This window comes from Tachypleus tridentatus, chromosome 6 (genome assembly GCF_004210375.1).
Source record: "Tachypleus tridentatus isolate NWPU-2018 chromosome 6, ASM421037v1, whole genome shotgun sequence".
In the NCBI taxonomy this organism is placed as follows: domain Eukaryota; kingdom Metazoa; phylum Arthropoda; class Merostomata; order Xiphosura; family Limulidae; genus Tachypleus; species Tachypleus tridentatus.
In genome coordinates, this window is record NC_134830.1 from 21,621,406 (window position 1) to 21,909,763 (window position 288,358).

General features: G+C 33.7%; 4 protein-coding genes across 7 annotated transcripts; all 4 read right to left on the reverse strand.

Annotated features, from left to right (window-relative positions):
- Positions 1-33,307: 33,307 nt before the first annotated feature.
- LOC143252077 (rhodopsin-like) lies at positions 33,308-69,845 on the reverse strand. Its single transcript, XM_076503686.1, has 4 exons — positions 69,288-69,845; positions 53,323-53,651; positions 37,963-38,202; positions 33,308-33,920 (listed from the first exon to the last, which is right to left on the reverse strand). Exons 1-4 carry the CDS (start codon positions 69,658-69,660, stop codon positions 33,723-33,725), a joined length of 1,140 nt encoding a protein of 379 aa, XP_076359801.1. The 5' UTR covers positions 69,661-69,845; the 3' UTR covers positions 33,308-33,722.
- An 8,435-nt stretch (positions 69,846-78,280) lies between these two features.
- On the reverse strand, positions 78,281-124,111 carry LOC143252078 (adaptin ear-binding coat-associated protein 1-like). The gene is made up of 7 exons (XM_076503688.1): positions 123,963-124,111; positions 106,157-106,257; positions 101,929-102,033; positions 92,474-92,555; positions 90,018-90,129; positions 87,639-87,901; positions 78,281-82,552 (listed from the first exon to the last, which is right to left on the reverse strand). The coding sequence occupies exons 1-7, from the start codon at positions 124,046-124,048 to the stop codon at positions 82,495-82,497; spliced, it is 807 nt and encodes a 268-aa protein (XP_076359803.1). The 5' UTR covers positions 124,049-124,111; the 3' UTR covers positions 78,281-82,494.
- A 10,457-nt stretch (positions 124,112-134,568) lies between these two features.
- Positions 134,569-182,860, reverse strand: LOC143252079 (protein RER1-like). 4 transcript variants are annotated; one of them, XM_076503692.1, is made up of 8 exons: positions 182,736-182,860; positions 161,558-161,636; positions 157,477-157,581; positions 144,013-144,112; positions 142,308-142,386; positions 140,001-140,136; positions 136,653-136,736; positions 134,569-135,081 (listed from the first exon to the last, which is right to left on the reverse strand). In XM_076503692.1, the coding sequence occupies exons 2-8, from the start codon at positions 161,618-161,620 to the stop codon at positions 135,076-135,078; spliced, it is 573 nt and encodes a 190-aa protein (XP_076359807.1). In that variant the 5' UTR covers positions 161,621-161,636; positions 182,736-182,860; the 3' UTR covers positions 134,569-135,075. The 4 variants fall into 4 exon arrangements, with proteins under 4 accessions (XP_076359807.1, XP_076359806.1, XP_076359805.1 ...); XM_076503691.1 differs by lacking the exon at positions 134,569-135,081 and adding an exon at positions 178,576-178,670 and having other exon boundaries at positions 135,402-136,736; positions 182,736-182,756; XM_076503690.1 differs by lacking the exon at positions 134,569-135,081 and adding an exon at positions 178,576-178,675 and having other exon boundaries at positions 135,402-136,736; positions 182,736-182,755.
- A 47,540-nt stretch (positions 182,861-230,400) lies between these two features.
- LOC143254497 (uncharacterized) lies at positions 230,401-266,638 on the reverse strand. Its single transcript, XM_076509669.1, has 5 exons — positions 266,566-266,638; positions 249,061-249,306; positions 241,397-241,570; positions 234,677-234,934; positions 230,401-230,639 (listed from the first exon to the last, which is right to left on the reverse strand). Exons 2-5 carry the CDS (start codon positions 249,271-249,273, stop codon positions 230,562-230,564), a joined length of 723 nt encoding a protein of 240 aa, XP_076365784.1. The 5' UTR covers positions 249,274-249,306; positions 266,566-266,638; the 3' UTR covers positions 230,401-230,561.
- Between the last annotated feature and the right edge of the window lie 21,720 nt (positions 266,639-288,358).

A 288,358-nucleotide genomic window follows, 5' to 3' on the forward strand; every position in this document is an offset into this window, starting at 1 on the left:
GCTCTTGTTGAAATATTTACAATTATTGTGTGCACAAGGAATTCTTCACAAATACATTCTATAAATGTCTATAGCTCTTGTTGAAATATTTATAATTATTGTGTGCACAAGGAATTCTTCACAAATACATTCTATAAATGTCTATAGCTCTTGTTGAAATATTTACAATTATTGTGTGCACAAGGAATTCTTCACAAATACATTCTATAAATGTCTATAGCTCTTGTTGAAATATTTATAATTATTGTGTGCACAAGGAATTCTTCACAAATACATTCTATAAATGTCTATAGCTCTTGTTGAAATATTTACAATTATTGTGTGCACAAAGAATTCTTCACAAATACATTCTATAAATGTCTATAGCTCTTGTTGAAATATTTATAATTATTGTGTGCACAAGGAATTCTTCACAAATACATTCTATAAATGTCTGTAGCTCTTGTTGAAATATTTATAATTATTGTGTGCACAAGGAATTCTTCACAAATACATTCTATAAATGTCTATAGCTCTTGTTGAAATATTTATAATTATTGTGTGCACAAGGAATTCTTCACAAATACATTCTATAAATGTCTATAGCTCTTGTTGAAATATTTATAATTATTGTGTGCACAAAGAATTCTTCACAAATACATTCTATAAATGTCTATAGCTCTTGTTGAAATATTTACAATTATTGTGTGCACAAGGAATTCTTCACAAATACATTCTATAAATGTCTATAGCTCTTGTTGAAATATTTATAATTATTGTGTGCACAAGTCTATAGAATTCTTCACAAATACATTCTATAAATGTCTATAGCTCTTGTTGAAATATTTATAATTATTGTGTGCACAAGGAATTCTTCACAAATACATTCTATAAATGTCTATAGCTCTTGTTGAAATATTTACAATTATTGTGTGCACAAGGAATTCTTCACAAATACATTCTATAAATGTCTATAGCTCTTGTTGAAATATTTATAATTATTGTGTGCACAAAGAATTCTTCACAAATACATTCTATAAATGTCTATAGCTCTTGTTGAAATATTTACAATTATTGTGTGCACAAGGAATTCTTCACAAATACATTCTATAAATGTCTATAGCTCTTGTTGAAATATTTATAATTATTGTGTGCACAAGGAATTCTTCACAAATACATTCTATAAATGTCTATAGCTCTTGTTGAAATATTTATAATTATTGTGTGCACAAAGAATTCTTCACAAATACATTCTATAAATGTCTATAGCTCTTGTTGAAATATTTACAATTATTGTGTGCACAAGGAATTCTTCACAAATACATTCTATAAATGTCTATAGCTCTTGTTGAAATATTTACAATTATTGTGTATAGCACAAGTTGAAATTCTTCACAAATACATTCTATAAATGTCTATAGCTCTTGTTGAAATATTTATAATTATTGTGTGCACAAAGAATTCTTCACAAATACATTCTATAAATGTCTATAGCTCTTGTTGAAATATTTACAATTATTGTGTGCACAAGGAATTCTTCACAAATACATTCTATAAATGTCTATAGCTCTTGTTGAAATATTTATAATTATTGTGTGCACAAGGAATTCTTCACAAATACATTCTATAAATGTCTATAGCTCTTGTTGAAATATTTATAATTATTGTGTGCACAAGGAATTCTTCACAAATACATTCTATAAATGTCTATAGCTCTTGTTGAAATATTTACAATTATTGTGTGCACAAAGAATTCTTCACAAATACATTCTATAAATGTCTATAGCTCTTGTTGAAATATTTATAATTATTGTGTGCACAAGGAATTCTTCACAAATACATTCTATAAATGTCTATAGCTCTTGTTGAAATATTTACAATTATTGTGTGCACAAGGAATTCTTCACAAATACATTCTATAAATGTCTATAGCTCTTGTTGAAATATTTATAATTATTGTGTGCACAAGGAATTCTTCACAAATACATTCTATAAATGTCTATAGCTCTTGTTGAAATATTTACAATTATTGTGTGCACAAGGAATTCTTCACAAATACATTCTATAAATGTCTATAGCTCTTGTTGAAATATTTATAATTATTGTGTGCACAAGGAATTCTTCACAAATACATTCTATAAATGTCTATAGCTCTTGTTGAAATATTTACAATTATTGTGTGCACAAGGAATTCTTCACAAATACATTCTATAAATGTCTATAGCTCTTGTTGAAATATTTATAATTATTGTGTGCACAAAGAATTCTTCACAAATACATTCTATAAATGTCTATAGCTCTTGTTGAAATATTTACAATTATTGTGTGCACAAGGAATTCTTCACAAATACATTCTATAAATGTCTATAGCTCTTGTTGAAATATTTATAATTATTGTGTGCACAAGGAATTCTTCACAAATACATTCTATAAATGTCTATAGCTCTTGTTGAAATATTTATAATTATTGTGTGCACAAGGAATTCTTCACAAATACATTCTATAAATGTCTATAGCTCTTGTTGAAATATTTACAATTATTGTGTGCACAAGGAATTCTTCACAAATACATTCTATAAATGTCTATAGCTCTTGTTGAAATATTTACAATTATTGTGTGCACAAGGAATTCTTCACAAATACATTCTATAAATGTCTATAGCTCTTGTTGAAATATTTATAATTATTGTGTGCACAAGGAATTCTTCACAAATACATTCTATAAATGTCTATAGCTCTTGTTGAAATATTTACAATTATTGTGTGCACAAGGAATTCTTCACAAATACATTCTATAAATGTCTATAGCTCTTGTTGAAATATTTATAATTATTGTGTGCACAAGGAATTCTTCACAAATACATTCTATAAATGTCTATAGCTCTTGTTGAAATATTTATAATTATTGTGTGCACAAGGAATTCTTCACAAATACATTCTATAAATGTCTATAGCTCTTGTTGAAATATTTATAATTATTGTGTGCACAAGGAATTCTTCACAAATACATTCTATAAATGTCTATAGCTCTTGTTGAAATATTTATAATTATTGTGTGCACAAAGAATTCTTCACAAATACATTCTATAAATGTCTATAGCTCTTGTTGAAATATTTATAATTATTGTGCTCTTGTTGAAATATTTACACAAAGAATTCTTCACAAATACATTCTATAAATGTCTATAGCTCTTGTTGAAATATTTACAATTATTGTGTGCACAAGGAATTCTTCACAAATACATTCTATAAATGTCTATAGCTCTTGTTGAAATATTTACAATTATTGTGTGCACAAGGAATTCTTCACAAATACATTCTATAAATGTCTATAGCTCTTGTTGAAATATTTATAATTATTGTGTGCACAAAGAATTCTTCACAAATACATTCTATAAATGTCTATAGCTCTTGTTGAAATATTTACAATTATTGTGTGCACAAGGAATTCTTCACAAATACATTCTATAAATGTCTATAGCTCTTGTTGAAATATTTATAATTATTGTGTGCACAAGGAATTCTTCACAAATACATTCTATAAATGTCTATAGCTCTTGTTGAAATATTTATAATTATTGTGTGCACAAGGAATTCTTCACAAATACATTCTATAAATGTCTATAGCTCTTGTTGAAATATTTATAATTATTGTGTGCACAAGGAATTCTTCACAAATACATTCTATAAATGTCTATAGCTCTTGTTGAAATATTTATAATTATTGTGTGCACAAAGAATTCTTCACAAATACATTCTATAAATGTCTATAGCTCTTGTTGAAATATTTATAATTATTGTGTGCACAAGCTTCACAAATACATTCTATAAATGTCTATAGCTCTTGTTGAAATATTTATAATTATTGTGTGCACAAGGAATTCTTCACAAATACATTCTATAAATGTCTATAGCTCTTGTTGAAATATTTATAATTATTGTGTGCACAAGGAATTCTTCACAAATACATTCTATAAATGTCTATAGCTCTTGTTGAAATATTTACAATTATTGTGTGCACAAAGAATTCTTCACAAATACATTCTATAAATGTCTATAGCTCTTGTTGAAATATTTACAATTATTGTGTGCACAAGAATTCTTCACAAATACATTCTATAAATGTCTATAGCTCTTGTTGAAATATTTATAATTATTGTGTGCACAAGGAATTCTTCACAAATACATTCTATAAATGTCTATAGCTCTTGTTGAAATATTTACAATTATTGTGTGCACAAGGAATTCTTCACAAATACATTCTATAAATGTCTATAGCTCTTGTTGAAATATTTACAATTATTGTGTGCACAAGGAATTCTTCACAAATACATTCTATAAATGTCTATAGCTCTTGTTGAAATATTTATAATTATTGTGTGCACAAAGAATTCTTCACAAATACATTCTATAAATGTCTATAGCTCTTGTTGAAATATTTACAATTATTGTGTGCACAAGGAATTCTTCACAAATACATTCTATAAATGTCTATAGCTCTTGTTGAAATATTTATAATTATTGTGTGCACAAGGAATTCTTCACAAATACATTCTATAAATGTCTATAGCTCTTGTTGAAATATTTATAATTATTGTGCACAAGCTTCACAAATACATTCTATAAATGTCTATAGCTTCTTGTTGAAATATTTATAATTATTGTGTGCACAAAATTCTTCACAAATACATTCTATAAATGTCTATAGCTCTTGTTGAAATATTTACAATTATTGTGTGCACAAGGAATTCTTCACAAATACATTCTATAAATGTCTATAGCTCTTGTTGAAATATTTATAATTATTGTGTGCACAAAGAATTCTTCACAAATACATTCTATAAATGTCTATAGCTCTTGTTGAAATATTTATAATTATTGTGTGCACAAGGAATTCTTCACAAATACATTCTATAAATGTCTATAGCTCTTGTTGAAATATTTATAATTATTGTGTGCACAAGGAATTCTTCACAAATACATTCTATAAATGTCTATAGCTCTTGTTGAAATATTTATAATTATTGTGTGCACAAGGAATTCTTCACAAATACATTCTATAAATGTCTATAGCTCTTGTTGAAATATTTATAATTATTGTGTGCACAAGGAATTCTTCACAAATACATTCTATAAATGTCTATAGCTCTTGTTGAAATATTTATAATTATTGTGTGCACAAGGAATTCTTCACAAATACATTCTATAAATGTCTATAGCTCTTGTTGAAATATTTATAATTATTGTGTGCACAAAGAATTCTTCACAAATACATTCTATAAATGTCTATAGCTCTTGTTGAAATATTTACAATTATTGTGTGCACAAGGAATTCTTCACAAATACATTCTATAAATGTCTATAGCTCTTGTTGAAATATTTCACAAATAATTATTGTGTCTTGTTGAAATATTTATAATTATTGTGTGCAAAGAATTCTTCACAAATACATTCTATAAATGTCTATAGCTCTTGTTGAAATATTTACAATTATTGTGTGCACAAGGAATTCTTCACAAATACATTCTATAAATGTCTATAGCTCTTGTTGAAATATTTATAATTATTGTGTGCACAAAGAATTCTTCACAAATACATTCTATAAATGTCTATAGCTCTTGTTGAAATATTTATAATTATTGTGTGCACAAGGAATTCTTCACAAATACATTCTATAAATGTCTATAGCTCTTGTTGAAATATTTATAATTATTGTGTGCACAAGGAATTCTTCACAAATACATTCTATAAATGTCTATAGCTCTTGTTGAAATATTTATTGTGTGCAAAAGAATTCTTCACAAATACATTCTATAAATGTCATAGCTCTTGTTGAAATATTTATAATTATTGTGACAAGGAATTCTTCACAAATACATTCTATAAATGTCTATAGCTCTTGTTGAAATATTTACAATTATTGTGTGCACAAGGAATTCTTCACAAATACATTCTATAAATGTCTATAGCTCTTGTTGAAATATTTATAATTATTGTGTGCACAAGGAATTCTTCACAAATACATTCTATAAATGTCTATAGCTCTTGTTGAAATATTTACAATTATTGTGTGCACAAGGAATTCTTCACAAATACATTCTATAAATGTCTATAGCTCTTGTTGAAATATTTATAATTATTGTGTGCACAAGGAATTCTTCACAAATACATTCTATAAATGTCTATAGCTCTTGTTGAAATATTTATAATTATTGTGTGCACAAAGAATTCTTCACAAATACATTCTATAAATGTCTATAGCTCTTGTTGAAATATTTACAATTATTGTGTGCACAAGGAATTCTTCACAAATACATTCTATAAATGTCTATAGCTCTTGTTGAAATATTTATAATTATTGTGTGCACAAGGAATTCTTCACAAATACATTCTATAAATGTCTATAGCTCTTGTTGAAATATTTATAATTATTGTGTGCACAAGGAATTCTTCACAAATACATTCTATAAATGTCTATAGCTCTTGTTGAAATATTTACAATTATTGTGTGCACAAGGAATTCTTCACAAATACATTCTATAAATGTCTATAGCTCTTGTTGAAATATTTATAATTATTGTGTGCACAAAGAATTCTTCACAAATACATTCTATAAATGTCTATAGCTCTTGTTGAAATATTTACAATTATTGTGTGCACAAGGAATTCTTCACAAATACATTCTATAAATGTCTATAGCTCTTGTTGAAATATTTATAATTATTGTGTGCACAAGGAATTCTTCACAAATACATTCTATAAATGTCTATAGCTCTTGTTGAAATATTTATAATTATTGTGTGCACAAGGAATTCTTCACAAATACATTCTATAAATGTCTATAGCTCTTGTTGAAATATTTATAATTATTGTGTGCACAAGGAATTCTTCACAAATACATTCTATAAATGTCTATAGCTCTTGTTGAAATATTTATAATTATTGTGTGCACAAAGAATTCTTCACAAATACATTCTATAAATGTCTATAGCTCTTGTTGAAATATTTACAATTATTGTGTGCACAAGGAATTCTTCACAAATACATTCTATAAATGTCTATAGCTCTTGTTGAAATATTTACAATTATTGTGTGCACAAGGAATTCTTCACAAATACATTCTATAAATGTCTATAGCTCTTGTTGAAATATTTATAATTATTGTGTGCACAAGGAATTCTTCACAAATACATTCTATAAATGTCTATAGCTCTTGTTGAAATATTTATAATTATTGTGTGCACAAGGAATTCTTCACAAATACATTCTATAAATGTCTATAGCTCTTGTTGAAATATTTACAATTATTGTGTGCACAAATAATTCTTCACAAATACATTCTATAAATGTCTATAGCTCTTGTTGAAATATTTATAATTATTGTGTGCACAAAGAATTCTTCACAAATACATTCTATAAATGTCTATAGCTCTTGTTGAAATATTTATAATTATTGTGTGCACAAGGAATTCTTCACAAATACATTCTATAAATGTCTATAGCTCTTGTTGAAATATTTATAATTATTGTGTGCAATTCTTCACAAATACATTCTATAAATGTCTATAGCTCTTGTTGAATTCTTCACAAATACATTCTATAAATGTCTATAGCTCTTGTTGAAATATTTATAATTATTGTGTGCACAAAGAATTCTTCACAAATACATTCTATAAATGTCTATAGCTCTTGTTGAAATATTTACAATTATTGTGTGCACAAGTCTATAGAATTCTTCACAAATACATTCTATAAATGTCTATAGCTCTTGTTGAAATATTTATAATTATTGTGTGCACAAGGAATTCTTCACAAATACATTCTATAAATGTCTATAGCTCTTGTTGAAATATTTATAATTATTGTGTGCACAAGGAATTCTTCACAAATACATTCTATAAATGTCTATAGCTCTTGTTGAAATATTTACAATTATTGTGTGCACAAGGAATTCTTCACAAATACATTCTATAAATGTCTATAGCTCTTGTTGAAATATTTATAATTATTGTGTGCACAAGGAATTCTTCACAAATACATTCTATAAATGTCTATAGCTCTTGTTGAAATATTTACAATTATTGTGTGCACAAGGAATTCTTCACAAATACATTCTATAAATGTCTATAGCTCTTGTTGAAATATTTATAATTATTGTGTGCACAAGGAATTCTTCACAAATACATTCTATAAATGTCTATAGCTCTTGTTGAAATATTTATAATTATTGTGTGCACAAAGAATTCTTCACAAATACATTCTATAAATGTCTATAGCTCTTGTTGAAATATTTACAATTATTGTGTGCACAAGGAATTCTTCACAAATACATTCTATAAATGTCTATAGCTCTTGTTGAAATATTTATAATTATTGTGTGCACAAGGAATTCTTCACAAATACATTCTATAAATGTCTATAGCTCTTGTTGAAATATTTATAATTATTGTGTGCACAAGGAATTCTTCACAAATACATTCTATAAATGTCTATAGCTCTTGTTGAAATATTTATAATTATTGTGTGCACAAGGAATTCTTCACAAATACATTCTATAAATGTCTATAGCTCTTGTTGAAATATTTATAATTATTGTGTGCACAAGGAATTCTTCACAAATACATTCTATAAATGTCTATAGCTCTTGTTGAAATATTTACAATTATTGTGTGCACAAGGAATTCTTCACAAATACATTCTATAAATGTCTATAGCTCTTGTTGAAATATTTATAATTATTGTGTGCACAAGGAATTCTTCACAAATACATTCTATAAATGTCTATAGCTCTTGTTGAAATATTTATAATTATTGTGTGCACAAGGAATTCTTCACAAATACATTCTATAAATGTCTATAGCTCTTGTTGAAATATTTATAATTATTGTGTGCACAAGGAATTCTTCACAAATACATTCTATAAATGTCTATAGCTCTTGTTGAAATATTTAATTATTATTGTGTGCACAAAGAATTCTTCACAAATACATTCTATAAATGTCTATAGCTCTTGTTGAAATATTTATAATTATTGTGTGCACAAAGAATTCTTCACAAATACATTCTATAAATGTCTATAGCTCTTGTTGAAATATTTATATTGTGTGCACAAGGAATTATTGTGTGCACAAAGGAATTCTTCACAAATACATTCTATAAATGTCTATAGCTCTTGTTGAAATATTTATAATTATTGTGTGCACAAGGAATTCTTCACAAATACATTCTATAAATGTCTATAGCTCTTGTTGAAATATTTATAATTATTGTTGTGCACAAGGAATTCTTCACAAATACATTCTATAAATGTCTATAGCTCTTGTTGAAATATTTATAATTATTGTGTGCACAAGGAATTCTTCACAAATACATTCTATAAATGTCTATAGCTCTTGTTGAAATATTTATAATTATTGTGTGCACAAAGAATTCTTCACAAATACATTCTATAAATGTCTATAGCTCTTGTTGAAATATTTATAATTATTGTGTGCACAAAGAATTCTTCACAAATACATTCTATAAATGTCTATAGCTCTTGTTGAAATATTTACAATTATTGTGTGCACAAGGAATTCTTCACAAATACATTCTATAAATGTCTATAGCTCTTGTTGAAATATTTATAATTATTGTGTGCACAAAGAATTCTTCACAAATACATTCTATAAATGTCTATAGCTCTTGTTGAAATATTTACAATTATTTCTATAAATGTCTATAGCTGTTGAAATATTTATACAAGGAATTCTTCACAAATACATTCTATAAATGTCTATAGCTCTTGTTGAAATATTTATAATTATTGTGTGCACAAGGAATTCTTCACAAATACATTCTATAAATGTCTATAGCTCTTGTTGAAATATTTATAATTATTGTGTGCACAAAGAATTCTTCACAAATACATTCTATAAATGTCTATAGCTCTTGTTGAAATATTTACAATTATTGTGTGCACAAGGAATTCTTCACAAATACATTCTATAAATGTCTATAGCTCTTGTTGAAATATTTATAATTATTGTGTGCACAAGGAATTCTTCACAAATACATTCTATAAATGTCTATAGCTCTTGTTGAAATATTTATAATTATTGTGTGCACAAGGAATTCTTCACAAATACATTCTATAAATGTCTATAGCTCTTGTTGAAATATTTATAATTATTGTGTGCACAAGGAATTCTTCACAAATACATTCTATAAATGTCTATAGCTCTTGTTGAAATATTTATAATTATTGTGTGCACAAGGAATTCTTCACAAATACATTCTATAAATGTCTATAGCTCTTGTTGAAATATTTATAATTATTGTGTGCACAAGGAATTCTTCACAAATACATTCTATAAATGTCTATAGCTCTTGTTGAAATATTTATAATTATTGTGTGCACAAGGAATTCTTCACAAATACATTCTATAAATGTCTATAGCTCTTGTTGAAATATTTATAATTATTGTGTGCAATTATTGTGCTGCACAAGGAATTCTTCACAAATACATTCTATAAATGTCTATAGCTCTTGTTGAAATATTTACAATTATTGTGTGCACAAGGAATTCTTCACAAATACATTCTATAAATGTCTATAGCTCTTGTTGAAATATTTATAATTATTGTGTGCACAAGGAATTCTTCACAAATACATTCTATAAATGTCTATAGCTCTTGTTGAAATATTTATAATTATTGTGTGCACAAGGAATTCTTCACAAATACATTCTATAAATGTCTATAGCTCTTGTTGAAATATTTATAATTATTGTGTTCACAAATACATTCTATAAATGTCTATAGAATTCTTCACAAATACATTCTATAAATGTCTATAGCTCTTGTTGAAATATTTATAATTATTGTGTGCACAAGGAATTCTTCACAAATACATTCTATAAATGTCTATAGCTCTTGTTGAAATATTTATAATTATTGTGTGCACAAGAATTCTTCACAAATACATTCTATAAATGTCTATAGCTCTTGTTGAAATATTTATAATTATTGTGTGCACAAAGAATTCTTCACAAATACATTCTATAAATGTCTATAGCTCTTGTTGAAATATTTATAATTATTGTGTGCACAAGGAATTCTTCACAAATACATTCTATAAATGTCTATAGCTCTTGTTGAAATATTTACAATTATTGTGTGCACAAGGAATTCTTCACAAATACATTCTATAAATGTCTATAGCTCTTGTTGAAATATTTATAATTATTGTGTGCACAAAGAATTCTTCACAAATACATTCTATAAATGTCTATAGCTCTTGTTGAAATATTTATAATTATTGTGTGCACAAGGAATTCTTCACAAATACATTCTATAAATGTCTATAGCTCTTGTTGAAATATTTATAATTATTGTGTGCACAAGGAATTCTTCACAAATACATTCTATAAATGTCTATAGCTCTTGTTGAAATATTTATAATTATTGTGTGCACAAGGAATTCTTCACAAATACATTCTATAAATGTCTATAGCTCTTGTTGAAATATTTACAATTATTGTGTGCACAAGGAATTCTTCACAAATACATTCTATAAATGTCTATAGCTCTTGTTGAAATATTTATAATTATTGTGTGCACAAATACATTCTATAAATGTCTATAGCTCTTGTTGAATTCTTCACAAATACATTCTATAAATGTCTATAGCTCTTGTTGAAATATTTATAATTATTGTGTGCACAAAGAATTCTTCACAAATACATTCTATAAATGTCTATAGTTTGTTGAAATATTTACAATTATTGTGTGCACAAGGAATTCTTCACAAATACATTCTATAAATGCACAAGGAATTCTTCACAAATACATTCTATAAATGTCTATAGCTCTTGTTGAAATATTTATAATTATTGTGTGCACAAGGAATTCTTCACAAATACATTCTATAAATGTCTATAGCTCTTGTTGAAATATTTATAATTATTGTGTGCACAAGCTCTTGAATTCTTCACAAATACATTCTATAAATGTCTATAGCTCTTGTTGAAATATTTACAATTATTGTGTGCACAAGGAATTCTTCACAAATACATTCTATAAATGTCTATAGCTCTTGTTGAAATATTTATAATTATTGTGTGCACAAAGAATTCTTCACAAATACATTCTATAAATGTCTATAGCTCTTGTTGAAATATTTACAATTATTGTGTGCACAAGGAATTCTTCACAAATACATTCTATAAATGTCTATAGCTCTTGTTGAAATATTTATAATTATTGTGTGCACAAAGAATTCTTCACAAATACATTCTATAAATGTCTATAGCTCTTGTTGAAATATTTACAATTATTGTGTGCACAAGGAATTCTTCACAAATACATTCTATAAATGTCTATAGCTCTTGTTGAAATATTTATAATTATTGTGTGCACAAGGAATTCTTCACAAATACATTCTATAAATGTCTATAGCTCTTGTTGAAATATTTATAATTATTGTGTGCACAAAGAATTCTTCACAAATACATTCTATAAATGTCTATAGCTCTTGTTGAAATATTTACAATTATTGTGTGCACAAGGAATTCTTCACAAATACATTCTATAAATGTCTATAGCTCTTGTTGAAATATTTATAATTATTGTGTGCACAAGGAATTCTTCACAAATACATTCTATAAATGTCTATAGCTCTTGTTGAAATATTTATAATTATTGTGTGCACAAGGAATTCTTCACAAATACATTCTATAAATGTCTATAGCTCTTGTTGAAATATTTACAATTATTGTGTGCACAAGGAATTCTTCACAAATACATTCTATAAATGTCTATAGCTCTTGTTGAAATATTTATAAACAAATACATTCTATAAATGTCTATAGCTCTGTTGATTATTGTGTGCACAAGGAATTCTTCACAAATACATTCTATAAATGTCTATAGCTCTTGTTGAAATATTTATAATTATTGTGTGCACAACATTCTATAAATGTCTATAGAATTCTTCACAAATACATTCTATAAATGTCTATAGCTCTTGTTGAAATATTTACAATTATTGTGTGCACAAGGAATTCTTCACAAATACATTCTATAAATGTCTATAGCTCTTGTTGAAATATTTATAATTATTGTGTGCACAAGGAATTCTTCACAAATACATTCTATAAATGTCTATAGCTCTTGTTGAAATATTTATAATTATTGTGTGCACAAGGAATTCTTCACAAATACATTCTATAAATGTCTATAGCTCTTGTTGAAATATTTATAATTATTGTGTGCACAAGGAATTCTTCACAAATACATTCTATAAATGTCTATAGCTCTTGTTGAAATATTTATAATTATTGTGCACAAAGAATTCTTCACAAATACATTCTATAAATGTCTATAGCTCTTGTTGAAATATTTACAATTATTGTGTGCACAAGGAATTCTTCACAAATACATTCTATAAATGTCTATAGCTCTTGTTGAAATATTTATAATTATTGTGTGCACAAGGAATTCTTCACAAATACATTCTATAAATGTCTATAGCTCTTGTTGAAATATTTATAATTATTGTGTGCACAAAGAATTCTTCACAAATACATTCTATAAATGTCTATAGCTCTTGTTGAAATATTTACAATTATTGTGTGCACAAGGAATTCTTCACAAATACATTCTATAAATGTCTATAGCTCTTGTTGAAATATTTATAATTATTGTGTGCACAAAGAATTCTTCACAAATACATTCTATAAATGTCTATAGCTCTTGTTGAAATATTTACAATTATTGTGTGCACAAGGAATTCTTCACAAATACATTCTATAAATGTCTATAGCTCTTGTTGAAATATTTACAATTATTGTGTGCACAAGGAATTCTTCACAAATACATTCTATAAATGTCTATAGCTCTTGTTGAAATATTTATAATTATTGTGTGCACAAAGAATTCTTCACAAATACATTCTATAAATGTCTATAGCTCTTGTTGAAATATTTACAATTATTGTGTGCACAAGGAATTCTTCACAAATACATTCTATAAATGTCTATAGCTCTTGTTGAAATATTTATAATTATTGTGTGCACAAAGAATTCTTCACAAATACATTCTATAAATGTCTATAGCTCTTGTTGAAATATTTACAATTATTGTGTGCACAAGGAATTCTTCACAAATACATTCTATAAATGTCTATAGCTCTTGTTGAAATATTTACAATTATTGTGTGCACAAGGAATTCTTCACAAATACATTCTATAAATGTCTATAGCTCTTGTTGAAATATTTATAATTATTGTGTGCACAAACATTCTATAAATGAATTCTTCACAAATACATTCTATAAATGTCTATAGCTCTTGTTGAAATATTTACAATTATTGTGTGCACAAGGAATTCTTCACAAATACATTCTATAAATGTCTATAGCTCTTGTTGAAATATTTACAATTATTGTGTGCACAAGGAATTCTTCACAAATACATTCTATAAATGTCTATAGCTCTTGTTGAAATATTTACAATTATTGTGTGCACAAGAATTCTTCACAAATACATTCTATAAATGTCTATAGCTCTTGTTGAAATATTTACAATTATTGTGTGCACAAGGAATTCTTCACAAATACATTCTATAAATGTCTATAGCTCTTGTTGAAATATTTATAATTATTGTGTTCTTCACAAATACATTCTATAAATGTCTATAGCTCTTGTTGAAATATTTATAATTATTGTGTGCACAAGGAATTCTTCACAAATACATTCTATAAATGTCTATAGCTCTTGTTGAAATATTTACAATTATTGTGTGCACAAGGAATTCTTCACAAATACATTCTATAAATGTCTATAGCTCTTGTTGAAATATTTACAATTATTGTGTGCACAAGGAATTCTTCACAAATACATTCTATAAATGTCTATAGCTCTTGTTGAAATATTTACAATTATTGTGTGCACAAGGAATTCTTCACAAATACATTCTATAAATGTCTATAGCTCTTGTTGAAATATTTATAATTATTGTGTGCACAAGGAATTCTTCACAAATACATTCTATAAATGTCTATAGCTCTTGTTGAAATATTTACAATTATTGTGTGCACAAGTGCACACAAATTCTTCACATTCTATAAATGTCTATAGCTCTTGTTGAAATTTTATAATTATTGTGTGCTTCTTCACAAATACATTCTATAAATGTCTATAGCTCTTGTTGAAATATTTATAATTATTGTGTGCACAAGAATTCTTCACAAATACATTCTATAAATGTCTATAGCTCTTGTTGAAATATTTACAATTATTGTGTGCACAAGGAATTCTTCACAAATACATTCTATAAATGTCTATAGCTCTTGTTGAAATATTTATAATTATTGTGTGCACAAGGAATTCTTCACAAATACATTCTATAAATGTCTATAGCTCTTGTTGAAATATTTACAATTATTGTGTGCACAAGGAATTCTTCACAAATACATTCTATAAATGTCTATAGCTCTTGTTGAAATATTTACAATTATTGTGTGCACAAAGAATTCTTCACAAATACATTCTATAAATGTCTATAGCTCTTGTTGAAATATTTACAATTATTGTGTGCACAAGGAATTCTTCACAAATACATTCTATAAATGTCTATAGCTCTTGTTGAAATATTTATAATTATTGTGTGCACAAAGAATTCTTCACAAATACATTCTATAAATGTCTATAGCTCTTGTTGAAATATTTACAATTATTGTGTGCACAAGGAATTCTTCACAAATACATTCTATAAATGTCTATAGCTCTTGTTGAAATATTTACAATTATTGTGTGCACAAGGAATTCTTCACAAATACATTCTATAAATGTCTATAGCTCTTGTTGAAATATTTATAATTATTGTGTGCACAAAGAATTCTTCACAAATACATTCTATAAATGTCTATAGCTCTTGTTGAAATATTTACAATTATTGTGTGCACAAGGAATTCTTCACAAATACATTCTATAAATGTCTATAGCTCTTGTTGAAATATTTACAATTATTGTGTGCACAAGGAATTCTTCACAAATACATTCTATAAATGTCTATAGCTCTTGTTGAAATATTTATAATTATTGTGTGCACAAGGAATTCTTCACAAATACATTCTATAAATGTCTATAGCTCTTTGTTGAAATATTTATAATTATTGTGTGCACAAGGAATTCTTCACAAATACATTCTATAAATGTCTATAGCTCTTGTTGAAATATTTACAATTATTGTGTGCACAAGGAATTCTTCACAAATACATTCTATAAATGTCTATAGCTCTTGTTGAAATATTTACAATTATTGTGTGCACAAAGGAATTCTTCACAAATACATTCTATAAATGTCTATAGCTCTTGTTGAAATATTTATAATTATTGTGTGCACAAGAATTCTTCACAAATACATTCTATAAATGTCTATAGCTCTTGTTGAAATATTTACAATTATTGTGTGCACAAGGAATTCTTCACAAATACATTCTATAAATGTCTATAGCTCTTGTTGAAATATTTACAATTATTGTGTGCACAAGGAATTCTTCACAAATACATTCTATAAATGTCTATAGCTCTTGTTGAAATATTTATAATTATTGTGTGCACAAAGAATTCTTCACAAATACATTCTATAAATGTCTATAGCTCTTGTTGAAATATTTACAATTATTGTGTGCACAAGGAATTCTTCACAAATACATTCTATAAATGTCTATAGCTCTTGTTGAAATATTTATAATTATTGTGTGCACAAGGAATTCTTCACAAATACATTCTATAAATGTCTATAGCTCTTGTTGAAATATTTACAATTATTGTGTGCACAAGGAATTCTTCACAAATACATTCTATAAATGTCTATAGCTCTTGTTGAAATATTTACAATTATTGTGTGCACAAGGAATTCTTCACAAATACATTCTATAAATGTCTATAGCTCTTGTTGAAATATTTACAATTATTGTGTGCACAAGGAATTCTTCACAAATACATTCTATAAATGTCTATAGCTCTTGTTGAAATATTTACAATTATTGTGTGCACAAGGAATTCTTCACAAATACATTCTATAAATGTCTATAGCTCTTGTTGAAATATTTACAATTATTGTGTGCTTCACAAATACATTCTATAAATGTCTATAGCTCTTGTTGAAATATTTACAATTATTGTGTGCACAAGGAATTCTTCACAAATACATTCTATAAATGTCTATAGCTCTTGTTGAAATATTTATAATTATTGTGTGCACAAGGAATTCTTCACAAATACATTCTATAAATGTCTATAGCTCTTGTTGAAATATTTACAATTATTGTGTGCACAAGGAATTCTTCACAAATACATTCTATAAATGTCTATAGCTCTTGTTGAAATATTTACAATTATTGTGTATTGTGTGCACAAAGAATTCTTCACAAATACATTCTATAAATGTCTATAGCTCTTGTTGAAATATTTACAATTATTGTGTGCACAAGGAATTCTTCACAAATACATTCTATAAATGTCTATAGCTCTTGTTGAAATATTTACAATTATTGTGTGCACAAGGAATTCTTCACAAATACATTCTATAAATGTCTATAGCTCTTGTTGAAATATTTACAATTATTGTGTGCACAAGGAATTCTTCACAAATACATTCTATAAATGTCTATAGCTCTTGTTGAAATATTTATAATTATTGTGTGCACAAAGAATTCTTCACAAATACATTCTATAAATGTCTATAGCTCTTGTTGAAATATTTACAATTATTGTGTGCACAAGGAATTCTTCACAAATACATTCTATAAATGTCTATAGCTCTTGTTGAAATATTTACAATTATTGTGTGCACAAAGAATTCTTCACAAATACATTCTATAAATGTCTATAGCTCTTGTTGAAATATTTACAATTATTGTGCACAAGGAATTCTTCACAAATACATTCTATAAATGTCTACTCTTGTTGAAATATTTATAATTATTGTGTGCACAAAGAATTCTTCACAAATACATTCTATAAATGTCTATAGCTCTTGTTGAAATATTTACAATTATTGTGTGCACAAGGAATTCTTCACAAATACATTCTATAAATGTCTATAGCTCTTGTTGAAATATTTACAATTATTGTGTGCACAAGGAATTCTTCACAAATACATTCTATAAATGTCTATAGCTCTTGTTGAAATATTTATAATTATTGTGTGCACAAAGAATTCTTCACAAATACATTCTATAAATGTCTATAGCTCTTGTTGAAATATTTATAATTATTGTGTGCACAAAGAATTCTTCACAAATACATTCTATAAATGTCTATAGCTCTTGTTGAAATATTTACAATTATTGTGTGCACAAGGAATTCTTCACAAATACATTCTATAAATGTCTATAGCTCTTGTTGAAATATTTACAATTATTGTGTGCACAAGGAATTCTTCACAAATACATTCTATAAATGTCTATAGCTCTTGTTGAAATATTTATAATTATTGTGTGCACAAAGAATTCTTCACAAATACATTCTATAAATGTCTATAGCTCTTGTTGAAATATTTACAATTATTGTGTGCACAAGGAATTCTTCACAAATACATTCTATAAATGTCTATAGCTCTTGTTGAAATATTTATAATTATTGTGTGCACAAGGAATTCTTCACAAATACATTCTATAAATGTCTATAGCTCTTGTTGAAATATTTATAATTATTGTGTGCACAAAGGAATTCTTCACAAATACATTCTATAAATGTCTATAGCTCTTGTTGAAATATTTACAATTATTGTGTGCACAAGGAATTCTTCACAAATACATTCTATAAATGTCTATAGCTCTTGTTGAAATATTTATAATTATTGTGTGCACAAAGAATTCTTCACAAATACATTCTATAAATGTCTATAGCTCTTGTTGAAATATTTACAATTATTGTGTGCACAAGGAATTCTTCACAAATACATTCTATAAATGTCTATAGCTCTTGTTGAAATATTTACAATTATTGTGTGCACAAGGAATTCTTCACAGATACATTCTATAAATGTCTATAGCTCTTGTTGAAATATTTATAATTATTGTGTGCACAAAGAATTCTTCACAAATACATTCTATAAATGTCTATAGCTCTTGTTGAAATATTTACAATTATTGTTTGCACAAGGAATTCTTCACAAATACATTCTATAAATGTCTATAGCTCTTGTTGAAATATTTATAATTATTGTGTGCACAAAGAATTCTTCACAAATACATTCTATAAATGTCTATAGCTCTTGTTAAAATATTTATAATTATTGTGTGCACAAAGAATTCTTCACAAATACATTCTATAAATGTCTATAGCTCTTGTTGAAATATTTATAATTATTGTGTGCACAAAGAATTCTTCACAAATACATTCTATAAATGTCTATAGCTCTTGTTGAAATATTTACAATTATTGTATGCACAAGGAATTCTTCACAAATACATTCTATAAATGTCTATAGCTCTTGTTGAAATATTTATAATTATTGTGTGCACAAAGAATTCTTCACAAATACATTCTATAAATGTCTATAGCTCTTGTTGAAATATTTACAATTATTGTGTGCACAAGGAATTCTTCACAAATACATTCTATAAATGTCTGTAGCTGTTGTTGAAATATTTATAATTATTGTGTGCACAAAGAATTCTTCACAAATACATTCTATAAATGTCTATAGCTCTTGTTGAAATATTTACAATTATTGTATGCACAAGGAATTCTTCACAAATACATTCTATAAATGTCTATAGCTCTTGTTGAAATATTTACAATTATTGTGTGCACAAGGAATTCTTCACAAATACATTCTATAAATGTCTATAGCTCTTGTTGAAATATTTATAATCATTGTGTGCACTAAGAATTCTTCACAAATACATTCTATAAATGTCTATAGCTCTTGTTGAAATATTTACAATTATTGTGTGCACAAGGAATTCTTCACAAATACATTCTATAAATGTCTATAGCTCTTGTTGAAATATTTATAATTATTGTGTGCACAAGGAATTCTTCACAAATACATTCTATAAATGTCTATAGCTCTTTTTAATGTGTTATTTGCGTCACGAGGAACTGTTTAAAATTTAAAACACACTTTTTTCATATTTTTCCGAAGTGTCTTAAAATCGAAGTATTTTATTTACTCTTCGAAAGTTTCAAAAACAATATTTTCCTCGAATAACAAAGATGTTTTGGAAAATTCCTACATTAACAAACACATTGGACTATATTTTAAAGAAAACTTAACTTAGAAAGACTAAAAAAATACGTACAATTCGTCAAATGTGACGAGCTCAGCGCCTCTAGCGGTGTAGCGCTGTTCTCAATGTTTATCTGACTTTTCTGTTGTTCGGAAGCCATTTTATTGTGTTTTTTTTTTCTTTTTTAACCCATGGAGAAGCTTTTTACGTACGATGCCGAACTTAACAGAAACGATATTTTGTGCGCCGAACAGACTGGGAATCGTCAGCCAGTAAAAAGTTTTCAGTGAGTGAAGCAAATATATGTTGTAGGCGTCGTTTGAAATCTAAGTTGTTTTCTGACCCAAAAAAAGGAAGACATTCTGAAATGATCACGTATTTCAGAGAGTTATGAAATAAAAGACTGCCTGTAAAGAGAGAATTCTTAATGTGCAAAAGAATGTGCAGGAAATAGTAGTGTTTCTTTCAAGACTAGTCGTGGCTGGTGTAAGAAATTTATGAAAAGAGAGGTTTATCATTATTGCCGTCAGAGTTTTAAACAAAACTTGTTCAATATCAACGTTACATTATTGGTCTACGCGAAAGGAATCCGTATTCCCTAAACCAAATCGGTTCGCAGATGAAACGACGAGAGTTTTTGTCGACATGGCGCGCAACTACACTGAAATATCAAAGGAGAAAAATAGGTAACTGTTAAAACCACTGGTCATGAAAAGTTAAGAGTTAGTGTCATGCTATGTGTAACTACCGAATGTCATATTAAATAGAAAAGTATTGCCAAAGATGTAACCATTCATGTAAAAACAAAATGCATGGATGACATCAGAGTTGATGGAAGAGTTGTTGGGATGTGTATGTCAGCCTGGTGCATCATTAAAGTAACGGAGCACGCTTGTAATGGAAGCATTTTGTGGCCATCTCTCCGATACAATCAAGAGCAGGTTAAGGAACAAAAACAGTGGTCTGGTGATAATTCCTGGCTGAATGGCAGGTCAGTCACAACCTATTGATGTGACCATTAACAAGTCATTCGAAGATTCTATCCGTAAGCATTATGATGCTTGGCTGAATAAAGACAATCATGCTTTGACACCAAGTGGTACAATAAAAAGGGTATAAGCATCAACAATAGTGGATTTCAAAAGCTTGGAAAGAATTGTTGGACAATATTATTAGAAAATCGTTTATAAATGTTTGTTTATCCAATTCGGAAGATGGAACGCAAGATGACGTCATTTGGGACAATAGTGAATCAAGCGATAAAAATGCTTCTGGTACAGAATATAACAGTGAGTCAGATGATAGATCATTGTAACATTCTGATTAATTAAAGAAACATTATTGTAATGAAAATTTTAAATTTCCTGTTTATTTTATAAATTTTTATTATATTTCATTTTAAATTCATTTTTGGTTCGTTAATAAACTATTTTAAAACATATTTACTCCTTTCTAATTATCATCCAATTTGTTTCCTGAAAAATTCCTTTCCAGAAATGGGGCGCGTCTTAAATTAGAGAATGTTTTAAATCCGAAGTAATACAGCATAATGATTTCATGTTTCTTTAGGTGAACACGTAGAAAATAGGGCCGGTATGGCCAGGTGGGTTAAGGCGTTCGATTCTTAATCTAAGAGTGGCGGGTTCGAATACTTGTCATACATACCAAACATGCTCGCCGTTTCAGCCGTGACGATCATTCCAACTATTCGTTGGTAAAAAAGTAGCCCAAGAACAAGTTGTAAGTGGTAATGACTAGCTGCCTTCCCTCTAGTCTTACACTGCTAAATTAGGGACGGCTAGTGGTTCAAAACAAACCAATACCAAGCCCCCTTAGAAGAACTTATATTCTGTTGTTAAAAATATCAAATACGCAGAATTTCTTTCGTAAATACAATATTCATGTTCTATGCTCTATGAAGTAAATGAGAAAGCAGAATACTAATTTTAATTAGTTGTCGGGAAACCGAAACTTTTAATTAATGGTATCGCTTTTGATTATAAGAAATTGTCACGTGGTTATGGACTTTTATAGTAAAAAAATAAGGTAAAAATTGTGCAATTTTTTAAAAAATAGAATGATCAACAAGAATATCGAGTCCCTGAATTACAAAATAAAAACTGTCTTTGGGAAGTTTTGTTAGGCTTAGGACAAAATCACAATAATTTTAGTAACAACGGATGAACAACGATTCCAATTCTTACTGGTACAGCAATAAGTCTACGGACTTACAATGCTAAAATGAGGGGTTCGATTCCCCTCAGTGGACTCAGCAGATAGCCCCATGTGGTTTTGTTGAAAGGAAAATACGCATAATAAATAATTAACATCTCTGATGAAATAAATAAAATACGAACACAAGGAAAACTAACATACAATTTTATATTTATTACAGGATTTATTTTCAATGCAAACACATAGCGAGAAAAAGGTAAATGAATAGCAAAATATTTCATGGAAACCATTAGGTATGCTGGTTCCCTTCATAGAACAATCTCAAACCATTAGGTATGTTGGTTCCCTTCATAGAACAATCTCAAACCATTAGGTATGTTGGTTCCCTTCATAGAACAATCTCAAACTATTAGGTGTGTTGGTTCCCTTCATAGAACAATCTCAAACCATTAGGTATGCTGGTTCCCTTAATAGAACAATCTCAAACTATTATTAAGAAGCTTATGGTAACACCGTCTTTTCTGTTTTTTCATGGAACAATTTCGCGATGTTATCAAAAAGTTAGCGGTCAGGTTCTATAGAACAGTTTATTGAGTCTTTAAGAGGGAGTGTACCCGCCTTTATCCTAAAAAATACAATACTGAAATGTAATATGTACAAGTCGCAGGTTTATAACAATCCCGTAAAGCTGTGAAACCTGTATCTTGAGTGTTATCTTGGGAACGTATGAAAAGGAATAAATAAATGATGTTTCACTAGACTGTTAACATTGTTTGATTAACTCTTCTGTTTTATACGCTTGACATACCTTTAGGTGAACTTTGACATTTTTTACATTCATATTTTCATATAAGTCAATCAACTTCGTGCATTTGAAATTAACTTTTCTTGAAGTTCTCTTCTCGAGTCACGCGATACAAATGTGAAACTTCGCAAATGTTACAATAGTACAATATCACGTTTTGTTATTGGAATTAATGGATCATTTGGTCTATATGTTATATGAACTAGTTATAGTCCATACGTCGGTAGTCTGTATAATACCATATCATAGTAAGAATGATAACACTTATACGTGTGATGTTTCGAGATGTCTTTTAGCCTCGCATCATTTTTACATATATCTACATAGGAAGTTTGAGAATACGATGCATTTATGTTACTCATTTATTCTTGTGAACTATTCAGCCGTGCAAACTGTTAATAATAGCACAAAAAAGGTAGATGTGAAGTACAACATATTATTTGATTCAGGACTTGTCAATGAGGTACCCCCCCTCATCAGTGATCTTAGACAAGAGCAAATCATAAAATAAGACTAAGCTAGGTCTTACATTTATTTTGTAATCTTGTAAACAGCTTACTAAGTAATTCACAACAAATAATCAGCAGCTTCAACGTTGCATATTTCTGTAAACCTTTTACTAAAGTAGGATAACTGTGTGTGTGAAACCTTTATTACTATAGGATCACCATGTGTGGAGATTTTACAAATATAGGGCCACTGTGTGGTTACGACATCTCTAGCACAGCATACGTGTAACACACACTCCACCACTATTTGAAGCTTATGATTAAGGTTTAGGTTTTATTCATAATAACTGTTAACGAATGTTTCAATAAGAACCTTTAGAGTTTTATAGTAAGAACAATATAACAGTACCTCAATCGCATTTGTCGACGTGGCCTTTATTTTAATAGCAAAAGGCTAGCAAAGAAATATCTCTAAAACTGTGACGTAACATCACACACACTGGTAGAATCACTTTACGTGCCGTATGATTTATACTTCATAAAGTAGCGTTGTAAATCAAAATGCCTTTAGAACTATTGATTGGAATGGGACTGGGAAAATAAACGTAATGGGCTTTATTAGTTAAATATCAGTTGTACTTGTGGCTTTAATGGGCTTTATTAGTTAAATATCAGTTGTACTTGTGGTTTTAATGGGCTTTATTAGTTAAATATCAGTTGTACTTGTGGTTTTAATGGGCTTTATTAGTTAAATATCAGTTGTACTTGTGGTTTTAATGGGCTTTATTAGTTAAATATCAGTTGCACTTGTGGTTTTAATGGGCTTTATTAGTTAAATATCAGTTGTACTTGTGGTTTTAATGGCTTTATTAGTTAAATATCAGTTGTACTTGTGGTTTTAATGGCTTTATTAGTAAAATATCAGTTGTACTTGTGGTTTTAATGGCTTTATTAGTAAAATATCAGTTGTGGTTTTTAAAAGCTGGCACAATAGCCACTTACCGCTTTTCTTATCTTGACGCTGTTTTAGTAAACTTACTTACTTTCGGTATTCTCCAAAATCTGCAATTTTGCAAATCTGAATCGTCTGTGGTTTTTTCACATGATGGCCACTGCACTCTGTCTGCCGCAAGGAATCGAAACCTGGATTTTAGCATTGTGGGTTTCTAAACTTATCGCAAATGTGATTCATATGAACTTGTTGCAAAATTTACGATTTGTTTGCAACCCGTGTGTCATGGCTGTAGTTAGATCTTTATATTTGTATTTTGGTTACTAAACGTCAAGACGTGGCATGACCAAGCGCGTTAAGGCGTTCTAACGCCTGGGGGCGTTATAAGTTATTCTTTTCTTCACCCGTTAATTTTGATTTGATTATAGATTTGATTATAAGTATAAAATATTTAATTTACCATTTACCAGAGTGTAATTGTCATGGAAAAAGTTTCTCTAATTTTAAACTGCACCCACATTATAGCCATACAGTTTTAATTGTCTTCTAAAGGCTGTAATATAAAAATGAAGTTTAAACTTAAATATGTAATGAATTAAAACTCGTTAGAGTTATTGTGGTGTGTGTGGATTGCATATGTATGACATTTGATTTTGAATTTCGCACAAAGCTACTCGAGGGTTATCTGCGCTAGCCGTCCCTAATTTAGCAGCGTAAGAGTAGGGGAAGGCAGCTAGTCATCACCACCCACCTCCAACTCTTGGGCTACTCTTTTACCAACGAATAGTGGGATTGACCGTCACATTATAACGCCCTCACGGATGAAAAGGCGAGCATGTTTGGTGCGACCGGGATTCGAACCCGCGACCCTGGGATTACGAGGTGAATGCCTTAACACGCTTGGTCGTGCCGGGCCGGCCGCAATCTGAAAAGGAACTGAAGTCTTACTAGCAAAGGCATACTTCTGAACCGTTCCGACCAACAACTGCACACATTTTAACATTGACATAAACCTAAATGGATCAAACAATGAGCTGCAGACCTTCTAACATCCTCTTGTACTCGCAGGAAGGTTCTGGAGTTACTGTTGTCAGACGAAATAGTGTAATTTAACAGTTTGTTTTATAATCCATTCATGACCCCAAACTTACGAAATGTTTTTTTGTAGCTAAGAGAACCAAATTCTGAGTTGAATTTTAAATTCATAGTTAGGGCACTTGTCGACGCCCGACCCACATGTATGGAAACGGTTTCCCCTTTTCCATTTATCTGTGGTTGTTTTGATGTTTTTTTTTTTTTAAATCTTTCGTTGCTAATATGTGTTCAGCTCACATGTCTGTATTTCAAACCTGCTCGACTCACGCAATTCCTTTAGTTGTGAGTTATTTAAGTGTCAAGTTTCACAGATATGAAACTTGACGAGACTGTTTGCATCATAATTTGCTTAAACATCTGTTATATAACCTTTTGGTGACACAAGTTATAGAATTAAATTTAACATATGTAAATTTATGACACAAATTGCATGATTAATCGTAATGAGCGTAAAATAATTTTGCTGTACAAGGAAATTTAAATCCTAGGGTGAGATAAACAAACGTTATAACAATGTAACAATAAAACGAAATATCAAGTACTATGGTACAGAAACGTATTACGATGGCGAAGCAAAATCTATTGGTCAGCAGTTTGTGTGACGCTACGTTATAATAACACTAATAATAATTACTTTATAAATCTTTCTTTTCTGGCTCTACAATATGGCAGTGGCGCCACATCATCGCACGAGCTGCTAGACACTCAAATACCCTGCACTTAAGTGGCGCCACATCACCGCACGAGCTGCTAGACACTCAAATACCCTGCACGTAATGGCGCCACATCACCGCACGAGCTGCTAGACACTCAAATACCAAACGCCACATCACCGAACGAGCTGCTAAATACTAAATACCTGCATTTAAGTGGCGCCACATCACCGCACGAGCTGCTGACACTCAAATACCCTGCACGTAATGACAATATTATCCAAACCCAATGAATTAAAACTACCTTAACTACCTTACCTGTGTCTTTGCCACAGAAATAAATGAAAAAAGATGGTAGGGAGTGTATTTGCATCCCTACATAACACAACCACACATTGTAGTAAAATGTTAATAAACAAAAATGGGATAAATTCAATTCAATTATGAGTGCTATTACATTGGCATGATGCAAGTGCGATTCCTATTATCATGTTTACACTGATTTTGAAGAAATCATACGAGAAGCAGATCTCCAAGAAAATATGATAGGTAAGCAGCCAGTGAGACAGGAATCCCAAAATCGAGCGTCCATCATATGTCGAAGCGCGTTCATTGGAAAAGTTTTATTACGGTATTAGTCCACACCATCAGTTAAGATGATCCTGACTGAAGAGTTGAATTCTGTGAGTGATACCTAACAAAATCTGCAGAAGATGCACAGTTTCCAAACAAGATTATCTGGAGCGATGAGGCCACATTTATGTTAAATGGCTCAGTTAATCGCCACGATTGTAACTACTGGGCACCTCAGAACCCGCATGTTACGGTTGAACACCACGTAAACTTACGAGGGGTTACAGTGTGGTGTGGATTATCAGCGTTAGGTGTAACTGGACCATTCTTTTTTCGAAAATACAGTAACTAGTCTCGTTTATCTGAACTTGCTGCAAGAATCTGTCATGCCACACATTGAGAACAAGTAGGAAATGAGGAGTTTTATTTCCAGCAAGATGGAGCACCTCCCCACTACAATCGTAATGTGAGGACCTTTCTTGACAAACATTTGCCGAACAGATGGATTGGGCAAAGAGGTAGCACTGAATTTCCCCCACGTTCACCAGACCTCATACCTCTGGATTATTTTTTTTTATGGGGATACGTCAAAGATAAGGTTTATAAGACAAACCCTGCAACAATCAATAAGCTGAGAGCAGCAATTGAAAGAGAATGCATCCAAATACCAAATGGAATGATTCGTGAAGTTTGCAATTCTATCTGTCCACGTTATCAGCAGTGCCTGGATCAGAACGGTCGTCAGTTCGAACACCTGCGATAACTCAAAAGATTCTACACTTGTCTTCTTAAATTTGGATTATAAAACCTAGATATATCTTAATAAACATTGTACTTATAATCATTTAAAGTGTGTATACATTTTTCTGGGACACCCTGTATATATATATATATATAGTTTCCCACGTGTTTGTTTTGCTATAGCAAAGCCACATCAGGCTATTTCCTGGGTCTACCGAAGGGAATCGAACTTCTGATTTTAGCGTTGTAGATCTGTAGACATTTCCACGTGTATCAATCACTGATATAAGAATAAAGTTTAGGTACACCTGCGTACTTATGGAAAAACTACACCCGTTTTAAGTGCCTGGTATTTTCAACCTGAATAACACTTTATGTAACATGTGAGCAAAACAGTCGGGTCAGGGGTGCAAGTAACCAAGCATAACCATCCCATTTTAATACCAGGAAGAGAACTAACAGCCAGTAACACCTATTGCCTGACTGAACTTTACTGACACAGTTATAATGTACAACACCGAAATTGAAGTACGTGTTCAATGTCATATCGTGGTTCGAATCTCGGACCCTTCGATCGACAGCATTCATATCAGCCAATACGTTGCTTTTATTTCCCTGTTTTAAAGTTGATAAAAAATATAATATCTTAAGAACGATTTAGAGTGACGTAAAAACTCTTCCCATTTTGCGTTCTTCCTTTCTTATGATTCGAATCCAAATGGAAGATAAAAAACTCTAGTGCTCCATTTCGCTTATTTAAAATTTATTTTAAATTTATCTGCACAGCCGTATTGAAAACCATGACCTGCGAAACAAAGTCGTATGACCATCGCTTTCTTCACAAAGGCCCGGCATAGTCAGACAGTTAGGGCGCTTGACTCTTAATCAGAGGGTCGAGGGTTCTAATTCCCGTCACAACAAACATGCTTGCTCTTTCAGCCGTGGAGGCGTTATAATGTTACGATCAATTCCACTATTCGTTAGTAAAAGAGTAGCTCAAGAGTTGTTGATGACTAGCTGCCTTCACTCTAGTTTTACATTGCTAGATTAGGGAAAGCTAGCGCAGATAGTCCTCGTGTAGCTTTGCGTGAAATAAAACAAACAAACAAACAAACAAACAGTTCTTCATAGAAGAAAGTTCGCCAGTTGTAGAGCAGCTTTCCCCACTTTGAAGTACACATATATAGATAAACAGCAGGCAATGTTTGCGGCTTGTTTAGTATTAGCTGATTCATTGAACAACTGATTCAAAAATATATATCGTTTTCAAATTTTTGAAGAAATGAAAACTGAAACCGCGTAAGATTTAAATTCGTGTCTAAAATAACAGAGAATTGGGTTTTGACTTACACTAATGATTCGTAGTGATAGAAAGCTGTCATATTTACCTCTTCATGTCAACAACAAGTAAAATGAAAAAAACTATAAAATCAATTGGTTTGATTTGTTTTGAATTTCGCGCAAAGCTACACGATGGCTATCTGCGCTAGTCATTCCTAATTGAGCAGTGTAAGACCAGAGGGAAGGCAGTTAGTAATCACCACCCACCGCCAACTCTTGGGTTACTCTTTTACCAACGAATAGAGGGATTGACCGTCACATTATAATGCCCCCACGGCTGAAAGGGCGAGCATGTTTGGTGTAACGGGAATTCGAACCCGCGAACCTCGGATTGCGAGTCGAGTGCCTTAACCACCTGGCCGTGCAGGGTCCTGATGTTATTTCGTTCACACCAAAGTTTTAAGGAGTAACTTCCTTCATGTATGTCAACCCTGATGTCGAGTTTTGTTTTACCTTCATCCAGATTCATTCCTCACCGTTCGGTTTACTCTGGTACGACTGTTTAGTTACATAAGGAAATACCACCATTATTCTGTATTTAGCTAAAAAAGCAAATGTTTGAACAAAATTTCATGTTATGTATCATGAACAATCCAAACTTCCAACTCCAATTCTTGAAATATTGTGCAAAAATTTGTTGAACTTTCTGGATTTATATTCATTAAAAGCTACTTATTTTCCTTAATTTCCATAACTTTATTTTTCCAGTGTAGCAGTTCTTAAAGCTATATATATGCATCACCTGATGTTATTTAAATATTTAAATAATTACGGTAGGTTAATATGAATCTTGACATACGTTACATGTTTACATCTTAAAGTAAAATGTAAAATGTATGTTACCAATAAGATGTTTTTCTACGCATGACATACCGACATACATATACAATGTCTTTCTTGACCCTTCTTGACATTCTTAAAGCACCAGATGAGCTTGAATCTGGTTCATTTTTTGGTTGAACTGGAAAAGAAGACGTTTCTCATCATCTTGAAACATCATGATTCGAGATTATGTTGCCACATAATGACAAAAAAAAACTCAAGTGGCCAAAAATAGTTATTATATTAATACTAGACCAGTCTCTAAAAATTAAAGAGAACTAAAAGTACATAGTGATATAACACACACAAAAACAACAAAAACACGTTTAATTTAACGTTACGTCACTAACCTGCTAAATTAAATACAAATGGTTGTATACAACTCTATCAGATACCAATATGTATTATAAAGCCATGTAAAATAAAATACTTTAGATCGCATACAGTCATTAGAGTATTTTGAAAGTTAGAATTTGGTTTACTCTTACATGTTGAGAATAATGAAAAAAGAACTCTCTACAGACATAATAAGGCAGTAAAGAGCTCTATACAGACATAATAAGGCAGTAAAGAGCTTTATACAGACGTAATAAGGCAGTAAAGAGCTCTATACAGACATAATAAAGCAGTAAAGAGCTCTATACAGACATAATAAGGCAGTAAAGAGCTTTATACAGACGTAATAAGGCAGTAAAGAGCTCTATACAGACATAATAAAGCAGTAAAGAGCTCTATACAGACATAATAAAGCAGTAAAGAGCTCTATACAGACAAATAAAGCAGTAAAGAGCTCTATACAGACATAATAAGGCAGTAAAGAACTCTCTACAGACATAATAAGGTAGTAAAGAGCTCTATACAGACATAATAAGGCAGTAAAGATCTATACACCAATTTCACAGGTTCTCATAAAGCTTTTCACAATTGGTTGGTGGTAAGTAATCCTCGTCTATAAATTACTAGACAATTTAACAGGTATGTTACAACACCTCTTTTCACTATCTCAGTGTTCCTTCGAGAAATCTTACAAAATTTTCCGCTTTTGTTTCAGAATGCCTGCTGTTCTTGTTTAAAAAAAACAATTTCAGACACAAGAAGTTCTTATAACAGTCCACACAAACTATTGCAATTATTTTCTGATATGTTCATTGGGTTCATTCCAGAGTAATAAAATAAACTTTATGAGAGTCTGACTTGGAAAATCTTACTGACTTTCTACCTTTGCTGCTCGAGCTTCTGATTTTTTTCCCGCTTCTCTACCATTTCAACAAATAAGTTTTTCGGAATTTTTTGGTGATGCTGTTTTGTTTTTCTTCCTCAGTTAAATAGATTTTCCTGCTGCTTTTACAAATGAAAAAGCATGAACCAAAACAAAAAAAGACCTTTTCCCACCATTTCATACCATTTCATGCTGCATCGGTTTAGAAATATAAACAAAAATTTGTAAGAAGCTAATCCTGCTTTCAGATTTCTACATAAAGTTCTTTGTCATTTGATTTCTAAACTTCAAATTTTTCGCGACTGTCTTTTCATAATTACAAAATGTTTTACATGCATGTATATGGTCTATATGAATCTCGTGCGTTTATATTATCTTTGGTTGTAATTATAAAAACACTGATATTATCAAAAAAGCAGAATAACTAAAAAGTCCATTCTAGGCCTAATTTTGAAATGAGTAATCCTTATCCTAAACATAGTGAAAACAACGTTGTAAATATTCAATACAAAAAACATGTTTGTTGGTACGAAAGCTGTTCAAAAAATACGCGGACTGTTTGAATTGCGCGGCTCCAGTTGGTTCCAGGGGAATTCGCTTGGTGTTGCTAGGTTTGCACATATCAGCTGATTACGATGCCATTTCCCGATTGCAGATATCTTTATTTGTGTATTAGCTACGCGGTTTTAAGTGAAGTGCCATTTTTTCGTTTGGCGGATTTCAGAATGACCTGAAGGAGCAACGACTTGTTGTGAAATTTTGTGTTAAACTTGGAACATCTGCGACTGAAACGTTTGCTATGCTTACACGGCTTACGGTGATGTTGCTATGAAGCGTGCGGCATGTTTCAAGTGGCATGAACACTTTAAGGATGGTCGACAGTCCATTGAAGATGATGAGCGTCCTCGACGTCCTTTCACGTCAACTGACGACCCACACGTCGACAAAATCAACACCCTGGTGCGAGCAAATCGGCGTCTGACTGTCAGGGAGCTTGCTGAAGAGTGTGGGATATCAGTTGGATCTTGTTACGAGATTTTGACCGAAAAATTGAAGATGAACTGCGTTGCTGCGAAATTCAGCCCTCAGAACTCGTGAGTTTTTGGCCAAACACTCGATCACTGTTCTTCCCCACCCCCTACTCACCTGACCTTGCTCTTGCGACTTTTTCTTGTTCCCCAAACTCAAAAGACCCTTGAAAGGAAGAAGATTTGAGACGATTCCCGAGATTAAGGCAAATGCGACGAAGGAGCTGGAGGACATTACAAAAGAAGCGTACCAGGACTGTTTCAACAAGGGGAAACACCGTTGGGATAACTGTGTGCGTTGGGGAGGAGAGTACTTTGAAGGGGTCCCAGACCTGTAACTTCTAAATAAAGTACATTTTGTTTTATGACGTCAGTCCGCGTATTTTTTGAACAGACCTCGTATTTACTGCAGAGAACATTACAAAATAATATTTTATCACATTAAACAGAAAATAAGAAAGCGTTGAAAGTAGTTTCCTAATCAGGCCAGGTGGGTTGAGGCATGCGACTTGTACTTTGAGGGTCGCGGGTTCGAATCCCCGTCGCACCAAACATCCTCGCCTTTTCAGCAGTGGGGGCGTTATAATGTGATGGTCAATCCCACCATTCGTTGGTAAAAGAGTAGCCCAAAAGTTTCCGGGGGTAGTGATGACTAGATGCCTTCCTTCTAGTCTTACACTCCTAAATTAGGGACGGCTAGCGCAGATAGTCATCGAGTAGCTTTGCGCGAAATTTAAAAAAACACAACAAAAACAAAGTTTCCTAATCTTTTTGCTAATACTTTATTCAAAAGTGTCTTTTTTTCATTAATTTTACAATTTTGTGTTTGAGTCTCTTTACAGCATTAAATAATGTATTCCAATTTCAAGGCTTCTTTTATCTTCTAGTGCTTAGCAAAAGCGAGATATTTTCTGATGTGCATCGTTTATATCGTATTGCTATGGTTTCTAAGTTTCATTTACTACCCTACTCTATACTATATTGTGCAAATATAAGTTTTAATATATGCTATTGTATGAAAGTGGCACACGATACGATTTCTTACAAAGAATTTACTATACCCTGATAGCAGATGTTCCTGCTGAACACAGTCGATAGGAACATTTATAAAGTAGATTATAACCTTTTCAAAAGCTGTTAGAAAGACGTAAAGGCAGTAAAAACGTTTCGTAATCGCTTGAAAATAATAATACTATTAACAGCATATTTGCTATGTACAGAACCATTAACGATGCACTGAAGCGTTATATTAACTGTTTAAATAAAGCTTATGCTTGCAATATATATATATATATAAAATAAATCCTACCAATTGCAAATTAAGATAAGAAACAGAAAATCCTGTTTCAATCGATATTCAAGAACGTGGAACCTTTTATTTCACATACATTTAATAAACGATGAATATTGCACGAGCCATAAGTTAACTTCACGTCCTGACATTTGTCTTCTATGCTGAGCACTTACATTAATAAGGGCATGACAAAAGGGACTTCCTTATATTTACACACTTCTACACGATAAAACGTGTTTAAATATCTAAGTTGTAACTTCTCTTCAGTTTTACTCCTTTAAAACAGATCTATTTGAATAGCCAAAACGTAAGAAAGTTTTACGAAATAAACACAGTACAACAAGCAATACAGGTAAAATGGAATTCGGGTCACAGTCTGCTGTTAGCTTCCTCCACAAGAAAACTCTGTGTTCGGTCTGAGCGTAATGGCAACAGATCGTTAGCGACCGAGCTTCTTCTAGCGACATCTGTGTAGTTATTAGTTGCTATTAAACTGATATCTAGTTGAGGAGCAGATTGTACTTCCGGTCGGCTACGTCGAAATGTTTTCATGATAGCCTCTTGTATCTGTAACATAAAACATAGAATAAAAATCTCAACACATATTTCGATGAATAGACAAGAATATAAAATAAGTTCAATATCCTTAGACAAACAGATATTTGTTTATTGTTAATTTGGGCAAACATAACTATGTTAGCAGCTGATCGACGTAGAATTTCGAGACATTTATTTTCAAAACTTTGCTCAATATTTGTGTACCAGAGGCACTGTACTTACTCTGAACCTCGAGGCACTCTTCCATGATTTTGTACCAGAGACATTATAGTCACTCTGAACCTCGAGGCACTGCTCATGATTTTGTACCAGAAACACTTTAGTTACTGTAAACCTCGAGGCACTGCTCAATGAATTTGTACCAGACACTGTAGTTACTGTAAACTTCAAGGCACTGCTCTATGATTTTGTACCAAAGACACTGCAGTTACTGTAAACCTCTAGGCACTGCTTCATGACTTTGTACCAGAGACACTGTAGTTACTCTCAACTTCGAGGCACTGCTCCATGATTTTGTATCAGAGACACTATAGTCACTCTGAACCTCGAGGCACTGCTCCATGATTTTGTATCAGAGACACTATAGTCACTCTGAACCTCGAGGCACTGCTCCATGATTTTGTATCAGAGACACTATAGTCATTCTGAACCTCGAGGCACTGTTCCATGATTTTGTATCAGAGACACTATAGTCACTCTGAACCTCGAGGCACTGTTCCATGATTTTGTACCAGAGACACTGTAGTTACTCTGAATCTCGAGGCACTGTTCCATGATTTTGTACCAGAGACAGTGTAGTTACTCTGAATCTCGAGGCACTGCTCCATGATTTTGTACCAGAGACACTGTAGTTACTCTCAACTTCGAGGCACTGCTCCATGATTTTGTATCAGAGACACTATAGTCACTCTGAACCTCGAGGCACTGCTCCATGATTTTGTATCAGAGACACTATAGTCACTCTGAACCTCGAGGCACTGTTCCATGATTTTGTATCAGAGACACTATAGTCACTCTGAACCTCGAGGCACTGTTCCATGATTTTGTACCAGAGACACTGTAGTTACTCTGAATCTCGAGGCACTGTTCCATGATTTTGTACCAGAGACAGTGTAGTTACTCTGAATCTCGAGGCACTGCTCCATGATTTTGTACCAGAGACACTGTAGTTACTCTGAACCTCGAGGCACTGCTCCATGATTTTGTATCAGAGACACTATAGTCACTCTGAACCTCGAGGCACTGCTCCATGATTTTGTATCAGAGACACTGTAGTTACTCTGAACCTCGAGGCACTGCTCCATGATTTTGTATCAGAGACACTATAGTCATTCTGAACCTCGAGGCACTGTTCCATGATTTTGTATCAGAGACACTATAGTCACTCTGAACCTCGAGGCACTGTTCCATGATTTTGTACCAGAGACACTGTAGTTACTCTGAATCTCGAGGCACTGTTCCATGATTTTGTACCAGAGACAGTGTAGTTACTCTGAATCTCGAGGCACTGCTCCATGATTTTGTACCAGAGACACTGTAGTTACTCTGAACCTCGAGGCACTGCTCCATGATTTTGTATCAGAGACACTATAGTCACTCTGAACCTCGAGGCACTGCTCCATGATTTTGTATCAGAGACACTATAGTCACTCTGAACCTCGAGGCACTGTTCCATGATTTTGTATCAGAGACACTATAGTCACTCTGAACCTCGAGGCACTGTTCCATGATTTTGTACCAGAGACACTGTAGTTACTCTGAATCTCGAGGCACTGCTCCATGATTTTGTATCAGAGACACTATAGTCACTCTGAACCTCGAGGCACTGCTCCATGATTTTGTATCAGAGACACTATAGTCACTCTGAACCTCGAGGCACTGTTCCATGATTTTGTATCAGAGACACTATAGTCACTCTGAACCTCGAGGCACTGTTCCATGATTTTGTACCAGAGACACTGTAGTTACTCTGAATCTCGAGGCACTGTTCCATGATTTTGTACCAGAGACAGTGTAGTTACTCTGAATCTCGAGGCACTGCTCCATGATTTTGTACCAGAGACACTGTAGTTACTCTGAACCTCGAGGCACTGTTCCATGATTTTGTACCAGAGACACTGTAGTTACTCTGAATCTCGAGGCACTGCTCCATGATTTTGTACCAGAGACACTGTAGTTACTCTGAACCTCGAGGCACTGGTCCATGATTTTGTACCAGAGACAGTGTAGTTACTCTGAATCTCGAGGCACTGGTCCATGATTTTGTATCAGAGACACTATAGTCACTCTGAACCTCGAGGCACTGGTCCATGATTTTGTATCAGAGACACTATAGTCACTCTGAACCTCGAGGCACTGTTCCATGATTTTGTACCAGAGACACTGTAGTTACTCTGAATCTCGAGGCACTGTTCCATGATTTTGTACCAGAGACAGTGTAGTTACTCTGAATCTCGAGGCACTGCTCCATGATTTTGTACCAGAGACACTGTAGTTACTCTGAACCTCGAGGCACTGCTCCATGATTTTGTATCAGAGACACTGTAGTTACTCTGAATCCTATCAACATTAACCGATAATTGTGTGTCAGATACAGTGTAGTTTTACAACACATTTTTCTGTAACAGATAATTGGTAGTATCTTGAGGTTTTAGTCAATAATTGTGTACCCGATACAACGTGCAGAGGATCTGGTAGATTATGCAACGATTTTGAATGTGTAAATATTGTGATGGAACTATATGTATCAAAACTACAATTTGACATTGTTTGTCGTCACGTCAGTAGAATGATGCCTTAAAAAAATCAATAGCTTATGGGAATTGTATCAAACAGCCCTTTCCAATGTAAAATATTTATAGACTCGAATAAAAAGGTGGGTTTAGGTAACGAATTTAGAATTTTAAAGAGAATGAGATTAGAAAACTAATGAATGTGGATTCATTTGTGGCCCCAGACGTTCAGAAAGACATCTCCAAAAAGTTGTATCCATTCATGGTAATCAAAATGCGATTCTTATAACAGTTGAGAACCCACGACTTATAAAGACAAATGGCAGAAGTAATCCACACGTCTTAGTAAACAACATACAACATATTCAAGGACGTTTATTTAAAAACGAGAAAAACGACGGATGTTTAAAGAAGTTCCTTCTATAATATTCATTTAGCCATCACAAACCTCATGGAGCTGGAGAATAAAACAGGTATTTATATTATTTCGTACCATTATATTATTTCGTACCAGTAAAATCAGTGGACACAATCTACGAATTTCTGTTTGAACGGGCTGATTAAATTGTAGTAAGGAAACCCTCTGAAACAAGTGATGTACTTTGGACACGAAAGTGGTACGGCAGAGACTTTTACAACGGAGACGACGCTGCAGAACTATTGTCAAGATACAATGTCGTCAGATAGAATATGACCAGACCTGGCAGCATGAACCGTAACAACGTCGTGAGGCTCAAAAATAATTTAGGTATAACATACTCAATGTATATAATTTCTCGAAATGTTGTTGGCACCACCAATAATTTTTTACTAGACACAACGTAAGCTATAGTCACTTAGGTATACTATTTATATGAAATAAAAATTATAAATGTATACATCTTCTGTAATATTTTGACTTAGTTTGAATTTGCTAATCACAAATAAACCGTAAAGTCAATTTGGTTACAGGAATCCATTACAGTAAAGTCAAAAGATAGCTTTGACCAGAATAAGTTTAACAAGAGTTTCAGTAAACAGAAGTAAAAATTAATTGGTTGTTTTTATTTTATTTTAGATCAAAGCTATCCTTGGGCTACCTGCTGTGTCAATCACTGGAGATAGAACCCTGTATTTTAGTGATGCAAGTCAGTAAACTTACTACTGTTCCACAGGGAAAGAGGAAAAATTGAAAAGTGCATTTGAAAAGTTTGTCAGTGATTATGGTGGCTAGAAATTAAAATTTATTTATAAAAAATAAATAAAAATTTGGAAGCAGAGAATTTATGTGTAAAAACGATTAAAATGGATATAAGTAGAAACAAATGTCTTTATTTTACCTGAGGATTGAGGAAGAAATATACGATTGGGTTGTACACGACACAACTCTTAGCAAAGATGGCTGGACTCACAGCAGCCAACGGACCAATTAATTGAGGATATCCTAGCGCTACGATCAAGGAGACAACAGCGTATGGTGTCCAAGCTGTCAGAGTACATATAATCATGATACCAACCATTATAGTCAGGCGTTGTTGAGCCTTATGGGCGTGGTTACTTTTCTTCCTCATTTTTGGAACCTGGTTTGTGTGAAAATAAACATACGTCTATATATATATACTTTATCAAAGGCCACATATGAATAAATATGTAATATGAATGACATGTGGCGTTATTTTACTGAATATATTTTAATCAAATATTTTAATATTAATGTCCTAACTAGCAGCTCACGACGAAAATAAAACTGAACAACTTTTGTATGTCTGTCCAAATCCTTCTTTGTCTGGTGATAGAAACATCTAAATGTGTTTGTTTTGTTTTTGAATTTCGCGCAAAGCTACACGAGACCTATCTGCGCTAGCCGTCCCTAATTTTGCAGTGTAAGACTGGAGGGAAGGCAGCTAGTCATCATCACCCACCGCCAACTTTTGGGCTACTCTTTTACCAACGAATAGTGGGATTGACCGTAACATTATAACGACCCCCACGGCTAAAAGGGCGAGTATGTTTGGCGCGACGGAGATTCGAACCTGTGACCCTCAGATCACGAGTTGATAGCCTTAACTCACTTGGCCATGCCGGGCATCTAAATGTGCCTGATCTTGTGGTGATACATTTTAAGCACGGAATTGTTATCACATATTTTACACCTGATCTTATATCACATTTTACTGTTGTCATTTATTATTTGATCTTGTTGTTACACGTTCCACACCTGATCTATTTGTCACATATTTTGTATCTCACGTTGTTCCTATAGATCCCATATCTCGTGTTGCGATCACACGCTTTAGATCTCTCTCTCCAACGCATTCTGCATAGTATGTTCTCGTTATTTATTAAATATATGCCAGTTTGACATCAAACATTCTCTACCTTTCAGTGGTGATACAACGTTATTATCAACACTAATATGGTGGTTAAAATAGAAACGAGCTGACAATTAAAACAAAAATGGAAACATTTAATTTTGATAATATAATTCGTGATTGTCGGCTTGTGATACACTTTTACTCCCAAACTATGACGTAATCAACAATGTTGTTTTAAAATGCGTTGTGTGAAGAAACGACAAAACACTGGATTGTATAATGACCACCAGGAGCCTTCATAGCTACATGAATATATCTACATGTAGATATTGTAACATTCCCATGGGTGATAGGGCGAATATTTCGGTGACGGGGTTCGATCCCGCAATCTCCTTATTAAGAGTTGAGTGTCCTAACTAGCCGCTCACGAAGAAGATAAAAACACGGCACATCGTTTTGTATGCCTGTCCAAATACTTCTTTGCTTGGTAATAAACACATCTAAATGTGCCTAAACGACCTTGGAACCAATAAGTAAAAACTCAGCGTTTTATGTCTTGCGTCGTTGTCTTGAACTTGGAAGTACTTTCATAAATTATACAAACAAAAATAGGAGCGTACATTTACTTATTATAAAATTATCGTATGTTTTAATTATAACATGAAGTAAAAGTAAATACAATTAGCACTAGCTAAAAACTTTCATTCTACAGCTGTTCTTCAACATTAGAAAATGACGGTTAAAAGAATAGTTTTCTCTAATGGATACATCACATGAAGACAAGAAATTCCCGGGCAGTGTCAGCAGGATTCGTTAGTATTCGACTCGAGTCGCAAAGTAAGTTCTAGAACGTCACACAGAAAACTTGCTTTCAAAAATGTGAGGCTATTTGTTTGAGAAGTTATTTTCTTATTTCGTGGACTTAACATTTCCAGTTTACTAATGTATCACTTTCTTCCGCCTTTACAAATCATTATTTGCTTTCGGATATTGGCGCCAAGCTACTTCAGGCAGTTTACTAATGTATCACTTTCTTCCGCCTTTACAAATCGTTATTTGCTTTCGGATATTCGCGCCAAGCTACTTAAGGGATATCTTCGCTAACTGTCCACAGTTTCAACTGACAGACTAATGATAAAAAATATCATATAAGACAAACTTTAAAGATTACAGGTTTCAAATGCATACCATTGTATTCTTATCACAGATAAATACAACAAAATCTGTCGACGTTCTAAGAAAGCGACAACCTTTTTATTCGTACCCGTGGTGATTTTTCCGTCATCACACAGACCATAATAATAATGTTTGGTATAAAAGTAAAGCTAAGATGTATTTTTTATTCACAGTTAACTCACATTTTTTTCATATTTAAATCTCGTATATGGTCTCACAGAGTGTTTCTCGTATAGCAAAGCCACATCGGTCTATCTGCTGAGTCCACCGAGGGGAATCGCACCCCTGATTTTCGCGTTGTAAATCCGTAAACTTACCGCTGTAACATCGAGGGATGGTCTCACAGATAAGTCCTGTCTTCAGTACACGAAATAACATTTTATTATCTTTCGTCCTTATTAAATTTATGAAATATTTAAAATGGTTTAGCTTTCATCTAATTTTGGACAGACATGTCATCGTTTCTTCAGAGACAACCATATTCAGGGTTCCTAGGTTCGAGATTTCAGGGTGTCGCTAAGCTCACCCTGACGTTGCAGACGTGCTAATAAAAGTGATAAATCAGCCATTTGATTGAGTGTAGTCATTGGTCATGGGTTCGAAATTACTGGTGTCTATTTCTGAACCATGGGACTTCTGGTTGTGCCGTTCGTGTTCAAAATGTTAAAGATTACTTCCTTATATATGTGTGTGTTTCTAGAGCTATTCTACTCGCAGACTCAAAATTGCATCCCAGTTATCTATTGATTCTAACAAAAGCTTAATTATCCTTACTTTATATGTGATGTTTATATATGCCAAAACGGCTCGTTTGGGTCGAGAAAATATTTTACGTAGAAGAGCAAACAACGTTTCGACCTTCTACGGTCATCGCGCGTAAGGCGTGCGACTCGTAATCCGAGGGTCGCGGGTTCGCGCCCGCGTCGCGCCAAATATGCTCACCCTCCCAGCCGTGGGGGCGTTATAATGTGACGGTCAATCTCACTATTCGTTGGTAAAAGAGTAGCCCAATAGTTGGTGGTGGATGGTGATGACTAGCTGCCTTCCCTCTAGTTTTACACTGCTAAATTAGGGACGGCTAGCACAGATAGCCCTCGTGTAGCTTTGTGCGAAATTCAAAAACAAACAAACAATCTTCGGTCATCGTCAGGTTCACAAAGAAAGAAAGAGGTAACTGAACGGAAGCTGACCACATGTTTGGAAGGGGTTGTGTAACTGAGTGTCGGAATGTAGACGATGACCGAAGAAGGTCAAAACGTTGTTCGCTCTTCTACGTAAAAATGTTTCTCAACCCAAACGAGCCGTTTTTACATATATATTTCTCTACACTTGGGTTTTCTCGACATCACTGATTATATATGATGTTACACAGAATTCGAGTATTGATACATAGCTTGATGTTGACCAACTAATGCAATTTAGTTACCATATATATACATACATTTCACTACTACTAATTTTTTGCATCCACATCTATGTCATGACATTAACTGAAAGTTGTATGGTAACAGCTTACCTAGTTCGGGGATATTAACTCCAATCTAAGCTTATTCATCAGAAAATACATCTTCATTATCCTTACATCATGTAAAGTAGTTTGATTGTAAGTTCATTACTATAAATAGAACTTTTGTTGTGTACGTGGCGAGAACTCACTTCCTAAATTGTGTGTTTGTTTGTTTTTGAACTTCGCGCAAAGCTACTTGAGGGCTATCTGCGCTAGCCGTCCCTAATTTAGCATTGCAAGATTAGAGGGAAGGCAGCTAATCATCACCACTCACCGCCAATTCTTGAGCTACTCTTTTACCAACGAATAATGGGATTTACCGTAACATTATAACGCCCCACTGCTGAAAGAGCGAGCATGTTTGGTGCGATCAGGATTCGAACTCGCGACCCTCGGATTACGAGTCGCACGCCTTACGCGCTAGGCCATGCCGGGCCCACATTAATAAAGACAAGACGGTTTGCTTAAACGTCGTATTATAAAGCTACCATATGCTCGGTCTCACCGCCCTTGAAGTACTGATATTATGTCAGAACACAAACACAACACAGCAATGTTATTAATGTATTTATCATATTGTATACTTGTCACACCTTCTTACTTTTAATTAAGAAACACGTCATTACGACATATTCCAACCAAAAGGTTTCAATATTTTTATTTATTACATTCGGTCTTTAATAGAGGGAAGAAATCTGTTCATGTGTCACTGTTTTAAAATAAAATATTCTCTTACTCGTACGCTTCTTATGTCAAGCCAACGGTATCTCTGAAGACACATATCTCTGGAAACCAGGTTTCATATACCTAACAACATTCTTCTCTACTCCTGATAGCCTTCCATGCTTCAGCAGCGAGCGCTCTCACTACCGAGCAATTCGAAGTTTCAGATGTGCGTACACGCACAAAAATGAATAAAACCTTCTGAAAGATGCTAACCGACAAAAATAAAACAACACACGTTAACGAAATTATCTACTGGTTCAGAGCACAGTGTTTTGAACTTTGCGTACGAAGGTCATCTGTATCTTTCCATATATTTACTGATAAATCAGGCCAAAGAAAACATTTTCAGGTTTACACAAGTTTCGTTCCTTCACGAGATCGCTAGATTGTACATATAAATAATTAAGGACCTGGCAAGGCCTGGTGGTTATAGCCTTCGATTTGCAATTTACCGATAGCGGATTCGAATCTCCGTTACTGCACATGTTAACCCTTTCAGCTGTAAGGCCCTTATAATAAGACAGTCAATTAGAGTATCCCAAGAGTTGGAAATGTTGGTGTTGACTAGCTAACTTCCCTATAGTCTTTTTACTGCTTAATTAGGGACAGCTTGCGCAAACAGCCCACGCATAGCTTTAAGCGAAATTCAAACGAAACCAAACAGATGACTAAATTTCGAATTATTAATTTCTATACGGAATACTTCATGCATGGAACCAGATCTGCTGATAAAACATCCATAACTTTATAGTTGCTTTATAATCATACGTCATCACGATAGAAAATCATACTCTTAAGAGGCTACTGTTAACTGACACAGGCACCAATGTTACAGTACCCAAACATGTCCGTCAGTAACAGTGACGTTGTCTCACAGTTTTATATCACACACGTGTCAAGTTTTTTCTTACGTAATGTTTCTTATTACATTACACAAAATCTGCTACTAAGTACATTTTTACTAAAACTATTGCTATTTTAATTCTGGTATAGCACTTAGATTAAGATACAATGACAAATGGTAATACATTGCCAGTATTAGACTATAATAACACTATACAATCTCCATAATATTTATTATCTCCATCCCAAGGTGCACGCCATGGACTGAAAGCCCATAGTTGCATAACAATACCAAATTATTAATCTAATTCTGTTTATATCATCTTCACCTTTAGTATTTCCTGTCCCTTGTTTCTTGTTTGTTACTTGACATGGTGTAAAATTTTCCTAACGTATCACTCAAATATTTGATGAACAAAGTTAAATATTATTAGGTGAAAATTTCGTATTCACTTATTGGTTGGTGAAAATTCGACAATGACCTGCGTAAAAGCGTCGTATCCTTGTAAACTTTCTACATTTTAATATTGTTGAATCTGAATTGTTTAAAACAAAACTTGCTGCTATCTAAATGACTGGTATTATATTTCCATTGACACTTTGTTTTATATGAATTTTTCTCTACTTGTCACTGGTGATTTTCTATTTACCTGTAAGAGATAACCATCTGCTCAAACCGTGCTTGTCTCACAACGAAGGTGTGATATAAGCGATGATTAGTGAAGCTTGTAACGGTTTATAAAGAATTAAAACAAAATTACAAATTATACTTTATATAATTACAATTATACCAATTATTAAAATTAGAAATATCAAAGTAACTAATTTAATGAAAACCCTATTTCTAAATAGAACTTTATTAAGCGCTTTTAGGCTTTGGTAAAAAGATCTTTCGTGACGAAGTCTTGTTTAGATCTATTACACTCTGTTTCGATGGGAACCTAGTCACTGTTTACATAATCTATTACACTCTGTTTCGATGGGAACCTAGTCACTGTTTACATAATCTATTACACTCTGTTTCGATGGGAACCTAGTCACTGTTTACATAATCTATTACACTCTGTTTCGATGGGAACCTAGTCACTGTTTACATAATCTATTACACTCTGTTTCGATGGGAACCTAGTCACTGTTTACATAATCTATTACACTCTGTTTCGATAGGAACCTAGTCACTGTTTACATAATCTATTACACTCTGTTTCGATGGGAACCTAGTCACTGTTTACATAATCTATTACACTCTGTTTCGATGGGAACCTAGTCACTGTTTACATAATCTATTACACTCTGTTTCGATGGGAACCTAGTCACTGTTTACATAATCTATTACACTCTGTTTCGATGGGAACCTAGTCACTATTTACATAATCTATTACACTCTGTTTCGATGGGAACCTAGTCACTGTTTACATAATCTATTACACTCTGTTTCGATGGGAACCTAGTCACTGTTTACATAATCTATTACACTACACTCTGTTTCGATGGGAACCTAGTCACTGTTTACATAATCTATTACACTCTGTTTCGATGGGAACCTAGTCACTGTTTACATAATCTATTACACTCTGTTTCGATGGGAACCTAGTCACTGTTTACATAATCTATTACAAATACTTTCATACTTCATAATAATTAGCGGTAAACAAACAGGTCGACGTAGATAAAACAATGTTAGTGTATAAAATACACATATTGACGAGCTAAATGCACGTGTATACGATTTTTTGGCGCGAATGAAAATCTGTTTTTAACCCCTTTGTCCAAGGATAATGACTTAATTCATCGACTTTTTCCACTTTTGTCAGTAAAATGACTTTCAAATAAACGTGTTTTAACATTAGTCTTGCAACCTGTAATGTTCATAGACTCTCGAAAAATGCGTAATGTGAAACGTCTGACAGAATGAAAAAAACAACAACATGTATTTGAAGTGATTTGTCGTCTTGGTTGAAAATGAAAATATTTTAAAACCATACTACAAGACTTACAAAATAGACTATATTGAGATATGGAGTGATGGCGAAACCTATCTGACAAGTAAAAGTAAAACTACACATTTAGACTTGTACAGAAGAAAATTAAGTGATACAGACGTAGTTGTATGTTTGAATTAAATATGAAATAACCTATGTTGAAATATCGCCAGTTTAGAAATATCTAACATATTACGTGCTGTTATGGTTTCTATTTATATTTGTTTGTGAATTTCGCACAAAGCTACTCGAGAACTATCTGTGCTAGCCGTCCCTAATTTAGCAGTGTAAGACTAGAGGGAAGGCAGCTAGTCATCACCACCTACCGCCAACTCTTGGGCTACTCTTTTACCAACGAATAGTGGAATTGACCGCCACAGTATAACGCCTCCACGGCTGGGAGGGCGAGCATGTTTGGTGTGACGGGTATTCGAACCTGCGACCCTCGGATTATGAGTCGAGTGCTTAACCCCGTGGCCATGCCGGGGCCTTATCTTAATCGATATCACTTCTTTCTTTTAGCTTTGATTTTGTCCCCTTTTCATCCACTATATTGACTGTAGTTAAACGTATGAATTATTTATATCATATTTTACTGTATGTGAATAAAGGTATACTATGTTGTAGTGAATAATCTATAACATGATGTTGAAGACTCTTAATTAGTAAAGAATGAATTAACAATATGGCACTTTCTTCAATGTCATGACACTTGACATCTGTTCCATTAACTGTGTTTTTTTCACTAACTGTTACACACGATGTTGCCTCCCTTGACAATAAGAGTTTGTAGTCCATTGCAATATGTTTTTTTTTTTAACATTAGTTATACACAAGTCTAATAATGTATGAATTATTACATTTCAACAGAAACATAAAATAAACGAATAGTTTCGAAAGGCCAAGCTCACCAAGAAACGGAGTATAATAAGAAATGTGATTTTATTTAGAAACTCTACACAGAGTTTCACAAAAGACCATTGATTGGTGCAATTAGTTCATGCTATCGAACATCTGAAAGTATCGCACAGTTAGTTTCTTTACTAATTATATCAATAACAAACGTTTCTTTTGTTGTATTTCGTGTAAAGCTACCCTACGGTTATTTGAACTAAGCGTCCGCACTATGGAAGTGACAGGCTAAAGGGAAGGCAACTAGTCAACATTACCCACCGCCAACTCTTGCGTAACTCCTTTACGAACGAAAGCGAGATTGATCGTTGAATTATAATGCCTCCATGGCTGAAAAAGGATTCAAACTTATGACCCATAGATTGCTAATTGAGTGCATTAACCACCTGGCCCTACAACTAATGTATTTTTAACCACCTGGCCCTACAACTAATGTATTTGACTTATACTCCTCCAAGAATTTTGTACTCAATAAAAATCTTCACCAAACGAGAAAAAAAAATGGTGGCATATGTTTGCAAAAGGTTTGCAGTCTTCTCTATAAACCCACGTGCGCACACGCAAACACATTTTGTTACAAAACAAATATTATATATATATGGTCATATCTGCTTTTCCTTTCTGGATATTTGTGTATGATATTCCCTCGTAGGTTTACAAACTGACAATTTTATTTTCTGACAAAATATATTCTGCTGAGAATTCAAGAAACGAAATTATATTAGTGCCAATTAAAAAACTAATCTTTGTCTGTTTATAGAGTAAACAGCTTTAATTAAAAATACTGGAGTGTGTCACCAACAGTTAGTAGTAAAGTGGCACATTTTAAGACTCGTCTTTGACAATGTAATAAAAGCTTAACGATTCATGGTTTTCTAGATCATAGGATATTCGCATTGAAAAGGTTTTCGTGAACAGGTTCGCTCAGAAAAATGTCTACTGACGCTATGGAACTTGTTTCCAAGTATGTATAAAAAACTCGATTTATTCTTGCAAAACTACGAAATTTAAAATATAAAAACCTATCATTCAGTTGTATTCAGCATCTCGATAGCTCAGCTGTAAACTTATAACGCTAAAAACGAAAATTTTCATATATTCAGGCCTGGCATGACCAGGTGGTTAAGACACTTTACTCGTAATCCGAGGGCCAAGAATTCGAATCTCCGTTACAACAAACATGCTCGCCCTTTCAGCCGCGGGGACGTTATAAAGTGACGGTCAATCCCACTATTCGTTGGTAAATGAGTAACTCAAGAGTTGGTGGTGGGTGGTGATGACTAGCTGCCTTCCATCCAGTCTTGCCCTGCAAAATTAGGGACGGCTAGCGCAGATAGCCCTCGTGTGGCTTTACGCGAAATTCAAGGCAAACAAAGAAACCTTTCATGTGATGTACATAACGAATAGGCCCGGCATCGCCAATCGTGTTAAGGCGTGCGACTCGTAATTTGAGGGTCGCGGGTTCGCATCCCCGTCGCGCCAAACATGCTCGCCCTTTCAGCCGTGGGGGCGTTATAATGTGTCGGTCAATCCCACTATTCGTTGGTAAAAGAGTAGCCCAAGAGTTGGCGGTGGGTGGTGATGACTAGCTGCCTTCCCTCTAGTCTTACACTGCTAAATTAGGGACGGCTAGCACAGCATAGCCCTCGAGTAGCTTTGTGCGAAATTCCAAAACAAACAAAAACGAACATAACGAATGTATCTCATTCTGTGGTTTTGCGCTTAACGATAAATTAAAAAATCAATTTTCGTCAGTAATTTAAATTCTGCAATAAATTTTTATGATTGTGCACAAATCAATGTGAAAGGTACAATTATCTTTGTTTTCTTCATTTCTGTTATCTCAAACACCCTCCAGATGGGGCGAGCATCAAGATATAAATGAACAATTATCTTTTCATCGTATTTCAATAAAAAAAGTTTTATATCTATTTAAAAAAAATATTGTGCATCGATGAACCACTTGGGTCTTATACATGCATAAACAGTCTTAAACATACATTGTAAATCAACGTATTTAAATATATTTTAATTTCCATTTTATTTAGTTTCAATACTTGTTACTGAATTTTTTCTCTCCAGTTGTCGAGTTTATTATCATACCAATTATTAATAAAACTAGTTCCTTTTGAATTCTACTAACGTATGTCAAAGACGTGGCAGAAATATAAATGAGTAATAACAGAAATAATACATCTTAACCTTTCTGCCAAAAGATTCTCCACCAGTTAACAGAAAAATACATATTCTTCCAAAATCAACGACAAATATTTATTTTAAAACAATATTTGATAGTAGTGAAAAAAAACGTATGTGCGTTTGCTTGTTCTCGAAGGAAATCATATGTAGTAATAGTTTATTTACATTGCACATCCCAGCCTTAATTGTTCTAGAATCTTCTGTGTTACATAAACTAAAATAAACACCGGTATGCAAAGTTATTCAAATAAGCATGTAACTGGGTAGTTTACATAATGCGTTATCAACCCAAAGCATTTTTTTTCATGTGTTAGCATAACTGTCGACATCTACATCTAACAATGTATATTATATAACTCAATATTTATCTTGTTGGTTATAAATCACTCCCGAAGAAACTGTAAAGCCCAATATTGAACAGTAAAAATATGTTCTGTAGGTAGAGGTCGTTTTTTAACTGTTATGTATAGTCATAAGTTTCATTTAGTGTAAAAATAATAATAATAGAAGTTTTGATCTCGTCAGTAAAACGTCTTTTCCCCGTGATAACAGTTACCAACTTATTATTCCCCCCAGTAATTCAGCAACAGGCGTGGCGGACAAAACAGATGGCCAGTTTTGTAACTTCATTCTCAACAGTAAACAACAAAACTGAGTTATGGCCATCATGAAACTTTCATGACTTCTCGAGTATTTCCAGAGAAACTCTTCCCCTTACATTATTCATTTTTTTTTCTTTCCCACGTGTGTTATTCTATTTTAACCATTGCTTTGTTTTTGTTTATTTGTTTTTCTTACAGAAAAGTCACATCAGACTATCTGTTGAGTCCACCCGTAATCCTTGTTATTTACTATTTTACTACTATGAATAACACACATATACTTTTGTAGTTGTCTCGAGGTGAAGCAAATGAAATAACTTTCAGGCCTTATGTAAAGTACAATATTTACCACAGTTGGCATTATGTAAAGTACAATATTTACCACAGTTGGCATTATGTAAAGTACAATATTTACCACAGTAGGCCTTATGTAAAGTACAATATTTACCACAGTTGGCATTATGTAAAGTACAATATTTACCACAGTTGGCATTATGTAAAGTACAATATTTACCACAGTAGGCCTTATGTAAAGTACAATATTTACCACAGTTGGCATGATGTAAAGTACAATATTTACCACAGTTGGCATTACGTAAAGTACAATATTTACCACAGTAGGACTTATGTAAAGTACAATATTTACCACAGTTGGCATTATGTAAAGTTACAATATTTACCACGGTAGGCCTTATGTAAAGTACAATATTTACCACAGTTGGCATTATGTAAAGTACAATATTTACCACAGTTGGCATTATGTAAAGTACAATATTTACCACAGTTGGCATGATGTAAAGTACAATATTTACCACAGTAGGCATTATGTAAAGTACAATATTTACCATAGTTTACTTGTTAAAATAAACTAACAACTTTCACCCTCTGAAAATATTATTTCTTCTGAGGAAAAAGTTAAATATTAGAAACAAAAGTTCATTCCTTTGATCTTACCGTATCTCTATTTATTAATCTGCAACAGCGTAATTTGTGTGCCAACCTGTAACGATAAGATGTTTTGTGAAACCACTAATTTAATTTTGTTTTTTTTTGGAATTTCGCACAAAGCTACTCGAGGGCTATCTGCGTTAGCCGTTCCTTATTTAGCAGTTTAAGACTAGAGGAAAGGCAGCTAGCCACCACCACCCACCGCCAACTCTTGGGGTACTACTTTACCAACGAATAGTGGGATTGGCCGTCATATTATAACGTCCCCACAGCTGAAATGGCGAGCATGTTTGATGCGACGGGGATTCGAACCCGCAACCCTCGGATTACTAGTCGAACACGTTAACCCACCTGGCCATGCCGGACTGTGCTTATAAATAAAATAAATCTTCCTTCTTTAACTCGCTAACATCAGGAGTTGGATTCATCTCAGTGGACTCAGCAGATAGCCCGATGTGGATTTGTTATAAGAAAACATACACCTCCTTTAACTCGTACGGTTGGGAGAATTGTCATTTGTAGCAAAACAATTACGTATGTCACCTGGGTAGTGAAAATGATTTGCTATATCTAACTTAACTTTTCCTCTAGATCTCCCCAGTGGTTATTGTAACAGAATGAGGATCTGAGGTTTTATGGCTTGCGTCCCGACAACGTCATAAAAATGTCTTGCTCCGTCAGGTGGTTAGGGCGCTCGACTCGCGATCTCCGGGTCGCAGGCTCGATAACCCTTTCGTGCTTCGCGTAAAATTCATCAAAGCAAGTCAAACAAATTACACCTTTGTGCAAATTAATTGAAACAAATGGTCATTTTACAATATTTTCAGCATGGCGAGCGGTGTAAGCTCGCTGAACCCGCTGATTTCATTTAATAGTCATTTTTTCACACAGATGGCGTCATAAGCTGTGTTTTGCAGTACGGTCGATCTATTTTTGGGATATATGACGAAATTTTAAGGAATAAAAAATTTTCGAAATTGCGTTAGAAGGACAAGAAGACCAGTCAAAAAACAACTTCTTACCAACTCAATGAAGAAAAAACGGTATCAATGGGGTCTGAAATACAAGAACTGGACGCAAGAACAATGGAGGAAGGTGTTATTCAGTGACGAGACTCATTTCTTCGTACAGGGTCAAAGAAGTCTGCATGTTCGCAGATCTCCAGGTGAGAAACGTCGAGAATCTCACATCAATCAGTTCGTGAAACATCCCTTGAAGAAGATATTTTGGGGCTTTTTCAGCTACTATGGCGTCGGAGGCTTACATATCGTAGAAGGTATGATGCGAGGACCACAGTACATCGAAGTTTTGCAGAGAAGAGTCGTTCCAGAATTGAAAAAGATATTTCCAGATGGATCTGGCATTTGTCAGCAAGATCTGGCTCCGTGCCACACATCGAAACTTGTGAAGAATTTTATGATTACAACGTGAATAAAGGTGCTGGACTGGCCTGGAAACTCTCCGGACTTAAATCCTATTGAAAATCTTTGGGCGATTTGTAAAGAAAGACTTCGGGGAAAAGACTGTACTACGAAAGATAAGCTAATTGAGGCCATAATTGAGGTGTAGTACCGCGATCCAAAAATTAGTAAAGATTGCAGTCAACTCGTGGACTGGATGCCAAAGCAGATTAATAGATTAATGATCTTCTGAAAATAAAGGCGGTCATATCATGTATTAATTTGTGAGTAATTTTTAGATTCTCAGAAATAAAACTCAAAAAATTGAAAAAAATCGTAATTTTCCGTCTTGTTTCAATTAATTTGCACAAGGGTGTAAGTTTCAATTCCTAAATAAATCTTCAATTTAGTGGGAAAATCACAATTTAAAGATTATCTATATAAAATTTATAATTTAGAAAATGCCACGTGTTATACCTCAAACATTTCTATTCATATACATATATAGTTTCTACCACCAGATGTCAGGCCCTTCTTCTACGGGGAGGTTTTGAAGAAGATTGAGACGTGCAACAGATTTAATATTTATTTTCATATCTATGTTTGTTTCAGTTTAATATATGTTTAGAAATGCATGTAACTTTTATTGTTAAATGTGTGTTGCGAAAATCGCACCTGTTCTCTAAATTTGAAGAAGATTCTCGAGCGCAAGAATCAACAAAGTATGACATGTGTATGTAGCATACCAATATTGTTAGCTCAGCTGAAAATTTAAAAAAAAACCTCCTCTCGTGCTTATAAAAGGTAACCAATGCAAAGCGGGAACACAGTATAATATTGTATAATTGCTATAAACCTCGGAAGCTATGATTGTAATAAACGCTTATTAACAGGAAAACTACAGATATCTGAGTCGGAACGTTTATAGGTTTCGAACATTACTAAACCTTTAACTTAAGTGAATTAACCTGGGTATTAGAATTTCCAAGAAAACATTTTATATTGTCGTCATTGGAAAACTTACGTGTGTTCAGTGAAGCACATAGCTGTTAAGAGAAGTTACTGGTGCTTCAACATAGAAATAATTCACTCTCCGTGTGCCGTTGATAAAAGATTTAGTTCCAGATAAGATAGAAGACTCAGTATTGTTTGCAGTTGGTAAAACTTTTGTATATAAATTATTATTTGTAATATCTGTTATTATAAATTGTACTGTTTTTATGTTTCTATATTAAACTATATGTGTGTCAAAAAAAGGAAATTACGTGTATCAATCTTGTTGGCAAGTATCATAAATGTAATACATATTGACATTTAATTAACTTCTAAACTAAAATTAAAATTTCCGGCTACTCGAAATCGTAATATAATAAATCGGAGCCTCATCCGAGATAAATTATATTACGTAACAGACGATTACGTCACTTGTGAGAACACAACAGCAGCATAACAATGCAATTAAAGTAGAGCCACATGTTCATTTCATGACATTGCAAACTTTTGCTTTTCAGTGTTACTCTTAATACTGAAGTATATTGCAATATAGGCTTAGTAATAGACAAGCTTTTAAGTGTAACGCCATCTAGAATGACTGTATTATAAATAATAAGTGTGCTTGAATACACAGACCATTACTTAAAAAACCTTCGATTAAAATCGTTAGACATCGAAATTTTATGAAAGTACTTAGTAAAGATCTCATCAGAACGATATAATCCCCCCCACGAAAACAGATATGGCTTAAAATTAAGTAATAATATAAATATTGCTGATTAGTTGAGTTTATAAAAAAAATATAGCATATATACCAGGTGGTTAAGGTACTCGACTCGTAATCTGAAGGTCGCAGGTTCGAATCCCCTTCCCACCAAACATGTTCGCTCTTTCAGCCGTGGGGGCGTTTTAAAGTTCGGTCAATCCCACTATTCGTTGGTAGAAGAGTAACCCAAGAGTTGGTGGTGGGTGGTGATGAAAAGTTGCCTTCCCTCTAGTCTTACACTGCTGAATTAGAGACGGCTAGCGCAGATAGCCCTCGTGTAGTTTTGCGCGAAATTCAAAACCTTGTGACTGTTTTTATGAAGTTTTCTTACCTTTCGAACTCTCCTGATGATCTGACTATAGCAGAAAATCATAACAAACACTGGAAGAAAAAAACCAGTGATAAAGAGGTAAATGATGTAGGACTTGTTGTTCCTGGTTTCTGTCATCCAGTCTACAGAGCAACTTATCCCTGGTGGTTCTAAAACGTAACGGCTCCACCCGAAGAAGGGAGGCAAACACAAACTTAACGAATAGATCCACGTGCAAATGACGATGAAACAGGACCTTCTGGGCGACATTTTCGACGAATTATAAGGTCTGGACATTATAATATAACGCTCGATAGATGTCGCTGTCAAAGTTCCAATAGCTGTCATTCCTATACGTAATAAAATCATGCACACAGTTACAGAAATGATTCAATAAAACACCTATAGTTACCAGCTGAATTATATTTCCCGAAATTGTTCTAGTACAAAGAAATGAACTGAAACAAAACATAGATTGATTATTTTGGAAAAAACAACAACAATATTGCCACGAGAAAAACCACTAGGTTTGCTTTGGTTTGTTTGGAATTTTGTCTTAGAGGAAAGACAGCTAGTCATCACCACTCATCGCCAACTCGTGGGTTACTCTTTTAGTAAAGTATAATGGAATTAACCGTAACTGTATAGCATACTCACGGCTGAAAGAGTGAGCATGTTTAGTGTGACGGGAATTCGAACCAGCGACTTTCAGATTTCGGGTCGAGCGCCCTAACAACCTGGCCTGGTCGGGTCAAAATTGAAATAGAAAACCTTTAGATAATATCGAGTTCATTAGAAGTGGCCAGGCATAGCCAGGCAGTTAAAGCACTTGACTCGTTATCTGAGAGCCATGGATTCAAATCCCCGTCACACCAAACGTGCTCGCCATTTTGGCCGCGGAGGCGTTATAATGTGACGGTCAATCCCACTATTGGTTGGTAAAAGGTAGCCAAGAGCTGGTGGTGGGCGGTGATGACTAGCTTCCTTCCCTCTAGTCTTACATTGCTAAATTAGGGACAGCTAGTGCAGGTAGCCCTTGTGTAGCTTTTCGTGAAATTCAAAACAAACTAAACCAATCATTAGAAGTAGTAATGCAGTCACACCTTAGTAGCAGAGCAGAATATCTAATAGTAATAAGACAAACTTCAAACTGTATCTAATTGAAGTCACATAAACTGTATTACTTTATTGGAGCATGTTTTGTAGCTTTTGTTTGAAGTTATTATAAAAATATATTATAAATTCGAAACAATCATTTGAGTAACACTTGAACAAACAGTTGTACGAGTCCACGTTTCCCTGAATAAATGTTATTGACTTACACTTAATTCTAACTTGCGTACCCAGAAAACCACGCGTTTACTTTTGACAGATATCAGAATATCATGCAGAAAAAGATAAAGTTTTTCTTATACTTAATTCATCCAAATCAACAAAGTTTGGAACATTGATCTCTAAAGTCATATAAGGTCATAACTGAGGTTAAAAAAAACATATAGTGTTTTAATTTACTTTCATATAATTGCCGTTTGGTACATCACGGGTATTTATCGGAAATCTACAACTCTACAAAAAAAAATATTTTCATTTGGCTTAACTTTATTGGAGTGGTTTTTTGTAGTACCCCGCTAGTACAGCGGTAAGTCTATGGACTTACAACGCTAAAATCAGGGATTAGATATCCCTCGGTGTGCTCAGCAGGTAGCCTGATGTGGCTGTGCTAAATGAAAACACACACATGTTTTTTTGTTGCTGAAATTGTTGTACCTATATACATTGTACGGCAGTTGATGCTGAATTCTCCATGTGCCTCGTTTTCACAACAAAGTGTTCAAAATTCCGCTAAGACTTTAATTGGTGTTGGAGAGCGGCTACTTTGATATACATCAGCAATAGACTCTATTTGTACAAATTTCTAACTTTCCGTTGAGATGCAATGATGAATATGCACTATTTTCACATAGGTGTGGTTTCAATAATGCACTAGCGTTTTAATCGGTGGTGTAAAAATGCTTTACAAGTAAAATTATGACTTATAAAGAAATTCTGTTCTAAGCCTAATAAAAAGCATGGATGGGAAATGTTTGTTTCTGCTGCTTTTATACCGCTCACCTTCCCGCACAGTAGAGAAATTGGATATAGAGCGCCACCAGTGACCAACTTTTTAACGATAAAGCTTTGTCCCATCACGTTATAAGCATAGAAGCAGCCATGAAAATCCTAAATACATCAATTTAAGTTGGTATTCATGGATTTTTTACTTCACGAGCACCGCATTAGCAATGAATCACTTTTCTTGGGATTGCATCGAGTGTGATTTAATGCAGTTATTTATATCAGGAAATAACCAGTAACAATGACACTTGTTTGTTTTGTTTACTAGGGCATAACAAATTACAACGTCGTTTAAATAGTATTACCTTAAATAGCGATTTCTAGTGATATAAGTCCGCAGACATACCACTAGGGTGAGGCATCGTATTCTAAAAACTAACCAATAAGGTTTAGTTGTTTTTTTGAATTTCGCGCAAAGCTATTGGAGAGCTATCTGCGCTAACCGTTGCTAATTTAGCAATGTAAGATTAGAGGGAAGACAGCTAATATAACCAATGAGAAAATCGTTTACTTATACAGCATTTTATAATGACTAATGGAATCTTCTCTCGCATAAATACTAGTTTCTAATTTGCTCTCAGGTTTCACTGAAAGAAGACCTTTGGAAGCTCATTCATCATTTAGTGTTGAGATTATCCATCTTAGAAAAAAAAATTTAAAGATTGACGATCACATAAGTTAGAGTAAGAACTGTATACAAACTCAATCAGTATTCGGTGTTTTTGTGTTGTAGCGAATAAAGATGTTGCTCTTTTATTTAAAGTGTCCAGGCCCTCATTTTATCAACTTCTCGGTAACTCCGAAAACCCAGTCTAATACTCTCGCTCTCAAAAAGTTCACTTTAAAACCACTGCAGTTATTTGTCAGTATTTCTACCAGGACAAACTAATTCTGATTTTTCTAAGTAGTTTTAACACAGGCTCAAAATATACTGAAAACGTCATTGCGGGAAAAAGACGACACCTAGTAGAAGAACATAAAACTATTATGGTAAGAACAAATTGTTGTTGGATACCTTGGATTACGTGTTGCCGTCAGGGCAGTGTGAGAATTAAATAATAAACAATTTGAAAACTATATCACTATAAGCAGAGAGAGAAAAACAATAATGTACTTTCATAACTCTCGTGAGCATTATGTTTAGCGAAATCTTGTAAGCATTTTTTTGGAGTATATCAAAGTTACAATAATGAAGACTAGCATAAATTCATGTCCTCCGGGCTGGTTATAACTGCTGATTCCTGTGGAAGACTACTAGGCTTGCGGTCTTTTCTGGAACTCTCTAACAGTTCTACAACAATGTACTCATACGTGACGAGAAAAGGGATTTTATTGAAATTTTAGTCTAAAAAATAAGCTGTCATCCTAGCATTAAATTACTAAATATATTTTATTAAAGTGGTTCTTTGTAGACGCAGCTATCAATATAAGTGCCTTTCTTTTCTGTTGCAACATTCATGAGATATTTTTCATTTGCATCTCTTTTCTGTGGATTTAAGCACAAAGCTACACAATTAATTATCTTTGCTCTGCCTACACGGGTATTAAAACCCGGTTTCTAGAGGTGTGAGTCTGCTGACATACCACTGTGCCACTGGAGGTACGTGAAAATTTTCACTGAAGAAAAACAAATAATTTTCAAATTTGTTTTTGGCCCGGCATGGCCAGGTGGGTTAAGGCGTTCGACTCGTAATCTGAAGGTCGCGAGTTCGAATCCCCGTCGCACCAAACATGCTCGCCCTTTCAGCCGTGGGGACGTTATAATGTGACGGTCAATCCCACTATTCGTTGGTAAAAGAGTAGCCCAAGAGTTGGTGGTGGGTGGTGATGACTAGCTGCCTTCCCTCTAGTCTTACACTACTAAATTAGGGACGGCTAACGCAGATAGCCCTCGAGTAGCTTTGCGCGAAATTCAAAACAAACAAAGAAACAAATTTGTTTTTTGATTGTTTTATTTTTGTAACTTACTCCTTTTTGTTTGTAATTTTTACTGGTTAAATCTGAAACTTATCCTTTATGTGGCAATTTCAATTGTTGTGTTTATTGCTCAGCTATAAAAATATTACCCAGTTTTGAACGATAATAATCTGCGCGATAGTATCCGAGTTCTTAGTTTTGGATGTATACATCGCAAATTTTAATATAATAAGATGTTTACAATTGAAAAAAAAAAACAACAACAAAGAGTAGAGACGACTGAGCATTCTGAAATACAAAGTGTATGTTAACTCAGTGCTTTTCAACCAGGGTTTCTCAACAGACATCCAGGAGATACGCGAGATATCGAGGTTCTGCAAGGTTACGCGGAGTGCGTGGGTTTCGCATATTCTGTGCGTAAATACATGTTAGTCACATAACAGTAATCTGATTACGTCATATCTCTTTATTGTTATTAGACTCCCCGCTAGTACAGCGGGTAAGTCGACGGACTTACAACGCTAAAATCAGGGGTTCGATTCCTCTCGGTGGACTCAGCAGATAGCCCGATGTGGCTTTGCTACAAGAAAACACACACACACACTTTATTGTTATAGTAGTTTTCATAATAACATAACGTAACAACACGTGATCACTGTTTTAAACTACTGAACATAACTAGGTACAAACAGGTGCTTGAGTCGTGAACGTTTATTATTTGAAAGAGCACGTTCGAGAAATTGTTCATGCTTCGGATGTATGTGAGCATATAACTACATTAAATATAAGTACTCTATCTCGAATTATGGATACAGTATTGCACTAAATTGTTTTTTCTTGTAATAAACATTGTGAAAGGATCTCTGACAAAAATGTGACGCCAGAAGATTTCCTTGGATTAAAAAATATTAAAAACCATTGCGCTAACTGTAAGACTAAAGGGAAGATAGCTAGTCATCACCACCCACCACCAACTCTTGGGCTACGCTTTTATCAACGAATAGTGGGATTGACCGTCACATTATAATGCTCCCACGGTTTAAATGGCGAGTATGCTTGGTGTGACGGGGATTCGAACCCGCAACCCTCGAATTACAAGTCGAGTGCCTTAACCACCTGGCCATGCCGGGCGCCCTACCACACATCAGGTCAAAGTGTTTCCTTCCTATTGCACTGTACATATAAAGTAACAACAAACATACTAAAGTTTTTAAAGAACTTTCACTGAAACGTCATATTCAGTTGCACGTGATATGATTTGATTAGTGACATCACATCCACAGGTTAAAGATTTCGTTGTAAAAATATTAAAAACAGTTTAACATTGATTTCTGATCTATAATGCTGTGCTACTATAGGATTATCACACATTATCCCCTGTTGTTAAATTTCAGGAAGCACACACAGATGTACGCGTGTCTACGTATACAAAAAACTTAGTAAATAGTCACAGTGTTATAAATTAGACCAACTGTACGCAGGCGATCAAATCAGCACTACGTAATAGTAATGAACGTCAGTATAAAATCAAAAACCAAGATATCTGTTATGAGATTTTAACCTATAAAAAAGAAAAATATGCCACATCGTCAGTTTTTATTGTTATACAGTAACTCATAAAGTAACATGTATACGGTCATATAATTCAAACTCGTCGCAAATACTATGTCTAACGTACGTGATCCAAGCGAAAATGTGAAACTAGATACCCATTAAAGGAAGATTAATTTAGGAGTTAGGTGTTAAACTGCTTTGACCACGTCCTAACTTCTAATACCTTTTGTTATCTACAGACAGGTTTGGGATTTCAGTCACCCCTAGTATTTTGACATAAAAGATAGCTGTTAAAATTACCTTATAATAGCAACAATATATATACATATATTCCGAATCATTGAATCAAAAGAATGGAATAATAAAATTAATATGTAATAAGCGAATGTCTTCTTCATTCTGAACTGGACTCTTCTTGATGTCTTGACATCTTTGTTTCTGCCTCTTGGAAGTTTTTTACACTGATGATATATAATGTTGTTTGCTAGGGACGTGATATATTTCTTCCTTTTTAACCTACGAATAATTTGCGTTTATATGAGTTTTGAACTGCATTTAAAATTAGTATAAACCCTTTACAGCACCTCTTTAAATAGAAATATTCCTTATTGCAAATCGTACGCTGTCTCCTTCTTGATCTGCTGCTCAATTTAACACTTAGACAGCAAACTCCGTTTAATTTATTGTTTGTCAGTCAAGTTGAAAATTGTCTTTACGTTGATTAAAGTAAGAGTTTGTGTGGGAATCTGACTGGATAAAAAAAAGCCCATGAAATCACTGCCAAAGTTGAAGTGAATATTGTAAGAATTGCACATAAAATATACTGGATTGAATTTGTATTTTTGTCAAAGCTACTATGGCTAATTACCGTCATTTTTAATTTTGGGATACTGACAAAAGAAAAGCAAACATTCTGTAGCACCCTATCTACACTGAGGGATTGGCTTTTACTCTTATGACGCATCTATAGCTTAAATCTGGAAACACTTTCTTGTATAGCATGGATTGCCAGCTTTGAAATCCATACTGGATGGCTTGGCATGGCCAGGAGGTTAAGGCACTCGACACGTAATCCGAGGGTCGCGGGTTCGAATTCCAGTCACACCAAACATGCTTGCCCTTTTAGCCGTGAGGGTGTTACAATATGACAGTCAATCCCACTATTCGTTGGTAAAAGAGTAACCCAATAGTTGGTTGTGAGTGGTGCTGACTAGTTGCCTTCCATCTATTCTTACACTGCTAAATTAGGGACGGCTAGCGCAGATAGTCCCTCGTGTAGCTTTGCGCGAAATTAAAAAACAACAACAACAAACAATTCATAAATATCTTGTACAAACTGAATAGTCTTTAATCAGAACGTTTAATAGAAAGATTAAATTATTACTTTTTGTGCAACAATAGAAAGCAACAAAATAAAGAAGGATGACTTGTTTGTTCTTGTTAAGACAAAGAAACATAACTGTACCGCGAGACTTTAATAATGGAGTGCTACCAATATCAAGGACGTCGTTTGGAACATCAGACTGTTGAGACATCCTGAAACAATCTTGTTAAAATTACAATTGTGGTAAGTTAAACCCATCACAGCACTCGAATATGAGGAAAACACACAAAATACATGTTTGTTTCTTATTCTGCGAAATCAGAATGTTTTTTTAATATTATCTATCTATGATTCATTGATATGGAAATTCAAAATTTTTGTCGAGTTACAAAAGTGCCAGAGCTCACCACAACACGATGCAAGGTTTTGTGGTCTTTATTTCAAGTATTATCCTTACATAGCTGCATAACCAAACTACGTATAAACAGGCAAATCTATGTAGCTGCGCAGGAAGGTATCGTGTTTCCACGTGCGTAGCTGGACACGAAGGTCCATTTCAACTTAACTTTACAGCAATAAAAATAATAACTTCATACGAGAAAATACCTGATCAATATCTTCTCAAATGTAAAATATATATAATATTTATAAAAATGTGTTCCATCATTTTCTTTCATTTACTTATTGCCATCTTGTTTTATAATGAGGCATTACGTGATTAGTGTGTATAATGAATAAATACAATAATACTTAAACGTTGTTTCAGGATACACATTTATAAACTACAGTTTAAAACTTTTTTTATTTTGGATATTTCTAAAATGTTTGGTTTGAATTTCGCGCAAACCTACTCAAGGACTATCTGTGCTAGCCGTCCCTAATTTAGCAGTGTAAGACTAGAGGGAAGGCAGCTAGTCATCACCACCCACAGTCAACTCTTGGGATTCTCTTTTACGAACGAATAGTGGGATTGATCGTACATTATAATGCCCTCATGGCCGGAAGAGCGAGCATGTTTGGTGTGACAGGGATTCAAACCCGCGATCTTCGGATTACGAGTCGAACGCCTTAACACGCTTGGCCATGTCGGACCATTTCTAAGCGTTCGTGAATCGGAACCTTCAAGCATCGTACAAAACTTAATATTTATTCAGATATTTGAATAAATATCATAAATACTTCTTTATCATAGTTTTAAAATAATATATTTACGATAAGCACAACCTTACCGTAAATATCCCTTAAAAGATAAAGATAGTATGAGATAAAATTACTTGAAATTTCATGCAACAGAGCTGGTTCTACTCGGCTAAACAAAATGAAAACATTGATCCATATTTGCATCAGGACTTCAAATTCTAAGTTGTCGAACCTATTAATAGTGTTTATAATACAGTTGTATAGCAGTTTTTTCGTTGGTGGATTATTATAAACCATTTTATAAAAACAGTGGACTGTCTAGTCCGCGTAGTAATAACATATTAGTTTATTTCCTCTTTCTACTTTTTTATACACTTGTACACCATCGTCAATTCTTGTAGGCCCTCGTTACAAGTGATGTTTAAACCTCTAACAACACAAGGATTAACGAAAAATCAACTATCCTGTATAAAGAAATTCAATAAGCACTAACTAACACTGATAGAAACAGTTCAGGAAAACAAACAGACTTTATTAAAACTCTATCTCTAAATAACTATGCATACTTCACAACTATCCCGTACATATAATATAGTTTCAAATTTAAAAAAATCACGTCAACTTAAAACTTTCTAGACGTCCTAGCCCTATCATAACATCTTACACCTACTAGGTATCATACAAATTAAAACATAAAATATAGCTTTAAAATATAGCTGGTCAAAATATTATGGTGTTAAATAAAGACAATTTAAGAAAGAAACAATATTTGTTCTTAAGGTTTGAATTAAATAATGAACTAAAATTAAGAAAAAGTTAAAACTTCTCCAGACAGAGTCTCCTCAACACAAGTTCAGCAGAAACTGGATAACTTTTAAAGTCAAACACAAGCTGTAATTGTTCAAACAAAGAAAAAGGCATAACAAAGAGATACTAACCTGAATTAAGCCACAATCGTAAGAGTGGAGCAGTTTCGGTCACCAATAGGCCTAATGTAGTCTATGATTGTTCGTGTTTAATTTTGCGAAAAGCTTTACGAGGGTTATCTAGCCATCCCTCATTTAGCAACCTAGGACTACAGGAAAGGCATCTAGTCATTACCAACCATCCCCAACTCTTTGGCTACTCTTTTACCAACTAATAGTTGGATTGACTGTCACTTTTATAGCACCCCCACGGTTGAAAGGATGAGCATGTTTGGTGCGACAGGGATTCGAACCCGCGAGTCGAGCGTCTTCACCACCTGGCAGGCCCGGCATGAAATAGTAAATATCGTTGTTCACGTATAATGGAGTTAAGAGGATCCTAGAATCACAACTATAGCTTAAGAATACGTCATAGCATCAGTCTGATATTCAAATTTAGGCTGTTGTTAAAATGGCATCCTAATACACTAGTTTCAGTTTGGTCCATAATCCTGTGAAGTATTCTTTTGAGGTCTAGAGATAGGTTTCTAGGATGTCGAAAACATCGTAAGAACAGGTCACAGTGTCACTTTGACATTCAGATCTAAAGGTTTGCTAAAAGGGTACCAGGTACCCAAGTAAACCATTTTCAGTTTGGTATAAACTCTGGTCCGTCATATCTGAACGCACAGACAAACATTTTAATAGTCCTGATGTGGCGACACTTTAATTATTTCTTAAAGCGGCAGTTTGGTGTTCCAATTTCAATTTTGTTTTCCTTTTGTACCTTGACCATTGCATCAAATGGCCAGGGAAAACAATTTCAGTTTGGTCCAAACTCTGGTCGATTGTTAGTTGTATTACTAAATTTGATTTTAATATGGTGGTATTTGCTGTGTTCACCGAGGGAAATCGAACATCTGATTTTAGCGTTGTAAATCCGTAAACATACCACTATCCCAGCAGGGGACAATATGGTGGAGTGTGTGTGTTTTCATAAAACAAAGCCACATTGGGCTATCTGCTGAGTCCATCGAGCTGAATCAAACCCCTAATTTTAGCGTTGTAAATCCCTAGACTTACTTCTGTACTAGCGGGGGACAATATGATGGTAAGAACACGTTAAATATTCCCAGTTACTAATTTGACATTCGAATGTCAAACCAAGGATCAGGAAGAAGTACCCATCTTTACCAAATTATGGTGTAAGGTGTGTTACACCCGAGAAATGCCCTCCTTCCTTAATGTTAAACAGCTTCCCATTTCAGTGCCTTTAAATGATTATGTTAAACACGGTATGAAATAAACAGTTTCTACCTAAATAAAGATACAACTCTACATGTCCAGAATTTCAGACTTTTGAACACACTTTGAATTTTGCCTGAAAATCAAATGGAACGTTCTTCACTCTAGATTCCATTCTAAGTAACATCCAGACATTTGACTATGTATTAGTTAATATGCGTCGTATGTACCATCGCGTGATATTAATTTAAATCTGTCATACCACAGTGGCCTTTGAGATTAAACCGGAATGTACTCAGATAACTCAACATTAGTCTCTCAATTAGAATAATCACTTGGCTGTATATATGAGGGAAACAAAAAACAAAAAATAAGATGGTAGATGAATAATATTCCAGGATATTATGCTTACAAATGTCAGCAAACCGAAATCCACCAGTAACAATACTGTATTACTTAGGAAACCTTGTATCGTGCACAGGTGAGGTTTTGTAGCTTTTTACAACAGTTGCATGTGTGTGTGTTTCTTATAGTAAAGCCACATCAGGCTATCTGCTGAGTCCACCGAGGGAATCGAACCCCTGATTTTAGCGTTGTGCAACAGTTGCGAAACACGTGTAAGTAATAAACCTAGCAACGAAGAGAAATTATGATGAATATTTTCAATGTATCTACATCTCATGTAGATAGAGAAAAGAAAGAGTGGACATTTTAAAGGAACGCTGTAGAAGATATTCTATCAAAGGAAAATGTAGCACTATTTACAAAAAAAGATACAGAAAATTTTATTTAAAAAAATACAAAACTAGAGCCTGGGAAATTTGTTAATGTTTTATTTCAGTTGAATGGACTAGCACATTTAGATACTAAGTCTCACATTTTCATCGTTCTAAAGTTTGCCAAGATATATATATATATATATAAGAAAAACAGGTTACTTTTGACTCGTGGTCAGTAGTTTGAGATTAGGGATTGTGTCATGTTAATTTGGTGGTGCACTCGCTGCTAATCTATTACACTGTACTTGGAGGGAATAGAACCTATGCTTTGGCTGGTGCTATAAAATCGCCTACCGTCTAACCATGCTCTGTATAGAAATCAACACAGCTCTGAAGGCGTCTACAAAGGTCCGAACTTATGGATAACGTGTGAATCATAACTTAAAGCATCCTACATACCTGTGAAACGGTCGCATATGATTTTTGTGTTGTCCTTTTCGTATATAAAAACTAGAATTTTGAAACTCTCGTGACGAACTAATCGTAGTTTCGATGAAAACTTTACCTCTATATCAAGGGTGAAGGTCACGAACAAAACGGAATATTCAAAATGATATAGTTTTCTTATTGCTTTTAAGCAATGTTTATCCTTTTTGCACTCCAAGATATTTAAAGTGAAATATTATAACTTTCACGTTCGCTTAGTCAAATTGAAAACATTTATAAATAGATTTTTTTTTCCCTTGGAGTCAGGTTTAATCGACATTTCTAATTCAACAATATAGCTTGCTCGTTACGACAGCTGTTTTACAATATATAATACTGAAGATTATATATCATTGGTTGTGTTTGGGTTTTAATGGCAGTATTTTCAAATGATTTTTTGACAAAATAATACAAAATCTAGAAATATATATATATATATGGCATTTTAGTAAAGTATGTATGTATGTTTTGAATTTTGCGCAAAGCTACATGAAGGCTATCTGAGCTAGCCGTCCCTAATTTAGCAGTGTAAGACTAGAGGGAAGGCAGCTAGTCATCACCATTTACCGAGAACTTTTGGGCTACTCTTTTACCAACAAATAGTGGGATTGGCCGTGACATTATAAACGCCTCCACGGCTGAAAGGGCGAGCATGTTTGGTGTGACGGAGATTCAAACCCGTAACCCTCACATTACGCGTCGAGTCCCTTAACCGCCTGGCTATGTTAGGCTCGTTTTAATAAAGTTTTTTTATCTTTTATCATTAGTTTTATATCGTAAGTCACTATTTTTCAACCAACGTGATAAACTTAAATAGCTTATAATTTAAATAAATAATTCTTTAACTTGTTTTAATCAAAAATGTCTAGAGTCACGAACTAATGTACGCAAGATTATCACGTATCATAAAGTGGCTGATAAAAATAGTGTTATATCATTTGTGTGTTTGTTGAATTTCGCACGAAGATACTCGAGGGTCATCTTTGTTAGATATCCTTGAACTAGGAGTGATAAAACTAGAGAAGAGAAATCTAGTCACCCATCACCACCTATTCTTTGCCAAAAAACATGTGGGATTGACCGCCATGTTGTAACACTCCCACAGTTGACACTGCGAGCATATTCGGTGACGGGATTCGAACCTACGACGCAAACATAATAAATTGAGCGCCTTAATCACCAGCCAATATTACACCATGTTTATCATCCTTAAATTTAAATATACAATTTGCTTTTTATAAAAGACATGAGTGTCAAAACGTCTAAAACACTATACATCAAATAACAGAACAAGTTGGTTACATATCAACTTAGTAGAAATTCGGAAATCATTAAACGACGTATATGAACACTCTATATGCCTGGTATGGCCAGGTGGTCAGGGCACTCGACTCGGAATTTGACGGTCGCGGGTTCGAATCCCCGTCACACCACACATGCTCGTGTTTTCAGCCGTGGGGTCGTTATAATATGACGGTCAATCCCACTATTCGTTGGTAAAGAGTAGCCCAAGAGTTGGCGGTGGGTAATGATGACTAGCTGCCTTCTCTCTAGCCTTACACTACTAAATTTGTAACGGCTAGCGCAGATAGTCTTCATGTAGCTTTGCACGAAATTCCAAAACAAACTAAATTCTGTGACAATATAAAATTCCAGTTATTGGTGACAGGCCAAGCCATAGTATTTGCTGCATCTATGACTCTTTAACTATTAAGTATTTGCGTTAAACAAAGGGTCATGTAGGGTTTTAAAGATACTGCTTGTATTAAGTTGTAAAAGTAAAAACTTTTTTGCTGGATTTTGTCTACATAGTAGAATATAATTGACTTGTCAAAAGGGTATTTGAGAATCTATTTCTATATCAAGGGATCGCATGAATCGATTAACCCCAACTTTGAATTGATTTACATTAATTACGAATAAGCGTGTCATAAACTCAAACGCAAACTGATATCGTAAAGTGTGTCACATATCAAAATGTATTCGCGTGCAACTTCAACTCGTGCGAGTGCCAAAAAGAACAAAAAAAACACCAAAAGATGTTAGCTGTACGAGTCTATAGACTTACCACAGTCCTACAGTAGATGTTAGCTGTAGGAGTCTATAGACTTACCACTGTCTTATGGTAGATGTTAGCTGTAGGAGTCTATAGACTTACCACTGTCTTATGGTAGATGTTAGCTGTAGGAGTCTATAGACTTACCACTGTCTTATGGTAGATGTTAGCTGTAGAAGTCTATAGACTTACCACTGTCCTACGGTGAGGAGATGCAGAAAGCTAAATTTGTGCTTCAATATACTGCAACATTTAAATATACAACCCATTTAGTCCTGCAATGATTTACTCTGTGAGGTGATCGATGTGCATCTAGTTATTTTACAGCAAAAATATTCATCAACTGACGCAAACTGTTATCTGTTTGCTAATGAATTCAATTTACATGTAGAAATCAGACACTAGATATAGACTGTTAACCTTGTATCACTTTCGTAACATAAAAAAATCTGATTGTGATTGTAATTATAATTCTATCTCCTAAAAATCAAACACGTGTGACTTTGCATGAATGCGAGGATATTGGTTTATGTCATAGAAATGTAATTTTATATTTGAGCACAAATTTTCAAACTTTTCTAGCTGATTGCAAACCGAAACTTCTAGTTTAGATTACATGATTGTTTCACTTCAACAGCTACGTTGTAGAACACAGCAATGTAAAATGCTAAATATATTTTTATCTGCAATGTTTCTTGTTCTATATATTTGATTATGACATAAGATTTTGAAATATCATTATTATAAACACGTTACTTCTGGGCATCAGAAACATCTTTGTTGCACTTATAATATTTCAGGAACCATACTGAGGCCTTCTTCAAGTCTGGAGAAAAACAGTGTAGAATACATTACCAAAAGTAGTTAGTCTTAAAAGGCGGTAGGATATTTCCGTCCATAAATAAAACTAATACAGTTACCTTCCTTATAGCAGTGTAGTAAAACAAGGTTATAGGTTCCATCTTTTTATTACAAAAGGGTACATTCCGCTATATCCTTTAGGTGATATAATGTTACTTGATGAACATCTTTCCCCAAGCTCACGTTTAATTCAGTTTAAGAAGAATTCAACCCCAACACATAAGTAACTCGGAGTGTAAAAATTCCAAATATTACATGTATGATTAACCACGAATCTGAAGTGTCGTTGACCTAAGTTTATCAACAGTTGTTCAAGCAAGTTACTAATATAAATAAGTTATATCTCTCATATCCCAGCTAGTTTGGTGAGCCCTGGTATTAAAAGAAAAACCCTGTATGCACTGAATATAGTAGATAGTGTACGACTGCCGTATTACCACGTTTTCTTTCATTAACAAGCTTCCACAATTATTAATGCAGTTTTCGCCAGTTGATGCAAAGGTCAATTAAACCGTGCACCGATCAAAAGTGATAGTTTTTGATTAATGAATAAGGGTTAATTAAATAAATAATATTAATAACCTATTTGTTGAAAAGATGAATAATAATAATCACGGTGATAACATAAATAAATAATTTGAAGTTAATTTAGTTCCTGTGTGTGATTACTTAAAACATTATCACGGTTTAACATGTTAATCCAATATTCACCAAAACAGTTTGTTTTGTTTCGTTTTTGACAGGAGGGGGAGACGAAATTAATTATTGATTATTTCATTCATCCTCGGCCCCCGCTAGTACAGCGGTAAGTCTATGGACTTACCACTCTAAAATCAGGGGTTCGATTCCCCTCGGTGGGCTCAGCAGATAGTTCAATGTGGCTTTGCTATAAGAAAAACACACACACACACATTCATTCATGCTCGGAGCCCCTTAACAGTAACTTACATCTTTATTCTTTACGTTTACGTCACGTTCTGGAATAAAAGTTGGTGTCAACATTACTCATGTCTGTTCTCTCGTCATTTCATGTGTGAATGTTGGGCTTTTCCTGCATGCTCAAGCTCACACAAGTGAGAGACGAAAGTCAGGAGAGATATTACAGTTCGCAATATATGTAAGATATATACTCAGGGATAATAAGGTATACTCTACTCATAAGTTACAACTATAACAACTGCATATAGTCAAAGATTGTCTTACATACTATTAAGAAGTAATATTTAGGATTACATGTTATTTGGTAAATCATTGGAAATCAATACTAAAACGAAGATTACAATAAATACACCTTACTGAACTAATATATACTGCGTTAACCAGTTCTTGTTTGTTTTTTGTATTTCGCACAAAGCTACACGAGAGCTATCTGCGCTAGCCGTCCCTAATTTAGTAGTGTAAAACCAGAAGGAAGGAAACTAGTCATCACTATTCACCGCCAACTCTTGGGCTACTCTTTTACCAACGAATAGTGGTATTGATCGTCACATTATATAACGCCCCCACGGCTGAAAGAGCGAGCGTGTTTGGTACGACAAAGATTCGAACCTGCAATCCTCACATTACGAGTCGAGTACCTGCCGGGCCGTGTCAAGAATTACTGATTAGATTATTACTAACATACATATTGCTGGCGTGGTAATTACACCCATCATCAAACTTACCAACTACAGACATTCCAAAACCATAAATTTTACAGACGGCATCACCGAAGATCCACTTTCGATGCACGGCAGCTACAAAAGTCAAAGGAGTTCCCATGACGGATATCGTCATGTCACATGAACTCATATTCAGCAGGATACAGTTAAAGGGATTCTGTAAATGTTTGTTTCGTAGGATAACGAATATCACAACCAAGTTGTTGAGGAATCCAAATAGAGCAATCACGAAAAGCAAACTGGAAGCAACATTGTAAGCTAGGTCAGACAACGGCTCTAGCAGCGTATCGTGGTTGCTACTTTCATCCGTAGGAATGTCCGTAAACTTCTCGACGAGCGTATTGTTCGATGGTGCCAAGCTGGAGTTGTTTATCATCTTGGTATGATTACAATAATATTAGTAGAAATTTCAAAAAAAGGTAGTTGATTGAAACTAAATTATTACTTTTTGATATAAAATATTATAAGACATAAATCTTATCTATAATGTATTATACGAACATAGTTGTAAGATTTCTAATACAAGGTTAAGCGTGCTCATCTGTTTCAGCATTTCCCGCTCTGCTCGCAATCGAGTCTAATTCTCACCTGTCAATAAGTGAAACTCTTGGGTTTCTAAAGACCGTCAAAACAAGTCGCGCTCTCTCGCGGCAATGGCAATATACCAACAGCATGATCGTTTGTTTGTTTGTTTTTGAACTTCGCGCAAAGCTACACGAAGGCTATCTGTGCTAGCCGTCCCTAATTTAGCAGTGTAAGACTTAGAGAGAAGGCAGCTAGTCATCACCACCCACCGTCAACTCTTGGGCTACTCTTTTGCCAACGAATAGTGTGATTGATCGTCACATTATAACGCCTCCACGGCTGAAAGGGCGAGCATATTTGGTGTAAAAGGATTCGAACCCTCGGATTACGAGTCGAGTGCCTTAACCACCTGGTCATGCCGGGCCTTCCAATAGCACGAGCGTACAAAAAAGGACTACAAGTCATATTATACTGTGGTCAAAATAAAAGAATTGAATCTGAAAGCGTAAAAATTTAACTGTGAATGAATCGCCTTCTGCTCTATCGAACGGAATAGTTAGAAATGGGTGTTCTTACTTTTATTTCCAGTCTGTTTGACAAAGAGAAAAGAACAAAAGTCAGCTGCAACATATTTTGTAATTGGAGTTTTATAAATTGTGTGCAAAACATAGATACAGTTTCAAATGTAAAGACTTAAATTATCGAAATTAGTTCATTATGATGTGTTTCAACTTCAAAAATAATTTTGAAAAAAAAAGATTTATAACTAGGGTAAGTGCCCTTCATGTTAAAACAAGGTTGTCAGTTTCTGAAATAAGAGAGAAGAAATTTAAAAATTTAACAATAATGAAAATGTAAACTTTATTAAAGTTCGAACAATTGTCCCTAATTCCTAATTGAGAGACTAGGAGAAATGTTGCTGTTTTACATCACCCGCCAAAAGTTGCTTGGTTACTTAAGTCGAATAATGAGAGTTGACTTTCACTCTTATAGCGCATACACAGTACCTAGTAATCTGAGGGTCGCGGGTTCGAGTTCCCGTCACACCAAACATGCTCGCCCTTTCAGCCGGGGGGCATTGTAATGTGATGGTCAATCCAACTATTCATTGGTAAAAGAGTAGCCCAAGAGTTGGCGGTGGGTAATGATGACTAGCTGCCTTTTCTCTTGTCTTACACTGCTAAATTAGGGACGGCTATCGCAGATAGCTCTCGTGCAGCTTTGAGTGAAATTCAAAACAAACCAAACCACAGTAAGACACAAACAGTAATCTTAGATCGAAAAGAGGAAACCTTTAAGATAACGAACTAGTCAACAAATATGGCAAAAAACCACATAATTTGAGAAAATGGAAACTGAAAAATAATGCAATAATAGTAAGTTTTCTAAATCATGATCTAACTAAAGTAAATATTTATGTTATATAATGCAGATATGAAATAACTAGAAGAGACTTTTTTATTTTAGCAATGATAGAAATAAACAACAAAATACTCAGAAGAGATACAGACTCAGATAGTGTTGGATACTACAGAATTAAAATATCATTGTACGAGAAAATACACGTTAAAAATTAGCGATATTAAGATGTTCTAAAAATTCAAAGTTCCAAAAATGCAATAAAACAAATGGTTTGTGATGAATATCGCACAAAGCTACACGAGGGCTATCTGCGCTACTCGTTCCTAATTTAGCAGTGTAAGACTAGAGGGAAAGCAGTTAGTCATAACCATCCACCACCAATTCTTGGACGACTCTTTTATCAACGAATAGTGGGATTGACTGTCACATTATAATGCCCCCACGGCTGAAAGGGCGAGCATGCTTGGTGTAACCAGGATTCGAACCCGCAACTCTCGGATTACGAGTCGAGTACCTTAATCACCTGGCCATGCAGAGCCAAGATTAGAGGGAAGACAGCTAAGCAACACCGCCCACTGCCAACTCTTAGAATACCCTTATATCAACGTATAGTGGGAATGACTGTCGGAGAGTGCGAGTCGAGCGCTCTAGTCACCTTGCCATGCCAGGCCTAACCATAGGAACAGAATTAATAGGTTTAATTAAAATGAATGAAGAAAGGCTTGTTAAAAGTTGTGAAGATAAAAAAAAAACTTGTTGGATTCCAAGAAAAAGAACACTAATGGTTGTTCCAACAAAAATTAGTCACGAAAAAATATCATTTTCAGAAAACATTTAAAAAACTAAATTAACAGAAATAACATATGAAATCATATTTTTTGTTTCAATCAGTGTGAAAAATTGTTTCCTACCTCTTGTATACACACACAAAAGATTTAAGTTAGCAACTTATGAACATTTTTTGCCCAAGAGGAAGCGACATAATGGAAAACTTGGTGCTGTACATTGAAGTAATGTGACCATAGTCTCTCAGATACACGGGCGTAATGCCCATTAGAAAAAAAAAAGACTGAAGAAGGAAATAGTTAGACTACGAATGACTGAAGAATCTTGGACAAAAAGTAACTTTAATTGAGGAAGCTCTCGGCTCAGCACGATGTGCTGCTCGTTGTCTTACCGTCTTGTTCTGACTTAATCTTTTGATTCTATACTGATGTTTCTATTAATAAACTGAAAACAATGGTTCTATATTTATTTTGTTGTATTAAGTCCACCACATGCAGAGTTAGTCCTATATATAAATTTCACCAGTGAGTGACCGATTAGGAAAATCGGTGTTAAATTTAAATTGTATCGTTTCGTAAGTTCGAGTTTGTCGTCCAACAAAAGCCATTTTTTGGGAAATAGAAAAAAAAAGTTGTATAGTGTAATTTCAGGATTTAGCAAAGATATGTTTTAAAATTGCGAAAAAGGTGCAATTGTTTTAACATTTAAGTCCAAATTTATATTTAATTTTCGATCAATCGTTAAACTACTCGCTTCTGAATGACAGAGAGCAAAACTACTTAAATCAAGTAATAAGCTGATATGATATAAGTTCTCGACCGAGAGGCAGACAGATACACAGTGTGTTGTAGCCCGGCATAGCCAGGTGGTTAAGGCGTTCGACTCGTAATCCGAGGGTCAGGGGTTCGAATCCCTATCGCACCAAATATGTTCGCCCCTTTCAGCCATAAGGACGTTATAATGTGGCGGTCAATCCCACTATTCGTTGGTAAAAGAGTAGCCTAAGAGTTGGTGGTGGGTGGCGATGACTAGCTGCCTTCCCTCTAGTCTTACACTGCAAAATTAGGGACGGCTAGCGCAGATAGCCCTCGAGTAGCTTTGCGCGAAATTCAAAAAAACAAACACAATATGTTTTATGGTATTAGATAATTGTTTATCTCTGTCCAATTACATCTAGATCAGTACGTATCAACCAAACCACAGGTTGCTGGCCGTTAAAGATATACAAATAGTCAATTTGTTTTCGTCTTTCGAACAAAGCTACTATGCATTATTTCGATGACATTATACCAAATAGTCTTCCTTTGAAACAGATATTCAAATATCGTGAATTTATTTTTTTCTCTATATATAAGTATATTAGTTTTATTATTTGTAACACTTCACGTAAATAGCAGAAGTGGGATACCTTATAAATGTGCTTCAGTTGTTTTTTTGTCTGATCTTACTCAACTCATGAAACTTCCTGTCCAGATGCTGGAAACGGATTTTGTTCGTACGTTAGTTGTTTTGGAGAATCTAGAAAGCAATTAGTTCCCTTCAGAAAAACTTAAGGATATAAATAGGTTGAAGTCTCAACCGGCTAATTGAGAGCAATCATTACTTACGACAGCGAAATATGTTTTTAACTTTTAGTATTTCTGTACTAAACTTAATGCTACGTTCATACAAAAATACTGACATTCTTAACAGCTCAGCTACAGTTTACACATATTCAAATTAAAAATTACGTAAGGCATTATTTACAACTTTTCTTCAAATTCAACCTACCTACATAAATCAAAACTTTAAAAATAACGTCAAGTCTTGGGCTACTCTTTTACCAATGAATAGTGTGATTGACCATTACATTATAACGCCCTCATGGCTGAAAGAGCGAGCATGTTTGGTGTGAATGGGATTCAAACCCGTGACTTTAGGTTACCAGTCGAGTGCCTTAACCACCTGATCATGTCGGGCTACCGTTCATAGCATAAATAGGTTATCTTATGTACCTCAATATTTTAATTTTAGTGCCTTCTATCCAAAACATCGTTTCCTCTTTCGAGGATTAAGCATGTTGTTCAGTCTCATTAGTTTGCTCCGTTTCATTTCAGTGTTATATTTTTCCAAAACATTTCGAAAAATTTATACAGTACCAACTAACAGTTAGTGTCGTTTTACGGGTGTTTTTCTTTTCCCACGATTTACTTCCAAACAAAAGACTCGCCCCTTACAAGTCGAACAACTTTCAGGATTTTTTTCGAATAATGTGAATATTTACTCGCTATTCTTATTTGAACTGTAAATATTTTATCTTCTCATACACGTACACCTAGGGCGTGTCCCTTTATTGGCCCATAGCAACTGATATTACTCGCATATCAGTGTCAAGGTTAACTGACCATGCAGAGTATTTCAGCTCAAAAAGAGCTTCGAAACAATGATGAACCAAGATGACAAAATTTCTACCAGAACAAAATCTTTATGTTTTATTTTACTTTCTTAAACGTCTTTGCCTGTTTGTTTAATATATAAATGAGCCAAAAATTATCTTCTGCCACATGTAAAAAAAAAACACCTGCTAAGCACTTGATTTACAGGTAATTAACATGAGAGACACCTGCCACGTAGATACCATATCAACTTTTCCAACAAGATCAAGATCAAATCCTTGCTGTCCTTCTCCGAACTTTCTGGTATGGCATTGCCAGGTGGTTAAGGCACTAGACTCGTAATCTAAAGGTCGCGGGTTCGAATCATCGTCGCGCCAAACATGCTCGCCCTTTCAGCCGTGGTGGCGTTATAATGTGACGGTCAATCCCGCTATTCGTTGGTAAAAGAGTAACCCAAGAGTTGGCGGTGAGTGGTGATGACTAGCTGCCTTCCCTCTAGTCTTACACTGGAAAATTAGGGACAGCTAGCGCAGATAGCCCTTGAGTAGCTTTGCGCGCAATTCGAAAACAAACCAACGAACAATCAAACACACAATGTTTAAGCTGAAACTGAGTTGAACATTAGAAACCAAACAGTAAATTTTAAATGTATGTTTATCTCAAACACAAAATTAAGTCTTACTTAATATTTTGTAAAGCTCCACAACGGGCTATTTTTGGCTCTGTATACTACACATAACCAAACACCAACTTTTGGCACTCAAGTCTGGTAACGTATCTCTGACTTACAATGGGACTCGAAAAATTTCTTTTTCTTATCAGTAACATTATCTGTATGAAGTGGCAGCTTTGAAAAAAATGTTGCTTTCGACAAAGAACATAAAACGTTTACTATTGTTGTAGACTTACATTATTGATTTTGGCCTTACTAGATTCGTTTAAAACTTAGTTATGCTTATCTTTGTATGTCATTTTTCTTTAAACTTTAATGTCAATTATTTAATTGGTGTATGCAAGCAGTTACTTAGGTTGATAAGACCGAAGGTACACACAGCCGATTGTTTGTTTGTGAATTTCGCACAAAGCTACTCAGGGGCTAGCCATCCCTAATTTAGTAGTGTAAGACTAGAGGGAGGACAGCTAGACATCACCACCCACCGCCAACTCTTGGGCTACTCTTTTACCAACGAATAGTGGGATTGACAGTAACATTATAACGCCCCCACGGCTGAAAGGGCGAGCATATTTGGCGTGACAGGGATGCAAACCCGCGACACTCAGATTACGAGTCGCACGCCTTAACATGCTTGGCCCACACACAGCCGAACAAACACTGGTCATGTTGGCGAAAGTAAACATACAATCATATAAATCGAAAAGTTCTCTCTTCGTATCGTACTAGAATATGATAATTAACCTTTAAACCACGAGAATATTGTAGGTGGCAGCTCAACTCAGGGTTAACATTATATACAAAATGATGAGAGAAGCTTTCAAAATCAGGAACTTATTCAAAAACATCTTTCCTTCACACAACACAACACCAAGCTTAGCTTCTATCATCTGTTTTCGGATCTCGACTCCAGTTTGCTACTCCTGAAGCCAAACTGACTTATACAGTTGAAAACAAAACGCACGCACATAAAAAAAATATTCATTACATGTTGAAATCACTAGCCTGTTAAAACTAAGATATGAGCAGTCACACCATACCATGACAACCGAAACTGGCGAAAATCAATACAATTACATGTGTGTCGAGTCCATTTTGTTCAAAATTTTATGACTTTTCTTCTTGGGGTTATGAATATTGTTTTGAGAAAAAAAATTCAGGAAGGTCATGAATATTTAAGTACGGCATGACGAAAAGGCATGCATCAAAATTCCGCAAATTAAAAACAAAATTACTCAATAAATTTCACCTCTTCAGGCTTTTCATTTGTGTGTGTCACGTGGAAGTCTGTTTGTTGGAACAAAACTACATTGAGCTATTTGCCACAACCATTGCAGGAAATTTAACCCTAGATTTTAGTGTCGCAAGTCTATAAACTAAATGTTTTAACTCTATACTGCAGTTTTGCCATTGGAAAATGACTGTATTCCAGTGAGTGCTAAGGTTAACGAATCTGTGTGTTAGTTTGAATCCTTTGAAAAAACACAAGACGTCTCACAAATACTTATTTATTTCATTCCCACCATATTTATGTTCAAGTAAATATTAAAAGCATTTACCTTCCCTACGACTACCTTTAAATTTCTAGTGCGAGACAAGGGATTAAGTAGTTTCCTGAATCTAATATTTTATTCTAAGCGTACTTGTTAACAGTAGCGGTAAGATATGACACACAACGTATTACTTTGGCTGAGTGCGTTCTACTTCACGTTAAAACGTTGTTTTTAATTAATTGGGCTGGTTACTTAAAATGAGTTCTGTATACATAACGATAACACTGCACAACAACATTTTGCTTCTTGAACACTGTTGGGTGTTCCTTATAGATTTGTGGCTGCTGATCACGAAAATCACATCCAAATTTGCCCATCACGTACCGTTTCATCGAAATCTTCAGTTTCACCAGGACATTGCTACAATGGAAAAACGATATCAGGGCAACTGGAATCCATCAATGCTTGCTGACTATTGTTGGACACTGCAACGTGACGCACCGGACATTAAATACAAACGAAAATCAAGAGCAAAACTTATAATTATGTTGAACTTGATAGCGTATTAAAAAAATAAATGCAATTAGATACGTTATTGCCGGTAAACAGTTAACTGTCTATTTCTCAGAGTTCCTACGTGATGAAGCAAAACCAAAACTATACTTGTGCATACTCACCAGGTACCTGCCACAATCAGCAAAAACTTTTCAGGAAGCAAAACTTAAAAAAAAATAATTGTGCAGTATAAACAATTAGTATTTCCTTAACGTTCTACAACCTAGTACACCGTCGTGCTTGTAGGCTTCAGTTAACAAATGACGATCCATGGTTAAAGTCCTGTCCGACATCTTTATTTTTCATATCCACGAGAACTTTTCCAAACATATCTTCAGGATATGTCGTAGTGTTTGGTTCAAGCATGCTCCAGTGACTGGTGATAAAATCCTGATGTGCAAGAGAATTTCTCCTATTGATGATACAATGACCACTTTCCTTGTTGCCACTGGAAGTTAAACCTCAGGTGTAATAATTGTCATATAATAAACAGACGTTTCTTGGTCACATACTATGAAACTAGTTGAAGATAATTTAACGTTGCATTCGTATTTCCAAAGTCTCCGTTTCAGTCAGATGGAAGGAAGATGACATACTACGCAAATTCAGATCTTAGGCTTTTGTTTGAACAAGCTGGAGCTCATACGTTATCAGGCCAAGAACTGCAGCTAGACGATGAACAATCTATAGAGGTTGTTTTAACACACCAAGACCCAGCTTCACAATACACCTTGAATAATATCACAAGAACAAAGAAGGTTTAACTTGAAGAAAACTGGGTACAGACTTGATCTAAAAAAAAAAAAAACGTAGGTCAAAAGATGCTCAAAATAAATTACCTTTGAAATGTACCTTCATTAAGAACAGTAAAAATAGGTGGTTGGAAAAATTCACTGATGGTCTCCCCAGTAAACAAAAAATCCAGCACTTCTGTAGTGCAGATCTAACATAATTATGCTACATTCCCAAAGGAAGCAGAAATATTGAAGCAAAATGCTATTTTCATGTCAGTTGTGTAATTAACCTCAAGAATCTTAGGAAATTGAGAATGTCTACTTTAATGACAGTAAACAGAACATCTGGGTTGAGCGGTGTTAAAAATCCCTCTGGTTGTAATTCCGAAGAACCTGTCTTCATTGAGGAAAACAGACAAACAAAAGTGCTCGGGGAAAACCACTAAGGCTTGGTACGAGAGTTGCTCGGGGTGTGCAAAATTTATTATGCAAGTTTATAATTATGGTAAACACTTTATTTGCTGAATATCTTAAATATTATTTACAATATTTTCATCTAACTTACAATGAAAGTTTTCAGTCTCCTTCAGTTCAGTTATGACCTTAGAAGATTTATTTTTGCAACAACAATCAAGAATGTGACCAGTCAGCAATACTATTTATTGCACTATGTACACATAAGTTGTTACTTTCTCTTCTAATTAACAACTTTAAACAAAATTTATGAATCTCATATTTTAAATACACAACTAAAATGTTTTTCTACTCAAAGTTCACATTGACAGCTGTTACTTATGGATGACAGATTACCTAATATTGAGTACATTAACATGCTCAAATACAGGTTTTAATCATTATTAGCAGCTTGATCAATTTGAAATATAAATATACGTAAGTTTACTTGAACACGTAATTTTATCTTAATTGAAGATAATGTTCAGGAGATGAAAGAGAACCAACTTGCTTCATTATCTCTGTTAGTTCACATGAAAAATACATTAGCAATTAAAAAATAACAGCTGCACAATTATGAAAATGAGATTACCAACTAGTAACAAGAAAAGATAAAGAATTAATTTTTTTGGACGAATTTATCTTACCATAAAATATTTTTAAACATTATGAAGTTGATTAATGTATGTTTGATTTAAATTATTCCTAAAAACTCACGTACTTTTTCTCTTAATGTGTACATGTGTCAATTACACCCATCAGAAGTTATTTTTTTATCATTTCAAATTTAAATATGTATATTAATTAATGGCCTGAAGAGACTTTTAGCATTTACAGGTCTCCGTATTCAGACAAGTTTAGAGTACAATAACTGTCAAAAAAATGTCAAACGTTCTAACATTAACAGTATCTCATTTTATTATTTGTTTTTATTTTAGTGAACTGTCAAGCTAGACTAATCATCACATTTCCAAACATCACTTGTTATTGTTTTTTAGTTTAAAACAATTAAACTAAATATTATATTTCACTAATTAACTGACTTTATCCATTACAATAACTGGTGATACTAAAATCACTCTGTATAGGATCTTGTACTTCACTTATGTAATTTAAACTTTTTCTCACAGAAATAAACTTATTACAGACCTTTACATGAAGAAATGTACCTACAACTGACACGCAATAATATTTTACTTCCATTTCAAAGACTGGTTCATGAATCCATTAAAACAGTGATAATATAATAAAGCAAATATACTGCAGTGTATTAAAAAAATCTATAAAACATTAAATGGTTCAAAGACTGAACCAGAATCCAAAAACCAGAGTGATATTCTTTGGGAAAAGAAAAGAGTTATATGATGGTTATCTGAGAAGTATCTTTCAGTGGATATCTCTAAATATGAAGTGCCTTAGAACATGGATTACTCTAAGTACATACTAATCCATTATGTTATTTAGACTTATGAATAATGAAATCTGAGGTACAGGATTCTAATAAGAGTAAGTGCTTTTCACATTGAGGATGCAAAAGAGAAAATATGAGGAGTTATAGGATGCAAACGACTGTGCAAGTTAAGCTGACTGATGAAGAAATTAGTTTCAGAGTTGAATATATTGGGTAGAAAATTAATGTAGCAGAAACTGCCTTTGTTTACTTGTTAATAACCTTTCTTCAGAAACTAGAGTAGTTCACCTCAACTTAAAGTCTAAAACTAGTCTTACCTAACTTCTAAAATGTCTACTCATCTTTGTTTCACGAGATGTAATCCAAAAGAAATGAAGTCACAAAGAAGGCTTTTTAGAAGTAAGATAAAACCAGCTAAAAGTAAAACAATAATACTGGAACTATTGTTCAAATAAATTAGTGAAAACAAGGATGGTTCAGAAAACAAATTATAAATTGTACTAGCAACTGTGTATAAAATAACAGCTGCTATATTGTGATGTTGGTTTGTGATCAGATAAAAAAACAAGCAGAATGTATCATAATTTTCACTTTTAAAAGAAAAACCTGCTATCAGGAAGATTGTTATACATAAAAGTTACAAATATCATCATGTCTTATTTCAGTTATGCAGAAAATGTTAACATCCAAACTTGTGTTAAATTTAGCACAGATGATTTATACTCAGCTTTCACTTTGCCTGGTACAGTATACTAAGTAAATGAAAACAAAAAAAATTACATGAAGTTTACCAATATACAGAATATCTCATCCCGAAAGCACTTGAACATCAGTAACAAGCTAAACAAAGAAGGTAGTTCCACACATGTATACCATACAGAAAAGTAGTACTTGACATCACATCAACAGTTTTACAGGAAAGAAATCTTCAGTCATCTACACAAGTTACCACATTGATAGTTTCACATGAAAGAAATCTTCAGTCGTTTACACAAGTTACCACATTGATAATTTTACAGGAAAGAAATCTTCAGTCGTTTACACAAATTATCACATTGATAGTTCTACAGGAAAAAAATCTTCAGTCATCTACACAAGTTGCCACATTGATAGTTTTAGAGGAAAGAAATCTTCGGTCATCTACACAAGTTGCCACATTGATAGTTTTACAGGAAAGAAATCTTCAGGCATCTACACAAGTTGCCACATTGATAGTTTTACAGGAAAAAAATCTTCAGTCATCTACACAAGTTGCCACATTGATAGTTTTAGAGGAAAGAAATCTTCAGTCATCTACACAAGTTGCCACATTGATAGTTTTAGAGGAAAGAAATCTTCGGTCATCTACACAAGTTGCCACATTGATAGTTTCACAGGAAAGAAATCTTCAGTCATCTACACAAGTTATCACACCAATAGTTTCACAGAAAAGAAACTTCTATGCCATCTACAGAAGTTATCACATTGATAGTTTCATAAGTAAGAAATATCTACATCATCTACACAAGTTATCACATTGATAGTTTCACAGGAAAGAAATCTTTAGTCATCTACACAAGTTATCACATTGATAGTTTCACAGAAAAGAAATCTTCAGTCATCTACACGAGTTATCACACTGATAGTTTCACAGGAAAGAAATCTTCAGTCATCTACACGAGTTATCACACTGATAGTTTCACAGGAAAGAAATCTTCAGTCATCTACACAAGTTATCACATTGATAGTTTCACAGGAAAGAAACTTCTATGTCATCTACACAGGTTATCACATTGATAGTTTCATAAGAAAGAAACTTCTATGTCATCTACACAAGTTATCACATTGATAGTTTCATAAGAAAGAAACTTCTATGTCATCTACACAAGTTATCACACTGATAGTTTCACACAAAAGAAATTTCTACATCACCTACACAAATTGCCACATTGATAGTTTCACAGGAAAGAAATCGTCAGTCATCTACACAAGTTATTGCACTAATAGTTTCATAGAAAAGAAATCTTCAGTAATCTACACACGTTATCACACTGATAGTTTCACAGGAAAGAAACTTCTACGTCATCTACACAAGTTATCACATTGATAGTTTCATAAGAAATTTCTACATCATCTACACAAGTTATCACATTGATAGTTTCACACAAGAAATTTCTACATCATCTACAAAAGTTATGACATTGATAGTTTCACACAAAAGAAATTTCTACATCATCTACACAAGTTATCACATTGATAGTTTCACACAAAAGAAATCTTCAGTCATTTACAAATTATAACAGTTTCTCAGCTAACAAGTAATTATTCTATATATATCTAAGTACATACCAATTCTTAGTCAAATACAGCATTAATTATACAGTAACATTACAGTAATTATTTATTGACCTGTAATAAGTTGGAAAGTCAAATACAGTAAAATTCAGTTAGTTCACCATGAATTGTATTTAAAGAAACGTAAATCATAAACTTCTACTGTTGCTTTAAAGTTCACATTTACAGCTGTAAGTTCACCAACTGATCTGCAAATGCTAAAAATACATCCAGTCATGGAATAAGTAGTGTCCTGGTGCTCACCAGTCAAACATGCAGCATTATCCCCCTACGTACATTACATATATCTTTTGCAAATCTCCAAACAAATGTAGAATAACAATTCCCTATAAAACAAACAACTAAACATCAATAGTTTGTTAAACCATAATTCATAAAATATTAACCCCTCAAAATACACACTACAACAGTATTTCTCATCATGTTTCACTTGCATATTCCTATAGGCTTGCTCATCCTGTGAAAGAAATGCAATAATTTTCTCATGTGGATGTGCAGAAGTGAAAAACTTAAAACTGCACCCAGCTTCCTTGTCCTGCTTTATTGCTGTCTGGTTTATTTGTAGTGCTACGGAAAAAGAAAACAGTGATTCAATCTCCTTATGCTAATAACCAAAAAATACGTACTAAAAACAATTGTGGAAATGGATCCAACAAGACATATAAACATACTGTTAAAATAGAGTTAATGATTTTATGTAGAGACAAAGTAGATGGTAGCTATAGTACTGATTGAGTCTTGTAATGTTAAAAGTTTAGTTTCATACGTCTCCCAAACCTATTTGTGTTTAATTTATATTACTTCTGAAATACGTCACCAAAAATAACCTTGCTTATTTTTGTATGCCTTTCAAACAGAATTTCAACATTTAAAAAATAAGGAGAAGACCCATAAAGGAACAGGATACATTGCTGTTCTTCTAGGGATAAAAATATGATTTACTGTTTGTAGTCCAGTAAAAATGTAAAAAAAAAAAAAATCATCCTTGGTGATCTAAAGGTTTTTGACATGTAACATAGAAACGTGTATAGAATATAAGCACCATACTTTAGGATTAAGAATGTACACAAGTCATAGCAATCCACTTATTAACTAGCACAAGACAAAGATATGTCAAGAAGCCTGAGACTGGTTTATAACCTTAATGATTTAGTATGGCTTATGGCTTGTTAACTACAAGTAATGTGCAATGCATAACCTAAATATCCAACTCCAAACATAGTACCTTACTTTTAATGGCATGCCTATACGCGTATGTTATTTAACAAATGAGGTATTCATATGCCAAATATATTCTTTCACATTATTTAGGAAGACCTGTTGGTTTCATTTTTAGATATAAGGAGAATCCTTGAGATAAGGAAAAACGAAAAATATAAATCTAAGAAAACAGTTCACCATATGAACTCTCCATGAGTACTACAAAGGGTTGTAGACTCACAAACATTTTACATAAGATTTCAAATCACTAGATTATAATAATGTGATTGAGTAAATAACTTTAATGTATTATTTTAACTTTGATATACGAATGTTACTTTAGGACTATATGATCAACAGTGATTAACCCAAAATAATATTGTAGTGGAAGTTCTTTCTTTGATTTAACTTTGATATACTTATGTTACTTTAGGACTATATAATCAACAGTGATTAATCCAAAATAATATTGTAGTGGAAGTTCTTTCTTTGATTTAACTTTGATATACTTATGTTACTTTAGGACTATATGATCAACAGTGATTAATCCAAAATAATATTGTAGTGGAAGTTCTTCCTCTCTTATAAAAGATAATGACAATTTATTTACAACATCAAACAGTTAAATCTTAAAAAGGTTAAATAATATCATATCATCACAATAAAAATAAAACATTACTGTAGTTAACTGTAGCTAGTGTGGCAAGTTTAAAACATTGTTACTATACTGTCTGAATAGTTTCTATTTCATTTTTATGCATGCCCAAAATGTTCTCAAACTTTGTACAAGTACCAAAAGTGTTTTTTAATTACATTTGTATCATTCAAAATTTTGTTATTTTATTTTAAGTGTGGACTATTTTAAGAATATCAAAAAAATATTAGGTTTTGACTTTATATAAGTACTTGTTTTAGCATGAAAGCGTTTCACAAGTCAGTGAAGCAATACTGAAATTATACTTATGGAAATATATTAACTTTAGGCCTGTTATATTGTTAAATACTACATTCTTTTCCTAGTTCTTTGGGGATCTTTAGAAACTAGAAGAGTGTATAAAGCAAGTTTTAAGACAAGAATAATTATATGTATTTGTTTGCTTAATAAATAAAATCAGTTATGGTTATTCATTTCCCTAGTTGGTTTCAAAGCATTTAAATAATTACTTAGCTAAAGATACAACACTTTATATTCCACTAATGTCGAATATATTTAAAAACATGTAGAACAATAGTGAACTGTCTGGAATAATAAGTGTGGAAAAAAGTACATTAGTCTTGCAACAGGTGGCTGATAAATGGATAAGCTTTTGTTTTTTAAATTTTAAACAGTGTACCAAACAAATACATGTGAAAGTTTAGGACTGAAAAGCAACTTAGTTCTAAATTACTGTGCCTTCAATTTGAAGGTGGATTTTTTTTCTGGCTTTTCATTTCTTTCACCACTTGATACAAGTTTTATTTTTAGGCAAATTTTAAAGTCAATTTTATGTTATTTCTAGCTATATTTCAACAGTTGTAAGTAAGAAAATTTCAGAAACAATATCTTATAAATTCCTGGGATTTATTTAGTATAATTTATGAACAAAAAGTTATTTGTGGAGAGAGTTTTACGTATAAAACAAAACAATCACATGTCAATTTATCTAGATTTTTTTCTGCTTTTCCCAAAGAGAACAGGGGAATAGGAATACTCCCTACAGACCCAACCATGTAGAGGGGCCATAGAAGTGTAATAAATTGGATATGAAGGTGATCAAATGGAAAACTTTTCAGGGAAGCTAAGACGTTCTATGCTATGCCTCTGACTAAGAACCTATCATCCCTTGAAAATATATTGAATTCTTGAGTTTCAAGCACTTCCCTTAGTATTCATAGTGGCCTTGGATAAAACCTAGTTATGGTGTCAAATCAAATGGTTTGATCACGTATGAACAAAAGACAGCTTTGAAAAACAGCTGTAAAGAGAGTTTAAATATAATTTGATGAGGCAAGAAGTAGACTATCATATAGATATTATAAATATATAGCATTAAATTTGCTTTATTATTATGTACAAAGCTATACAATGGGTTATTTGTGTAGTGTCCACTATGGGTTTTTAAACCCAGTTTTTAGTATTATAATAAGCCTTTACATTTGCTGCTGAGCCACTGGAGAACAATAGGTTTAAGAAGTTTTTGTTTTTTGTATAATTTCTCCAGATGTTCATCTCAGTTCTATTCCTCTGTGAATCTTTGAAGTACCTGTATGCTAAATCATATTTCTTTGAAAATTTTTCTTCAATGAGAAGACATCACATAACTTGAAATGAAGCAAAATTACAATTGGAGATGGCTTGAATGGTTAAAAGAGTTTAACAGAATAATAAATACACAATGTTTGTACATCAGGTATAAATAGTTAACCTAAACATGGATGTATATATATGACAGTATGAAGCAAAGTCACATGACTGGAGATAGCCTAAACCTCAATAAGAGTGTCTTGTTTATGTTTGGCTCTATGTTTAAAATACTGTTGTTTTTATTTTTTGATATATAACTTATATTATGGTTATATGGAGTTATAATATTTGAGTTGTTTATATTATGTTAACCAAATAAAATAAACTTGTCATCAAATGAGATAAACATAATTAAGTTCAGTGAGTTATCAGCAACTACAAAATATTCAATGAATTTTGCATTGTTAAAGTTTAATGCTATAACTGGTTAATTATTAACTTGAGTAGTTCTCTCTTTCAACTTACAAATTATTTGAAAAAAGCTATACAAATTGTGGACTGCCTATCAGGTAAAAAATAAAACCCCTCTACAAAACCCCACAGGATCAGTTTGTAGATCTAATTGCAAGTGTATAAACCAGTGTACAGAACAACTATCTCTGTCCAAATATTGTGGGCTTGGAGTCCAATAGAAGTGACGAACATTGCATGAGGTAACTTAGTAAATTTTTGAAGTCACTTTATTAACCCTATTTCTAAGTTGCTGATTTAAACCCATTCTGTACATGTTCAATGAGTTACATTCAAAATTAAATTAGATTAATTTAATGATTGTATTTTAATTAAATTATTATTATCAAGTATATTATAACAAAGTCTTATGTTATCTAACTTTTTTCCTTTATTTCCACTTGTGGATATAACTTAACCTTATAAGATACTATACATGACAATATGAGAATAGAATAAAGACTGTAAACATATAAGGTTAAATTGAAGTGTCACCCGTTTTTCATTAGTATCTGGAAAATTTCCAAGAATTCTGCAATGGGGGTTTTACATTCTAATATCTATAAGCTGAAGGTCAGCCATGCTCACTTGCAAAGTCAAGGCTGTATTGCAAGGTGACAGTTTGAAGTTGAATGACACCCTTACTACCAATAAAAAGAGGATATTTCCCACTGTTCAATTATAGCCTAAAGAAGGTTCTACCAGTGAATAATGTATTTGGAATTTTTATTTAAAATTTTGAGTTTGGTTATAAGAGTTTTGAACTGTAATTACTACTAATCATATTTTTAAACTGATGATTTTATGCTTGAGGTAAATTAGTATCGTTTCCTGCTTAGTCTGTAATTACCATATTTTCTGTAATCTTATTTTTTACTTCAAGTTCAACTTTTACTTTTTAATTATTAAATTTAGAATAGAATTATATCAGTGTGTGTGTGTGTGTGTGTGTGTGTGTGTGTGTGTGTGTGTGTGTGTGTGTGTGTGTGTACATAGTTTATTTTTGATTTTGAATTTCGCACAAAGCCACATGAGGGCTATCTGCACTAGCCTTCCCAAATTTAGCAGTGTAAGACCAGAGGGAAGGCAGCTAGTCATCACCATTCATCGTTAACTATTAGGCTACTCTTTCACCAATGAATAGTGGGATTGACCATCACAACTAAAAGGGCGAGCATGCTTGGTGCGACAGGGATTCAAACCCGTGACCTTCAGATTACGATTCAAATGCCTTAACCCACCTGGCCATGCCATATATGTATATATAAAGAGAGAGCAAGAAAAAACTAGTAAGATGGTGATTTTAAAAACAACTCATTTAACCCAAATAATTTTAGATTAAAAAGTGAAGTTAACAAATTACAATACTATAGCTTAAGAATAGTTAGTAACACAAGAAATATATATTTAAAAATTAGTCACTATTTTAAATTTTTATAAAGAATTTTTGTGAAAAGGGCACATAGCTATCTGTAATAATGAGCTGATAAACTAGTGAGAGAAGGCAGCTTGTCAACAGCATCTACTGTCAACTCTTGGTTACTATCCGATAGCATAATGAGATTTGAACATCACTCCTAAAACAAATGTGCAACTTCAAAGTTCAAAGAACATTTTTCACAAACAGAGTTTAAACCTTGAATCCTAAAAAGATACATAGCTTAACATGCTAACTACTACACCACACCCAATCCTTATAAAAATCAAAACTAAACTCACCTCTGAGCACTAGCAAAGTCTCCCCAGTTTTCGGTGGGTGTTCCTGTGGAATGTGGAGCAGTTTCTCCTAAGTCCAGTAGATCAGACACATAAGAAATACTGGCACCAGTACTATTAGGTTGAGTAGGCTGAGGTGCTACAGGAGATACAGACTCTGATGGACTTGGAATCTTCACTCCTCCTGGTGGGGGAGGGAGCAAACCAGTTATATTTCCAGATCCGACTGGAGCTTTAGCTTTTGGTCGAGAAGTTCCAGATTTTTTCTAAGAAAAGTAAATAAAAAAATTAAAATTACATACCTCCAAGATATTTAGTATTTTCTCAATCAATGTAGACACTTATGTCAAGATCACATGATTAAACCATAATCAGTCATGTGATCAAAGTACTTTAAATAAGTAAAATTATTTTATTGGATAAAAAAGTAAACAATTTTTCTAAATCACCACTAAACAATATCTAAACATTATGAGGTTAATTATTTAAAAGACCAGTTTTTTTTTTCACACGCGAGTAAATGGTTAAATGGTCTATTGACTCTTAGATACCAGTTTACTCAAATTATGATATTATACATAATAAAATGCAGATAAATATAACAAAGCCAGCAATTATGCACATTTCAGAGAACTGGTAGTAAAAAGGATATTAATATTTTAGGTTTGGATTTTAAGAGACCAATTTACAAGATTAATCACCCTAATGTAAAGCTTGACAACTGTGCAACTGCCAAGGATACATAAAACTGGCAGGTCACTTGTCCAGCAAAGGCAGTAAAATTTTTCAAACACATGTTCCTTCCCAGAAATTGGACTTGATTTCATCAATAACCTTTTCTTGCTGTTTTTGTTCGATGAAATATCTACTAGAAGCTTGACTAAAATTAGTCATGCTACTACTGTAGACAACAGACATCTGGGCTTAAGCAAGCTGGTTAAATTCAGGTTTGTTGGCAACCTATTCTTTCATGTTTTATTTAATAAGTAATTTTAATGTGTTTATGTTCTTTTTCATTGTTCACTAAAAATGACAAGTTTTCATAATTTCAAATAATATACTGTTGTTTATACCAAAATATAAACCTCGATGTACAATTGATACAGCCTGTTAATTTATTTTTTTCTTTTATCCATTAAACATCTCGTTTTATAAACCTTATATAATAAATTAATAAAACAATTCAACCAGAATTAATCAATACCATATAAAAGTTATTTTTTAAAAATACATTATAATAGACAGACAGAAGGTCATTATCATCTTCATCCCATACCAAGTTTCAATTTTCCAGTAGCCATTTAAGTTTACTATGTGAAGAATTTAAGGTATCTTAAAATATAAATGTGTTAAATTTAGAATTAGTAAATGTTATGTGTCACTACTTGAATTTGATTCACTGCATTACTTATTTTTATGTAAACCTCCTTGAGTTGGTGATCTGTGAATATTCTGATATTTAAATAAACACTATTTGTAACTTGGTAGTTGTTTGCAGTAATGCACTCTTACATTGGGAAGTAAGCTTTAAAAATATTTAGTAACAAGGAAAATTGAAGTGGCTGTTTAACTTTTAAAAATAAAAATCCATACGCAGCATACCTAAGAACTCAAAGGTTTCGTGGTAATGAAAGGATAGGAAGTCAGAAGTTTGTATCACAGACATGCATGCAGATACAGACCAATTTATAGTTTAAGTATATTTAAGTTGTTAGAAGATATATGATTAAAAAAAAGAGAGAGAAATTATTCTTTCAAAGAAAATGTACATCTCTCATCTTCTATAATGTTGTAGATCTTTAACTGGTTGAGATTAATACATGTTTTTCATTGCATAAAAACATCTATACTAGGGATGATACAAAAAATTCAATATGTATATATTTACCTTCAGAGAATAAAAAAAACACAAGTGTTTCTAAAGCTGTGTATAAAGAATTAAATGTATTTTTACATTTTCTTAATATAAAACACGTAATACAAACTTGAAAAAATAGTTGTTTCATTAAATACTAAATCCAATAAGCAACGAGAGTCCAAGGCTGGCATTGTAAATACATTTTTTAAAGTTTAAAATATGGTTATTATAATACAGAAAACAATTTATTAAAACAATGGTCTAGAAAATAATTTGCACCCAGACATGTTACTATAACAATAATAGTTTTGACTTTTTTGTTAAACGTTCTTACAAATCAACTTCATTAAATAGATAAACAATCTTATTTCAAGACACTGTCTGTAAATAAAATATAAAATACAAAGTAACTAGCTTCAAAGCCTAGTTTGAGTGGTTATAGGTTCTCCAACCAATGATTTAGCTAACATAACTTAGAGCTTACTTAACAAACAAAGAATGAAAGAGCATTATAGAGTACTTACTCCAATATTCATATTAATTTTGATAGTCTCTCCTTCCTTGAAACTGAGATCTAAATGTTTCTTCCCTTCCTTTTCCCAATCCTGCTCTAATTCTTCATCCTTTGTTGCAGACCTGTGAATCATTAATTTTATTGAAAACCTGTTCTAAAGGGCAAAACATTAAAGTTCATATACCTACTTTTCATCTAGTTTAAAAAACATGCATCCAATTTTAAACAATTTATCAGAATTTTAGTATAACAAGAATGTGCAATAAATGTTCCCTGTTATTACTGTTATAAATGACAAATATATAATACATTCATCCTTTCATCGGGTGCTAGATAAAATTGGTGAAATCAATAAAACTTGAAGTGAGATAAAGAATTCAATTGTTACTTTGTGCCTGTTTGATAGCACTTGAAATATTGTATTCCATCTTGGGCTTGCTAACTTAGAAAGGACATAGAACTGTTGGAAGGAGTTTAAGAGGAGGACTAAATAGCATGACACCAGGAATGGAAAGATTTTCATACAAGGTTTAGATTTCCAAACTTGATGTGTCTTGAAAAAAAAAAAAAGTTACAAGAGATCTGATGAAGTGTTCAAGATTGTTAGAGGAATTGACAATGTTCATGCATCAGTTTTTCCATATTTAATGGTAAAATGGTAAGACACAAATGCAAATTTTGGCAAGGTAGGAATCTTCAACTCAGAAAGCTTCATTATTCTGAAAGGGAGGTTAGCCTTTAGAACAGTTTGCCCTCAGTTGTGGTAGATGCAGTTAATTTAGGGGAGTTTAATGGAAGGTTGATGAATACTTAAATCATAAGGGCTGGCCTTGAGTTTTCACTGTTTAATACACTGGATATGACAGCCTAAAAGAATATTAAAGAGTTCCATGTTGTCCTTTAAATAATTTTGTATTAAGCAGTTTCATTTTTCTGCACACCAAAGAGTAACATGCATAAATTCCATAAAAATATCCATTTTCCCAATACATAAAAAATCTGGCCAATATTATCAAGGGTAAAACTTTGGGATTTTCTGCAACTTTTTAAAATTTAATTTTACCTCATATCTCCAATAACAGGAGTTCCATAAGTTTTCCTGTTTTTAATTTAAACATTAAGCCAGTTGATAATTCAGCAACAGAATTAACAGATAAACTTCCAGTTCACAATGATCTTTCAACATGCATTTTTATGTTACCTGTAAACCCATAACAAAATATGGTGCTGAATATTAAAGGAAGTGTTTTTCCTTTCCTTAATGTAAGTACTGTAAGAACTACTTTATACAGGATGGCCCGTAAGTCCCTACCCATCCATATGTTATTATGTTATACTAATGATGAGTTGAAGGCAGCTGTTACCACGGCATTTGGAACAATAACCCCTGCTATGTTGAGAAAAATGTCTCGCAGAACATGGCGTCGCATAATATTATGCAGCGAGAATGAGGGACAGCACACAGATACACTTGATACATACGATATATGGATTGGTAGGGACTTATGGGACACCCTGTAGTTAACAAAAGATTGCAGCTATTTGAGAATTTTAGATAAATTACAATACATGCATTCTTCTGATGGACACTACTGTAACAAAAGCAATTTATGTGTGAAAAACACATGGTATTAATCTTTGATTTTGTGCAATAGAAAATGTTTCTCCAAGTGCTTTACTATAATTTAGTTTACAATGTATCTCTGAACAAGGTTGTTTTCTCATCAAATTCAAATTGGTCTCCAAAATGTATTTAAGTTGATTTTAGGCCATCCTCAGATTAATAATTTTCAAGTTTGATTATTCATTGCTACAGATGTGAGGATGGACATGGGAACATTTCACTTTTGTCATTTTTGTTATTTAAAAAAATAGCATGATTTTTATGTGAATTTAATGTAAATATGCAAGAATTGTAACAGACTATTTTTTTATATGAAAACAATCATAAGAATGCAACTCCGAGATTTTCATGACTTCAGATAAGACATATCCCAAAGTTCAAACATGATTTACTTGCATTATCAACAGCTTAAGAAAAAAAGATGACATACTATTTATCAAGCCACAGACATTAAATTAGTTCTTACCATATTAGTAATCATGTTTTTCTAAAAAAGAGTGTGTGTGTGTGTGTATTTTCTTATAGCAAAGTCACACTGAGCTATCTGCTGAGTCTACCGAAGAAAATGGAACCCCTGATTTTAGCATTGTAAATCCATAGACTTACAGCTGTATCAGCAGGGGACTTCTAGAAAAGAAACATACTTACGGATACTGATTAGTGGACCCTATACATTTGAATGAAATTCACCTAACCCTTAATTCAAACTCAACTACAATTGTGTCTCCACCTTATAGTACAAATCAGCAGGCTTGCCAATTTCATTCATACTATGATAAAAAAAAAATGTAAATCCTCGATGAAACATAGTTGCACTAACCTAATACATAACACTGACTTACTTGAAATGATCCTGAAGAGCCACATTTAAGTCAAATGCATCACCTCGATCTGCAAACCCTATCCCAACAAACGCTGAATGACCTGAAAATTAACATGTACATGTTGTGACTGCAGACAATTGTTACCTTTTTTCCTTCTTTCTTTATATATGCCAAAATAATGTTTCACAATTTCCAATGTTTCACACTCATTTCTTTTCAACATCATCTTGTTCATCTGTATGTTACCATTACAGTATAAAATAAACTTTGCTGTAAACATTTTGTATAGAATAGCAACGGCACCAGTTAATTTTACTTTGAACAAAAACAACACTGAAAACTTCTCAAATAGTCAGAAATACTTTAAATTTTCCAATAAGACTATCAATTTTATAAAGCTCCAATTATTAAATATTTTACAAGAAAGCTGAAACAAAATTGGAAAGTTTTAAAGATTGATTGATTTAGTGTTTTATGGAAGAAAGCAACTAAGTTGTCTGTGCCAAATGCCCAGTAAAAAGGTAAAAATAAATTAAATGTAGTAAAATACATAAAAGGAAATGAAGGTAAAACAAAACATCATTGAAAAACAGAAAAAGCATAAAACCAATGTTGACACCTAGTTTACAATGTTAAGAGAGAAAGCAGAGTAAGAGAAGTTGTAAAGGACTTTCTCGAGCAAAATGGTAATGATCATAACCCACCAGGTAGACTAACAGGTAAGTACAAGAACCACTGTCAGTCACCTGAAGTTGGCCTTTCCAGCCCTGGTTCCAGGTTATGTGTCATTATAGCCAGTACCAAAAGGCAAAGTAAGAAAAGTGTTAAAAGACATGCAGCAAACTGTAATAACAACTCGCCAGGACGACTAACGGGTAATTCAAACGGATAGTTCAAACAGCAGCGCTAGTCACCTGAATTTGGCCTTTCCAGTACTGGTGTTGAGTTATTTAATGTTCTGGCCATTTTACAATGTCAAATTGAACTAGAGAGATTGAGACTCTGAAAAGGGACCCACAATTAAAAAAAGTGTAATGAATAAATAACAAACATTTAAATGAGGTAAAAACGATTAACCATTAAAAAACTAAAAACTTTATCATGGTGGACAATGTCACCATCACCAATAACACTGTCCAATGTTACAGACAAATCCTGGGACAGAACATGTTTAAAATAGTGCCGTCATTGAGAGTCATAACGATGGCAGGAAAGTAAAATGTGGCTTACAGTGATTTGAGTGTTACACAAACCACACACTGGTGCATCAGTTCCAGATTAAAGAAAATCATGAGTTAAAAAACTGTGACCAACGTGTAGTCTAGTTATAACAACTTCCTCCTCCCAAACCTTATGGAAGCTAGATGGCCAAAGCCCAATTTAGGGTTTTATTTGAAAAAGGTTGTTGTCATCTTGCTCACTTCAAGTGGACTGCCAGCTAGCACGGACCTGAGCCTTGAATACAGGACCATAGTCCATGTATGGAATAGGCACAGTGGTGATAGTGCCAGAGAAGATAGGTTTAGCTGCCATGTCTGCAAGCACATTCCTGCAAATACCAACATGTCCTGGTATCCAGAAAAACTGGATAGAAGTAGATGTTAATGAGAAATGGGCCAGTTGGTTTTAAATATCAGCGAGAACAGGGTGTGAGCTAACGTGAAGTGATTCCAAGACCAGCAGAGAACTAAGGGAGTCAGTATAAATAGTGCAGTCAGAGTACTGCTCAGCTTCAATATGATTCAGGGCAAGAGATATGGCGTACAGTTCAGCAGTAAACACAGAAGCTGTAGAGGGGATTCTGCAAGCAACCACCAAACCACAACAAACCATGGCAGAGCCCACAGAGTCGCATGATTTTGAACCATCCGTATCAATTGGAACAGAAAGGTTGTTCAAAAGATGTTCAGTAAATAAAAGACGGTACTTTCAATCGGGAGTATCTACCTTTTTCAGATGACTTAAAGAAAGGTCACATTTGGGGGCTGTAACAAGCCATGGGAGGATGGGCTGACCAGTGGATTCTGCAATGTTTTCCAAGGACAGACCCAATTCATCCAATTGCGTCTGGATGCAAAGGCCAAAAGGAGCAATGGCAGATAGTCTGTTCTGAAAAGTATGGCCCACTGAGGAAGAAAAACACATCCCCAAGTGGGATGCTTAGGTAAGGAGTGAAGTTTCGAAGAATACAGTAAAGGCAGTTGCAAACGGAGAAGGTGCAGAGAAGGTTTGTGAGATTCCATGTATAAGCTCTGAACTGGGGAGGTGCGGAAAGCCCCAGTGCAGAGTTGAAGTCCTTGATGATGAATGAGGTCCAGCATCTTTAAAACCGAGGGTCTGGCAGAGCCATAGACCATTGATTCATTGTCGAGTTTTCAACGAATAAGAGCACGATATATCTTTAACATAGAACATCGATCTGCTCCCAAACTGGCAGTAAAAAGGACACAGAGAATGTTTAGTGCTCTTGTGCATTTGATCTGTAGCTGCTTTAAGTGTGGTATAAAGGTCAGCTTACAGTCAAAGATAAGCCCCCAGAACTTGGTCTCAGGGACCACTGGCAGCAAAACTTCACCGATACAGATTTCAGGATCAGGGTGGATATTCCGTTGGCGGCAAAAGTGCATGCAAACAATTTTAGAGAGAGAAAAATTAAAGCCGTTCACCGTAGTCCACTTCAGTACACGATTGAGGGCAGTTTGTAGTTGCCACTCAATATATCTCATGTTCGACGACTAAGATGAGATGTGAAAGTTGTCGATACAGAGCCCGTTTGCAATAGTGAGAGGGAGTTGTTCAGTGATGGCATTCGATTCGAAAGTGTGGGATGTCTAGAGAAAGTATCCAGGCCCGTTTTTGAGCCTTCTGTGCCAAGTGGCAAGCAGGATTCCACCACGAATGAGAATATCGTGGAAAACGTGTCGAGGTTTTAGGAATACACTGAGCAGCTACTTGTATAATACAGTCAGCTACTCCTGCCACATGGTCATCTCCTGATGGCTGATTCACGATTGCAGGATCAAGTTCTGCGAGAGCAGTGAAAGTGGACCAGTCTGTCTGATCCAGCTTCCACCGGGGCACGTGGATAGGGTGGTATTGACTACGGCCAGTCTCTCTCAAATGTATACGAAAATGATCACTGTCTAGTGGATTATTGTCAACCCTCCATGAAAAATGGGAAAATGATGAAGGGGAGCAAACCGAGAGATCAATAGCGGTAAAGGACTGACTAGGTGGGTGAAAATAAGTGGAAGAACCAGTATTGAAAAGAGAAAAATTGTGATCAGAGGGAGACCCCTCCTATCAATAACAGCACTTCCCCAGAGTGGATAATGTCCATTAAAGTGCCCCAGGATTAGAAAGGGAGACAGCAACTGTTCAACGAGAGCATCAAGGTCTAATTGATCATGTGTCTCTCCAGGGGACAGGCAGAGAGAACAAACAGTGATGGTGTGACCCACGGAAACACTGATGGCTACGGCCTCCAAGGGTGTGTTGAGTGACAAAGACAGGGCGGGCACATGCTGACCAACCAATAGCGCCATCCCTCCATGTACTCGTCCATCACACAGCCTGTTATTTTTGTACAGAGAAAACTGCTGAATGGTGACTGTATCAGCAGGTTTTAGAAATGTTTCTTGTAAGGAAAGACATACAGGATAGTAGGAAGCAATCAGTGTTTTGATATCATCCAGATTAGAATGTAAATCTCGATAGTTCCATTGTATCAAGATGGCCATTTTTAATGACGGGTAGACGAAGTGGCTGGAGAACCCTTCTGTTTACAACCACGTCTTTTATCCTTACTGTCCTAATTTGGAGGAGGTCAATCGACCTCCATGGATCCTGCCCTGGGTCATTGGGCAGATCTTTGTTGTTGGAAGGGGATTCCAGTGACTGAGGATGCGAACCAATGATTGTTTTGCATCGTGGGGTTGAAGAAAAAGATGTATCAGAAGAAATGCCTGTATTTGAAACCGAAGGATGTGGATCTTGAGATCTGTTGGACTGTATGGGAGGAACGGAGATGAGTGTAGAAGTCGATTGATCAACCTTTTTAACCATGGTGGTCAAAAGGCTTTTCATCTGTTTTGAAAATGATTCTCTTGGAAGTACAGAGAGATCTGTCTGCACTCCCACTGTAGTTGTGGAACGAAGTGAAGCAGCATATGTCCAAGATGGAGTGGTGGACAGCAATTTCCGAGCCTCAGAATAACTAATGTTATGGGTTGTTTTCAAATGCTGCACCTCTTTTTCCTTCAACCATTTTGGGCAAGAACAAAAGTAGGAAGGGTGGGAACCATTGCAGTTGACACAATGTGGATCTGTGTGACACTCATAGGCATAGTGGTCCTTGCCACAACAACAAGCACATGTCAGGGAACCAAGACAGAACGTCTCCGAGTGGCTGAAACTGTGATATTGGAAACATCAAAGAGGGTTTGGAATGTGCAGCCGTACCCTGCAAATTAACTAACCTGCCTTGATGGTGGTAGGTGCACGTGGTGATGTAAATGTCAAAACGAGAATATCTGTCAGCAGTGTAACTCTGTCTTTGCGAGTGGAGATGCACCTCACTGCAGAAACTCCTTGAGTGGAGAGACCAGTGAGAATCTCTGACTCGTGGATGTTCTTTAGATCCCTCTAACAATAACTCCTCGTGATGAATTCAAGGTAGCATGAGGGGTAACTTCAATAGGTACATCCCCAATTTGAATTCAAGGAGTTCACTGTGTTGGGATGTGGATGTTTCAACCAATATGTCTCCAGATCTAAGTTTCTTTACTGACTTTGGAGAGCCAGCAAGTCCCTCTAGTCCCTTCTGAATAAAAAAGGGGAACAATTGCCCTAAAGGTTTTTCTGAAAGAGAATGTAATATAAGAAATTGGGGTACAGGTGTTACAGATGTTGAAGATTGCTGCTCAGAGTCTTCAAGACGTGGTTGTTCACCTATTGACTGTTTTTTCACTATTTTGTAAAAATTTTTGTTGGAGAATTCATAGGAAGAAAGGAAAATTTTGGTACCCACTGACCCCACCCACTATGGAGCCCTATGAGGGGACGCACTACAAGTCATGCAAGGACATTGCAGCAACGCCAGGGTTTCGTGAGCACTATACCCAAACACTAGCATCAGACACAATGTCCACAACACCCCTTGAGAACTTCCAACACTGGTACTTGGTTGACTCTAGTGCAAGTGGACCAGCCGATTGACCCAAAGGCTATCCCGTCTACAGGAATTCAAGTCCAAAGTGGTGTGTTAAGGTTGGACCCCTCAACCACCAGGATCCTCTCATCCCCTTCACGGGTTGCCATGCACAGCAAACACATGGGTGGATGTTTAGATCCCAGAGAAGGTAAACTGAAAGAACAGAACCTTCTCTGGGAAGTCCCTTACCACGTATAGGAATCCACACCAAGGGGAGTTTTAAAGAGAAAAAATGCTTGTACACATTTCAGTAGTTAAAACATGCATGCTTTATAACAATAAATATGAAAAATTCTCTGAATTTTCAATTCAATAAGTGTAGTAAAACAAAGCAATGAAATCAACTGTAATCCTTCATTGGCTACAATAGATACTTTTGAGTCAAATAAGAAGCAATAGTCAGTCAGGTCCATTTTAATGGATGATATCAACTTAAGGTGTGTTGTTTACCCATATTTGGCATTTCAATTATGAATAAAAGAAAGTAACTAACCACTGGAGATCTAAATTACTAATGCACAATCAAAATTCTATTAATTTTTTTACATGAAGAAAATTAATACATCTGCTATTTGATATCTTAATTGTAAAGATGACTAATAATTTGTCAAAAAATAACATTTTTTCAAACTGCAGTAATGTTCCTAGGTTCTACATCTTAAAGGACCCATATTCCTTTGCATCAAATTAAGGAGGCACAGTAGACATTTTGAAGAACATTCTATTGAACCTTCTTGTGAAAAATAGAGCACAAACTCTTTCTCATGATTTCTGTACCAATAAAATGATTTCCCAGAAAAAGGTAAGTTCTTAGCACAAAGTCTGGACCTCAATTTCTGAAGAATCCTTCAGAAGGCCCAAATCTCTCATCAAATCATTAAGATCACCTTGTGTGAAAAGTTGTGGGTCACCAGATATTTCAGGTTGAAAACAATACCTATCATCATTTCTACTGACATCAAATGAAACTTTATCAAGTGATGGTGTAGGTGCAGATACATTAGATCCACAAGCAGCTTGAAGGTTTGGATGAGAAAGTTCCTTGTTATTTTGAGCATGGTAACCTTGCACATTACTTGAGCAAAAATAGTAGTCATCTCTGGTTTCAAATTCCAAAAGGCAAAAACGCTTTTCTTACCTTTAGTCCATTGCTTGAACTCATGAGTACAAACATTAAGCAGAGCCTATGATTTGTCCTGGTCCCAAAATTTTATTCCAAAATACATGTAATGACAACATATTGTAACTGCAATTTTGCACAATTTTGTCTCGGAGATTTAAAACGTAAACACATAATAAAACACAAACATTATGTTCCTGTACTGAAAGACCAACAAAAATCTCATCTTAACCATTTTGTCACAGAAAAAAAAAAACAACTAAAAAAATTATTAGAATGATTTCAAAGAATTACCATATATTCATCTGAATGGGAAACAACATGGATGAAACAGGAATACAGGGCAACAACTTCTGTGTGATATAAGTATATTAACCACCTTATACACATAACTACTCAGTGTTTAAAAATGTGCAAATTATCTTTAACACTTGCCACACAAGCCAGCCCAACATCTACAAAATGAGTCATTCTGGAAATGTTTAGGTTGGATTAGATGGTGTTTGGTACTACTTTCAAGGTCTAGGTTGCTGGACCAGATCCACTATGGAGAAAATAACTTTTAAATGTAAAGTAAACCAAAGTAGTGATGGAACAATTTGAAACATTTAAGATGTGGTTTTGAATGTGATGGTTTAAATGTAAGGATGAACTTGAATTTGAAAATATCTCCAAATTTATTTGACATAGAGATTTATCTATGAATCACTGTATTGACAGTGAACATTAAATAAGCAGACACAGTAGTATTGTAACATTTTAAAAAGATGAAATTGAATCATGTATAGGAAATCCTTAACTTCGATATGTTCGGAAACAAATGCCATGGTAAAGCCAAAAGGTATAGTGTTGAAGTTGAAATGGATGCATAGTGTATTACAAAATGAGTTCTCTAGCAATTCTTATTTTAGAAATTCCATTTATACAATGAATAGTAAATATAAGAAAGGTAGTATAATGCACAGTCTGGTCCAGTGTAGTAATTCTTAAAACTACCCTTTGGAAGGTCTCAGTCCATTCGGGTCTCAAAAACAAGACCTGCTAAATTTAAATGTTTTACCAGTATTTATGCTTACCTAGGATTATTAAGCTCTAAATATTAATTACACAGCAGTTCATACAAAGCACACTATAGCATCAAAGACATTTTACTAGTTAAACCCCTTGGTAGTTAGTACAACACCTTTGCAATGATGTTAATAACACTTTAATTATTTTTACTTGTGATCAATTGCCATATTATCTACACATCAAACCACAGTTATAAAATACATCTGTCAACAATCATTGCTACTATACATTATGTTACGTAAAGGTTTACTACAAGTTTGTACGAACTTCATCTGTTGCATGTGCTTATGTTAAACATTTGCAATTAACCCTAACATTCAATGTCTAGTAGATCTTCTTGGCTTCAAAGATCATGAAAAATTCACATTATGAACTCTTGAAAATCAAGAGAACCCAAGAAGTGTGATACCTTAATGTACTGGATCACTCTCCTGGGACACTGTATCCCACCTGTCCCAGATATACTCTTTGCCAGTTGTAAAGACCTGTGTTACTAAACTGGATGGAAAAGGATGCATGTCCAATTAAAAATTGGACATGGCAAAGTGGTATAAAGTGGTTAGAGCATAACAGATAATAATAGGTGGGCCAATTGGTAGGAGGAGGGTCTCAACCATCTAAACCTCAAGAACAGGAAGCCGAAAGGAAAACAACCTCCATTCTACCATCTCAGTCAGGTCAAATGTGCAAACCCAGTACATAATCAATAATAAAGACACCTACGAACTTAACATCTGAGTAACAGTGGGAAGGGAGAATACAACATGGTGGTTCAACTCCAGTAAAAAAAGGTAAAAAAAGTTGGATATACTTGTCTGAGAGAATAAAAGATCTTGAATCACATCCAAGAGATGGTCATAAAATGAGACATGAGGATAAAGAGGAGGGTAGAAAAATGAAAGAAGGGTTGTTCTGATAGAACTTAAAGAACCCAGAAATCTGTGGTGAGTGGATATCACTGATACAAAAACCTGGTTAACTCTGCCATGACAGTTCCAGAGCCTATGAGATAATTATTAATGCAACTAGAACTAGAACACATGGTGACAAGCAGTTTGGCAGCTCACCACTGAAACCCAGAAAGAAGGTAATGGAAGAAGGGAGGAGTTCAGGGGGTTGAAACATGAGAATTGATGTAGTAGAGGCACAAAAATACAGGAAACCAAGCAGACTATTAGTCATGTTGGAGTATAACTGAAAAGACAGATTATATTTAACACAATTTTAATGGTAGTTTACAGTTATGCACTGCTCATGACCAAACAGGTTTTTATCATTTATGTTTAGTGTGTCTTGCCTTTGTGCATGATTGATTACATTTTAAGATATACATATATGCAATAAGTTTAACAGTACAAATGCTCAGTTTACACACAAAATTACTTAAAAATGTCATATGATACAACAGAATTAGTATACTTAATATCTTTATTTCAAGGTCTGTTGTAACCCACTCTCTTTAGACAGCAGAACTTAAAGTTTGAGAGAAAAAAACTATTTGTGTTTATATGTATTAGCAGAGGCAGTACCTTACAGGCAGTTGTTTGCTCTGACTCCTATGGAGGGCACTGTTTCGTATTTGGCCCAATTCCTATAATATGACAACCAAAAACAATAGTATAAAAGAAAATTTTTTTAACATTATTACAAAGTAAGAAATGTCTAGATATACAACATTGCAAGTTTTCTTATCTGCCTCTCTTGTCAGTACAAACATGTCAAGTAATCCAGTTCTTGATAATTCCACATCATGCTTTTATAAGAGACCCAAATGTAATGAAACTTTATTCAGAACTTTCCCTTACAATGTTTAAATATTGTGCAAAATTTCAACCAAGCCCAACATAAACTGTGGGAAGAGTTCTGCAGACAAGAAAGACAAAGACAGTAAAAATTAATATCATTGTGAACCTATTTAAACAAACTAGAAAATTTAGGAAACTGTGTATACACACAAGTCACTGGTCTCTTTTTTTGGCTACATTATTACAATCATGAACATGTGAAGACTAAGCTCTATCTTTATTTACAGAGTGGTTGAAAAAAATTTCAATATCTGCAAACACATACCAGCATCATCCTGAATTCGTAACACAAAGTAACGGCTGGAATCCAGCACAGTTTCTACTGCAATGCCTGGGTACCTGTCGACTGGACATTTGGCAAATAGTTCTCCTGAAAGGAAACTGTTATCTGAGTATTCTCTATAAATGATACAAAAGTTTTGATAGTTTGGTTTTAAACATCTATTCATCCACTTGCAATTAAAGACACCTGAAATTTTAGATTATTAATAAAAAGTGTTAAATGGCAAGTTTCTAAAGTTATGTATAAATTTATCTGTTAGAAAATTACTTTCAGAATGACTTATCAAACGTTCGTCAGAATAAAAAGTATATCACAAAAATAATAAAGACAAGAAATAGCAAATTAAATTGTACAAAGATTAAACAAATCATAGTTTTAACTGCATAATCATTTGAATTTTATAGTTCTGGTCTTCTTGGTCACACTTAACTGATTTAGACATGTGAAATAAGCTTAAACCAAACATTTATTTATTTATATAATCCACATTTTAATTTTTTTTTACATTTTTGAAGTAAAATGAAATTCAAACAAGTACTTATCTCCAAATTACAAAAACCTTTCCTTGTTAAGTTGCTTTCATGCAACATGACTGAAGTTCTGTATGTTCAAGACAATGTGTCAACTCACCTATAGTTGTCTGCTCTCCCATTGTCCATGTAACTTGTTGCACTTGCATCAGAACATATATGAGCTTTAATTTCCTACCAGAATTCAGATTTCATAGTTGCATTCACAGGTGTATATGTAACAGGCAAGATTCCCAACTTGAAAAACCCATTCAAACACAGGTGCATTGTGATAGTTGGGACCCCCAACACACACAAAGAGTGTGGTCTCAACTGTTAATAATGCATGGAACAAATAATAACTCACTAGCTAAAGTAACCACCTTGTTTGAAACATCACTACCAAATGCTGTTGTTGTTTGGTGTCTTATGGCTCAAGGCCAGTAGGCTATCTGTGCCAAACAACTGCTAAAAAAATAAACAGTAAACGTATTATAAAGTATAAAGGGAAATTAAGTTACAACAAAAACAGTTGCTCAACATTGGATAAATAGAATTAAAAAAGGCCAATGGCCCTTAAAAAATTAAAAGCATCTGTAAGGTGGATAGTGTCACCATCACCAATGACACTGTTTAACATCAGGGGTAAACCCATGAGAGAAACATGTCTAAAATGCTGCCATTTTTCACAGTCATAAAGATGGCACAAAAGTAAAATGTGGGCTACTGTGACTTGAGTGTCACACCAGACCACACATTGGTGCAACTGGGACTGATGAAGAAAATGAGTTAAAAACTGTGACCAATGTATAAGGCTAGTTAGGACAACTTCCTCCTTCTGATCCCTATGAAAACAAGACAGCCAAAGTCCAATAGAAGGTTACATCTGAAAAAGCTTGTCATTACACCACTCACTCCAAGTCGACTGCCAACTGGCGTGGAGCCGGGCCTTGAATACAGGGTTGTAGTCCCTGTATGGAATAGGTACGTTAGTGACAAACAGTGATAGCATCCAACCATATGAATTATGATGCAAATAAAATATTTAGGAATGTATTCAACTTCATCCACATGCTGGCCTACAGAATATCCTCTAAGAGATGTTACAATTAGGATGCTAATGGCATTGCTAAATAATAAATTTGGTTAGATGTAACCCACTGTTCAATTGCAAAGTGCTTGAGAACATAACAGTAAAAAAACCTGCATCAACTGCATAAGTCAGTTTGTTAATACAGTATAAGACAAATGTTTCATCATAAAATGTAAAATAACCATTCACTAGAATTCCTGAAAGGCTCAGTAAATGCAAGATAAGAATAAATAACCATAAAAGGATATAAAAATGTTCCTCTGAATGAAAATAAATACCGTGTTTCTCCGAAAATAAGACAGGGCTTATATTAATTTTCACTCCAAAATATAACACTAGGGCTTATTTTCAGGGGATGTCTTATTTTGATATATTAAAAAAATTAAGTTATAAAGTAAAATAAACTATTATTAAACTATTAAACTAACTGATTAATACTTAAACAAACTAATTAACTAACTATTAAAATAATTAATAAATTAATTTTTTTTTTTTTTTTATTTCCTCTTCCTGCCACTCTTAACTAGGGCTTATTTTAAGGGTAGGGCTTATATTAAAACTATCCCCAAAAATCACACTCGGTCTTATTTTATGGGTAGGTCTTATTATCGGAGAAACACGGTATCACTCATGGTCAGGAGCATAACAAGTGAGAAACAGAGGTTACACCTTCTTTGACAGTTCAACTTGTAAGTAAAATTGACTGATCTAGTTAAGTACAACATCTTCCAGGAAAATCAAATACATAAAGGGAAAGATAAAGAAAACAAGTCTCTAAGGTTTCAAACAAGAGAAGAGCTGAGAAACACAAGACTAAATTCAAGACCCACTTTGGATTATGTGCAGGAACTTCAGGTCATTAAAGCTTGAAAAAGTCATTAAGCAATGGGGACAATAGAGACTGATGGCTTACATCACACTAGAGGGTAGCAGATCAGGAAGGTCTCTAATCAACTATGAAAGAAGTTGATAAACCACAATTATAAAAAAAAAACCAACAACAACATAAGGCTAGAAGCAATTATTGAGAATTAGAAAAAAACACACAATTCATTCTTCAATAAACCAACTTCTGAAATAACCCTACAAGACTGACTGACAGACAGCCAAGGAAGACTGTCAACTAGAATAGGCTAACAATCAACCCTCTCAGGAAGGGAATCCAAATTCTCAAAATGAAAAAAAAAAGTATTTTTGCTGCCATATGTTTCATGACAGCATGAGAGCAACTTGAGGAAATATTTCATATTTCAGGGATAAGTCTGCAATTCAGTCTGTGGGGTCCAGCCAAGTTCTCTCACATTTCATTAGAATTAGTAAAGCAGGTATCCTACAACAGCTTGTGGCATCAAGACACCACAAAATTGGACAATTATATTTTTTGTAGTTCTATTTGACATCATTTTGTGAATAGAAAGGCAGAGGTTAGGAGTTTTACCTTGCAGAAATTTCAGGATGGTTTTATTTCCACTTTAAGGTTGTATTTGAGTATTAATGTTAACTGCCTTCCCACAACTGGCTGCAGACAGTGAAAGACTTTAGGAGTTGAGACCTTGTGGGTGTAAGCACTCAAATCCTAACTGATTTTAAATAACTGGTGGTTAGTTTCACATTGACATTTATATCTTGTGTGATAGATAGAACCTCTGAGACCTTATTCATTACGACTTAATACTGACAACTAAGACTGATAATAGAAAATAACTGATGATTCTAGTTTAGTGTAATGCTTGTTGTATATTAACTTCATTATTGTTTTACTGAGCTAATTTAATTGCCCATTATCAGAGCTACTTATTTCTTTTAGAAATGTAGATAATATAGTTTATGAATGTTAGGATTGTATACTTATATAAAACATGAGCTACCATTTACAATAACAGTACAGAAAGGTCGAACCACAAGTTTTTAGTAATAAATGTTATCCATTAAAGTTCTATAATTTTGAGCTGTATAGTTAGATTATATTTCATCAAACACTTTTAATAAATGTAACAGTATGTGTTAAGTAATAACTGCTAAAACAACAAATACACATGTTTATTAACTGTAAAATACTTATACTGTGAAGCACTGAATAAATTGTGATTTCACAATTAAGTATACATGTAATGTGAGATTCATAAACAGTTTGCAAACTGTGGTAATATATGTGTGCACATTTATTATTATGTGAAAGTTGTGCCATTACATGAGAAATACATGTGCTTATATTTTATTTATGCTCTTCTAATGATCCAAGTATACAATGACACCCAAAGTAGCTTCCTGCCATACTTTAGCATTTTAAATGCCAAAAAGTCATAGTTTTATAGATAACATAAAAGTGACATACATCCCAATGCCATTGGACCAAAACCACTTTACTTGAAAAGTAATAACATCAACATTTTTGGAAACTTTAAATAATTTTGCTTCATCTGCAACTTGCAAGCTTCTCAATCCAAAAGAACTAATATATATTTACTGTTCACATGAAGGTATATAATAATGTATTTCCTTACATTTAAAATAAACTAATGCCTTTGTGTAAAATTATCTCTGTTTAGATTTCATAACCTGTCTGCATGTGTTTTCAGTATTGAGAAAATATTAGAAACGTACAAACCAGAGTTTCTGTCTTCAATCTTTATCATACATTCAGATCCCTTTTCTACAACACGAAGCCTTCCAGTAAAGTCTGGAGCATCCAACTTCCAATCTGTAGCCCTAGGTGAATAAAATGTGGCTTTGTGATAAGACAAAATACACATATACGTGCTTTAATACAACTATTTTTCACATTTTGGTGAGCATGTTTCACATGAAACAAATATCAAAAACATGAATGTAAATTATTATTAAAATTTCTAAACATTGTGCAAAACAAATAAAAAAAACAAAAATCCTGAACAACTCTAAGAGTTCAGTTCATTAATCATTATAAAACCTGAAACTAGTTTCTAATATATCAGCATACACTGCACGTGTGTGTTGTAAGTGAATCATTAGACTACACAATAGCTAGAGTAATGGTGAAATCAATGTGAGTTTGTTTGTTTTGAATTTTCTAACAAGGCTAAAGGAGGGCTATCCACATTAGCCATTCCTAATTTAGCAGTGTAACTTTAGAAGGAAGGCAGCTTGTCATTACCACACACATCCAATTCTTGGACTACTCTTTTACCAATGAATAGTGGGACTGACTGTCACATTACAATGTCCCTATGGCTGAAAGGATGAGCATGTTTGGTGTGACAGGGATTCGAATGCATGACCCTCAGATTGCGAGTTGAGTGCCTTAACCACCTGGTCATGCTGGGGCTAAACACTATTTTCCTGCATAAATATAACTGAAGGTAAACAATACATTAATAACCTGGTCAAATAGTAATGAGGCACAAAAAAAGCTTAAAAAAAATAAATTAACAACATATATAGTAAGTTACTGCAGTCAGCCTTTCTATAATTTTCTTTCTAAACTTAAAAAAAAAACTATAAACACTGGAAATCTGCTCACAGATAGTTTGATCTACTATCTACTTACTATTTTAGTGAGAAAAAAGATATTTCATTCCATCAGGAATACTGCCAAGACCTAGGTGTGGAGATGAAATTAGAAGTAGGTCACTAGGGCTGAATGCTAGGATAAGAATGATATACAAGGAAAAGCAAGGCGGCTGATTGACTTTGTGAGACCACTTCAGTACAAAAATGTTTTTTGTTTTTTTTAGGAAGGATAGTTTACTTTAAAACAGGGTAGGGGATGGGTTGTTTGCAAGGAATATTAACACAACTGTAAGGCTAACTTTAAAGCCAGATAGTGAAGAGGCCCAGAATAATGAAGAAAAAGATGTACAGAAAGAAGGGTACAGTGTGGTAACAAGATGCAAAGGCAGTTTTAATGGTAGGCTAATTCTTTTTATTGTAAGCTAGAAGTAATAATACAGATGGCCTTAATTCATTGGGTTGAACAGAGGATTTACGTAATAGGAATAACTGAAAGCTGACTAAAAATAATAAATTTTTTCCTAAAATACAGAGATAAGTTGTTAGATTACTATGAAAGAGGGGAAAGTAGTTTTATACATCAAATGTGAACTACATGTTTAAGTTGAGAACATGAAAACTAACAACAAATGAGGTTTAATGAACATGTTTTTTTGTTACTGGTTAAAATGTCAGAAGTCATTTAGTTGGAAGTTGTTACATGCCAACAGATGAAACTCAGGGAAATTATTGAGAAACTATATTGTGAGATAAAGAATTAACTGTTAATGACATTATAATTATTGGAGATATTAGTTTTAGGCATATAGATTCACAAATGTTATAGAGTCAAATCATAGGGGACTGCTGTTTAAATTTTATTGTTAACTTACAGAAACAATTGATAGGGCAGATACTGAGGAACGTCTTGGAACAAGTGATAATTGCTCAATTAGATTTTACGTTTTAACGTATATGGAGATAAAGAATAATGAGATTTTCGGTTTCGGCTTTCCAAAAATTAAATTTTATAGAGATGAAACATGAACTATCAGCTCTGAACCAGACAACTGAATGAATTTGGAGATACTGATGAAATTTGGAAAAAGTTTTTAAAATAAATTCTTAAAATATAGTTAGAGGCACATTCCTTACAGATCAAGGGTGACTTCAAATAAAAACAAGTTGTCTCTCAAAGAGTATACAGGACAAATGTAAAGAAAAGCATTATAAAAAGTTTACACCGACTGTAACATTGGGAGATTTGGAGGATCAAAGGTGATCAAAAAGAGCTCAAACACTAAATCACGAAACCCAAAAACATATATGAAAAAATTTGTCTGAAAATATAAAAGTTGTAATTTTTCTGTACTGAAAATATATTTCTGATAGGTACTCACCCCCTTCACATGAATAGCTGTTCTCATTCAATGCTGCCCTCTATCTTCAAAACACCTTTTTTGCATGCCACAAGCCTTGAGCTCCTATGACCTTACAATTCACCAATTCAAATGCATCTTGTGTGCAAATCATAATGCAACAAACCTTCACCAATAAAAGTGCAGCACACCTGACAAATGTGAATCCCCCTACCTGATTCTACTGAACTATTTCTGAGCTTTAGCAGAAAATGGAAGCACCAGTTTTCAGTGAGGAGAAAGTGTAAAGAAAGGTAAGTGCCTATCGGAAATAAACTTTCAGTGCAGCAAAAGTATAACTTCTAATATGATACATTACCTCGACTCACATAAACAGAATCCTACAGAGAACAACGGTTGGATAGGGTCCCAAACCACAAAATAATGGAATTTCAATCCCTTACAGTACATCAATATGTGTGAAAGTAAAAGGATATAACTGCACGTGTTGAGTTGCTATGGTGAAATGGACTGTACGTGACAAGTCAACTGCATCCAATACCCAGACCACTGAGAAGTAATGATGGCAATTTTGATGGCTCACTGTAATTATACAAAGTGAAAGTTATTCTACACCAGCAGAAAACCACCACTCTACTCTGCAGTGAATGATATTTCTGTATCAATTTACATATGTCATTAAACCTTTAAAGATGCCTTTACAGTGCACACTCAAGCAGCTTGGAACTGGAAAGTATTAAGGGCTCTCAAACTCCATTAGAACAAATGGAAGGAGGGTAAAACACAGTGACAGTGGAGAGTATGGAGAAATATGAACATATATGAAGTTGTCCACATGTCAGTTGGAGAAATTCCTACTACAAATGATGGAGATGAGATGTCAGGGAAGCCATTCAGGCAGTATAGAGCATGGATAGTACAAAGTAGTTTGTCCAGATCTGCCCAAGGATACAGGTAGGAAATTGAAGGAAGGGAAATCCAAGAGAAGGAGGAATTACCCTACCAAACCACTGAAGTTTTGGTGAGGAAAGAGCAATCCAGATAAAGGAGAATATATTTGGAATGATACAGAATAAGTAAAATGTTGATGGCACATAAATCTGACCTTTGACATCTACAAGCAAAAAGAAGAAAACAAAAGTTTAAAGGGAGATGTGAAAAATCAAGCACAAGGACAGAAGTTCAAATGGAGGCAGTGTAGAATCACACTAACATCCCAATCTGGAAGGACAGCATGCTATAATAGATGACTGATCATGTAGAATGCAACAAGAGGAAAAGGTAGTAGAGGAAAAAACTTTAAAGTACTGGGAAAAATTAAAAATGTGGAATAAGGCAGCCGAAAAACCCATGATTGAAGATATAACCTAAATACAGAAAACCACTGATCAAAGTACCAAACGAGTAAATCCATAACAAGGAAAAACATTCTCCTGCCAGATCTGGTTAAACACAACAAAAAGAAGAGGACATAGAAAGGAGAGAGATGGCACAGCATATGACAGTGAAAGTCATTAGATCCAATTGACAAAGAGCAAGAATGAATTCCATTACTATAAAAGCATGATTATAGTCATAGAGATGATTATCTTGAAAGGAAAAAGATGATCATTTATTCAAGACTTCATTATCAAGAAGGAAGGGGAAAAAAAAGTGCTAGAGAGACAAGATCTCACTGAGTACATCAACAATGATTTGTACATCAGCAACTTCCTGACAACTGGAGAGCATGATGAAAAATGGATGGGAAGCATACCTCCCACTGGCCTTCCAAATCTTATCCCACATGACTTTGGAACTGGTGACAAAAGAGCTGCAAAGTGTGAACTTTATTCAAAATTCCTATTGGCTTTGACATCTAACCAGCTGAGCTTGGCCCAATGGAAAGCAATGTGACTGAAAAGAGTGTGACACCTACAAAAGGTATCCCTAGCCCATTTCTGAACTTTTTGTACTTACTAGCAGGCTAGAGACCACCTTTAACAAGGATACAGTGATAAACATTTCAAGGTTTTGAAACAGAATGAACAGCTGCTCAAGTAATGCAATCAGTTACAGCCCCCACTCAGTCGTTAACAGATAGAAGACTAACGACAGCAAGATCAAGTTCTAAGAGAGAGATGAAAAAGAGCCAGTCAGCCTGGTCTAACTTCCACCATAGCACTCAGACTGGGTGGCATTGATCATGACCAAGCTTTCTCAAAACTATAGGTACATGATTATTGCCCCAAGGATCACTGTCAACCCTTCAAGGACAATGAGAGAAAAGTGGAACAGATAAAAAATTCAATATCAGCAAAATATTACTAGGTACATGAAAATGTGCAGAAGAACCAGTAGTGAATAGAAACAGATTTGAAATCTGAGGATAAACACTCCACAGATTGTTCAATCCTCTCAAGATCAGCACCTCCCCATGGTGGACTGTGTCCATTGACCTTTTCATGGATCAAAGGCATGTTATTTTATTTGTTGACTTGCATTACAAATTTTATTGAACTACTTTTTATGAATTTATGTTAATGAGTTTGGAATCAAATTGTAGATAATTCAAACTTTAATAAGAGCATAGTTATAATTACTATATATGATATATAATAATTGAAATGTGACTGTTTATTACAAAATATTAGTCCACTAAAACACAGCCAAGACAGGGAAGACTAAAGGTCAGTTTTATATTACTGGACATGTGACCTGAGTACACATCCACTGCATCAAAGCAAGTTATGTAATGCTAGCTAGGCATGACTGGAAGGTCAATATAATAAAAAAACAATAAATATATAGTAGCATTATGAGACTTAATCTGCTTAGACAAACATTTGTATTTTCATGTTACAATATGCAGTCATTTCACAATGAGAAAAGTATAATTTATATTTCCTAATCTTTTCATGATGGTTAAGAGGGTGGTTAAGTGATAAACCCAACATAGTTAGAACACAGAAAACACAAAATATAGTCTTGCTGAAACCAAATATTTGAAATATATTTAGAAGATTTGAGAGATTACACAAACAAGAGATCTTTGAGCAAAGAATAGTTTTTTTAATCATAACATGAAATCAATTTACATTCAGACTAGTACCAACACAGACTCCATTTTCACAAACAAATCTTTAGTAAACATATTTCATTAAAAACTGTTTTTTTATACACAAAAAACTTGTACTCTTTACTAACAGCTTACCACATTATGTGAAGAAACACATGTTGTATCAAAAGTTATAATGCAAATACTTAATGTGCGCAAACGTGTAGATGTACTTGTGTATATCGCACCAAGCCCATAGCATAACGGTTAAAGTCTCCCAGGAAAAGAGCTGGTAACTATTCAGCAAGAGCATCAGAATCTGATTTATCATAAATCTCTTGGGAAGACAAGTAGAAGGACCGAACAGTGGTGGCAGGTAGGTAAGTATTCAGTGTTTATTAGCACAAAGTTGCAAGGCTATCTGTGCCAGACATGATGTGGTACAGTATAGGTGGAGGGCAATTAAAGTAAAAAGTAAAATATGTAAAATTAGGAACTGTCAGGAAGACTGAAGCAAGAAGTACACCCTTGTTGTTAGTCATCTGAAGTTGGCCTTTCCAGTCCTGGGTTCAGTTCAAATGAAAAACAAAAACTAAAATGTGTAAAATTAAGACTTGCCAGGAAGACAAGTGTCAAGATCGAATTTGCAGTCAGTCACCTGAAGTTGGCCATTCCAGTCATGGGTTCAAGTCAAAATAAAAATTGAAATGTATAAAAGAAATCATGCTAAAACACTATATAGTCCAATAAAAAACCTTAAATTAAGTGTAAAAGACCAACAGCTCTTAAAAATGTAAAAATATGAGTGAGATGGGCAGTATCACCTATATCATGGGCCAAAGTCAAGGGCAAACCTGCCTTACAAATATCTTTAAAATGGTGTCATCGATCTAGGTTGTAAAGACAGCCTGATAATAAAATGTGGATGATTGTGATCTGAGTGCCACATAGACAACACATTGGTGCAACAGTACCAAATAAAAGGAAGTGGTGGGTTAAAAAACTGAGACCAATGTATAGCCTTGCCAAAACAACCTCCTGTCTTCAATCAAGCAAGAGGGCCAAAGACCTAGAGAAGGTTTGATTTGAAAAAGCTTGTAATTGTGTTGCTCATTCCAAGTTACCTGCCATCTGGTGTACAGTCTGGATTTGATAACTGGACCATAGTCCATGTATGGAATAGATACTGGGATGATAAATCCAGAACAGACAGACTTTGCTGCTCTGTTGGTGAACTCATTCATACAAATATCAGCATGACCTGGTATCCAAAAGAATTGGATGGAGACAGATAAGAGAGAAAGATAAGTTAGTTTGTTTTCAATATTGATAAGAAGAGGGTGGTGACTATCATGGAATGATCCAGGGCCAACAGACAGCTGAGTGATTCCGTATATATTGTACAATTTGTATATTGCATTATTTCAATATGATTTAGGGCAAGAGAGATGGCATACAATTCGGCAGTGAAAACAGAAACTGTAGGGGAGAGGCTGTGTGCCACAATCAAACTGTCACAAACCATGGCTGAACCCACTGAATCACCTGATTTGGAATCATCTGTATATATAGGAGTAGGTGGATCATATGAAAGATGTTCAGCAAAGAAAGAGTGATATTTCCAATCAGGTTTATCTGCTTTCCTCAGATGACTCAAAGATAGGTTACAATTGGGGACAGTAATTTGCCATGGTGGAATAGGCTGATTTAAAGAAACTGCAATGTTATTCAAGGATAAATTCAAATCTTCTAATTGTGCCTGGATATGGAGACTAAAAGGAACAATGGTAGATTTTCTGTTATTAACAAGTGTGGTCCACTGTGGTTGGAAAACACAACTCCAGGTAGGATGCTGTGGTAAGGATCAAAATTTGGAAGCATACATTAAAGACAATTGCAAACTGCGAAAATATGGAAGGGGTTCATGAGATTCCACATACAGACTTTGCATGGGAGAAGTACAAAAGCTCCAATGCAAAGACAAAGCCCTGGTGATGGACAGGATCCAACATTTTTAGTGCTGAGGTTCTGGAAGAACCATAAACCACAGACCTATAGTCAAGTTTGAATCAGATGAGGGTATGTTAAATTGTGAACATGGAGTATCAATCTGCTCCCCAAGAAGTAAAAGAGAGGACAGAGAGAATGTTCAATGCTTTTAGACATTTGATACAAAGTTGCTTGGATGTCCAATATAAAATTTAATTTGCAATCAAAATATAAGACCTAAGAACTTTGCCTCAGAGATAACAGGAAGTACAACATCATCAATATGAAGTTCTGGATCTGGGTGGATTCCCTGTTTGCAGCAGGAATGTATACAAACAGTTTTAGAGAGTGAAAGTTTAAAACCATTTGCCATGGTCCACTTCAGAATCTGATTGACTGCAGTTTGTAGCTACCGTTCAATAAACCTCATGTTTGATGACTGATATGAGACATGAAAGTCATCAACAAAACGACCGTTTGCAACTGTAGAGGGTAGCTGTTCAATGATGGCATTAATCTTTAAAATGAAAAGTGTGACACTCAGAATACAGCCCTGAGGGACTCAAAGTTCCTGTGGGAAAAAATGAGAAAGTGTTGAGCCCACATAGACTTGGAATCGGTGCTTCATTAAGAATTGCTGGATGAAAAGGTGTAAGTTTCCATGCAATCCATACAAGTGAAGGTCTCATAAAATGCCATATCTCCATGTTGTATTGTAAGCTTTTTCTAAATAAAAAAAACAGTAACAAGATGTTGTTGCCTTAAAAAGGCTTCTCTGATTGATGTTTCAAGGCAAATTAAGTGGTCTATCGTAGAGCATTGTCTTCGGAACCCACACTGAGTATGTGAGAGGAGGTTGTTTGATTGAAGAAACCAAATGTGGCAGGCATTGATTATCCTCTCTAAGATCTTACTGAGACAACTTGTCAAAGCAATTGGATGATAATTTGAAGAAATCATTGGATCTTTTCCAGGTTTCAGAATAGGGAGTATGATAGCTTGTCTCCAAGCATCTGGATAGACATTTTCCTGCCATAAATGATTAAAGACAGCTAGGAGAATTGTAAGAGTTCTGGGAAAGGTGGCATAACATCTCATAATGTATATTATCAGGTTCAACTGATGTATTGCCAGACTGATGAATTGCAAGTTTGAGTTCCATCAGTGCAAGAGGGTGATTGTAGTCATAGGAATGGTCAGTTGAAAAGGAAAGAGGCAGATGCTCTGCCTGTGTTTTAATGATAAAGAGGGGGCAGAAGTATATCTTCCATTCACCCTCCAGATCTTATCTTAAAAAACTTTTGTGCTGGTGGTTGAAGAATGCTGGAAGTGTATTTAATCGAAGATTCTTTCTGGCTTTGACGTCTAACTTGTCGAGCATGTGCATGAGTTTGCTGAAATACAATGCAGTTTGAGAGCATGGGGTATCTTTGAAATTTATCCCAAGCACGTTTCTGAGTTTTTTGTTTTATAGAATAGGCAGAATTCCACCAAGAGCGGGGATGCTGTGGGGAACATGTTGAGGTTTTAGGGATGCATCGAGTAGCAGCTTGTATAATACTGTTGGTTACTGCTGCTATACAATCATCTATGAATAATTTACATGAGACGGCAGGGTCAAGTTCTGAGAGAGTAGTGAAAGAAGGTCAGTTAGCCTGACCAACTTCCACCGAGGTACATGGGTTGGGTGGTACTGATTACGGCCAATGTCTTGTGAGATGATGGAAAAATGATCACTACCTTGTAGATTGATATCAACCTCCCAGGAAAAGTGAGTGAGTAGCGAAGGGGAAATGACAGAATGATCTACAGCTGTAAATGACTGACTGGGTGCAGGAAAATATGTGTTAGAGCCAGGTTGTGGTTCAGGAGCATATGTTCTATGGTGTGCCCTCTCATATGAATATGGGAGCCACCCCAGAGGGGATTATGGCCCATTGAAATCTCCCAAGATTAAAAAGAGGGTAGGCAGTTGCTCAATGAGAGTATAGAGGTCTGATTGATTATAATGCGTTTCAGGTGTAAGGTATAGAGAGCAAATAGTGATGGTACAACCCAAGGAGACTGGGATGGCTACAGCCTCCAAGGGTGTAATCAATGACAGGGACCAAGTGCACAAATGCTGATCAATCAGCAATGCAACTCCCCCATGTCCCCATCCTACACGTACCCTGTCATTCCAATATAATGAATAGTGTTGGATAGTAACTGTATTTGTAGGCTGTAGAAATGTTTCCTGCAAAGAAAGACATATGGGATGATAAAAGTCAATCAGATCTTTGATGTCAATCACATTTGACTGGAAACCTCGACAGTTCCATTGGATTAGTGTGGCCATATGTAATTATTTCAGAGGAGAAGACAGTGAAGAGTCCTTCTGCTTATGACCATGTTTTTTTTTTCTTTATTGGATGTGGATCTATTGCCCTCTATGAATCCTGCTCTAGCTCGCATGGTCGGGTCTGAATTTATCGGTAAACATACTCATGATTGAGTGTGTGGATGAGTGTTTTTTTTTCATTTTTGGGATATCAAGAGAGGGAGACCTCATGGAAACATCTTGACTTGAAGAAGGTGAAGTTCAGCAATGACTGAAAGGTGTGGTCAGGACACTGATTTGTGAACTGTGTTGATTTTGGAAAGTGTTTCATTAAGATTTGCTGGTGAAGATTGTGTAGGAGATAGGGTAAGGTCTGTTTGGACTCCTAATGTAGTAGTAGAACAGGTTACAGCAGCACAAGTTCTGGACAAAATAGGTAATAATAATTTTCCAGCCTCTGTGTAAGTGAGATTGTTAACTGTCTTGAGATGATGTACTTGTTTTTCTTCTACCCATTTAAGGCAAGAGGTAAAACAAGAATGATGCGTACCATTATAGTTTATACAATGTGGTTCGAGTTTCAGGGACAGTCCTTAAATCTCTTTCAACTATGACTCCTCTGGAAGTATTCAAAGTAGAATGAGGAGTAACCTCAATGAATATGTCCCCAAAGGCCTTTCATGTCAAGAGGAGTTTGGAATGCTGTGAAGAAGTTTCCACTAAGATGTCTCCTGAACATAGCTTTTTTACCGATTTAAGGGAGCCAGCAAGACCTTCTAAGACCTTTTGAATAAAACATGGGGACATCTGCCCTAGAGGTTTGTCACTTAAGGAATGCAAAATTAGGAATTGTGGGACAGATTCAAGTGGTGAGGTAGGCTGTACAGATTCATCAATGCATGGTCATTTTCTAGTAGTTGGGTTTTTCTCAATGGTTTCAAGTTGTGTTATTTTTTTTTGTTTTAGGAGTATCCATAATGAACAGTAAATTTTTCAGTGCCCACTGACCCCACCTACAATGGAGCCCTGCAAGGAGACACACTACAGTACCTTAAGGGCACTGCAGCAATGCCAGGGTTTCATGAGCACTATACATGAACACCAGTGTCAGACACAATGTCCACAACACCTGTTGTGGACGTCCTATGCTGGTACTCAGTTGACCCTGGCCTAAATGGTCTAGCCGACTAATCCTGGGGGGGGGCACCTCAAGACTGCCCATTTACAAGAATTCAAGGCCAAAGTGGTGTGTTGGAGTTGGACCCCTCAACCACCAGGATTCTCTCCTCCCCTTCATGGGTTACCACGTACGGCAAAAACGCAGGTGGATGTTTAGATCCCAGAGGAGGTAAACTGTAAGAACAAAACCTTCCCTGGTAGGTCCCCTCACCACGTACAGGAATCCACATCGAGGAGAAATGTGATGGTATAACCCAAACACATAGAGATATCTACAGCCTCCAAACATGTATCGAGTGGCACAGACAAGGTAGGTACATGTTGGTCAACCACCAGTACCACCCTTTTATAAGCTTGTCCATCACACAACCTGTTATGCCAGTATAAGGAAATCTGCAGAAATATGATAGTGTTGGTAAGTTTCAGGAATGTCTCCTGCAAAAAAAAAAGACATATGGGATCATAGGAATTGATGAAGGCCTTAATTCTTTCAGCATGGGCTTCGTCTCGGGGACCAACCTTGTGACTGGTTGGTTTGTGCTTGTTATAGTTTTTGTGCTATAATATTCATAAAATGAATCTCTGTACAGTTATCTCTCTTTTTTATGACTACTATATCCAGTTGCTAAGCCTTTCAAAATTTCACATGTGGAGAACATGAAATAATTTATTTTTGGTCTTGTATAAACAGTTTAATAACTAAAAAATCATAAATTACTGTATCAGTGCCACAGAATACTACTATAATTTATCAAGCTTAGTAAATAAGCTATATTTCTGTCTAAAACATAAGACATTTCAAGGAGAATAAATTCAACCTGTCTCCTTGAAATCTTGTTTGGAAAGAAGGGATGGCATCCTAACACTCGAGTATGGCTGGTGAAGCCATTAGGAGAATGTTACGAGCTTTTGATTGGTTATTCATATCATATACAGAACTGTATATAAGGAAGCATTTCCAAAAAAGGAAAAAGATGAACAGAGCCACTGTGTTTGATTCAGTATAAGAATAATATCTCAGTAAATAGAAAAGAAAGGAGGTTCTTATTTTAAATTGAAGCTTATGAATATTGCTAACTTGAGTTCCTAATTCATACAAAACTAAATACTTAGTATTATGACACCATAAACATTTAATACGAACTAGTGCTGCGTTCAACATATCATGTGACACACAAAAATTAATGTTAAGTATTTTTTAATATTTCATTTTATATTAAGATTTTAATAACATATAATACTAAAATCTGAATTATGATTTATAGTTTGATACCACACTTACTAACATAAGTCTTTAAAATAATACTTCAATAGAATTTTGAATGCAAGTGAACAAATGTCATGAGATGGCCATTGACCCATAACACATCTGTAAAGGGTTAATGTTATCCACATTAGGAAAAAAATCCTTGATAGTTCTATTATATCAAAGCAATTATTTTTAATTATGTAGTGGAGAAATGGGTGGAAAACCTTTCTGTTTACAACAGTGCCATTTTACTTTGCTAGAATGAGCTCTGTTAACCTTCACAGATCGTGTTGTGGGTTAAGTGAGATTTTCTGAAGCCACACAATTGACACAGTGAGGGTCCAGTTAGCACTTGCATACATCACGCTCTTTACCTCCACAATGAGCACACGATAGAAGCATGACAAGATGCCTTCAATAACCAAACTGCTTACATCTGAAACATCCGAGAGGGCTGGGAATATATGACCATACCATGCAGTTTAGATAACCTACCTTGATTGTGGTAGGTGTACACAGAGATGTAAACATCAAAATAAGAAGACTGTTAGGCAGCATAATTCCTTCTTTATGAATGGAGATACATCTCACTGTAGAAACTCCTTGCCTGGAGAAGCCAACTTGGATTTCTGTGTCACATGTTCTTCAAACCCCTCTCAACAATAACTCCTTATGAGGAATTCAAAGTAGCAGGGAGAGTAACCTCAATGGGTATGTCCCCAATGGCCTTTGAATTCAGTAGGAGTTTGCTATGTTTTGGTGTAGATGTTTCCCCAAAGATGTCTCCAGAATACAACTTCTTAATTCACTCTGAATAAAATGAGACATTTGCCCTCAATATTTGTCAGTCAAGGAATACAAGATCAAAAAACACAGTACAGATTTAGAATGGGTTGAAGAATGCAAGTGAGAGTCTTCAAGATATGGTCATTTACCAACTGATTGTTTTTTTACAGTTTTATTTTTTGAAGGATTTGGGGGATCCATAAGGAGAGGAGAAAGATTCAGTGCCCACTGACTCTATCCACCACAATGTCCTATATCTCTAGATGGCTACACTAAATGAGAATAGCCATTTATGTAAGAAGCAATCAGGTACTGGATCAAACATTTATAATAAGGATTTCTTCAAACATATTAAGGGTAAGCAAAATATTAGGATGGGAGCAGGGCCTTTGAGAGAGGATAGAGGAAGGCTAATATATGATGATTATGCAAATGGCTGGGTTAGAAAATTCTACTGTTTCTTCAGAAAAGATTTAACCAATATTCCTCAACTTGAACAGCTGCTAAATGGGAACACAATTGAATAAGATGATCACATTAATTCTGGGCTTGAGAATGAAAATTGGAAAGTTAAAATAATGATACAGCTCATGGGCCAGACAATATTTACCCAAGGATTTTGAAGTAGGGGTTAAGAACTGGATATGTGAGCCACTTGCTATTATTTTCTAGGTCCTTGAATAGTGTACAGGTGCCAGAAAACTGGAAGTTAACTAATGTAACCCCTTTTTCAAAAGGGGTTATAAAAATTTTTTTCATCAGTAGTGGGAAAAGGTTTTGAAAGTCTGGATAGTCAGCATGGTTTTCCAAAGTGAAAATTTTACCTTAATAATCTCTTGACATTTCCTGAAGAAGTTACTACTTCCATATGTAAGAGTTGGTTGTGGATTTGGTGTATCTGGATTTTCAGAAAGCATCTGATAGGTGCCACATAAAAGGCTTGTTAAAAATGTTTATCTTTGTAGGATTGGGGATAAGTTAGCTCACTGGTTAGAAAACTGGCTACGTGGAAGAAAGCAGGAGGTTGTTATAAATATATTTCAGTCAAATTGAATTAATGTTGCAAGTGGGGTACCTGCAGACTCAGTGTTAAGACCTTAACTTTTGTTTACTTACATCAATAACATAGATGAAGAAACAGTTTCAGAAAACATTAAAGTTTTGGGTGCTGCTGGCTGTGAGCAAGGTGCTGCTGCTTTATGAAAGGATATGAAGTATTTGGCGAGTTAGGTAAAAATAAATTACTTTCAAATATAATTATTACAATTTGAATGATGAGCATAACTTTGCTGGGAATAATTTTAATAGTGTTATGGAAAAAAAAAATCTTAATACTCTGGTTCATCTGCCCCTCAAGCCATCCAAACATTGTGATGTTGCTCGTGGAAGAGCAAATTGGATTTTAGGTTGTATCTACAGAAGTACTGAATGCAAGTCTAAAGAGGTTACAGCAAGCTTTTGTTTCAAAGTGTACTGTAATATTGCTTTTGATTCAATGGTAAACCCAAACATTACCTGTACAGACCTATATTTATATACAAATTGCATATTTCTACACATAGTAGAGGAAAAACAGTTGTTAGTGTTAGAATTATTCAGTAACTTAAATTGGCTTATTTTACTTTAAAATTGTCATTGTTTTTGTATATATTTATAAGTTAATGGCCAAGGTCTTACTTAATGTTATGCACTTCAATTAATTTTCAATTTGCTTGTGAGCTTTATATTTAGTTATTTGTTAACTTTGTATCTAGTGAACATATACTAAGGTAATTAAAGAACTTATTTTGTGGCCTCTATCATTTTAGTACTAATTTAAACTTAATTAAATATTTTAATTTTATGTACAATATTAGTTGTTTACTAATATTTTTGTTATTTCTTTTACAAGCTGGTAGGCCTATATATACATTACCAAACTCGTACATAAAATAACCACAAAAATTTGAAAAACTGTAAAAGAGGAAATAATACAAAATTGATTGTGAAATCTCACTAATGTAAGCTGTGGTATAAATATGTAAAAAAACAAATACTTAAATTATTATACCCATAAGCTGAGAATACTGTGAGAAAGCATGCCAGATTTAAACTATAGCTTGTGGAATTACAAATGTTATTATATATCAAATAATTTAAAAACATAAATATGACAAAAACACAAGTATAATTAATAACTGATAAAATATATCTATTTAAAACACAGGGTGTTTGGAAAGTCTGGAACCATAGGTAATTCACAGCTTTTCTTAATTTCAGATAAGTGATTGATTATAATGCTGTCAAAGTATGAGAAAGTCAAGTTATTTCTGTTGTGTGGCAGAGAAGGTTGCTGCTAAACTTAATGCATGCCATCTAGAGACAGAGAAAGAATGAAACACATTACATTGTCACTGAAAAACTGTTAGCTAAATTTATGTAGACAGAGTGTGAACGGCAGAAAACCCCTGTGCAGACCATATAAAAGTGAGAAGACACAATTCGCTGTTGTGGTCAAGATACATGCCACCCCTTGACAATCTCTTCAGCGAACACGGATAAAATCTGCAAAGTCAATGATCTATAATATCTTTGTTGAAGTACAATGAAACCTACACAAATGGCAACTTCTGCACAAATTCAGTGAGGATGACCCACATTTTCAGTGCAAATGTGTGAATGACTCATTATACAATGCAAAACATTGAGTACTTCCTTCAAACTGATTGAGCCTAATTTTTATGTGAATGGAGAAGTCAACAAAGTACATGCACTGGTGGTCATCAAACAACCCCAGCTGGTTTAATGAAGCAAAAGATCATAGTGCATCTAAATTCACACTTTGATTTAAACTATGGAATTGTCATGTGGTTGGGCCTTTTTTTTTTTTTAAATACAATAGTCAATGATGCATCATACTTTAAGTGCTACAGGAATAAATGATGCCACAATTTGAAAGTTGAAGTAACAATCCTTGCATCTCCTTCACATAAAACAGCTGGGTTTGGTTGAATGACACTTTCCCAGGATATTGAATTGCCAAACATGTTTTCCACAATCTCTGAGCTTGACTCCCATATCTGTTTTTCTACGGACACTTAAAGGCATGTGTACATAAAGATCATGGAAACCAAACATTTGAAACAATGATTTTTTTTTTTTAGTGCTGGCTGAATCATTAGAAATGATACAAATATGCTTTGGAGCGTTCAACAAGAATGGAAATACTACTTACAATCTTATTTTAAATGACAAGGAGAACACATGGAAGACATTATGTAGAATTCACTGATGTGCCTATGATTCCACACTTTTTGGACACTCCATACCTGAATATACAATACTACAACTTTGATTATTCTTGTGTGAGAATGTGTATCATACTTTCTCAGCATTACAATGACACATTACACTTATTAAAAAAATATACCAATTACAAGCAACAATTTTAAATGTGATACTGCTTAAAACAGCTTTCAGGCCTAGAAAAGGAAAGCAAATACATATCTAATAGCTTGACACTCATTATATTAAGGTATCTTATATATATATATATATATATATATATATATATATTAAGTAAGTAGTAAATAACATTTTATTATTATATATACAATCTAAATCACACCCATGAATCGACTTAGTATAAATTTCTTCATAGTCAGTACAACTGCCAAACATTAAAAATGATTTTTAGATATTAACAGTTGTTAGTTAATATTGGTACTATGCTGCAGTTGTACTAAAAAAAAAAGTGTAGACAGCATGCAAAAACCTCAAAGACAAAAAAACAAACAAAAACATTTAAGGTAAGTTACTATTAAATGTTTTGTAAGAAAACCCAATGAGACTAAGTCACTACAATTTACTTATTACTGAATAATTATCTGAGAGTTAACTTATTAACGTTCTAGAAACTTTAACTAAAATTGAGTCTTATCAATTGGTATTAGCATTTTGATTGCTATAGATTACCTGATTATAACATTTTCTCTTGTATTTGTTTATCTTTTGCATATTTTTTTTATTACTTGTTTAATGTCTTTCTTTTATTCCACAAATCTTTTGATGGTGCATATACTATATACAGTACATCCTTAAAGTACTTTCTCAATTTTTGTATTATCAGAAAATTTAGATTTTTTTTATATTTCAGTATCCTTTTATCCTTTTAAAATATAAGTAACTTTCATGGAGGAATTGAACATAACATTTGTATAAATGTACTTCATAGTAGCACCACTGTATATCAATTTTGACATATTTTCTCCAATAAAATGTGTCAATTAGTAAAATAAGAGTAATAACATTATCAAACTTATGTTCAAAATGTACAATCAAATAATATATACAGTTTTAATTTTATTTTAAATTAAAACACTCTAAAAATAGACAAAATAAAGTTGATAAGCATATACATGTTATAACACTTAACAAATATAACAGGAAAATCTACAGCAATCAAAATGCTATCATATCACTGCCAAATGAAACCAAAAATCAGCTGCAATTTGAAAGACTTAATTTCTGACAAATTTGTAAGTCGATTCCTATTATAAAGTGAGAAACATTTTTGATAATTTACTTCAAGTTTCAATCTCTTTTTATCAACTTATCTACCACTGAAATACTTGACCTTTTATTTAATTTATCCCTGGACGCTATTTAAAATTTATTACATAAACCTGGTGATTATCCTCAAATTTAAAAAGTGATCAAACTTACGCCAATAGTAATAATCACTAATACTAGTAAGGCATCAAATTATGCCGGTACTAAGACGATACTATCAGTAGTAGTACTAGTACTGAGACCTATAAGTTTTTTTTTTTTTTTTTTGCCATTTTTACGTTCATATTTTTCTTTTTCAAAAACAAGTTCATTTTACCTTCTACTTTTTTTTTTCTCGGTTTTTAATAATTTCATTCCTACTAATACTAAAAGTTCATTCATACTAATTTACTCTAATAATAAAATATAGTTAGTTGATTATGTACATTACTAATAGATTTATATCAAAATAAACACCTGAAACCTCGATTGGTAGTTCGTGGGGGTATTTTGTAAATAAATACTTCTTGTTTCACCAGTAATACACGCTCATACTCATCCATTTTTATCAGCTGGGTTGAAAAACTCCCTCTCGCTCCTTTTGTCTATTATAAATAATAGAGGGCGATCGCCACATGATTAAAAAAGAAAGAAAGGAAACTGATTTTGCTCTATTTTTCATTACGAAAGATATTCAACTTTACAGTTTAATTGAACACCTTTCTCAGTACGTTATTGCTTGATAAATGCTCCTGTAGGGGAACTGAAAGCTTGCAAATATAAGAAAAGTATTTTGATGCAGGGAACAGTCCGTGTTTAACAATTTTCTCCTATTAGGCTGGCAAATTGTAATCTGGAAACATATAAGAAAAAATTAGGTTTCACAATCCTTAACATGACCAGTTGAGAAGTGTGATAACAACCTTCAACAGCTCAAATAGGCCAATGATAAATAGTGTATTCTGTTGAAAATTGTTTTCATTTCATTAGGAAAAGATAGAGAAGCTTTAAGGTACTCGACTTTATTGAATGTATCACTCGGGCTTTCTCTACCTTCCAATGAATAAGCTCACATTACCTAACAAAAATCATACTCTAACCAGCTATATGTCTTGTTTGACCTTCGAGTAAAGCACCGATAGGACTAATTTTCAAGTGATAGATTAAATGGATGACAACTAGTCCTCATCACCCATCGCCAACTTTCGGTTTACTTTAGTCAGACTGATTAGTGAGATTTGACCGTCAATGTCGACAGTCTGGCTTTCTGAACAAAAAAACAATTTCCATTTGTGATATTTACGGATAGGCAAACCCGTAAATAACGGCACATTTATTCATGAAATAAGTTCTGTAGACGATAATTTGACTATTAATAATTTTATGTAGCATAAAAAGTAAACAAATTATGGCCTGGCATGGCCAAGCGCGTAAGGCGTGCGACTCGTAATCTGAGGGTCGCGGGTTCGCGCCCGCGTTGCGCTAAACATGCTCGCCCTCCCAGCCGTAGTGTATAATGTGACGTTTAATCCCACTATTCGTTGGTAAAAGAGTAGCCCAAGAGTTGGCGGTGGGTGATGATGACTAGCTGCCTTCCCTCTAGTCTTACACTACTAAATTAGGGACGGCTAGCACAGATAGCCCTCGAGTAGCTTTGTGCGAAATTCCAAAACAAATTAAACACATTTGAAGGACAATTAAAAATAATATTTAGTTAGACACAACAATAAAACACAATGTGTATATCTGCTTATACAAGTGGACAATAGCCTCCACTGCATCCAGGAATAGTTCGTCAGCTTTCCACTAAAAACCAAGTAGAGATTAATAAAAAAGTGCGCCTAATTTTAACAGGAATACTTGCTTTTTTGTTTAGTTTACAGTATGACCTAGTGACCTTTGTTTTATAACAACATTGATCAGCTGTTGCATCTAGTCTATATGACACTCGGCTAGCGAAAACTATTGCAGTGTAAATTCTTTTATCTTGGAAATATGTGTGATTATATCAGTGGTTACGAACCAGATGTGCTCGTACCCCTTGAGGGTGCGAGATAACATTTATTTTAGCCACCTTTACCTTTATTCTTAAATAAATAATTACTATGAGGGGTGCGAGAACATATTAACATTTTTTAGGGGTGCGGGGCATAAAAAGGTTGAAAACCACTGAATTATATTATTCTCCCAAACAAAATATACTAAGAACAAAGAAACAAAGCCACTACAACAAGGTTATTTTAACAACTTTCTGGACTTTTTGATGGCGCATTGCCAGTAACAACAGAAGTTCTTGATCTTATGTTCTCTGATGTTCATTTATACACATAAATAATTGCAGATGGATCCCTCCTCAATTCTATCAGAAGTTGGATAATGGGCTGTTGTCCTGGAAATTTTTCATCACAAGAATCTGACATATTTCCTCAAATATGTATGATTCCAAATTTCAAACCTGATCTGAGTGAAGTCCAGTTGATACAGTAAATCTTGAAAGATACTTGTTGGCCAGTTTCTTTACAGTAATTTCTCTTTCTCGTTTAGGTGATTTTTCCGGTGATTATTCAACATAACACTGCTGTAGCTACCCATGCTGTTTCTATAGCGAATGTTGCTCTTAGAGCGGACCTACTGCAATATAAAATTCTCTGTACATCTCGACACCCAACTCAGTAGCAATAGAATTTTCTTAGTCAATGCAATGTCTTTTTAACACCCAACTGTTCAGCTATTGAAAGGTTTGAAAGTAATGAAATGCTTTACAATGTGGATATTGAGGAAGTGCCATATGTAGCTACTGTTTCTATCCGTTGATATCTTCCCTTTTACAACATAATTAGCCGTCTTGTAAACATAAAAAATCATATTGTGCCACATATATCTTTGTTTATGAAGTGTTTGAAAGTCTTGGAATCTATTTGCCAAGGTCTTTCTGCGTTATTTTTGAGCAACTGAATTATAGGGTTCAAATCCGTATCTTTTGCCTGAACAACTTCCAAATGAGTATTGAGCCACATGAGTTTTCAACCATAAATGTGCTTTAGGTTGATAGGCTTACTATCTTGTTCTTCCTGTTTCTTGCAGTTGCTTGTTTTTTAATTTCGCGCAAAGCTACACGAGGGCCATCTGGGCTAACTGTCCCTAATTTAGCAGTGTAAAACTGGAGGGAAGGCAGCTAGTCATCACCACCCACCGCCAACTCTTAGGTTACTCTTTTATCAACGAATAGTGGGATTGAATGTCACATTATAGTGCCCACACGGCTGAAAGGGCGAGCGTGTTTGATGTGATGGGGATTTGAACTCGCGACCCTCGGATTACGAGTTAAGTGCCTTAATCACCTGGCCATGCCGGGCCTTTTTGCAGTTTACACTCATCGCAACATTATCTTTGGAGTAACGTTTTGGTAATTTCATGTTTCCACCATGTCAAGACTGCACTTCTTAATATTATGAAGCCAGTTTGTTATTTGTCCTTCTGAATTATAAAAATTTACTACATACTTGAACGCTTAATGGTCTGCTTGGAATATATATACACATGTTTATAATTGTGTGTAATGATGGAAGTGACTCTGAGCTCAAATTACACTTAGTAGCTATGTTAGAGTTATCAAAATATCGTTTTCTTCAAAATTTATTGCCTAATTATATTAGGTAATCATCAGTTCTTTTATGTTATGTTTGTAACAATATTACTACCAATACTAAAATCACTAAAACTTGTATCTAAAACATATCTTTCAAAGTTGAATAAGCCATTACAAGAGTAATGGTCAGTTCTTTATATAGCTTATTGAACGCTTGTCACAACCAGCAGTCCATCAAAATACACTTGGCTTTTCAAGTAATTTCTGTAGAGGGCAAACTATATCAGATAAAAAATTTTCAAAACATAATAAATAGTAAAAGCACATTTCAAGAAACCTTCTTATCTCATGCAGGTTATTTAGTGTAGAACAATTCTAATTAAGTCAACTACTGAAAGATCTGTATATATTCCTTTTCTGCCGACTCTGTGTCCCAAGAAGCTCACATTTTGACCAAAGCTTAAAGATATTTTCTTCCACCAATCTAGAACCTTCCTCAGCTCTGCACAAGCATTGTGAAAGGTCTTATTGGATGCAGTTATGTCATTCATTTATATGAGTTCAACATTTCAGGTAATTCAGACATGATACTAAATTAGTAAGTGACATTTAGCAGGATATTACATGTTCCAAATGTTTATACAACAACCTGTTTCATTCCATTTACTGTAGTAACAGCCTGTCTTATTTGTCGATTTACACTTGCTAATATACACTCTTCAGGTGCAGTATTGAAACCAATTTCGATATAGAAAGGGCAGACAAAGTAAAGTCATCTTTTGCAATTGGCAGGCATTCTTCTTTGTATCTTCATCCACTTTATGGTTGCCCATACAGAGCCTTGTGGTTCTATCTTTATTCTTTAGAAGTGTTAAATATATACGACTGTTTAAGTTTAATGTGGGTAATAATTTTAGTTACACTTAGAAGCAATAATTTAGTGTAGGTTTGTTTATCTAGCTCTATATGAATTATACATTGTGTAATTCCGCTGTTTTGATTTTACGCTTGTATTATTACATCATGTTACTTGAATCTTCTAAGCTTTTTCATTGTTTTGATCGAGTATTATAACACCATAATATCTCAAAATTGTGTAAAAGCTTCTATGTCTCAGCTACGGCTATATATATGCACAGAAAATTAGTTCGGGTAAGTTATAGAAAGTTAGATAGATAGGAAAATAGACCTAGACTGTGTGATTTGTGAGTTTGGATATAAGAGTGATAGTAAGAATTTCTCAAGTGACAATATTACAGATTGTATTGTAATAACAGAGTGGGAAAGAAATAATTTTCCTTCTCAATTGTATTCTAAAGCAATCGAACAAACGTGTGAAATGTGGCGAAGAGAGACAATTATTTAAAGCTTTGGATGCAACTGTGGTAACAAATAGTGTAATGTAAGTAAATTTAGCACAAACTGTATTGTAACAACAGAATAGGGAAAATAATTTGTCTTGTCAAATTGTTATAAAATAAACGAATCAACGAGTGTGAAATTTTGACTTAAAAAAAAAGAAACAACAGGTAGTCATCACGATTCACCACCAATCCTTGAGCTACTCTTTTACTAATGAATAGTGGGATTGATCGTTCCATTATAACGCCCCCACGGCGAGTCGAACGTCGTAACCATCTGGCCTCACAAATAAGGATTGAACATTCTAAGAAGTTTGTACGATGTTCTTGTATCTATAAAGTATCACTATTTACCTAAGAATTTTTACATTATCTATTGACAAAATATTATCGTGAAAAATATCAGTTGCAAAAAGTGGTAGCCATGGAGGTGTTGTATTTATAAATATGTAGCGACAACAGTAGCGCTGCTGTACTTTCCTTTCTGTAGCAGTAGCACGCTCACACTTAAGAGGTAGCGCATATAGCTTCAAAGTAATTGGATTATATATGTAAAACAATATCTCCTACGTAACAATATTACGAAGTTTCTTTGTACCTATTTGTTATACTTGCAGTAAACAAAAAACAGCTAAACCCCGTCGAATTTCGTACGTAGAGGATGCAAAAAAAAAAAGTTATTTTTGTAGGCTTTATATATGCATTTTGAAATAATAAAATATTATAAATTGCTATATCAATATCAAAACATTTCACGGTAATTTATCAGGCTTCTTAACTGTTTGTTTGTTTGTTTGTTTTTGGAATTTCGCACAAAGCTACTCGAGGGCTATCTGTGCTAGCCGTCCCTAATTTAGCAGTGTAAGACTAGAGGGAATGCAACTAGTCATCACCGCCCACCACCAACTCTTGGGCTACTCTTTTACCAACGAATAGTGGGATTGACCATCACATTATAACACCCCCACGGCTGAAAGGGCGAACATGTTTGGTGCGACGGGGATGCGAACCCGCGACCCTCAGATTACGAGTCGCACGCCTTAACCCACCTGGCCATGCCGGGCCTATGGGCAGAGTTAGCATAGTTACTGTAGTGGATTCGTCAAATGTATTAATATCTCGACAAATAGAAAAAGGTAAGATGTTTTATTTTATATTACATGTTGTCAATACAAGTAATACGAGTTTCTAATTCGTAAGGAACTACAATCGTTGTATTGTGGGCGTCGCAGAACATAATCTGAAGTTCATAACGATTACCAAGTGTCATACAAAAATCAGTTATTTGTGTTTTACAAAAATTTAACTAATGTATAATACTAAAATTTGAATTATAAACTAGAGTTGAAGCCAAATTTATTGGCATACATTCATATATTAGTAGTTTGTAACGAATTATAATTTATCTCAGATGAGCCTCCGATTTATTATGTTACGTATTACGATTTCAAATAAACGGAAACAGGAATTTGAATTTAGAAGTTTATTAAATATCAATATGTATCAAATTTACGATATTTGCCAACAGGATTGATATACACAATGTTTTATCTTAGTACAGATATATTTTAATACACAAACAACAACTCAATTTATAATAAAGTTTATTATGAATAATAATTTATGTAGACAAGTTTTACAAGCTTAGAATCTCTGGTCTGGAACTGAATACTTTGGTAACGGTTCACAAGGCCAAATTACTTTTATGTTGATACACGAATACACTTCAACCAATCGGAATGCTAACCAGCTCTATTCTTTACACGAGTTTTTCCACTGACATTGTGCGATGTCTTCGTAGAAATATTAACCTCCGAGGTTAATCGACCGATGTCTGTAATGTTCCAAATCTGTAAATGATTATGGTCAAGTATGTGCAGTTTTCCGATTAATAAGCGTTTGTCATACCTATAGCTTCTGATGCTTATAGTATACTGACTGTAGCGAACCAACACTATTAAACTGTCTCTAGGCCCAGCATGGCCAGGTGGTTAAGGCACTCGACTCGTAATCTGAAAGTCGCGAGTTCGAATCCTCGTCGCACCAAACATGCTCGACCTTTCAACCGTGGGAGCGTTATAATGTTGCGGTCAATCACACTATTCGTTGGTAAAAGAGTAGCCCAAGAGTTGGCAGTGGGTGGTCTCTTGGCGTGTCGATTTATAAACTTTTAAGGTAAGGTTCTCGAAAGTTCGGTTAGTAACAATATTCCAAGATAAGCTAGTGCTTTCGCGAAACCTATATTGTTACTTGTTACACTCGAAACTCTTCTACATATTTAGAGAGCTGGCGCAACACACATTTAACAATACAACTTACATACATTTCTAAATAATTGTGAAACTGAAACAAACATAGTATAGTTCCAGACTTTTTCCACACCATATATATTTGTTTTGGGTGCATTTTAGTTTACATTATTTTGTGAATCACCATAATATAGCTCAGTAAAGAGGGTTATCTCCTGGTAGACAACATGTTAAGCCATATTCCTGACTGAGAAATGACTCCAATAAATCCACATCTTCCATTGGTCCCACTTTATCGACGACTAGACTGTCCTTCCCTGCCTGATGTTAAAGCTGTTATCTTGCTATCTAGTGTAGACCAATGCCACATTTCAAACGTTGCTTGACACTTCATCATCTGTTATAAGTGTCAAACACTTCAACTTCACAAGCACTATATTCTACATCTCATCCAGCCAATCCATTTCCGATCCCAGTTTCTACGAATACCAATTCTGTATTAAACTTTATCTGCAATTTTCTATTTGAAATTGACTTTAAATCAAACACAACTTGCATATTTTAAGATCATTATGTACTGTCTTCGAACAAACATCCTCCAACTTGTACTAATTTGTAACAGAACTATGATTAACACTGTCAACAGCAGCAATATTCAAATCAACATTTAATACGTCTTTCAATGTGAATCCTATAAAAATGCTAATCAGTCTTACAATGGTTTAAAAAGATTCTGTTTGTGTCAGAATGATAACAGATTGCATTGTTCGGTAGTTGAGCAGCATGGAAAACTGAAAAGTGATGACTACAGAAGAATGAGTAGTTTACGTTAAATTTCGTACTTTTGTTAGGGTAGTACATAATCAGAGAAGAGGGGATGCCTATAGGATTTTTTTTTAAATTTTGCACAAAACTCACGAGGGCTATCTACGCTGGCCGTCTCTTATTTACCAACAAATAGTGAGATTAACCGTAATATTATAACGCTCCCACGGCTGAGGAGACCATGTTTGGTGCGATGGGGATTCGAACTTGCGACACTCAGATTACGAGTCGAACTCCCTAACCACCTGGCCATGCCGGGTTCAACTATATGAAAAAGTCTTACTTGTCATACTAGGGGAAATCAAAGATTTTTAAAATATTGCCTTACAGAGTTAAAAGCTTATACACTATTAACATATGGATTATTAGCTACGAATTTATGCTATATGAATTGATATAGCATGAACAAAAAGTAGTTTAATTAAATTTTGAATGTAACTTACTACAAACGTCGTAACGTATAGTAATGGATGCTCATGGGTTAATTCCCTTGTGATTATTCTCGCAAATGCTTTCACCTCTACCATTCCTCATACATCCCAGCTTATCACTAAAACACATATACCTTCATTACTTCGCTAAGCATTGAGTCGTTTATTCTTTGTCTTCAATTAGGAACTATTCTTGTTGTCATAAGTCAGTTATTTTATTACACCAGATATCCAACAGACTGGCCGTTATTTTGTACGAGTAGTAAAGAGGTGACTATGGCACCAGTTTGCAACCAACTTTTAAAATCTTCCTAAATAGTTAATTCTTTAACTCTATAGGTTTACAACTAATCAGCAACTCTTGCCATATACCCAGGCTGGATTTCTAGCACAGTTACCGATATTAGATCGTCTCTGAAATTATCAAATTATATATCCAATCATTTAACACTAACAAGGCTTTTTGTATGCCACTTTTTGATTAAGTTTTGAACTCTGTCCGGCAGTTAATTAACCAGTTAACTTTTAATGGATTCGTGATGAGGAAAACGAAGTCCTATAACAAAGATAAAAGATTAACAAAACACAACACATTTACAACGTTTGAACGTTTTGTGATAGAAAACTAAGGCACAAAACCAAAACGAACGATTACAGATAAATTTCAAAACAGTCGAGTTCAAGAATGACTTTAGATCTAAACAGGTTTGTAAGTCATTAAAAATAAGGTAGTATTTAGTTTTGAGTAAGCTTTCGTCAAGAGTTCCAGATCCTGCAGTAACGACACAAAAACAGTTTTTTTATTTTGATGTTTACTACTTTGGTCATTAATAATATTTTTGTTTGTTTGTTTTTTGGATTTCGCACAAAGCTTAAAAATATATTAGCTGTTTTTGAATTAAGCACAAAGCTACACAATAGGCTATCTGTGCTCTGCCCACCACGAGTATCCATTGTAAGTCTGCAGACATACCGCTGAGCCACTGGGGAGAAATATTTTTTGTAATTGTATGTTCACATTTCACTAAAAATCCAACAAGTGTATTAAAAATGTTCGAACATTATAAATCAAATTTTGCGTGTTTTGACGATTGCTTTCATCTTCATTATTGGATTACCAACTTCTGAACTACCATTTACCTAATTCTGAATTATGAATTAACTTTTCTGTGAAGGTTGACGGCTATTTCTCTTGAGAAGACTCTTTCTTTTAATCCTTCTACTGGAGTTCTCCCTGGCTCCATTCTATCACCTTTTTATATATATTTTTTGGTAATATTTATTTGGCTCAGAGTTATTATGAAGATCTTGCTTTTAATACAAACCCATTAAACTGTGCACTGAGCAAAACTCAGTTGTTGGTCTGGCAAATGTATTGTACCATTGACCTGACCAAACTAGTGGTCTAAAAAACAAAAAAAAAACAACTATATAATTATAAGAACAGTGTCATTCAAGCAATAATCCTTGTTTGTCAGCAGTATAATTATAAAAAAGAAACCTATGTACATGTTAATATAATTTTAATTTTACAGAGTTAAGAATATGAACTCAGATCTCTAGTCAAGCCAAATGCAAGTGATTCTGGTATCCTTTAAGGATAATTATCAAAAGGTTTTCTACTAGGCTAAAAACACAGTTTTCTTCACTTGAAAACAATCATGAAGTCTGAAGTCTAATAAAATGCAAGTTTTTTTTTTGCCTTTATTATCACACTTGTGAATCTGATCACATTTCTTGAGTTTTATGATTAACAACTAAAATCTAATAACTAGCTTTTATCTTTTCATGTTTAATCAGAACCTACATCCCACCTGTGGTAGTAAAGAAATTTCATAAATAACTCTTTTTCAAATATTGCCTATCTTTCGGTATTTTAATTAAAACATACAAGACTTAATGTTGACAATTTTAACTCCCTCCAAGCTTGCTGTTGTGATAATCACCAAACTTAGACATCAGAGTTATAGTATTGGCAATGAACCTTGTTAGATAAATGCCTTCAACCAGGCTTGAGGTATTTGCTGCAGTATCGAATAACTTACGATTTTTGTGTGTGCAAATTTTATTTGCTTATGTGACGTTGGACTGATAAATAAATAACTATACTCTCTATTTCACGAAAACAAAAAATTAAGCTGCATTTGAACAAATATTCATAATAAAAAAAATGATAAAAAGCAGTCAATTTTAAAACAGGTATTTTAAAAGAATACATGTATTATTCTGTATACAAATATTTCAGAGATATGTTTTCTCTTGTTTTAAAATATCTATATTTCCTTCTTGGGTTAAATGTGCAAAATTAGAGCAACAAAAAATAAAGATTATTTGCCTTCATTAAACAATAAATGCATGATAAGGTAAACATAAGTAATACTTTGGTCTAAGTAAGTTTTTTTTCTTCATATTTGTAAACATCCTTACACGATAGGAAAAACATTATGAAATTTGTGTAGCTGAATTATGGAAAAGCTGTTATTAAAACTGAAATAACTTTTACAAAGTTTAAATTCGCAGACATGTGTAATTACTTGAAAATTGTTGTTGACAATGTTATGACGTAAAAAACCTTAGACATTGATTACATGAAATTTATAACCAAACTAAAAAAAATACTAATACTGAAGAAATTTCATATTCATTTTATTTTTTACAAATTTCAGTTGAACTTCATTTCTTACTCCTGGCCAGAGTGGATAAAGGAAAATGATTACCATTGGTTTACAGTAAATATATTTTCTCAGTGGTTTAAATCTACACGATTAATCTCATTATTTCACGAGATGTTTTGAGCAGTTTTATCATAACAATGAAATTTTCTTTTATTCTTTAACTTTGTTATATGCTACTGTTAATTAAAATAATGCAACTAAATATCTGAAGTAAACAAGTTTGTCTTGCCTTGTTTTGAATTTTGCACAAAGCTATACAGACTACCTGCATTAGCCATCTCTAATTTAGCAGTAAGACTAGATAGAGGGAAGGCACCAACTCTTGTAGCAAGAAATAGTGGGACTGACCACCACATTATAACTCCCCTACATCTAAAAGGTTGAGCACGTTTGGTGGGACGAGGATTTGAATCAGTGAAACTCAAGATTGCAAGTTCTTCGTCCTAACTACCTGCCGACATCAGGCCTGAAGCAAATAAGCAGGGTAAATATATAAAAAATAACTTAAACAGACAAGAAAGGTATAAATAGAAATATGAAAATGAATCTGTGATATTCCCAAGGATCATTAGATACTGTGACAGCTTTAATGACTGGTGATGAAACCTGAAGACAGTAGATTAAAAGTAACAATTACAATTTAAAGTAAATAACAATCACAGTAATACACAACAACACATAAGGAAGGGAAGATTACACAAAGAATTTTAAAACTTCAATAGGAATGTATATATTACAGATGTATTTACAAAAAATAATATCAGTTAGTTATTTCTGGAAAGAAACTCCATGAAAATAACTTTATGTTCATGAAGATATATTTTTATAATTATCTACAATAATAATTATGCCAACATCTCACATACAATATCATACACAATATTATTAGAGTAAATCATAATATTTTGAGAACGTGCACTGAACTACTCTAAGTTATTTATGTCATCAGTAAACTTCTACGACAAGGTATGTTTAGTGTACAGCATGGTTCTGAAACTAACTAATTCCTTAACTGTAGCTTACAGTAAAGGATTTCTTACCATGTATTGTGAAAATATGAACGTTACTAACATTTACCGAATTCAAGGGCAACTTGAATTAGTACTGAAGCATCATTAAAGAAATGATGAGTTTGCATCACTTTTAATGTAAATTTATGGTTTACACAAACTTTGGTATTTGAATTAATCATTAATTTTAATAACTGATTAGCCATGAGCATCAATTACATTGATTAGGGTTAAGTACAACAATCAATTTAAAATTGTAATTAATTTGATTAATGTCATAAAAATAATCAACTAATTAAAATAAATGTTTCCAAATTTTACTATTTTCAGTCATTACAACCATCCAAATTAATCAAAATATTGTGATTATGTATGTTTGTTATTAAGTATTAAACTCCATAAGAAGCTACCTGCACTCTACCAGATTTCAACTTTAAAAGTTCTTTGTAGTGAAAAAATTGGATCTACAATGAGAAAAAAATAGCTTTGAGATTTTTTTCATTTCTTGGGAGTTATCTAAAAATTTACAGAAATTAATGCATTATTTTAATACTGTTTCAAATTACAACAGCTGATGTAATGAAGACCTCACATTTCAATAAAACTCAGTTTAATTTTTACATTTATACAAGATATGATTAATAACAGAGGATAGTAGACTTGGAATTGATATACATGTAGTCGTGTACAGGTGGCTGGCTGGAAATGATTTTTCATTCACTAACCATGCCCTCTACTGGTCAGGGATGAAAACAAAAAATGCCTGTTTAATCAGGACAGGCAAACATAAAAAAAGATGCCTTGCTGCCTAAAAACAGATAAATATTTTATCAACTTGTTTTTCATATTCTGCTTCCATGAAATTTCAGTAAGCCAAGAGATGATATACGATTACACAAGTTTAAATATTTGAAAATAAACTCCCCCCTCTGTACAGTCTGAACAAAGTATTTGATCAATTAAATTAGCACAATTCAAAGCTGTGTCTGAAATGTAAACTAGAAAGGCACAGGGCTCTTCACTTTACTTGGATAACTTTCCCAGAGTCTTCTTTGCCATGATAAATGGTTTTTCCCCGTGTCCAAGGCAAATAGCTATACTTTAGCATGTGCTGTAAACAAACAAACAAAATAAACACTTGTGGTTAAAAGAGAAAATAAACAACAACAAAATTTGACAACAATGCAGATAACTATATGTTCAAAACTGGTAGCTACTTTTCCGCTTAGTCATAGCATATTTTGGTTGCAATACTTTCTCCCTTATAAAATTACCAATTCCTAAAAGTTGTTCTCCTGGTTTTGACTTTCAAGTTAGAATGTTTCACAAATTGTGAAAGATACATTTACTCAATCTGCACAGTATCAGATCATGGTATCTGTGAAGTCAGACATTATAACATTTCCTATAAATCTAGATTTGCATGCATTTTCATCAAATTTGGCATGAGAAATTTGAATGTTTAATAGTAAAAATACAGTATTTCTACTAAAGATTTGTTTAGGAATTTCCCAAGCATTTACTGAATCCATCTTTATTTTGGTGATTTTCATACTAAGCATGCAAATACTTCTTTCCATCTTACAATTTTCATATTTAATTTGTTTATCCTACAAATTCTACTGAAATATCAGAATATTGTTCAGCGAAACTTTATATTCCTTCCCTTATTTCTCTAATGTAACTGTAGCAAAATCATCAATGAACATTGAAGTGTAATATGCAAAATAAAATCAAAAATTTTTTTTTTAATAGAATAACTACAGATTGTTTTTGTTGTTAGCTGTATAAACTGATGAGTACTAGATTGAAATGTCAGTCTTTGAATAAAAGTATAAGAATTTGGTGATTGTTTAACCTAGTTTTTTAAATTTTCATATCTGTGTTACCTAGGCAGTTAACTACAGGGTGGCCCGTAAGTCTTTACCCATCCATATAACTTATATATCCAGTGTATCTGTGTGGTGTCCCTCATTCTCGCTAAATAATGTTATGCGACGCCATGTTCTGCGAGTCATTTTCCTCAACATAGTAGGGGTTATTGTTCCAAATTCCCTGGTAACAGCTGCCTTCATCTCATCATTAGTATTATAACATTGTTTAGACACAACACATGGATGGGTAGTGACTTACAGGCCACCCTGTATATACTATTTGCCGATTGTAGAAGACAATTACTGATTACTTGTCCTATCAATTGTAGCATCATTTTCACATTTCCTTTCTTTCTTTCTGTTTTTTTTATTTCTTAAAATTCTCTCCCAGTATTATGACAAGCACTATAATATATCACCCAAAAGGACAGTTGTGAATTCAGGGTAAACAAACTATGAAGTTACATCATACAACATTAAACTGCATGTTCCTCATGTATTCCTCAAGTATGTAAGATGAAAAATATTTATATTTTTCATTTATGTTTATTTATCTAACACAAGTTTTTTGTTATTATTATTTTAATTTACTATTTTTAAAAAAATACACAATAATAAATAAAAAATACAGATCATCTACCTTGACTGAGGCCAGTTTGCACTTTGGTGCCTGCTTTGATAATCCATTTTTCTCTAATTATGCTGGTTTTCCAAATAATAATGGATGTAGCATTCAAATATGCATTTTAGTAAACAAAACACATATCCAGCACAAGAACAGAATGTCCCAAATTTATTAAAATATACGTTTGGTTCTAACTGAGCTATAAATAGGTTAAAACAAATTTCTGTTATTGCTTGGAGCATCAGATTTAGTCTACGGACATCAAGATTTCCTCACAAGATATTGGTTTTGATAACAAAACACAACAGTCAGGTTTGTGAAGTTCATAGAACACTCTTTTTTATTGGTTATAAATACGTTTATACGACGTGTAGGCATGAATAAATGTGGTTCAAAAAGGATGAAGAGATGGGAGGAACTTCTATGATGGGTGTACTTTACATAATGATATCTTTAAAGTCAAGGGTGGAAGGTTCCAACTTTACATTCTGGCTTATTTGTGTTTCTAATTGATTTGACACTCTGAAACCCATAAAAGGCTCATCTGATTGTTTATCATTTAACCAAATACTACATAATGGGCTATCTGTGTTGTACTCACTACCACAGGTATGGAAAGCTAGTTTTTAGTGTTATAAGACGGGACTCATTGCTGAGCCACTGGGAGCTCCCATCACATAATACAAGAAATTAAGAAATTGAAACTCAGACAATATAAAACTTTTGAACATAACTCTGTAAAAGGCATAACATGCACTTTGAATTAAAAAAAACTGGTTCTCTTAAGACAATTCAACCATTGTAGGCTAAATGTTGCTTCAATACTGATCTGATAAAAAAAAAGTAAATGTTAAGTGAAAAATGAAGCAAAACCAATTGTTTGATTTGACTTACATCAATGTTTAGTATCAAAAACCTTTAAAATGCTGCATTATGACATTTATTTGCCTCTGGTTACTCTTCACTGTGAAAAAGAGCATGTTTCTCAAAGCATATTTAATAGCAAAAAAGAAATTTATGTAAAAGAACACAACAAATGCAGAAACATGTTTTATGAAACAAACACATGAAAACATTTCTTATATTATAAAATGAAATGATTTGCAACTGATTACAATTAAATCTTACTCCATATTTACCCATCACTTCTATAAGCTTTATTTAGATACTAAGAAGCTGAATGTGTATAATAATGTTGATGGTTGTCCTGAAATATCAAAATATTTTATTTCATGTAGACGAAGTGTGGTGACACAGAAGAACTTTGAAATGAATTGTGCTGCATTTCATGTTCATCTTTGGTATATTACACAATTTGCTTTTTGAATAGTTTAGAATAAATTAGTAGCACAATACTACACATTATCTAAATATAGTATGTTGGGGGTGAACAAAAAATAACTAGAAAATTCAAACATATATACTTCACCACTATAAGAAATGTAGTCACGTTCTTTTGATTTACCATTGTTTAGGGTACTGATAAGGGTAGAATTCCCTGAAATTAGTTTAAATAGGTTTGGCTTCATGTTTATTTTTGGCTAGGGTTTGATGTTTACTGAGGGAAAACACATATGTTAAAAATACAAAGTATGAGGACGGGTATATCTCATGACTTATATTCAACTTATGTTTTCCTGAATTAGTATTTCAGCAAACTATTTAAGAAACCAAACACATGGTCTTCATTTTTATGTGCAAAGTTCACAGTTTTGTCAGTAGGCCCCTGCTAATAATGATACATTTTAATAGTCTCTTGAAGAAACCACTTTTTAATGCACTCAGTTGCTTCATTAATCAAGCTTAATTTGGAAAACGTGCATTCCCAATGCAGTTCATTCTGTCTGTAGGAAATACAGTAGCAAATTCCTCTTACCTTTATTTGCCTTTTCATGGTGATGCAAAATAAAGTAAAGAAGTACAAGAGTAAAATGGGCCAGAAAACAGGAATGTTGAAAACATCAAAAAATGTACAAGCTATGGCAATCATTATGGCTTTTGTGGCAGAATACCTGAAAATACAAACATTAATATAATCAGGAGTTGGATCTATCATACTTGTACAAAAAAAAAAACCATCATAACAATACTGATACAATCAAAGTAAGCAACTTAAACCAACTGGATGATATTTGAAGTTTTCTGAATACGAAAATTGATAAATCCTGAACAAGCTTTGATAAAGAATAATTAAATACATGTGTCTGTAACATGAAAATTCAACAGTAAACAACTGAACATGACGAAATGTAAATATTTTAAGGTTTTGGCTTTAATAGACTGCTCCTACCTCTCCGAGCACGACAATATTAGCCTTCTCAGACAGAAACACTATCATTTAAGAAACAAGTTAATATTATGCTCATGCATTTTCTGATAAAGCAACAAACATACTTGTGAAAATGATGACCATGGATAATTGGAATGGAACTTTAGAAGGTCTTAACATAATAGTTTTTATTTTAAACTACCAGTAAAAGTGGATTTTAGTACAAAATAGATAAACATATGCTTTTCAAATTGTTTTCATTAACTAAAACTTTATATAACATCATTTAACTGTAACGATAAAAGTTCAACAATTCAGTAAATGACTACTAAATTTTATATACTATAATGTAGCATTTGTTTGTTACAAATGAAGTTACTTATCTTTGATTCTTTAAAATACAGTTTGTTGGGTTACTAAATCCCATGTGAACAATGAAATTAGTTTTTTTTGTACAGTTCTAAGTTAGAAACTTCTGAAACTGTCATTACTATCACTTCACATCTTGTTCTCATTTAACTCTATTACTATTACCTTTTAACCTTTTCCACACAGAGATAACTTTCAGGTTTAATGCGCATGACCATGTATCAGATTTCAAAATTTAAGTAAAGATAATAATTATCTCTCTGTATTAACAATTTTTAACTCAAAATTGTTTTGGATTAGATTTTTATTTTGTAAAACTTGTTGGGAATAATTCCACCCCCTACCCCTCTAAAAAAAGTTTACAATTTCATTTCTGCAAAATTCCAAGAAGTCTTATTTGTAAACAATATGTTTACTTGATTTGTTTTAAATTCTTCTGCTTCCCAATGCATAGGTTTACATTTTTTAAGGAACTATTATCTCTTTAGAACATACTTATTCCCATTTCATTTCTTATATGATTTTCTTTCTGTTTCAATAGTTTTATTCCCACCCTCTTATGATCTTATAGTATGCGACTGGAAAAACTAATAATGGAGCTGAACTTTCAAAGTTTAAATACCATTTCAGAAATATTATTGCTGAAATCATGCATATAAATAAAACATTATTTACTGGTAATAAACTATAGTAGATATAAATTGACCTTGACCAAGAATATTATTAAGAAAAATATAGTTACCTTGTCTGACCTGACTATTATAACTTGTAAAAAGAAACCAATAAATAATTGGTTTTGTGTTGTTTTGTTTTCAGACTTATAGCCAGAAGTGGTAATTACCACAGCCAATAAAATCAAGTATCCAAAGAAATATGTTAAACAATAATAACAAATCTTAAATTGACTGGTCATACAAAGTAAAACTTTCAGATCAATAAAAATAATTGAAATTCTAAGACTTTTTCTCAAAAGAGTTTACAATATGAATATATATATATATATATGAATATTTTAAAGCCAAAATAAAATATTATTTAATTAGCTTCTTCTATTCTAGGTTACACACAACTAAGCATTTTCAATGCAAAAAAGAAAGAAACATAAGGAACTTTAGTTTTAAAAGTGGTCGGTTTTAAAGAAACATAAGGAATATTAGTGAGACCCCTTTAGTTTTAAAAGTGGTCGATAACAAACTGTCAAAGCTCTTTCAAGGCTCAAAAGAAGCTTAACAACATGACAGTAGATCAATGGAACATTTATTTTCTAGATCAAGCTTCAAAACAATTTGTTTAAAGTGTGTCCTAAATAACCATATTTAAGATATTTCGGATATATTGATGACACTACAATATACAGAATTTCATTTTCAAATATTGACCCTCCAAATATTAGATGCTTACAGTTTGTTTTTTTTACAAGAACTTTCTCAATTAGCACTATATACCTCAAATTTTACAGTTCAATAAGGCATTTATATCCCTAAATCATAACATAAGTACTTAAGTATAGTATAATTAATTCTTTAACATAACTATCATATTTACCAAAACTTAAATTCTGGCAATCTTCTAATGAAAGGACGAAATTCTTCACTGGCTTTTGTTGGTAAACAAGGGCCATCATCTACACAGGATTGCAGTAGAATAAAACAAATGAGGGTAGTACTTACTGTTTTACAAAATCAAAAGTATAAAAACAAAGAACCAATGTTTGCTAATATTTTGGGCTTTAACATTGCTCACATAAATATAACTATTTGAAATCAATAACAATAAATTTGAATAGAAAAGTACTGGATACATTTGCATACAAAACAGAAGATATGCTAATAATAATTATGTACAGTTTGCAAAAGTGGGGACTGTTAGTTTGTTTTAAAATATTAGATATATTTGTGTGTGTGTGTGTGTGTGTGTGTGTGTGTGTGTATACATATATTAGAACAACTTACTAATTTAGTTTTATGATACAACCACATATTCATGTCTTCCTTTTAACTTTAAAAATTAACATCTACATTTTAGGTAAGCATTTACAAATACTAAAAGCCAGTTTGACAGTTCAATTTAACTTTTTTTTTACAAATCATTTTTAAAACAAACATTTTTTTTATTAAGAAAAATGGAAAGTCAAAAATATAATCCAGTCGTTATTAAAAAAAATATTGAATTTATTTTGTATTTTTCAACTTTTCCCATTTCACTGTAAATTTATGATTTCACAATAGTTAAGGTGATGGTAGAGAATATAATAAATAAAATATGAGGTTTTGCCACAAAAACAAACAAACTGATACCCATTTAGGAGGTTCTACAAGATATACAAATAAAATATGAAACTAAGATAAAAAAGTATTTTCATTCTTACCAATGAAAATCACTGACTCAGAAAAGTCTTCATAAAGACACAAACAAATACTCAGTAAAAAATACCTTATTAAAGAGCTCGATTTTTTTACTAAAAGCAAAACAACTTTTTGTGACAATACCCTTAGTTACTGAGAGATTTGTTATGTATAGCACCATGATTCCATTGTGGTTGGATTAATTTTTTTCATTTAATACTGTAAAATTCTTGCTGTTGTACAATGTATGCTTGTCAAACAAGTCGTACACAGACTAAATGAAAATAATCAATGCTTACAATAACTCGTATAAAAACAACAAGGAGTATGTATCCTTTATAACTACAAAATTAATTTTAAACATAACACTAGAAACACTTAGGGTTTGTCCTTCCTATATTACATATTATAATTTATCTTGGGCAAGATTCCAGTTTATTATGTTACATATATTATGTATTGCAATTTCAAATAACTTGAAAGTTGAAGTTGGATTTAGAAGTTAATTGAATGCTAATATGTATCAAATTTACGATATTTGCCAATAAGATTGATACATCCAGTTTTCTTTCTTAACACAAATATATTTTAACATACACAAAACAATATAATTTATAATACTGATTATTACAGATAATTTTATGTAAACGTTTTACAAACTTACAAACAATACTAAGTCTTCTATCTGGTCTATGCTGTGTCCACCACTAGTATTAAAATCTGATTTTTACTGTCAAAATCCTTCAGATTTATTGCTGTACCACTGGGGATTGTATGTATAGAAAAAACTTACTAGTTTATTAATAGTCAAAATATCATTAACTTTAAATGTTGTTCAGCCACACTCTAAAATACTTGATTTGCATTATCAATAAAAACTTTCAACAAGAAGAAAATTTTCTTACCCATATCTTCTTGAATTCCAGGATCAACTTTTGGTGTGAGAAATGCAATGAACAGATTTAGATGATAAATACCTAAGGCATAAGTAACTATATACCAGCCCTGGAAGCAAGAAAACAGAAAAATTACCATACATTATAAAACTTAACTATATATCTAACTCAATTAACATACACAGTAAAAGTGTTCTCAATGTTATATTTACAAGATCTGCTAAATACAACTGTTATTCAATTGGTGTTATTGTTAATGTTTTTTTCTCTCACAAACACATAACCACAGAAGAGTTATTTTTCTATAGTGCTTCTATCAGCTTTATTACTATTGGAGAATGCAAAGAACAGTTAGTTCTCTCTCTCTCTCTTCTTCTTTCTTCACCTGAAAATGTGTTTGTGATAAATGCTCACCTTTACATACTATCTTCCTCATGCATTTGACTTGGAGACTTGCATGCCATTAGCTTTCAGGTAACTGCCAACAAAACTTGTAAGGCTTCTTGTGATTCGTGCTACAGCATAACAACATTACCATGCAATAGAAGTCTTTCAATAATAAGAGGGTAACACAATCTTCTTGTGAATTCACTCCCTCCATGCTTTTGCATTGACTATTTTTATTCTTTGACAAAACAATAAATACTAAGTTGTACCAAACGTGTGTGAAGAGGTAAGAATCTATAAAAAACACATTTTCATGTACAGCAAATGTTAACTTATAAAATGATACATATTTCCTTCACACAGAAAGCTAGAATCCCACACTGGTAAGCTGGAGGGACCAGTGGTACAAAATGTACCTAGATGAGTCCCCTTCAGAAAGAAACTTGGAGTGTGACACCTGATGGCAGGGGCTCCATAAGAGCACACTCAGGGGAGAGACTGAATCTCATCTCTTTCACTATATGTATTGGTTGAGGTACGTTCAAGGTGTAAGTAGTTTAAATCTCAACTTTACCATCAAACTTATTGGATTGACCCTAGAGGTTGGAGGAAGGCAGAGAGTAATTGTGTGTGCTTGTCTCAACTCTACCAATAGACTCTTGGACCAACATCTAATGCAAAAGAGGTGCACAAAGTACATGCCATTGTGTGTAATGGTGTTGCATGGTCACCTCAACAGTAGTGCAAGACTCCTGGATTGACACCAGCTGTAGGAGGAGGGATGGAAATTCATGCTTTTAATTACATTATATGAAGCATGCATTGTGTGCTTATCTTGACTCTACTGAACAGACATGACTGCCATAGAATGGCACATATCTTGTGCCATGCTTGCCTCAATTCTGTTGAACAGAAACAGACTACAGGATGAGGGCACAGTGTAGTATGAAGTGTTTTTAACATGTTTTTATAATTATGGAGGGTAACCTGCACTACATTGAGCATCACTACTGCTCCACTTCCTATTGATTGGCAACCATTGTTTTAGCCCCATTTAATTAAGTCCCAACCAAAGAAGGTTCTCAATGGTCCACCAGCTCAGCAGCTAAGAACTGGTAAATGGTAAGGGTCTCTTCTGCTCAACTGAAAGAAAAAACAAAGGGGAGAGGAATTAGTGGTGTAGTGACCTGGAAAAAATGCCTGGATCCTGTTTCAGCCAGAAAGGTCTCTTATTACAGACAGTGCAACAGATGGCTGTGTAAACCTGTTTTGAAAAGCCAGCAAGCAGGAGCCAAGGAAGTATGCAAAGCACTCCATGGTGCTGGATTTTTCTATGATAGTACATTGAATAGGTACAGTCTGGATCAGACAGTAGAGAGATATGAGAATATATAATGAGGACAACCTCAAGTGGTCTTATGGAACACTCCATTTCAACACTGGGCATACATGGTGTCAGAGTGGATAGTATGAGCACTTTGTCATCCCAACTCCTGTTTAATTTTGGGAAATAAGGGTATTAGGGAAGGAACCAAAAGAGGGAAAATGTACTCATCTGAATAAGGAGATAAGGGTTGACTGAAGGATAGCAAATGAAGTCAGGTGGTAACCTGCAGGAGATGAAATAGCCAGATGGTGAAGATAGTAGACAATGAAGTTTTGAAATGTATTCTACATAACAGCCTAAAGAATCTCATACAGTGGTTGTTGAAAATGAGTGGTGAGGGAATGGACAAAATGGTAGATCTGATTGGAAGAAATACAAAACAGTTTGCAGGTATTGACCCCAATGAAAAGTAGACCACAAAGTGCAGATGATGGACCCAGTCTGTAATGAGAAAGACAGGATCAGGAGGGAGGAGGTAGAGAAGAGAACCACAAAATTGAGAGAGATGGGCTAGGTAACAACAGATGGCATGAACTGGACAGTTCGAGTTGGACTGATTATGAATAGGGATATACAAAGAAGAGAGATTGGAGAGAAGGAGTGATCTTCCAAGTTGCTGAAGACTAAGAGAAGAAGGATAAATAAGGATAAAAAGGAGTATATAATTGATGGAAGAAGGTATGAGATAAGCTTAGAACAAAGAGATCTGAATAATGGTAACTACAGATGAGGAGTACTAGGAAATAGGTATTAAGGGAAAGATGGTAGAAAGAGAAAGTGATCAATGGCTCTAAAGAAGCTTAGGTAAGAGAAGACAGGACAACACTGAGGTTCCATCTGGACATGGAAACAGGATGAGGAGGTCTGTGGATAAGGAAAGACTGAAAAAAAGTGGAGAGAATTCAGGGGGAAAACACTGAAATATCATGAAAGGCAAAAGGGAGACAAGGTAGCTTGATAACTGACAATAGTGGAGAAGCTAATCTTTTTTGAAACAGCCATGCAAAGAAAAAAAGAGGAGAGATGGTCAATGGTAGGATAGTCAAGAGAAAGGTGGTGACAGATGCTAGAATGTCACAAAACAAAACATTTAAACTGTCAAGCTTAAAAAACAAACAGGTGACATGAATAAGAAAGAAAAAATGTTACTCTCCAGGACAGTCCTGCTCTATGGTCAATAGACTGGATAATTCCAAACATTAAGGTGGATGGATGGGATCCATTGATGAAACAGTGATATGTGAAGTTGAAGTAAAAGAGTTTAGTGGTTGAGGAGGAGGGAGACAGGATGACAGATGGAGAAGAAAATGTATTATTGGAACCAGGGTGAAGCTAATCAAAAAGATGCCATCAAGAAGACACAGCAAGGAGTTCCACAAATCAGAGCCATGACTCATGAAAAAAGACAGAGATGTGGGTAAGCATACAGGAAGAATCAGAGACCAGTCCTGACTTAAAGTATCAACAGCCACAGATGAATGGTGGTAAACAGGAGACCAAAAGAAGGGAATAATGGAATTAAAAAATGTATCAAAGGAATCAATGAATGAAGTCCCTATTAGAGAGTATATTCATTTGGACATATGAGTTTCAAGAAATAATTACACTAGTAGGGCACAATCTAGCCAAAAAAGCTAGTCTACATTTAGGTTCATAGCATATGGTGCATAACAGGTAATGAGCCAAACCCATTGTGAATCATTTCAGTTCAGTTAAAAAGTTAGAGGGATGAAAACAATGGGTCTTGGATCTGGTACTCCCATCACAGTTGATGCAGGAAAGAACCATAGAGTTATTGGAGTGAATCATAACTAAATGGCCAACTAGATGAGTAAAAAATAGGAACACACCTGACATATTGCCAACAGTTCGACAATGTTGATGTTGGGAGAGGAGTCTTCTTGGGTTCAAGTACACAATGAACAACTGTCATTCAAGATAATCTCCATCCCAATAGGAAAGCATTGGAAAAGAGAGGTAAGTCAGGTTTGGGAGGAGATACAGGTACTAGAGCAGTCTTGCTACCAAAAAAAGATCCTCAAGAAAAGGAGATAAGAGAACTATTGAATCCATAGGTTTCTCTGAATGTTTTTATTGGTTTCACATATGAGCATGACCTAGAGGAATAAGTGGCAAAGCCACAGTTCCCATAAGCAATAGAATCTCTCATGCAATATAAGTAGGAAAGGGTTACATCCTGCTGACAAAATGTTCTAGAGCTTTCAGATGGATAGGAAAAGTTTGGGGCCAGCTGAGAAATCAGTTGAATTATACTCCCAGGTTAACTAGATGCTGAGTAGGAGTTAGTAAGGATTTGGAAGTTTTATCAAGGTGTACCAAATGGGCAGCTTCTCACAGAAGAAGAGGTGTGTGAAGGAAACGATACTTGTGATTGAGCCAGGAGAAGCTACTAGTTCATGTGATAATGGAAATGCAAACCTTGTCTTGTGCAGATAGCAACTGAATGTTCTGAACACACTGTCACACAGAACAGTTTTTACATTTTACAGTATTTCTGTAAGCATTAAGAAGATCTTCCTGAAATAGCCAAAAATATCTCGATAGTCATCTCACATGACCTTAAGACTAAAAAAATAAATATCAAGAGGTGTCAGAAAAGTTACCACAGAGATAACTGGCTTGTGGCGGCCAAGCGTTCATAGCGAGGCTACGACATTGTAAAATCAGATCGAATCATCTCTTTTAGAATGAAACAAAAAACACCACTGGTCAAGGTAACCGTGAACAATAAAGACGATCAGGACAAACTATTAAAAAACGGTTGCTTCTTATTCTTCAAAAAACACACGACCGAACCAAAGAAAATACACCAAAAGCCTATTATACAATGTTACAAATGTCAAAGGTTCAGACACACAAAAACTAATTGCATGGCCAAGGACAGATGCGCGAGATGTCACGGACCTCACAAGGTTGCTCAGTGTCCTAATGAGCATAACAAAGTGAGATGCGCAAACTGTCAGGGCTCTCACGCAGCCAGTTACAAAGGCTGCCCCAAGTATACACAGATACGAAACAAAATTATTTTCAAAACCACAAACAATAACAAACAAACTCTCGACACTCACATCACTAAACAACCATTACTACAAACTCCAACAGACACACAGATCACAAACTCTCAGCCACAACCAACACGTACATACGCAGATGTCACACGCTCAAAAACAACACATACATTCAACCCCACAGAATTCACGACAAATTTATTAGCAATGCTAAGAGAATTGAGTGAATTCCCTACATTTGAATCAAGGCACGAATCACTCAAGGCTCTTTGCAGCCTTGCAAGTTATTAATTTCACCTTCCCCATCTCAAATCACACCATCTTTCACTTAAAATTCATGCAAGGGAAGTAAAACATCACAATGATACAACACATTAAAATTTTACACATCAACTGCCAAGGAAACCTCAAAGACAAAAGAATAGAAATATACAACATAAACAAACATAAATGCCAACATTATCATCGTATCAGAAACACTCTGCACAGAGAAACAAAATACCACAATCCCCGGATTCATCACGCACAGCATACCTTACTCAGAAAACAACAGAGGTATAATAGCCTACTTTAGTACAGAAATTTCGCATTTAATCTCAATAGAAGATTCCTTTAGATCTAACATAAATGAAACAATTTTTTGTAATATACACTTTAACAACCGGTTAACTATTCCGATTTTAGCCATATATTGTTCACCAACTAAAGATATTGACATTAACTTCCTTCAAAAATGTGTTAATCGCCAACCCAAACCAATTATTATTGGGGATTTTAATTTTCTGCATACAGAACTAAGGGGAAACAAAAACACATGCAGAGGTTGTGCATAAAAAATTCTTTCTAGTAACAAAATGCACCTAATTAACGACCATACACCTACACACTTTTCAGCCGCTAACGGCTCATACGATGTACTTGATTTCATCATAGCACCCAAGGACATGGTAAACAGAATCTCTAACTTTAAAGTACATGATGAAATCACTAGTGACCACTTCCCCATTTCATGTATGATTCACCCACGCCACCCTGCCATGGCGTACGTGACTCCCTCTGCATACACCTATACCAAAACAGACTGGCTCACTTTCAATGCTACACTGGACTCATACCTACCCCACCCAATTGAACATGCTAACAAAACAGAACTAGACAATTATGTAAATCAAGTTACAGAAGCCATACAGAAAGCCATAAAAAACACAATTCCTAAAACAAGAAGAAAGCAATCACATAATCAATGGACTCTTAACACCAGAAATTCACGCACTAATAATCAAACGCAGACAATTAAGACGAACACACTATATTACATGTGATCCATCTATCAAAACACAAATCAATAGAACAAATGCAAAAATTAAACAAGAAATTAAAACAGCAAAAGAAACTAATTGGCAAAACTTCTGTAAAAACTTAGAAAAAATCAAGAACAATCCAAAAGAATTTTGGAAAAAATTCAAGAGTATTGCTTTAGATAAAAACACAAATCACATGCTACAACATATCACACACAACAATAAAATCGCAAGGACAGATGTAGAGAAAGCTGACCTATTAGCTGACTACTACGAATCCTCCTTTAGCGACCTAAATTCAGTAGACTTTGATACACAACACCAACATCATGTCAACAACTTCATAAATACAAACCAAGCTTCATTCTCACCAGGATTTCCCGGAGAGACACTAGAAGCATACTCAAATTCAATCAATAGAAAAATAACCATAACTGAACTAAAAATTAATATAAAAAACTTGAAGAATACTTCCCCCGGACATGACCAAATACCAAACATTATTCTGAAAAAAAGCTCTACTCTCCTATTACAACACCTCACAAACATCATGAACATTTCACTAGCAACTGGATATTACCCTGACACTTGGAAAAAAGCCATCATAACCACGATCCCAAAGAAACAAACCAACAGAACCACACCTCACAAACATCATGAACATTTCACTAGCAACTGGATATTACCCTGACACTTGGAAAAAAGCCATCATAACCACGATCCCAAAGAAACAAACCAACAGAACCAATCCAGATAATTTCCGTCCCATCACTTTGTTAAGCTGCCTTGGCAAACTGATGGAGAGAGTTATCTCCAACCCTCTTCTCCATTTTTGTGAATCAAATAACATCCTTCCAGAATCCCAAAATGCCTCCAGGAAAAACAGGCAAACAACAGATCACCTCACATGACTCACCGAATCAATCTATAAAGCTTTCAACAACAACCAAGTAACCATTGGGGTATTCCTAGATGTCAAAAAAGCATTCGACAGCATATGGCACAATGCCATCAAATATAAACTAAAACACCTGAAAATAAATCCCACTATAGTTAAATGGATTTCAAATTTCTTAACAGATAGAACAGCACAAGTAAAAGTCAATAAAACTATATCTAAATCATTTAATATAACCGCAGGATGCCCCAAGGATCAGTCCTCTCTTCACTTCTATATATAATTTTCATCAGTGACATACCTTTTCCAAATCTAACATACACCCATAATTCACAATACACAGACGACATCGCTATCTGGAGCACCCCCAGAAACCCAGTGATGGCCATGTCTCAGCATAAGAATCACTGAACAACATCTCAACATGGAGTAACAAGTGGAGAGTAGTGTTAAATCCAACCAAAACACAAGCAATCACCTTCTACAAGAAATTAAAAAAACAAAGAAAAAATCTAGAAAAAATAAAATTATCACTTGGAAATACGACCATTAACATGAGCAAAAACATCACATTCCTTGGCATCTCTTTCGACACAAAACTAACATGGAAAAAACATGTTAACAATATACACTCATCAATTAGAAAACAGATTTCACACCTAATGACTCTAACCAGTAAACAATTGAAATGTTCACCAAACACCATTATACAAATATACAAGGCGTACATCCGTCCACTAATGGAGTATGGATGTCAAGTAACATACAATATGTAACATAACAGAACAGAATACTAAGATCTGCATTCAATATGTCAAACAACGGCATCACTATACAAATTAACTAGTACACCAACAAAATACATTTCACCTTACAACATATTTAAAGAATCACAAATTACACAACAAAGTATCTAAGGACACTCCAGAAAATCCAAGTTCAACAGAACAGAATACTAAGATCTGCATTCAGTCTACTGTCATTCATGCAAGTAAATTATATACATCAAATAAGTAACTTACCAACACTAAGAAATAGACTAAACCTAATAACCTTTCATGAAAGGGGACTAAGAAATATCACACAAATATTATCTAAAAACCCTGCCACAGAAAACAGAAACAAACTAATGGCATCACTATACAAATTAACTAGTGCACCAACTAACTAGGGCTCAAAACAGTTGAGCAGAAGCACAGGGAGAAGGAAATGTAGGAAACAGAGGGAATAGGATAAGTGACAGAGGAGTAACAAACAATGTTAACAAAGACTGGTGACATGGGAGTAGGATGAGATACAGGAGTGGGGTAAGTGACAGATGAGTAACAAACAATGTTAACAAAGACTGGTGATATGTAGCTTTTGTCCCTGATTCAAATGAATCAGGAATATCTAAAAAATGCAGAAGGTTGATTCTCATAACAAGGAAGAAGTCAAACACAGGAAAGGAGGATAATCCTACCCAAAAAAGATTATCTATGTGAGCAGGTAAAAGGCAGAAGTTGTAATAAGGGCCATGGTGAAAAGGAGAAGGGAACAGAAATTGCCAAAAAAAGTCATCTGGGGCTCAGTGAAGTGCCTCTAACAAGAGATAAGGTAACAAAGCACAGAAAGGAGGATTAGGCAAAAACCAGAAAATTAAGCACAGGAAAGATACTGACCCTCCTGAGCCTGCCCTCAAAAAAGCAAAAGAGACTCCAAGATCTGTGACTTCAGAAAGGGGAAGTTAGAATGATTGTAGGCCATGAGAAAGGGGTAAGAAAGGCAAAAAGGACAAGGCATATAACTATGGGAATGTGACTGATCTAAAAAAATACAGCATGAACACTAATATTGGAAAAATGTGGGAAAAGATAATTTGTTAATGGTAGGTCATGAAGGAGGAAATTATAAGTGTAATATAACACAGGAATTAAAAAATAAAATTGGAAGTACCTGAGTTATAAGATAATATGAGGAAATTTGAAAAGTCTTCTCAATCAGAAGAGAGTCAATGCTTTCTTTGTGAACCTGATGATGACTGAAGAAGGTCGAAACGTTGTTCTCCCCTCTACGTAAAATATTTTCTCAACCCAAACGAGCCGTTCTTACATATATATTAATCAGAAGAGAGGTTCTTAGAGCACAATTAGAAGGAAACAAATAAACAAAGTCATCTAACTCTTCCTCACACTCACTCTCCAGAATGAGAATAAAGAATTTTAGATGAATGGACATAGTGCCAAAACTCCAAGCTGTCACATCATTCATGTTTAATGTCTCCAGTAGCGAAGTTTGAAACTTAACTAGTGTAAGTTTACTAGTAAATCATCATTTACACAGGATATTGAAGTCACACAAACCTGAGAGTTCATATTTGAAAGAAAGGAAAGAAACGAAACAAAGTCCCTTAATCCTATAGCCTCTGGTACCATTTTAAAATCTTTCTGCGATTGTCACAATGCGTTACTGAGTTATATTCAAAATTTAATTAAACCGCTATACTTTCAATCTATTTTTATGAAATTTGAGTTGTCAAATATGTTATGATTCAAGTCTTAGGTTATTTACATTTTCATTCCTTTATTTGAAAATAAACTGCTAAAAGAATAATTTAACAATTTCATGTTTGCTCTCACTTGAAGTGCAAGTAACTATAGCTAATGAACTCTATACTTTGTTACACAAGAAACAACTGGTTAAAAAAATCTTTCATAGTGGTGATAAACTAGAGTTTATATATAAACTCTATATATATATATATATATATATAGAGTTCATTTACCAGTTACTTCATAGAATTAGCCTTGAAAGAAAATTGTTATAATCATTCCAGAGTTCAAGCTATGCTGCAGCCACTTGCAAAGTAGACACAAGGTATTTTAGCAACTGTTTTAAATTGAATAGCATGCTTATAACCAAGAGAAAGAGCAAAATTTCAAGGTAATTTATCCTTACATGATACATGTAGTATAAATTTACTTTCAGAGCTGTTATAATGAGGCGAAGTTCACTGTTGACAGTAGCATCTGTAACCTTATAAGTATCAGTTTGATAGACATTTAGGTTTTACTTTTATATTTTTGCTAACTATGTGTTATTTGTATTTTAAAGTTTACATTTAAAAAGTTTAATTATTTGGCAAAATATTCTAGTCTTTGTATCACAAACACTTTTGAGATACAAGTACAGAAAAATATTACACTGGAGGGGCAAAACTTAACAGTAAAGTTATCATAACATTGCCTGCAGATACTTGTTCATGTGTGTTGACACAAATAACTAAAGGTGAAGAACATGACATAAAAATAAATTATATAAAAAAAATGAAGACATGAACCTGTGCATATCAATCAAAAGTGATGTTATTAGAGGTATTAAAAGTTAGAAGGCATGAATATATTTCTGTTTCTATATTTCAAACATTTCATTGCACTATACATTGATAACTACAGTTATTGATGTTCTAGTGAAAATGACAAAAGTAAACAAAAATTTATGTTAAAAACTTGATATTAATTTAGGAGGCTCTAAAGATTATGCAAGCAAAATATGAAAATTGTTGGGTTAAAATTAGTATTTTTATGTTTATCATGAAAATCCCTTTGCAGGTGAACAATTCAGTCTGAGCAAAATAACTACATTAAATAATGAATTTTCATTAAAAAAGTAGAAAACAAACAATCAAAATGAAATATCTCATATTTCTGAAATTACATACTTTTAAGACTGTTTTTGCCAAATTTCAAATTTCACCAACTGGTTTAATTTTTGTAATAAAATATGAGGAAAGCAATATTACATGCTTCAAATTGTAGCACCCAGTTGCCATAGCATTAATCAACCTTAACTCTTGGTAAGTTTAGAAAAAACAACAACAGAAACATCTGATATATTCAATGTCTAGGAAAAGCAATGAAGATCACAAGTTTAAAAACAGGGAAGGAGACAGTGCACAGGCAGGATGTGTCACTCTCCTATTTGTGGAGGGTTTTTACTGCATAACAACAATAGTATGCAGTAGTCCAAATCACAAGAAATCTTGCCAGTTTAGGTGGGGGTCACTAAAAGACTAGTAGCATTCAAATATCTATGGCAGACACATGGGGAAGATGGCTTTCTGTATGAAGAGGTAGGTGTTGTCTTAGAATACATGGATATCACAATTCATTCAACTGGGTAAAGTAACAATGAGAGATGTTCTTGAGAGGAGTAAAATTACTCTTCCCTTGGGAGTGTGTATTCAAGTCCACAAATGACTGTTCAATAGGTCAGGATCCATTTGCTGTGAGTGGTATAAAGTGTTGTGTGTTTCTACAATAAGTGAGGTACAATTACAAAATGGCTTTTGGCAAAGCAGTGCACTTTTTAGTAAAAAAAGAGAGCTGATGTGTTATACTCAGTAACAATCTGCACCCAATGCCATCACAATACAGTGTCTTGATGACAACAGGCCTCATAATAATTGTTGTTTGTAACAACTTCTATTGGACAGTTTATATGGACAGCCCTTTTCTATCCTTTTTAAACCAAAATGGGGAACATTTCAAGTAAATTTTATTCTAAATCCTATGTGCACATGTGGGGGTTAAATTGCACAGGCCATGATATTTTACACAGTGCCATTCTATACAGTATTATACATTTTACATCAGGGTCATCTGGGTTATATGTATAACATGATATGAAAATTGTACAATGAACAAAAGTTTTATTCTTCACACAAACAATACCTTGCACTATAACTTGTCAAAGTCCAAGTCAGCTTAAAATTGTCAATTCACAGACATATTTTGGGTGTTAATATTTCTTAATCAAGCTCCTTTTTTACTTACAACAGATTTGTGTATTTTGCTAAAAGTTCCAAAATTTTGTATAGATACACTTAGTAAATTCGGAATTACAGTCAAAATGTATTCTCGAATATAGAAACAGATCACATTTGGTTAAAGCAGCTATATGTAACTGAATTCATTATAATACACTTGTATTTTGCTAAATCAATATGATCAACACCACAGAATGATGCAGGGCATTAAACGAACTTGAGGGCTTGGCATGGCCTGGTGGTTAAGGCTCTCGACTCATAATCGGAAGGTTGCAGGTAAGAACCCCCATCACACCGAACATGCTGGCCCTTTCAGCTGTGGGGCATTATAATGTGATGGTCAATCCCACTATTTGTTGGTAAAAGAGTAGCCCAAGAGTTGATGGTGGGTGGTGATGACTGGCTGCCTTCCTTGTAGTTTTAAACTGCAAAATTAGGGACAGCTAGTGCAGATGACCCTCATGTAGCTTTGAACAAAATCAAAAACAAACAATGAACTTAAGAGGGCCAATGATCAGATTTGAATGTGTTACTTAAATCATTAATATTATTCATTTACTAGAAGAAACAAGATTTTTTTTCTCTCTGAATAAGTTTTGTTTGCTATCATTATCAACAAATCATCCCAGAATGTGAATATGGAACTGTTGTAGTAAATATCTTCCCAAATCTTGTTTTCAGTCTACCAAGTTTCAAAATGTCTACATAAAAACAATGGAACAACAAGAATAAGTACATGATTCCTGTATTTAAATAAGAATATTATTAATTTTATGCCATTTTATATTATTAAGTTTATTTCAAGCAGCTTCTTTTTTCACAGAATTATTTATAAAAAAACTTCAACAGTATATAACGTTTTTCAGGATTCTCCTCCATCACTAACTCTTTCAATTTATATTTGTTTTGACTTGTTTGTTTATTGTTCATAAGGTCAGAGCTATGCAATAGGCTGTGTGCTACACTTCACTTCAGGAATCAAATATTAAAATTTTGTATTACAAGCTTTCAATCTCACTGTGAAGCCATCAAGGTGGCTATTTGTTTGAGAGAAGGCTTCAAACAAAATTCTCTCTACCTCAGTTCATAACACTGCAGACCAAGTGAATAGAAGTTCACCTATTGTTTCATTACTAAACTAAATAAACCACAAACATAAGATAGACCAGATGTGGTGAATGGTCTTTTATAGAATGTATTAATGTTTTTCAAGATTATGTTAATATTCGTCTAATAGCCCACCTTTTGTAAAAGCATTAAAAATTGAAGTTCATATTTTTTATATATATTTATTGGCTTAATTTTGCATTTATTACACTTTTCGTTACATTTATATAAAAGATGATTATTTAACACAAAAAATATTTGTTTCGGCTATGTGAATACTTTTTGAAGTCTTTAGGTTACACTTACATAGCAGAAACATTGTGGAATTATTAAAAAGCATGGAATGTTTTAACATTTGTATGTATGAATATTTCTGGTCTGATTTCTGTTCCAAATACTTATGGACAGACACTATTTACAACAGATAAACTACAATACAACTAATGGAGCTGTAAAATATGCTAAAATCAAACAGAAATTGCAATGAAAATAACTAAACATTGAAATCCATCATAAACTGTACTTTTTAAATTGGTAATAAGACTTAAGTTTCTTACTTGTAACAGTAAAACTCGTAACATGTACAATGCAAGCAAAAGAACTGTTACAATCCATCGAACAATTGAATATGGTGTCCAGGTATCAAGGAGCTGCTGGTATATCTGTAACATGAAAAACCAGTAATTAAAGGCTAATCTCACAATACAGTAGTTATTCATGCAATGGTAAAGAATCATTATATTTATTATATATTTAAACAAATTTAAAACTCAAGCTGTAACAACAATTAAAGAAATATTTACTTGAATTTTAAAACAGTAGTGCAAAAAACCTTAAAAAATTGTAAAACAAGTTTCCTAAAAATATGGAACAAATAAAACAACAACATATTAACAGATGATCTGTATTTATTTGGACCTATTTGATATAGAAAATCATTATTGTTTTCATTCAACTTGTATTTTTCTAGGTTTGCTTGTACATTTATCCAATTACATATCTTATACAATGTCATTATAATCCTCTTTATATTTAAAGTAAATGATCCATTGCAGCTTTACAATTTTTCTTCTCAACCAATATAATTATACTTCAACATGATTATTTATGTGTAATGTTTGAAACATTAAAATTTTCATAACATAAACTCTAGAAAGAAACACTAACTTAAAGTAAATAATTTTGACAACTGTATGGTATATCTACAAGGTTAAAGAATTATATGATTTTAACTTTTCTTCTTTGCATCTGGTAATAGTTATACTAGATTTGATTAACTACAGTTTTAAATGAACATTGAACAAATAATCACACTTTCCACAATAAAATATATAAAAACAGTAAGAAAGATAAAAATTCAAGTTTTACCCAGATTGAACCTGAACAGAAAGAAAACTTGACTAGTCAGTTTTGATAAATATATACCCAACTCAAGCATTATAAGCTGGTTATATATATATAGTTCAAGATGATGTGTTGTTAGCTGGTTATTTAACTTTGGTTTCATTTTTTGAATTAACAGTTTGTTTTTTTTCCTATTAGTGTCCATATTTTGCTTAATCAAATTGAGTAGTGATTTATTATTTCCTGATGACATTAAAAAGTTAGCGACTTAAATAAAAATCGATTCACAAAACTACGTGAAACTGTTACAAAAAACTTGTTTTGTGTTCAACCCCATTCATTACAGCTGGGATGTATACCTACCAGAGCTCCCACCCCCTCATACTGTGACTGAGAATGATTCCAATTGCTGATACTGTTTATGCCTTCTTCTGCTGGCTCCATATTTATCATCTTGACTATCACTACTAGATGGAGAGCTAGCACCCTCTTGTATCATTGCCTCTTCATCAACATGTATTTAAATACCCCTTGACACACCTTCACTATTTTTATGCTATCCGAGTTAAATGCATCAAGCATATTTACATAACAATTAGGATTACTACTTGCAGCACTAGCAATGTGAGCACAGTCAGTGTGCAAATGTGATATGTTTTGCTTAGGTAACTTGTTGATTAGTGAGGAGGCTGAGTGAAAAACACACTGAGGGCAACCATTTACCCACATTAGGTGGGATGACAGTACACACTTTCCAACTAATTTCACTCCCATACATCACACACAACAATTTTGAATGACAATGAGAAACATTTGTCCCACTTGGAATGTGTGAGGATAAAAAACACTGTAAAATACACATCCCAGGTGCAGTGAAATGGGACATGATAAAATTAACAGTGTGGCCAACAGTTCACTGCCTTCTCCCATCTTAACCAGTTTATTTTTGTTTCATCACAGAAATAATTAGTTGCAGTTCTCTCCATTTGAATTGAAACCTTCAGTTTAAAAAGGGGTACAATGATGACACTTCTATTGTATTAAGAGAAAAGATCCATGTCAAAATATTCTAAACACAGGGATGCCAACTTTTCAGTTTGAGAAGGAAGAATCAAAATTGCTTTTTTTAGACGTAATAATCAACCTGGACAACACGTTTGATACTAGATATTAACACAGACAAACATCTTTTAGTCTGTTTTGTCATTTCAGAATATTTATACAAATATCAAACACTTCAAAATGATAGATTCAGTGAAATGTGTATGTTAAGAAAAATGGCATGTTAATTCACAAATGAAACCAAAAGTAAACAACCATATAACATCACCATTGTATATAAAACTATGATCAAAGTAACATGTCTGAGATGGTCAAAGCACAAAAACCCTGAAACCTTTGTCAAAAGCCCAGTCACCTAAACAACATTTCTATTGACTTAAGAAGTAAGAAAGATTATCCAATTCTTAAATACACAACAGAAAAGCAATCATATTACTTCAAATAAATATCCATTAAGATGAAGTACTGAGCTCGGGTAGACTTTTAGACATCAACTAATGTCTTATTGCTTAACCAGATGAGAACTGTTTAAAATTAAAACAAAAAAATCCAGTTTAGGTTATTTTAAGCTCTTTTTTAAGAATACATTTTAATCAAAAACAAGAAATGGACTTTCTAATAAGAATAACCATAATTCACTATTATTTTACCAAACAAATACATTGATCAATTCTAACAAACCATAAATGTCTAAGTAACAGATAATTAAGACCTACAAGAAGTTTTTTTGGGATTGGACAGGTCAAACAATATGTAGATAAGTACCTGGCAAATGCACACTAATTAACAAATTGTGAAGTATTTCAATGAATAATATATATTAGACACACACACACACAGCCTTTGAAATTATTTAAAAAATGGAGAAGCAAAAGAGTACAAAAGGCAAATGCTACAGGAATGCCATCTTTATGAGCTTCACTGGTGGTTTATACTATAACTGACTAATTATCATTCAATCAATCACAGTGTCACACCTCTGTAAAACAAGTATATACAGCATACTGTGCCCAGTAGTAGTAATGTGATTGTAATTATGATTCCCTGAAATTGAGATAATGAATAATAAGTGTGTAGAAATAAAAGTTTTGGCTGGTAAAGGCCACTCCATGTAAAAGATTGTTGAAATAATATTATTGGTAGGAGTAAGTCATGAAGTGAGTATTTACAAGTGTTGATAATAGAAATAAATCAAGACAGAGTTGAAATTCTCCAAAAGTGATATCAAGTACTTCTGAGTATGTTCATCTTAAAACAAATGATGGTTAAATATAAATTTTACCAATGACCTTGTTGTAGATATAATTATGAATTTTACCTCAAGGGTAGTAAAATACAGATCAATATTAAGTGATCTCAATGAATATGTAGTTGTTTAAAATCCATTGCTTGAAGAGGTAACCAAACCAAAATGGTCACTCACAAGCAATGGAATAAACAAAGGTCAAGATGTGTACTCTTTACAGATTAATCCAAGTTCAAACCGTTAACAACAATCAGTGACAGTTTATTTTACAGAAAAGAGTGTGTGTGTTTTTTTTACAGCAAAGCTACATCGAGCTATCTGCTGAGCCCACTTAGGGGAATCGAACCCCTGATTTTAGTATTGTAAATCCATAGACTTACCGCTGTACAGAAACAAACAAACATTAAAGTAATATAGAGTGTAAAATCACTACAAGTCTAAAGCTGCATCTCAGCCAATGGCATCTGTGATTTACACATAACCAAAGAAATTATGACTGTTGACAAATACAGGCTGGTTTTATTCCAATAACATGGTACATAATTTGTTGGATGGGAATTCATTTTCAATCAAGACAGTAAGCCTAATCATACAGTAAATGTGGTGAAACAGTATGCTGACAAAAGAAAGAGGCTGACAGTACACCCAAAACCACTGCATACCCATCACAAATTCCTGATATGAACATATTGGAGGCTGCATACAAAAACTGAGAGGGTTAAAAGGTGTCAAAATAATGTGAAGGAATTGTGAGGAGTAACATACGCATTCTGGAATAATGTTTCACAATTCTACATTGATACACTAAGTAACAATATGAAAGTGTGATGCAATGATCTGTTTAAAAAAAAGTTGCATGTAAAACAATAGAGTATTGTGGTTATATAATCGCTTCTGATAACTGCATGTGTATTGTTTACATGTTTTTAAATTTTATTTCAAGTAATACACACACACATCACTTTAAAAAGAAAACAACTATTTACTTGAGAAAGCCTCCTGAAGAACCTTGTAACAACTGAAACCTGAGAAATGCTTTCACTGTCCATAATGTTTCATATACACCTGGAAAAAAATGTAAATATCTTGTATTAATTGCTGCTTCCTCAGGGAACATTTGTCTAGTCTACAGATGAAGTAACACAATATTTGACACTTGAATATATTTTCCTTGCCCTGCAGGCATAATTTATTGTTATTACAAAGAAATACATCTATAATAAAAGTTTCATTGTTTCATGTGCCAGACATACCATGCTTTTTTGAAAACTATCACAATAATCATTTTACATAAAACGAAAACTAAGAAAATATTGAAAGTCAGAGGTAAATTCATGTTCAGTAATGCTGGTTACTTATGTAAACTTTAACTGAATATGAATTATTCTTAATAAACATAATGGTGGTGAAAATACAGACTAATCTTTGGTGTCTTGACTTACAGTATGTATAAATCATTACTTTTACGAAAAGCAAAAGGTATAAACAGCTGAAAGATAAACCAATAAAAAAACATGACACAGTAAAGTAAATAAGGGAAGAAAAATACATACAAGTCAGATGAATATAAGGAGCTCTATATTAAACAAAAACAACCTAATAATCTTAAAATGAAAGATATGATAACATTAGAATGAAATAAAGTAAATAATGAGCTAATTGGTGACACAAAAAGTGAGAATGTAATTTTTACAGAACTGTAATTGAAATTTGCTTACATGAGACATGTACAAGTTCCTTCAGGACACAGATTGGATAGCAATTTTTAAATGCACTTGTGGGCCACACCATATGAAGTAAAATTAAAAGAAATATTTCTGTAGCAAAATTTGTCATTACCATAAAAAGGATACAAATAGGATAGCAACAGAATATACAGTGAATGACAGGATAGTAATATCTGATTTAACACTCAGGAAGTGTTCATGAGAACAGAACTCTAAACAGTCATTTTAACATCACCTAAATGTAACTGAAGACATTGTTTCTTACCTGCAAATAATATATAACTTATTTATTTAGGTACAGGTAAATTTAATGTAAATTGCTCACTATGTCATCAATATCACTGGATAAAAGTAAATTTTTATTAGCCTTCAGTCTTGTTTCATTAGAGAGCCACCAAATGGAAAAACAGACCCTTTCTGCCATGCCTACCTTTCAAATCCTCTCTTTTAGAATTTGTCAATATATATAGTGTTTTCTTGTTTAAAAATGTATTAGTTATAACCAATAAATAAACAAGGTTTTTCTCTATCAAATGTCTTATATCACATTATTTCTGTCAATGGCAGCACCAAGGGGAGGTTGCTAATCCCCCTCCCAAATAAGCCAAGCCCCCCCCCATATTGTTACCTACACATATTCCTAAAAAATGGAAAACACAATCATCTTTGTTGCTTTACAATTAACATCAAAGAGACATAGATCTGTAGAACTCAATGTCTTCATTATGATGAAAGATAGTTAGCCCGATAGTGACCTTACTTTTCCTTTGAGTGTATTAACTTCACATGGGATAATTCATTTCTGCTATGTAAACTATATCTTTATATTTCTTTTGATTTGTAGCTTTACTCTTAATGGTATATTAAATGTTCAATCTAAGCTAACCTTGGTTTTCTTTATTATCTTATCATGTGTTACCTTGCGTGGAATTTATGTGAGCTTCCTCTTTTACATATATGCATATTTTCATAAACAGATTATTTCAAATTTGTAATAATCAATTATTAATCAGAGTATGAGTTTCCAATGAAAACTGCACTGAAAATGCAGTTCAAAATAGCACACCTTTCTGAAAAGTACCTTGGTATTTACATTATTATAATTTACCATCTGTACTTCATATTGATGGCATTTTGGGAAGCCCCTACACAGTTTACCTCAGCCCCCTCAATGAAAATATCCTAATGCTGCCACTATTTCCTGTAGAGATTTGTAGATTACCTCCTAAGATTGATTTGATTTAGTGTTTTGTGGCACAAAGCAGCTAGGCTATCTGCTCCAAATGTCCAGTAAAAAGGTAAAAATAAATTAAATGTAGTAAAATACATAAAAGAAAATGAAGGTAAAACAAAACATCACTGAAAAACAGAAAAAGCATAAAACCAATGTTGACATCTAGTCTACAATGTTAAGAGAGAAAGCAGAGTAAAAGAAGTTGTAAAGGACTTTCTCTAGCAAAATGGTAATGATCATAACCTGCCAGGAAGACTAACAAGTAAGTACAAGATCCACCATCAGTCACCTGAAGTTGGTCTTTCCTGGTTCCAGTCCTGGTTCTGGGTTATGTGTCATTATAGCCAGTACCAAAAGGTAAATTAAGAAAAGTGTTAAAAGACATGCAATAAAATTGTAATAACAACTCTCCAGGATGATTAACGGGTAATTCAAACAGATAGTTCAAACAGCAGCGTTAGACACCCAAAGTTGGCCTTTCCAGTCCTGGTGTCGAGTTATTTAATATTCTGAAAAGGGAACCACAAATAAAAAGGTGTAATGAATAAATAAACACTCAAATGAGGTTAAAAAGATTAATGGCCATTAAAAAACTAAAAACTTTATCAAGGTGGACAGTGTCACCATCACCAATAACACTGTCCAATGTTACAGACAAACCCTGGGACAGAACCACATCTCAAGATCCACATCCTTCAGTTTCAAATACAGGCATTTCTTCTGATACATCTTTTTCTCCCACCCAATGATGCAAAACAATCATTCGTTCACGTCCTCAGTCATTGGAATCCCCTTCCAACATCAAAGACCTGCCCAATCGACCCAGGGCAGGATCCATGGAGGTCAATAGACCTCCTCCAAATAAGGACAGTAAGGAAAAAAGATGTGGTCATAAACACAAGGATTCTCCAGCCACTTTGCCTACCTGTCATTAAAAATGGCCACCTTGATACAATGGAACTGTCGAGATTTACGTTCTAATCTGGATGATATCAAAACACTGATTGCTTCCTACAATCCTGTATGTCTTTCCTTACAAGAAACATTTCTAAAACCTGCTGATACTGTCACCATTCGGCAGTTTTCTCTGTACAGAAATGACAGGCTGTGTGATGGATGAGTACTGGAGGGGTGGCACTATTGATTGAACAGCATGTTCCCACCCTGTCTTTGTCACTCAACACACCCTTGGAGGCCGTAGCCATCCGTGTTTCCGTGGGTCAACTCATCACTGTTTGTTCTCTCTACCTGTCCCCTGGAGAGACATATGATCAATCAGACCTTGATGCTCTCATTGAACAGTTGCCGTCTCCCTTTCTAATCCTGGGGGACTTTAATGGACATCATCCCCTCTGGGGAAGTGCTGTTATTGATAGGAGGGATTGCTCTGTATAGCGTATGCTCTCTGATCACAATCTTTCTCTTTTCAATACTGGTTCTTACACTTATTTTCATGCACCTAATCAGTCCTTTACCGCTATTTCTCTCGGTTTGCTCCCCTTCATTATTTTCCCATTTTTCATGGAGGGTTGACAATAATCCACTAGACAGTGGTCATTTTCCTATACTTTTGAGAGAGACTGGCTGTGGTCGATGCCACCCTACTCACGTGCCCTGGTGGAAGCTGGATCAAGCAGACTGGTCAACTTTCACTGCTCTTGCAGAACTTGATCCTGCCATCATGAATAAGCCATCAATAGACGACTGTGTGGCAGCAGTAACTGACTGTATTATACAAGCAGCTGCTCAGTGTATTCCTAAAACCTCGACACGTTTTCCACAATATCCTCGCCCATGGTGGAATTCTGCTTGCCACTTGGCACAGATGGCTCAAAAAACGGGTCTGGTATAATTTCCATAGATATTCCACACTTTCGAACCGCATCACTTTCCAACAAGCCCGTGCACATGCTAGGTGGGTAAGACGTCAAAGCCAGAATCTTGGATTAAGTTCACAACTAGCATATCTTCTACCACCAGTTCCAAAGTCATACGGGACAGGATTCAAAAGGTCAGTGGACACTACAATTCTGTTCCCCTCTCCATCTTACTCTCTGATGGCCAAGAGGTAGCTGATTTCCGGAGCATCACCAATACTCTACGTGAAAGCTTTTGCTGGGTATCTAGCACTTCTGCTTGTTCCTCCACCTTCTTGGCCACCAAGACTCGAGCAGAGCGTTCACCTCTTTCCTTTCGAACTGACTGTCTCTTTGACTATAATTGTCCGTTTACACTGGTGGAACTGAAAATGGCCCTTCATCGGTCTGGCAGTACATCTGTTGAACCAGATGATGTACACTATGACATGCTGCCCTATCTCTCTCCTGCTTTTCTTGATATTCTTCTAATTGTTTTTAACTGGATGTGGCAGGAGAATGTTTTTCCTGATGTCTGGCACCAGGCTATTATCTTCCCTTTCTCTAAACATGAGAAAGATCCCAAGATTCTTTCAAACTACCGTCCAACTGTTTGACGAGCTGTCTCTGCATGACCTTAGAGAGGATGGTTAATGCTCGTCTTGTTTGGTTCCTCGAATCAAACAACCTTCTCTCGCCCACCCAGTGTGGGTTCTGACGACAGCACTCCACCACAGACCACCTAATTCGTCTTGAAACATCAATCAGAGAAGCCTTTCTCAAATGCCAACACCTTGTTGGGAGGAACAGAGTTCCATTGTATCAAGGTGGCCATTTTTAATGACAGGTAGGCAAAGTGGCTGGAGAACCCTTCTGTTTACAACCATATCTTTTTTCCTTACTGTCCTTATTTGGAGAAGGTCTATTGACCTCCATGGATCCTGCCCTGGGTCGATTGGGCAGGTCTTTGTTATTGGAAGGGGATTCCAGTGACTGAGGACGCGAACGAATAATTGTTTTGTCTCTTGTGGTGGGAGAAAAAGATGTATCAGAAGAAATGCCTGTATTTGAAACTGAAGGACGTGGATCTTGAGATTTGTTGGAATGTATGGGGGGAACAGAGATGGGTGTAGAAGTCAATTCATCAACCTTTTTAACCATGGAGGTCAAAAGACTTTCATTTGTTTTGAAAACGATTCACTTGGAGGCACAGAGTAATCTGTCTGCACTCCCACCGTGGTTGTGGAACGAAGTGCAGCAGCATATGTCTGAGATGGAGTGGCGGACAGCAATTTCCAAGCCTCAGAATAACTAAAGTTACGAGTTGTTTTCAAATGCTGCACCTCTTTTTCCTCCAACCATTTTGGGCAAGAACGAAAGTAGGAAGGGTGGGAACCATTGCAGTTGACACAATGTGGATCTGTGTGACAATCATAGGCATTGTTGTCCTTGCCACCATAATGAGCACATGTCAGGGAACCAAGACAGAACGTCTTTGAGTGGCCAAACCTCTGACATTAGAAGCATCGAAGAGGGTTTGGAATGTACGGCCATACTCTGCAAATTAGATAACCTGCCTTGATAATGGCAGGTGCACACGTGGTGATATAAATGTCAAAACGAGTATATTTGTCGGCAGTGTAACTTTGTCTTTATGAGTGGAGATGCGCCTCACTGCAGAAACTCCTTGAATGGAGAGACCCGCGAGAATCTCTGACTCGTGGATGTTCTTTAGATCCCTCTAACAATAACTCCTTGTGATGAATTTAAGATAGCATGAGGGGTAACCTCAATAGGTACATCCCCAACTGCCTTTCAAATCAAAAGGAGTTCACTGTGTTGGGATGTGGATGTTTCAACCAATGTCTCCAGATCGAAGCTTCTTTACTGACTTTGGAGAGCCAGCAAGTCCCTTCTGAATAAAAAAAGGGGGACATTTGCCCTAAAGGTTTTTCTGAAAGAGAATGTAATATAAGAAAATGAGGTACAGGTGTTACAGATGTTGAAGATTGCTGTTCAGAGTCTTCAAGATGTGGTTTTTTACCTACTGACTGTTTTTTCACTATTTTATTTCAATTTTTTGTTGGAGGATCCATGGTAAAAAAGGAAAATTTTGGTACCCACTGACCCCACCCACCATGGAGCCCTATGAGGGGACACACTACAATGTCAAATAAGGACACTGCAGTAATGCCAGGGTTTTGTGAGCACTATGCCCAAACACCAGCATCAGATACAATGTCCACAACACCCATTGAGAACATCCAACACTGGTACTTGGTTGACCCTAGCACAAGTGGACCAGTCAATTGACCCAAAAGGGACACCACAAGGCTGCCTGTCTACAAGAATTCAAGGCCAAAGTGGTGTGTTAGGGTTGGACCCCTCAACCACCAGGATCCTCTCCTCCCCTTCATAGGTCACCATGCACGGCAAACACATGGGTGGATGTTTAGATCCCAGAGGAGGTAAACTGAGCAGAACCTTCCCTGGGAGGTCCCCTCACCCCGTACAGGAATCCATACAGAGGGGATTACCTCCTAAGAAAGTATTTTTTTACCCACAGGAATGATATTATGTAGATGAAAGATGTTTTAACAGTTCATATTGTCTCTCTAGAAATACCAGAAAAAAATGTGATAATTATGGAACATTATTTGCTGTTTGCATGTTATTATGTTATGTTCTTTATTGCAGTATTTTACTAAATAAAACTTCAGTGCACTGCTATTATTAGTATGAAAAAGAAGTGTTGCGAGAGTTATAGATTTTCATATTTTCTCTCTCTTGTGAAAAAAATAAAAACATTCTCAAAGAGACAACAGCTCTAAGAAGAATCAGCTTAAAGCTTGGGAATGCTAAGTGGGTTCTTACTATATTATTCAAGCACTAAAAGTTTTGAAAAATCAATTTTTTTAAATCATTTAATATATCAGTAGATGTATTAGATGCTTTTGTAGCAAATAATCCACATTTTATTATAAGTTTTAATTTATTAGATTTATGATGCTATATTAAAAAATACTGAATTTTTCATAGTATGAGAAATGACTTTTTCTCTTGTCTTTCATTCTTTTATAATTTATTCATCACCCTTCCAGTAAGTATGAAATTTAACCTAAATTACTCACTATAATAAAATAATTGATTAAACAAAGAACACCTACCTTTCCAATTCTCTGTTTGAGGATTTGTTAATAGCTCTCTCCTACATTTAATACTATATTATTTATAACCAACAAAAAGCTTAGATTTTCATCAATCAAATGATGTATTATATTACATTGTTTTATTTACAGAGAATTGTCAAATTCCCTTTTAGTATAAGTGTCATTCCCATGGAAGAAATATATAGACTGGCTTAGATGAATTTGTAATGGTTCTTGTTGCATCATTATACAATCTACAGTGATGATTACTCCTACATACACAAGAACAGTCAGTTACCAAAAAACAGAATAAACTGAATGAAGATGAAATTATTTTATTAATTAAGCAATTTATCTTCAGAACTTTATCGGTTAGTAGGCATTCATAATTTATTTTTTTCCTTGATTGATTATATAAAAAAAGTTCATGGATGGCTCATAGCCTGGATTCAGTTATATTTTAAGAATTCATTACAGGCCAGATGTAGCCATATGTTGCACATGCCTGGCTTGCGTGAAACTTTACGTCAGATAGTTACTCAACTCTCTCCATAACAAATAGCTATTAACTCACACAACTACTGCAGAAATTTTTAAGCATGTCATAAGCCCAGAACATAGTTTCCAGCCCTACATGTATTAACTCTATTTCTAAGGATTCTCCGATGGATGGGGTCAAAGGCCATGGTCTCACGTTTATCGACTTACATTTATGAAATAGTAGTTCAATAAAATTTTGAATCTTTGTCATTTAGTTTGGTATCAAATTGTAAATTATAATTCAAGTTTTAGTATTATATATTAGTTAATTTCGAAACTCATAAGTAAATATAAAAAAAATACAAATATCAATTTGTGTAAGTCATGGTATAGTGAATACAGCTTTGGTTCATATAAGATATTTGTGATGAACAAATACAAAGTGTATAGTTTATTTCAAATTTAAAACTTAAATTACCAATACTTACAAGCTAGAATATTATATAAGAACATCTATATTTAATGAATCATATGCAGTAGCCCTTCCTACCTTTTCACTTTTTGGAAATACTTCCTTACACACATATGCTTCCCTCTATCATGTACTTATAACCAATCAAAAGCTCAGAATTCCCCATATGGTTTTCTCAACCTTTTTTAATGTGGGAATTTTCCAAGATTATTTATTTTGTCTCAAACCTTGAAAGGTAGGGGCAAGTGAAAGTGTTAAAAAAAAACGTTTTAGACCCAAATACAGTCTAGTTGGTACTGTGCAATTCTGCAATGTTTGAAGAGCAATTTATAATTTATTATTATTTCAAGATATACATTTTACATCCCTCACATCCAAAGTTCTAAGAAACTAAGTATGCTAGGTACAAGATGCAAGTATACCTTTACAATCATAAGTAATAGAGATTTTTATATTCTTTATTGACTGTTCTGTTTTAAAAAAAACTGAAATTTAAGAACTTATTTGTATATAATAATGATATGTATGCATGAGTAATGTAGTATAACTAAAATTGGACTTTATTTATAAAATACTTTTCCACCATAATAAAGCCAACAGGCTACTTTGTAAAGGCCAGTTTTGTATTTTTAGAAAGTGTAATGTGTGAGTCACATCATTACAGCTTCTGTGATACTAGTAAGACATGGCTAGAGGGTCAATAAAATAAAAATGATAGATATTCATAGATGTACATAATATTGAGATTTAAGCTATTAGGACTAAATATTTGTGGTTTCACTTATAAGTTATACCCATTTTAGAACAAAAAAAGAAACTTTTATATATATTTCCTAATTTTCATGATGGTTACAAAGTCATTAAACTCAACCAAACTCATACAATAATGCAATACTGAAAAACATGCAGAATAAAATTTTTCTAAAAGAAAACATTTAATAATTATCTATACATTATAAAGATTTTGCACATGAAATTTGACTCTCTTCTGATGCATGAAAGTATATTTTTAATCTCTCAAACTAAATTACTTGGCATATTGGGTTGTCAACATTCAAAATAAAAAATGCACATGCACAAACAATAACTTCAAAAACCTTAAACCTTCAAAAAAAATCTGATATTTCGCACAAGAAAACATCTCATGTTTACTGATAACCCTTTCCAATTTTATGAAGATAGACCTACTGTATTAAGTTATAATATTAAAATTATTACAACAAAATGATTGCAAGTTTGGTTCCTTGGACCAAACTCAAAATGAGAGTTAACAAGTATTGCAACAGCCTATGAAGAGGGTGACATCATCCATGCACAGTAATCATCATGAGTGTACTACTAACAGTTGAACAAAAGCCCATTCCTGTGTAGGTATAAGAAATACACCTGGAAGTGAGGAGGAAGGGTGGAAGGTTGTATTCAAGAGATAAGCAACTAACTGAAATATTTTCAGGTACAGACAATGTTAACTTCAGAAACATTTGCTAACCTCTCCAGAGAACACAAAGAGCTAGAATCCCACACTGATGACATTAGAAGGGTTGATGTAGAAAAAGAAATTACAAATAAGAATTCCTTTCTGAAAAACATGGCAACAGAAAGGGAGAGACCATGGGTGTGGCTCTGTGTGATATCACACAGTGGGTGATCATATCAATTTCTTTGAGTAATAGAGATGGTTGTGCAATTACCAGAAAAATCTTCTGAATGGTGATAAAGTGTCACATAGATGAGTGTAGTGGAAGTCTGCTGAATCAGCCATTACCTCTTAGGCTGTGAGGTGAGCAAGAATGTATGGTGTGGCTCAGGTAGTAATTCAGGTCACATTGTACTAGATAAATACTTTCATTAGATACATACCAGAATAATCAGGCACAGGGAGAATGCATTCCAAGAAGAACACAAAGTCCACCTTGATGGCCTTACAATGAAAAATGGTTTGTGTAGTAGGGTGGTCTGTACTGCATTTTCAGGTAACACCTCAGCATTATTTTTAATCAATAGTGCATTCACTCACTTTTATTCTAGTGGGATTACATCTACCCTAAGGGGACTCTCCATATCAACTTCCCCAGCAGTTTGGGACTACAGAAGCAAACGTTCTCTCCCTTATTCCACTAGAAGGGAATGGGATGGAGAAACTTGGATGAGAAGAATGCTGGAGAAGTACTTCGATGAAACAGGAATCATCACATCTTTATAAAGTTCCACACTGATATACTATGCAGTGGGGTACTGAGAATATTAATTACAAGAACTTATCAGGTGTGAAGGCAGGTACATACATGAAACTGTCATTTTCATTTTTAGTGAAGTATAATCTGGAAAGGAAGATATGTACACTACCAAAACAGTCTAGTAGGCTATACAGGAATTATAAAGGCATCTGTGAAAGGCCTCTCAAAGTGATGAAAAATCTACTGAAACACTAGAGGATGGAAAGACCACTTCATGGAAGAGATCCAGTCCAAGTAAGACAGTCAATTCACTATCAGATTCAAAGCTCCTGAAGCATGATAATCTGACAATCATTGTGGACCCACAAAAAGAAAATACAGAGCCAGAAGTCAGAGAGCAGAAATTCAAAGATCAATCTCTTCAATGCCAACTGAGGTAAGACACAAAAGATTGAAAGGACCATTCCCCTGGAGACCATACCATAGAGAGGGTGTAGGTATAAAGTTCTCCAAACCTGGAAAGATGTAGGTCCGGTGAGATGGGTGAAGCATTATGTGGGACAAATCAAGCCACCACAACAGCAAGACATACAAACAAGTGATGAATGGAAGTATTTATGGAAACACTTCTCCTTGTAGTTTCAAATAAGCCAAAACCTATACACTGCCTTACAACACAGCTCTTGACAGGACACAGAATGCTATAATTAAACAGCCTAGCCAAACTTGCTCAACTTGCAATGACTACCATGAACAATACTTGCTAGTGGATTCACTTGGGAAGCGTGATGGCCAAAATTTCTCACATAAACAATACTGGCAGATTTTCCTGTCTTGTCGGGCAAAAGTTAATAATCACATAGTCTTGAATGAATATTGTACATGTACAATTACTCAAAATCTATAGCAATAATGTAAATAAAGAACCAGTGAATAGATCTTTCTTCAAATGCACTCATGATCCAATTCAAAGCATATGGGATCTTAGCTAAAGAATCTGTTACACAGTATTCACAACCCACACAGCAAACAATGCTTTCTTTAGGTGCCAAAGGTGTACAGAACATGATGTGGTGGAAAGAGAACAGAAGAAGGTTAATGCTCAAAGACAGAAAAAGTACCTGTGTGGCCTAATGATCTTCAACTACAGGAGTCCAAATACATGAAAAAAGGGAAGACTGAATTCCAACCACACCACAAACAATGGATAACTCCAAAGCCAAGTACCTCCATGATTCACAATAGATACCCCTATGAGATGGGGCATCAAAATGAAGCAAAAGAACAAGGAATAAGAGAGGGGGTAACCTATTAAGACTTACAAAGACAAGAAGCCCATGGGATCTCCTGGAATAAGAAAACTGAGAAACCAAAATGATCAGAGAAGACTACTGATGTGCAGCTTTAGGTCAATTTTTCCAAAGTGTAAGTAGCTTTTCCATATATGTCGTCTCATAGAAAAGATGCAAAATGGAGGTCCCTAAAAAGAGACTGGAGAGAGCAAACATTAAAAGTAAAGCATCTCTACCAGAAACAAGGTTGACTGGAGCACAGTGAAGAACAAAACTGAGGGCAAGGTGGAAAACAAGTGTGTGAAATATTCCACAGTAAACCTGTCAGAATCATGGCATTAAGCTTTTAAATAAAGATGATGTATGGACAAATAGTAAAATGTTGAGAAACTAAAATGCAAAGATGAGTAGATGGATTGTGAGAGAAAGAGGAAAAAAACAGAAGATATCCAATATGAGAGGAGAGACTCAAATGATGGAGGCTCATGTATTAAGATAGTATAAAATTCAAAACCAAATGAACACAATAAGATTAGACACACAGATATGTAATATACACAGAGAATGATAAAGGTGGAATTACATCAACCTCATTGTGAATAGGGAGTTAGAAGTGAAACAGGTATGGAAACAACACTGATGAAACTCCATGGCTGTCAGTCTTGGGAAGAAAAGACATCACGGTAAAGCAGGGCAAATGTGGAATGATAAAGAGTTCTATGTACATTAATTGCAAACAACTCCAACCAACAATAACAAATATATTTACAAAAAAGTACAACAAAAGACATGAAGCTCAGAGCTCAAAAGGAGGAGGAGCAAACATGTAAAACAACTGTAATTTGGTAATTGAAAAGATTATATGGGCTGAAGAATATGGAAAGATTTTATTAGAACTGGTAGAGCTGGGGATTCAAAACCTCCCAATATTTAGAATACCTAAAAAGATTGAGTAAGGATGTCTTAAATAAAGCCACCATAGATGAAGCAAGTTCCTTCTCAAATATGCAAGTCAGGAAATGGGATATGATAGATAATTTAATTCTCAACACTGCTGACGATACATATTCCACTTCCATTGATAAACAATTGTGGTTGGCCTACAGTGAAATTCAGTTAAGTACAGAGAACATTAAAAGTTAAATCCCTATGTTGGGCAAAGGATTCCATAATTTTCAAGCAGAAGATTGAGTTTTCTAGCATTTGGATGGAAAGTGCCTCATTGAGGTTTTCTCAACAGACTTCCAGTATGGGAGAGGTAAAGGTTATCATTCCTGCAGATACTGAGGAACTGAGAACCATGCTTGAGTTAACCAATAAGGTGCAACCAAGAGAACACAAGGAGTAAATGAATCATAGTCAGAATCTGGAGCAATACAAATAAAGGGAAAGGCATAGAGATGTAAAACTGTCCAATACTGAATGCATTTTCTGCCAATGCTTGAAGATGAGGTACTGGAGACCAAAACAACTTCAGTTGAGAATCTGAATGAGTCACAAAAGCAGCAAATGTTGGAGACCCAAACTGAGAGCACATTTACTGAAAAACCCCTTACATAGCATTTATTCTGTTGAAAACATCCAGCTGAGTTCATACAAGTGATCTACAATTAAATTTACCACTGGTGGAACAACATGATAAAAGACTGATACAATGGGAGTGAGCACAGTGAACATCCAAGGTTGGTTGATTTGTTGTTTGATGTTTTATGGCCCAAAGTAGCTAGGCTATCTGTGCCAAACATCTGGTAAAAAGTTAAAATTAAATTTAGTAAAATATGTTGGTTTCGAGTTATTTGACATTACAGCCATTTTCTAATTTTAAATCTAACTAGATAGATTGTGATTCTTAAGAGGGAATCACATTAAAAAAGGTTTAATGTATAAATTAAAAACCTTGTATGGCATTAAAAAGATTAATGGCCTTTAAAAAACTAAAAACATTTCCAAGGTGGACAGTATTACCATCATTAATAACACTGTCTAATGAGTGTTTGTGAGGAGATATGCCTCACTGCAGAAACTCATTGGTTGTAGAAACCAGCGAGAATCTCTGATTCGGGATGTTCTTCAAATCCCTTTCAAAAATAACTCCTCATGATGAATTCAAAGTAGCATGAGGTGTAACCTCAATAGGTATATCCCCAATTGCTTTTGAATGCAAGAGGAATTCACTATGTTGAGATGTGGATGCTTCCACCAATGTCACCAGATCAAAGCTTTTTTACTGACTTTGGAGAGCTAGTAAGACCCTCTTGTCCCTTCTGAATAAAAAAGGGAGACATCTGCCCTAAAAGTTTGTTTTAAAGAGAATGTTGAATGAGAAAATGAGGTACAACAGGTGTTACAGATGTTGAAGATTGGTGCTCAGAATCTTCAAGATGTGGTCATTTACTAATGGACTGTTTTTCACTATTTTACGTTTTTATTCAGAGGATTCATAATAAAAAAAAATAAAGGAAATTTCGGTGCCCACTGACCCCACCCACCATGGAGCCTTATGAGGGGACACACTACAATGTCAAATAAGGACACTGCAGTAATGCCAGGGTTTTGTGAGCACTATGCCCAAACACCAGCATCAGATACAATATCCACAACACCTGTTGAGAACATCCAACACTGGTACTTGGTTGACCCTAGCACAAGTGGACCAGTCAATTGACCCAAAAGGGACACCCCAAGGCTGCCTGTCTACAAGAATTAAAGGCCAAAGTGGTGTGTTAGGGTTGGACCCCTCAACCACCAGAATCCTCTCCTCTCCTTCATGGGTCACCATGCACGGCAAACACGTGGGTGGATGTTTAGATCCCAGAGGAAGTAAACTGAAAGAACAGAACCTTCCCTGAGATGTCCCCTCACCACATTCAGGAATCCACACCAAGTGGTCATGAATATGGATATACCCTATTAGAAAAACCAATAGACCTTGGAAACAAAGTAGGTATCAGGAAACACTGTGGGCTGATACTTCCAAATTAGAGACAAAAAGACAAGATGATAAAGACAATAAAGAAGAATGTAAATGGGCAATGTCAATTTTAGATTTTAAAGTCTCTGGAACTCCAGCAAATAATACAGGATTTAGAAAAGAAGATTCCCATAATTTCATCAGGGCAGAATATGATAAATGAATCCTTCCTAACAATGCATCCCAACCAAACAAGTCTCAGTTATAATCCAGCCATGAAATCAAAGAAAGAACAGAAGACAACTTGAATAAGGATCATAGCAAAATTCCCAACTGAAATTGCTGAAGAGAATGTTGATAACCTTCAGATAAAAGTTGGATGGAAGATAAATACCTCATGACAGTCATGAGAGTAAGATGAATGAGAAAATTGTGATATGCTGAAAGTAATCACAGGTTCCAATCTCGACCTCATAGGTCCAAAACGGGGTCTATCCATTGAGAATCTGAATGCACCTCCTTCTGGTAGTGATAACCAAAGCATGCTGATTCAATAAATATGGGGGACAAAGCGTTGCTATCCTATCACGTAACTGAGCAACAAGATCTCTCAGCATGAAGAGTAATATTAGAAGATACAGAATAATCTTGAAATTACAATCCTGGTAATAACTATAACATAAAAAAAATTGACATTACCATGGAGTGAAAACAAATTTTATGTAACATGCAACACTTCACCATTTGAAAAAAGTACAAGGAAGTTGAAGAAAGAACAACAAAAAGTACAAAAAAATCTAAAGTTTTAAAAAAAATCAGCTCTGTTGGATAAACTGTTCACTTAAATTTTAGCACTGAGTGAACAATGACCCATTGTCACAAGAGAGAAAATACTGAAAGACAATCATGCATTGTTGTTTAGGTAAAGCAGTTATTTTATAAACATTATGTGTGAAGATAAAAAAAAGATACAATATAAAGTTTGGGTGCTTGTGCATTTTTTTTTTGACAAGTCATCTTTTTCTAATACAAGGTTGGTTTTGCAGATAAGAAATTTTGAGCAGTTGACATTGATTCAATGTCTTATGATAACGGAATGCTCATGAAAGCGCGAGGGCATCTGTATTTTATATTCTAGCTTCTGAAGAATGATCTTTCAGTTCTTTTCCAGATGTTGGTGAGTTTTTTCTAATGATGTGGAGCAGTAGGGTAGAATGCAGATGGTATTTTTATTGTTATTTTTATCTATTATGACAATCATTTTTTTGTATTTTTAGAGATATTGTTGGTCTTTACGAGGTGATTTTGAGTACAGAAGTTTATATAACACTGAGTGCATAGACTGAATACATTTCACAGATTAGATTTATGGATTCCTATTTTTTTACTTCTTTGGTAAAAAGAATTTAGGTATCATATATGATAGTTGTGAAATAATTTTCCTCTTTCATAATCCTTAGGTTTAAAATTGGTACATGTCTATTGCTTTCCTTTTCCATAGTGAACATGACTGACAAGCTGGTCATGTTGAGAAATTATATGATATGAAGGCATCAGTATTTTAAAATTTGTCAATAACTGCAACAATGTAAACAGGTAAACAGATATCTAATAGATAATTTCATACAGAATTCATAATAATTGAAAGTAAGTGTCAGAAACAAGGAAGGGCTTGAATTATAATTATTACTATAATACTGGAAATTTGAAATTAGTACCAACTGTGTGAGAGGTGCAAGCTGTAAAACTGACCTGTGTGAAAAAAATATTAAATGCTTTTTTCTTAAGAAAAAACAAACCCTTCTTGAACAAACATCAAGATACTCCACTTAATCTATTTCCCAGTGACTTTCAATTCTTCTTTGCACAAAGAGTTATGAAAATGATCAACTCCCTCACTTAAAAAAATAGTGGGTGACAAAATTCAAAACAGAAATTCACAGAAAAAAAAATCACCCATACTGGACTACATGTTCTCTGGCACTCAGCACAAACTCAACATATTAAGAAATCAAATAAACACAGCCATAAAACCAGGCAAATCCAATAAAATTAGCAATGAAATCAACAAAATAAAACAATACTTCATCAATAAACAAATTTCCTCCAAAAACTATTGAAAAAATTACAATATATACATACTGTATAGATAATACAATATATTCCTGATATCAGCCAAAAAAACCAACATTAGGAAAAAACTTGAAACAAAACACAATTTTCTAGTAACACCAAATTTATTCTAAACTCAGGTACAAAACTAAAGTCCATACTATGTAAAAACTACACTGACAAACACAACATTATTTATAAAATACAATGCTATAACTGCAATGACTTCTATATTGTAGAAACAAGCAGAAAAACAGAAAACATATTCAAGGAACATAAAAAACCACCCTCATATGTTTTTGAACAGTGTAAATCAAATAAATACAACATAACCATTTAAGACACCTAGATAATAAGTAGGAAAATAAACATAAACAAAGGCAAAATCAAAGAAGTTCTACTTATACAACAACTCAAACTAATAATTAAACTAATATAAAGGAACATCTTTATACCTATAGTAGTTAATAATCTAACATATAGTGCAACGCCCCCTACAATCTTATACCCATATACAGTCTCGTCCCTAAGACATGCTCGGCAACGATCAGTTACAAACTCTTTTTGTTCTGTACTTTATTTCAATACTCATATCAGCCATCTTCAGATACACTTTACAATAGTGGGCGACTGTTTCACAACCTCTCCTCTGCGACAAGCCAGTGATATCCCTGCTGCTGTTCAAACACCTAAACTTGAATGAATAACTTATTAAACACCATTGATGGTTTTAGAAAGTTTGAATTTTATGTTTTTTTACACTTAAAAGTATAGTCTCTTCAATTTTCTTGTATTTTGGTCAGCTGATAAAGCTGTTTTAAAACTTTTGGAGTGTTACATATATCAGTTTTGTTTTCATGTATATTCATGAAAATATATTTATATTACTTTCAAGAGGTAGATGTACAGTACAACATATCACTGAGACACAAGTATCCCAATAATATGCAGTTTATTGATTTGTTAAGTTTCTGTACACAGGACAGAGAAAACAGTAAGTTGTGTGACACTTCATCTGATGATGCATAAGAAATAGTTCTTTAACAAATGCTGTGAAACTAAGAGTGCAATATTTTCTACATAACATGTATCATATGTATTAAAAACAACTAACATTTCTAACACTGATAATATTAATTATAAGCTTCAAACAATACTGTATGTAAAATAAGGATGCTAACACAAAACAAATTCAAAATGTTCACATGCTAACTACAAGGACTAACAGAGCTACAAAGAAATTATCAATGCTTACTAAGAGAAATGACACCACCTAATGAGATCTACATTAAAATATTTTAACTTCACTTATTGAAGTATACTACAAATAGTTATACTAATATATACACATAAGTGGATGAAAAATAGCCATTTATATAAGTAACTTAGTAACTAAGCTGTATTTGGGTCTAAAAAAATATGAAATTTTGAGCAGACTAAAGATCCAACAGTTTGAAGATTTGTATGAAAAAGTGATATGACATCATAACGACTAAAATTAGCTTTCAATTGGTTTTCACGTCATGTAGAGAAGTGTATATTAGAAAGCAGTTCCAAAAATAGAAATATGAACAAGGCCAGTATATTTGATTCAGTGCACGAACAATATCTCAGCAAATAGAAATAATAAGAAGTTCTTATTTGGTATTCTAGTTTGTCAATATTGGTAATATGAACTAAGAAACTATAGACTTTGTAATGGACATCAAACATCTAATTTTAACTAATGCAGTTTTAAACATGCTATGCGACACACAAATTTGCTATTTAGGACTTAAGAAACTAACTAACGGAATTATAATCTACAACTTGTTATTCATTCATAAAATAATAGTTTAATAAAATTTTGCATGCAAGTCAACAAATGCAATACAACATGTCCTTTAACCAATGACCTGTCATGATAAGGTTCATTAGATTGGCCAAATGCGAAAGGTATGGCTTCTGTATTCAGTAATTCACCAAACATGAGGCCAATCATTTTCAGCTGTCCTAGAGATAAGAAAAACATGTTTTTAATGAGTGGTACTTGTTTCTATCATTTTAGACAAATAAAAATGTCCAACATGTACGACTTAACTGTACCTTTCTTATTAAAACTTGAGACTAAGAAGTACTTTTTCCCATTAAGAAAAAATGACTTTTCTGCAATATGCATGTTCAAGTTATAAACTTGTTTAGAATAATTTTACTGCCAAGAAGTTTCAGAAGATGTACAAAGACCATCAGATGTGATAAACTGTATCCCACCAGCACTGGCACAGAAATATTAGAATGTAGTGGTAATCCATCTCCAAACACCAGTTTAAAATTATGTTACAAACTTACAATTAAAGTGATCTAACACACTGGAAATTACAGCTGAACAACTAGTAGAATCTGCTAGCTGATTCAACTAACTAAATATTCTCACAAGTCTTGATAGTTGAAATTATTGAAAACAGTAATAATCCGAAACACTAATGTTTATTAGTTGATTGTTTTGGGGATTTGTAACATGAAATGATTAAAGTTAACAACTCTGATTCACTCAAAAATAATAATGATAGTATTTTGGTTACTTAGGATTTAGTGTTACAAAATGTTCAGTATGGATCCCAATATCAGATGAAGAGGGAATACAAAACTCAGAGAAAGGAAAGGGATCAAAGGACATGGATAACAATTATAAACCTCAAAATACCTGTGATATCAAGTCTCAAAAATGGTTACTGAGAGCTAAGGAATGAGGGAAAGTGGGAATGTCTAGATCCATATCATCTTGATCAATCAGGATATCAGTTGGCTGTTTAATATTAGTACTGACAATAGCCATTATAATCACAATAGTAAATTGTGAATTGATTGCTACTGGTAATTGAGTGAGATAAAGATTTCATGGTCAGAGATAATCCAACTTGATAGTGGATTATAAATGATATTCTGAAATGTGAAAAGCAGTAACTGAATATTTCCAAAATGCATTAAAGAAACAAATCTGAAATAAAGCACTGGATCTTAACACTGTTGTGCCAACTCTCAGTGAAGATTGGCATCAACTGTCATACTCCTACTGATAAAAGGTTGTTAAGTCTAACTTGCATGTTTAAATACAGCTTAACCATCTGGTATACAAATGAAATTTTGTGGGAGTCCAAGGCTAGCAGCAAGAGAAAATTTGTGTACAAGGAGATAACCTAATCATGAATAATTCTAGAACTAACTGTGAGGGTACAAGGCTAGCAGCAAGAGAAAATTTGTGCACTAGGAGGTAACCTAATCATGAATAATTCTAGAACTAACTGTGAGGGTACAAGGCTAGCAGCAAGAGAAAATTTGTGTACAAGGAGATAACCTAATCATGAATAATTCTAGAACTAACTGTGAGGGTACAAGGCTAGCAGCAAGAGAAAATTTGTACACTAGATAAACTAATCATGAATAATTCTATTACTAACTATGAGTGGAGGTAAGTAATTGTACCAAAGATTTTTTTTAGTCAATTAATAATCCATGCTCTTTTAATAACTATCTCATAAGAACAACTGCTATATTGAATGCAAATGACTAGTGAGGTCTGACAATTAACTGATTAGCAAGTCCCACTAATTGTTTAGTGCTACTGTTCAAGAGAAACAATTCTGTAATTTCTTCTTACTTCAATAGTGAAAGAGTTGACATTTAAAAACAAACAGAAAAGGCTTTCCATATAAATGTAAACTGTTGTTTTTGTTAAAGATTTATAACTCTTGTTACTTAGCAACTAAGTAATGTTAACAGCTGCTTACTAAAGGTTTATGATGAAAAGATATATTCTCATATTATTCTTGTCTAATTATAGATAAGCAAATAAAAATTTCACATGTTCATAAAAGAGAAAAATTTTATATTCCATATTTGCAGTTATTTAGACTTTTTCCTGATGAAAAAGGAAATTATGTTGATGACATTCACCATGAAAAGTCTGCAGCAAATACCAACTGAAGGAGGTAATACAAGTAGTATGTGAAACTACTTTATAATGAAACATTTGTATAACAAAGTTTAAAAAGTTTCCTTTCACCTTTAGAACTAAGCAAAGTAAGAAGACAGAAGTGAGTCAACTACGCAAAGTATTTCTCTTCCAAACTTTATGAAAAGCAACATCTGCATGAGCACCATTCAGAGTAAACAAGAGTTGTAAAAAGCTGTTGCAATAGAGAAAAAAGTTAATGCAGGTAAAGACTAATTATATGTTGCAATTTTGATGCTTTTTTCATGTAATCCTCTCAACTAAAATAAAATGGCGAGTTTTCTATCACCATGAACAAAGCTGTCATTATTTTGGAAAACAAGTTTAAAATATTAGTTAATACCACTATTACTATTTTCGCTTTTATGGCGTGAGTTATAATTTTACCTTTGTGACTTCAAACAAGTTCAACGCTTACACTACAATCATGGCCATGACATAAGATTGTCATGTTCAGTGAAAATCATGGGTATTTTTTGTAAATGTGAAATGGATATCTACGTGTCTCAACAAATTAATGAATCAACAGAAGTAAAAAACAATCCAGTGTTAATAATTTTTAAGATCAACTAGAATTAGACACAGATCCTAACTGACTGACGAAATCGGTATACAATTTACAAACAAGTTGAATAAGTGAATGACATTACGAAGTGACGTTAAATACAATAACTACGTACAGTTGAAATTGAAATAAACACTTATCACTTAGTGATCACTACGATACTGATACGACTATGTAAATAAATAAACAAATACTTACACAAAAAAATTTAAATGTCTTCAGCAAACTTTTCCTCCCCTTCCCCCAATTTGTAAGCTACACGTTACTAGAATAAAGCGTCCTCTAATGTTGAATAAATATCACTTTTACGAAATATAACAAAAAGTGTTAATAAGTAAAATTAAAATTAAAATACTCGTGTGTGTTTTTTTCAATTTGCACATTCAATCCTAACACAATACTTATTGTAAAAGACAGAAATGTATCTGATGCGGAGAGAGAGATAGCTTCTAAATAAATTAATAAATTATTACCTTTTGTAAAAGACTTAAACTAACATTAATCTTGAAATTAAAATAAATTATTAGTATGTTTAAATAATAAAATTCGTTAAAGCTAGTTGATTGGATGTATTAAACTGGCCCGGCACGGCCAGGTGGGTTAAGGCGTACGACTCGTAATCTGAGGATCATAGGTTCGCATCCGTGTCGCACCAAACATGCTCGCCTTTTCAGCCGTGGATGGTAATACTGTGACAGTCAATCCCACTATTCGTTGGTAAAATAGTAGCCCAAAAGTTGGCGGTGGATGTGATGACTAGCTGCCTTTTCTCTAGTCTTACACTGCAAAATTAGGAACGGTTAGCACAGAGAGTCCTCGTGCAGATTTGCGCGAAATTCAAAAACAAACAAATTATAGGTCATATGTCTTGATGTTTATAAAATACACCACGTTTATCAGATTTTATTAGTTAATAGTAGAACATTAAGGGTGAAAGATGGGGCTATACTTGTTTAAGATATTGGTTGGGATCTTCTAGTGTATTTTTGAGTCTTTTCAGATGTGATTCTTTTCTCATTGTCACTGTATAACTACACTGAAGCTCTTGATACCATAACAGAAGGTGCAAAGTCTAAATTGTGAAATAAATTTCTACTTCTTACCTCCAATAGTAGTACTAGAATAGTCGTGTCCCAACGACTGATTGCATAAATTGCGCGAAATTAAAACACAAACAAAATATATTAAACTCACTGTAATTTTGTTACAAATCTATAATATGGAAGAAAATCGCGATAATTAGAAATGTTAATTATTGTTTATAATATTATATGGAATATTTAACGATTAAGGAGCTAATATTTATATTCGGTTCAAGCTATAACATTGTTCCTTTGCTGGCGGAGTGTTAAAAAAATTATCTGGTGAAAATAATTAAACGTCCAGTCCGTCTAACCATAGTCCATTTATTTCTTTCATTATATAAATTTTCTTTAAGCTTAAACAGTGTGGTAAATTGTACATTTACAAATGACACTAACTGCAGCATACCAATGTGAGAAATATATTTACTTTACTACTTAATGCGGCTCGGTATGGCCAGGTGGTTAAGGTACTCGACTCTTAATTTGAGGGTCACGGGTTCGAATCTTCGTTGCACCAAATATGCTCGCTCTTTCAGCCGTGGGGACGTTATAATGTGACGGTCAATTCCACTATTCGTTGGTAAAAGAGTAGCCCAAGAGTTGGTGATGGGTGGTGATGACTAGCTGCCTTCCCTCTAGTCTTACACTGCTAAATTAAGGACGGCTAGCGTAGATAGCCCTCAAGAATCTTTGCACGAAAATTCCAAACAAACAAACAAACAAACATATTGATGATGGTTTTGTGTTTTGGTTTTTCAAGTTACCAGTTGTGGATTTGGCACGCTGTCGAACAGAATCAGAGAACAAACCCTGTTTTTGTTTATTCTGAATTTCGCGTAAACCTATAGGATGGCTATCTGCCATAGTCAATCCTAATTTAAAAGTGAAAGACTTCGAGGTAGGTAGCTAGTCATCACTACTCACTGCCAATTTTTTGGGTACTTTTTTACCAACGAATAGTGGGATTGGCTGTAACTTTATTAAACCCCCACGGCTGAAAAGGCGAGCATGTTTGGTGAGACGAAGGTTCAAACTCTTGACCCTCAAATTACGAGTAAGCGCTCTAACCATTTATCCATGTCGAGCCGGCCATGCGTGCAAGTGCCTAGTGATGCCTATATAGAAGTATGATTACAATCAATTAAACTTATCATTTGATAAGGCCTATTATATTTTTAACATAACATTCGTTATATTGTGTTTTAGGAATCTGTATGAATTAAACAAGAGTATAAGAAGTATACTTAATTATAATAATATTTCACCAGCTTGAAAAAAAAACACACAAAAAACATTCTCACCATTACAGTTGTTGTCAAACTCCATAAACCCATTTGTGAAGAGTTGGATTTAAAGTCGCACACTAAATCAGCAAAGGAGAATTAGGGTGCTCGTTCACTTAATAGGTTGATGGTCTTTCGTAAAATGTGTGTTTTTGAGTTTTAAACACTATTTAAATCGGGTTGAATATGGCACCAAATTTCATGTTAGCGGCTTACATGCAACGGGACGAGCAATAAGGCTACAATCTGAAAAATCTTTTGGTGTGAATTAGTTTCAGTTTATACAAGTGCGCCCCCCAGTGGCTCAGCGGAATGTCTGCGGACTTACAACGCTCAAAACCGGGTTTCGATACCCGTGGTGGGCAGAGCACCTATATCCCATTGTATAGCTTTGTGCTTAATTCAAAACAACAACAGTTATACAAGTTATATTCATGTAGGACGGTGCTTTACTAAGATTAATAATATATGTAATAAACGTTAATTTGTAAATAAAAAACATTTCTCAAAATGTATTTTTGTTTAATTTGTATACTATTTATATAGTGAATAGTACAGGCAGTGCTGGCACGTAGTATACGATATGTAGTATTATGTGTAACACCCTGCTCCATTTGATAAGGAATCCATTTCACCGACCTCATTGAATAGCTGGTATAAATAACTTTTCTCCTGCCCAAACTTAATCTCTGATACTCCCCTGAAAGAAAGAGTGTGTAACAATATTTTTAAAAGTGTTTATAATTTATTAAAGTATTATAAACTTTCTAAAACAGAAATCAGCTATTGTGAAGACTATCATATTATAAAGTGTATTTTGTCGTTTTGTAATGTAAATATTTGTTTAATTTCTAAAAATAAAGCTCAAAAATTGGCTGATAGGTGTCACTGTTGATGTAATTTTTACAAATGGTAAATATTGGTTGGTCCAAAATGGTTAGGGAAGAGTATTGCTGATAAAATAATTATGCTTGGAAAACATGATGGTTTTACTAGACACACTTTTTGGAACGTTCAGGAATGCTTCTTGTAATATAGTTGCAATATATTTAAGTTAATTTATATATTAAACTATTTTGGTGCCAACCTCTGGAATATAATTGAATTGTTTGTTTGTTTTTGAATTTCGCACAAAGCTACTAGAGGGCTATCTGTGCTAGTCGTCCCGGCATGGCCAAGCGCGTTAAGGTGGGCGACTTGTAATCTGAGGGTCGCGGGTTCGCATCCACGTCGCGCCAAACATGCTCGCCCTTTCAACCGTGGGGGCGTTATAATGTGATGGTCAATCCCACTATTCGTTGGTAAAAGAATAGCCCAAGAGTTCGTGGCGGGTGGTGATGGCTAGCTGCCTTCCCTCTAGTCTTACACTGCTAAATTAGGGACGGCTAGCACAGATAGCCCTCGAATAGCTTTGTGCGAAATTCAAAAACAAACAAACGATATCATTCACCGCCAATTCATTGGTTATTCTAACCGAATACTTGGATTTGACTGTCTGTCTTATAGCACACCCATGGCCCTAAAGTTCAGAGCACCTTTTTTTCTGTTTGCGGTAAAGAGGTGCGAATCACTGATCCTTGGACATATGGTCCAGATCAATAACTACATAGAAATGAAATATAATATAGAAATCATATAACCCGAGCGCTTTGTTTGGTTTTGTGGGGATGGATGCTCTTTTCCACAAAGATAACTGTGTAACTGGAATGCGATTGTTATCTCGAAAGTTTTTATTTAGATATTTTAAAACAGGCATCAACATCTGTTTAACGGCAAGAACGTATTATCAAATGTATGGATCTTTAAACAGCCCAAGTTCATTACCCAAGTGTTTCTGTATAAAGCCCAACTCTACAATACAAATAATATATAACTAACTTAAAAAACACTGCAATGCTTCCTTATATTTAGGTAAAACAGGTTGGCCTAGTTTACCTTTTGTTTGATACCATAGGATTTCTTTCGATTAGAAGATAACACGAATGGTTTTAGGTATATAAATAAATCTAAGAAAGCAAATATTTTACGAACTTCTTTGATTTGATATAAAATGTTATAAAATATTCTCAAACTGTATTAGATTTTCAACAGTACTTACTCAAAAGTGTTAAGTAGATAAATTAGTCTAATAACTGAAGTTCTTCGCCTGTTTAAAACTTTATCTTATTAAGTGTATGTTTAATATTTCTGTTATATTTATAATGATATTGTAGTTTTAAGCAGACATATTTGTACTACAATAGCTGTTTGTAGTTAATAACTTGGAAATATTGTCTAGTTAATTATTAGACGGATTCTCTTGCACACCATCAATAGTTTTAGTTAGATCAGCATATCAAATTATCTATAACAATTCAAAGTTGGTTTTTAGTTATGACATGCTTAGGTACTTTTCACGATCATTAACCCTACTAAGATCCGTTTATTACGTAAATATTAAGGTTATCAAATCAGTAAAATATATTACTATGACGTGATAAAATTAGCAGTCTTACCATGGGATTATGATTGATATCTTTCTGCAATAAAGCACAAGAACAAAAATGAGTAAAAAAGACTCATCAATACCTGGTAGCTTCTCCTTTCTCATGTAGGAAGGGGATAATACTTAGAATAGTTATATATCTCACAGGTTATGAACTGTGGGTATTTCAAAAACTACTAGAGGTTTCAGCGATGCTCATATTAATATGAAAGAGCACTATAAAGTATCTAAAACAACAATTATAATTTTAAATCAGTTTACCTCAATAAATGTTGTACAGAATTCAAAATGCGAGGAAACATCTGATATGTTACTGAACTCAACATAGTGTTTGAAGGAGGGTATAGCCTTTTGTTCCATGTTTTAGAAGTCCTGAAAGAAAACGTATGAAGATATTGAAAGGTTTAATTTGGTTATACATTTTTCTCCAGAGATGCACGTGTATATCTGTAAACTAACTGACTAACGGGTAAGGCTGCTTGTTAAAAATACCTCTGTGAAGTCTTGTCCAACCGAATATTGGAGCCATACCTTGTCCAATTTGCAATCCAACAAAACACAGTAAGAAAAAAAAGTTTATTGCGTATTTCTTAGTTCTCAACTCACAGAGTGAATCATTTGTCGCCAGAGGTTGTCATCGGACGTCTTGAAACATTATTGATACGTAGCATGGACAACAACAGACATTATGATGCACACAGGTCGTCGTATTTATTAAATTACTAAATTACAGAAGGCTAGCGCAGATAGCCCTCGTGTAGTGTTTGTCGAAATTTCAAACAAACGAAATCAAACTCCATTATTTTCTTTAGTATCTAATTCTAGTTTTAGGATGCTCTTACAGTCGAGTTAATAACCATCGTAAGAAGCCAACAATTCCTCTATTCCAAAAAATAATATTTTCCAACCTAACTGATTTCACAAATCCAACTAGTCAACCTGCTTTTCCTCATATAGTAACTTAAGCTTAAAATTATTCCCTAGAGACCGAAATATAATTTTACTCCCTCAGTTATGTCTTGGTCGTACCTTTGATAGAATTACGTTATTGTGATCCTTTGTTTTTAAAGCCTTTATTATTTCACTTCAGTTAACATCTCATCTGACCTAACCTTCCCTGGATCATTATTTCCTATGTGTAATAACAATATTGCTTCACTGCTAGCACTCTTTATTATATCACTTGATCTGTTAGTTACATTCTCCATTCTTACTCTTGGATATCATAATATAATTATTTTCTCTCTATTTATCCCACAGAGTGATTATAACAATAACATATATATTTTCATTTACATACTTATTTTTTCTTTTATTATCCTTCCTCAAGATTATTGTTTGGGTAAGCTAAAGGGTGCTCATTATAATTAAATTCATTACTAATAACTTAATTATTATTGTTTTTAACTACTTTAAACTAATTATTAGTCAATGTATCCAATGTCGACACTTTGATACACAGCCCTGTACATGAATTAACCAGACTGTGAATTTCATTTAGTGTTTTAAAGTTTCTTCGAACTAGCAATGTGTCTTAATTTATCAATTATAACTGTTTCTAATTTCATAATCATTACATAATAACTGTACATTACTTCTTTAGAAATTTGTAGTTTTTCGTAAGTTTCTCACTGTTTTTAATTTCCCCAAAATGAAAAAGACCATATGTTATTAAGTACCAGTAATGGAGTTAAATGTAGATTACAATTTACGTGTTAGTACCAAACTGACTGCGACGTCCCTTACGCTATTTCATAATGGTGTATTCTACATTTGAACAGAGATAAACAGGTTTCTTGCTATCTGCACATGTTTAATCCAAACTCTTGCCATGTGTAGAACTAATTTATTGCCCTCTACCTAAAGTGGATGTATCAGAGTATTTACATGAATATATGAAGAAGGCAGTTTTTGTTGATATGCATGGGTTTCTGAATTGGCAGTTAGAAAAGCTTTTACATGACAGAGAGGTGCTAGTGTAACCCACTGAAGGAATGAATTTGCGAAACTGATGTGTCTTTGTTGTGAGCCAAGAGCTCTGAGGTCTCTTGGCTATGGTTGTACAAGGCCTTGTATTTTGTTCAGAGAAGTCAGTCCTTTGACTCAGAATTTACAACAGTTGACCTTCCTAGAATCCACTTCCACTACACATCGCCAATGAACAGTTGTGAACTTGTTTGATGAATTGTTAGGGGAGAAGGTAGCCGAGCTAAATGAAGAAGAAACAATTGTTTAATTCCACAGATGAGGAATAAACAGATGTATAGGCAAGAATCAGCTTTCACCGTCAAAAAATGCCAAAGAAAATCTTACATTTCACAAGGCTGAGATAAAGCTAGAGAAAAAAAATTGAGAAACAAATGAAAATAACACTTATGAAGTAATTTGTTATTTATGAATCTATGATGTCAACATCTAATGGTTTGTTTTGTCTTACGCCAAAAACTACACGAGGGCAATCTATGCTAGACGCCCATTAATTAGTTTTGTAAGACAGTTAGTATCACCACCGACCGCCAACTCATGGACCACTCTTTGAGCAACTAATAGTGGGATTGACCATTATGTTATAATGCAGTCACGACGTAATGGGTGAGCAGGGATGGTGTGACGTGGGTATTAAGTTGCGACTTGATCGTCCTAACTACCTTTCCATGCAGGGCCACAAGTAATGCAGACAAATGTAGGATATCTAATGATTTGATCAAGGTAGTTCATTGATTACACCATATCTAAAGGTAGTTTCTAGAAAGAAAGAATTGTTTGTAATAGTGAATATGTAAATATTTCAACTTAGACACTTACCTTTGTTTTTAAACAATTTTTAAATTCACCATTGTTACATTTTTAGTCTGAATGTTTCCAATAAGCTAAAATGAGAGAGAATACTATATCAATGAGAACTAATTTTTCTCATGGATTTGAACTTCCAAGCTAACCCAAAACTTGATAAAATTACCCTAACTTTCAATCTTATAGATCTTTTGGACAAAGATGCATTGCTGTTCAACATATCAGATGTTTGAGAACTTTCCAAGTGGTTCACTGGGTTATTTTTAAGATCTTCATCAATCACAGTTAGTGGAAGACTCATTTTTAGGACGTTAAACCTCATCAGATGGAGTAACTTCATTAGCTCCAGAAGATACATCACCGACCAGCTTTAATGTACTCTTTGAGAAGGCCTGTCAGGAAAGAAAAAAGACACATGCTTTAGTATTAAGAAAGTACCTGTAGTTATTGTGTTGGAGAATATCTGATGATGGTTAAATGGAGGGACGCTTCTTCATCAGGCTCACTTCACCCCAATTCTAAAGATTCTTGAATGATGGGGAAAGAAGATGAAGTAGGATGATGGTTAAACAGCACTAACATCAAGAAACGTTGTACTTGAACAGTTTCAAATACAGTCTTGAAGAGCAAGCCACTAAACACTTTCAGTACAAACAACAATCCATTTGACGGTGAAACAGATATGCTCACTTTGTTTGTATGTAGTGTTTAATAAATACTGCTAGAAATCGAGTTTGAATATTTTTGGTGGGAAGTGCACAGGTAATCCATACTGCCTCTTTGTGCTTAATTACTAACAAACAAAGTTACACGATGGCTATCTGTGCTAGCCGTTCCTAATTTAGCAGTATAAGACTAGAGGGAAGGCACCTAGTCATCACCACCCACCGCCAACTCTTGGATTGCTCTTTTACCAACGAATAGTGGGGCTGACCGTAACATTATAATGCCTTCACAGGTAGAAAGGCGAGCATGTTTGGTGCGACTGAGGTTCAAACCAGCGACCCTCAAATTACGAGTCGAGGGTCTTAACCACCTGGACATGTCGGGCCGTTTTCTTTTGTAAATAAACAGTCTAATTTTTAATAATAATAAATATCGTTGCTATCATTAATTTAGGAACGAAAAATGTACATAATTTATTTGGACTGTGTACTTTGACTCATTTAGTGTCATCTGTCTTTACGGGATTGTGTTAACATGAACACATAAATAAAGCACATTACCTAATTCTTCTTTTAACAGTGCAATTTGTAAAAGAATAGTCCAAGAGTTGGCGGTAAGTGGTGATGACAAGCTGCTTTCCCTCTTGTTTTACATTGCTAATTTATTCCCGAATATCGCAAATACCCCTCGTGTAGCTTTGCGCGAAATTCAGACCAAACAAAAAAAGAAAACAATTAAAATTAATTTCATGAGCCAAAAGCTAATAAAATGTCATGTGGGAAAAGATGTAGACAGCAACCATTTACCTATATGGTGGGTCTTCGATCTCACTCCCCCCATAAAAATACTATAGGTAGAAAAAAAGTTGATTACAAAAAAGCAAACTGGAAAGTATACCAAACACAATTAGAACATCGACTGTCAAACAAAGTTATAACAACAGCTAAAAATAAAATATATATTGATAACGACTGTCAAATAATTACGGAATGCCTACAAACCGCAGCAAATCAGACAACACCAAAATAACAACATAAAACTACAAATAATGTAAGGAAACTACATAAACAACTGTTAACACTAATCAAACACAGACGAAAATTAAGAAGACAATACATGGAGACAAGAGACAGTGAATTAAAGACACAAATAAATAGTTTGTTTTTGTTTGTTTTTGGAATTTCGCACAAAGCTACTCGAGGGCTATCTGTGCTAGCCGTCCCTAATTCAGCAGTGTAAGACTAGAGGGAAGGCAGCTAGTCATCACCACCCACCACCAACTCTTGGGCTACTCTTTTACTAACGAACAGTGGGATTGACCGTCACATTATAACTACCACCCGGCTGGGAGGGCAAGCATGTTTACACAAATAAATATAATAAGAAACCAAATCAGAGTAGAAGTTAAATTATTAAAAGAAGAAAAATGGGACGATTTCTGTACCAAACTTAATGAAAAAAACAGATCCGAAACAATTGTGGACACGTCTAAAAAGACTAACAAATGGAGACACAACAGCAAGAAAATACCAACCACTAGAACACAATAAAACCACAGCATATACAAATAAAGAAAAAGCCGAAATATTCAAACAACAATTTGAAAACACGTTTAAAACACACAACGACCCAGACATGAACACATACTTCTATAACAAAGCTAATAACTTTATGATGAATAACAGTGAACTATTCAAACTACTCTTCCCAGTAGACTTAAATAACTGTCAAATCAGCAACACAAACAACTCCACAAACACAATGCTCACAAACATAATTTCAGCACAAGAACTCATAGAAGCAATAACAAACACCAAAAATAAACCAAGGAGAAGATGTATATAAAACCATTCTTCTTAAAAAAGGCACTCCAAAATTATTTGAACATCTCACAACAATTTTTAATCCATCATTATATTCTGGTTATATCCCGGTTTATTGAAAACATGCAAATGAATTAATGTTCCATATAGAAGGAAAGCCAGCCAATAACCCAAGTAGCTACCGACCAATCAGCCTGACCAGCTGTGTTGGCAAAATTCTGGAGAGAATAATCAGTAACAGACTCTCCACATTCCTGGAGACAACATCAAAATTACCAGAAGAACAAAATGACTTCAGATGATTCAGACTAACAACTGATCACTTTGTCAGATTAACCGAAGCAACTGTTGATAGTCTTAATAAACCAGAATGCACTGTCGCTTGCTTTCTCGATATTGAGAAGGCATTCGACACTGTCTGGCACAACGGTCTCCAGTTCAGAATGAAAGAAACGGTACTGCCGCGGGGAACTATTTCACTTTAGAAGCTGGTGTCCCTCAAGGAGGGGTAGTTAGCCCTATCTTATTCATCATGTACGTGAATAATATGCCTCTAAAATATCCAAATAATGGATACTCATTACAGTTTGCAGACGATGTAGCAATCTGGAAAAGTGCACCAACACCAGCAATAGCAGCCACAAACACACAACCACAATTAAATAGAATAAGTGAATATTGTCAAAAATACAGAATTAAAATAAACACAAATAGCTGTATTCATTAAGTTAATTAAACATAAAAAAACACAATCACAGATCTATATGAATGGAGAACTACTCCAGACTGCAACTACGTCTGCAAAATGTTTAGGACTTAAGTTTGACTCACAACTTTCGTGGGTAAACCACATACATAATATTAGAACAAAAATTTGGCGAAGAACAAACTAGGCTAGCAGTCTAACTGACAAAAACAGTGAAGCTACGGCAGACGACATCATAAAAATATATGAAACATACATTGAACCCGTTATTGACTATGCAGCCCCTGCATGGATAAACGTAACCAAAAACTACTTCAAACAACACTACAAACAATACAAAATACACTACTCACAACAGCTTATAAAGTACCCAGAACAACATCATCTGAATTCATGCATAAATACGCACACATGAAAACAATAGCAGATTAACTCCTACATGGGCCCGGCATGGCTAAGCGCGTTAAGGCGTGCGACTCGTAATCTGAGGGTCGCGGGTTCGCATCCCCGTCGTGCCAAACATGCTCGCCCTCCCAGCCATGGGGGCGTTATAATGTGACGGTCAATCCCACTACTCGTTGGTAAAAGAGTAGCCCAAGAGTTGGCGGTGGATGGTGATGACTAGCTGCCTTCCCTCTTGTTTTACACTGCTAAATTAGGAACGGCTATCACATATAGCCCTCGAGTAGCTTTGTGCGAAATTCAAAACAAACAAACAAACAAAGACTCCCACATAGTACAATAAACTATTTTGACCAAAAATATATAAAAAATGAACTAGTAAGCGAACCTGACAGGTATTGTTTACATGATGAGGATAGACCTAAGCACCTTTCACCAGTGAATATACATTTTCTAAATAAGTAACTAAAAGGCCACCTATAAATTAGACTTCACATTAGATTGGGGATTAATTACTAAACACTGAAAGGATTTTTTATGTAAACGTTTTATAGTTAACATCTAACTGACGAAAGTGTAAATAATCTATGGAACCATAAGAGGAATGTTTTATTTGCACCAAGTGTATGTACAGATAGTGAATGGTCATTGCTCTGAAAGGGGCTTGAGTAAGTGCGGGTTGCTCTGGTTCTCGTGTATCCATATATAAATACACTTGAAAGTTGTAAAACCAATATTTGAAGGAAGGAGGAAGAGGTTAACGAAACCTGACCCTTCTGGGTAGATAAACATAAATACCCAAATACCCATACAAGAAGAGAGCGAACGAGCAAAATGAATTACACGTATATGATAACTGTAACGTGTGTTAATGAGTGACATATTTGTAGATTTTGTTTGTTTTTTTGTTTGTTTTTGGAATTTCGCACAAAGCTACTCGAGGTCTATCTGTGCTAGCCGTCCCTAATTTTGCAGTGTAAGACTAGAGGGAAGGCAGCTAGTCATCACCACCCACCGCCAACTCTTGGGCTACTCTTTTACCAACGAATAGTGGGATTGACCGTAACATTATATGCCCCCACGGCTGGGAGGGCGAGCATGTTTGGCGCGACTCGGGCGCGAACCCGCGACCCTCAGATTACGAAGCGCACGCCTTAACGCGCTAGGCCATGCTAGGCCCCATATTTGTAGAACGAAATTATTTAAGTTTGTAAAAATAAAATCCTTCTGGAAGGAGTAATCTAGTATCGACAGATAAAAGTAAAAGAACCTGTCTAAAGAGTAATCTAATGCCGATGAATGGTACTTAAAGAAACTGTCTAAAGAGTAATCTAATGTCGATGAATGGTACTTAAAGAAACTGTCTAAAGAGTAATCTAATGTCGATGAATGGTACTTAAAGAAACTGTCTAAAGAGTAATCTAATGCCGATGAATGGTACTTAAAGAAACTGTCTAAAGAGTAATCTAATGCCGATGAATGGTACTTAAAGAACCTGTCTAAAGAGTAATCTAATGCCGATGAATGGTACTTAAAGAAACTGTCTAATTTAGTATCGATGGACAATAGGAAAAAAACCTGTCTGTTAATGAAGAGAAACATTTTATGGAACATTTCGAACTTATTGTATCGTGATTAAAAAACGAAATGTGGAAGAAGCTTTACTGACATATTTATAAGGATAAAACCGAATGAAAGCCTAATGATATTGGAGAAAGAAAAATCTAAAAAATATTTAAAGAAACTGAGCAATAAAGTGAACATATGTAAGTCATGAAAGACATTATGTATACAATCAAGATATTGACAACAGAAAATACTAGTCTTGACACATATAAGAATAAATAAGAACTACAAAATGAAATAGTAATACTTTATAGAAAACATTGACAATGAAAATATCATTATGGTTTTTTAATTTACCTTGGAACTGTAACTCGGTAATTTTCACTTTCATTTTATCTTTGCACGCGTATCTGGAAAACATCGTGTAAAGTTAACTAGACGCTAATTCATTATTCTTGTGTTTTTCCCAGTTGAATATTTATTGACAACTTAAAACGTTTTTAACACAGCTTTGAATCATTCATTGGTGTATGTGTTTTAACGTTACGTGCTACAAATGATGGCATTTTCATTAATATTATCAGTTATTTTTAAGTATGCGTTTAAGATATTTATATAACTTATTTAGATAATTAACTTCAGGAATATATATATTTTAATACTTTTATAAAAGCAAATATAAATATCTCACTATGAGATATATGTGATCTGCCAACCACGGGTATCGCAATCCGGTTTCTAGCGTTGAAATCTACAAATATATTGTTGAGCCACTGAAATTGGTAGACAGAAATAAATAAATAAAAAATGATTCAACGTGGAGCTCTTGGTTCCTAAGATACCATGTTTAAAAGCCCATGTGGAAAGAAAGTGTATTAATCGTTCTTGCCAAGTAATAGATGATGTTTATCTAACGAACTTTTTGTGCATAATGAAGATTTATGAAAGGGTTAGCTGTTTCTTTGTTTTGGGTCGCACGTTGTAACTGAATAATTGTATATTTGTATACAAACGTTCAATGTATTTGATTGTATTAACTGCAAGTCGTGTGAAACACATCATAACCATATTTGATAAGAATGTCTGGGACTTCGAAAGCGTAAAAATATTGTTTATAAATTTATTTGTATAAAGAAAAAGTTACGCCTACATTTTATTTAAAAAGTCGTCTGCTTTTGTTAAAAACATTCTGCTTAATATCGAAGAAACGAAACTAATGAAACAAAAACTCGTTGAAGTGGATGCAGACATGGAGAGCTAAGATAAACCGGGTGAAGTTGAACGTGCATCTGGATAAAGACAAGAAGAAATAAACTTGAATTACTGCAGTTTATAGTGCAGGAAGTAATAAACTAGCTCAGCTTCTGGTAGAAAGGAGAAGCACATAACGTTGAAATTATATCGCGTGCTACGTCCAACTTATATTTGAAACCACAAAGATTAAATAGAAAAAATATGTTATAATTTGTGCTTAAAATTTTTTAGTCTCTTCGGTTGCAAAATTAGGAATCCAGAAAAGTATAACCAATTATGTTCAACTAATGTTATTTTTTTTGCGCTTCTTTTTTGTTTCGTTATTTTGATAATATTTTCTTTGGTTTTACAAACAAAACAAAGGAAAAAAAAAACAAATATATTAACCTTTAAGATGTACAGAATTGGCATAATATAAATATATTTTTGGGCCTGGCATGGCCTAGCGCGTTAAGGCGTGCGCTTCGTAATCTGAGGGTCGCGCCAAACATGCTCGCCCTCCCAGCCGTGGGGGCGTTATAATGTTACAGTCAATCCCACTTTTCGTTGGTAAAAGAGTAGCTCAAGAGTCGGCGGTGGGTGGTGATGACTAGCTGCCTTCCCTATAGTCTTACAATGCTAAATTAGGGACGGCTCGGTGCAGTGGGCTAACAACCTACTCACTTAAATACCTGTTTATGCAACCGCAAGTGATTGCGTCCCTATGTTCCTTGACGGAATCGAGTGGTAAATGATGATGAAATATATTTTTGAACTTATTTTATAAAACAATGAATTTTAATATTGTAATACAGTAATATTTTGCTTATTAGTTTGATATATAGATTGTTTGTACAGACTTCAAAATGGTTAATCCCTTATATATCACGTTCAATGCGTTGCTGGAAGAGCTAGAAAGTAAGAGAAGGGTATTTGAAAATTGTGCAGGCCCGGCATGACAAGGTGGTTAAGGTGCTAGACTCGTTATCCGACGGTCGTAGGTTCAATTCCCCGTCATTCCAAACACGATCGATCTTATATTAGGGACGACTAGCTCAGATAGTCCTCGTGTAGCTTTGGTCGAAATTCAAACCAAATTTTGTATTTTGTTCCGAAAAAGATGAATAATAACCAGTGTCTTACATCAATTTTTTATGTCTACTAATGACTTTAAATACTTCTAATTATATTGGAAATTTTGTAAACTATATGTAATTTTCTTCAACTTTTTGAAAGGAATTATAAATGAAACTGTTTCACGTTGAACATAAAGAAAACACTTTTCCAATGTGCACTATCTGCGTGTTAATGTTTATTTTATTGCTAAATGATAATGTGTTACACGTATGTGTATTTGTTATTTTTGCTGTAATTACAAATGGAACTAAAAGTTTACAGAGTTTTTACATGAAGCAAGTGATATTAGTTTCTATATCCTTTGGAGTACCTAATTTCTTTGAAATAAACCTGATACCAAGAGGACACGAGCATATATGCGTATCAATATTTTTGTTTATGAAAGAATTACGACAATTTTATGCATGTAATTAAGTCAATAGCATAAAAATCCTGAGGCATTTAAATATTATATAAAATATTAAGCTCACTTTCACAGACTGTTCTCATTAACTTGTTTCGATTAACGTTCCTGCCGGAAGCAAAAAGGTTTCACATTGTAGGTCATTTAGTGTCTTATAACATCAACGTTTAAATTGGTCTATAATATTAGATTAGCTTAAGGGTTAGATTCTGTGTACTAGCTTTCTCAGTTCAATATTAGAACCAGAGCACATTAACTTAGCTTTGCAAGAATATTCAAAACAAACAAATCACCTATAAAATAACTGTAAAATAACTAAGACATTTAAGTGTATATCTAATTAACTACCTAAACTTACTGGTCAATGCGATGATGAATGTTTCTTATTTCTGTAAAATAATCCAAAAATTTACAATTAACGTAAACATAAACGTAATACAAAACTGGCTGATGACATAAATTTAGTAATTTTATGTTGCCTGAATCGGATTATATATTTTATGTATTTTATAAAGACTGTTAAATGTTTGCGTGAGTATACTGATATTTTACAACGTTTCTGTATATACGTAAATAAAAACAGTAGTTATGTTTTAAGTAACTTTCTTTTTATTGTAAACTACATTTTAAAACCCACGACAAACAGCATAAAAACATTTGATTAAATTTTAAAATGAAAACGGTTTTAAAAATATGATGAAAATAAAAAAAAAGACTTGTGTATGTGAAAACACGACGTAATTAAAATAAACATACATACGTTGGTAATTAAAAACATTTTGAGTTTTAGGAAAGCCGGATTTTATGAAAACCGTTCTAGTTACGACGATTAACTATATATCATTGCATTTAATTACAATTATTCATCACAATTCTGAATATTAAGACGAGGGTAAAGTCCTATGTTTGCAATCGATAGACATGTAAAAATATTTCTTAAACAGTAAATATTAATTAACATTATTATAATTCTTATCTTAGGGTACATTGAAATTACATTTCTATATTTTTATTATGATTCAAACTTTTACTTGCATATATTTGAGTGTTATAAGTCTTTGTTTACTGTAAAACTAGCTTTTATCAGTAATACTGTTATAAGTAAAGTATATTTACAGATGGTTCCTCAGATGGATAAGTCTTTTAGCGCTAAAAATCGATTGTCGATACCCACCGTGAGCAGAGCACAGATAGTCAATAGTGTAAGCTTGCGCTTAAGAACAATCAAACAAGCCAAGGGTGACGTAATACGTTCTAGACATTAAAGGCTATAATTTTGTTATTTAATAATTTATAATATTATATATTCCTTATCAGATTGCTTCACAAAATTTGTTTCTGTAATTGATAAATACTGTTTTAAGTTTGAATTATATAGTCAGTTTACTTTGGTCAGAAGTGTTTGGTCATTTTAGAATGTTATACTAGAGTAAATTCATTTGCTCATAATATAAACGTTTTACTAATAAGTACGATAAATGCTGGTTCTGTCTTAGAACACAATGTTTTTGAGACGTGGCCTAGAAATCTGTTTTGATTCGAAACTTTAACCTTTAAATCTAAATATCTGAAATCCAAAGAGAGACAGCTGATGAGATCAGCTCATACTTGAAACTGTTTTGAAAACGCCTATTGGTGTAGCAGAAAGCCACTAAGTTATTATTATCTGTTATGAGCGACAGTCTACAAAGAATCATTCTTCGAAATCAAGAGTTATGTAAATGTATGTTCAGTCATTGATACATTTGATGGAAAAAAAGCCTGATAATAAAAAGTAAGATCACTGTAACGGTTCTAATGATTAACCATATGCTTTATAATTTCGTTGTATTTTTATATCACTAATTATATTAAAATTGTTCATTGTTAATATAATCAGCTAATATACGAGAAAATTATTCAAAATTGTTGTCTTTTCGTAGCTAATATGACGAGATTCTTGAAGCTTTGGTAGAAATGAACATTGATCTTGTGGTGGTGTTACCTGTAACTAATGTGGACAATAATTATTTTGAAAAGTGTCAAAAAAATTTAATTTAGTCTGTTTTAATTAAAAGTTTCCTTCCTCTTGAAAAGGACAACTGAAAACAAATAAAACAGGAAAGAGTTTTATGATTTTTTTAGTAAAAACAAAAGATCTAAGTGTGTGTGTTTTCTTATAACAAAGCCATATTTGGTTATTTGCTGAGTCCATCGAGGGGAATCGAACCTTTGATTTTAACCTTGTAAATCCGTAGACTTACCGCTGTACCAGCGAGGAACCCAAAATATCTCATACGTGATAAATCGTTAGAAATAAATACATGTAAGCACCCACAAAAAAAAAACCGAAAGAAACACGACGCTGAAATATGACTTATAAAGATATCCAGTTGAACTATGACATGTTTCTTGTTGGCTATTCTGGAAGTACTTGTACACCTGTTCTTGTAGAAACATTGGTGGTCCCTGGTTTTTGAAGATGACATCATGAAACTCTTTTACATCAAAGTTATTTCCTGCGAAAGATAAAATGATATTTTGTTACGTGATAAGATTAGTTAGAAATAATATTTTTACTCTCTAAACTTTAAAACTTTCAGTACACTAAAATGAATCTAAACTAATTAATTATTTTCAAACATATTTTACATATTATAAAAATGTATAATGTTTATGGTATTGTGACTTTCAAAGTTGATATTTAAAGGATTAGTAGGTAAAAAAAAACCTACGAAAATGATAATTTTATTAGAAAGAAATAATCCAGTAAAAAACTTATTTAGGAAAGTATTATATAGCCCAAAATAATACAGCTTTATTCATTTACTCTACCATTTGTCCATTGTGTAGTATCGTCTGTGATCATTACAGATAGCTCAAGTTAATGAGGTTTAGTTCAGTCTTTGAAATCCGACAATACCAAGCCTTCAAAACTGTGGCAATCCTGATAAAATTAGATAAAGAAATTATAGAAGCGATATGATAAGATACAACCATGTATCATAGAAACAGTGTTAAAGTATAAGAAAGAATGATCATTTTAAAAAGAGAAAACTTTTACCTTGATGAAATAATTAAGTTTAGATTTGAAATTAAAGGAGTCTTTGATGAATCAGCTGGCTGATGTTACATATTTGGAGAAAGCTCATGCTATACATCAAAGACTCCTTTAATTTCAGAGAAATATTTTGTTTGCTGTGAAATCTGCGCAAAGCTACACAAAAGCTATCTACGCTAGTCGTACTTAATTTATCAGTGTAAGACTAGACAAAATTCAGCTAGTCATCACCATCCGCCGCCAACTCTTGGGTTACTCTTTTACCAATGAATAGTGGGATTGATCGTGACATTATAACGCCTCCACGACTAAAAATTTGTTTGTTTGTTTTGTTTTTGAATTTCGCACAAAGCTACTCGAGGGCTATCTGTGCAAACCGTCCCTAATTTAGCAGTGTAAGACTAGAGGGAAGGTAGCTAGTCATCACCACCCACCGCCAACTCTTGGGCTACTCTTTTACCAACGAATAGTGGGATTGACCGTAACATTATAACGCCCCGACGGCTGAAAGGGCGAGCATGTTTGACGCCACAGGAATGCGAACCCGCGACCCTCAGATTACGAGTCGCACGCCTTAACACGCTTGGCCATGCCAGACTCAAAAGAGAAAAGAAACAAACATTCAAACACATTTTGCATGTTTACGCCCCCGAGAAAAACAAGAAAAAACTCAAGACTGTAACGAATTTATGCTTTTGTAATTTAAAAAAACATATTAAACTATGTTACCAACTTCCTTTTCTGCTTTTTTTACAGTCATTTTATATTCAGTTCTCCTAGTTTGTAAACGTAAGCCTAATTTGAAGAATAAGAAGAAAAACAGATGTTAATATCAAAAGCTTTCTTTGAAACATTTCAAAAAATATAAATTTCTTTATTTCTATTCCAGGTTTCCTTATTTCAGAAAATACAGAGATATAAAGTACTTTTTTTAAACAAATATGCTACCAAACTTGAATTCTGGGATTGACTTAATTGAGTTATTTTGAAGTTACTTTTCTTGACATATTTATCACAAAAACTATGTAACTAGAATATAAGTTTGTTTAGAGTAAAGAACACACCAGATACTTAAGTCTACCTGGCAAGATCATGTGACATAGCACTCAATTTCGTTTGTTTGTTTTTGTTTTAAATTTCGCGCAAAGCTACTCAAGGGCTATCTGTGCTAACCGTCCCTAATGTAACAGTGTAAGACTAGAGGGAAGGCAGCTAGTTATCACCATCCGCCGCTAATTCTTGGATTGCTCTCTTACCAACGAATAGTGGGATTGACTGTCACATTATAACGTCTCTACCGCCGAAAGGGCGAGCATATTTGTTGCGACGGAGATTCAAACTAGCGACCCTTAGATTACGAGTCGAGTGCCTTAACCACCAGGTTAAACATAATAATTATCCACCAATTAATAAACGTGATCAGTCGTATTTTAATTACAGATGGAATCGGGATATAACCGTTAACTATATGTTAAAAAAATTCACTTCAACTAGACAAAATATTCATAACGAAATTGACGGTCCGGCATGGCCTGGTGGTTAAGGCACTCGACTCGTAATCTAAGGGTCGCTAGTTTGAATCTCCGTCGCAACAAATATGCTCGCCCTTTCGGCGGTGGAGACGTTATAATGTGACAGTAAATCCCACTATTCGTTGGTAAGAGAGCAGTCTAAGAATTGGCGGTGGGTGGTGATAACTAGCTGCCTTCCCTCTAGTCTTACAGTGCTAAATTAGGGACGGTTAGCACAGATAGCTCTCGAGTAGCTTTGTGCGAAATTCAAAAAACAAACAAACAAACAATTCTCGGTAAAGAAGTAACGCGAACTATTGGTGCCGAATTGGAATGGAGTCTCAAACAGAATTAATCTTACTTCGGCGTAGTATACAAAGTAAAAACTTAAAATATTATTTGATTATATCACAGGATATTCACTACGAAGGAAGTTATGAGTTATTAATTTACAGAAAAGAAAGGTTCATACCTGTGTTGCCTTTCGGTGGCTCAGCTGGTGGAGATCTTATAACGATACTCATGGTTATTAGCGCAAAAATAGCACATTATATAGATTTGATTTTAACAAGAAAGAAATAGGCAGATTACTGGTGCAGAAGAAATTAGAAATAACAAGGAAATACGTGAAAATTCTGTATTTTGAAGTGTTCTCTGTGATAAAAGAGACTATTAATGTGGTTATCATCATATTATGAGTAATTTAGAATGAAGGTGCGGTTTTTAACCCTTGGAAATAACACCGTAGATTTATATAGGATGGACTGGAAATTATATGGTTGTCTGTATTCTCAAGACGGCTGGTATAGGTATTAAAACTTTAATAATTAAAAGATGATCTAAGAAGGTCAAAACGTTGTTCTGTACTTTATTTTGATTAAAGTTATACCAGACGTCTTGAGAATACATTTTTACTTCAAGTGTTGTTTCTCTTCATCACGTATATGGTTGTCTGCCCATGGTGCTGGTTCATGATTATCCTTAGTATGTAATGTGTAACATATGTACTAATTTAGTATAGGAGAGGTTTCGGTTTCTGATGAAAAATAAGAACAGCTTCAAATATGTTATTTAGATTACACGAATAACTAGTTCCCCCACCAAAAAAAAACACGTTTGTTTATTGTTTTTTCTGCATCAAGTTATCCTATAAAACTGGTTTTATTTGTAAATTAATTTATTTCTTGTACGTGTGTCATGTAGTTTTATTAACAGTGATCCATAAGCATTAGTTCAGCTCTACAGAAAGTACGTTTCTTTGGCTCTATTGCGAAGTAATAATGCAGTTTGGAACCAAGGAGATTGCTCAAAGAAATCAATTAGGAGAACCGAATTCATTTTATATAATCTGCCCACGACTCCTCACTCTGATGTGAATTTGTTATTTACGTAAGGTTTTAAGGTGTTGATTTTTCTGTTTCATAAGCGTATTCTGACTTTATTAATATTGTTATAAATTTAAGTCTTTTATTATGTCAACCTTGTTAATCAAAATTTGTTCTCATATCTTTCCTAAAGTCTACACTAACTGTTTTCAAAACTCTGGACTTTTTATTCTCGTTTTGTTTTGTTTTGTTTACCTTTATATTATTCTAACTCACAGCATGATAACTTTATTTGTTTTAAGCACGTTACATCGAGACGGTGTAACAGAGCGTCCTCTTAGTATGCTGAAGATTATGTAGGAACCTGAAAAATTAAGCTAAAGCACGTGTGATGTCCGTCTCTTTGTGTGTCGGATTGGAAAACATATTCTGATTGTACTAATAAATTGAGTCGATACTGAGTTAGCTTTTTGAATTCAATTATATTTACTGGGAGAAGGGGCAATTTGTTTCGGAATTTCTTTTAAAGGCGGATTGAAACGACACTTATAGATAGCAACACTTTTGGTTTGTTGACACTTGGATCTTTTACCTCTCTTCCAGTTATTTTGCAAAGGACTTTATGCTATTTTCAATATTTCTAATAATCAGATGGTCCTGTGTCTGACCTATATTGCACAAGGGCTCATTATTGAGATAAAATTTAACAGTATATTTAATGTTCCAACAATATTGATTAGTATTTGTATTGTTGAGACAGTTAAAATACTGTTTGTTTGTTTGCTTCTTGAATTTCGCACAAAGCTACTCGAGGGCTATCTGCGCTAGCCGTCCCTAATTTAGTAGTGTAAGACGTAGACAAAACAAAAATACCTCCTCTAATGGACCTCGTGACGTAGACAAAACAAATAAAATGTACAAAATATTGATACTGACAACTTTCTCACATCAAGTCTTGTGCCTGAGACGAAAGACATGAAGGTTTGTTTGTGTGTTTGTGAATTTTGCACAAAGCTACTCGAGGGCTATCTGTGCTAGCCGTCCCTAATTTAGCAGTGTAAGACTAGAGGGAAGGCAGCTAGTCATCGCCACCCACCGCCAACTCTTGGGCTATTCTTTTACCAACGAATAATGGGATTGACCGTCACATTATAACACCCCCATGGCTGAAAGGGCGAGCATGTTTGGTCCGTCCGGGATTCAAACCCGCGACCCTCGGATTACGAGTCGAACGCCTTAACACGCTTGGCCGTGCCATGCCAGGCCAGTTAAAATACTGGTGGTTAAAGTTGTTGAGATACACCTGATTCTTCTGTATCGACTGAACATAAAATAAGTTTGAATATCTCAATTCCAAGTTTACTGTTACTTTTAAAATATTACTTGTATTAATACTGTACACACCTTCTGTGATTAGCTCGCTCAAGTGTTCAGTAATGCCATTGCAATGTTGCTTTCATCGAGATGTCACTTGAAATATAATGTTTTCGTGACATTTGTTATTGAGAGGTATTCTGGACAATCATGGTCAGAAGAATGCTAGGTCATGCATGTATGTCACTGGTACTGGATAGTCTACGAATTTTGTAAATCTGTGCCTCACCAAAAGAAATAGAATTTGCTCCCTAACAAACTGTTTATTGTAAAATAAGTTCGCACTCTGCCTGCACTTTGGGGTCATGGTTCTATAATAATTAAGATGAAATTCGTGTAATCTATTGGTTCAAACTTCTTTTGATTACTCTGTCATTTGAAAATGTTTTCCTTTATTCTGTATGTTCAAAATTTGGAAAGACTGTACTACTATAGTTCTTATATAGCCATGTACGAAATATTGAACAACAAGCAAACTGGTATTCTTTGACAGATTGTTTAGGCAGAGTAATCATGATGAAACTTTGTAGAATGGACGGCAACTGCCTGTTGTGGAAGTACAGGTGTAGACGAAGACGAAAGGCAAAAGACTTTCGAAACGTCGTCCTCTACACTTCTGTCTCCATAACAGGAAGTTGCCGTCCATTGTACAAAGTTTCATCATTTAGCAAACTGGTATCGGAGAAGTTAAATACTTACGTTATAATGTTATAAAATTAGCATCACAATGTAAAAACACGAAACAAAACATCTTAAATAATTTTAGTCATTTGTTTTCAAGAGTTAGTTTATTATATATACATATTTTTGTGTGTATGCACACACAACACACGTATAAGTTTCATTATGTTAAATGGGATGAACACTTTTTTTTAGTGTAAGTTATATTTTAAAGCCCGACATGGCCAGGTGATTAAGGCACTCGACCCATAATCAAACATGCTCGCCCTTTCAACCGTGAGGGCGTTATAATGTGATGGTCAATCCTACTAATCGTTGGTAAAAGAGTAGCCCAAGAGTTAGCGGTGGGTGGTGATGACTAGCTGCCTTCCCTCTAGTCTTACACTGCTAAATTAGGGACGGCTAGCGCAGATAACCCTCGTATAGCTTTGTGTGAAATTCAAAACCAAGCAATATTTTTAAAACACACTAATTAAATGTTCTTAGTGACTTGTATAAAATCAGCTTCGATAAATATAAAAAGTAAATTGAATTGGCGATAGAAGAATATTGCAGGTAGACAGAGTTATGAAATACCCTAATATGTAGATAGATTTTATTATTATTATTATTGTATAGAAAGTGTTAACATTTTTGAATTTAATAGATTAATAATTTCGAACTCTGAATCAACGGATGAACAGAATAAAATAGCTGTCTCAAAGTTTGTAACCAAAACTATTCATAGCAACACTTCTATTAAAAAACAATGTGACTTATATGTATATATTTGTGTGTGTGGTTGAAATGTGTGTGTGTGTTTTCTTATAGCAAAGCCACATAGGGCTGTCTGCTGAGCCCACCGAAGGGAATCGAACCCCTGCTTTTAGCGTTGTAAATCCGGAGACTTACCACTGTACTTGCGAAGGGCGGTTGAAATGTAACATATACTTTATATATATATGTTTTTGTCGTGTATGGTTCATCTTTTATTGCATGAGCTTTTTCATAGCATAATGAGTTATTGTAAATAAATTAGTATTACCGTGTCTTGTATATATATTATATTTTTATTATTTTTTAAAATTTCAATGCAATATATCCAAAAACAAAATATGCTTTGCTATGACGAATTGCTTCAGAGAAACCCTGCACACGTAGGAACACCGTCTGTTAACTGATGTGGTTTGGCTTGTTTTGAGTTTCGCGCAAAGCTACACGGGGACTATCTGCGCTAGCCATCCCTAATTTTGCAGTGTAAGATTAGAGGGAAGGTAGCTAGTCATCACCACCCACCGCCAACTCTTGGGATACTCTTTTACCAACGAATAGTGGGACTCACTATTACATTATAACGCCCCTACGGCTGAAAGGGCGAGCATGTTTGGCGGGATGGGGATTCGAACCCGCGACCCTCAGATTACGAGTCGAGTACCTTAACTACCTGGCCATGCCGGGCCTAAATGATATATATGTGATGTTTAATTACACATGTAGGTGAATCCAATCGTTCAATACATGATTGTTTCTAGGAACACATTCGTCACACTGAAAAATTTAACAGTAATGATGCCATCACTAAATATTATATTAACGAGACGTCTTATCGGATCAAACATTATATTAACGAGACGTTTGATCGGATCAAACATTATGTTAACGAGACATCTTATCGGATCAAACATTATATAAACGAGACGTCTTATCGGATCAAACATTATATGAACGAGACGTCTTATCGGATCAAATATTATATTAACGAGACGTCTTATCGGATCAAACATTATATTAACGAGACGTCTTATCGGATCAAACATTATATTAACGAGACGTCTTATCGGATCAAACATTATATGAACGAGACGTCTTATCGGATCAAACATTATATTAACGAGACGTCTTATCGGATCAAACAGTATATGAACGAGACGTCTTATCGGATCAAACATTATATTAAGGAGACGTCTTATCGGATCAAAATCTTACAGATTAGTGACAACTTTTTGGCTTGGTTCTTGCTATACTATTATTATTATAATTTACGTATTTATTTTTAATGTTCCTTGTTTTGTTTTTACCATTTAATTTTATGACTTGTGACTCAACAATACTTTTAGTTCGCTTCACGTTGAACTTTCCATTATATTGTTGTAGTTTTAAAATTCCTTTTGCTTACAATAATTTAATGTTAGTTTTGTAACCTGTGAAATAGGAGTAAGCTGTTTGTCGGTTTCACTGAAAATGTATATGAATTCTAGCTTTGTTTTTCCTTTATTTTTTCTTTCTCTCTGTCTAATGTATTAGAATCTGCTTTCAAAGAGTAAATGATAAATGATGTTTCCCTCTCCTTTGAGGTTTTAGGTGTTTTGATGTACATAACCTGTGAACGTATCATGTTGCACTTGCTAGAGTACTGCTTTAAATTTATAGTTATGTGTTGAGAGACATCTCTGTCATAGGGGAATGTGGTGCTATGTGTGTAGTTCTGTATATGTTTGACGTTTATCTTTTCTTATTTTCAAAATTACGATTTAAAAGTTTAAAGTTAAAAAGAATTGACATCCGTCAAAACTGTTTGAGACAAAAATCACGTTTGACTGGATATACTTAATTTTTCCCACAACCTTCTTAAGTCTATATGAAATACGCATTCTGTATTATAAGTATATAAATGGATTTCAGTGCATCACCAGATTTCTGCTTTTAAACTGTGACTTTATTTGTTAGATAGTATGTTAGATGAATTTTGTCTTTCGTCGTCTCAACATGATGCACCCTGGTGTTTAAAAGGTTAGTACGCTGCGTTCGAAAGACGTGAAACATATAAATTAGAAGTAAGTTACATTAAAACCACATCTCAGTTGGGTTAACTGATCCGGAGCTGCATTTTAATATTGTTTTAACATTTGTTTTATGTAGCTAGTGTGATGCTACGGACTATTTTTTACTGAAGAGTATGTAACAGACCTTTTTGAAGTGAAATATTCATACACTCAGACCATACAGAATGTTTTCATATCAAAGACTCACAATTTCCAAGGCGGGATTACATATTGCACTTAAAGTTAGTGGAAAACAAAGGGATGTTGATGGACCAACTCGGGTTGTATTTAGAGTACAACTAAACATTCATAAGTTAGTTTAATATTTATTACGTAAAATGGTTATAAACGTTTTCTATCTAGCGAATACTTAACCATAAACTACCAAGGAGTTTAAGCACTTGTAATGTCAACGTTATAACATGTTTTGAGAATATAGTAAAAATAATGTAAGCATTCTAATAACAAACACGTGTAACTTAGATGTATCTTAGTTGATAAAATTAAAATAAACAAGGCTATGGAGTAACAAAGTGCAGCTTGGGATATACAGTAGCTTTTTCAGATGAAAATTCACGTGATCAGATTTTCTGTAGTAAGTTCTATAATATGCTAGAAATAAATAAAATGGAAAACAATATGGTAGAGATATAAGTTTAGAAAGATGATTGACATAACATAATACCAATGATTTAAAAAGATGATTGACATAACACAATACCAATGATTTAAAAAGATGATTGACATAACACAATACCAATGATTTAAAAAGATGATTGACATAACACAATACCAATGATTTAAAAAGATGATTGACATAACATAATACCAATGATTTAAAAGATGATTGACATAACACAATACCAATGATTTAAAAAAGATGATTGACATAACACAATACCAATGATTTAAAAGATGATTGACATAACACAATACCAATGATTTAAAAAGATGATTGACATAACACAATACCAATGATTTAAAAAGATGATTGACATAACACAATACCAATGATTTGAAAAGATGATTGACATAACACAATACCAATGATTTAAAAAGATGATTGATATAACACAATACCAATGATTTAAAAGATGATTGACATAACATAATACCAATGATTTAAAAAGATGATTGACATAACACAATACCAATGATTTAAAAAGATGATTGACATAACACAATACCAATGATTTAGAAAGATGATTTACATAACATAATACCAATGATTTAAAAAGATGATTGACATAACATAATACCAATGATTTAAAAGATGATTGACATAACACAATACCAATGATTTAAAAGATGATTGACATAACACAATACCAATGATTTAAAAGATGATTGACATAACATAATACCAATGATTTAAAAAGATGATTGACATAACACAATACCAATGATTTAAAAAGATGATTGACATAACACAATACCAATGATTTGAAAAGATGATTGACATAACACAATACCAATGATTTAAAAAGATGATTGACATAACACAATACCAATGATTCAAAAAGATGATTGACATAACATAATACCGATGATTTAAAAAGATGATTGACATAACACAATACCAATGATTTAAAAAGATGATTGACATAACACAATACCAATGATTTAAAAAGATGATTGACATAACATAATACCAATGATTTAAAAAGATGATTGACATAACATAATACCAATGATTTAAAAGATGATTGACATAACATAATACCAATGATTTAAAAGATGATTGACATAACATAATACCAATGATTTAAAAGATGATTGACATAACACAATACCAATGATTTAAAAAGATGATTGACATAACACAATACCAATGATTTAAAAAGATGATTGACATAACACAATACCAATGATTTAAAAAGATGATTGACATAACACAATACCAATGATTTAAAAAGATGATTGACATAGCACAATACCAATGATTTAAAAGATGATTGACATAACACAATACCAATGATTTAAAAAAGATGATTGACATAACACAATACCAATGATTTAAAAAGATGATTGACATAACATAATACCAATGATTTAAAAAGATGATTGACATAACATAATAACAATGATTTAAAAAGATGATTGACATAACACAATACCAATGATTTAGAAAGATGATTGACATAACACAATACCAATGATTTAAAAAGATGATTGACATAACATAATACCAATGATTTAAAAAGATGATTGACATAACATAATACCAATGATTTAAAAAGATGATTGACATAACATAATACCAATGATTTAAAAAGATGATTGACATAACATAATACCAATGATTTAAAAAGACGATTGACATAACATAATACCAATGATTTAAAAAGACGATTGACATAACATAATACCAATGATTTAAAAAGATGATTGACATAACATAATACCAATGATTTAAAAAGATGATTGACATAACATAATACCAATGATTTAAAAAGATGATTGACATAACACAATACCAATGATTTAAAAAGATGATTGACATAACATAATACCAATGATTTAAAAAGATGATTGACATAACACAATACCAATGATTTAAAAAGATGATTGACATAACACAATACCAATGATTTAAAAAGATGATTGACATAACACAATACCAATGATTTAAAAAGATGATTGACATAACATAATACCAATGATTTAAAAAGATGATTGACATAACATAATACCAATGATTTAGAAAGATGATTGACATAACATAATACCAATGATTTAAAAAGATGATTGACATAACATAATACCAATGATTTAAAAAGATGATTGACATAACATAATACCAATGATTTAAAAAGATGATTGACATAACATAATACCCATGATTTAAAAAGATGATTGACATAACACAATACCAATGATTTAAAAAGATGATTGACATAACATAATACCAATGATTTAAAAAGATGATTGACATAACACAATACCAATGATTTAAAAAGATGATTGACATAACACAATACCAATGATTTAAAAAGAGGATTGACATAACACAATACCAATGATTTAAAAAGATGATTGACATAACATAATACCAATGATTTAAAAAGATGATTGACATAACATAATACCAATGATTTAAAAAGATGATTGACATAACATAATAACAATGATTTAAAAAGATGATTGACATAACACAATACCAATGATTTAGAAAGATGATTGACATAACACAATACCAATGATTTAAAAAGATGATTGACATAACATAATACCAATGATTTAAAAAGATGATTGACATAACATAATACCAATGATTTAAAAGAAGATTGACATAACATAATACCAATGATTTAAAAGATGATTGACATAACATAATACCAATGATTTAAAAAGACGATTGACATAACATAATACCAATGATTTAAAAAGATGATTGACATAACATAATACCAATGATTTAAAAAGATGATTGACATAACATAATACCAATGATTTAAAAAGATGATTGACATAACACAATACCAATGATTTAAAAAGATGATTGACATAACATAATACCAATGATTTAAAAAGATGATTGACATAACACAATACCAATGATTTAAAAAGATGATTGACATAACACAATACCAATGATTTAAAAAGATGATTGACATAACACAATACCAATGATTTAAAAAGATGATTGACATAACACAATACCAATGATTTAAAAAGATGATTTACATAACACAATACCAATGATTTAAAAAAGATGATTGACATAACACAATACCAATGATTTAAAAAAAGATGATTGACATAACACAATACCCATGATTTAAAAAGATGATTGACATAACACAATACCAATGATTTAAAAAGATGATTTACATAACACAATACCAATGATTTAAAAAGATGATTGACATAACATAATACCAATGATTTAAAAAGATGATTGACATAACATAATACCAATGATTTAAAAAGATGATTGACATAACACAATACCAATGATTTAAAAAGATGATTGACATAACATAATACCAATGATTTAAAAAGATGATTGACATAACACAATGCCAATGATTTAAAAAGATGATTGACATAACATAATACCAATGATTTAAAAAGATGATTGACATAACATAATACCAATGATTTAAAAAGATGATTGACATAACACAATACCAATGATTTAAAAAGATGATTGACATAACACAATACCAATGATTTAAAAAGATGATTGACATAACACAATACCCATGATTTAAAAAGATGATTGACATAACACAATACCAATGATTTAAAAAGATGATTGACCTAACACAATACCAATGATTTAAAAAGATGATTGACATAACATAATACCAATGATTTAAAAAGATGATTGACATAACATAATACCAATGATTTAAAAAGATGATTGACATAACATAATACCAATGATTTAAAAAGATGATTGACATAACATTATACCAATGATTTAAAAAGATGATTGACATAACACAATACCAATGATTTAAAAAGATGATTGACATAACACAATACCAATGATTTAAAAAGATGATTGACATAACATAATACCAATGATTTAAAAAGATGATTGACATAACACAATACCCATGATTTAAAAAGATGATTGACATAACACAATACCCATGATTTAAAAAAGATGATTGACATAACACAATACCCATGATTTAAAAGATGATTGACATAACACAATACCAATGATTTAAAAGATGATTGACATAACACAATACCAATGATTTAAAAGATGATTGACATAACATAATACCAATGATTTAAAAAGATGATTGACATAACATAATACCAATGATTTAAAAAGATGATTGACATAACATAATACCAATGATTTAAAAAGATGATTGACATAACATAATACCAATGATTTAAAAAGATGATTGACATAACACAATACCAATGATTTAAAAAGATGATTGACATGACATAATACCAATGATTTAAAAAGATGATTGACATAACACAATACCAATGATTTAAAAAGATGATTGACATAACACAATACCAATGATTTAAAAAGATGATTGACATAACACAATATCAATGATTTAAAAAGATGATTGACATAACACAATACCAATGATTTAAAAAGATGATTGACATAACATAATACCAATGATGAGAGTAGAAAATTTTGAACGAACATATTTATGATTCAAAGATAAAGCCTAAGCACGTGTGAGTAACAAAGTTCTTGTCCAACTAGGTGTTATGATAAGCTTTAAAAGAGAGCTAGACTTAATATGATTGGTCCACGTACGTAACTAATGAATTCAAAAACCTCTTGAATAAAATAACTAACCATATTACAAAATAGTACTTGGACATATATTATAAAATATATTATATAAACCTGAGATATCAATTAATTAGACAGCAAATTAGTTACACATTAGTCCATCAACCAGCAGCAATCCATCAGTTATCAACAGCAGTTCCTTCTAATTAGCAACTGAGAGACCATAAAATCAATTTCAACTTTTCTGTAAGAGTTAAATACATAACTATTGAATAAAATATTAAAAAACTTAATGAGTAAAAAATATATTTAATAGATGTAGATGTATCACTGTCCAATTTATGTATTGTACACCAAGATCTATTGTGAACTATACTGCCTGTAATAACCATTAAAATTTAGTTTGAATAATTAACATCGTTCATTGACGGTAAAATTATTAATATGAATATTTAGTCTCAGTATATAAAAATCAATAAATGTTTGATTTTGTTACCTTAACAACGAACTGATCTCCTTAATTCTCATGTGAACTTCCTTGTGTTCGTAACCTGCCTGTTTCCACAATTTGAATTATGTTAACCTGAATTTGATTAACGTGGCAATGTGTGGTGTTTTTTTAAAAAGATAAGGTCAATGGTAAATGCTGTTCACCTGTCCCCGAGTAATGGTACACAATGTAATTTAAAAGGATTTCCATCTGGAAACGAGGCCGACTGAGCATGACCATCAAGGTGAAGCATCCCCTTATTCAACTGTCACATACCTCAAGCAGTGGAAAAGAATAGGAAGACATGCCAGTGAAGTTGCTGGATGCAGATCGTATGGATTTCCAGATAACTGGACCGTCGCAACTGTCGTTGGGAAACTCTCATTTTGTTAGAATAGATGGATTATAAAAATCACTAGTGAGGAGGGCTGTGACATGAACATAACAGTTTTAAGACGAAAACTTTGCAGTCTTACTACTCTACAAGAATGGACTGTGTACTGAGGAAGACCACAACTGGAGGTTTATGCAGAAGTAGGAAATGACCATTATATGCTTCAGACGTGGAGTCTCCCTTTGAATCAACTGTAAGTTAACTAACTTGTAACGCTAAAATACGATGTGCGATTCCTCGAGATAGACACAGAAGACAACCCAATGTGGCTTTGCTCTAAATAGCAACAACAATGTCATAAGGAGATGTGTGTAATTAACCTGTAAGAATTGTCTATTTGTTTTTTGAATTTCGTGCAAAACTACACGAGGGCTATCTGCGCTAGCCATCCCTAATTTAGCAGTGTAAGACTAGAGAGAAGGCAGATAGTCATCACCACCCAACGCCAACTTTTGGGCTACTCTTTTACCAACGAATGGTGGGATTGACCGTCACAATATAACGCCCCCACGGCTGAAAGAGTGAGCATGTTTGGAGCGACGGGGATGCGAACCCGCCACCCTCAGATTATCAGTCGAACACCTTAACCCACACGGCCACCTGTAAGAAAACGAATAGAAATAAAGTAATTTTATCTTCTCTTTAACTATAAAGAAAACAAAGGTAAGAATCAATTTCATTACACGAATTAGAATTCCTTGTTAATTCTGAGGAAAGAAAAATATACACAGTAATTGTATAGTTAATAATATAAAACTATTATAAACAAAAAGTGTAATTCGGATGAACAGGAAATTGTTAGGACTAATGTAAAATGTGGATAAAAAGAGAGGAAAGTGTCAGTGGGTGTGAAGCTATCTAGTAAAATAGTGATTATGATGTTATGGAAATGACTGAAATAAACTTTAAAGAGCTTTAATTTGGAAACATTAATTTTACAATCTATTCAAAAAGTATTTATATCTAAAGAACTCTGATGCAATCCAAGAAGGGAAAAGAAACAATTAATCAGACTTATTTTCAGAACAAAGGTGTGTTGTGAATGGACAGTTCAATTAAAACATTTCGAGAACAGAATTTGAAAAAAAAGAGGGAAACACAAAGGTTATTGTATTTTTAAAGCACCTACAGCAAAGTGAACAAGTTAAGATATAAACTTTAATACAAAGGAAGCATACAAAAGCTACAAGAAACAGAAACCAAAACCCAAGTTTATAAGTATAAATATGTAAGACAGTATCCTTAAGACAAACACAAGAATGCAAAATGATAGTTAACAGTGAGGAAACACATGACTACGAAAGAAAACTTAAACTTATCACTTACCTGTCAGCATGACTCGGCATGACCAAGTGGGTTAAGGCACTCGACTCGTAATCCGAGGGTCACAGCAAACATTCTCGCCCTTTCAGCCGGGTGGGCGTTATAATGTGACGGTCAATCTCACTATTCGTTGGTAAAAGAGTAGCCCAAGAGTTGGCGGTGGGTGGTGATGACTATCTGCCCTCTCTCTAGTCTTACACTTCTAAATTAGGGATGGATAGCGCAGGTAGTCCTTGTGTAGCTTTGCGCGAAAAATTAAAAAAAAACAAACAAACTTACCTGTTATCATGGTTAATTAATGTAAAAGGAAGAAAGAAATTAATGCATGGATAATTTAATGGATTAAAATAAATAATATGAAAGATGGTTTGCATTATAATATTTATTTTATTAAACTATTACTCCTATGAATACGGGCTGGATGAGATCCACCCTCCTCGAAACCAAGAATGTATCCAAGAGAGTAGTTATATTATGATTTTGACAAAGTACGCGTATTTTTCTTTACATAATTTTACAGATTTTGGGTAAACATTACAAGGGTTTTTCATACAAAACACTATATTTTCAAATTAAGTATTCGTTTTTATCAAATAAATATTTGCTTGTGTATATTTTGCTTTCAGCATGTTGACTATTGTTACGTATTGTAATTTATTTCGAAAGAGTCTCCGATTTGTTATATGACGTACGTTACTTACTACTATTTCAAGTAACCTACTAACCAACTAGGTGACGCTTTACAACCGTTTCGTAACGCAGTTTTGATCCACCTCTCTGCTACTTTAAAAGAAACATTCTCCATAAAATAAAGTTTCCAGAAGCTTATATTTCAGTTTGCGCACCACATGACCATCCCAACAAAGTTGTCTTTTGAAAAGCATAGATTTTACACTGGTCATAGCAGTATGTTTTAAGACCTCCTTGTCAGTGATTTGGTCTTCAGATGATATATTCAGGATCACTGTAAGTTTTACAACAGACAATCTCTTTATATGAAAACGACAGAGAGCTCAATACTATGGGTTGGTATCAAATGCATCTGGTTTATGGTCGTATGCCACGGTGTTTTCACACCTTCCGAAAAAGGCAGATGCTGCTTGGAACCAGTTGTCATGCTCTGCATGGAGGCTGTTACTGTTAGCAACCGTACTGCCGAGGTAAGGGAACTGGTTAACGACGTTTAGTTTGTTACTAGAGAAAAGAACACTTGGTTTTACATAGTGAGAGTTAGGTGCTGAGTGATGAAGAACTTTGTTTTTCTTTATGTTAATTGTCAGCCTGAAAGTTTTACAAAAATGGGTCTAAAATGGTTTGCAGACCATATACCGAATTAGATGCAAATGCCGCATCATGAGCAAACAGGAACTGTCTGACACAGAGTTCCATACTCTTAGTGCAAGCCTTAAAGTTTTGAGAACTTGAAAAGACCGCCTTCGATTTATGTGTGGATGTAAGTTCCACGGAGAGATTAGTAAAATGAAATGGAAGCCAATATACAACCTTGTATGACCCCAATATTTTAATGTGCAGAGAGGTTTTGGTTACTATATATATATATATATATATATACCATATATGTATGTAATATAAAATTTCCGTTTATTTTAAAACAAAGAACAGTAAATAAAATTTTCATAAAGAATGATCTTCATTACTCACGATGTTTTGAAGTTAGTTTTGTTGTCTTGTCGTAAGCCTTATCCAAATTCCGTGTAGAGCTAGACAAAATAATTTTTGTAGATTTTATATATGAGTTTTTAATACCAAAAAAGAATAAATGATTATTCTAATACCACAAACATTTATTCTAACTTACCAGGTTTCATAACTATGCAAGGTTTGGGTGCTAAAAATATAATTTCTGGTGATAACATTGATTATAAATCTTCAAACCCTCCAGCGTATAAGAGCTTTTCTCTTGTAAGTAACTTAGAAAGTCTAAAAGAATTACTTTGAGAAAATGTAGAGCTTTTGATTGGTTATAAACTTATAGGTATAGAAAAGTAGATGTATACGGTGACAGATTTGCTATTATATATTTATTTTACTGTTGATGTTTGTATAAGTTAAATGTATAATTAGAAAGGTACGTAACTTATATTATTAAGTTTATAATTGAGAAATTTCACCTGTTCACGATAAAGCTGTTGAAAATTTTCGAGTGTAAGAATCAACAATGTTTGTGTGTATGTAAACGACAGTATTGTTATGCAGGCTGAAATTTCTAAACACGTACCATACGCCTATAAAAATTAACCAAAGCGACGCGCCAAGAGCTAACAGATATTTGTTTGCTTCAACTGGTATATTATAATTCTTGGAAGCTATAACTGTGATTAACGCTTATTCATCAGAAAACTAAAGATACTTGAGAAAGAACGCTTGTAGATTTTCTATATTATAAACCATTTAACTTCGGTGGATTCATATCGAACGTAAATATTTTTACATAACTTCAGTGGTTAAAAGAAATCGAAATGTAATTGGTGTGCAACTAATAACATAGAATAATAACAGACATAGCTAGCTACCTGTTAAGTGAATAAATAGCCCTTCGAAAAGCACTTGGGTTATAGGGTTTTATTCATGTCTATCATACAGATAAAGATCCTATTAAAACATTCTTCTAAAATGTATTTATAAGTAGACTGATTTTATTTATTATATTTTCAGGAACTATAACGACATAGAAATGTTGGATTAATAGAAAATTGAGTATTTGTTTGGTACTTCTCAGTTTAAAATAAAAGTTACTTAGAAAGTTTGGAGTTTTTAAGAATGAAAATTAAGATGTGATTTAGTTTAATAACTGAAACACGTGTTTTAAATAAGAAACATTCATGTTCCTCATCATTACTAACTGAAACACGTGTTTTAAATAAGAAACATTCATGTTCCTCATCATTACTAACTGAAACACGTGTTTTAAATAAGAAACATTCATGTTCCTCATCATTACTAACTGAAATACGTGTTTTAAATAAGAAACATTCATGTTCCTCATCATTACTAACTGAAACACGTGTTTTAAATAAGAAACATTCATGTTCCTCATCATTACTAACTGAAATACGTGTTTTAAATAAGAAACATTCATGTTCCTCATCATTACTAACTGAAATACGTGTTTTAAATAAGAAACATTCATGTTCCTCATCATTACTAACTGAAATACGTGTTTTAAACAAGAAACATTCATGTTCCTCATCATTACTAACTGAAACACGTGTTTTAAATAAGAAACATTCATGTTCCTCATCATTACTAACTGAAACACGTGTTTTAAATAAGAAACATTCATGTTCCTCATCATTACTAACTGAAACACGTGTTTTAAATAAGAAACATTCATGTTCCTCATCATTACTAACTGAAACACGTGTTTTAAATAAGAAACATTCATGTTCCTCATCATTACTAACTGAAATACGTGTTTTAAATAAGAAACATTCATGTTCCTCATCATTACTAACTGAAATACGTGTTTTAAATAAGAAACATTCATGTTCCTCATCATTACTAACTGAAATACGTGTTTTAAATAAGAAACATTCATGTTCCTCATCATTACTAACTGAAACACGTGTTTTAAATAAGAAACATTACTAAATTCATGTTCCTCATCATTACTAACTGAAACACGTGTTTTAAATAAGAAACATTCATGTTCCTCATCATTACTAACTGAAACACGTGAAATAAGAAACACGTTCCTCATCATTACTAACTGAAATTTTTAAATAAGAAACATTCATGTTCCTCATCATTACTAACTGAAACACGTGTTTTAAATAAGAAACATTCATGTTCCTCATCATTACTAACTGAAACACGTGTTTTAAATAAGAAACATTCATGTTCCTCATCATTACTAACTGAAACACGTGTTTTAAATAAGAAACATTCATGTTCCTCATCATTACTAACTGAAACACGTGTTTTAAATAAGAAACATTCATGTTCCTCATCATTACTAACTGAAACACGTGTTTTAAATAAGAAACATTCATGTTCCTCATCATTACTAACTGAAACACGTGTTTTAAATAAGAAACATTCATGTTCCTCATCATTACTAACTGAAACACGTGTTTTAAATAAGAAACATTCATGTTCCTCATCATTACTAACTGAAACACGTGTTTTAAATAAGAAACATTCATGTTCCTCATCATTACTAACTGAAATACGTGTTTTAAATAAGAAACATTCATGTTCCTCATCATTACTAACTGAAACACGTGTTTTAAATAAGAAACATTCATGTTCCTCATCATTACTAACTGAAACACGTGTTTTAAATAAGAAACATTCATGTTCCTCATCATTACTAACTGAAACACGTGTTTTAAATAAGAAACATTCATGTTCCTCATCATTACTAACTGAAACACGTGTTTTAAATAAGAAACATTCATGTTCCTCATCATTACTAACTGAAACACGTGTTTTAAATAAGAAACATTCATGTTCCTCATCATTACTAACTGAAACACGTGTTTTAAATAAGAAACATTCATGTTCCTCATCATTACTAACTGAAACACGTGTTTTAAATAAGAAACATTCATGTTCCTCATCATTACTAACTGAAACACGTGTTTTAAATAAGAAACATTCATGTTCCTCATCATTACTAACTGAAACACGTGTTTTAAATAAGAAACATTACATTCATGTTCCTCATCATTACTAACTGAAACACGTGTTTTAAATAAGAAACATTCATGTTCCTCATCATTACTAACTGAAACACGTGTTTTAAATAAGAAACATTCATGTTCCTCATCATTACTAACTGAAACACGTGTTTTAAATAAGAAACATTCATGTTCCTCATCATTACTAACTGAAACACGTGTTTTAAATAAGAAACATTCATGTTCCTCATCATTACTAACTGAAACACGTGTTTTAAATAAGAAACATTCATGTTCCTCATCATTACTAACTGAAACACGTGTTTTAAATAAGAAACATTCATGTTCCTCATCATTACTAACTGAAACACGTGTTTTAAATAAGAAACATTCATGTTCCTCATCATTACTAACTGAAATACGTGTTTTAAATAAGAAACATTCATGTTCCTCATCATTACTAACTGAAACACGTGTTTTAAATAAGAAACATTCATGTTCCTCATCATTACTAACTGAAATGTTTTAAATAAGAAACATTCATGTTCCTCATCATTACTAACTGAAACACGTGTTTTAAATAAGAAACATTCATGTTCCTCATCATTACTAACTGAAACACGTGTTTTAAATAAGAAACATTCATGTTCCTCATCATTACTAACTGAAATACGTGTTTTAAATAAGAAACATTCATGTTCCTCATCATTACTAACTGAAATACGTGTTTTAAATAAGAAACATTCATGTTCCTCATCATTACTAACTGAAATACGTGTTTTAAATAAGAAACATTCATGTTCCTCATCATTACTAACTGAAATACGTGTTTTAAATAAGAAACATTCATGTTCCTCATCATTACTAACTGAAACACGTGTTTTAAATAAGAAACATTCATGTTCCTCATCATTACTAACTGAAACACGTGTTTTAAATAAGAAACATTCATGTTCCTCATCATTACTAACTGAAACACGTGTTTTAAATAAGAAACATTCATGTTCCTCATCATTACTAACTGAAACACGTGTTTTAAATAAGAAACTAAATTCATGTTCCTCATCATTACTAACTGAAACACGTGTTTTAAATAAGAAACATTCATGTTCCTCATCATTACTAACTGAAACACGTGTTTTAAATAAGAAACATTCATGTTCCTCATCATTACTAACTGAAACACGTGTTTTAAATAAGAAACATTCATGTTCCTCATCATTACTAACTGAAACACGTGTTTTAAATAAGAAACATTCATGTTCCTCATCATTACTAACTGAAACACGTGTTTTAAATAAGAAACATTACTAAATTCATGTTCCTCATCATTACTAACTGAAATACGTGTTTTAAATAAGAAACATTCATGTTCCTCATCATTACTAACTGAAACACGTGTTTTAAATAAGAAACATTCATGTTCCTCATCATTACTAACTGAAACACGTGTTTTAAATAAGAAACATTCATGTTCCTCATCATTACTAACTGAAACACGTGTTTTAAATAAGAAACATTCATGTTCCTCATCATTACTAACTGAAACACGTGTTTTAAATAAGAAACATTACTAAATTCATGTTCCTCATCATTACTAACTGAAACACGTGTTTTAAATAAGAAACATTCATGTTCCTCATCATTACTAACTGAAACACGTGTTTTAAATAAGAAACATTCATGTTCCTCATCATTACTAACTGAAATACGTGTTTTAAATAAGAAACATTCATGTTCCTCATCATTACTAACTGAAACACGTGTTTTAAATAAGAAACATTCATGTTCCTCATCATTACTAACTGAAATACGTGTTTTAAATAAGAAACATTCATGTTCCTCATCATTACTAACTGAAACACGTGTTTTAAATAAGAAACATTCATGTTCCTCATCATTACTAACTGAAACACGTGTTTTAAATAAGAAACATTCATGTTCCTCATCATTACTAACTGAAATACGTGTTTTAAATAAGAAACATTCATGTTCCTCATCATTACTAACTGAAACACGTGTTTTAAATAAGAAACATTCATGTTCCTCATCATTACTAACTGAAATACGTGTTTTAAATAAGAAACATTCATGTTCCTCATCATTACTAACTGAAATACGTGTTTTAAATAAGAAACATTCATGTTCCTCATCATTACTAACTGAAATACGTGTTTTAAATAAGAAACATTCATGTTCCTCATCATTACTAACTGAAATACGTGTTTTAAATAAGAAACATTCATGTTCCTCATCATTACTAACTGAAATACGTGTTTTAAATAAGAAACATTACTAAATTCATGTTCCTCATCATTACTAACTGAAATACGTGTTTTAAATAAGAAACATTCATGTTCCTCATCATTACTAACTGAAATACGTGTTTTAAATAAGAAACATTCATGTTCCTCATCATTACTAACTGAAATACGTGTTTTAAATAAGAAACATTACTAAATTCATGTTCCTCATCATTACTAACTGAAATACGTGTTTTAAATAAGAAACATTCATGTTCCTCATCATTACTAACTGAAATACGTGTTTTAAATAAGAAACATTACTAAATTCATGTTCCTCATCATTACTAACTGAAATACGTGTTTTAAATAAGAAACATTACTAAATTCATGTTCCTCATCATTACTAACTGAAATACGTGTTTTAAATAAGAAACATTACTAAATTCATGTTCCTCATCATTTTCTGAAGGGCAGAGAAATAAGCTACAGAATACCATAATTAATTAATTAATTAACTTATGAAGAGGACTGAAGTACGTCACAGAATGCTTTTGTTCAGTAATCAGAAATAGGCTATAAAATAAGCCAAGAAGTATTTCTGTTCATTAACATGAGCTGGACATGGACATAAAAAATGATGTGGAGTGATACTGTTCACTCACCAAAGATAGTGAAATAAGTCACGGAATGCTGATGTTCAGTAACTCAGAAAGAACAGTGCAGTAACCCATAGCATGCCACTGTTAATAGACGAAATGGACATTGAGATAAGTTACGGAACGCTTCTGTGTACTACTTGTCAAAATATGAAACAAGCCGTGAAATACTATTGTTTACTAACTTCTGAAAGACAAAGAAACACTTCATGAAATACTACTGTTCCTTGACCTATGAAAGCCAATGTATCAAGCTGTAGAATGCTATTATTTTGTCAGGCCTTGTATAAGGCCATTATCTCTACATCACGTGTCTGTGACTTGTTGGTGAAAAATTTCAACAATAAACAAAGAGCGACAATCGATATGTTTTAAACTAATATGCTCGCAACTATTCAAACGTATATCCAACAATTCGCTACACTATTAGTTATCACAGTTGTATCCAGAGCTTTAAATAACTATATCCTTTTCGTCAAAGTCCACACAATTATTTTAGAACAGCCTTTGATGAGAGAAATTATTCTATTCTATCTTGTTATTACCATCCAAGCTGTGAAACTCACTTTAGAAATGACCTGTTACGGCTAAACTCACACGCAGTTTAATTTCATTTTTACATACACTTTCATTAATGTTTTTACTTGCAGCGATTACAATTCAGAAGATTCCAATAACGTGACGTCAATTCATAACAGTTAAACTATACGATAAATTATTATGTAACCAAACCTGCGATAACTTATCAGTTCATCAACTTCAGAAGAACAGTGAAATAAGCTACGGATAGCTATTGTTCACCAGCCTATTAAGACTAATAAAATTTGTTTTGTTTGTTTTTTGAATTTCGCACAAAGCTACTAGGGCTATCTCTGCTAGCCGTCCCTAATTTAGCAGTGTAAGACTAGAGAGAAGGCAGCTAGTCATCACCACCCACCGCCAACTCTTGGGCTACTCTTTTACCAATGAATAGTGGGATTGATCGTAACATTATAACGCCCCCACGGCTGAAAGGGCGAGCATGTTTGGCGCGACGGGGATGCGAACCGAAAAACTAATATATCAGAAAATTAATAAAAGAAACACTAGATTGTGACTGTTGACAAACTCGTGAAGGAAAATGAAAAAAATCCACAGAATAATCCTATACAGTGATCTGACATGAACAACGAAAGCAACCTCAGAATGCTACTAATCATTAACTTTGAAATACAATGAATAAAGCTACGGATCGATATTGTTTATTAGCTTATAAAGTAGAGTGAAAGAAGCCACAGAATGCTACCGTTCACTAACATGAGATGGACAATGAAAAGATCTGTGGAATGCTACTGGTTATTAACCTCTTTGGGATATTGATAGGAGATGCAAAGAGTTACTGTTCACCAACATCACAGAGAAAAAAGCTGCAGGAATCTTCCGTTTAGTAACCTATTAAGGATAGTTTATTAATGTTCAAAGACATCATGATTATATTCTGTTCAGAAACATCAGGTAATCCTAATAAAGCATTGAAGGAATTTTGGAGTGAGTGATCTGTGAAAGAAACACTTTCTGGTTACATAGTTCCAAATTTCCAAGAATATCAAATATTTTAGCACATTTCTTTTGTCGCCACCTGGAAGGAACTACTATTAATACTAATTAATTAATATTTGACTATGCATTGAAATAATGAATTACATTGGATGTATTATAGTAAAATACAACAACCTCAGCAAATTTTGCGATTAACCACTTAATAATATATGTATATAAATAAACACCCTATAATTTGTTTTTCTCGTAACTATCAGGGAAACAAAATATTACTTTAATATATGTAATAACTTAAACAACATATATCTGTGTCAAACGTTGCTTTATTTTCAAAAGAAGCTAACAGAATTCAGAAAGAGAAAAATCTTTAAAAAATATTCCACGTGATATAATATGTATATCAATTTTTATGTTAAGTATATGTGTGTTTTCCTTATAATAAAGCCACACCGAGCTCTCTGCTGAGTCCACCGAGAGGAATCGAATTCCTGATTGTAGCTTATAAATCGGTTAACTTACTGCTCTACCAGCGGGGAACGTGAAGTATATGCATATATATATGTGTGTGTGTGTGTGTGTGTGCAAAAAGAACAATACTTTATAAATCTTCTGTTTCTTATTTTCTTAACCAGTTTTGTGACTTTAAAAGCCACCCCTCAGGATGTAATTTTAAATAGAACCTATAAGTAACACGAATTAAATATATATTCTTTCAAAATTCAAAAAATTAATTACAAAAGTTAAAACAGTTAAATATATATAGATTCAAGTTTATATAATACATATATATAATATACTTTTTCTTCTCTGTTTTGTCGTTTTTTTCTATTACAAAATATTTCTCTAGATTAAAACTTTAACTCAATTATAATTTATATCAATGTTATAAAAATATCTTCATAATCTGTAAAAAACATAATCAAACTTCCTAAACTACAGTTAACTTCTCAAAAAATTAATTATATTCCGTAACTGAAAAAGCAGGAAAAGCTAATTAAACTTTATTCAAAAGGAAATTAATCATATTTTGTAACTGAAAAAGCAGGAAAAGCTAATTCAACTTTATTGAAAAGGAAATAATTTAAGAAACTCAGCGTCTTTAATTTCGTTTTCTAGAAAGTGGATGAACATAAAGTGTGGGTAATTATGATCCAACAATTTCATGAATAAATGGTTTATAAACACTTAAATTTTGCGAAGATTTTAACGAAAAGATTTAGGTAAACTGAGATGTATGAAGTGCATTCTAGAGAAACTAATAGATTTTATTGAATAATTTAGGTGAGGCTAATAAACATAGAAAAATACTTTTAGAAATTCAGACATTGGATATTTTTAGGTACTTACAGAAAGTAATAAAATATTGATAAGAACAAAAATTGAATGTATTCATACGGGAAACTTAGTATTTCGGGAAGATTGGTTGTAGGAAGTAATAAAAGAACTACGATTTTTAAATGAGCTGTGGGACGCTTTACTAAAATCCTTTTTACATATTCTGAATTTTATTAGGCACGGTTTTGACTTGTTGACAAGTCGAAGAGCTCTGTTTCTTTAGATGTAGTAGTTCTATATTTACATATGTTTTTGTGGATCAATATGAAAAACTAATTCATCTTACTTGTCATGTTTTTATGACTATAATTAATAAAGTTTTTATCAAATATCTGGAAAAGCTCCAAGTTACGCTAATATCACTATTTTTTTGTAGTACTATTATTTAATACATTACCTTGTTTTGAAAATAATTTTTGTTATATTCATAAAATAGGATTTGAAAAATATTTTTTATTGATTATTTTGTGACATAAAAGGATGAATAAGATATTACGAATTCCATAAATAAGGATATTAAGTTTTTATTTGAGAGTAATAAGCTACCTCATCGTTTTTAGATAAGTTCCGAAATGTTTTCGGAAAAGGAGATTGTATTGTTTGTTTTTTTAATTTCGCACAAAGCTATTCGAGGGCTATCTGTGCAAACCGTCCCTAATTTTGCAGTGTAAGACTAGAGGGAAGGCAGCTAGTCATCACCACCCACCGCCAACTCTTGGGCTACTCTTTTACCAACGAATAGTGGGATTGACCGTCACATTATAACATCCCCACGGCTGAAAGGGCGAACATGTTTGGTGCGACGGGGATGCGAACCCACCACCCTCAAATTACGAGTCGAGTTCCTTAACCCACCTGGACATGCCGGGCCAAGAAATTTGAAAACAGTAAATTATACTTTTCGTGTGACTAACTGTCTAAGTATATGTAATAGTATTTAGTTTGTTAGCACAGAATTAAGACAAACAGTAGATAAAAATAAAAGATTTATAATAAACTTATTTTATCGAGAGGACAACTGAAATATTTATATTAGCTCTTGGATGAGCACAAAACAAATTTATAAACGTAGCTGTTTCCAGCTGTGAAAGACTTAATTGTGACTTATGTAATTTATTTTATTTAAAACTACAAAAACAACAAAGAATATTTATTTTTTATAGTTAATCTATCTAACCTTTGTTAACAATAAAATAAGATAAAATATATTCTTTAGAACGCATAGTCTGTAGTAAATTATATGTCGACGAAACAGATTATTTCCGATTATGAATTATTTTATAAGAATTCCACGTTATATTAAAACCAACAACAGCTCTATGTTAATAAGAATGTTAACAAATGCTTTTGAATAAATTTAAAATTATGAAAGAATTATGTTTTCACGTGTCAGCTTCTTCCTATTTTGGACATAGAACATTAAACCTAAAAAATATATTTTGAAAGATAGATAATATTTTTAGTGTCAGTTTAAATGGTACAGGTAAGAAACTAGAAGCAACAACGGTTAAAGAATATAAATTTAAACTGTGCAACGGACCGGCAATTGCAGAGAATACAGTAAAATGAGATTGTTTGTGAATTTCGCGCAAAGATACACGAGGGCTATCTGCGCTAGCAGTCCTTAATTTTGCAGTGTAAGATTAGAGAGAAGGCAGTTAGTCATCACCACCCACCGCCAACTCTTGCGCTACTTTTCTACCAACGAATAGTGGGATTGACCTTGACATATAACGTCCCCACGATGCGACGGGGATTCGAACCCGCGACCCTCACATTACGACTTGCACGTCCTAACCCACCTGGCCAGTGAAATGAGTAGGATATATTTAATTATATTCTTAAAATTCTGAGGAAGAATAGAATATACTATAGTTGACGAAATATTTTAGTCTAAATAAAAGTGATAAGCTAAAATGGTGAAATAGAAAATAAGATAAATTATATTCTATGCTCTTAAACTAACTTATATTTTAATATTCTTTAATCTTTCTAATTTGTATAATGAGTTGATCTAATTTTTATTTGTGTACAAAATGTACATCTGATTCATTTTATTTATTTTTAGTTGGAAATCGGTATCTAAATGTATTCTATAAACTTTACGTCGTTATGAGTGACTTTTGAGGTCATGAAATCAATATGTTAAATAAAGAAGATAAAAGGCAGAAGAGTTGAAGTATTATATGTCTTAGTACTTGCATTTACAGGTTGAAACTATGAAAGGGAAATATTACCTGTTTATCTTCTTAAATAAACCGCATTACGTGTTGAAATTTCATCTTATGACTAGTTAACATCCAGATAATCACAGTTGGATGCCAACATAACGCCCATGCAAATATAGGTAGCCATACTGATCTTATTATTAGTAATGTGAATCTATCCAGGACCTCCTGGACTGCAGCACCGCGTGACAAACATGTAGAAATAAAATGTTTGATTGGTCAAGAATATTTTATGAAAAAACATTAAGTGTTGCAAGAAATAGTTTAAATGATGGAGTTATGTATGACGCTGAAAAGAGTATATTAAACTGGCATGGCTTGTGGTAAATGTGGTCCAGGCAGAAAGCAGAAACTGTCAAAACTGGCGTGAAGTATTTCAAGGTATATTCTTTATAAAGTAGGTGACGGTTGTACAAAGGTTTTGTCAAGATTTAATTTTATATTGAGAACAATAAGATGCGTGTTTATCATTTCGTGGCCTCTCCTCGCTGTCTCTTGACTTTTTTTGTATGTATCACTTATGTGCTTCCACCGTGACTTCTTTAACTTATATTAAACTTGTATTTTCGATCTTAATTTGAAACATGGCACCAAGAGATGTATAATTAAAGATCTTATATAAATATATTATGAATATCCACGGTATTAGTTGTATTTGTTTTGAAGTGTTACAGCACATGATGAGTTATGTAAATAATGCTCATACACCTGACATCAACGGCCCGGCATGGCCAGGTGGGTTAAGGTATTCGACACGTAATCCGAGGGTCGCGGGTTCGCATCCCCGTCGCGCCAAACATGCTCGCTCTTTCAGCCATGGAGGCGTTATAATGTGACGGTCAATCCCACTATTCGTTGTTAAAAGAGTAGCCCAAGAGTCGGCGGTGGGTGGTGATGACTAGCTGCCTTCTCTCTAGTCTTACATTACTAAATTCGGGACGGCTAGCGCAGATAGCCTTCGAGTAGCTTTGCGCGAAATTCAAAGCTAACAAACAAACAATCTTACAGTGATGTATTTTTAATAAATAAATAATATGTATTATTTTTGTCATATCTTATTTATCGTCCATTTTGTTTTGTTAAGTACACAAACGTATCGTCAACCTTAGGGCTGTTAACTTTCTTATCGAATGATGGGATTTGACCCTCATTCTTATAACAGTACAATAGCATGGAATATGCTTTGTTTCATCGGATTCATAGGTAAGGAATATTAATCTGCAGGCTATTTATCATGCTCTTAATTCACTTATAATAACTTTAATTTTATAAAACTAGCTTCTTTAATTATTGTAGTTAGATTATATGATTGGTGTGTGAGCCTTTTGTATTGTTATGCATTTGTTTCTGTACATATTATTATGTGGTATTTCATAATACAACACAATATTCCGTCGTACTGCACAGATTAAAACCAGATTCAAAACCGAGTGCAGTAAACTTTACAAGTTCCATAAATGTGGTTAATATTTTTATTTCATCTATTTAATACACATTTTAAAAGAGAAGTTCTGATAAGCGAGTTTTTGTTTTAAAACAGCAAAATGCTACAGGTATTTGTGGTGCACTAAAAATAAAATATAATAAATAAAGGAAGCTGTTTAAATCGACAACTATGTAGAAGGTTCAATGGAGGATGATAGTCATTCCTGGTTCCACCAGTAGCTCCTGTGGGGACGGAACACACAGGTTGTCATACACAACCTGGAAATAAAAAAAAAGGAAAACAAAATAAACCTAAAGAAAAGAAATTGCGAAAAGGATCAGTTATGAAAATACAGATAAAATAAAACCAATTTTACAAACTTCGTTAGTATACGAATGTAATGACGCTTTTTTAATACTAAAAAACATGTTATTAACATGTTTTAACATACCTACAAGAAAGGTGAGCAACAATAACATATGACGTAAAAAGCTTGATTAAATAAATATTTGAGGTATTTTTATAGAATTAATATGTGAAAAGATTTGTTTTTTAGTATTAACAACGGTCTGACCACACCTTTGGTGATAAACAAATGCTAAATTAAAAACGAAACCTTTTCCCTCGGAAAAATAGAAAAAAACCGCAGTATATAATAACATAGTTATTTGCACTGGTTTAAAGTATTGGAAGAGACATTGAAGTACATTTATGGTTCTTTCCCTACTATCTATCTAAATAGAAGCTTACACTACTACAATAAGGTTGGAATGTCAAAGTCAGGAAGATACGTTTCTACTTATCACGTCCACAAGTAGTAATAGAACAGTCATCAATCCTTCCACAACTGATTACAAATACCGAAAGATGGCGAAGAGAAAGGACGTTCTTGGCTTGACCATCCACGTCTACTCTGACTTATTTTTCAGTTTGTGAGGCAGATAAAATGAAATTAAGTGTGAGGTGTATCTCCGCTGCTATATGAGCTCTGCTGTCACAGACACCTCCAGAACCAGGGTATACTTTATATGTTCTCACCATGAAATTTGTACTCTAGTGTTGGTGCTACGTTATTTTGCTTTTACGATTTCTTTATTTTTCTAAGAAAAAAACTTTGTACCTTAGTTTAATAAAAATATTTATGCAGGACAAGCAATGGCAAAGTTCTGCCACACATGTTTTATTGTAGACGAAACTATTTAACAGCAATCAGAAATTGACTCTATAGCATCTAGCGTATTCGTGTCGTCTGAAACTTTTTCAGAGCATAAAATGGTTCACTTGTTAGGGCTATGGAAAAAGAGTCTAAAGTCATATCAAATTCAGACTAACTTTACTGCAACTAATCTGGCCATCTGTGAATGGCTTTTGTGATGTGCTCTCCATGAACCCAGGTTACTTTAGATGAACTAGAATACATAAAAAGGACAACTTCTTCAAGAATGTTCGACGTCGTTTTGTTTGAAGAAAAAAATCACCTTGAACTTAAATACCGAAAAATCAGTACGATTTTCGTGGAGTAAGTAGAGTTATTTCACCCAGTTTTGCCTAATTGGAGGCATAAATGAATGATATAGTGTTATATGAAGAGTTTGATCTCCCTGTGAAATGTTCGTATGTTCAAATGTCTGCAGATTTCAAAATATTTTAAACGAATATATATGTAGGAGTGTTTATACATAGTCTTAAAAGTCTAAATACAAAAATAACTCTGAAAATAGAGCTCTGTGAAATGTGTGTGGTGTTAAAATAATAACACATGACGGTAAAATAGGTACACAACTGAAAACATTTTGATAACGTGTGTGGTGTTAAAATAATAACACATGACGGTAAAATAGGTACACAACTGAAAACATTTTGATAATGCGAATCCATGACCACTAAAAAGTTCATTCTACATGTTTCGAAGTTGCAACGTCAACTTCAGAAGTGAGTTGCAAAACATAATCATGTGTTATTTATACTTTTTTGTGTTAAGTGGGTCACGTGGTCTATGTACAGGCTTATTATTCTTTCGTAAACTTAACAGAGAAGGCCACCCACATTTTTACATAAATATTCGTCGGAACTTCACCTCTGTCTAACAACATGATATTTCTAATATTAAATAATTTCTTTAGAATGTTGCAAGCATACAGTTTTAAGTTTTTAGCGGTCATAGATTGATCTCGATTGAATTTTTTTAAATTGGGTACCTATTTTAACCTTACGTGTTATTTGACCAATAGACAATAATATTCAACATCTTATGACTTCAGTCAATTCGCATCATTATAAATATTAGTTATCGAGCGTCAATTACTAGAAACATCTCTACCTTAAAATAGATACTTAAGTGATAAGGTGTTTCTAGTAACTGATGTTTGATAACTAGTGTATTATTATTACGACATGAGCTGATCGAAGTAATGAGCTGTTTCTATTAGAAAGTGTTTGACAATTACCGTTTTGTTACTCTGATGCGAAATGACTAAAACATTGAGTTGTTGCTAGTGGTTGATGATCAAAAGCTAGTGTTTTGTCACTTTAAGTTGAGCTGGCTGAATAAATAAGTTGTTTCTTATAGCTAATGTTCTATAATTACTATGTTATTAGAACCCTGTACGAACTAATGTTGTTTATTTATTTCTCTTTGAATTCCTCTCATATTTGGAGTTAAGAGTGCAAAATTTGGAAAGCGAACTTGTGTACACCAACGGCTATCTTACTTATGTGGCACATTTCTTCACATTAAGAGTAGCTAAAAATCACTCGAATGATCATCCAAGCATGATTGTGGTCAAGGATTAGGTTTTCATGGTCGCTGAATCTCGACAGTGCCATGTTTAAAGTTACGTTTATATTCTCACTCACAAGACAACGATACCAAATTTGGAACGTGCTCAGTTGTCACGGGCAGGTTTCGTAACGGAAATGAAGGAAACAAAAATACAAATCTGAATAGCAGGAACTAATTAAAAAATATGTGACAAACTGAGCGACAGGGATGAAGACAAAAAATGACAAACTGAACAATAGACAGGAAGACAAAATGTGAGAAACCAAAGAAGGTATGAGGATAAAATGTGACAAACCGAACAGTAGACAGGAAGATAAAATGTGACAAACTGAACAGTAGACAGGAAGACAAAATGTGACAAACCAAAGAAGGTATGAGGATAAAATGTGACAAACTGAACAGTTGACAGGTAAACAAAATATGACAACCTAAACAGCAAGTAGGAAGACAAAATGTGACAAACTGAACAATAGACAGAAAGACAAAATGTGACAAACTGAACAGTAGACAGAAAGACAAAATGTGACAACCTAAACAGTAAGTGGGAAGATAACATGTGACAAACTGAACAGTAGACAGAAAGACAAAATGTGACAAACTGTACATCATAGATAAAAACAAAACGTAATAAACTAAACAACAGATATAAAGACAAAATGCAGCAAACTGAATATCAGAGATCAGTATAAACATTAACGTAAATGAGGACCGGCTTTGACAAGCTTATACCTCTACAGCCAATAAGCAAACGATGTTATACTGACGTGAATGAGGGTCACATGATTTTGTAATATCAATCGTTTTTTCACAGAAACGTCACAAAAATGACGTCATTTTGTTAAAATTTCTGATAAATATATGATTATTTCAGTCTCAGAAAATACAAAAACAAAACTATTCAATTACATTTTAGTTAGCTGCTACAACTATGCAAACACATGCGCAGTTCGCATTTACGAGAAAACAACAACAAAACTATCATAGATGGCGCTGCTAAATTGAAAACTTGTAAATTATATTTCCTTCTAAGGAAAAGTAATATATTTGAGTGTTATACAAAATGATCAATGTGCCTTCCATCCATTCCAGCAACAAATTCAGGTGAGGAAGAGCACAAGAAGAAACAGCTTGAAGCATATATTTAGTTATGTGCATCATGTAATCTTCAATATGATGTTTTTTTTTCTACCAAACATTAACATTGGGTAACTGCAAAAATCTATTGATCGATGAATAATAAATAAGCTATGGGAACATATAATTTTCAGCTGTAATTTCTAATGGCTTCACATGATAAGTAAATCGGTTTTCAAAGTTTCTTTGCAGCGTCATCCATGGCATTTGTTTGTTAAATGTGGTCAGCATATGCTTCTATACACCTGTATTAGGTGTCAAAATTCTGAGTTAAATCTCTTCTCCCGAAACATTCCTACCAAACCTAATTTTGTACGTCAATGTTAACATGAAATGCAACTGACTAGTTTTAATTGAATGAAATATTGAACTAAAAACCAGAAGAGATTAAAGTCTTACATTCTTGTCTTTATCTAGAATACGTATCATCCAAAATTTTGAAACGTTTGGTATTCCTTTCGCAATAGAACAATGCAGCAGTTGTGAATGGTGCAGTTCAATTGAACTCCGTGTCGATGGTAGCGACATCATGCGGCTGTACTTGATACTTGCTTGACGAAGGGCGTCTTCCACGCTCATCAATGGTGATAACGTTACTGTGACGTCAAAGATAGGTACATAATTCGGATCGGAAATTATCTCGACCCGGACACCTGCCTGTAAGTAGTTATCATTTACATTAACTTTTCCAATATTTTGAGTACAACTTACTTTCGAACTATACTCGGAGTTATCTAGAATATTGAAAAGTATCTAGTTTCCAGCTAGAAACTCTAAAATCAAGATTTATTACAACGACACCAACGCCACCTTCAAAAAATAAAAAAAAAAAAGAATTAAAATATTATGCAGTACTGGGCCGTTTCCTGTGACAAAACAGCTTATAATAATAAAGACATTGAAATTACAAGTACGTATATTTCGGAAGTAATAATAAATAATAATAAAGTAAATTACTGCAAAATGAAATTTTAATAATAATCTAAAAATTACAAGAAAACTGTTTCCCATTTATACAAGAAGGAAAACTCATGGAAAAAAATGTTAAACTCACCAGTTATAGAAATAAATGTTGTGCTTCATGGCCACCCATACAACATTTAAAAGAGCCTAATGGCTGATATAACATTAGAAACATGCCTTGTTAATTAGTGATATATAATTAGAAATAGGCCTTCCTAGATGTTGAGATAATATTAGAGACAAATCTCTGAAATCGTTGACATTACATTAGACAGGCTTTGCTAAATGGTGACATAACACTAGAGTCAAGTAATCGCTGACATTAGAGACATTTGTTAACAAAACGTTAGATATAGGACTTTCTAGAGGCTCATATGACATAAGAAACGAGTATCTGTAATCGTTGACATTACATTAGACAGGCCTCGCTAAATGTTCATATAAAATTAGAGAAAGGTCCTTCTAGATGCTCATATGACATTCGTGACGAGTATCTGTAACCTTTGACAATACATTAAACACAGGCCTTGTTAAATGCTCGTATAATATTAGAGACAAGTTTTTGTAATTGTTGACATCATGTTGGAGAAAGAATTGGTTAAATCATGAAATACACGAATCGTGATCAATGAGTTTACACAGAACTATAAAACTTACTCTGTTATCTAATGCAGTATCCATAACAAACCTGAAAGCCTTAAAGTAGAACTAACTCAAACAAACTGTATCGTAATCAATATTTGATATTCAAATAATTTTGTAACTAAAGAGATCGTTTTGCATTAAAATTACTAAAACTTGTTTATATCTATTTAAATTATGCTTATTAGAGTTTCAGTTTTCGTCTCACTTTTGTACATTTTGTACCACAAGATAAAGATAACATGATGATAAGTTATTACTTATTATTATGTGGTTTATCACTTCTGTCAGCCCTAAATCGATTACCCTATAAAACACAAATTCTGTTCCTGGATAGTATGTGTTATTTCTTATTTGCTTATGTTGTAAAAGTATATAAAATGGCCATTATTCCCTTCAAACTTTGCTTTTGTGACCTGGATAATGAAATTTAGAAATTAACCTATTTTCTATGTAAAAACGGGCAAATTTGCACATTTACATAAGGTCTAAATAAAACATATGAATCTAGATTTCCATTTATTTATACTAAAGTTACACAAAAATATTTAGAAGTGAATAGTCTTTAAAGATTTGCGACTGTAATGTAAATCACTTTCACGTATCAGCCCCCAAGTATAGTTTCCCATCATGTTTGTGTTATATGCTCCCGGGTCACAAAAGCAAAGTTTAAAGAGAAAAATATGTCATTTTCCATTTACTTTAGGCATAAGCAATTGGAAAATAACACTTTCTGCCCAGGAACAAGAAAATGTAAAAATTTTATTACATAGTGTCATCACGTTCATCAGTAAAACAGAGATTCAGTAGTAATTAGTTATGAATAAGCCAGTTATGTTGAACGAATTTAGATCTAGAAGACATATTCAGCTTTAATGAGATGATATTTTTTTCGTGGATTACAAGATGTCTTCAGTAGTCTTGCGACAGTCCTGAAAATAGCATTGCAGTTATTTGTGCAATTAGTTACACGGTAATCTTGCATATTTCTACTTTTAGGGACGAAGATTTTTGAAACTCTGCTATTTAATTTAACCCATAGAAACAAATGTGTGTTTTTGTAATAGGAACAGCCTGCGTATTTTTGCGCAAATCTGATTTGATCGTTACCAGTTTAATACACCCTAAGTCTGAAAATGCAGAGTATATTGTTAAAGTAATGGACCGCGCACAATAAACAATCGAATTCACATTCGGAGCGTGCTTTATTAGTTAGTTTATACAGGATGGTTCTCTCAGTAGAATATTCTGATGTGTTTTTTCACTCTAATTAAATATGTTGTTTTTGTGTTTTGAATTAAGCACAAAGCTACACAATGGGCCAACTGTGCACTGCCCACCACAGGTATCGAAACCTGGATTTTAGCGTTGTAAGTCCGCAGACACACCGCTGAGCCACTGGGGGGTTTAATTAAATAAACAAATCAAAAGCGTGCATTAATATAAGTTTCTTAGGAGATGTGGTTTTCCTCAAAATTGGTCAGTTAATAACGTACATCATTTGGATGTTCATATTCAAGGAAATTTTGATTGTTACCTCTATTACATTAATGGCATGAATTAGTTTGCACATTTCATCTTTTCATTCCAATATGCTAACTTTTCTACTACTCAACAAACGTCGCGGTTATATCACGTTTTATAACTAGCTTGTCCATTGTTATCTCGATGAAATATTCTTGAGAACAGTGTTTTTAAATATCTCTACGAGGTAACACTTTATGAGAACTTCATTTTCTGTTTTCGTAAGCGTTAAATATCATTTTATATTGTTTTTATATTGTGACCTTATTAGTGATGTGTCACCTAGTTTGTTTGGTTTGTTTTGGAATTTCGCACAAAGCTACTCGAGGGCTATCTGTGCTAGCCGTCCCTAATTTAGCAGTGTAAGACTGGAGGGAAGGCAGCTAGATAATTAGTAACTAGTAATTTAAAAATATCGCGGGTTCGAATCCCTGTCACACCAAGCATGCTCGCCCTTTTAGCCGTGGGGGCGTTATAATGTGACGGTCAATCCGACGATTCATTGGTAAAAGAGTAGCCCTATAGTTGGCGATGGGTGGTGATGACTAGATGCCTTCCTTCTGCTAACTTAGGGACGTCTAGCGCAGATAGCCTTCCTGTAGCTTTGCGCGAAATTGAAAAACACAAAACAGTTGTCCAACTGATGGTTTAATCAAAGTGCTGCTCTAACTAACAGATTAAGACACTTATGAACATTTTATCGCAATGTGCCACACAAATTTTGTTTTATTTTACAAGTATTTTTTTTCTCTTTTTATGCAAGACTTGTAAAAATATTAGTTTAATAACTATAGTTTCTACCTTTGATTAAGAGGGTAATATATGTCACTGTTCTGATAATTTTAAAATTTAAATACTTAATACTTTAAGACATATGTACTAAAACTGTAATATTTTAAGTGAAATTTTGTTTGTTTATTTTGAGTTGAGCACAAAATAGGCTCTCAGTGCTCTGCGTACCACGAGTATCAAAACCCAGTTTCTAATGGTACAAGTCCGCAGACACACCACTGTGCCACAAGTTAATGAAACAGAACATAGATAAAAAATAATTGTTCATGTGATAGATAACATTAATTTTATTCCATCTTATTTCTTTATGTCATATGGATAAGAACTAAAACAAAAAAGAACCAAGTCTTCGAATTTTCTGTTGATAAAAATAAACTTTGCTTCGCGACGTTAGGAAAATATTTAACATAGCATTTTCAAATTTAGTAGACGTTGTCTGTGTACAGGTCCTTAGAAAGGTTCACCTATGTAGTGAACGGTGCCAGATAACCAATCATATTCATGTAGAATTGTTATATAAAACAATGATGATTGTTATTAAATAAACCCATTCTTCCTTTACAACAATGCCGTTAAAAGGATACAGAAGTGTTAATCTACACTTAAGATATCTTAGTTCAGCATACTGTTTTCCTGAGATTTTGTGTGATAAAGCTAGTCAAGGTTCTTGTTACAGTGTGTAATAGACAATACATGATTCAAGGAAAAGAAACTCACTACAGGCCTAGATAAACACTCACCGTACACAGTTTGTGGTTTGGCAAGAAAACTTGTGATGATACTAGAATTTCTTTTTTAGAGGTTAAAATGAATCATAACGTGGAAAACGAAATTAAGAGAAATATTAGAAAGATGGTAATCTCTAATTACCAATGTTTTGGAAATATGTTTTTCGTAAATGCGTAACTTTCAATTTTTCGATAAATATGGGTTTATGAATAATTAACTATATGGACAGGTAATTCAACAGTAGCAACCGTCTAAGTATAGGAAATTTCTCTTAGGTTTTTTTTCAGCAGATGGATCTATAGAAGATTGAAGTTACATTGAAATGATTTTGGGGCTTCACCAAGTCGTTACAGTCTATGTAGACACATCGAGTCATGCTCTGTTTGACGACTGAATCTTTATAATAGTTCTACAGCGTAGTCTCCATTGCTAAAGGTGTTACCGTAAGACTGTCATGTCTAAAGCACACGATTCCTCTGTGTTGCTTTCCATATTCAATCTAGCGTATGAGAGCGAACGGTTTTTCAGTGTTTCTTCCAGTAATTCAATCGTAGGCACTGCATCAGGCGACTTGTCATGTTTGTCTTCATACGGAATAGTATGGATATCCAATTTGTTTTCCAGCTGTTCGATGTGTGAAACGGTTGAACGTATATATAATGAAAATGGCTTCTATGCATGTGGCGAGTGTTGCTTCTCCAGAAGGAGCAACTTCTTTATCATGTTACGTATTACATCCTGGCACAGATAAACTGCTTTTGTGTTCATGATTTTCAATTTTGTGACAGATTAGCTGAATTTCAATTCGTACTTATAAAATGGATCATAATATGGAAAGTGAAAGTAGTACCTAAAATGGTTCATTGGAACTCTCAATGCTTAGAGATATATAATAGATTATTTAGAGCATACTTCTTATAAAGTTTAGTTGGATCCTGTCAGCTTCGTATCTTGTGACCAGCACACAAACATTGGCGTATACTGGAATGTTTGGTTTAAAAAATAAACCACTTAAACTTAGTGTAACGGTCCCTAATTTTGAGCTACTAACAAGAGCAGAGGCGGCCAGCCATTAGCATTTACCATGATAACGTTTTTTGAGGGTAATTTGAATCAAATAATGTGATGTACTCAGTGATGTCGAGAAAACCCACTTGTATAGAAAAATATATATGTAAAAACGGCTGGTTTGGATTGAAAATTTTGTTTTTTTTACGTAGAGGAGCGAACAACGTTTTGACCTTCTTTGGTCATCGTCAGGTTCACAAAGGAACACCTTTATACCTATATTAATAAATAATATAATAAATAATAACATCTAAGCACGCCCTCTACATTTCGACACTCAGTTACACAACCTCTTTCAAACATGCGGTCAGCTTCCGGTCATTTACCTCTTTCTTTCTTTGTGAACCTGACGATGACCGAAAAAGGTCGAAACGTTGTTTCCTCCTCTACGTAAAAAAAAAAAAAAATCTCAACCCAAACGACCGTTTTTACATAAATATGATGTACTGTTTTGTTTTTGTAAAATGTCTACAGCGACATCATGTTTCGAAGCCTGAATATTTTGATCCTCAATCTAACATGCTAACCATTAGCTTACGCATCACCATTAAACAAAACAAAACAAAAGAAATAATCTAAATATGAATGATCAGCAAGTTTAATAAAATATAACATTAAACAAATAAATAAAATACAGTGTTTATATACGTTAAAATACAGTGTTTATGTACTCACATCAAAACAATCTTATTGAAACCATCAACAGACACTCTTTACATTGGACACTACATTGTCATCCATTTGATCTATAATAACTGTATTAACATTACCTTGAACCTACAAATCTCTCTGGAGATAACAAAGTAATACCAAATCATTGTAGAGTGTTTTATAAATGAATGCTGTTTTTGGTTTCAATAAAGATATTTTAATTGTTTGTAAATAACCGTTGTATTTTATGTATTCATTTGATAATTTACTTGATTTATTTGTATTTTTCATTCCTCGGATTCACAACGCTAGAAACCGGGTTTCGAAGGGCAGACAGAGATAGCCCTCTGTGTAGCTATGTGCTTAACTTCAAACCAACTAACAATTCGATACAAAAGTAGTGAACAGTAGTGACGCTCAGGTGACTTGGTGGTAAGACTGAGGACTTGTACGCTAAATATTATGCTTCTGTACCCATGATTGGCAAAGCACAAACAGCTCATTGTGTCTATTTACGCTTAATATCAAAGAACTTCTAAAATATTGTACGTAAAATATTAGTATTATCAATAAAACAGTGTAATGTCCTTAAACAACACATTGTATGTGGTGTTAGTAAAACAGTGTAACTTATCGGCCTAACACCAGTTTTTTAACAGAATGTACATTAATAACCTGGCACTGCTATTGTGCTAAGTGTATTAATAAAACATTATGTATTTATAGCCAAATGTGGTTCCGTGAACTTACCGGAGGCATTGCCATTTTAAAAGTAGAGAAGAGGCCATTGTTAGGGCGTCTCGGTAGTTGTCGGAAAGATCTCGGTCGTAGTCCTGGTGGAGGCATAGGGATGAGAGGACCACGTGATGAAATAAACACACTTTGTGACATTGGAACGTCCTCTTTCCTTTCCCGTATTCTTCCCTGTAAGAAAACCCAGATAGATATATCTTAATATCTCATTTGCCTATAACTTCTAGAATTAGAGTCATAATAACATCTGCAATTGGTCTTTCACAATAATGTCTCTAATGTTTGACATATCCACACGTAGTTTCAAATAAACCGGACTAACTTAATAACAAAAGTGTTGAATTCAACTTGTAGCAACGCAAACAAGCGCCATCTTGAATCGACCTTGGTGTCTTGTGTATTAATGACACTTATACAATTATCACATGAACTAATTCTCATGGCTCATCACAGGCTAATGTATCTTTTTACGTGATTACTATCCAATACTGTTTAAGTTTGATATGATTAATATCTCGTATATATATCAACCTCGTCATTGTTGTGTCACATATGTTAAAATTTGCATCTCATATACCAATCTCGCCATGTTTTCTTACAGATGAAAGAAATCCCAGCAGTTCCTATATGAACCTCGCCAGAGTTGTTTCGCTGCTGTCACAAAGCATATCATTGTTCACTTGTAAAGTGGGTTTCTTGGAAATTCTTCTTATATGAGAAGTTTTTAACAAAGAAAAATAAGGAAGCAAAGTATTTCCCATTATTATGTATTAATTCACAAAGACAACAAAATATCTCATTACGCATTGGAAAATAGACATTTTAATATTTAAGGCACTTTATACGCACGTAACCTAAACAGTTCAGTGAATTCTGTGCCTGGTATAACCTGGAAATCAGGCAACTGACCAACATTTAGGTGATGTAAGATCCAAATCCTTCGCCGAACATACTTTATGGATGATGATGACTAGCTACCTTCGCTTTAGTCTATTAGGGCTAGTACAACATAATTTGTAATTCAACAAACAAACAGAGAATTCCAGGATTCAGGTATAGTCATACTTAATTCTGAATTACAGAACAAAGGGAATCTGGTTAGTATCCACCGACAGTCATTAAGGCTATGCCAGATCCTTGGAACTGAATAACAAGATTTTTCACTTTTAGTAGAGGGCGCACAGCTGATTTTGTAGACCGTGATCAAGCTTAGAACGCTAGTTATAGTCATGAACAGCATATCAAGCTCAGAACGCTAGTTATAGTCATGAACAGCATATCAAGCTTAGAACGCTAGTTATAGTCATGAACAGCATATCAAGCTTAGAACGCTAGTTATAGTCATGAACAGCATATCGCTTAGAACGCTAGTTATAGTCATGAACAGCATATCAAGCTTAGAACGCTAGTTATAGTCATGAACAGCATATCAAGCTTAGAACGCTAGTTATAGTCATGAACAGCATATCAAGCTTAGAACGCTAGTTATAGTCATGAACAGCATATCGCTTAGAACGCTAGTTATAGTCATGAACAGCATATCAAGCTTAGAACGCTAGTTATAGTCATGAACAGCATATCAAGCTTAGAACGCTAGTTATAGTCATGAACAGCATATCAAGCTTAGAACGCTAGTTATAGTCATGAACAGCATATCAAGCTTAGAACGCTAGTTATAGTCATGAACAGCATATCAAGCTTAGAACGCTAGTTATAGTCATGAACAGCATATCAAGCTTAGAACGCTAGTTATAGTCATGAACAGCATATCAAGCTTAGAACGCTAGTTATAGTCATGAACAGCATATCAAGCTTAGAACGCTAGTTATAGTCATGAACAGCATATCAAGCTTAGAACGCTAGTTATAGTCATGAACAGCATATCGCTTAGCTTAGAACGCTAGTTATAGTCATGAACAGCATATCAAGCTTAGAACGCTAGTTATAGTCATGAACAGCATATCAAGCTTAGAACGCTAGTTATAGTCATGAACAGCATATCAAGCTTAGAACGCTAGTTATAGTCATGAACAGCATATCAAGCTTAGAACGATAGTTATAGTCATGAACAGCATATCAAGCTTAGAACGCTAGTTATAGTCATGAACAGCATCACAACCACTTGGGCTTCTCTCATATAATTAAAAATAATGTCACACTTACAGCACATCCGCGATAATCCGAAAAGCGAAGAAGTTTATGAAAAACGAAATGCGAACCATGAATCCCAAATTCACATTTCAAGGCTCATAAAACGTAGGCCTCACACTCGGTTCGTTTTATTGGTACTTAACTGTCACGAAATAATTATCTTTATCAGTTGAAAAAGAGCAGAATTAATGGTCCGTACCTACACTATTTAAATATTTTATTTTCACTTTCGAAACGTTTTAATTTCATACAGATATCGATGGAATCCAATGGCCCAGCCAGTTGTTCAAACACACTTTGTTAGTCGGAGAGTCTCTAAAATATGAGTAACGTAAGAAATATAAACAAAAGTACAGTCAATGAATCCCGTTAACTAACGTTTATGTCCTTGTGTATTTTATATACAAAGTTAATCAAACGTTTGTTTTTTGTTTAATTTCGCGCAAAGCTACTCAAGGTCTATCTGCGCTAGCCGTCCCTAATTTAGCAGTGTAAGACTAGAGGGAAGGCAACTAGTAATTACCTCCCTCCGCCAAATCTTGGGCTACTCTTTTACTAACGAATAGTGGGATTGACAGTCACACTATAACTCCCTCACGGCTGAAAGGGCGAGCGTACAAGCAAAGAGAAAATTAATCAATATGACGCATTGCTTGACACGATCCTGTAGTCTGAAGGTTTTGGTTTGATTTCTTTTGAATTTCGTGCAAGCTTCACGAAGGCCATCTGCGCTAGCCGTCCCTAATTTAGCAGTGTAAGACTAGAGGGAAGGCAACTAGTCATCACCACCCACCGCCAATCCTTGGGCTATTCTTTTACCAACGAATAGTGGAATTGACCGTAGCATTATAACGCCCCCACAGCTGAAAGGGCGAGCATTTTTGGTGTGACGAATATTCGAACCCGCGACCCTCAAATGACGAGTCGCACGCCTTAACACGCTTGGCCATGCCGGGCCTTCGATTTTAGGAAAAAATGGTAAATGGTTATAAAGTGAACATTAGGAACCAATTTACTGTTGTACAACATTTCGGAATAGACTGATTCATTGTTCGTAACGTATCTGAAAACACAAGGGTAGAATTGTTCGAAAAGCGAACTTCAGTCTGATAATTAATTCCTGTATTTAGAGAGACGCTGTCATTGTTATATATTACAGTGATACACATATGTTTGTTGTTAATGTGTTTCGTTTTTGATTCGTAACTCAAAGGATATTTTGAAACATTTAAAGTGTAAACTCTGTATGTCACTAAATTTTACAATTTCCATATATCCATCTCTATGGTACAATTTTAAGCTGAAAACATCAAATGAATAGAGAAAGAAGTATTTTCTTTAACATAACAAATGATTCAAAAAAGTGGTCACCAGCGGCTGCAATTGCATTTTATAAAAGTTACCGACGTCCTTTTTGATGTCGTCCGACGTGAACAGATGGTTAGGGCGCTCGATTCGTAACATGAGGTTCGCGACTTCGAATCCTCGTCAAACAAAAACGTGCTCGCTCTTTCAGCCGTGGGGGCGTTATAATGGGACGGTCAATCCCACTATTCGTTGGTAAAAGAGTAGCTCAAGAGTTGGCGGTAGGTAGTGATGACTATCCGCCTTTCCTCTAGTCTTACACTGCTAAATTAGATAGAGATGGCCTTCGTGTATCTTTGCACAAAATTCCAAAACAAAACCTTTTGATGTCAGTATTTCGGCCTCACAGATTCAGAGACAAAAGATTCAATCATATTCGTTCTTTAAACCGTAAACTGCCTTTGTAATTTATACACAGGATAGTATTTATGTCACGTTGCTTGCTTATCTTTGAATAAATACTATGACGCCCAAGCATCATTTTTTTTACCGCTGCTACAGTAATAACAGTAACCTTCCAGACGTCTTTTTGCGAACAGTAATATTAGCTTACCAATCCAGTTAAAAAGTTCCTAGACGATTAAAAAGAATAATTCCAAGGCTTTCAAATAAACGTTTTCTTCACCTCGCTTTTTAAAGTGTAAGAAGAAGTTAAAAAACAACAACTTGGCACCATCGTCTGCCAGTTTACTTTTCTCTTTCCAAAACTTTTATTGCCTTCGTTTCTAACTGTGAGCAGTTATAGGCAGAATATACAGGCAGTCAGAATCATTTTAAATAAAACTTGAAAAAAATAGCAGTCAAAGAAACAGTTGCAGACATCAATGGACATTTCTTCAAACTAGCGATCCATAGTCCATATTATGATAAAACCTCTTTTCTTCTCAGTTTCAAATATATAATATGCAACACATTTTTATGCTAAAAATATATGTTCCTGCATGTCGTTATCAATGTATTTCGCAAAGTCTCATTGCAAGAAAACAAAATGGAGGGAAGAAAAACGTGATTTATCAATTACATGATTCTTAGTTTCAATAGTACGCAGAACTTGCTTTGTGTTTATCCGAAATTCTCGACAGATTATGTTCTGTTTCTGTGGGTTCAATTTATGTATTGAGAGCATAATTTTCAGTCTATATAGCAACCAGAAACTTTGAACCACTGTTCGTAATAACACCAATGAAATACTGTAAATTAAAACTCATCAGAGAAAACAGATATTAAAACTGGATATTAGTATAATTTTTACTTTGCCTACATGTTATTCATTTTTCATTTCATTGTTTGATTTCCTTTGATTTCTATGTAAACACTGTTTGCTCTATACTGTCTCATTTTGTAACATTTAAAATTCCTTTTTCTATGCTTCCTCTCATTGTGTAAACTCAGTTTTCACGAAATACTATATTTACTCTGTTGTTCCAATAAAACACCTCACCTTAAAATGTCTAGGCTGCTTTCACAAATCATGTTCCGCTCTGTCTTTATGTTAGATTTGAGAAGATTAAAAATTATCATTTTATTATTAATTAATTAATCTGTACAATATATACCAAGCAGTTTAGGTTTGCTGTTTACATTTTCCATCACACAAAGTTATATTAAAACTTTATTTATTATTATTGTGCAGATCAGCGGTTCATGTAACAACCACAAACGATATGAAAGGAATGTAACAGAAATGCATATCAACATTAATAGGCATTTGATAGGTTGAGTGATGTCACCTAAAATAAGATTTTTTTGTTTATTCAAGGTAAGGATTTAGAACTTCCAGGACAGAAATATTCCTTGTATTTCATAGCGTTGAGATACAAAGGTACGTGGATCATTGACGAGTACTGGTACCAGCCAGTAAGAGACTTACAACAAGTCGTACTCAAGCCTTAGTAAGAACAATGTACTCTATTGTAACAGGTGAAAATTCACAAGCACAAAGGTCCATGGTAAAAGCGATCCATAATGTGCAATATACTCACCATCTCATTCTGGATAAGCACTACAAGTCATGTGTACACAATATGCTTTCACGACATATACTTTCAACCTTTACACGTTTCAAGTAGCAAGAGAATGAAACAGTATTAATGCCATTCTATAGAAAAATATACTGCTAAATTCGCCAATTGTAGCAATTGTAAACTTCTGTGCGAGCTGACTGTTGAAGCAGTCATCCTGGTACACGAAATGGATTAAAGAAGGTTCGCAGGGAGAAGTGGTGTGCTCTGAACATGACAACCTTACGAAGAAGCCTCGTACAATAGAAAATATGCTGAAGATGCAAGTACGTGTGATGTAACATAACTGGATGTAGTGACATGGATAACATCTTGATGAAATACCAAAAGCGTTTTAATATAATACCTTCAACATATATATGTCTATCGGGTTTGTTATATTGATTTTTTATTATAATGACTAACAAACTAATGTGATTCACTGAGCTGTATTTTTATATTTTCTGTATTTTGATCAAAATAAATAATTTTATAATGTTGTACTACACAAGATGAAAAAAGGAAATTAGTCTTAAAAGAGTTTTACTTTTATCTAATGAATATGCATTACACTACGTAAAAAAATTTTTACTTTTTCTTGTACCTGGGCAGAAAGTTTTATTTCCTAATTGCTTATGCCTAAAGTAAATGGAAAAAGACATATTTTTCTCTTCAAACTTTGCTTTTGTGACCTGGGACCGTATAACGAAAACAGGATGGGAGACTATATTTGGGGGCAGATACGTGAAAGTGATTTTCATTATCGTCGCAAATCTCGAAAAACTACTCACTTCTGAACATTTTTGTTCATTTTTGTATAACTTTAGTATAAATACATGTTAATCTTGATCCATAAGTTGTTTTATTCAGACCTTATGTAAATGAAAATGCGCAAATGTACCCGTTTTATATAAAAAATAGGTTAATTTCTAAATTTCATTATCCAGGTCACAAAAGCAAAGTTTGAAGGGAATAATGGCCATTTTCTGTACTTTTACATAAGCAATTAAGCAATAACACATATTATCCAGGAACAAAATTTGTGTTACGTAGTGTTATCTGTGGAAGTAAAATGTTTGGATCAATGTAAGTACTAAACACGTGAAGTTAAGGAAAAGAAACGACTTTAATGTTTATTGAGACTTAAGTATGTCTGATAACTCTAGCAGTAAGTTTGGTTTGGTTTTATTTTGAATTTCGAGTAAAGTTAAATGAGAGCTATCTACGCTAGCCGTCCCTAATTTAACAGTGTAAGACTAGATGGAAGGCATCTAGTCATCACCACCCACCGCCAACGCTTGGACTACTCTTTTACCAACGAATAGTGGGATTGTCCGTCACATTATAACGCCCCCACGGCTGAAAGGGCGAGCATGTTTGGTGATTCTAACCCGCGATCCTCGGAGTACGAGTTGAGTGCCTTAACCACCTGGCCATGCCGGGCCATATGTATGTTTTTTTTTTTATATTAAAGCCACATTGGGCTATTTGCTGAGTCCATCGAGGGGAATCGAACCTCTGATTTTAGCGTTGTAAATCTGTAGAGTTACCGCTACACCAGCGAGAAACATAAAGAATGCTTTAATCATTTGAAACGTCTCTATTTAATATGAATAACACTACAATTGAAAACTAATATCATTCGTCACATTCTTTATCAAATGTTTATATGATATTCTGAAATCTACTAAGAGATCTATCACGCGGTTGTTTCATTAAGTAACATGATACAGAATTGCCTCACTGAACTATATACATTAGGGTTATTTAGTTGAACTACATATATCGGAGTTGTCTAACTATGACATACTACACTGTTTTCTCATTAAAGTCACAATACGGAGTTGTCTCATAAAAACAAAATACAAATAGGAATAACAGCTAGATAATCTACGACTTATAAGCGTGAGGAAGTTTTATTGATGAAGGAACGTACTAGATTGTATCCACATGATTTTATATGTAAAGCTATACTACTTAATACAAAATGTCTAAATACCACGACTAACCTATATAAATTGTTTGACCGACTTGCACACCTTGACCATGCTTGAATATAACTGGCAAGTAGGTAGTAAATGCTATTAACTAGCTTTAATTAGCTTTAATTAGCTGTATTTATGGTTAAAAAGAAGAAACATTTACCGTGACGTATCTCTTCTCGTCAAGATGTCCTTGAAGTTGCTTCAGTAGAGACATTTCCCGTACGCCAAGATTTCTAGCAATTAGCTTAATGAGATCTTCCAAGTCGTCTATGGTGGCGACATCGCGTAGTGAACACAGTGGTCTCTGACCCGAGATCACAAGAACCATTGACCACACCAATACGAAATTTAAACGTTTTCCACTTCCAACCATAATGATGTCAAATGTTATCGGGGTACCCAGGAACTTTACCCAGAAATAAAAATACATTATAATTTTTCATGCTTTGACACGATATCAGTTCAACAACCAACCAATCAAAAACTATGTTTCATGAAATGATCACCCTTTTTAAAATAAATTTGTGACGTTGTTTGAATAAGAACATATGACTTCTTATCACATCAAAAACACATTTTACATTCAAAATACAAATAGTAATATTTTAAGCACAACTGAAAAACTAGATATGTTTTTATACTTTGGAGATAAACTGTTATCACCCATCAATAAAGATAATGATACAACTGTGTCCATTTTTTTATGTTTTACTGTTGATGGAATAATCAATTGAGCATGCGTGTGTTTTCTTATAGCAAAGCCACATTGAGCTATCTGCCGAGCCCACCGCGAGAATCGAATCCCTGGTTTTAGCGTTGCAAATCTGTAGACATACCGCTGTACATTATCAGTTGAAGAATCTCTCATGTCAAATCGATTGTCATGCAACTGTATATGCTAATCACAATCATCCGAAGATTGTGTATATGTGTATACCTCATTGCTTTTCTTCAGATGACCATGCTTTGGCACAATAATATAATATACATACAGTTCTGTTTATTACGGGACTCAAAAATGACATTCGTATTGAAAAACCATTTCCTACACACGTTTCTTAAGAATTATTTGTTCTTATACAAGTACATTAAAAAAACAACAACATAGTTCCAACGATCTAACAAGGAGTTCAAGTTAATTATTCCAGAAACCAGCGATTAAGGATTATTTCGATAGATCTCGACGAATGAAACTGGAAATAATTTCTAAAACGAAGAAAACAAACAAATGAAAGATTAATAAAAGTATGACATTTATATGCAAAAACGGCTCGTTTGGGTTGAGAAAATATTTAACGTAAAAGAGCGAACAACGTTTCGACCTTCTTCGGTCATCGTGAACCTTCGGTCATCTTTCGTGAACCTGACGATGATCGAAGAAGGTCGAAACGTTGTTCGCTCTTCTACGTAAAATATTTTCTCAACCCAAACGAGCCGTTTTTTCTCATACATCACTGAACAAGTGGAAATCTTTATGGATTATACAATGGTGGTAGCCATATTGAAGAGTATGCCATCCTTTTATAATTAGTCTTCACTGACATCACTGAAAAGTATGACATAACGAAATCTTTATGGTGGTAGCCATATTGAAGAGGATGCCATTCTTTTATAATTAGTCTTCACTGCAGAAATGGTATTGTTAATTTGAAAATAGTTTTGTAATAATTCGCCATCGTTTCATAATTACTCTTCATTGCGGAAATGGTATTGTTAATTTGAGAATAGTTTTGTAATAATTCGCGCTTCGTGAATGTACTTCAACTTCAATACTTCATTTCTGGGCTTCACTGTGACGCTAGTTTTACATAGTTTCTTTTATATGATTCCGATTTCCCTTTCTTAAAAATAACTATACTCTTGGGTCAGTTTTTTTATATTTCATTGTTAATACAGTAATCAATTGACAAATCTTAGATGTAACTTGTACGTTGTATCGATTAAGATATTTTGGAATAAGTTCTTCCCTCATCACTTAAACCATTACATTCACAACAATTTCTCGAACATTTAAAGCATTTTTCATTGCTATATCGTTTTGCTTTACATTTGTGAGTTAACTTCTCCATGTTAGCTATCATGGTCTCAGGGTATGTGACGGGTCAAGCCATAGGTCAGGTTTTTCGTTTTTGTCTCATCAAAATAGTTTGAACCTTTCCGGAATGACTTTGTTTTGATCCACGTTAATATGCTAGTTTGGATCGTGTTTCAGATGTTAAAATTTTACTTACAGTACGTTATAAAAACTTTCTTTATAATACTGATATAAATTCATATACTTGTATAATACACTGTCATGATATTGTTGTTTTGAATTAAGCACAAAGCTACACAATGGGCTATCTGTCTTCTTCCCACCACGGGTATCGAAACCCGGATTTTAGCGTTGTAAGTCCGCAGACATACCGCTGAGCCACTGGAGGGCCTGTCATGATATAATAACTTAATGCATATGTAGTAATTTAGAAGACATTATAAAACAGTATAGGTTATATTTATATGCTCAAAATTTTGGAAACACAGGTTTCGATTGACAGCATCATGTGATGTTTCGTGCAGTTTGATTGTCAAGTTATAACGCTCCCACGGTTGAAAGGGCGAACATGTTTGGTGTGATGGGGGATTCGAACCTGCGCCCTTCCGATTAGGAGTAGTGTGCCTTAACCACATGGCCATGCCGGGCCTAACTGTTTGTGAAATGCTCCATTTCATAGCTACCTTCAAATAGCTTGTTTTAAACTTTTTTAAAGTAACTCAGTTTTCTTCAAAAAATATCAAAAATAAAAGAATAAAACAAACAAACAATAAGTGTCTGCAGTTTTGACTTTCTTGTTTCAATACTTTTAGTGGCATTAAAACTTTCTTTTTAACTGTAGCTAACTAGGCTACGTGTATATCGACCTCTACTTGTCTTTATAAAATAAAATAAAAAGATATTGTACTTGATGAAGCTTTGTAGAATGGACGGCAACTGCCTGTTGTGGACACAGAAGTGTAGAGGACGACGTTTAGAAAGTCTTCCGCCTTTTGTCTTCAGAAGACAAAAGGTGAAAGGTAAATTTCTAAACTAAATGTTAGATCAGAACCCCCTAGAGATCACAGGTAACTATCCCTAACAGGCAATTTTGCATCTGTTGCTACAAGAAATTTGAGATAAATAACGGAAGTGACAGTCATAATTAAAACGCATCTATAACAGAAAGTAGGAATCTCATTCAACGATATTGCAGAGCGAACCTTGGACCAGAGGATCAGTTTCCTGATTCGCCCATTTCTACGCTGTGGAAACTTATATTTGATTAAACGCATTGTGATTCTTATTTTTAAGAACTTTATCCCAGCTAATTTCATAACTTAAGTGTCGTGTTACTTACAATAACTTCATGTGTTCATATAGAAATTGATGGTTTTCTTGAAAGAACAAACTTTCTTGCTCTAATACAATTTCAAGAGCGACAAGATGAACAATGAATTCTGAGACAAAGTAATTTTGTGCAGTTGACATAACAAAACTGGAGACAAAATAAATTTTCCTTTTTATTTCTTACCGATTTCTCATCTTCAGACGTTTTTCAGTGTAAAACCATAAATCATGGTCTTCCAGAACTACACACTGGAAAAACAAATACGTTTAGAAGTATTGTAGCACTTTGTGACTACTTGAAATAGTTCTAATGGATATTAAGATAGTTAGGTGTTGTATAATACAGAAATACACGTTCCACTCAGGAGAGCCTTTCTACAGAATATGTCGTTCGTTTCAGCAAAGTTTCGGTAGTACTTCAACACAGAACTTGAGAGTTTGGTAAACGATGTCAGAGACGTAAGATTTTAATAACTAAGAGAACCACATTTTCATCCCACTTGTGAGGTTTATTTTTTCAAACCATCTATACATCGAGTAAAAAAGTCAACTTTAAATTTAATAAGAAATCTTTCTCATCGTTTTATTCTAGTAAAATAATAAAGATATCATTAAACAAGGTATTTGACACATGCCGACTTGACATAACTCGATCTCGATTAAACTAAACTTCTGACTTCAGGTAATTCCAATGTTTTATTATTATTTTATCTTAGGCCCGGAACGGCCACGTGGTTAAGGCATTCGACTCGCAATCCGAGGGTCGCGGGGTTCGAATCCTCGTCACACCAAACATGCTCGCCCCTTTCAGTAGTGAGGGCGTTATAATGTGACGATCAATCCCACTTTTCGTTGGTAGAAGAATAGCCCAAGAGTTGGCGGTGGGTGGTGATGACTAGCTGCCTTCCTTCTGGTCTTAATCACTGCTAAATTAGGAACGGCTAGCACAGATAGCCCTCGCGTATCTTTCGCGTAATTCAAACTAATCTTTTATCTTATTCAAGAATAAATCCGTGCGTATTTCTGTTCTCGAACCTCATTTGTTTCCACTACTATATTGAAAAAAAAAAAGAGCTTTTGATATTTTATTCTTTTTAAATATATTTTTTTCCCTTGAGATTCAGTAGCAATTTTCAAGTCTTCGGTGCAATTTCCTTTCTTCGAATTCTGTGTTGTATCTGATTTATATATGAATACATCTTTGCTTTGTATTTAACAAATTTAAAAAAAAAGGTACGCGATATGAAACAACACCATGCACTTAGTACTTCAAAGAAATCTTGTGTGAAATCTATTTCAGAAGGATTACATTGTCTAAACTTTCGAAGAAATAAATCTAAGTCTAATAGCATACCGTTTGACTTCTAATCTGTGAGTCGCGGGTTCGAATCCCCGTTACACTAAACATGCTCGCCCTTTCAGCCGTGGGGGCGTTATAATGTGATGGTCAACCCCACTATTCGTTGGTAAAAGGGTAGCCCAAAAGTAGGCGGTGGGTGGCGATGACTAGTTGCCTTCCCTTTGGTCTTACACTGCTAAATTAGGAACGCTTAGCGCAGATAGCCGTCGTGTAGCTTTGCGCGAAATTAAAACAAACAATCAAACGGTAATATATATACGCATAATCAAATTAAAGAAAACAAATAGCCAAAACATTACATATACTAAAATTTCGAACAAAACTGATAAAGAAAGAAAGATTGTTTGTTTGTTTTTTAAATTTCGCGCACAGCTACACGAGGACTATCTGTGCTAACCGTCCCTAACCTTGCAGTGTAAGACTAGAGGGAAGGCAGCTAGTCATCACCACCCACTGTCAATTCTTGAGCTACGAAAGAAAGATTAAAAAAATAATGATATATCATTTTACTTATTTTCAACAGAATACTTAATACTTTAATACTTATAAAGTATTAAGTATTAAGTATTGTTACATTTAGTTTATTTTCCAAAAATGTTCGATTCTCTTTTTCCCTTTTTTATGAACAGTGATTTAAGTCATGGCTCAGACAAAATGATTTGTCGCTTAATAATGATTTGTATTTGACTGAAATATTTAATTTTATTCAGATTATTTGGAGTAGAGCTTCTAGTAGAGTTTATTATATTAATCTATTTAAAATATTCATTTCTGTTCTAATAAAAATCTTAGTCTTAGAAATATTGTGTTACTTACTTTTTTATAATTTGTTTTACTTTTTGTTTGTATTCGAAGGTTTCATTTCTTTTTCACAATGATATTGGTCCAGCATGGCCAGGTGTTTAAGGCACTGGACTCATAATCTGAGGGTCGCGGGGTCGAATTTCCGTCACACCAAACTTGCTTGCCCTTTCAGCCGTGGGAGCGTTATAACGTGACGGTCAATCCCATTATTCGTTGGTAAAAGAGTAGCCCAAGAGTTGGCGGTGGGTGGTGATGACTAGCTGCCTTCCCTCTAGTCTTACACTGCTAAATTAGGGACGGCTAGCACAGATAGCCCTCGAGTAGCTTTGTGCGAAATTCCAAAAACAAACAAAAAAACAAACCCACTTCAAAATCAGGGACGGATAGCGCAGGTAGTCCTCGTGTAGCTTTGCGCGAAATTCAAACCAAACCAGAATGATAATACATAGACATAAAAGCTTCACGTGCAAATAACATTCTCAGTTGCTGACTTTTGATGAGAAACAGTATATTTGTTAATTAACGAATTACGGATATTAGTTTGTGAAGTATATAGTTTGGATAGGTGTTTCGTATTTCGTAGAAAGAGAATTTTTATTTATTTTGTAAACCTATGAGCAATTTGTGCTCATCCTATGCCAGTTTCAAATATTATATAAAATTAACCTTCCTCCACATTTATCTTGAAAAAATGAATTTATTACCTTTTATAAATTAACTTGAGCATTCGCGACCATTTATAACAATAGACTTGGACAGTTATCCTTCGTTAAGTCTTATGTACCACATGTAATTCTCTTTCGATGAGGCTGATCCACTAAATCGATTTGTCATTTAATTGTAACTTAATGCATTTATGAGGAATTTAAAATCCACTGTAGCGAGGTAAAGTCTAAAGTCCGGTGTCAGACAGACAGAATTGGGAGCGTGCAGCTCTTCCTCTAGTGACCAGTCAGTGATTATCAGGTGAATACAAGTAGCTTGCTGTTATTGATAAAAGGCAGTCTTGATGACTTCTAAGAAGAAAGTCATTTGTAAAGTTGTCATCTTCAGAACTAATGCAGAACAATCAAGGGAGGTTCTTTCAGCCAACGAAATTACAAAAGTGAATGGAATTATGCGATATATATATATATATCGCTTCATTCTTTACAATGTTAATTGGCTGTCACTAATGGCTGATGTATGGATAAAACTATTAACAATTGCACAATGAAACAAATGTTTTACTTTTTCTGGTTCCTGGGTTGAAGGTGTTATTTCCCAATTGCTTAAGTCTAAAGTAAATGAAAAAGACAATTTTTTCTCTTCAAACTTTGCTTTTGTGACTTGGGTAATGAAATTTTCAAATTTACCCATTTTTCAGAACGTCCCAGGCAGATTCATTGCTGAGTAGTTGATAGAGAATTTTCTCAAACTTACAAGAATTTCCTAGAATGTCGTAGACCTTTCCACATGGCTCATTCAGTGCACCTCAAAGAGGAATACAACAGCGTCAAGACCTTTCTAGAAGCCTTGAAGTATGATGAGTATGGCTGGGAGGTTATCTAAGAATTCAAAATGGTGGCATTGCTGATGGGTCGTCTCCAAGGAGGCTTTACCAAGTTTCCCTGTTATCTTTGCCTTTGGGACAGCAGAGACACCGCAGCACATTACAACAGGAAGCACTGGCCACAACGGACCGAGTTTTCTGTGGGGAAACAGTGTCAAGTGTGAGCCACTAGTGGACCTCCAGAATGTGTTGTCCCAATCATTGCACATAAAACTTTGTATTATTAAACAATTTGTCACAGCTCTTAATAAGGAGTTTGCAGCTTTCGAGACTTCTTCCCTAAGCTTCTGAGGCAAGGGTCAAAGCTGGTGTCTTCGTTGGACCACAAATGAAGAAGATCCTGGAGTGCACAGAATTCCCTAAGAAGCTCAATGGGAAGGGAAAAAGCTTGGGGCAACTTTATCGCAGTGGTTCGGGGCTTCTTGGGCAATCATAAGGTCGAAAATTGTGTGGAACTGGTTGAGGCTCTGGTGAAGAACTACGGCCAAATGGGCTGCACGACGTCCGTGAAAGTCCATATCCTTGATGCTCATCTTGATAAATTCAAGGAAAACATAGGAGCATACTCAAAGGAGCAAGACAAGCGCTTCCACAAAGATATACTGGACTTCAAACGCCACTACCAAGGAGCGTATAACGAAACCATGATGGGAGACTATATTTGGGGGCTGATACATGAAAGTGGTTTACATTACAGTCGCAAATATCGAAAAACTACTAACTTCTAAACATTTTTGTTCATTTTTGTATGACGTATAAATACATGTAAATCTTGATTCATATGCTATTTTATTCAGACCTCATGTAAATGACAATGTGCAAATTTGGCCGTTTTTACATGGAAAATAGGTTAATTTCTAAATTTCATTACCCAGGTCACAAAAGCAAAGTTCGAAGGTAATAATGGCCATTTTATGTACTTTTACAACATCAGCAATTAAGAAATAACACATGCTATCCAGGAACAAAATTTGTGTTACATTGTGTTATTCTGTCACAGAGAAAGAAAGTGTGAAGATAAGAGTGAGTGTTTACATTTTTGTTATTTTTAAACATTTCTATTGTTGTTATTATTATGAGATATGATTAATTCTTATGTTTCTGACACTAGACAACAACGAATATATGTAAATGCTGTTATTCATGGATAGTTATTCTTTTATAAATTTATTTTCATGTAATATTTTTCTTGGCATCTTGTATTTTATGCACGTACTTCACTTTAATGAAGAATAAACAACTTATGCAAATAAATTAAAACCATTTTTATAGTGTATTAGGCAGGCAGTAGTACTGCCTATATAGGGATGACTCGGATTGTTCATCAAAATGGTCTTTTAAACATATCCTCAATAAGCCATTAAAACTTTTCAATATTATACAATGTTTCTTTTCCTAACAATTTCTATGTAAGGACTGATTTATAAATTTTGAGGATGTTTGTTAAATCATAACAAAAAGTTCGAATTCCTCGTTCTTCTTTCTTTCTCCTCCGTGAGGATACCTCTACGTGGTAAGGGCTCCTTACAGAGAATGTTCTGTCTTTTCAGTTTTTCTCCTATAGGATCTGTATGTCCACGCACGTGTTTGACGTGCATTGAGACCCGTGAAGGGGAGGGTGTGTATGTGTGTTTCCTTATAGCAATATTACATGGGGCTATCTCCTGTGTTCACCGTGGGGAATCGAGCTCCTGATTTTAGTTTTGTAAATCCAAATACTTACCGTTGTTTCAGCGGGAAACGTGAAAGATAGAAGAGGACCCTGGTGGTTGAGGGTCCAATCCCAACATTTTGGTCTTTAATTCCTGCAGACGTGTGGCCTTGATGTGACCTCAATGGTAGTCAATTGGTCCTGTTGAACTGAGTTCAACTGAATACCAGTCTTGGATGTTCTCAAAGGTGTTATGGACATTATGTCTTATGCTAGTGTTTGAGTAGTGCTCACAAAATCCTGGCATTGCTACAGTGTCCTTGTTTGACATTGTAGTGCGTTCCCTCGTAGGACTCCATGGTGAGCGAGGTCAGTGGACAGTGAATCCTTCTGCTGTCATTTTGGTTTTCCCAAATCCAAGTAAAAGTAAAATAAGAATAGCATATCATTAGTAAAGTCTTCGTCTTGAAGACTTTGGACATCATTTTCCACTTCCTTTTATATTTGAACCTTATTTTCTTAAAATACATTCTTTGTCAGATGAACATTTAGAGCAAATATCTCTTTTTTTTTATTCAGAAGGGATTAGAGGAAATTTTGGCTCTCCAAATTCAGTAAAGAAGCTATGTTCTGGGTACGTCTTGATGGAAACATCTATCTCAAAACATAATAAACTCCTCTTAAATACGAAGGCCATTGGGGATATACCCATTGAAGTTACTCCACAGGCTACTTTGGATTTCTCATGAAAGCTTATTGTTGACAGGGATTTGAAGAACATTCCAGAGACAGAGATCATCGATGGTTTTCCCACCCAAAGAATTTCTGCACTGAGGGGTATCTAAACTCGTAAGAACGGAATTATGCTGCTTACCGATGTTCTAATTTTGACGTTTGCATCACTACGTCCACCCGCTGCTGTCATGGCGGGTAAGATAAACTTTATGATGTGACCATATATTCCCAACCCTCTGAGATATTTCCAGTGTCAATGGTTTGGTCTCCTAAAAGCATCATGTCGTGGTTCTTTGATGTGTGAACTACCAGGAGGCATGAAAGGCTAGAAAACGAGCCTCAGATACCTTTTGCAGGTATCCAACTCTTTTGAAATAAACTGTTTTTCTGTTCACAGCAGGTTAGATATTAAAGCCAAATGGAATCTTGGATAAAGTTTACAACTGGCATCTTTTCGACTACCAGTTCCAAAATTCTTTGTAACAAGATTTTGAAGGTCAGTTGCAAGCATACTTCCCATCCCCTTTCCATCTTGCCATCCAATTGCCAGAAAGTTAATGATGTCTAAAGCATCACTGATACCACGAGAGAGAACTTTTCTAGTGCATCTAGTACCTTTGTTTCTTTCTCCACCTTGGCCATCAAGTCTGGGGCAAAGTGATCGCCTATTTCCTTTTCGGCCAATCTTCTCTATGACCATAATTACCCATTTACACTGGTAGAATTCTTCATTGTTCTGGCAGTAGATTGGTTGGTTATATAGATGTTCATTACGGGGTGCTGCACTATCTCTTTCCTTCCTCTCTTTCCATTATTCTGGTTGTTTCTAATCAGAGGTGGCAGAATAACGTTTATTCTGATCCTTGACATGGGCTTATTTTCCTTCCTTTCTCTAAGCCTGGAAAATATTTCCAGAGTTCAATTGCTTTGAATGGCTGTCTCTGTAAGGCATTGAGAGGATTGCTAATACTCGTCTTGTTTGGTTCCTCGATACAAACAACTTCCTCTCGTCCACGCAGTGTGATTTCCACTGACAGCACTCCAGCGTGGAACTTTGACTTGAAACATCGATCAGGCAAGCTTTCCTTAAAATGGTACATTTTGTTTCTATGTTTTTTACCTTAAGAAGGCTTACGACACTACATGAAGGTATGATATCTTGTGGGATCTCTACTCCTATAGGCCATCTGAACATTTATCTATTTTCATCCATAACTATTCAATGAACAGGCGAATCAAAGTCAGTGTGAGTTTAACACTTTACTGTTATTTTCCATAGGAATTTGGAGTCCTTCATGACTATGTCTTGAGTGTCTTCCTACTGTTTCAAATGTGCTTTATGTCGAGAGTTTCTACATCTCGTGTCGGTCATCAAACATGATGTTGCTACTTCAGGCTGCCCCAGTCGCTTGATGAAATGTATCAATGCAAACGGTTTTATTATTTCCTTTTGCAAAACAACTTCCATGCACTTTTGCCGCCAACGTTGTATACACCCCGATTCCCTAGATCTGTCTCAGTGATGTTATTCTTTCCGTGGTCCATGATGCAAAGGTTTTGGCGCTTATTTTTTAAAGTAAGCTGACTTTCATTCCTCACATCAAGCAGCTATTGTAAGTGGTGGCACTCTCCAACTTGTTTATGTTTTTAACTTTTTGCAGGTCGGTGGCTTTTTAAATTTCATTTAATTTTTATCCGAATTTTGGATATCGTTTCAATTTAATTCTATTTCTTTTTAAAATAAGTTTACTTTTACGTCTTCTTACCGGTTTTTTGGTGCAGGTAGCCTAGTTGCTTAGCACCAATAAACGCCAACCAATCAACCACCTTCTTTCTTCTGCTTCTTTTTATTACTTGATAACCCAAAAACCAAAACATAATGCCAAACAACTTCACTGAAGTTACATAGTTTCTAAAGGAGTATTTTATTTTATAAGTATTATTAACTAGCGCAACTTTTAAGAAATCATAATTCTAGTGTATATTATGTAAGGATGATACAAATGCCATCCGTACTATCTTGTTTGAATTGTTTATGAAAGATTGACGTGGGCCATCTTTATATTTACGTCCCTTTTTGGAAAATGTTTTCTTGACTCGTGTACTTAACTTTGCAACATATATCTGACCTTATAGTTTTTCATAAGACTTATGGGATTAGTGTAGCACACACTTGTAGAGGAAAATGAAACAAACATATATACAGCTAATATTAGTAAGAGTTAAAACCTATAAAGCGTAAACAAAAAAAGATGATAAAGGTATCTCTAATTTCGAAAATATCTCTTTTTATATCATAACTCTTTAACCTACATTTAGAACACACTAAACGCACTTTGTCATGAAAACATCAAACACGACTCGTCAACACTGTATTAGAACTAAATATTCTTGACTATATATTGAAATTAAAACATATAACTTGGGTTAAGCCTATGCATTTGCAAGTTGGTGTACACAGTAGACGAAACTCCTTACACTTGCAACGTGCAGTTATGCACAATATGATACAGTTGTGTGTTATCAGTTATACACAAGACTTTAGGATCAGATGTAGATATTTGAATACAGACACAAGTGCGGTCTCTTCTAGTTTCTATCCCAGTGTCTCAGGAGGAGCAAAATTAGGTATAGAATGTGCACTTTTTAACACACTGTTTTCTGAAAATGTGCACGCTTGATGCGAAAGGACAAGACATCGCTTGTCGATGGAAGGATCTTTAGTGCATCGGATGTACCTTGTTCGCAGTGGTTGTATTTGGCATGTTGTAGTTTTTGCGGATGAACATTTCGGTTCACTTAGTAGTTTGGTCATGCAAGTCATCCTCACCTAGTAAATAGGGAAAATCATGCTTCTGCTGAAAGCCTACTTCATGATTTCTTGCTATAGCCCATCAAATAGGAGGTAGTATTACCATGATCCAAAACATGAAATACAAGTACAGTTTCCAGTAATATAGGTTACTTCACACTGATGTGAGTGGATACTTCTCTTGAACATCAGTGCCTTAAAGTAAAGATTAAAACGTGAAAAGTTTGGATTCAGCAACATCATACAAAGAATACTTCTTCAAAAGTTTAATTAAAAACAATAATATGCAAAGTCGACTTTCGTCCTGTTTTCTGGTGGCCACTTTGTTTTCCAGCTTTTCGTAGATATGATAAACAACACAAAAAAACTGAGCACCACCGAATCCTCTGGAAAAGTTGTCTGGCAGCCTTTACTCAGAAATGTCTGAACGTCCTTACAGAACAACATTTTCCAAGTTAAAGACTGGTCTTAACTTTCCAAGGATGAAGTCTTCATCAAATCAAAACAATTTACTCATTTGAGTTTAAGACAACAACAGGTAAAAAACAGTGTACGTCACTATTACAATCAAGGCTATGGTTATGAGAGAGAACCCTTCCATTCAAAATGTTACTGCAGTGAAATTAAAAATATCTCCAGGCAGTGTTAACAAGATAACAAACAAGTTACTAAAGCTGACGAATACTCACAAGCTTCTTGTTGTACGTTGAAATAAACAACTTTTGCTATGAGAAAAATATCACAATGAATCAGTGAGAGAGAGAGAGAGACAATCCCATAGGATCATGTAGCTGTCAAAAACCTACGATGCAGTTTTAGTGGAGTATTGTGCCTTTAATCTGCTTAAACATTGTTTTGGTAGCTGACATGCACGTACAATAGAGGAGCTGTAGAACAGTTGCTATGTCATATAGTTTACAATGAATCTCGCTCCTGTTCTCTAAAGCTTGTTAAATCGAAAGGTTGTGTCGAGAATGCGCATAAGCCACTACAAAGACATTGTAACTTCAATCCGAAAATTTCAAACATGTTTCCCAGCCATGTTCTAAATACTCTATGATCTAAATACTCTATGATAAAACGTATTTCTTTTGCACAGTTATTTGTTGATAAAGAAAAATTCTACTTAAAAACAAATACACTGAACTTTTTACGTAATACTCTCTTCACCCACCTTCCGATTGGAACCGTTCAGTTTGAAAACACAAGTTACTTATACTATCATTGTTTTCGTATTATCGAGTTGAAGGTTGCTTTTTTTCCGTTTGACATTTAATTTCGAGCTACGTATATTTTATTCCAAATGAATACTGTGATTAAACGCAAATTTTAATAATTTAAAACAATCAGTGATGTCGAGAAACCCACTTGTTGAGAAATTTATATGCAAAAACGGCTCGTTTGGGTTGAGAAAATATTTTACATAGAAGGTCGAAACGTTGTTCGCTCTTCTATGTAAAATATTTTCTCAACCCAAACGAGCCGTTTTTGCATATAAATTTAAAACAATGGAGAAAATATATAAACATATTTGCTTGAAAATGAAAATAACAAGAATATATAAGAATGTTAAAAATAATAAATATAACATGGAATTAACACAAGAATGTTAAAAATAATAAATATAACATGGAATTAACAAAAGAAGGTTAAAAATAATAAATATAACATGGAATTAACACAAGAATGTTAAAAATAATAAATATAACATGGAATTAACATAAGAATGTTAAAAATAATAAATATAACATGGAATTAACACAAGAATGTTAAAAATAATAAATATAACATGGAATTAACACAAGAATGTTAAAAATAATAAATATAACATGGAATTAACACAAAAATGTTAAAAATAATAAACATAACATGGAATTAACACAAAAATGTTAAAAATAATAAACATAACATGGAATTAACACAAAAATGTTAAAAATAATAAACATAACATGGAATTAACACAAACTTTGTTTGATGCGTAACTTCATTTAAAGTTACGCAAGGGCTCTATGGGCATAGCCGTTCCCAATTTACAAGTGATATAGAAGATGTAAGGTAGCTAGTCAATAGCACCCACCGCCAACTATTGTGCTACTTTCCTCTGATCAGGCAGTGGAAATATGACCAAATTTCATCTAGTGGTTAGAGTGCCGTACTATGAGGCTAGACACTCGATTTGTAAACCTAGGATAGAGGTTTCGAATCCTCGTCCCACCAAAATTGCTCGCCCTTTCAGCCGTTGGGGCGTTATAATGTAACGGTCAATCCCACTATTTGTTGCCTAAGAGTTGACGGTGGGTAGTGATGACCAGCTGCCTTCCCTCTAGTCTTACACTACTAAATTAGGGACGGCTAGCGTATATAGTCCTCGTGTAGCTTTGCGCGGAATTGAAAAACAAACAAAAACAAACTATGAAGCTTGGAGCTGATGGTATAATGTGTCCATGGTTTCAAAGGATAGAGGGCGTTTTTCCAAACAACAGGTTGCGAATCATGGATCCTACCTAACATTCATAATTTGGTTGATAACCACTAGGCCACGCCTGTACTTACAAGTTGAGAACATAAATTCAGATTTGGGGAAATTTACTACAAGGTCATATGTGACCTCTAATTCGGTGATATATTTATTGAATGTATAAAGGTGGTGATTAATTATTTGATATTTAAAAAGGGATTTCAAGAAATTCACTTATGCCATATACTTAAGTGTCTATATAAATACAGATTATTAGTATACCCTGTAAAACAGCGTAACTGTTTCTGTGCCTTAATCATGAAATTGTTTACAAAAAAGAAATTTGTCAATTTAAACCGAGGAATAGCATGTCTTCAGATCACCTGTTTTGTAACAGAAAGAAAAAAATTATTACTGGAACAGTATGAGATTTATGGTAATTTGATTTCCATGGTGGGTGCAGCAGATGTTGTCCATTGTATAACTTTGTGTTTAAACACAAACAAAAAATCTAGTTTCTTGAATATTTAATATAAGTAACTAGAAATGCAGTTTACAAAATGAAAAACATGCATTTTACATGTTTTTAGTTGTAACTTCATATTATTTTAACAACATTCATGCGGATCATCTTGTATTTAAATTGTTTTACAGAAATGTCAGTAGAAACTGTTACATGCAGTATCTCTTTGTTGCCTCTCCCCAGAGGTTCAGCATTAAGTCTGAAGGCTTATAGCTCTAAAAATCAGGTTTCGATACTGTCGATGGGCATAGAACAAGTAGATCATAATGTAGTTTTGTACTTAAGTACAAAGAAACACACATAAAGTTCTTTATTTTCACTTACTGACGTTTCATTATTACGTCGGTAACTTCTAAAATTCTGCGTCAGTATTTAGGCTTCAGAGGTTCTTTATTTTCACTTACTGGTGTTTCATTGTTACGTTGGTAACTTCTAAAGTTTTGTGTCAGTACTTATGCTTTAGAGGTTCTTTATTTTTACTTACTATAGTTTCATTGTTACGTTGGTAACTTCTAAAGTTCTGTGTCAGTACTTAAGCTTCAGAGGTTCTTTATTTTCACTTACTGGTGTTTCATTGTTACGTTGGTAACTTCTAAAGTTCTGTGTCAGTATTTATGCTTTAGAGGTTCTTTATTTTCACTTACTGGTGTTTCATTGTTACGTTGGTAACTTCTAAAGCTCTGTGTCAGTTTTTATGCTTTAGAGGTTCTTTATTTTTACTTACTAGTGTTTCATTGTTACGTTGGTAACTTGTAAAGTTCTGTGTCAGTACTTAAGCTTTAGAGGTTCTTTATTTTCACTTACTAGTGTTTCATTGTTACGTTGGTAACTTCTAAAGCTCTGTGTCAGTTTTTATGCTTTAGAGGTTCTTTATTTTTACTTACTAGTGTTTCATTGTTACGTTGGTAACTTCTAAAGTTCTGTGTCAGTACTTAAGCTTTAGAGGTTCTTTATTTTTACTTACTAGTGTTTCATTGTTACGTTGGTAACTTCTAAAGTTCTGTGTCAGTACTTAAACTTTAGAGGTTCTTTATTTTTACTTACTAGTGTTTCATTGTTACGTTGGTAACTTCTAAAGTTCTGTGTCAGTACTTATGCTTTAGAGGTTCTTTATTTTCACTTACTGGTGTTTCATTGTTACGTTGGTAACTTCTAAAGTTTTGTGTCAGTACTTATGCTTTAGAGGTTCTTTATTTTTACTTACTATAGTTTCATTGTTACGTTGGTAACTTCTAAAGTTCTGTGTCAGTACTTAAGCTTTAGAGGTTCTTTATTTTCACTTACTGGTGTTTCATTGTTACGTTGGTAACTTCTAAAGTTTTGTGTCAGTACTTAAGCTTTAGAGGTTCTTTATTTTTACTTACTGGTGTTTCATTGTTACGTTGGTAACTTCTAAAGTTCTGTGTCAGTACTTAAGCTTTAGAGGTTCTTTATTTTCACTTACTGGTGTTTCATTGTTACGTTGGTAACTTCTAAAGTTTTGTGTCAGTACTTATGCTTTAGAGGTTCTTTATTTTTACTTACTATAGTTTCATTGTTACGTTGGTAACTTCTAAAGTTCTGTGTCAGTACTTAAGCTTTAGAGGTTCTTTATTTTCACTTACTGGTGTTTCATTGTTACGTTGGTAACTTGAAGCGTTCTGTGTCAGTATTTATGCTTTAGAGGATATTTATTGGTGACTCACAGTGCAATAAATAAGTTATTAACTTTTAAAACTCGCTGGTAATAAATATTCTATTCCAGTCATTTTCTGAATTCGTACATATATTATAACGTATTAGACGTGTGTTGTTCATGTTATTACATTGTCACTCTAAGTGATACCTTCAAGACATTATTTCTCTTACGTTTACACGAAATTCAAACCTAGTTCATACAGTTATTCACAAAATGATCAAAAATAAATATACGTAAGACATATTTTATAGTAAACATATATTTTACTAATTTTAAGAGTAATCTATTTTGCAAAATTTTACAAATTTATTTAGATCTACTAATAACATTGATGTAACCAAATAATTCAGCCTCGAGCAGTAAAGTTTGAACAATGCGAGTGTATATTTATACATTTAGTAACTTTAATTAAGATTAATTTTCGGTATTTAGTGATGACGTGAGTATGATGTCAAAGACAGAAATAATACAAAACTAATTTTTATTATCTTTCATTGAATATGACTCAAGAATAATACTTTTTAAATATTCTTACTATGTATGGAAATAGATATCTCTTGATGTTGAATGAGAAACGTTTGTTCAGTGTTAACACTGTCATTTAAATGCATATAATGCTCCTGAAATGATAAAATATTTAGAAATAAACATATAAAAGGGTGAAAATAAATATTATATATAATATGTTTATCACACGTAGCACGAGAAAATGTTCTGGTATGACTTACCTTAGTTTGTAACCCGGATGGTATAGAACTGTGTAAACAGCAGGTTAGCAGCAGTTAGAATGGTTACATTGAGTTCTGCTCTTAGGTTTATACCGTATTGGATTGTAGGGGGCGCATGTGCTGCACTTAAAAGCAGAGTTCAATTGAATGATTAAAAAGCTCCTACATCCGTCTTGCATCAATGTATTTAGATAAAACAGGGATACACTTACGTTTGCTAAGCTATGATCGTGACAAACTTACGGGTAATTCACTTTAAATTACCTAGAACCAAGAGTATTTGAATATACGTGCATATATAACTAAATAATTCGCAAGTTGTATTTATTCAGTTCTGTCCGTGCAGTTTGTCCTTCAACTTGCAACAATCTATTTTAAGAAAATTCCATAACTACTTTCTTAGGTAAAAAAGAAAACTTTTAATTTACTGTGATAGTTACTCTAGTTATACCAATCACGATGCCAAAATAACCGAAACAATTAATATATATATATATATACATATAACATGTTAATTATGTGTCATAGATCAGTCGCTAGTAAAGAATGTCATACCAAATACCTTTACCGTGTGTCACTAATGGTTTGTTCATTAGAACATAGTTATATAAAACTTAATGATTATAAGGTTTTACTGTTCGATTATTAGAGTATGTAATATCACAGAAAACCGTAGTCACAATATGTCATTGATCGGTTATTGTAGTGACCTTTAAGAGCACAATGTCACACAAAACTTTAATCATAATGTGTCACTGATCGGTTATTAGAGTTGAATGTTGTACATAAAACTTTCATAATATGTGAGTGATCAACTTGACATCTAGCTTAGTACAACAAAGTTTAATTCAAAGAGTGTCACCAGTTATGAGAGTAAAGCATAATAAAAACCTATTTTTTTAAATTGAATACCTACAGGAAATAATACCTGTTACATCAACTTTTCCCTGTCTTTGTAATTTTAATTTTAATTTTAAAACATTCTCGATTATCTTATTAAACTAAATACTACAATGAAAGTATTATTTTAGTAAGACTAACCTATGATTGAATTACCACACTGTTGGTTTTGATTTAGTAGGACAAACTGGGATCCAAGTACTATAACATTAATATTTTGTGAATAACATCGAACTCTACGGCAACATTATGCTGAGTGTGATTTTTGTTTGCTTTTTGAATTTGGCGCACAGCTACTCAAGTGCTATCTGGGTTAGCCGTCCCTAATTTATCAGTGTAAGACCAGAGGGAAGGCAGCTAGTCATCACTACCCACCGCCAACTCTTGGGCTACTCTTTTACCAACGAATAGTCGAATTGACCGTCACCTTATAATGCCCACCTGGGTGAGAGGGTAAACATGTTTAGTGTGACGAAGATTCGAATCCGCGACCCTCGGATTACGAGTCGAAGGCCTTAACCACGTGGACACGCCGGGTCCGCGTTTCCAGAAAGAAAAAAAGTTATTGCTTCAAGTGAGGGACTTTCGTTGAGTTCCTATGAAAAATCATTTACTTTGCATTTCACTCCTACTACTTTCAGCTTACACATAAAAGTGTGAACTGTGGTACGCAATTCATTCTTAATAAAGTATACAAGATATAACACTTTTCAAATCATTGTATTTTTTCGATTTATAACGTGAGTAAACCAATGATAAAAGCTAGACGAGCTATGAGTCCAAAGATTAACATATATTTAAAAAACTTAAACTTATTTTCTGTTCCCTTATTTTGAGCTGAAAACTTGATCGTGCCCCAGTGTGTCAGACTATGAATCAAAGACAACACAGTTCGCATCCAGTTAACCCAAAATTGCACTTTGCATTTTGAAGCTATGGATATGTTATGAGCGGGACGGTTTAACTCCAGTTATCTCAAAAGTTGACGATAGTTGCTTTAGAAAGTTGCCTTTCCTCCACTCTGTAAACTCAAACATAGGGACGGTTAGTGCAAATAGACTGTGCGTAAATATCTGATTTTTTTTTTTTTTTGGAATTTCGCACAAAGCTACTCGAGGGCTATCTGTGCTAGCCGTCCCTAATTTTGCAGTGTAAGACTAGAGGGAAGGCAGCTAGTCATCACCACCCACCGCCAACTCTTGGGCTACTCTTTTACCAACGAATAGTGGGATTGACCGTAACATTATACGCTCCCACGGCTGGGAGGGCGAGCATGTTTAGCGCGACGCGGGCGCGGACCAGCGACCCTCGGATTACGAGTCGCACGCCTTACGCGCTTGGCCATGCCAGGCCGTAAATATCTGAAACAAACAAACTAATCTTTACGCTAATATGTAGCTTGAAAACAGCTCCAAGATAGAACATAAAAGTAAATTAACAGAAGTTAAAGGTAGATCAAACAACCAAATAAGTCTTGTTTTCATTCAGTTCAAATCACTTTATATAACGGTCCTGATTTTCTTTGTATTTTTGGTATATTTTCGCATACTTAAGATAAAATCTGTATCATTACATAACATTATACTATGAATTCTATGATTATTCAGCAGCCTCAGTCACTGCGTAAGAGATGCACATGCTGTTGTCACTACGTAACTTTTGAATCCACTGTGTTTGTATTTATTGTTATCAATACATGGTGTTTCTATTAACTATTGTCACTAAAAAGTGTGTATGTATTTGCTACTCTCACCACATAATGTCAGTATTCATTGTTATCACTATGTCTGTATTTATTGTTATCAATACATGGTGTTTCTATTAACTATTGTCACTACGAAGTGTGTATTTATTTGCTACTGTCACCACATAATGTCAGTATTCATTGTTATCACTATGTCTGTATTTATTGTTATCAATACATGGTGTTTCTATTAACTATTGTCACTACGAAGTGTGTATTTATTTGCTACTGTCACCACATAATGTCAGTGTTCATTGTTATCACTATGTCTGTATTTATTGTTATCAATACATAGTGTTTCTATTAACTATTGTCACTACGAAGTGTGTATTTATTTGCTACTGTCACCACATAATGTCAGTATTCATTGTTATCACTATGTTTGTATTTATTGTTATCAATACATGGTGTTTCTATTAACTATTGTCACTACGAAGTGTGTATGTATTTGCTACTGTCACCACATAATGTCAGTATTCATTGTTATCATTATGTCTGTATTTATTGTTATCAATACATGGTGGTTCTATTAACTATTGTCACTACGAAGTGTGTATTTATTTGCTACTGTCACCACATAATGTCAGTATTCATTGTTATCACTATGTCTGTATTTATTGTTATCAATACATGGTGTTTCTATTTACTATTGTCACTACGAAGTGTGTATTTATTTGCTACTGTCACCACATAATGTTAGTATTCATTGTTATCACTATGTCTGTATTTATTGTTATCAATACATGGTGTTTCTATTTACTATTGTCACTACGAAGTGTGTATTTATTTGCTACTGTCACCACATAATGTCAGTATTCATTGTTATCATTATGTCTGTATTTATTGTTATCAATACATGGTGGTTCTATTAACTATTGTCACTACGAAGTGTGTATTTATTTGCTACTGTCACCACATAATGTCAGTATTCATTGTTATCACTATGTCTGTATTTATTGTTATCAATACATGGTGGTTCTATTAACTATTGTCACTACGAAGTGTGTATTTATTTGCTACTGTCACCACATAATGTCAGTATTCATTGTTATCACTATGTTTGTATTTATTGTTATCAATACATGGTGTTTCTATTAACTATTGTCACTACGAAGTGTGTATGTATTTGCTACTGTCACCACATAATGTCAGTATTCATTGTTATCACTATGTCTGTATTTATTGTTATCAATACATGGTGTTTCTATTAACTATTGTCACTACGAAGTGTGTATTTATTTGCTACTGTCACCACATAATGTCAGTATTCATTGTTATCACTATGTCTGTATTTATTGTTATCAATACATGGTGTTTCTATTAACTATTGTCACTACGAAGTGTGTATTTATTTGCTACTCTCACCACATAATGTCAGTATTCATTGTTATCACTATGTCTGTATTTATTGTTATCAATACATGGTGTTTCTATTAACTATTGTCACTACGAAGTGTGTATTTATTTGCTACTGTCACCACATAATGTCAGTATTCATTGTTATCACTATGTCTGTATTTATTGTTATCAATACATAGTGTTTCTATTAACTATTGTCACTACGAAGTGTGTATGTATTTGCTACTGTCACCACATAATGTCAGTATTCATTGTTATCACTATGTCTGTATTTATTGTTAATATTTTGTAATATTTATTTTATTTCCAAAGCATCCATATCATGTTGTCACCCGATATTATGTCCTTTTCATCATGCTATGTTTGTTTCGTCTACTGTTGTTGCTTTTCTGGTTGTTGTATTTTTACTGACAGTGTACAGTGTCTGTACTCATTGGAATCAAAATAAAACATTTATATTCTGATAATTAAGCACATCGTATTTAGTTATCACTATTTCTACATTGTATTGAATGTTTTCTCTGCGATTATATAGATTTGTAAAGAAAAGAATAAGAAAAACGAATATCAGTCGTTTTTTGTTTTGTTTTTTACAAAGTTTTACAGCAATACGTGAGAAATTAGGAACTGAGTCCAGAAAACAGCAAAAATAATTCTTACAAAAAAGAAATAAAATCTTGGAGATAAGTAATATTTTATAAGAAAAAGAACATATTGAAGATCACTCGCGTTTATATACACACACACACACACATTGTGCTTTGTTGATTCTTACACTCAAGAATCTTCTACAATTTTAGTGAATAAGCGGGAATTCCGCAACACAAATTTGACAGTATAAGTTACACGCATTTCTTAATATAAATTTAACATACACATTTGTCGATATTAAGATAAATATATAATAATAAATCCGTCACAAGTCTCAGCAATTCCGTTATTCGATCAAGACGACGATTTACTTTCCATGTTTTTTTTTCAATAAAGCTAACTCGATGAATTAAAAAAAACTAAGAACGGGGCGAAGAGAAATCTAACGATCTTTGAGCATCCCTAATCAAGCGATTTAGTTTAAATTTTAGATTTAAACAAAATGGGATAAACATTAGTAAGCGGGTATTGCTGACTGGCGATCTTCTCTTTGGATAATTGTTCAGGATTGGGAGATGCTATATCTTCACATAAGAAGGGTTATTTATACCACATTAGGTGCTGTTCAGGTTAAAAATATCCATAACAATATTTAATAATTGAAATGTGACTGCATTTTACAAAATACCAGTTCACTGAAGCACATCCAAAATAGATCCCCGTGTAAAGAGTAGCCCCCCCCGCTGGTACAGCAATAAGTCTACTGATTCATAATGCCAAAATCAAGGGTTCGATTCCCCTCGGTGGGCTCAGCAGATAGCTCAGTGTGGCTTTGCTATAAAATACGCACGTACACACAAATGTAAAGACAAGATATCAGTTATATATTATTGGATACAGTAACATGAGTACGCGTGTGACTTATCATTGTGGTTTCTGTGTTGTTATTCAGTCACAGTTGAAAGGTTAATATAATAAAATAATACACATATATATATATATATATAATGTGTAACGTCATAATATTTAAGCAATTTGACTAAAAACAAAGTAAAAAGGAGACGTCGAAACAATGGTTATCTATATAACTTGCATTCATTATCATACAGAAATAAACTTTTGTTACGACTTTAATAATGAAGGTTTTTATTTGATCCAGCTTTATGTAAAACTATTATATCTACCGTTAAATTCCTCGTTGAAAAATGAACAGAACATTCATATTTACCACGAACTTAGTGTTTTGTTATAGCAAAGCCGCATCGGGCTACCACCTACTGTGTCCACCGAGGGAGAAAGCTTTGTTTGTTTGTTTTTGAAATTCGCACAAAGCCACTCGAGGACTATCTGTGCTAGCCGTCCCTAATTTAGCAGTGTAAAACTAGAGGGAAAGCAGCTAGTTATCACCACCCACCGCCAACACTTGGGCCACTCTTTTACCAACGAATAGTGGGATTGACCGTCACATTATAACACCCCCACGGCTGAAAGGGCGAGCATATTTGGTGCGACGGAGATGCGAACCCGCGACCCTCAGATTACGAGTCGCACGCCTTAACACGCTTGGCCATGTCGGGCCTGGGGGAAAGCATTTAGTGTGTATTGCTTTTGTAGTCATATATATTATTCACTTCTCATTGTTTTTGTAGTCTTTAAAAGAAAATGGTTTGATTTGTTTTGAATTACGCGCAAAGCTACACGAGGTTTATCTTTGCCAGCCATCCCCAATTTAGCAGTGTAAAACTAGAGGGAAGGCAGCTAGTCATCACCACCAACCGCTAACTTTTGGGCTACTCTTTTACCAATGAATAGTGGGATTGACCGTCACATTATAACGCCCAACTGGTACTTGTGAAGTTTAATTCTCATATTTGTTATTGTATAAGTACTTAATGACATTTCATATTGTGGTCTAGTAGTGACAATAAATATTGTATTTCTTCTTATCTACTGGGTTATTGTATTGGCGGCGACAGTGATTTATGTAGCTTGTTCAACATTGTATTATTCGCATGTAGTGCCGTTTTGCGCGGATTATCACAGTGTAAGCGACCAGTGTCTGTCACTATAGCTTTATAGTCCTCGTGTAATTTTGCGCGAAGTTCAAAGAAACAATCAAAATGTTTGATTGCGCTTAGAACACGGAGGTAGATGTTTCATATTCTTAGATTCAAACATGAGATTTTTAGAATAAAATCCATAAAGAATGTAAAATCATTGTTGTGGTGGTAAAAATAAATGTATCGTAAATATTTATGTTAATTAGTTGTTTATTTTATTTACGTAATAAAATGTTTTTTTACATTGTTTTCCAAAATATTAACTCGCGAAATATATTTTCGTTTCCTTAGTACTGAAAATATATTCTCAGAACTGGGAGTTTTAACACTTTGAATTTTAAAACATAATTCCCAAGAGATATGTGGATCTTGTAGGAATGAATAAAACTGTGAGTTTAGAGTACAACTCTGTACAATATGTGAGGATGCTCTGATGTATTATATCTAAACACTTTTACTTTTTAAAATATACATCGATAATTTATTTGTTTGTTTTAAATTTTGTGTAAAGCCATACAAGGGTCTTCCACTCGTACAGAAGTAAGTCTACGGATTTACAACGCTAAAATCAGGGGTTCAATTCCCTCCCAATGAGGCCAGCAGATAGCCTGATGTAGCTTTGCTATTAGAAAAACACTAACACCCATACACGCTAGACAGCGGCTATCTGCACTAGCCATCCTTAATTTAGCAGTAAAAGCTTAGACGGAAGACACCTGGTAGAACACTGATAAATGCAATAAATAATGTGACATTACAGTATTGTGTGGATATAACGGTGAAAAGAAATATTAAATGTTGATAATAATATTAAAGAGTACAAGCATACTAGACAGTAATTACAGATATTAAAAATTATAAAAGTATTTCGATATAGTATTAGGTTGTCCAGAAATAAACATTGGAATTCTCACGATGACATTTAGAAACTGAATATTGAGTAACTTATCGTTGATTGGTTGGTTTAACCCAACGTTTGTTGCTTACAAGGTGTCTTAATTGTCTGCTGTTTTAGTTCTACTCAAAGTAATTTTTGCAACCCCCAAGGCAGCATGGATAAAAAGGACTTTCGTCTGATTTTTCTCTACGACTTCAAACTTGGACGAAAAGCTACCGAAACTACATGGAATATCAACCAGGCATTCGGTCATGGATCTGTTACTGAACGTGTAGTTCAGCGTTGGTTCCAAAGATTTTGACATGGAGATGAAAGTCTTGAAGACCATGAAGGTCGTGGAAGGGAGCCATTCTTAGTTGAAAACACAATAAGGGAAGCAATTGAGACAAACCCTCGCACAACAGTACACGAGCTTGCAGAAAAGCAAATCAAGCATTGTCAACCACCTGAGTGCGATTGGAAAGACGAAAAAGTTGGATAAGTGGGTTACGCATGAGTTGACTGAAGATCAACAAAATCGGCGTTATGAGACCCGTCAAGGTTGATGCTCCAAAAATTGAATGAATTGGGAATCGAGGTTCTGCCTCATTTACCTTATCCCCAAGACCTTCCCCAACAGATTTTCATTAATTTTGCAAGCGCTTTGACGACTTTTTGAACAATAAACACTTTCAAAACCAGACATTCTGCAGAAGAAGCTTTCAGGGAGTTCACTGACCACAGAAACTCTGATTTCTACAGCAAATGCATAAACAGCATCGTTACACGTTGGGAAAAGTGTGTTGAAGCAAATGGTGCTTGTTTTGATTAATGCATGTTTTACAACACTGGTTTATACTTTTTCGAACTTCGCAGTTCAAAAATGACATTTATTTCTGGACAACCTAATAATATCGATTGCTAACTTATTACGTTGCTTTCTTAGTTATTTCATAAAATAACGAGAGGAAGTAAAATTATAAAAAAGATGTTCTGTACGTATACATATGGAAGCTTGGATCATTGTTAAACTACAACCTAACTGAATATGATATATCTCTCCACCGTTTATCGTGAACGTAAGAAATTACTGTGATAAAGGCAAAAGGCCAGTAATCAATTATTTCTATGAATATCAATAAATATGAATAAATGCAATATGCAGAGACATATTGTTTTTTTTGTAGTGTTTCTACCTCTTCGTCCAAATGCCTTTACAATCGACATCCACTCCTTCGTTTCTCGTCAAAATGACTTCAAACTTACGGCTAAATCTTTTTTATATTTTTATATAATTGTTTTTTTAAAGAATTTTGTAGAGACTGAAGTGAAATGATCCGAATTTGTTTAATTTTATCTCCTGTACGTTTATATTAATAGTGATCGAGGAGAAAATTGGCACAAACATAAATTTTCACTCACATAAAAAAGTTCAATACTTGTATTTAGAGCTTTGTTACGGAGGTAAAATTCACCAAAAGCATAATTTCATGATTTTTTGTCGATTACTTGGCCATATTTTGGCCAGTTTACATGTGATTTGGTACAAAGGTATTTTTCAACAGATTCCACACATTTAAAAACAAAAATGGTGGGCTTACACATTTGTACTAATTACAGAGATTCAAATTCCCACGACAAGTATAATTTTATGGGTTTGTAACAATTACTTCGCCCTATTTTGGCCTATTTGTATGATATTGGGTATAAAGATATTTTTTTCTATGAATACTAAACAAAAATATTGACAATTTTGGAAATTTTGTTTTTGTCTCAATTTTTCAGGAGGAAGCACAATTTCGGATTTGGTAGAAGGAGAGGTTCTTTCAGGTCGCAAGTTGTGATATACACAGTTTTCGGTAGAAGGAGAGGTTCTTTCAGGTCGCAAGTTGTGATATACACAGTTTTCGGTAGAAGGAGAGGTTCTTTCAGGTCGCAAGTTGTGATATACACAGTTTTCGGTAGAAGGAGAGGTTCTTTCAGGTCGCAAGTTGTGATATACACAGTTTTCGGTAGAAGGAGAGGTTCTTTCAGGTCGCAAGTTGTGATATACACAGTTTTCGGTAGAAGGAGAGGTTCTTTCAGGTCGCAAGTTGTGATATACACAGTTTTCGGTAGAAGGAGAGGTTCTTTCAGGTCGCAAGTTGTGATATACACAGTTTTCATTTTTTCCTCTTTTTAAATTTTTCTGCTGTTAAAACTAATTATTTTGGGATTGAGTGACAGAGACATGTTGCATTCATTCGCGAATGTTTGCCTTTTTAACATAAGAACGTTTTGTGCATGTTAATATAATAAGATGTTTTTAAAGTTGTAATATGCTAAGCGTGGGCAGGTGGTTAAGCCACTCGACTCGTAATCTGAGGGTCGCGAGCTTTCCCTTGATGCAGTCAATCTGCGCAAGCGTGAAGAGTACTAGGCTTAATACCTGACAATCTTAACACTGTTAAACATCAAGGTATTTTATGATTTACACTTTAAACCACATGGAATTTTCTATGTCAAGCTTAATGTCCAATAAAAGACAAAATAAGAACAGGTAATGTTTTGATGCTTGATTTTAAAACAGCATGAAGTTAAAGTTAATAACAGTCTTATTATGACATGTTAAAGAAAAGAAAAATAAATATTCTTTTATGATGAAAAACCCACTTGAAGTAAAAATGTATCTGAGGGCGGCTGGTATTAATCTGAAGATAACTTAAGAAGGTCGAAACGCTGTTCTCTACTTTGTTTTAATAAAAGTTCTAATACCCATACTAACCGTCTTGAGAATACAAAAATAAATAGTATTAAATCGAGTGTTTTGTACTGTATTTAAAAGACTCGAAGATGTTATTTATTATCAAGCACGAAACAATACAAAAGGTTATCTCTGCTCTGCCTACCACAGGTACCGAAACCCGCTTTCTAGCACTATAAGTCCACAGACTGTGCTACTAGAAGGTAAAAAAGATTCTCCCATAACAAAGTAACTAAAACTTAATTGACTTTCTATGGAATAGAAGGTTATCGTTATGGTATGAACCTGTCCGGCTAAGTAACGGATTTGCTTCTTTAAAACCAATAACAAATTCGTATAGTCAGCCATTAGCCGGGAATTAGCAACGAGTTACATTCCGTTGAAAGCACTTGCTCTTTGTGCTTCTAACAAGCAGACGTCCCGAAGTTTTTATTTTTCCAAAGCATTAAAGGTGCTCTTCTGAAACTGAAACGAAAGACAGCTGGTGACAGGCGCATCGCTTCTTTGGATATAAACCAATATATTCAACTTAGTAAAGGCACGAAACTGTACTGGATTGATTTGGATAGAAGGTATTGAATAAGAAAGTACATATGCGGTAAAAGGTGCAGCTGATGTACATTGTTACCACACAAAAGTAAAACTAAGATGTCATTGGTTTGAACGTGACACTTAATGGTTTTAAAATCCCTTTCGATTCATTGATTGAAAGTAAGTAAAGCGTGTCACTCAATATTTAACTACTCAGCTCGTTTCGATTGATCTGGTAGTTCTATATAAGCATTCGACTTCAGTATAAACCAGCCTCCAGGAGCTCAACGTTAATTCTGTGGACTTACAACCTAAACAAGCTTCAATACTCGTGATCGGCATAGCACAAATAACCAACTATGTAATTTTACGCTTAACTACGAAAGAACAAACAATATAAACTATTACATATTAGAACCGCCACAGAATAGTCTTAACATAAACTCTTATAAATACTAAATATAAAAACTTGAGAAATAGCGATCTCGAAAACTTAAATTTATTATCAAGTTGCAAAAACAAAAACAAATTGTCTAATAGCTAGTGAAACTTACAAATGTTGAAACTGTTAAAATATAGAAAAAAAAAAACAGAATAGTTAATTAACATTGTATTATATCATTTTATTTGTAAATATGATAGTAAAGAGTATATAAAGATCCATTTTAACTTATTACGAGTTTGGTATCAAGCCCTTTCAAACGTAAATTACAAAACATAAAAACAAAACTCGTATATAAAATATTAGTACAATAAAAACGAAATACAAATAGTCAGTTAATTCTATGAGCCACTCCCTATGGTTCAGGGTAAGTTTAACAGCTTACAATGCTAAAATATGAGCCAGGTTCCTGCTGTGAACACAAACACACATATATACAAATATTGCAGCTTAAGTATCTTGTCTTTAATTTTTATAAGCAGTGTTATTATATTTTCTTATAAAAATACCTTAGGTTTGTCAACCACGTGACGCTTTAAAAATAGGTTTTGCCTTTTGTTTTTAGAATTTCGCGCAAAGCTATAAGAGAACTATCTGCGCTAGCTGTCCATAATTTAGCAGTGTAAGACTAGAGGGAAGGTAGTTAGTCATCACCACCCACCGCCAACTTGGGCCATTCTTTTACCAACGAAGAGATTCAACGTCACTTTATAACTCCCTCACAACTGAAAGGATGATCATGTTTGGCGTGACGGGGATTCGAACTCGTGACCCTCAGATTACGAGTCGAGTCCCTCAACTACCTGGCCATGTTAAAAAATTGGTTGACATAGGTATATAAACTTCTTCCATCACAATAGTTAATATTAATTAACTACCATACGTAATTTTGGACAAATGATTATTTGGTTAAAACAGTATGGTTAAAGAACTTGAAAAGTTATGGTACAAATACATAAATTATCCTAGTTAATTAACGTTGTAGTTCAACAACGACTTTTCATGTCATCAGTTATCTATCGTACCTTGTTATTAGCAAAGAAAACAGTTTAATTGTCTGAATAATTTTCACCAGTGTGATTGTGATTCAGTTCCTATTGGAAATAACATAGGAAACTGTTTTGATTTCAGTTAAATATGATATTTGATATTTTCTCAACAGATTCATATTTGAAACTATAATGTTTATACTTTTTAATATTTGAAACTTTAAAACTATGTGAATAGTAATTCTACCCGTCCCACGCTAGTACAGCGGTAAGTCTAGGGATTTACAACGCTAGAATCAGGGGTTCTATTCCTCTCGGTGGGCTCTGCAGATAGCCTGGTGTGGCTTTGCTGTACGAAACAAAACACGTAGTAATTCCACCCCAAACACAAACTGTCTGTAATGAAAGTGAATGTTTCTCATACGTTTGATACTATCACAGTTTTATATTGAAAGCCACGACTAAAGTTGACAAATAGAACCAATTCTCTCGTAAAGTGATACTGTTTTAATTACATGCTGAATGAGAAATGTACATTTATTTGCGTGTCGTGTGTAATTTTAAAATAAATGAAGATATATGATACGAAGACGTCATATTGATTAAAACAATTTAGATTAAACATAAAATGAGTTCTGATGTATTTGGTTAGAGAAAGGAGGAGTCTTCGTTTCTAGGCCTTTGACTTTATTAAGTTTCATTAATCTTGCATTCAGTGATTCCGTTTAGTCGTTATTACAACCAATGTAATGTAGAACACAAACTCTTTTATATATATTGCATTAATACATAGATATCTTTAATAATGTAACTGTTACGTTGACTCAACCTTCTATCATAGCAACGCCTGATGATTTTAGGGAAAATAATTTTGCAAACGTTCACGATCTAATCTAAAGTTCAAATCTTAATCAAGTCTTCAAAGGAAGGAAAACTATTCGTGAAATGTAGACTTGAACTATGCCTAATTAATCATGTGCTAGGTAAATTAGTTTTATGTACTAACAATATATTAACATATCTTTTTGTGTTAAACCGAAAAATGTTGTTGGTTTTCTAATTCAACACATCACTAAGAAGAAAGATTACACTACGCCTAGAACAAAATCATGCAATTTACAAAGATTTACACTACGTATGTTTGTATTTCAAGAGCTAAAAAGTGAAAGAGACGTAACTTTTCATGCGTATGTATCTTTTTTACAGAGTCAAGTTAAATGACGGAGAATTTAAACTTATAAAGATTGGATGGATTTTTTTTCTGATTTTAACATTCAATACTGTGATACAAAAATAGGTTAAAAATTAAGTTCAACCGACATCTATTAGAAATAGCTGGATCTATGATCTTTGTCAATACCGTTAAAGGGTACAGTGAAATATGACATGTAGTCAAATCGTGGAGAAGAGATTAATTCGTTATTATTAGTTAGTTAGTTAGGGCTATCTACGCTAGCCGTCCGTAATTTAGCAGTGTAAGACTAGAGGGAAGGCAGCTAGTCATCACATCTACCGCCAACTCTTGGGCTACTTTTTTTACGAACGAACAGTGGGATTGACCGTACCTTTATAACGCCCCCACGGCTGAAAGGGCGAGCATGTTTTGTGCGACCGGGATTCGAACCCGCAACCCTCGGATTACGAGTCGAACGCCTTAACACACCTGGCCGTGCCGGGCCTGACGGGATTAATGATACAACTTAGAATAATTATTTATATTTCATTGCAAATACCAATACTAATAATCGAAATAATAATAAGAAAATCAAGTTATTGTCCATATTATAATTTTTTGTTGGTTTTATTTTAAATACAAAGGAAAAGTCAATGAAGAAAGAAGAGCATCAAATCCCTTGTTTTTCTACAATAATGTTAAGTTTTAGGGCCCGGCATGGCCAGGTGGTTAAGGCACTCGACTCGTAATCTGAGGATCGCGGGTTCGAATCTTTGTCGCATCAAATATGCTTGCCGTTTCAGCTGTGGGGGCTTATAATGTGATGGTCAGTCCCACTATTCGTTGGTAAAAGAGTAACTCAAGAGTTGGTGGTGGGTGGTGATGACTAGCTGCCTTCCTTCTAGTCTCACACTGCTAAATTAGGGACGGCTAGCGTAGATAGCCTTCGTGTAGCTTTGCGCGATACTCAAAAATCAAACAAAAACAAACCTCTTACACTAGAGGAGTAATAAAACGTAATTAAACGTTATTGGTCTGCTTTAATCATGAAAGTCTTAGGCTGGAGATTTTTCAATGGAAACTACACTGCATGACTATTGTCCAAATGTATAGTTGTCAGTTATATCACGTCTGGATTGTTAACTGTTAAAACATAGCAATACTTCAGAATCGTTTTAATATTACATATTTGACATTCTGTTCACTGTCAGTTTATAAAATAAACAAACAAGAAACAGAGGTTAGAAGATTACGACTAGTATTTAGTGGATCTGTTTTTTGCATTATTTAAGGAAAAACTCAGCATATATACAAGATAGGAAATTTGGATCTAGCGGATTTCTCCCCACTGTTTGAAAAGAATTTAACTGGGCGAATATGTCCCTAGAAATTATTCGTTTAGGATAGTTTCGTAGGAATTATCAAGATTAGATCATGCGCTCTAGATGGGCGTGGCCACGAATGATCTAGTGTTTGTTCTTTAAAGTCGTTGCTTTATGACTCAGATTAAACGAGATGAATTCTTATGTTACATGAAAATACTGCTTCGTCTGGTAAGCTGGTCATTAGTTTTATTGGTAGAATGGCCCTAATTTCGCATGTTGTTTTGGAAGGGATCGTCCAGTTGATAAAATTCCATGACGATAACAGAAATAGCACCAAACTTTGGTGTGGCTTGCAGATGGCTTGAAGAAAGTTCTTAGGAGGACAGTTGCTAAACACCAAGTCGCCACGCACCGAGAATTGTGCAAATCTGGAATCGTTGGAACAATTCCAGAATTCCAGAAGTCAAACGGGTGCGATAATATCTGTAATATTGACTCCTGTTGACGTACCATATTGCCTGAAGTGATTTAAAGTGGTATACGTTTGTTTCATGTGTCTTTATAACCTGTGTCTTCTGATGGGGCATACTTACTCGCATACTGCAACAGTACCTGATGTCACACATGTGGTTTTCTTCACACTTCTCTTCAAAGCAAGAAGAGCTCGTTCTGTTTCTCCATGACAAGAAACCCATTTGAAGTAAAACTGTATCTCAGAACGGCTGGTATGGGTGTTAACACTTTTACTAAGAAGATAGAAATGTTGTTCTCTGCTTTATTAGTGTGTTAAAACTCATACTAACTGTTCTGAGATACAGCTTATTCTGTTTACTTTTTGGTACCCGGGTCATGCACGAACTGTTATTTTACAACGTGACTTGGACTCTGATATCGTCCCATTCACTGTGAGAGACGATATTGCAAGTGACGTGGCATTTTTTCGTTCAATTTGACCGATATCTTTATGTCTTTATGACTAATTTACAGAATCCTTCCGTTGTTGTCATAGTGGTTGTATTTTGTGGTCTTTTCCGAGTTTTGTCGGGATTACTGGTGTACCACATCATGGATATGGTCATTTGTATTCTCGGGCGTGTCCATTTACTTCTTGATGTATACAGACATGCAAAACTCTGGTCATCTCACAGTTCTTGAATTGATTTATGGATATGTGTAACAAGTATCATTACTGAAAGATTAGTTTTACCTGTTACTTAATGGTCTGTTTATAATATACCATTGTAAATTTTAATTGTTTACTGTTTTATTAAAGAGGAGTTACTCTCCCACATCAAGTAGCAATGGGGAATTTTAAACGTGAAACGATTTGGACTTAGCACTCATGACTGGCTTTACCTTTTAATGCTAGTCTCACTTAGGAATTAGACTTTAAAACTGATAAACAGTGTATCTTCATTGATTTTAGGGTTCTTCTGCAGATACCCCTATGGTTAGAATATACATTACTAATCACACCCTCAAAGAAACCGGTTTCTTCTGCAGACACCTCTGTGATTAGGATATATTTTATCAGTCACACTCTCAAATAAACCGTTTTCTTCTGCAGATACCCCTATGATTAGGATATATTTTACCAATCACACCTTAAAGTAAACCGGTTTCTTCTGCAGACACCTCTATGATTAGGTTATATTTTACCGGTCGCACCATAAAGTAAACCAGTTACTTCTGCAGATACCCTTGTTAAAGAATACACTTTATCCATCACATTATATCCATCAGATATTATTTTTCTCAATTCGTGTTTCAATTGAAATATGTTTTAAATACACTTGTTATAGTTCCGTGATGGGTCAGTGGTGGTTAAAATACACTTGTTATAGTCCCGTGATGGGTCAGTGGTGGTTAAAATACACTTGTTATAGTCCCGTGATGGGTCAGTGGTAGTTAAAAGCTCAAATATTAAACAGAATACTTCTTTCTGCCCAATACATGACCTCTATCATTCATGTCAGTTTGATGCCGGGTATTTTTTTGCATGAGAACAGAATCTTGTATAATTACACCTATTCAACAGCAGAGAACAGTTCGTCAGTGTTCTCGGTCTCGAGCTTTAAGGGGGGATGTTTGACCTTTTCCTCTTTATCTATGGATGTTTGTTAGTGTTCACAATATTTTGCATCTGTTAGGGTTACATTTACACAAGAGCAGGCGCATGTTCGTGAACAATACATTGTTAACATTAGTACGTTATTAACACTTCACTTAAGGTCCGAGCGACACTCCTACACACTTGCTAACTTAATAGCTCATTTGTTAATCACGAATCTTTCACTAGATCACGCTACTACGAGTGTATTTACATAATACCTTTTATTAACTTGATAATATTTTATTCTAATGATATATTGTAAACTCCAGCTTCAGGTGGCTTATTTATTATACTTAATGTATCTATTTAATAGATAGAGATGCCAAGGTACTATACTATTAAATATATCGTAACGAGTTAATTCACGTAATAAGCCGTTTGTATACAGATTTCCATGAAACTACACTATATTCATATGTTAGAGTCTGGCAAATAATTAATTTTTGTTTTCATAATGTAGTAATTTTTGGTACGCGGAATGCTGTCGTTAATATTTTATCTTGTAAGGATTATAGATTATTTTAAATTTTGTTTTGTGAAATATTGTACTCTGTTTAGCAACGTGTTCAAATACAGGTCTGAAGTGTGTTGTGCATGTCTTACGATTTTTGTTTTCAGTAGTACCTATGTTATGTTTTATGTTTACATGCTCTGTTTGTTACATCATTTATATGTTGGGATGAATTTAATTTTGAATCATATGCTATTCTAAAGAAATTTGCTGATCTCGTAATGAGTTCCTTGGAAATATAGTAAGCCTCTCCCTCATAAACGCCTCTCCGTTACCAAAATAGTATCATACAATGACATTGCACTGAGCATGTATGTTTTGCTACTGACGATACCATGAACAGTACACTCATAAGGAAATAAACGAAAATTTAATATCCTTGTGCAGAATATAGGATTAATCATTATTATAGCCATTTCGGGAATCTCGTTAAAAGTCCTTATCATATTGATAGTCCGTGCGAGGCTGAATTAGACATTCTAAACCTCATTGGAGGAGTCGTGAAGCCTAAACCTTATGGTTCAGTAAGTAACACTCTCTTTTTTCTTATCATCTATAATCAGTAGTGGAAATATAAATGTTAACGAATAATTGTGTAGATTTTGTTTGTTTGTTTTTGAATTTCGCCCAAAGCTACTCGAGGGCTATCTGTGCTAGCCGTCCCTAATTTAGCAGTGTTAGACTAGAGGAAAGGCAGCTAGTCATCACCACCCACCGCCAACTCTTGAGTTACTCTTTTACCAACGAATAGTGGGACTGACCGTCACATTATAACGCCCCCACGGCTGAAAGGGCGATCATGTTTGGCGCGACAGGGATGCGAACCCGCGACCCTCAGAAGACGAGTCGTACGCCTTAACACGCTTGGCCATACCGGACCAATTGTGTAGATAACGAATTTGATCTTTCACGATCTTCTAATACAATGAACAAAATAAAACGTCCACAAATAACTTAGTAGAGATCTGGATGCAACAAATGTGACTCTTTACAGTTTTTTTTATTTCAGCAGCTTCAGTAGTCCATACTTTCGTCAAAACAGTTCAACTACAACTGCCACATAAGCTTAGAGAAATAATGAAAAAAAACAAAGAACAATTCAATCAATGATCAAATATGAAGACCGAATCGAGGTGTTGTGTGTGCGCGTTTTCTTATAACAAAGCCACATCGGATAATCTGTTGAGTCCACCGCAGTGTTGTATTCCAATAGTAGGAAACAAGAGCTTTTAAATGAACGAAAACAAAAGTATAAGGAAAGTAACGGTATAAACGAATCGTGTAGTAATTTCGTACTGTTGAGAATAAACACATGTTGCCACACAAAATTGATTCATACTTCAAATTATAAAAGGAAGAGTATAGAAATAATATAACATTCAGTTAAAATCAATGCTATCTTTCGATAGGTGGCCTGATGGTTAAAACGCTAGACTCATATAATCTTAGGGGTCGTGATTTCGAATTCTTGTCACCGAACATGCTCGTTTTTTTCAGCCGTGAGGGCGTTTTTATGTGACAGTCAGTTCTATTATTTATTGGTGAAACAGCAGCCAAAGAGTTGACGGTGGGCGTTATTGACTAGCTGCCTTCACTCTTGTATACCACTAACGAATTTTGCGCGAAATTCTTATCCAAACTGAACCAAAAGATCTGACAATAGGTTGATGCTAGTGCCATCTAATGAGCTATTTACTTACTATTGCTTCGGTAGAGAAATCTGATTATCGACTCTTTCAATGAGTTTTCAATAAATTAAGTATGAGCATTATTCTTGAGTCTTTTGTTGAGCATATCCTCTGAAGTAAAGCACAAGAAAGCGACAAAAATGCAAATGTGCTAATTCGGTTTTACAAAGAAACTTCAATTTATCTTTTTAAAAGGGTAAAGCTCTTTACATTGTATCCACTGCATTTTAAGTCATCAAACTTACCGACGAACCACTGGGGGGCGCGATTATAAAACAGGCATTATTTATCTCTTGAAAGTTAAAGTTCGTTCAAGTTTTATTTATAAATACACAGTTGTGGTGTAGCCAATCAATATTAGCTTAAAATCAACGTAACAGGTTGTATTTATGTTGACCTTAAAGATCTACAATGTACTCTGTCCACTGCGAAAAAATCCAAACCTCGATTTTAGAAATGTAAGTCAGTCTGTAAGCTAACTATTAATACATTCGAGGGCTGTTAACAGTTAATAACCGAACTGATTTTGAGCTAATGAAAATATAATTACTTTTTATTACATTACACAATCTTTCAGTAAACAATATACGTCACACTAATTTATATCTTAAATTGATAATACATATAAAATACATGAAAAAGGATAAATTACAAAGAACGAGAGATGAGCAGGACGTGTCAAATGTGAAAATTAGATTAGTGTTTTCAAGTAATACTGTTATAGTACACCCTAACTAATCACAGGAACGTGTTCTTATTTGACACGAACCAATAACGCTAAAATTAGAAATTCGATTTATCGCTGTGAACTCAGCAGATAGCCTAATGTGGTTTTGCTCTTAAACATTAGTTGGCACTGCAATGGTCTATTCTGACTGCGTAAAAGTACCCATGTTACTATGGAGATCCAAAGACTACATATACCATCCAATAGCATCATCACTTCTAGAGCTCATGCGTTACACACTCCACTGGTCTTTGTTTGTTTGTTTGTTTTGGAATTTCGCACAAAGCTACTCGAGGGCTATCTGTGCTAGCCATCCCTAATTTTGCAGTGTAAGACTAGAGGGAAGGCAGCTAGTCATCACCACCCACCGCCAACTCTTGGGCTATTCTTCTACCAACGAAAAGTGGGATTGACCGTCACATATAACGCCCTCACTACTGAAAGGGGCGAGCATGTTTAGCGTCCACTGGTCATTCTATTTGTAAAAATAAGGAGACAATAACATATTGTTGTTACATAATACCCACCCTATAGTTAAATACGTTAGAGAAACCAGATATTTTGGTAAACTGTATGATTTCACAACAAACGGCACGGCATGGCCAGGTGGTTAAAGCACTCGACTCGTAAGCTGAGGGTCACGGGTTCGAATCCCAGTCGCACCAAACAGCCGTGGGGACTGTTTGCGCAAAATTCCAAAACAAACAAAGAATCCACAGCAAATTCTAATATGAGAAAATGTAAATGATACCAAAGAATACTTAAAACAATGAGTAACTAGCATAACTCTTGTTCTTACTGTTCCAAAACAGGTCTTTATCATTAAATGTATATCGCCTGCAGTATGAGAGAAATGTTGGACGAACACAAAACTTCATGGGTAACAATTAGAATGTGTCGCATACTGAAGCAGCTCGTTAAGAATTCGATGCTCGTCGAATCAATAAATGTGTTCGAGTGTGGTCTGTTTTTTTTTGCAGTTTCAGCTCAAAACAGATGTGAGTTTCAACATTTTCTAAAACATCCTTTTCAAACCGGGATTTTTGGTTTATTGATAAGTATAACGCATAGATATTGTTCTTGCGTGTAATATACTGAGTCGCGGAACCTTTGATAAGTTAGGTATTGTGGTCCTGGCGATGTTTCATTTGATGTTACTCGTTTTCTAGTCATTATATTTTGAAATTACACACAAGATCAGATTAAGTAGTTAACACTATCTTACCGTTGTTAGGTTCTTTTATTTTTCTGGACGCATATTCCGTATGTGTGGCACGGCATGGCCAAGCGTGTTAAGGCGTTCGACTCGTAATCCGAGAGTCGCGAATTCGAATCCCGGTCGCACCAGACATGATCGCCCTCCCAGCCGTGGGGCGTTATAATGTGACGGTCAATCCCCACCATTCGTTGGTAAAAGAGTAGCCCAAGAGTTGGCGGTGGGTGGTGATGACTAGCTGCCTTCCCTCTGGTCTTACACTGCTAAATTAGGGACGGCTAGCGCAGATAGCCCTCGAGTAGCTTTGCGCGACATTCCAAAACAAACAAACAATTCCATATGTGAACGAATTGAAAATATTAAATCATTTTCTCGGAGGTGAAAGAGCCCTCCAGTGGAACAGCTGAATGTCTGTGCACTTACAATACGAGAAACAGGGTTTCTATACCTATAGTGGACAGAACACAGATATCCATGGTGCACCTTTGTTATTAATTCCAAAAAACAAACATACCTTATGTGAAAGAAGAATTTGAAGAAAGATTGTTTGAAGGTTGGAATATAGGTAATTAAACAAAGAATGTAGAGTTTTTCCTCCGAGTCTGAAATACATTTAAACTTAAATCTACAGAAAAAGATTTTCTTCATTCACAATTTCACAAGTTGAAGGATTGAGCATCGGCCATAAGTTACCAACAACCGTTGAGTTTAAGAGAGACGGTCAAATCCCATTATTTGGACAACAAGTGTAGTCTAAGAATTGGCGCGGTGGGTGTTATTCACTACACGCCTTTACTTTAAGA

Excerpts from the sequence above, each read along its gene's own strand:
- LOC143252077 (XM_076503686.1), bottom strand. The coding sequence starts at position 69,660 with ATGATAAACAACTCCAGCTTGGCACCATCGAACAATACGCTCGTCGAG. Across the intron at positions 53,652-69,287 it reads TTTTGGAATGTCTGTAGTTG|GAATGACAGCTATTGGAACT; the intron begins GTAAGTTTGATG and ends TATTACGTATAG. Across the intron at positions 38,203-53,322 it reads TCATCAGGAGAGTTCGAAAG|GTTCCAAAAATGAGGAAGAA; the intron begins GTAAGAAAACTT and ends CACACAAACCAG.
- LOC143252078 (XM_076503688.1), bottom strand. The coding sequence starts at position 124,048 with ATGGATGAGTATGAGCGTGTATTACTGGTGAAACAAGAAGTATTTATT. Across the intron at positions 106,258-123,962 it reads ACTACCAATCGAGGTTTCAG|GGCTACAGATTGGAAGTTGG; the intron begins GTGTTTATTTTG and ends TTATTCACCTAG. Across the intron at positions 92,556-101,928 it reads ACGAATTCAGGATGATGCTG|GTCATTCAGCGTTTGTTGGG; the intron begins GTATGTGTTTGC and ends GTTAATTTTCAG.
- LOC143252079 (XM_076503689.1), bottom strand. The coding sequence starts at position 161,620 with ATGGACAGTGAAAGCATTTCTCAGGTTTCAGTTGTTACAAGGTTCTTC. Across the intron at positions 157,582-161,557 it reads TCTTCAGGAGGCTTTCTCAA|ATATACCAGCAGCTCCTTGA; the intron begins GTAAATAGTTGT and ends TTCATGTTACAG. Across the intron at positions 142,387-144,012 it reads TGGAATTCAAGAAGATATGG|ATGATGGCCCTTGTTTACCA; the intron begins GTAAGAAAATTT and ends AATCCTGTGTAG.
- LOC143254497 (XM_076509669.1), bottom strand. The coding sequence starts at position 249,273 with ATGGTTGGAAGTGGAAAACGTTTAAATTTCGTATTGGTGTGGTCAATG. Across the intron at positions 241,571-249,060 it reads ACGAGAAGAGATACGTCACG|GGAAGAATACGGGAAAGGAA; the intron begins GTAAATGTTTCT and ends GTTTTCTTACAG. Across the intron at positions 234,935-241,396 it reads TTAAAATGGCAATGCCTCCG|GCAGGTGTCCGGGTCGAGAT; the intron begins GTAAGTTCACGG and ends AACTACTTACAG.